Source organism: Podarcis filfolensis (genome assembly GCF_964270895.1).
Source record: "Podarcis filfolensis genome assembly, chromosome: 5".
Classification (NCBI taxonomy): Eukaryota; Metazoa; Chordata; class Lepidosauria; order Squamata; family Lacertidae; genus Podarcis; species Podarcis filfolensis.
This window is the reverse complement of record NC_139608.1, coordinates 68,313,617-68,577,216: the sequence shown is the minus strand read 5'-3', so window position 1 is coordinate 68,577,216 and position 263,600 is coordinate 68,313,617. Positions and strand designations below refer to the sequence as shown.

The following is a 263,600-nucleotide window of genomic DNA, read 5'->3' as shown; positions in this document are numbered from 1 at the left end:
AAGAGGGATCAAAACACTTCTCTAAACTTGCCCTGGAGCAACACTTTCTTCCACAATGAACCCCTGATTTATTTATTTTTTAAAAAGAAACTTCCTCAAAAAGCTTTTAAACATCCTTTTTCTTTTATATGATGAAATCAATCTGCTGCCGATAAAAAAATAAACAAATGCATGCCCACACAAAATTCTGTATCCGATATGGAATGAGGCACTTTGTTGTACTTATAAGTTACAGCGTATCTCAAGGTGCTAACCAGGCTTGTGAAACTAGTTAAGGTTGCAATCGTCTGCATGCACATGAACTTGGGAATTTCAGGAGGCTGGAGTCCTAAGCATACTTCCTAGGGGAAGAACCCCACCAAACTCAACAGGCCTTCCTATACAACACCAACTTAAGTGTTACATGCAGGAATTTTTTTTGTATTGAATCCTACTGGAATCTTTTGCATATGCCAATAAAGCTTTGAGAATCTGAAGTCAGCTTAGCATTGTGCTGTAGTGCACATGCATGTTCGGTTGGGCTGCATCTTGGCTTCCTGCATTTTGCCCTCTCCCTGTGTGTTTGGATAGTTGCAAGGAAGGGAATCCCCTCCCCTCTGCCTCAGTATGACAGAGATCTTCATTTTCATGTACAATACTGTGATGAGACTTTACAGCATCTGTTCTGCATGATAAGAATCACGAGCAGTAAAGCACAACCGCCATATGATCTTAAGTGCAAACAGCTGTCTGCACAGGAATCTCCAGGGGGGTCCCTGAAATCGCAGCAGGAATCTCACAGCGATTACTGAAACAAACACTAAAAAGGGGGGGTGGAGAGTGATATGGAACCCGGATGATCTGACATAAGGCTCATTGAGCACTCGAAATATCTGACCCACCCAGAGGGCATCTGTCCTTCAAAACTGAAGACTTTTAAGTGGCTGAGGTACTTCCACAAGGCCTGGAGAGATGAAATTCTGTACACATCTTGTTCTAGACCACCTAGAAAGCTACAAAACAACAGTGTTACTAACCAACATGGTAACAACCGAATGCTGCCCAGTTGGCTTTGACCTGCGGCAGGGCCTTCTTGGTGGTGTTTCCCTGTTTACAGAATGCCCTCCCTGGTGAGGTGTGTCTGTCTTTCTCAATACTAATGTTGAGGATGAAATTTTTAAACGTTCCTGTTCAGCCAGGCATTAGGTGGCTGAAAGATGCCGTTCCTGGCAAGCCTGAGATTGTTTCCTCTTGTGCCAGCAGAGAGGAAACAGAAACACACAGGGGCTGTGGAAGTCTTGTTGCCTTCCACACACTTGGATCAGTCTGGAGAGAATTTCCAGGCGTGTCCCGGAATGTGAATCTTTGTCTGCAGAACATAGACTTCCCCACACATATTTTGGTACACGCCCGTTTTAAGCACTGCTGCCATTCTCCAGGCTTACATATGCCTTTTGTCCTCAGCCCTTGACTCTGTTTATAGAAATATTGTTCTATAAATATTAAGTCCTTTCTCACCGAAATTTCTACAGATCACAAGTTACGGCATTGCAGGAAGGTCTTGAATTTGGGACATCTGAACAAATGCATATCCCGAATGTCTGCTGTAATGCATTCTGCACATGCCACATTAAAAACACCCAAAAAACCTAAGACCTATTTCAGAAATGTTGGCGAGAGTTCTAAAATAATTTTAATTGGTGCTTTTTTCAGCACCCTCATCTGTAAAATCCATGAGCTTGAAGCTCTGGAAGACTAGCTGTGCATGCCTGAAAGAACGAATTACAGAAGCCTTTCTAGCAAGGACAAAAATAGATTTCTGACCCGGAATCATCTCATGAATATTAGCCAATATATTGAGACCTCCAAGGTGAGAAATGGAAAGTCATGCTTCCATCTGGTGTGACCTGTGAATTTCTCATTGGTGAACATGATAAAGTAATGGTGCCCAACTGCTGAAGCACAGCCGTGTGTCTCACAAAGTTATCTCTGCACTACAAAATGGGTTAATTGTAGTAGATCAAATTCTGCTAACTGATATGTCACAATCAACACAGACCCAGGCAAGCTTTAAGTTCATTGGTTTCAGTGAATTATGTCAGATTGTGCCCATTTCTCTACACTGGCCCCAACAGAAGTGGAAAATGGCAGACATTCTTCTCCCCCTTGCCTTGACAGTGTCTTTTCCACACTAAACCCTCTCTAGTTAGCTGTTTGGTCCAATTTATATATTGAGCTTGTGGCAGCCAAGCATCTAATACTGCTTAGCGAAGCTGGCGTGGCAGCAAAGGAAGCTCAGTTGTTGAGGGAAGTAAACTGTAGTCCAGCTTCTGAGAGGGAGGGAAAACACCAGTTTGGCTGGGATCAAAATCTCATACAGTGGCAGGTTGATGGTTGGGAAATGTTCTGGGACATAGGGAAGATATGAGACAGGAATTCCAGTGGCAAGGAAGCTGAAAATAGTTATAACAGCCAATGGTCTGAGAAAGAGGAAGCTGAAGGGTTCGTGGAGGGGTTGGGGAAAAGGGAGAGATGTAGGACAGGAGGGGCAGCCACAGAGCAGTTAAGAAGTGTGGGGTTTAGGCAGAAAGCAAAGTGGCATAGGGAAGCTGATAGGGCATCTAGAAAAAGTAGGCGGTGTCCTGGGACACTGACCAAATCCAAAGAGTGCTCACTAGTGGTTCCTCAACATCCTGGGGGGAAAGTGGCAAGTGGGGTGCCACAGGGTTCTGTCCCATTGTTGTTCAATATCTTTATAAATGACTTGGATGAATGAATTGGGGGGATGCGCATCGAATTTGCAGATGACACCAAACTGGGAGTGGTAGCCAATGCAGCCAAAAACATCAGGATTCAATATGATCTTAAAAGTTTGGAGAACTGAGCCAAAACTAGCAGAATGAATTTCAATAGGGACAAATGTAAGATTCTACATTTAGGCAAGAAGAACCAGCTGCACCAATATAAGATGGATTGCCAGTAGCACATGTGAAAAGGATCTAGTGGTTTTAGTAGATCACAAGCTTTACATGAGTCAACAGTGTGATGCAGCAGCACAAAAAGCTAATGCTATTCTAGGCTGCATCAACAGAGGTATGTGTATTGTCCTGCTCAAAGGAAGTAATAGTACTGCTTTATTCTGCCTTGGTTAGACCACACCTATGGTGTCCAGTTCTGGGCAACACAATTAAAGAAGGATATTGAAAAGCTGGAGAGTGTGCTATCTTAAGGCTGGCTGAAGATTTAGGGTGGGGTGTCTACAGTACAGTACCAAAGGAAGTGTCCCAGCCCATCTGCAATGAAAAAAGTTTGGAGGCTATGATTGCTGAAGGTAACACAACTATTGAATCTAAGACAGAGGAGCATGTTCCAAAAAAGGTCCAGCAGACAAGGACCATGCTCTTCTACAGCCTTATGAGGAACGGCTGAAGGAGTTGGGTAAGTTTAGTCTGGTACAGAGGAGACTGAGAGGAGGTATAATAGCCATCTTCAAATATCTCAAGGGCTGTCATGGGGAAGGTGGAGCAAGCTTGTTTTCTCCTGCTCCAGAGGGTAGGACTTGAGCCAATGGATTCGAGCTACAAGAAAGGAGATTCCTACTAAACATCAGGAAGAACTTTCTGGCAGTAGGAGGTGCTCGGCAGTGGAACAGTCTCCCTCCGGAGGTTGTGGACTCTTCTTCTTTGGAGGTTTTTAAGCAGAGGTTGGACGACCATCTGTCATGGATGCTTTAGTTGAGTTTCTTGCATTTCAGGGGGTTGGACTCGATGACCCTCAGGGGGGACCCCTTCCAACTCCACAGTTCTATAATTCTAAGAGGAGAGCATGCTATTTTGGAGGTTGCTAGCAAGAAGCAGCCCTGGGGAGCCGCAAGTGTGTGCCTGTTTCTTTGGCAGGAACTGATAACTGCAAGACTTGTGTATCACTTATCCAGGTGCTTGCTTGCTTGCTTCCACCAGCTCAGCCTGTACGTTTGTCAACAGCCATTACAGACACATTACAGATTCCCTCCTTGCAGTGAACTGGACCCCGTAAAACGAGTGCAAAGCAAATAGGTGAGGCTTTAACACTAATGGGTAAGGAGATTATCTTTGCTTGTCGAATTCTCTTGTGGAAATTATCCGCGTGGTAGCACCAGCTTGTTGGGGTGACGTTCAACTTCCCTGCCTCTTACTGATTTCTCTCTCCGGTGCTTGTGGTCCCTTGACAAGCCTAGTGCCGTGTCCCCCCCCCCGAAGGGACTAAAGCGAAGCTGCCAGCAGTATCCCCGTGAATGGGGATGATCTCATCTCCCAGACGTGCAGAGCTAGGATTATATGAGAACAGAAAATATTTACTGCTGCACCAAGTGGGTCCCATATAAAAAAAATGTATGTGTGCAAAAAAAAAAAAAAAGGAGGGGGAATTAAGTGCATGCTAGTCATTTAGGGTGGAATTTCCATGCATTGATCACTCACCTTTTAGGGATCCCACACATCAACCAACCATTGTCATCCTATTATTTTCCCTGCAGTCTTTGCATGGGCTCCTGTAGATTCCTTGTTTATTGAGCATTCATTCATTCATTCATTCATTCATTCTGATTTGCTTGCAGGCAGGTTAAACGACAATGACAAATCATATATAAATTGTATATATCTTCCTCTTCACTGGTCATTTATCCCACACATTTTTACTGCATTTCCCCATCAGGTCCCACAAAAGGTCTGGGTTTTTTCCCCTTTAAAAGTTGATTTGTTACAGCAAAGCAACAGAAGGCTCTAATCTGCTTTAATTGCACGAACCTAAATTTCCGGATGCAATTGAATCCCTCCAGCAAAATACTGACAGTCTGGAGATGGCAAAAAAAGTCGTCTGACTTTCCTCCTAGCACAATCTCCACAGGTGTAGATATTATACTTCCATGTTTTTTAAAAAGGGCAGGGTTTGGACTTCCAGACTGCCAAACATTTGCACGGATCTCTTGCCCAGTCAAGTCAGTGTATGACTGTTTACCTTCCTAACCCACCGCAAAGAATGTGATAAATAGCAATGGCGCCATAGCACTCTTGGGCAACAAAATAACTTAATAAAAAAAAAAAGTAAGGCCTTTTACTATAAAAAAGTGACCGAAAACTAAAGAGGAAAGCACAAGATAACAACTTCTACACAAATTCTGTGAAAATAAGCCAGGATGATTGCTCAACATCCACGTCATCAAAAAGCAGTTGCGGTCAGCGGCATAATGAGCAGATGAACCTATCTCAGATCTTTATAACCTTAGCAGTGGGCACAGTTTTATGATCCAGTTTATTTTCTTTTGATCGAACTTTTAGTTAGTGCTCTGCTAAAACACTTTTCTGGCTTGCCTCATCCAGTCACGACCATCAACCAGGTTGCTGAAATGCTGCTGACCGGAAAAGACACCAAATACGGTGGTGCCTTGGGATGCGAAGGGATCCGTTCCGGAGCCCCGTTCTCATCCTGAATGGAACGTAAGACGCGATGGCGCATCTGCGCGTGACGTCATTTTGAGCGTCTGCACATGTGTGAGCGGCGAAACCCGGAAGTAACGTGCTCCGTTACTTCTGGGTTGCCATGGAGCGCAACCCGAAAGTGCTCAACCTGAAGCACGTTCAACTCGAGGTATGACTGTACTTCTTTCTTTCATAAAGCTATTTTGTAAAAAAAAAAAAAAATACTGTGTCCATATGGGTTTTAACTGGCATTCAGCAGGGATTAAGCTGTTCCCTTGTTTTAAATGGCATTGGGTTGGGTTGATAATGTACTGTGGTTGATATATTTTAGTGTTATGGTTGATATCCTTTATTATGTAATGATGATTTTTGTGCAATATACCGTATTTTTCTCTCTATAACACTCACATTTTCTCTCCTAAAAAGTAAGGGGAAATGTCTGTGCGTGTTATTGAGCGAATGTGTGGTCCCTGGAGCCGACTGGCCCGAGTACAGGGGCAAAAATCAGGCAAAAATCAGATTGCGGAGGAGGGAAGGCTAAAGAGAGGAGGTTGCTGCTTTCCTGCATTCTGCCTCAGGGTCTTACTGCCCACTGTTTTCGCTAGGAGCGCAGCTGACAGCCACCACCTCCTCCTCTCTGTGCTCCGCTGCTGCTGCTGCTGCGTCCAGCATCGCAGGCAGCCGGAAAATGCAGGTGGGAGAGAGAGAGAAAGAGAGAGAAAGAGAGGGGGGGCTGGCTTAGGTGGGTGGGGGGAAACTTTTGCCTTCCTTTCCTCCCTCCCGTTAAACCCCTCTCCTGCATTGTTAGCCAGCTGCTTCTCCGCACACCCCTCTCGTGCTCCTTGTCCCTTCTGTGTTTTTCCTTCCCTCCCCACTTAAAACGTGGTTACAAAGCATGGATCCACATGGATCCTCAGGATCTTTGCATTGGGTCACCCCAAATTCACCATCAGATCACCTAGCATGTCCATGGCTACAGCCTGCACCAAAAAAATCATGCACCCACTGTTGCCTGGGGCCACAATGGTGCAAAAACGTGGTTACAAAGCACAGATCCACATGGATTCTCAGGATTTTTGCATTGGGCTACCCCAAACTCACCGTCAAATCACATGTCTGTGGCCACAGCATGAAGCACAAAAATGATACATCCACTGTTTCATTCAGAATTTTTTTCTTGTTTTCCTCCTCTAAAAACTATGTGCGTGTTATGGTCAGGTGCGTGTTATCGAGCGAAAAATACGGTATTTTGCATGTCACTTGATTCGCAGTTGTATTTTAGTATCTTACAGAAGCTGCCTTGTGAAGGGATTTACTCCAGAAAAGCATCCGATAAATATTGTAGGTCTTCATTTATATATTTTCTGTATTCAGCGTTGCTGTTCTCAACATACTGAAACCATCCGTGACATATAAGATGACAGAAACATAATCTAAAACACAATGCTGCATCTATAAAAAAGGGAAAAGGTACATCACCTTATCCACTATTTAGCAACAGCAACACGGTTTTATCCACAAGTTGTCACCTGGACCTAAAAAAGTGCACCTAAATAAAGTTTATGTGTCTGTGGGCTTTACTTATTTCCACCAATGTTGTATGTTATGCTAGGGCAGCTGATGGGCAGGAGGTGGGGACTTTGACCACAGTGGGAGGCCTGGGAAGTTGTGATGAGGCCATGGGTTGACTGTTCTGATCAGTCCATAGCAGATGCCAGCAAGGCAGCACCATGGAGAGCTCCTAGTGAGCCACTTACTCCAGGGTGGACTGGGGCCTTATGATCCCCTCTACCCTTCCCAAGCTCGTCCTTCCTGGCTGGAGAATATGAATTCTTAATGGACCATCCATCTGGCCTGAAGCAAGCACTTTCCTACCTGTGGCCTCCCACCTGACATGTTGTTTGCAATGTTTGGGCAGGCATAGTAGTGCAAGAGATACCTGACCCCTGAAGGAAATCGGGCCTGGGAGGAAGGTGTCCACAAAGGTCCTGGCTCGGGTTCCACAAGTTCCTGAACCACCAGCCTGAGGTTCAGAATCAGGAACATCAGAAAGCCAGTATGGTATAGCAGTTAGAGTGCTGGACTAGGGACCTGGGAGACCAGGGTTCAAATCCCCGCTTCAGCCATGAATCTCTTTGGGTGACCTTGGGCCAGTGGTGGACCTACGTTTGCGGGGGTGGGGTGGACCTGAAGCTTGAACTGATATGGGGGCCCCTTTGCAACCAGCAATGAGGTCTGGGCAACCACTGTTGTCTTCTTCAGTGGGTTTGTTCCATGACAGGTCACCATAATTATTATTTTTAAAAAATTAGCTGCTGCATCTCAGATTTTGATTAAAATTGCTATACTTGATTATCTCACATGTCAAAGGCACTAGTGTGAATTAAAAAATTCCTGCGCCTTAGAGTTTGAGTTAAAGCTCAGTTGGTAGAGCATGAGACTCTTAATCTCAGGGTCAGGGATTCAAGCACCATGTGGAATGAAATATTGGACTAGGTGGTCCTTGTGGTTCCTTCCGACTATTCTATGGTTCTATGGGGGAATGAAAATTAGGGAAATGTTATATGCATGCATGGTGCACTTTTTAAAGCTTCTGCTTCAAGATCTCCAGCAAGGGAGAACCCACCACCCCTCTGAGTGTCTGATTCCATTACCAGGTTCCTCTTCTCATCAAGACGTTTCTCTGAATCTTCAGCCAAACTCTGGCCTCTTGTAGCTTAAGCCTATTAGAGAAAGTCCTATTAGAGTTAGTTCCCCTCCAGGGAAGTGGAAAACAAATATTTGCCTTCTTCTGTGTGGCAACCCTTTGGGAACTTGAAGAGTCCTCTCATGCCCCTCTTCGGTCATCTCTCCTGCAGACTAAGCAACCCCAGCTCCTTCCATGGTTCCTCAGAGGACTCAGGAGCTATGGTGCAGCCTAAAATAACATTTGGCTTGTTTGCTGGTCAGCTTCTCCTGAAGAGCTTGTTATTTCTTCCCAGCGAATCTGTTCCTAGAAGGAGAGTAAGTCTCCCTCTTCTCTGCACAACTCCTGGGCTCTCTCATTAGCTGTTTACAGTAGAGCCTGGAAAACGTCCCAGCTTGTCAGTCTAATTCCCAGTGACCTCGTTTCAGGATGTCTCCCTCTGCAACCAAGTTTCTGATTAGTTAGGGTTTGTTTCCACACTTCCTTGCATTACATGCCCCATGCCCCATCACCAAGAAGACCTCCTGTCTTTTCTGCTCCAGTCCCTCTTCAAGTGTTTTTGTTCATTGCTATGTCCCTTGAACCTGGAAAGGCAAATTGAAGTCATGGTTACCTGTTGATCAAGGGCTACCTCACAGAGATAAGTGGATTAAGAATCGTTAACCTCTCTGAATTGTTAGCGAGTTTGGCTGCTAAAGTCCACCTGAGCAAGGCCCTGATTCTTACCTGCTACGTGCATGTAGTTTGCTGGTTATATTTGTTCGCCCAGGACCCTTCACAACATCCACCAAGGCAAGCAACTGCAAAAGGCCACACTTTGCTGTCAGCTGCTAGTTGCATGCCCATTATAGAGGGAACAAAACTGGGAATGAGTTAGGGTGGGAGTTGGGGAGTGGGGCCTGGCTGCAAATTAAAAACAGCAGCAATGACAACAACGAAGCAAGCCTCAACTCTCTAGTTAGCTCAAAACGAAGGAAGGACACCATTAAATTATGACGTGCAATGCAACCTCAGGCTGACTAATAAAGTCAGAGAGGTTTTATTGTAAGTTTTAATTCACGTTGCGTTAAACAAACCAGCAATGGTAGGTGAGCATTTCAAATTACAAAGAGAAAAAGGAATGGAGTCATGACAGATTTATCTAGTTTTCAGTCTCATCACTTGAGACTAGGCATATTTATTCAGAAGTAAACCCCATTAAGTTCAATGGAGCATACTCCTAAATAAGTGTGCATTGCATGTGTCACTGAAAATATCTAGAAGACTTATTAAACATGGGACTTATGACTAAGTAAACGTGCTTAGGATTCTGCTGCTACAGAAATAACTTTGCTCATCCTGTGGCTCTTTTGCTGAGAAATAAGTGATGGTCCAATTGCTTAAGGGTTATTGCATTCAATTTCCCCTCCTATTTTTGGTAAGAAATTCCAACTACCTTTTTAAACAGTCAAGCAAACCATTTCCCGACGATATGGACTGAAAGATTCTTAGGTAGTCTCAAGATGAAGGATATATAGCTTATCTCAACAGAGCTCGGAGGAGAAGGGAGAGTTGACTCCCTGAATTACAAGCTCAAAAGGCATTTCCAGGCCAAACATTAATAAAATTGTTGCAGATATAATACAGAATGGCGATGCCCATTGTGAAATCCCTCTGATCCCATGCATGCATACACTGAAATAATAAAACTTCCAAGTAAGAGCGTTAGGATTGTAAGCAACTTGACTTGGCAGCAAAAATCCAATTTGGAGTCGCAGCTCCACAAATTCATTTCCTGGATCATGGCACCTGCATTTGTGGTTTTGAGTCCATTTTGCTTTTTTGCTTCGGTGACCTCCTGGTTCTTGATTTCAATTGACAATGTCATCTGAGGACTGTGAATGCTTGAAACCAATTTACCTTACTGTAAAAGAAGAAGAGAGGAGAGCTATTCTGGTTGTGCTCTTTCTTCCTGTATTTGTAATACCATTAACCAGAACTAAGCAGGGCAGAATAATGATTTCACTGATTACATGCCTTGGTTTGTTTGTTTTTTGTAAATCCAGTGTTATGCCTGACCAGGGAGCATTTTGACCATGGCCTCATAGCACTGATTCATGTCCAATGCATCCCCCACCGTGAGCTAAAATTATTCTGTTCCCCTTCTCTCTTTGACTCTCCTGCCCCACTGCTGTGCTCCCCTCACCAATCCAGTATTTGTGCCCGTTGCTTGCAGTTCAGCCCCCATGCGAATCTCTTACATGAGTCGTGATTTATTTATATTGACCCAGTTTTTCTCATTTATGAAAAGGTATTTATGCTAGGGGTTTTAATCCTGCTGTTATCTTCTCAAGAATCCAAGATCCCTCTTAGGTTTGTACCAGCCACAAATTTGATCAGCCCAATCTCCAGTCTACATTCCTTGACACTAATGAATGAGGATATTGAACAGCAGCGGACCAGTAAATGAACTTCTGCGGAAACCTGGTGCAGGAACCAACCTCCAGCTGGGCTCGTTTTGCTGTTGGTTGCTGAGGAGCAGGAGCAAAGCAGCAATGGGGATGCTGAGTCATCCTTGAGTCATCAGCTCCTAAAACCATAGGTCAACCAAGGGACAAAGACTTAACAGCACTGCAAAGTTGAGCAGAGTGTTTGGTACATTTCAACAGCTGGGGATTTTGTGGTACAGTGGTACCTCAGGTTACATACGCTTCAGGTTACAGACTCCGCTAACCCAGAACTAGTGCTTCAGGTTAAGAACTTTGCTTCAGGATGAGAACAGAAATCGTGCTCCAGCAGCACGGTAGCAGCAGGAGGCCCCATTAGCTAAAGTGGTGCTTCAGGTTAAGAACAGTTTCAGGTTAAGAACGGACCTCCAGAATGAATTAAGTACTTAACCTGAGGTACCACTGTATATACCAGCCCTATCCAAGTCTGTAATTCTTAGGGGAGAAATAAGGAATGCGCCTGTAGCAGCTAACATGGGAGCAATATGGAGCTGTTGCTAAAGGTAAAGGGACCCCTGACCATTAGGTCCAGTCGTGGCCGACTCTGGGGTTGCAGCGCTCATCTCACTTTACTGGCCGAGGGAGCCGGCGTACAGCTTCCGGGTCATGTGGCCAGCATGACTAAGCCGCTTCTGGCGAACCAGAGCAGCGCACGGAAACACTGTTTACCTTCCCGCCAGAGCGGTACCTATTTATCTACTTGCACTTTCATGTGCTTTCAAACTGCTAGGTTGGCAGGAGCTGGGACTGAGCAATGGGAGCTCACCCCATTGGGGGGTGATTCGAACCACCAACCTGATCGGCAAGCCCTAGGCTCTGTGGTTTAACCCACAGTGCCACCCGCTACCCATTCACAAAGCAGTTCCATCATGCAGCACATAGTTAAGCCATGGAAGTTACTCAGGTAGGAGGCAGTGATGACCACCAACTTGGATAGCTCAGTAAGTAGAGCACAAGACTCTTAATTTCAGGGTCATGTGTTCAAGCCGCATGTTGAGCAAAAGATTCCTGCAGGAGCTTCCCTCAGAGTCCTTTCCAACTCGACAAATCTATGACAATTCCACAAATAAATCAGAACAAATGTTCAATAAGGACCAGGCATAGTCTAAGCTTCAGGCAAGCAGTTCAAGACAAATCTCGCTCAATAGGTTGTCTGGAGAAGCCCACAGCAGCCTACAATCAATTTGTAACAATTATAACGATAATTGCAGGGAATTCCTTGCTTTCTCAAAATGATGGGCTCAAAACAGGCCTCATTATGAGACTCCAGCAGTACTTTCCAGCATCCATTTGAATACCTCCAAAAAAATGTTCTGGGTGCAGATGGCCATTGACATCTTCCATTTGACAACGAACTTACCATGTGCATATAACCATCTGCTGATGTGGCAAAATCTTCTTTACCACTTGGCAGGATGAGAGAGATGACTAAGCGCCCCAGGGAGAGAGCAAACACCCCAAGGTCATTAGGTCACTTCAGCTCTGTCCTGCCAAATAGGAAAGCACAGCGCCAAACAGATGACCAAGCTGCTACCCCAAGGAGAGGGAGTTTCCTCTTGCATCTTTGCTGTGCTGCCTAGGTGGTGATAGGCTGGATATGGGCCAGTAAACTGGGGGAGGGGGAACCCTCATAAAATACAGAGGTTTTATGTGTCCCAGGTCCTCATGTCTGAGAGGTGGGGAGATGGCCTGCTACAGACAGGATTACTATCCCCTGGAAGCAGCAGGTCTGCAGTGTTGAAGTGCTCCTATCACTGACTGGAAGTTCAAGTGACTTGCAATGCCTTTTTCCAATTACAGCTGGTTCTCCAGCTACAGCCCCTGTTGGACGGAGGTGACTTGGCCCCTGTGCTCCATGCTCTGGAAACTTCTAGATTAGGTTTTTATAATGTGTTCTGCAGGAGGCTGTCCTTGAAGATGACTCACTTGGTCCAAAATGCAGCAGCTAGATTACTGGCTGGGGTTCTTCTCAGATCTCATGGAACTCCTGTTTTAAAGCAGATGTGATGGTTGCCAGTTCGTTTCCCGGCCTAGTTCAAGGTTTAAAGCCCCAAACAACTCGGGTCTCAAATACAGGAAAGACCTTGTCCTCTCCTACAGACCCTCTCAGGTGCTAAGATTGGTGGAGGGTGCCTACCTGGTTGTTTGCCACCCTCAGAAGCTCAGGCAGGAGTGGGCAAGAGAGATCATTCTTGGTGGCAGCTCCTAAGTGGTGAAACTTTCCACAGAGGTAGGCGTGTCTGTCCCCTTCATTATACAGCCTCCTACTGACTCAGACCCTTGGCCCATCTAGCTCAATACTGTAGACACTGGCAGGCAGCTGCTCTCAATAATTTTGGACAAGGAGTCTCTCCTAGCCCTAACCGGAGAGGCCAGGAATTGAGCCAGATTGGTTGTTCTTCCACTGAGCTATGACCCTTCCTGTAAATAAGCTTGCACGAAGTAGCTCCCATTCTTGTCCTCCATTTTGGCCTCTCATGGCTGCTGTGCTGTTTACTGAAGTAGATGAGTTCTTTCACTGGGCAGGGCCCAGATACACTCAGATTTTTCCTTCCTTGAATGCATGGTAATCTGCTTTAAAAAAAATGCTTGGGGTACTGTCTAGATGTTGTAGAAACCTTGTGTTGATCACAACCACTATGGGATAGAGATATCATCTGAAAGCATCCATCACTGAAACACACACAGACACACACACATTGAAGAAGTGAAGAAATGATTGAGGGCTCTGTGAATTGCAGATGTCGGGGCACTAACATAAATTTCCTCTGTTTGCTTGTCAAGCCTTTTTGTTAGCTCATTAGGTTGTCAGGACTCCGCATCTTTCCTGAGATATGAAAAAAAAACAGACATTGGCATGCAAAAGCCTTTTTGGTGGTTGAGCTGACTCCAGCCTCCAGAGTTTGAGATGACTCAGAAGTTTGCGGGGGGGGGGAGGGAGTGTGAGCACATTGTGGTTAAAAAACAAAGATCGGTCCAGACATAGACGTCTCCCCCCACCAACCCCCTGCAAAACCTAATGGCGTATTTGCAGATTTCTGTTTTCCCTTCTTGTGGTTATTGCTTATCAGAGAGGGATGCAGTGCACAGAGGGGTGACTAAGCTGAGAGCTGAGAGCAGCTTAGCATGGCTCCTGCCGGCTTGTGCAAGGCTTTCTTCTATCCATTTAGGATCTAGGTCTGGGAAGATATTTAACTGCATAGTAGACACATTGACTTTCAGAAAACTGTTGACAGAGAAACATGACTTGAAATGGCCATGAGATCACTAGAGAAATATGTCATATTTGGGAAGGTGGAGATTATTTTGACCGTATTGTTTGATCACAAGCCTTCACACACTATGGTATCAAAATCACCATAGTCATAACAAAGATGATTCTCAATGCCCCACATCTGCCCGCCTGTTCCCTCCTTGCAAACTGCTTTATCAGCATGGGAAGAAGAGGAACCCAGCAGTTATCACAGAATAAGAGGAAGGTAATAGACTGCAGTTACAGATCATGCAACCCTCCATCTATGAAACAGCCCTCACCTTGTGGGTACAAATTACTGCTCCAAGAAGCCATCGGAACCTATGTGGTAGCTGCAGCCATTGTACCAATCCTCCCTCTCATCTCACACCTATTTGCATGTGTAGCAACCAAGACTACTGTGCCTGACAGATTCAGAAGCAGAATTCAGAATTCGGGTATGAATATTGGCATGCAGAGGAGAGCCTCTCACTAGCCCTCTCATTCAACTCCAGCCTATGTCTGCTGCCAAATATCCATCCGTATCACTATCATTGTGTGGATATCTCATTAGAAATCATCATTATTCATTCACAGGCAAACTTTGGAAGAACTTCTTCAAGAGACAGTTCCTTCAGCCCACAGATCCTTGAGCAAATCTCAGCATGTATTCATCCAGAATTGAGGGTCACACTATTAGTTTGGATAGCACTAATTGCACCCTGGGAGAAGGGGAAAACCAGGGCCCTGCACCCCCCCTCCCCAAGATGATCAGCACCATCACCTGATGGGAAGGTGAGAAAGAAGCGCTTTGCCAACCCCATCTGCAGCTCTTCCTAAAGGACTGGGCATGGAGCTGGCAACACCTTCTTGTGCTGTGGTTCCCAAGTTCCAGCCAGCTGGTTTTCAGGCACTTGGGAACCCCATGCACAGGATTTTGACGGGTGTGATGCCAAGTGATTGACAGGTGGGTTGCCCTGCCCGCCTGTCAAAGTCAATCCACAGGGTAGCCAAAAAAGGTTCCCCCACCCGGATTAAAAGCTGTGTGCTGCCCCCCCATACCTGATCCAGCACAGATCACCAAACCCAGGCAGTGGCTGTTGGATTTCTTAAATTCTTGTGAGCTGTGTGTCTAAAAGCTAATCCAGAGGGCAATCTGAGGGGGTCTTCATTCCGTTCATTGATCAGCCATGCCGGATAAGGGCGGAAGCTCTTGCATCTACCCCTTTTGGGCTCCCTTTTGGCAAGGCCAAACATTAACATCTTTATTCTCCCAGCCATCGCATCTCTTCGTTTTCTATTGCAGGAGAGGCCACGACTCCATGAGGAGACTGCAGACGCTAAGCGCCTTAGACAGAAACAGACCGTCATCTTTTTCAACTAAGTGGTGTTCCCGCACTCCCTGGGTCTGGTGAGCAGATAACATCTCAAGAGCGTCTGCTTTTCCATGCAGAGGCTCATCTGTGCAGGAGGCAAATTTCTCCAGCTGTCCCACTTTTTCTTTTTCAGGGAGGAGAATCAAGCACATCTGGATAAGGCTGCCTATGTAAATCCCTCGGCTTACATGTGATGTTATCTGCATGATGCAAGAAAGGAGCTCTCCGCTTTTGGCATCCATGAAAAACTTGAATACTCCGGGCCAGAAAACACTGAAGTTTTCAGGGTGGGTTCCAGGTTTCAGGGGCAAAGTGAGAGTCAGTGCAATGACTCCTGGGTTTAACTAACCACCAGTGAAGTTTTCCACTGTGGTTTAACACCCAACCCCTCTTCCCAGGGAACCCTGGGAATTGTTAATCCGTGAGGGGAAGTGGGGGGGGAGGGAGGTCTCCTATCAACTCCCAGCACCCTTAACAAACTACAGCTCCCAGCATTCTTTGGGGGGAAGTCATGACTGGTTAAAGTGGTAGCGTAGCACTTCCAATGCATGGCGTGAATGTGGCCATTGTGTCTTTTTAAAAGCGTACCTGCTTTCTGACCCAGGGCAGTCTCCGGATTTTACTCCCCTACACTGTGAAATGGAAAAAAAATAAGCTGTTTAATTTGGCAGAGATTAATTATTATGGGAAGGGCATAAAGCAGGCTGTTGTGGGTGGGGGAGATGCTGGAGGGGGCACATGGCTGGCAAATTGGGGGCTGGGGAAGAGAAGTGAATGAAGCTCGGAGGTACAATGTCTCATGCAGAAATTGGTTTTATTTTTAGCCTCCCAAGCCCTGGCTCCACCACGGTTTCTTAATTACCATATTATTTCACTGCTCAATGAAACCCAGATGGCTGTTCTGTGCTGTGGGCCAAGAATTTAATAGGGCTTCATGTATGGTGGTACATCACAGAAATAAAAACATGGAAATTATTTTTTAAAGAACAGCAGCCCTGCTGGAACGATACTGAGTGGCCCGGGGCCAATGGGTGCATTCTGGGCAATGATGGAACGTTTTCGCTCTGAGCAGGCTTCTTAATGGCAGAGATGTACGTTGGAGGAGCTGCCGTGAGCCTAAACATAATGTTTAGAGTCCCCCTTGGCGCTGTGACAGGCTCCTTGGCCAGGAGGCACCTCATCAAAGCTATCAAAAAGGGTGGGGGAGGAAGTTGGAAAGGCCCCAGGGAGACACCCAAAGCATTTTCCAAAATGGCAGGGTGCTGGTACAGGGACATAAAGGTTGCCATGTGGTGTAGCAGTTAGAAAAGGTGTGAGGAACCTTTTGCCTTCCAGATGTTGCTGAACCACAACTTCCATCAACCCTTGACACGGGCTTGCTGGGGCTGATGGGAGTTATAGTTCAGTGACATCCAGAGAATCACACTTTCCCCACTCTTGAACGTTGGACTTGGCAGACCCTGACTCAAATTCCCACTCAGTCATACGAAACCCACTTGATCTAGCATGTTCTGGGTGAGCAGACATAACCCACCTTCGAGTTAGTATGCTATAATGTTGTTATGGCAAAATAAGTTTCTGCTGGTTCTCACCCACTTTCTCAGATGCCCACAAACAGCTGAATTAATCTGGGGACGGATGGACAGGCAGACAACTCTCTAGTAGAGCTGTCAGCCAATTGCAGCATTTTTGCCAATTAACTGCTTTCGAAGAGTTGCAATAAATGACTGTGGAAAACCTTAATTGGTGGGATTAATTTAAGCTAATTGCAGAATGCAAGCGAGTGGGGCAGATGTCCCTGACAACAGGTTTTAGTGTGGAAAACATTGTTGTAAACAACAAAACAAAAACAGAGCCTGGGCCAGCTCAGTTCCACTTCCTCCCTGCCTCTGGAAAGCTCTGGAAAGGAATTCTAAGATGAATTTGACAACACCAGCAGGAATCCTGAGCGAGACCTTCACACCAGTAGAGTCACACCGTCGTCACTCTGCAGGTGGAGGCTGCCAGGAGACCAGCAGGGCTGGGCAGTGGGACACACATACATACACACACCAGCCCAGCACAAAGGGGGTTTTGTTATTCCCTAATGTGCCACAAGACTCTCGGTTCTTTTTGCTGAGATGGACAAACAAGGCCACCCCTTTGGAAACCCTTGCAAACAATTTAACCAAGAGCATCTCTTAATTTGGTCAATCGCCAACTAACCAGTAGGGACAAGGGGGAAGGAATGCAGGAGAAACAGGTGTCTGCAGTTATTTTCCTCTGCTCACCAGAGCTTTTATGTGCCCAGGGGTTTGGCAGCCATTACATGCAACAACCCTGAGTGTGAAACCATACATTCAATCCTTGGCTGCCTCCTGAGTTGTCCCTGTATGATGCATGTTTCCCCCCACAAGTTTTTGTCTCATTCAGCCACATTTTTAAGCGTTTGCTTCAAGAATCTTAGAGGTGGTCCACCAGGTGTAACGGATGAAGATGTGAGAGAGAGCCAGTGTGTTGTAGTGTTTAAGAGCGGTAGACTCGTAATCTGGTGAACTGGGTTCGCATCCCCGTTCCTCCACATGCAGCTGCTGGGTGACCTTGGGCTAGTCACACCTCTTTGAAGTCTCTCAGTCTCACTCACCTCACAGAGTGTTTGTTGTGGGGGAGGAAGGGAAAGGAGATTGTTAGCCGCTTTGAGACTCCTTCGGGTAGTGATAAGGCGGGATATCAAATCCAAACTCCTCTTCTTCTTCTTTGTATCCCCTAGCAATAGGGATTCCATGAGCAGGGAGGGACTTCCTTACTTCCTTCCTTTGCTTGAGAAAGATTTCCACCACCAACACCCTCCATCTAAGGTCCAACTCTACATGAGAGGTTTTGGAATTGGCAGGTAATGCCTCCAAGGATCTCAAGGTAAAACGTATCACTCCTTGTCATTTGTAGCTTGCTATTCGTAGTGATGAGGAATTGGATTCTCTTATTAAAGCTACTATTGCTGGGGGAGGTGTAATTCCTCACATCCACAAGTCTCCGATTGGAAAGAAGGGGCAGCAGAAAACTGCGTAGAGAGGAGTTCTAAACAGCCCTCTTCCTCCCTGTCATTGTACTGTAACTGGGACAGAATAAATATGGGGATATTGCGGATATATTTTTTATTTAAAAAATAGTTAAATGGAAGAGCATAGACAAATGATTGTAGACTTAAAACATTTGTATGTTCTTTAGAGTCAAAGTTTGACATAAAAGTACCTTGTTATGCGGCAGCAATTTATGTGTTGATTGACTAGGTTTCTCCCATGTGTTTTATATAAAAATGGAACTGATAAAACCATTATTTTTTTTTACAAAAAAGGGGGAGAAAGAAAAGTGAAAAGGCAACCATCTATTCCTGTGCTGAAAACGCTTGACAACAATTCTAAATATAAAAGGGGAAACCAAACAAAAGGGTCTATTTCTCAAAAGAAAGCAGGTGACATCATGAAGGCACATAAAAGAACAAAAAGCAGTCCAGAAAATTACACATCACCCTTTCAGTCCCCCTCCCACAAGAGCTTAATTTAACCATTGTTATTATAATTCAAGCATGAGCTCAACTGCTGTCATTTTACGGTCGAGGCTCAAGCATCCACTGATGTTAAAGACAGGGAGGAAGAGCACAAATATCACAGCTGGTCAGAAACCAGGTAGAAGTCATGAGTCTAGACAGACCACAAGCAGCCCAAACAATGCACAGCAAGCGCACTGGACCCACCCCAGATCACCCGCCTGTCTTTGCTGTGCTCTATTTAGGCATGGCACCACCTAGATAACACATTTTAAAATAACGCTACATTTCAGAAAGCTCCTCCTCCCATTCCGTAGAAATGTGTATGATTTGTGTCGGTGTATAATTGTATGGGGTAGGATCCAAAGAACCACACAGCTGTGCTCCAAATGCTCAGGGGTGCTCTGGAGTCATGCATGCCACAGACACAGCCAACCATTTTGGAAAATGAACATTAGTTCCGCAATATGGTACAAAGGAAGCTGCCTTATACCAAAATAGACTACTGGCCCATCAGGGGTGTTTAGGGTTTCAGGTAGGGATCTTTTCCAGCCCTTTTGGGAGATGCCAGGATCAAGCCTGCATGCAAAACTGATTTACAGCCCTTCCCGTCCTCTCACAGTGTATGTGGGAAGGCAAGAGACTGTTGCGGAAATAAAGAAAAGTCAGAGATTCCACCAGGTATGCAGAAATCCTTGGGCACACCAATGGTAGCCATTTGCCTCTTGGCCGTCATAGCTAAGTGGTGGAAGGAAGGAAGGAATCTATCCAAACATAGATCAATAAATTGCACCATATCAATGTGACAATATATTCAAGTAATCATGATAAGTAATAAATATATTCAGAATAAGTGTCCGATAGGACAAGTGGTTCCAAACCCATTTTCCTGAAACACAAACCGTCCCATGAGCACAAAACCAACTGCTTGAACCAAACTGCTTCAAGCACCAGGATTTGTAGTATCCTTTGAGAATCAACTCTCATCCTCCCAGACCTGCTTGGCAAACCCAACATGGAAGCACCTGTTTCAAAAGGGAAAGAATGGGGGACCATGGACCTCCATGTGAGAAAAGGCCAGATATTGCACCTAGTTCCTGATGGTTACGCTGATCACCTGGGTGAGTAGCTCCTGCCCTCAGGAAAATCCATGAACCAACCTTCTGCCCAGGATTCCATACTCCTTTGTAGATCCTTGGCTGAAGTGACAGCAGGCCGAGAAACAGAACACCATAGAAGGCAAGGCTCCGGGGCAGAATGTGGACCTCTTGAAGACCTAGTCACATCCCACTGAGGAAAGGGGCTAGGAAGGTTAATCAGGGCCTGTTGGTCTCTGCAGCTCAGGGATCACCAAGCTTTTTGAGTCAGTGGCCATATTTGGAATTTTGAGAAAGTGTCAGGTGTGCAGCTCACAAAATGGCTGCCATGGAGCTGCGGCATAACACAAAATGGTAGCCACATCTGAAAGATCAGAGAAAGAGGCAAAATGACGGGGCATGCCTGCCGTGGGGCGGGGGGGGAGGAGTCACCTACATTAGCTACTACCACACTGGTTCTTTGAGAGAATCTTGCACACATTTCCTCTGTTTGGTCCTGGAAACCAGTGAAACATAGGCATGTTTAAGAGGGGTGTTCAATGTAGGAGAGATTGAGGCAGGGCAAACAGGAAGTGAACAGGAAGAGGAAACTGATTTTTGAGGTAATGATTACGGAGACCTTCCATGGGCACTATAGGATGCACTCCCACAGGTGCTACATTGCCATGGCAGCATGTGGGAAAGCAATTGTCCGCTGCCCCTTAGAGAGTTCAGGGTCTGACATATCCGACGTCTGACTTAAGTCTCTTCCCTCATTATCTACCTTCTTCCTGCTTCCTTTGCTGACCATTAGCAGCAACTGCTGTTAACTCCCAACAGCCAAAATAGGCCCAGCAGACTCCAGCCAGTACCTGCAGGTCCCAGTCAAGCAAAACTTGGACCAGCTAAACAAATAAATCTCTCACATACACTGGAAGGAACAAATCATACCAAAATTAGACCAGTCTGCTGCTGAAAAGTAAATACAGTTATAGCACATTAAAATTATATAGAATATGGCTGTGCGTCTGTTTTTTAATATTTTCTACTTTTTCTAGAAGTTGCCAAGGCAGCCCCTACAATTTTATCCCTTCGCAGTCATTTCTGTATTTAATATTCTTCAGATTCCTTCAAACACATGTGCCTGATTCTGTATTTATTAAATTTAGTGGTGATGGAGAGAGAAGGAGAGAGTCATAGGATCATAGAACTGTAGAGTTGGAAGGGTTCCCTAGGGTCATCTAGTCCAACCCCCTGCAATGAAGGAATATTTTTATTGAAATCAAGGTAACCTTCACACACATACCCCGGTTAATCCTATGACATAGAATATGGCTTTCTTTACAAACAGGGGAAGTCGTTTTCATTTCTTAGGGAACTGTGATGATTAGGTTCAGAGATCTGCTATCACCCAGTCCCCCATTACAATATGGTTCTCATTAGTTGACCTCCTGAGGAGAAGCGAGTGGAAATTACTGCTAAGAAAGTCAGTTAAATAGCAACCTGAACACACAGTGCAGCAATCAGATAACAGCTTTGTTTAGTGCTCATATTTCTTGCCTGTACGTTTCTTTTTACGTCTCCAAAGCCACACATTGGTTCTGCGAATGGCCAGGAGGAACTTTTGTAGATTTTGGTAGGACACAAAAAAAGACTTCAGTGGTGGAACAGGAGATGATTATTGGTGAGATCTGAAGACCCACTTTTGCATATAAGTTTTAAACTGCAAGTGCATTGCAAGGACTTTCTTAATACCTTGAAATGATTATTGACCCAGTCACTCTTTTCAAAGCAAAGTTGGTTTTAAGGGAAGGTTTGTGCATCTGGAGATTATGCCAAGTATACAGGTCTGTGTAATTGTTCCCAATTTCCAGATCCAGCAAGTTGTCCTGAGATGCAGGTGCTCCCGAATGTTGATCACATGAGGTCTGAATCACAGGAAGGGGTCAGTTTGGTGGGGAGGCTGACCTTATCATCTTTCTAGGATTCCAGCAAGTTAAGGTCAATTTCATTTGGTCCACCGCAAGCTGTGTCCCTGATTGGTGCGCAGGAATTGAATGTCTCCCTTCAAAGACCGAAATGCCATTTCACAGTGTTAAGTGCCAAGCTCTGCTTCGGCCTTAAACATGCCGTGCTGCATATTTCTGAAACAAGAGTTTCTGTCTGTTTGCTGTTAGGAAACCTCCTCTTCTCTCCCACCATGCTTCAACTGTTCCTTCTGGTAACAACCTCTCCTTGGCAAGGTCCCAAATGCCACGTCAGGGATTGAGAACTAAGACAGATGAGTGGTTGGAACTTCGAAAAGCCAGTTTACTAATGCTGTGACAATGAGAACTATTCCTTTTGCTCCAGGTCTCCTGTTCAGCTCCGAGGGCACACTTTGGACACAGGACTTTGTCAGTGCAAGGGCTTCTCCATTCTAACCAAGCTAAACACTGGAATATGCAAACAAAGGAGGGAGCTATTTGGAGGCAAAGCTTTTTGTGACACCATTGAGAAACCAGAACTAGTTTCGGCATACCTTTAATTAATCATTTTTTTAAGCCCACCTTCGAAGCTGTGGGTTGTTCATTAAATCTAAGAGCCAGTGAAAGGCAACATTACCTTGTAACAGAATTAAGTAAATCAACTTGCCCCTGTAATCTGAAATGGATTTGGGCATAGTTCTTTCTTTCCAGCTTTTCTTGGGTCTGAAATGGCAGAAACTAACCGTATAGTTAAAGCCATGGTTTTCCCAGAAGCCATGGTTTTCCCAGTAGTGATGTATGGAAGTGAGAGCTGGACCATAAAGGCTGATCGTCGAAGAATTGATACTTTTGAATTATGGTGCTGGAGGAGACTCTTGAGATTCCCATGGACTGCAAGAAGATCAAACGTATCCATTCTTAAGGAAATCAGCCCTGAGTGCTCATTGGAAGGACAGATCCTGAAGCTGAGGCTCCAATACTTTGGCCACCTCATGAGAAGAGAAGACTCCCTGGAAAAGACTCTGATGTTGGGAAAGATGGAGGGCACAAGGAGAAGGGGACGACAGAGGACGAGATGGTTGGACAGTGTTCTTGAAGCTACCAGCATGAGTTTGACCAAACTGTGGGAGGCAGTGGAAGGCAGGAGTGCTTGGCGTGCTCTGGTCCATGGGGTCACGAAGAGTCGGACACGACTAAACAACCAGGAAAGAAAATATGGAAGTCATTCATGCTGGATGAAAATTTTGACCTAGTGGGCAGCAGCTGAGAAAAAGACAAATTGCATGCTAGGGAACATTAGGAGGGGGATTGAAAATAAAACTGCTGATACTATAACGCCTTCTACAAATCTATGGTGCGACCACACTTGGAATACCATGGACAGCTCTGGTCAACTCAGAAAGGGTATTGTAGAACTGGAAAGGGTTCAGAAGAGGACAACCAAAACAATGAAGGGAGTGGAGGAACTCCTTATGAAAAACGGTTACAATGTTTGGGATCTTTTTCGTTTAGGCCAAAGGACTGCAAGTGCTGGTGGTGGAGACATGCTAGAGGCATATAAGATTATGCAATGTGTGGAGAACATGGATGAATCAAAGTTCCTCTCACATAATATTAGAAATTGGGGGGCATCCAATGTTGGAAGGTTCAGGATAATCCTTCACACAGCCCATAGTAAAACTCACAGAGGCAAAAACCATCCATGGCTACTAGTCACAATATGTTCTACTTCTTCCGCTTTTGAAGGCCGTATGTTTCTGGAAACCACAGGGGGAAGAAGAGTCCTCTTACACTCAAGTCCTGCTTGTGTGCTTCTCAGAGGCATCTGGCTGGGCACTGCGAGAACAGGATGGTGTAAGAACAGCATGGCCCCGATCCAGCAGGGCTCTTCTCAGGTTCTTATAGGGAAAGCCAACTGATCAAAACTGTTTTTCTTATAGGGAAAGTCAACTGATCAACTATATCAAAGCCAACTGATTAGGTACATACATATATACTGGATTATGAGCTCTTACCTACACTTATTGCCCTGCTACTTGCCCCCGGAAAAACTCAAATATTTACCGCTGAATTGGAGCAAACGTCAATCAGGTTTTCTCCAGATGGATGTTTGCTCCAATTTAGCACCAAAGAGTGGGTTTCCTGGGGAAATGAGGAGGGGCAAAGACAACACCATCCAGACCCTTGCGTCTCGCACTGGTGCCATCTTTGCATGGAACAAGCAGAAGTGTGGACGAGCCATAAGTGTTTCTCTGCCAAAGGAACTTTCAACACTCATCCTGACCCTCCATTTCATCTGCATAGATGCAGATCTCTTCTCCATCTTCCACAGGGCTCTGTAGGTACACCACTTTCCCAGTCATTCTGGCAAAAGGCATTTTCCATTGTTAGCAGAGAAGTTGCTGGCACACACGAGATTGTTGTCCACTACCACCACAGAGGAGGGAATATTGCTGGAGCATTTTCACCCCAAGTTCCACCGCTGATGAAAAAGATTTGGTAAGAAGGAATCAGGGATACCCTCCTTTTCCCCCTGGAGTAATTGAAGCTTGCATATTTTATGAGCTCTTGCCTGGGTGTGGGACATTTGGCAGGAGCGGAAGTTGCTTCCTGGCAGTTATTTGCGATGCAAGTGATAAGCAATTCCCCAAAGAACTTGGAGGCTGTCCGATGGGCAAGCTGCTAATCTAGTGAGTGAGATCACGTTATTCCACTTGGAGGTTATTTTTAAAATGGATTTCGTTCAGCCAACATGCGGCTATATATAAACATTTTGGTGTTACGGGGGGAAAGCAAGTGAGAAAGCTAGTGGCATTTTCACTTTACACAAACATTTCAGTGGACTTTAGGTGCTCTCTCTCTCTCTCTTCTTCCATCCATTTACTTCCTAAAGCTCCCTGTACCACTCCTCCTGAACTAACTGGTTTCAATTATGCTCCTTTCCCCGCCAAATCCAAAGAATTGGCTGTTTGAAATTACAGTGGTATCTCGGGTTAAGTACTTAATTTGTTCCGGAGGTCCGTTCTTAACCTGACACTGTTCTTAACCTGAAGCACCACTTTAGCTAATGGGGCCTCCTGCTGCTGCTGCACCGCCGGAGCACAATTTCTGTTCTTATCCTGAAGCAAAGTTCTTAACCTGAAGCACTATTTCTGGGTTAGCAGAGTGTGTAACCTGAAGTGTATGTAACCTGAAGCGTATGTAACCTGAAGTACCACTGTAGTAACATAGCAAGCTGCCTTCTCCAGAGTCGGAACATTGCTCCATTTAGCTCAATTCTGCCTACACTGGCTGGCAGCAGCTTTCCAGGGTTCCAGACCAGAGTCTGCCCTAGCCCGACTTGGAGATGTCATGGATTGAACTTGGGACCTTTTGCGGGCCAAACAGATTCTTTCCCACTGAGCTACGGCTCCTCCGCTTTGTCTCATTAAACTGCGTTTTAATGGTATAAATAAAATACCCTGGAGGGAGAGGGAAGCTGAAAGCTCAAGAAAGGAGGCTTATCAAAGCCACCTAATGCTGTGGGTCTCGTGAATGAAGAGGAAGCCTCCAGGTGATGTCATCCCAGCTTTCCATTTACACCGATAAGATCAAAAGCGTGGACTTCCGAAGCAATTACGGCTTAATTAATTGCACAGGGAGGCTAGAGCAAGGCTTCCAAAGATCTCTGCTGAGTGACAGGGGCATGGCTGGAGGGGAAGTGGGTAGTTATTTCACAAAAGGGCCATTGTTGGGAAAGTTTATAATCTGCTCTTTTGTTTAATTCAATCCTCATGCATCATCGCCATCCTCCTTGCCCCCCCCCCCCACGAAACAAAAGATCTCAAGGCAAGCTGCAGGCTTGGGAGGCTTTTATTCATATCCTTAACCTCACTATGGTCCGATTCGAGCATATGCTAGATGATCCGCGGCTGAGGCTGGGATTTTGCTGCTGTTTTCGCTTCACAAGTTATCACCATAGCACAGTGGCCCAGACGCAGCGAGGCAATTTTCGGGAAGTGATTGAGATGCTGCTGACCACCTTGACACAGGCTGACTTCACAGCAGTAGTAGCATCTGCAGGAATGGGTCCGTACCACCCGGTGCCTGTGAAAGGGAAAACCTTTAAAGTAGGGGTGCCTAACAACCACAGTTCAGGGGTCTGATCTTGCCTCTTAAGCACTGTTTTCTGCTCCCCTCCCCTTCCGCTCCAAGAGCTCACTGACTTTGACAGCGGCAAGAAAAACTCATAGCACCTGAACTTGGAGACAGCCAATGAAGCTGAATGTTGTTGGAAGGTTCACAGCAAAAGAAAGTACTTCTTCACATAAGGGAAAGAAAAAGGTAAAGGAACCCTGGACGGTTAAGTCCAGTCAAAGGCAACTATGGGGTTGCAGCACTCATCTCGCTTCTCAGGCTGAGGGAGCCGGCATTTGTCCACAGTTTTCCGGATCTTGTGGTCAGCATGACTAAACCGCTACTGGTGCACAGAGGACAGTGGCGGGTGCTAGAGCGCACGTTTACCTTCCTGCCACGTGGTACCTATTTATTTACTTGCACTGGTATGCTTTCAAACTGCTAAGATGGGACAGAACAACGGGAGCTCAACCCGTCGCGCGCATTCGAACCGCCAACCTTCTGATCAGCAAGCCCAAGAGGCTCAGTGGTTTAGACCACAGCGCCACCCATGTCTTCACATAGCACGTAGTTAAAGAAATACAGTATGTAACAGTTGCCTTGCAAAGAAATGCAGCCTCAGTTCCACGTTCCAGATGGTGACTGGGGAAGCGGATTTTGCAATACAAACCAGAACTGTGTGCACGCAAGCACACACATGTACAGTGCACCTCCGTAAATATGATACAGCAGCTTCCTTTTATTCCCGAATTACAATATATCTTCTGACAATTCACAAGTGTCTACGGGAGTAAGATTCTAGCTTTCGGGCAGTTGCATTAGAAACAGCTAATAGAAACGGTCTGCTACATATTGTACCAAGTCCATTATTCAGTGACATCACCTGTAAATTATTCAAATGCTAAAAAACAAATATTTAAAAATCCCACTGGAACAATAAAATTCTGCATCAGATGTTTCACATTTGAGAAGGAGAGCCACGCTGCTTCCTTCCCAGAAGCAAGATATTTGGCACATGGCTTTCAGAGTTTGTAGTTGTGGCAGAGCTTACTCCAAAGTGGGGCGGGAACCCCAATATGATTTACACCATTGGTTGTGGGTATGATGAGTGACATCCATTCTGTTTCCCATTATTCTAACCCAAGCTTTTGATCCTTCCTTTCCATTCATGTATTGTTCGAAATGTTGTATGCATTGTCTTTTTTCGTTACCATCCGCATAAAATTGCAATCCTCCAAATTCATAAGGCGGGGTTGTTGTTGTTGTTTTGCAAGTACCTGGTTTCCTTTTTCTGTTGCACCTCACCTAATTTCCAACACAGCTGGCACTACTTGTTTAGGTAAATGCTGTGGAACCTGTGTTCCCCCAGATTTAAAGCTGCAACTTCTTCAGCTTGAGCCAGCAAGTCTAAAGGGCAGAGATGATGGGAGGTGCATTGAACCAACACCTGAAGACAGCTTCTCTGTGCCCGATACAGGCATTAAAAAGCAAGAGGATTAAAAGAGAGAGAGAGCCACACATAAGAGATAAACACAGAACAGAATTCAGCTTTTTGGGAATCTCCATTTTTAAAATTTTTTTTAAGGCATCTTTCTGGTTCTCATGGGTGCAAAAGTATGCTTGGGAGCATCCTGCTGGGCTTCTAGCAAAGCCAAAATAAAGCATGCAAACACAGGAGAAATGATGCAAATCTGATCACTAAGTCGCACACTTCAGATTACCTGGGCAAAGAAATTTCTTTTTTAAAAAAAGCATGCTCTGTGCAATGCAATGGGCTTAAGGCTTTGGAAGAAGGGAGCTCCGTTACATTCTAAAGCAGGAATGGGAAACCTGTGGCTCAACAGATGTTGCTGGACCACAACTCCCATAATTCCTCTCCATTGGATATGTTGGCAGGAGCTGGTGGGAGTTGGTGCCCATTGACATCTAGAGGACCAAAGCTTCCTCCACTTCTCTGTTCTGTGAAGACCCCTGGTTTTAGGAAAGTGGGTGTTCTCGGCATCTCTCCATGGGGACCATTTGAGCATCACAGGAGCATCCTTGCTCCTACATCAGACTATGTGCTGCCCCATCTGCAACAGCCCCTGAGTACAACATGAGGCTCAGACACTGAAACAGGAAATCTTTAGTGCACCAGAATGCACAGAAATGGGCCCAGCTGTGCACAGGGCTCTTTACATTTAGACCTTTCAGTTGCTGCAAATTTCTTCTCCCCGTATTTGAGAGACGCTCTTGCTGCTTCTTTTTATGTCAGATGGACTGTTGTTCTTGCTCAGTGGCAAAGCACTGGCTTCATATGCAAGAAGGTCCCAGGTCATCTGCAGCTGGGCTGGAGAGAGCCTTCTGCCCAATACCTCACAGAGCCACTGCCAGTCAGTGTGGACAATATCAAGCTAGATGGACCAGTGGCCTGCTTCATTATCTGTGTCTCCTACTACATTTCCTGAAATCAGATTCTTTATTTCCAGTCCCCCCCGTAAAACAATTTTTAATGGCCAAAAGGATGGACTGTTTACAACAATTTGACACACTTATTCACTTCTGGCTGCTCAGACATGCCTTTCTACAAATCAGGGTCTTTCTACTCACTGCCCCAACCAGTCCTCAACCAGGTCCACCAGGATGCTGTCTCTTTACTTACCCTGGTCCTCAGAACCACAAGCAGAACCTGCACATACAATGCTCTTCCCCTTCCTTCCAACAGGGCAAGTGTGTCAAGAGTGCTTCTTCTGTTATGCAGAACAGTTCCCTCTCTCTAGTGCCCTGCATTTGCTTGTGAACAGAAAGATGCTCCCTTAATGGCCAGTCTAGTCTTTACTTAAACCAGGGATAGGTGCCTTGTGGCCCTCCAGCTGTGGCTGGACTCCACCAGCTCCCATTGGGTCCAGCCAGCATGGCTTAATGGACAGGGATGGTGGGAGTTCTGGTCCAGCATTATATGGAGGGCCATAGGTTACCATAGCATGATCTAGACCGAGATTAGAAAGCATGTGTGCACAGCAACCTTCTGCTGCGCTCAATGGCCATATGAAGAAAGCACCACACATGCACAACCATCCTATGTTTTCTCCATCCTGTGTTCCATGGGAGAGATATGCAGATGGACACCCCCATGGACCTCTCCCATTCTTCGTCAAGCCAAACCCTCTAACAGCAGTAGCTCCTTGCACCATCAAAAAAGGGTACCATACAAATTGAAAACCTCACCATAAAAAATATCAAGAGATTCACGTGGAAGAATGAAATGATCCCAAACTGTCCACTTCCAAACGCAGCAATGCCACATATGTTTTCCCTGCACATGCATATTATTTAACACATAAAGTATACAACAGACCTGTAGGGGATAAAAGTCTTTGGGGGTGGAGGTAATAATAAGGCAGGACAGCTCCCATTTGGGAGGGACTTTGGGGGGAAGGAGAGAAAAGGACACACCACTTGCCTCGACACTCGTCTGCCGTTATCTTAATTTATTTTTATTGTGTCTGAACGAACCCTACGAAAACGTCTTCGAGGCAGCTTAATGTCTTCTTCAGTTCACAGTCCTCCCTTAAGACGTATTTCTCCACATTATATTTATATATAAAAAAAAGTCTTTAAAAAAATCCACCTGGAAAAGCAAAGAGAGTGATGCGGCTGCGTGGGGAGAAGCACTGCGATCCTCACTGCGCTTTGGAAAAGGCCAGGTCCTAAATAAACTCTCCCCGGAACGGCAGTGAACTTTGGCTCTGCTCCTGCCAGCGGTAGCGAAGCTGGGAGAGCGGCTTGTCCTCCAGCTTCTCAAATTCGGCAAAACCCAGCTGGTTCAGGATCTCATAGACGCCAGCCTTGGCCGCCACCTGGAAGCAGGGAGGGGAAAGAAAAGGAGGGAGGGAAATATGCTCTTAAATTCCTCCATGTATACAGGTGAGCAAGTGTCCACATTGCAGAAGCGGCATGCCACATTATGTCATGCCACTCTTTACTTACCCTGGTCCTCAGAACTAGACTGGCCATTAAGGGGGGAGGGGGACAGAGGACAGGATGAGACTACATCCTAAATAAATGACCAGCATATGGGGGTGAGAGTGGCAAGGAACAGCAAGGCAACTCTGGTTCTCTGGAGAGCAACAGCAAAGTCATTTGCAGAGGGCAGGAAAGGAGGAATGGTCCAAAATGTCCTTTGCAGCTGGCAGTTAGATCTCTTGCAAGAACTGCTTGTATGCATCGTTAGCAGCATGTTGAGGAACACTGCCATATTTTCCTTCCATTTCAGACATGTCTGCAGACAGGTAAGTACTGATTGTGTGCACACCTAGACCCTGCTCCAATTCAACACGGCTAGTGTTCGCAGGTGCTTCCTGCAAGCATCACTTCTGCACTCTGCAGCACTTTATCTTGGGTTTTGTCCTATAGAGGAGGGGCTCCCTTGCCTATGGGATGGGGCTTCATACAAAATGAGCAATTTGTAGGCTATTCTGAAATCCTTTCCCTTCTGGCTATTGAGACTTCCCCCTGCACCTCTATGCTATCATTTATTCATTTAAAGTATTTCTATCTCCCTTCTGCCACATCACCTTTAAGCATATATATATATTGTGTGTGTGTGTGTGTGTGTGTGTGTGTGTGTGTGTGTGTAATCCACCCCATAGTGGCTTCTTGTCCCCACTTTTATGTCTTCTTGCTGTTGTTCCTTGTCCCCTTCCCACATCAAGCTTGGACAACCACCCTAATCAGTGCTATTTTTCTAGAAAAAGATGTGCTGGAACTAATGGCCAGAAAACCTCAAATTGGCTTTACACTTAGGGAGAAAACACGAATGCATCTGTTTCCTTCTCTGTGTTAACATGAGATTCAGATTGTGGGAAATGTATGCTCTTGCCATTATAAAGTTATTTCACAACAAAAGTGCATAGGAGTCAGTATTAAGGAGGCTGCGGGGGGGGGGCAGAGTGATGGGTTATAAAACCTAAGGAAATGCTATTCCTGGAACATCTGGGATGTCTCCCTGACCCACTTCAGATACATGCAAGAGGAGAGCCCAGAGACTCATTCAGAGTATGTTTCATCTACTTCTGCTGCAGCAGCGGATTAGGCAAACATCTGCTTTGTTTGTGTTCCTCTCCATGCTTGTTCTTAAGCCAGAACTTCCTACCCAAGCACTCCAGAAAGGCATAATCCACACTATTTCCCTGAAACTTTCATTCATAACTTCCACCCCAACTGCCCATCCATTCATAACCTTCAGTTGCCAGAGAATGACTCCAAGCAATACAAAATGTATTATAAGGAAATGCTATCTATCTCGGTGGTATGAAAATAGATTTAGTTAAACACACACACACACACACACACAGAGAGAGAGAGAGAGAGAGAGAGAGAGAGAGAGAGACAGACTATTCCATTATTTTCCTCCCTAAGAATTAGCAAATTATACTGCACCTTTCAGATAACCAATCGACTGGGATTCATGCTTGGTAAAGGTAAAGGGACCCCTGATCATTAGGTCCAGTCGCGGACGATTCTGGGGTTGCGGCGCTCATCTGGCTGATGGAGTCTGCGTACAGCTTCCGGGTCATGTGGCCAGCATGACTAAGCCACTTCTGGCGAAACAGAACAGCGCACGGAAACGCCGTTTACCTTCCCGCAGTAGTGGTACCTATTTATCTACTTGCACTTTGATGTGCTTTCGAACTGCTAGGTTGACAGGAGCAGGGAGCAAGCAACGGGAGCTCACCCTGTCGCAGGGATTCGAACTGCTGACCTTCTGATCGGCAAACCCTAGGTTCTGTGGTTTAGACCACAGCACCACCCGCGTCCCTTATCCATGCTTACCTATTAGAATAGTTCATCTAAGGCTACGAATCTTGCTCCATTAGGGTTTGCCTTTCCCATCTGCCAGCCAGGTGGTGTCCAGATGTTTTGAACTACAACTCCCATCAGCCCCAGGCAGTGCTGCCATGCCACAGCTGGCCCCGATGGGAACTGTAGCTGAAAGTATCTGGAGGGTTGCAGCTTGGCAAAGGCTGCTATTGGTGACGTCAACATGTTTGCTGCTGGGGTTAGCGGAAATTTCTAAGCATTATCAAATCAAATGTGGCTTAAATAACTTTTGGTCCATCTATTTGGGACTGTTTGCTCATAGCCAGAAGCTCTTCCTTCCTTCAGGAGGGCCTTCCTGTTAAGGTAGTGTGGTGAAAAAACTTTTAACCGTCTGGCCCACTAAGATTGACTCATAACCTCATGTTAACTAGTGATAATGGAGAAACTGGCCAAGCAAATAAAAAAGAGGCCGTGTTCCTAGAAAGAAAGGTGTATTTCATGAGAACTGGCTTTGCTTTATAAAATTTGCGGCTAACAAAGAACATGATTGGGCTTCTCCTTTGACTCATACCTCTCTGAGGAGAGATGTTTGGAGACGGTTTGTCATTCTTTCATTGTATAACAAATTTATAGAAAAACTATTTTTCAGCCTGACTACTATTAGATAAACATTGTGATGTAACACATATAGAAACATCTTTTAAAATCAATTTCTTTAGAAGCAGGACAACGTATGTATTTTATAGGGAACACTTACATAAATTTGCTCCATGCGTATTCCTTTCTTCAGGATTTTTTTGTTATGTAATGTGCATACATTATTAATTTTTAATAGATTTTTTTTATAAAACCCTCTGTATTAGTTAGAACAAGCAAATTCTTTTTCTAAAAAAAGAAATCAGTTAAACTTATCTTTTGATTTAATCGCTGAGAAGTTCTTAATTTAGCAGTCTGTAGGTTTCTTCGTGTGGGCACTCTTAATTTTATGGAAGAAACTGCAGCTTTTACAAATTTAACTCTTGCAAACATCTAGTGAGTGGTGTTTGAAATAATCGGCAAAGGCTTAAAAAACAAACAAACCAGGAATTGCATTTTGTAAGTCAACATGTTTGTTTCTTTTTTAAAAGAGTCACCTTTCCTAGGCTTCAAGGTGGACCATGTGGTGAGTTACTGATGGATCAGGAGGCGCCAAGCAGGGCTTAGAACTCCCAGTGCTTATCATTGTTCTCAGTATTCCTAGAAGTCTAAACATTATTCGATCAGTTTCCTGGTGCAACAAACTCCCTTGGATGGTATGGGATCTACAAGATGGAGCGATGGAGCCTTCCTGATTCAAGGAAACTTGCTCAAGGCAGGAGTAAAGAGTGAAGCTGAGCCTTCTTCCCTAGGGGAATGAAATAAACAAGGGCCACCATCTTTGACTTAACTCAGTTTAGCAACAGAGCACATTCCAGCTCCATTCTGCTTTCTAACCAAGCACGAAGTCAGCTCGTGCAGATAATATTCCTTCCTTCTCTCCTGCTCCGCTTCATGCTGTACATCGATGGGACGCCAGCAACGTTCCCCCCTTTCATTTCCCCTCCAGCGCTTCCTCCCTGCCCCCCGCCCCAGACATGCATGCGGGGTGAATGTCGTTTTCCAGCAAGTCCCTTCAACCAAGAATGGCCGGGGCTCTGATTGTAACCGCATTTGGCAGATGCCCCTTTCATCTCTCACCAAAGAGATCAAACATGCCAATATGAATTAGCAAAGCTAATTGAGACGGAGAGGAGCCGAGGCTTTCCCATCACACAGTAGTCAGCGACTCCCCACTTAGAGCTGACACAAACAGGAGAGGGAGAGAGGCTCGTCTCAAGGACACCGATAAAATGAGCCCGTTCCGACACCCACACCGCTTTCCTATGTCTGCACAGTTTTCACCTTCTCCTGTCACCGCACGGTTATTTTGAATCGCGGCACTTTTGTTGTGCAATTCCACTCATTTCTCTATTTTATTTTTTACCACCGGAGCTACATTTGCAGTGCAGTTGTTCATGCTAAGGAGTGTTTCAAAACGCGCAAACACCCTGTCTTTTGAAGGAGGAGGTGGCTCTTTTGGGACTATTCAGTGAATGACATATTGGTCTGAACACTGGCTACGCTCCTCTCCCCGACTCCCCCCAAAATCTGGCTTGTAAAAGAACCCGAGTGTGGCCTATAAGCACACTCTTCTAGGATAGAGAAGCTGTGATCTCATTTCAGAGGGTGGCCTATATCCCAAGAAATACAAGATTCAAAATTCAATGGAAGTTGACAATCACAGAAGCATTCTGCAACCACAGCTTACCAAATCAACCCGCAGCTACTTTTTTAAAAAATCAGACCTCCTACTCCATCTTCTGCACCTGCCCTTCCTCCAAAAGGAGTTGGGGGGGGAGTACATGCTTTGTATGCAAAATGTATTTGGTTCAATTCCTGGCATCTCCAGTGACAATGATCTCAGGCAGGTGGCGATGGGGAAAACCCCACTACCTATTAGGAGAAGACAATATTGGACTAGGTGCACTAATAATCTGGCAAAGTCTAAAGCAGCTTCTTAGTTTCTTTTTAACAAGGCTGCAGCCACCACCGCTCCTTCCACACACCCTTCTTTTACTTCTTGGAAACTGGCGTACAGGCCAGATTTGGCATAGGAGCTGCCAATCATTGATCCAAAGATCAGCAGACTCGGTAACAGTGACTGAAATTCCTCTTTTTCATTTTGACTTTGCCTCGCTTGAGTTTTAAAACATGCAGTCGAAGAGACAGGACACACACCGGCTTTTCCAATAAGAAATTTGTATCTTTCTCCATACACAGACAGATTTAGAGTTCCAGAATTATTCTTTTAACAAGCCTCCTGGCACCTGAAAGGCTTAACAAATGATTACAGCACAAGCCTTTGTAGAGCAGAGACCACTTCATCTGATGCAAGGTGTAGTCCTAAACTGGCAAGCATATGTACACCTTCTGAAATCACTTGGAGGTTCTCAGCTGTGATCCACAGACCCCTCCCCTCATATAGGGCTCTTCTTAGTGGCCTGGCTTAGGACACCCATGATTTTCATAACATGCTGATGGTTTGATCACAATGCTGGCACGGAAGGCAAACAAGGCAAGACCCCCAACTATTTTAGAGTGGCTGGGGTGGAGGGGAAAACGTTTGAGAACTGCTGCCTGATCATGGTTTCCAGGTGCATGTTTATGGGTATCTGCAAACATGGGAGATGTCACCCACATTCTCCATACTGGTTTCAGAAAACACTGGTGCTGCATCAGCATACCTGCATAAACATCCCTGTCACGTAAAACATGGAGCTGTCGTTTGCGTCTCTTACCAAAGAGGCTAATTGGAGGGTTAATTTGTTGCAGAGGGGTGCCTTGGAAGGTTCCTTTCTACTGGAGCAAAAGACAGAGATGGTGCTCTATCGGCCAACAATTCTCCAGGCCTCTCCCATTCTCATGCACACAAAAAGCTCTCATTTCCAAACGGAGAGAGGGCGAGAGATGGATGAGGGGACCACCCCGGCTCAATCAACATTGCTGGCTGCCTCTACAAAGCCTTTCAAGCTGCAGCGCTGGGGCAACCACAGCACAGGCAGAGGGCTGATAAAAAAATGAGAGAGGGAAGGCCAAAGGTCCAATGAAATGAAAGGCCTCGAAAACCCTTTTGTGCCTGGGAATAATAGGGCGAAGGAGGATGCTTTTCAAGGGACAGCTTTGATACCTTATGAATGAAAACAGGGGGACTCTGTGCCTTGGTGGCAAACACTGCAATGGATTGCAGTTGATCTCCCTCACTTCCTCAACATGACCTCATCCCCTGGGAAGAGCAACTCAGTCAAGCTTTGAATATAGTGACATGGCTTCCTATTCTGCTTCTTCGGAGATGTACAGAACCACCATGCCACCTCACACCAAAATAATTCACTGTCTCTGGAGAAGAGTGGGCATGAGAAGGGGGTCAACTTTCTTTGTAATGGACTTGTTTTGTGGGTAAGGAAGCAGCGTGGCTTGTTTGAAGTAGAACGATGTACCTGCAAAGATCCATTACCTAAGCAGAAGGCAGACACAAAGGAGGAGAAATATTCCCCTAGGTGGAAACCTACTTCTAAGACAAATGGCAAGACTACATCCTCTTGAGATGGAAGTCTGTATGCCATGCTTTAAACATGCATGAGTTTTTCAGATACATGTGGAATCTGGGGAGTGTTAATGGATATTTCTTGTTCTCTATTACTGTACCAGAGAAACGCTCTGTTGTGCACAACTGTCCCATGCAAAAAGAAGTAAAATAGATTACAAAACCTGTCAAGAAAACAGTACTCTTCACAGTGCAATCTTGTACGTATTAATTCAAAAGCCAGTCCCCCTGTGTACAGGGATGCAGCCTAGGAAAACTTGAAAGATGTGTTCACACTTTGGTCTCTCGGCACGAGCTGCCAAAAAAGTGCAGGCACTACTGTAGGCAGGGGAGTCTGGGAGAGAGTTTAACGTCTCCTCTTGCAACCCTCACCAGCACCCCAGGTTTATCCAGCAACAACATTCCCCTCTTGCTGTCACTAAGCTCTCTTCAGCAAAGAGAGAAGAGCAAAACAGCGCATCGAAGTGGTGAGAGCTGATGAATCAGCTGTAATCTGTGAAGAATGCACATGAATTCCATTCCCTTCTGTGTATGTCCATCTGACCAAACCGCATGGAGATTAATTCGCCAAGCCACAGACACTACGAAACCTCACTTGTGGAAAGAGCAGAGCTGGAAACAATAGGGAGCCATGACATGCCGGTACATACATACATACATTCTTACAACAAGGGCAGAACTGCCTTTTCCTCTGTGTCTTCCGCCCCGCCCCCTTCCCATGCACCACAAACAAAAAGTAGGACATGGTTGAAAGTTTGGTAGGAAGTGGCAAGGAAGAGGTAGAACGATGAAGAGGTAGGAAGATTCAAAGGGGGGCAAGAAGGAGAAAATATGGGAAAGGAAAGCAGACTGAGATCTAGTCCTGGGATATGGTACGCAGGCTCTTAACTGAAATGGCAAATGCCAAAAAGTCAAATGTGCCTATTTTCCCCCTTTTTGAGAGTCTCTCAGCAAGTGACAATGAAGCTGTATTATTTTGGAGAAGTGTAGAGGCAGATGCACACTTCTGTGCTAGAAAAGAAGCAGTGCAGATTTCACTCCCCTTCCCCCATTCTTTCCATCCCTGCCCCCCCCCCTGTGCTGCAAGTGGACAATATTAATTTCACTTCTGCTATTCGAAGCAGGAGAAACTGACAAGGCTTTTTCACAGCATGACACATTTGCAGCACAAATTAAAGCAAGGATTAAAAGCTTCTAGAGCGGCCTTTCTCAACCTCAGGTCCCCAGATGTTGTTGGATTACGACTCCCATCATTCCTAGCTAGCAGGACAAGCGGTCAGGGATGATAGGAACTGTAGTCCAACAACATCTGGGGACCCAATGTTGAGAAAGTTTGTTCTAGAGGGCATCATAGCTGCATGCCAGGAATAGGGGTCCAATCCTACAGACTGATGTCCAGGAAATTAAACCATCCTAATTTCTGAAGTGTATTTTATGAGCCTTTTGTTGCTCTTGTTGATGTTCAGAAAGGGACTTCTGAAGATGCCTATGATTTGGAGTCCTTCCAGACATCCTTCTTATTATGCATTCATGATGATTTGTGCTCAGGAGCATACTGCAGAGGTTATATGTGATCCCACTTTTTACACTGTGTCTGCAAGTTTTGGTGCGGACAAACCGTTTCATTTCCAGTCAGTGTATGTCCTCATAACTTCCTGACACTGTAACACCATGAACGCTTCGGTTTATTTTTTGTTCCACCTTTGCTGCACTATAGCACAAGACTGCCCCTCCAGTAAGACCAAGGAAGCAACGCAGAACAACTAAGAAAGCGGAATGAGGTGTGGACGGTCCAGTATAAATCCACCACTAATACACTCTAATTTCATCAATGAGATGTTGCAGAATACACTTGCAAGAAAACCAGCAGTCTGGAGGAGCAGAGAGAGACAGAGACGAACAAGAATCACTCAAAACACACCTATCTTCTTTAGCTGCTAAGTGTAGCAGGTTAGCCCTGACAGGTTAACACAACGATATTCCATCTTCTCTAAGCTGCTTGCGTGAAAGAGTGGGAGAGCAAAACAGAGAAATAGAAGGGAGTTCATCTACGGACAAACCACAATTCTTTCTCTCCAGGACAAAATTAGATCTTGGATGTGTGAAACTGAGGTGCCTTCTCAAAGACTGGCAGGAGAAAAAACATAATAGTATTTGTGGGAGTTCTGGATAAACCAGGAAAGGACAACCATGTGGGAGGCACAAACACACAACACACACACACACACACACACACACACACACACACACAGAGCAACAGAGAACGGAACTGGGAGTGCAGTCAAGGAGGAAGCACTAAACAAGACCAATATTTGGAGGGGAGAACATGACAGGGTAGCAGCATGAGACAGAGAGGGCAAAATGCCTAGATGTATTTGCGTGGCTTCTTTCAACCCCAAATTTTTCTATTTAAGCACAAAATGGGTGGCTTTAAACATAACAAAAAGGTCAATGAGGCCCCTCAGTCTCCTGTCTGAATGACTCACTCTAAGGCAGCAGCGCTATGGAGATTCTGGGAAGGTTTCTCCTAACATGCCTCATCCTGTGCAAGGACTTCCACCTGTGCACTGGGGCTTCCCTCCCCTCCCTTGTGTGCCCCCACCATTGACCCTGTGGGGTCAGGAGGAGCCCAGAACAGCAAAAGGAGGGAAAGAAGGGCAATCATTCCACTTGGCAAGCAGCAATGCAGAATTCCACCCTCTGCCGCAATGCAACTTAAGAGCAACCATCTCACAGCTATTCTGGATGGTGTCTGATATTCAGATCTCCTTTTTGTTCAGCTCCTCAAATATTTAATGCATTCTTCAACCTGCAGAGAGGAAATTCTTCTGGGTTGCCAGCTGTCCTGATAGTCACAGGACTATCTGATCTAATCCTGCCTCCGTCCAGCACTCAAATACTAGGCTACTATTCTGTACTCTGTCCTCCCTAGAAAATCCCCAGTCCGCTTTGTTTTGGAAAGCTGCCCCCCACCAAAGCATGAGGCTACCAGTTCCCCTTTCCAGTGAACACTTAAGTATCAGTGGGGAAACCCAAAATTTTACTGCTTCCCAGATTCTAATGAGGTATGAGCATGTGATAATGTTCTCCTCACCACTCGGCAGGATGATACAGACAAGCGGTTGCATGCAGTCCTCACTAAGCTGTTTGTTAATACCTGCTCATTTGTATTTACCGGTGGAATTGGTCGAACTGGAGAAAAAGGAATGTCCTCCCCCTGCTCCTCCACTGCATGCCATGCAAAGTTCGCTGGATACAGTGGGGAATTTAGATGAGGCGGCTTAGTATGTGAACTGGCCCTTAGCTATTTTATTTCATTTGGGTCACACATGGCAGAGGCACAGCATCTAAATATCTGGAGGGTCGGGGAAAGCTCAGATGAAGCATTTCCACGGGTGATTTAAAAACTGGGTGCGTTCCGTGTCAGTACACTGATTGAAACATCCATATTGACCAGGACATATAGCTGCTTTTAAAACGCCTCCCTTCCACTTACTCCTCTGCACTGACAGCATTCCAAAATGACACACTGGGGACAGAAAGGCATACCTGTCATCATGTGGGGCAATATATTTGGCTTCTATTTTCCATGCAGTGCTTGGTGAAGCTAAACTGTTTGATCCGCTGATTAACCTATCTTCCCCTGCTTTCTGCACCTTCCTTTCCTGGCATTACAACACTTTAGCATTCCCCGCCACACCACTATAGGATTGCAGTATCCCTTTTTCATGTATTACCATACTTTTCAGTATATAAGACTATGTTTTTTTTTCTCCTTCAAAAATCATGCTAAAAAGTGGGGGCATCTTATACATGGATAGTGCATAGGGTGGACGTTTGATTGGCTGCTGCCACAGCTGTCAGCAGCTATTGTGCGTGTTATTGGTTGCTGCATCAATGGCAGGTGTTGATTGTCTGGCGCTGCGGCAGTTGGGCAGGAGATTGGCAGCTTCTGCCGGTGATGGTACAGACGGCAGACGGGAGGCAGATTTTGCGACACATGCGGGTGAGCAATTTTTCGCAACCCCCCCATTTTCTTAAACAACTTCAACAACTCTGTGCCATCCCCCCCATTTTCTTCAACAACTCTGTGCCATCCCCCCCATTTTCTTAAATTTGAGTCCCCCAAAATAGGGGGCGTCTTATACACAGAAAAGTATGGTATATTTTTTATGGTGAAGTTTTTTGATCTGATTCTTAACACATTTTTAAAATTTGTGTTGTGATGTTGTCTGACCACAACTCCCATCATCTCTACCCAGCTTAGTCAATGGTCAGGGAAGATGGGAGCTGCAGGACAACAACTTTTGAGGTTGAAGAACACTGGTCTTGAAGACTCGAAGACTAAGTTAGCAGGTAACTAAAGGTAAAGGTAAAGGGACCATTAGGTCCAGTCGCGGATGACTCTGGGGTTGCGGCGCTCATCTCGCCTTATTGGCAGAGGGAGCCGGCGTACAGCTTCCGGGTCATGTGGCCAGCATGACTAAGCCGCTTCTGGCGGACCAGAGCAGCGCACGGAAACGCTGTTTACCTTTCCGCTGGAGCGGTACCTATTTATCTACTTGCACTTTGACGTGCTTTCAAACTGCTAGGTTGGCAGAAGCAGGGACCGAGCAATGGGAGCTCACCCCATCACGGGGATTCGAACCGCCGACCTTCTGATCGGCAAGTCCTAGGCTCTGTGGTTTAACCCACAGCGCCACCCGCGTCCTAGGTAACTAATGGCATGTAAATAATAACCTAAGTAATGGATGAAGTTGCCTCTTGGTTTCTGTTGGAATAGGTCTGGATAGCACACACCCTGATCTATGGAAACAGGAGCCAGGTGTGCATCCCTACCTACTGAAGTCAAGAACCCTGTTTATGCATCCATGAATAGCTTGCCTCTATCCTTTTAGCTGGAGCTGCCAAGAGCAGAACTGTGGCTGCTCCCAAGAGGGGCCCAAAGCATGTGGACTCCAGGGAGAGGAAGATGGGGCTGTAGGTTCCTTCAGCAACTCTCCCCTCAAAGTGGTGCTCTCACAGAGCTACTGGCCGACCAAGAGCTAGGTCCTGCTGAAGCTGTGAGCCTGCCGCCAGAGCATTTCGACGGCTCCTGATCAACTGAAGCCGCTCAGATGAGACTTGCTCTCTGCCAAATATGCTTACTAAATAAAAAGATACTCCGAGGACAATGAACCAAAAATAATAATAAAATACAAAAACAGCTGTTTTCCATGGGAATCAATCCAGAAGGAATGCAACGGCAGCAGGCTGTGTTTGCTGTGCTTTTATTTTTTTCCAGGGCATGGTGTGATGATGGGTGGGGTGGAAGGCTGAGAAAGCTCTCTGCGACAGCTGGGTGAACTGCCAGCAGCAGCTATGAGCAACTGGTGAAACTGAGAGGGCAGAAATGTGGGCTTGGGAAACAAAACCCAAAGACCCTAAAATGCTGTTCCCATATAGGTCACCATCCACTGCACCATTACTGAACAGACATACAATGTAGACATTTAAGGTAATGGGTCTCCCGACAGCCTAATAACCATCTTATCATCCCGGTCCCACAGCAGTCGAGATGCCTGCAGTCAATCCAGCCGAGCGAAGATATTACACTTTGGACTTAAACAACAATGCGTGGGATATGCAACAGAAACAATACCTAAGCTTCCACAGCACTTTCATGTAGCTTATGATTTTGTTAGAATCTAGCTCTTTCCGGCGGTCATTTTTTTTACATACTGAAAAGCATGGCTGCAATTTTTTTTATAAGGATGACAATTAAGCAGCAGGGGCTGGGAAAACACCCAGCAAGTTCAAAACGTAATAAAACAAATCAGCGACCTTTACAAATCTCAACATCTGTTAAATGGCCAGTGTTAGTGCTTAGCATTTGGAGTTAGCAACTCAGTGGTTTGTCTATAACAGTATAGATGACCAATGTCACATCGCAGGCAAACGGCAGTATAATGACAACAATGACTTTGCAATTGTTTGAATGGCGAGCTGCTTACCAGACAAAAGCATACATGTTGGCGTGTTAATATCTGGGCTTCTTCAGGGCATTGTTTGGCACAGCCAGAAGTGAATAGTGTTGGAAAAGCGCTTACCTCACGCATCCAAACACTGAAAGGCCTCTGCCAGGAGTCCTTTTTCCCCAAATGCAGGTATGCATTGAACAAGATGAGATAGATATAGCGTTCCAAGTACTGGAGGCTCCTCAGCTGCAATGTCCGCATCTCCTTCTCCTCCTTAGCTGTTTTCCCCTGAAAATAATAATAATATGGGAATGTAAGAAAGTGAAAAGCTTCTGGGAAATGATATATAATGAGATGAAAAAGATGTTGAAATATACATTTATAAAAAAAACCAGAAGCATTTTTACTTGGCATTGTAAGTGAGGACATTAATAGACAGGACAATAAACTGTTTTTATATGCAACAACGGCAGCAAGAGCATTGTTGGCACAGAAACGGAAACAAGAAGAACTACCGACGAAAGAAGAATGGCAAACAAAATTAAATGGACTATGCAGAATTGGATAATATGACAGGAAGGATTCGAAACCTGTGGGATCAGAGATTCTCAGAGGACTGGAGTAAATATATGAATTATTTGAAAAGCAATTGTAATCAACAGATTATGCTAGTAGGATTGCAAGAAGTTTTGTAAGGAGGATTATGTGAAATATTGCAGAGAAAACTATGATAAGAATTATTAGTGAAGGAGTATTAAATGTAATACTGAAAATAATGAAATGCAGATTAAGTGATAAAGACTGAAAAATCATCAGATGCAGTTGATGGGAGTCCAAAACATTGTATAAGTCAACTAAGTATGTTATATGATTTTTGGAAATTATTTGTAAAAATCAATAAAAATATTTTTTAAAATAAAATAAAATAATATTTTATAATATTTTATAATAATAATAATAATAATAATAATAATAATAATAATAATAATAATAATAATACAATTGCTTAAGGGCCAACACTAGACAGCAGAACTGCCCTGCAAGTCCCAAAACTAGGGCAGGCCACCTTGCATTTTATCAAAGGAAATGCCGCAGGTGCAACAGCTCAGGACTGCTTCTGACATGACCATGGTGGAATGAGAGTTGCAGCGGCATGGCTCCTCCTTCCTGTGCTAGGAGGTTGAGCTCTGAAGCTGCCCGTCGGATGGGAGGAGTACAGTAGAAAGGTTGCGAAGGGCCAAAGCTCTTTGGTGGAGCTCATGCTTTGCATTCAGGAGGTCGTAGACTGAGTCCCAGGGTAGGGCTGGGAAAGACCCTGGGGCCTTAAAATACTTTTGCACCTGAAGCCCAACTTCAACACCATAGACTGGGGAGCTTTGGTTTTCTTTGGGGGGTGGGGGTGGACTATGCTTTTGAAGACCACAAATGGAAGGAGATTAAGACTCACCCACCCTAGGACCTGCCACCCAAAGCGGGGTACTTTGTGGCATTTCAATGAAAGGCTGGGCCTGCCGCTATGTAGTTGTTTTCAACCCTAGTTCCTCTTTGACACTTAAGATCACAGTGGGATGCTTCAGTCACAGGAGTCCCTCTATGGAAGCAGCTCACAAACTGCTTCATATAGCGGTGTGCCAAGCATGGAAAACAACCTTGCCAGAAGCGGACTGATGTTCTGGAGAACCTCCGGGCCAGGGCTGCACATTATCCAAAGGCTACTAAAGGGACAATGGGGCTGGTGTGGGAAGAGACTTGCAAACGTTACAAATCGATGCATACACATACCCAACATGCACACACGGCAATTTCTGCAACCATGGGGGGGAGGGGGACTGTATTGTGGGAAACTTCCCTTGAAGACTCTGGCTGCGGTCAACTTAGAATGAACCGGCTTCTCATGCCAGGAGATCCGGCAGTGTTTGGAAGGTGGCTAAAACAGGGTGGCATTTAAACTTGGCAGCCCAGGCTCTCATTAAGGCAAACGCTTTCCTCTTTTAAACACAAAGACCCCTCCGAAATAAGTGTGGTGTTTTTTTAAAGCAGTATTGTATGCATCTACTTTCACGTACACATGTGCATTAAAAATAAAAAAATCACACACACACCAAGCTATAAACGGCGCCATTATTTTATATAGTGCTTCTATTCCTGAAAGGCTGTGATGACCAAGAATTAGTCCCCTCCTATCGTCTGTCCCTGCCTTGACCTCAACTGAGTCATGACCACACAACAGCAGGCTGACCGAGGTAGAAGCCTGAGGTGTGTTTGGGGTTTTATTCATAGTTTCTGGCCAAACACGGAGACCAGCCATCTTCCAGTTCAAAACGACCTCTTAAGCAGCTACTTTGCTATAAGTAGAAAACACCAATTAAAGCTTCATAGAATAGAAACACCACAAAACTGGAAAGGAAGCAGCTGAGGGCTTGAGAAAACAGGGCCATTAACTAACACCCTATAGCTGCAATCCTACACATCTAAGGATTAAGTCCCCACTGGGCTCATTGGGGAATCCTTCTGTGTAGATGTGCATAGGACTGTCAGCTACAACCATTTAGAAAAGTCAGCTACTCCTCTTTTAACACTTCGCTCATTCAGGGTTTAGACGCAACTTGCTTTTAACTGTATCCAAAGCATCCCAGTAAATAAATGACAGCAAACAGCGGCTAACGCTGCCGTTATTTCCTTGTTTTGATTTGGCAGAATTTCACAACACGCCACTATTTTCAGTTTTAAACATCGCTTTGTTTAGATTGCAAATATTAATTGGAGAGGCGAGCGGGCGGGAACGCAGCCGATGGAAGGTGCAGTATTCCAAATGCTAACAAACTGACCAAATTTTGGACTCAGACTCAGCACAGCTGGAAAGCAGGCTCCACTGACAGCTACCCAAACTGGCAACAACCCAGGCGCTCAAGAGACATTTCGTTCTAATTAAACACACGTGCAACATATATACATACATATAGAGAGAGAGAGAGAATCCAACTGCAGCACTGCAATGCAGCAACTTTTAAGAATCCAAAACAGAACTGTTCGTCTGTGATCTCTTGTCTTGAAAAATTAATGGACCCACGGGATAGCTGCCAGAATATTATCATAAAGAATCGGAGGAAGAGGACATGAAGCTCATTATTAGTAGCAACCTGATCTTACTGTGACTTTCCCCGTTTCAAACGGCTGCCAGGTCCTTCCTTCCACTACAGTGTCTATCTGACCCGAGTTCTGCCTGGCTTTTAAATCATTATATTTCAGCAATCTTGTAAACAGCCACTCGTTTGTGGTGAGTAAGAATTGTTTTCAGGCAACCAAGTAGAACATTTTTATAAAATAGTTCTTTTTCATTCTTCCTGACCACAAATTGATTAACCTTTGTGTGAGAAAAGCGGAGCTGGTAATTATTTTATTTATTTATTTTTTTCGGTGGGCTGGTACTTTTCATCTATTTGGGCTAATTCCTTGTGTTTCATCTATCTCCACCACAACATTATTCACTGGCTGCTATTCTTCATTTTCCACTTCTATTGCCAATTTCCTTTTTTGGTAAATTCATTTATTTATTACACACACATATATAGATGTATATCCTCGCAATATATATATATCCTGGCTTTTCTCCGCAGAGCTGAAGGTGGGGTACATGGTTCTCTACCCCCCCAGTGCTTTTAACCTCACAAGCAGAAGCCGCCCAATGGAAAAAATGCAGGAGGTATGCAACCATTCCAATGCCATTCCATTGCGGAATTTCAAATAAACTGCAGAAAGATGGTTCGTGCCAGAGCTTCCTACACATATTGAGTGTGAAGTAGGTTCTGGTGAAAACTGGTGAGCTTCTGAAGTGGTTCATTCTTGGACTTACATCCCTTGAATCATCTGCAGCTGATTACCAGCAGCCAATCATGTGTGAATGCCATTGGGAAAAACATACGCTTTGAGTACAAAAATCAGTGGTGGCCATTGCAAAATCTGTGAGGGTCATCTGCATGTGCATATTGAGTCTAGAGTTGAGGCATAAAGTGATCCCAGGTAAACCACCTGGGTCACCCAAAGGCACATGGGATGGCACTGGCAGAAGGCCTTTTTCAGTAGTAGTGCCCTCCCTGTGGGATACTCTCCCTTCAAATGTCAAGGAGATAAAGAACTACACAACTTTTAGAAGACATCTGAAGGCAGCCCTGTATTGGGAAGTTTTTTTATATATGATGTTTTATTATGTTTCATATATGCTGTAAGCCGCCCAGAGTGGCTGAGGAAACCCAGCCAGATGTGTGGGGTATAAATAATAAAATTATTATTATTATTATTATTATTATTATTATTATTATTATTATTAACTGCCAATTTAGAATTCTGATTTGGCTTCGCTAAACATCAAAGTGAAGATCTGCTTGCTCTTCTTCTGCCCTGTTCCTTACAGTGACTGTGTAAAATACACAGCTTTTCTGATAAACTAAATGATCTAAACAATCCACGAGACAAAACTAAATGATTAAGTAGAGTGATACTAAACTCTGTATTGTCTTGAGATAAAATGTGCCAGTACCCAAAAGGAGAAAACCATTAGATCAATTTTAAGGCAGAGTTAAGGGACTCTGGAAGGCAATTTATATGACAGTTCACAGCATTCCAAAGCTGCTCTAATTACACGTGGCGAGACCTCAGAAATGCGATCTGCCAAAGAGGTATCTCTAGAGAACATCCCAGTCAGGTTGGTGGTCTTAAAAGGCTGATGGTTTCTGGCATGTGATGGGTTGGCATTTGGAATATGGTTTCTCACTATTGCTGCAAGTCCCTTCTTCCCAAAATAACCAGCACATAAAAATATTCCCATTTCCCTTCAGAAGTCACACTTACTTCATTTAATGTTACTCATTCTCAGCAAAGAGAAAAGCTTATCAACTGGGGTCCAAAAAGAAATCCAAAAAGTTCTCATCAAAAATACAAGGAATGTGTGCACAGTCCATTCAGCATTTGTGAGCTGCTAATCACAGTGTTATACAGCCTAGAACATGTCACAATTAACTCATTTGATTTTGATTGCATCCTGCTTATGACTGGGACATTCTTCTTTGGCTATATCCAAGCAAAAAAAAAAAAAGTTGAAAATGTGCAGCCTCAAGTTCTCTTTTTTTATTAAACTTCATCATAAACCTTTAACATTAGCTGCTTCTCAGCCCTTAAAAGAACAGAACAGTATGCATAAAGCTTTAAAGTATTTCCATGGACACAAAGAAATGCTTTGCTTCCTTCCAATCAATGCTTACTACTCCTTATGTCTCTATGGTAGTATGCTCTTAGATGTGTCTCCCTGCCCCCAAAAACCCACTTCCTGACCCATATATCCTATCACCTATGTATTTTCCCATGCCCTTTGGGGATCTGCATGATTAAACACACACTATTGCTTCAAAAGGGTCTAGTGATAAAGGTTCGATTACGCACACGCAAAAATGCCAAGAAGGAAGTCCATTGAAAAAAAATTGGTTTCTGTGCTAAGCAAAAGCACAGTTCTGACATGCAAAGCATCAAACTTTAGGGATACAGATGCAAGTATTAAATTTTCCTTCCATTTGTAACATCATTTTTAAAAATAATAATAATGAAGGGATAGTTCAAAAAGAGGGAATGGTTGAGGAAACCATTGTTCTTAAGTTTGTTTGTGGGTTTGTTCAGGATAGAAGGAAGGAACTTACAAGGACACTCAGTATGCTTCACTGTTAAGAAGATTTGAACTTGAGAGTCCATATCCCACCCAAACCCAAAGGTTCCCCCTTCCGAAATTAACCAATATTCATTTAAATAGCCAGCCGCATTTAAACAGTGTGAAATGAAATTAACTTGGGGGACACAATTCCAATCTACAATGGGGGATTTACTTATGTGTATACTATTACTTTCCTTCTCTTCAACCAACCTGGCCCTAAGTGGCAGGTGTAAAAACCTGAGAGACAATTTGCACCATAAAAGCAACAAACGAAAACAACAAACAATGAGAACAGAAGGGCGGGGAAGCGAAATCCTACATTGAAGTAATCTTCACCATAAATAATAAACAGGGAACTGTGAGTGTGTGTAGCTGCATAGTTAAAACCAATCTTGATCCACAGTCATAAAACTACGGCATTTGAGCGTAAAACATGTTAATAGAACTTGGATCAAAGTAAACAGAAGTTCAGTTTGGTGTTGATTTTCTGTGCTTAGCTGGTTTTTCTTGCCCAAGGAAAAAGATGTACCCAAAGAAGATTCTTACAACTTAATTATAAATAGAAAAGTTAGAGGATTTATTTAAAGAATCAAAAAGGGGGGCGGGGAGTCAGGCAGAGAAAATTTAGGGCCTGTACTTAGTGTCTTACTATTATTTCTGTCTGCTAAAGCCATTTGTTTCTCTTAGCAGACAATCTGTCTGCTACACACTAAAGTTATATATCTCCCTCTCTCTACTCAAAAGGGCTGGAAGCCATTACAGTCTAGTAAGGGCCTTACTTCTCCCCCTACCAATGAGGCCCTCCAATCTATCACTCTAAAAGTACTTTAGGGAAAGTGTAGCTTTTTATGCCTTATCCACTAGCAAGATAAAGATGCTTGGCAAAAACTTCTCCAGGGAACAGTATATTTTCCATGTAAGCTTCACACTTGATGCTGCTGAAAGCTCCTACTTGAGTTAGAGCTTATTCAATACTTCGGCCTGTTTTCTCAAAAAGCGCTCTCCCCGGCCCAGAAATATTAGGGGAGGGGAGGAGAGAACAAAAGAAGAAAATGTGATGATCTCAGCCAAGCTGCGGTATGTGCCAGTAGCTCAGATGCAGCTAGACAGGCTCCAGATGCTGGTTGAAGATTAATACCCAAGTTCTATTTGGGTTTCAGTGTAATCGAGGCAATAGGTTTCACCAGCAGTGTTTCTGCAGGGCAATGTGGTGTCTGTAGCTGGATTAGCTCTGGCGTGTTGATTTTGCACAAAATTCTCCACTCTTCAAATAGGAATGCTTAGCTTTACATAACAGGGCTTATTCTCTTCCCTCTGCAGGGCCAGAAGTGGTCACTCGTAGCCAAAGAAATCAGTGTGGAGTTAGCAGGCAGCAGACCCCTAAAGAGACAACGGCCACCTTCATACTGCCAGCCTGGATAGCTCTGTTGGTAAGAGTATGGTACTGATAACACCAAGGTTGCAGGTTTGATTCCCGTATAGGACATCTGCATATCCCTGCATTGCAGGGGGTTGCATCGAATGATCCTTAGGGTCCCTTCCAACTCTACAATTCTATTCTGTATGCCACCTAAGCTGGACACCAAGGTTTGCATCCTCCATGGTACCTAGGGCCAATGAAGTCATCTAAACAACTGGCACCATCTGTCTTGCACTGTGTCACTCCCCAAAATGCTTACTGTCCTCTCATCTTAGATGGGCATTCTCAGAAACTTGCAGCGTGTCGATGATGAATAAAAGCCCTGAGTTGTTGGGATGTGCCAAGAAGTTCCAAGACCTCTGATTTGTGGAAGCTTCTCAATGGCTCTCTTCATCCAACGGGTGATATCTGCAATGTAACTTGGTTTGCTATGCAGGTGTTTGTTTTTGGTGTGCTACATTCATTTTGATGTATCCCTATAGCACCAAAGAATTTATAAAACTCAAAGAGTTTAATCCGTCGACAGCTGGGCTGGGGGCTGCTCCATCTTCGGATGAAGTTTGGATTGGCTGGGGTTCTAACTTGATTCTCTGCTATTTCTTCCTCTCCCAGCAACCACCTTGCCTCATCCCTACACTGGTCAAGACCGCAGCCCCACCCACAATTGGGAGGCTTTTTTGGGGGGGGCACTGATAAACACAGAGGGAAGGTCAGGACAGGAAAATTGACTCCCATGAGCTTCCTTCAGGTAACCTATCTTCATATCCAAGCAGGGGGTTTCCATCACTTTTGCAAGTTTGGCTTGCCTGTAGCCATCAGATAGGAAGCAACCCCAAAGAGAAATGGCACACAGCCACCATCTGCTATGCTTTTAGCCAGTGCATTTTCAGCACTGATTGCAACGGGTGGGGGTTCCTTGCCTGGCAGAAGGCCAATACAGAGTTTACATTTGGGGATTAAAATTGGTATTGGTAAAACAGTCCCCCGATAAGCGCCTTAAAGTGAAAACAAAGCAAAAAGATGTGCCTACAGCTGTATGAGGGGACTGTGTTTTCGATGACCTAGTCTCAAAGTCCTGCAGGCATTGGGGGTATGGCCATTTCCAGCTGCAGGTGCCGCACAGTAAAGTTGTATGGAAGCAGACAGCATGCACAGAATTTGGCTCAGATTTGCAAGTGGGGAAGGAGGATGCCACAGCAAAAGTGGGCCTGGCGGGTGTCCACAGCACCACGCTAGATGCCAAACTGTGCCAGGTTTCACACAACCATTATGAGGCACCTGGAGGTGGGAGTCACCTCTCATTGGTGGGTTGTAGATAGGGAGCTGAAGTGCGAATCCTGGCAGGATTAGAACTAGAGATGGCCACATTGTTGGGATACCGTAGATTCATAGTTAAGTCAGCTGCAGGCTAGGCTCCAAGTCAAGAATCTGTCGTGGCCTTGGCCTCAGAGGAGAAGGAAACAGCCATGTCTGGGTGGACTTGGACCACGTTCCTGATGCTGGCGTTTCAGAGCCAAAGGTTGGTGCTCACAGAACCGCAGACTGGTGGTCTGGAGCCCGCAGAGCCTGAGCCAGCACAGATGCTGTTCCGTGATCTTGACTTATCGGAAGAATCAAGCGCTTCCAATGTAACCGCACCTGATGAAAGTTGCAGGGAGCATGCCAGAAGGGAGGCCACAGAAGGTGCTTGTATGAAGGTTGGGCTCTTTAACAGCCACCATCTCTTTAGGTTCAGGGGCTGGACCTCAGGAAATGGGGGCTGGAGGAAGTGACTTAACAAAGCCTCCATTCGCTTCTAGCCTTCACCAGGGCAAGTTGCTCGTTTGGAGCTATCCGTGGTGCTGCAACCAGTAAGTCTGCCTTGTTCTCATGGGTACCTGGTACATATAGATCGCAAGAGTGGGGCTGGAACATGACTCCAGGTACCTAGGAAACAGCACAAGGAATTGCCCTGATGCTGGCAGACCAGGAAAGCAGCAGGCAGGCAGGAGCAATACTACTGTGCCACCCGAGCAAGGGCACAGTCGGTCTGTTGCCCACACAGTGCCTCATGTCTCATCTGGAAGTACTCTCTCTCTCTCTCTAATTTAATTTATATCCCTCACCTCCAAGGTGGCATACATAGTTCTCCTCATCCCCCTCTTTACCCTCACAACAACCCTTTGAGGGAGGTTAGGCTGAGAGTGAATGACCAGCCGAAGTGAGCTTCACTGCTGGTGGGAGGATTTGAACCCTGGTCTCCCAGGTCTTAGTCCAACCCTCTAACTACTACGCCACACTGGCTCTTTACAGGTCAGGTTAGAAATGTTGGGGTGCCTGGAGTGGTGAAGCTATGCTGGAATCTGGAACAACATTAATGTGCCACTGGTCTGTTTGACTATGTATCTTTGTATGGCTGACCTGTATGGACAGGGCCAAGGAGTCACAGGCACATGCTGTGGCTACTGTGGTCTAAGAATATGGTCTAAAAGGCTCAGCAAACATATTTATTATGGAGATCGGATGGACACAGCTGAGAAAGAGTTGCTTGCAAGGGGAAGAAACAAGGGCACCACCAAGCTTTCTGGATCTGAACAGCAGCTGGGGATAACTTAAGACCAACACAAGTGTGGGGAGACTTTAGGTCTGCACGATCTACTTTACGCTTACTACAAAAACCCTAAGGTCTATTAACCAGAGCCAAGTGGTAAGGGGTGCAGCCAAAACCCACCATGCCATGAGATGAGAGGAGCTGCAAATAAACATGTAGAAATCAGCATCTTAAGCTACATCAGGGAGTCTACAACTTAATTTGCAGGGCAGAAGGAAGACTGTTCATTTGTTGAGAATCAGAAACTCTTGCAGATTAACTATAAATCTACCAGTACTTCCTGACCTGTCTTCATCTCACCATTAAACTAGTTTAAGCCTATCAAAAGCACAAGGTTTCACCAGCTAGCCTGCCAGTTCTCTTTTGAGCTTTACAATTCCAAAGCAGAGATTCTCGAAAGGATAAGGCAGCTCCCCGTGTAGACAATTCCTAGGTGAGGAGGGTATGGGCCCCCTCCACAGCCCAGATTTCGCCTGTGGCTTGACTGAAATATGGGTGGTTACGTTAACCCAACCTTTCTTGCATCAAAATGGAACCAAATTAAATAAAAGCCACATGGGGTTTATATGTACTTCTCACTTACATCAGTTCCCCATTTTATAAAATGTGGGCGAATTTTAAAGAAGTTACATAAATAAAGCGTATCCTGTATTCAAAGAGCTCATGTCCAATTTGTCATTTTCTTGAACGGAAAAGTCAGAGGACTACATATAAATTGAGATCCAAGCTGAAAGGAAGCAGATGACATTAATGTACAAATTACGTTTCAGTTTCATCCTCCCAGAGAGTTATACACAGATGTCAATGAGAAACTCTCATTTAATTATGCCTGTCTATCCTGTGTGGCAGAAGGGTTTTTTTTGGGGGGGGGTGGATGAATCCCTCCTAGTTAGAACTTAGGAAACTTGCCTGATGTGGAAGTCCAACTCAGCAGGGATTAAAGGGGGGGCACCGAAAAAATGACATTGCAACCTAATCTACAGGCATGCACAATAGGAGGCATTCAAAATATGATGCTGATCAATTGCTCAATCAAACCCGGCAGGAGGTTTGCCATCAATAGCAATTTGAGATCAGGATTGTGTTGCAGACCACTGCCACAGACACCAGTTATTCAGCTCTGTCCTGTGTAACTGAACAGAAGATGCAGAAAGCCGTTAGAGCTTTATTTTTAGGACACTACTTTAAAAAACCCGAAGAAACCCACATCCTAAAAAAATATCCTAGAAGCCACCACAAATCCACTTCTCTGTCTAAATCTACCACTTAAGTTATTATCCAGCTACACATTATAAGCTCTGTGACAGCCCAGTTTCCCTGCATAGTGCTCGGAATAAATACAACTGCTAAAATCCGTTGCCCGGTTCACAGAGGAATCCATGAATGAGCCCATGCGCATTGAGAAGCCTCCAGGTGGCTGCAATAGCTACCAAATATGACAGCTGCCACAGTCAGTTGACAATGCCCCCAGCCAACTCTTTGCCAGTGCCAATGGTTGCTCAGCCTCCCTCCAGCTTCTTCTTGGATCGCAAAGAAGACAATAGCTGCAACATCCTTATTCTCCTCTGCTGATCCAAGTCAAAGAAGCCACCAGGTGTTAACTCAGAAATTGAAGTGACAGATGGGTCACTGAGAAAACATCAGCCATCTGCACAGAGCTACGTGGCTTACAAGAGACTTGAATGCTCATTTGTAGACTCTGTGTAAACTTGTCCTTAAGTTGAGTTTCTTCGCTTCACCTACCGTATCTGAGTATTCCAATACTATTACAACATTTTCTTGCTGGGACAGTGGGATTAAAGAAAGGAAGAAATCTATTTAATATGTTTCTTTTAGAAACACATATGACACACTTTTCCCCCTCCAATACCCCCACTGGAGCCAGTGTGGTGTAGTGGATAAGAGCGGTGGACTCGTAATCTGGTGAACTGGGTTCGCTTCCCTGCTCCTCCACATGCAGCTGCTGGGTGACCTTGGGCCAATCACACTTCTCGGAAGTCTCTCAGCCTCACTCACCTCACAGAGTGTTTGTTGTGGGGGAGGAAGGGAAAGGTGATTGTTAGCCACTTTGAGACTCCTTCGGGTAGTGATAAAGCGTGATATCAAATCCAAACTCCTCTTCTTCTTCTTCCCATTGAGTCCCCTGGGTTTTAAAACATGCATAGGCACTACCAGTAAACCTCGAGGAAACTGCTCACAACGTGGTGAACAATAACAAAGAAAAAAATGAGCAAACTTGTTAACAGTAATATATAAAAACAAAAGAAGCAGTTGACACAAGATTACTGAGATTTAGCCTCTAGCACAACAGTAGGAAACAAACCCACCAACTCAGCCCTCTCCTTCAAGAAAAAGCCTGTGCAGAAAGTTAAGACTTCAAGCTATTTCCGGAAAGCCTGCAGGGTACAGCACTGGCAGGTAAGATGTGCCATTTAGGATCTGCAGGGAAGAACATGTCGTAACCCACCTGCGTGGGGTACCTTTTAATGCCTTCATTCAAATGCTAGGGATTGGAGTAAAGCTGCTGGACAAAAAGACAGCAGTTCCATTACCCTGGCAACAACAAAAACAATCCGGACAAGATGAAGTAAGCTAATCCAAATTCACACGCAACCTGGAAATCGTGCTCATCTGAGGAGGAGCCTATTCAACAGCAAGCTGTTCTCCTGCCAAAGACACACCTAGTGCCTAACCAAACACCTCTTGCAACTCTGTGTGGCAAATATTGCTCTTGCCACACAAAAGCAGGCAATATGAACCTAATATGGGTGAAAGAAGTAGCCTGCATTTTATTGCAAAGTTTCCTTCCTAGCAGCTTTTTGGAAGGCTTGTTCCGCAATAAAAATCCAACGTTCACATAGATGAACGCCATATGCAACAATTTATTTCTCTCCCTCCCTTTGCAAGTTTTGATGGCGTGGGCAATGCCTGCAAAAAGTCACCCAACCGCCGTTTAGGCATCGTGGCATGTGAACCATGAGGTTTTGACAATATTTCTTGGAGTTTTATGAAGAAAAATCTTCAGGGGATGGGGGTTGGTCAAGGTTTTGAAAATGGTATAGGTGCAATCTATTCAGAACAAAAGGCTAAACTAATTGTTAACAACGTGGTGACAGAGGAATTTAAGATAGAGAAAGGGACACGACAAGGCTGCCCAATTTCCCCATTGCTTTTTATTTCGGTCCTGGAGGTTTTGCTAAATATGATCAGAAGGGACCAACTGGTTAAAGGTATACAGGTCGGAGCCAAACAGTACAAATTGAAAGCTTTTGCAGATGATTTAGTATTGACATTACAGGAGCCAGAATCTAGTACTAAAAGAGTATTGGAACTGATTCAAGAATTTGGTCAAGTGGCAGCATTTAAGTTGAACAAGTTAAAAACTAAGGTTCTCGAGAAAAATCTAACACCGATTGAGAAATAGAGGTTTCAGAAGGAGACAGGCTTAACATTGGTTAAGAAAGTAAAATACCTGGGGGTTAATATGACCGCTAAGAACTTAAATTTATTTAAAGATAATTATGAAAAATGTTGGTCAGAAGTGAAAAAGGATCTAGAAATATGGTCAAATTTGAAGCTTTCCTTGCTAGGCCGTATTGCTGCTATAAAGATGAATGTATTGCCAAGAATGTTGTTTTTGTTTCAATCATTGCAAATTGTGGACAAAATGGACTGCTTCAAGAAGTGGAAGAGAGATATTTCTAGATTTGTCTGGCAGGGCAAGAAGCCCAGAATAAAATTTAAAATATTAACCGATGCAAAGGAAAGAGGTGGATTTGCCCTGCCGGACCTTAAACTTTATTATGAATCAGCTACATTTTGCTGGCTGAAAGAATGGCTGCTTCTTGAGAACACAGACATTTTGGATTGGTGTTAAAGAAGGATAGAACTTTCTTTATGTATGCTACAACGGCAGCAAGAATACTCATTGCAAAGTATTGGAAGACACAAGATCTACCCACCCTGGAAGAATGGCAGATGAAGGTGATAGACTATATGGAATTGGCGGAATTGACTGGCAGAATCCGAGACCAGGGAGAAGAGTCGGTGGAAGAAGATTGGAAGAAATTTAAAGACTATTTACAGAAACATTGTAAAATTAATGAATGTTAAAATGATGTTGGAATGAAATTAAGTGGTTTTAGCAGCAATGTTATAAAGGAGTATGTAAAAATGGATTGTTAATAGGTGAAAGTGTAAAGCTATAATATATTAAGATAAAGAATTAAGATAAAAACAAAGAGGGAAAGGATTTGCTGAATTAACCATTTGAACTGGAATACAAAAAAGGGAGGTGTGAGGAGGTCAGGGAAATAAGTAAATGAAAGGCAAGACATGGAAAGATGGATTTATTTTTAATTGTTTCTATTTTTTCTGTATTTTGTATTTTCTGTTTCTTTTTTCTATTTCTTTTTTACTTTTGTAACTATTTCTGAAATTCTAATAAATATCATTTTAAAAAAAAGAAAAGAAAAGAGGAGGGGTAAAGCGTAATTGTTTCTAATGTGGTAGGCATGGTTGAAGGGGCCACATCTGGCTGTGATCAGGTCGCTGGTACAAGTCACGAAGAAAGCTGGGAGGACCTTGATGGAGACTGAACCTTTGAGCAAGAGCCGGTTTTAGCAAGAGAATGGCAGAGATAACAACTGCGCCCACCTATTACTGCTTTGGATGAATATTTGAAAGCAAGTTAGCAGCCCAAGGCCCATTTCCCTGCTGACCTTTTGCTGACCTCACTGGGCTGGAGAAAGGGAGCTTTGTGCCAATACCGTGGCAAGGCTCAAAGGCTGCTGTTTTGGAATTTTGGCACGTGGTTTTAAAAGGCACCTGAACTTGCGTTAAAAACAAAGTGGGGTGGGGTGTGGGGAGACCTTTAAAATCCACCAGTGTTTTAGGAGAGAGCCAGGGGCACGGCATTCTCCCCTGTCACCTGGAAACCATTTAGTACAGAAAAGAAAAACCACTGCTGTGCTAAAAAAAACACACAACAACCCCACACATTCCAGGCCCCAGAGTAGCTTTGCTTGATCCTTGGGGTGAAAACAGCAGCAGTTGAAGAGTGCAAAGACAACCCAAAGCAGCCTGATTGGAGCAACGCCTCCCCTGATTTAGTACTGGGCAGATGTTAAACATTTCCACATTTGTACATAATAAACCACATTAAGTCTCAAAGGACCACATCGCTTCTTGTCATGTTAAGTATCGAACAGAGGCTTAAAATGCTTACAGAAACATCCAAAGCAGGGGTGAACCGAGAGCATTTCAGAAACCTTTTCCTCCAAAAAGCACACGGCTCTCAACTATTTCCCAGCAACGGTTGTAAAAAAGGTTCACCTGGTTCATTTACATCGGGGAAGTTGAACTTCCGATGCAGGGGCCAAATGCGCCCCCCAAGCCTCTCCACCTGGCCCTTGGGACACTCCACAAGCCACGCCCCCTTCTCCCCAGCCACACCCCCTCCTGGCCCTGCTTTGCATCCTCCTTGAGTGATGTTGTCTGGCTGGAATGTTATCTTTGAATCCTGCTTCCAGATTGTCGGGATGAAGGACGTGTGTAGAAACTACCCTTCTGTATAAACCTAAATTTTACATTCATTCCTTTTGCCCCCTTTTGCCTCTGGCAGTTTCCACCACTTGCATCTGGCCCCCAGAAGGTTACTCAGAAAGCAGTCTGGCCCTCTGAAAGTAAAAGGTTTCCCACCACTGATTTACACTATCTTTTCTTCCTCAACTGGCTTTACTTCAGTGATATCATCACAGCCAACTCCAACTGAGCAGTAACAGGTCTGTGATGCCCTCACATGTCACTCCATCGTGACATGGTCTCTTCTGTGTTAAACTCAGAAGGAGAAAGAATCAGTATCTAGAGAGAGAGAAAATGCTAAAGCATCAGTGAACGGGATGAGAATAAAAGGTGAATATTCTCTAATGCAAAAATTTGTTTTCCCTGGGAAATATTTCTGCACACACTGCCACCCAGAAGCAGTATTTTTGGACTGAAAATGACAACAAGAGAATATTTAGAGCAGCCCTACATACAAGTCCCCCTCTACTAGAACAATTGCGGATTCACTGGGAGACCAATCTTGTCTATTACATATATGATGTGGAATTTAAAAATTCCCTGACCTTGGAATACTGTCATCACAGCTGTGGCCTAAAAATGGACTACTGGATGTAGCCAAGAGCAGCAATCTATAAATTTTGGGATGGAGGCTACACATGAGGTTGAATCCTTGGCGCTGGATTCATAACATCCCAGTTAATATTCATTTTGATTTCTAGCCCGTACTAATCTTAAGGTAATGAGTAAAAGTTGCCTTATTGCTTCCGTTCTTCACTCACCAGAAGGTGCATCAAGGGCTTTCCATGTGACAGAAGCAATTCCAAGATACCCCCCCCCCCAAAAAAAATGAGCATTGGTGTAGCATATGAACTTCCAAGGGAGCCCTTGTTAAGTGACAATTCCCTTAGACTTCGCCACACACCTCGGCTGTGAAGCAGTAAATTTAATTTTGATAACAAAACCATTTTATCCATAGAGTTTCTTCTTGAAAAGAAGAGTCAATTTTCTCCACTGTTTAATCAGAGTACCAAATTCCATATAAAGCGATTCATAGTCATTTGCATATAGACTGTCCATTTTATTTGATATTTTAATTTCAAAATATCGTATTGGCCATGATTTCCAATTATAGCAGGAAATCAACTTTGTCTTACTTTAATTTGTTGTTACACTAATGCCTATATATATATATATATATATATATATATATATATATATATATATATGTTGCTTCCTTATTCACTTTATAGCCTGCCAATAACCCTTATTCTACTAGCAGCAATTCTGTCGCTGCCAAGATAGTTCATGGCTCACTGGCCAAATTCCTGGTGAATTGCTTAGTGCTGGCTGGTTGCTGACCTAGATTGGCCTTGATCTGATCCAGCAAAGCAAATAAAGTGCATACTCAGGATCACTTAGCACAGATTAGCTATGCATTAATACAGTCCAAATACGCGCTCTTTTAATACGCACTTTTTAAATTTGTAAATTAAAAAACAAAGCAAAACATCAGCACATCTTGACATTTTAGTCCTAAGAAAAGCCTAAGGAGAAAGAATAAAAATCTTCCTTTCATATTATCACCAGTCTCACCAGATGTTGCTTGAGACAACACACGCATCATCCCTGACCATTGGCCATGCTGGCTGGGGCTGATGGGAGTTGGAGTCCAACAACATCTGGAGGGCCATAGATCCCCAACCCATATAAATAATGCTACTGGTACCTCTAACAGAACAGAAGTCAAGCCATATCACAGCCACACTGGAAAATCTAGGAGAGACTAATTTCTGATAACACAGTCTGTAACTGAACAGTTACAGGAGCTGGGGAAGGAGATAATTTTCCGTTTCCCGTTGCAGGCTGCAAGCGCTGCTGAAACTCTCAGCATGAGGTGATCTCTGCAATCCTGACCAGGATTTCTTTTTTTAATTTTTAAGTAACTTCAAGGTGAAGTTTCCCTCCAGAACTCCTCTTTTTATGTATTTATTGCTAGTCCATACAGACACCAATCCCAAATACTGAGCCCAGGCTGACATTTCCCCCTTGCAAAGGCCCTGGGAGGTATATGCTTGTTATTTCTGAAATGTTTCTGCTTTCCTTTTTTCCAAAAACACCACGTGGTGCAGGGTTGATTCGAGGTCACTGGAAAGAGGACTCTTTTCACGAGGCAGAGGAGAAGACTACCTGCTTATGTCCCACGGCTCTGTATTTACCTTTTATACCGACCAGGAAAACCTGAAAAACTTAAAAGGCACCAGTGCTCCCAGCATCAGTGCGGCAGCAAAGAAGGAAAACCTGGGTCTAAAAAAGTGTGTATTGAAAGATATGCCCTCATGAAGATTATAAATCCGAGAGGGAGGGGGTAGGCTGTTTTAAAACCCATTTTTTAAACAACTGTTAAGTGTTACTAACCATACCAGGGACTTTCATATGTAAAAAAAAGACTCTGTCTCCTGGTGCCCTGTTCCCTTTGTATTCTAGGGGATAATGCCTTAGCTGGATCCAGCCTATCTACTTCATCGGTAGTGGTAATTCTGGGAGCTCACAAACAGCACTGGAAAGTGATAGCCTCCCCATTATTTTTCCTGCCCATCGGCTATTCATGAGTATGCCTTTTAATGTGAAGGTTTCTTTCCGTTGCCACGGCTGATTTATCTGTAAATCTGTGGAACTGCCCTTCCTACGATGGCGCTGACCTTTAAAGACGTAAACAGCCTCGGTCCTGTATACCTGAAGGAGCGTGTCCACCCCCATCATCCAGCCCGGACACTGAGATCCAGCGCCGAGGGCCTTCTGGCAGTTCCCTCACTGTGAGAAGCAAAGTTACAGGGAATCAGGCAGAGGGCCTTCTCGGTAGTGGCGCCTGCCCTGTGGAATGCTCTCCCAGCAGATGTCAAGGCAATAAACAACTATTTAACAACTGTTTAGGGAAGTTTTTAATGTCTGATGATGTATTATTTTTAATATTCGCTTGGAAGCTGCCCAGAGTGGCTGGGGAAACGCAGCCAGATGGGCAGGGTATAAATAAAGTATTATTATTATTATTATTATTATTATTATTCATTTTTTTTTTTATAATATATTTATTAAAGTTTTCAAATAGAGCATATATTAGATAAGCACTTATCATTGTCCATTTAACATCTCTCAATTGTTACATGGGACTCCCCCACACCTCCCGCATACACTTACATCATTATTAAATTAGTTTCAAACAAATTATCATTTAATTCATCTTAATTAGTAATCTTAATTTGGTTTGACATATAATTCAACCTTAAATCTAATTTAATGGTAGACAATTGTCTGCACTGGCATCCAATTCAGCACTCAGCCAAATTACAATATTTTTGTAAATAAATCTTAAATTTCCTCCAGTCTTCTTCCATCCTTTCTTCTCCCTGGTCTCGAATTCTGCCGGTCATCTCGGCTAATTGCATATAGTCCATCAGTTGCATCTGCCATTCTTCCACAGTGGGTAGCTCCTGAGTTTTCCAATTCTTGGCAATTAATATTCTTGCTGCTGTTGTTGCGTACAAAAAGAATGTTCTGTCCTCTTTTAACACACTCTGGCCGACAATACCCAGGAGAAAGGCCTCTGATTTCTTAGTGAAGGTGTATTTAAACACCTTTTTTAATTCATTATATATCTTCTCCCAAAAGGCCTTCACTCTAGGGCAGGTCCACCAGAGGTGAAAAAATGTTCCTTCATTTTCCTTACATTTCCAACATTTGCTATCAGACGAATGGTATATTTTAGCCAGTTTAACAGGGGTCATGTACCATCTATACATCATTTTCATCACATTTTCCTTCAACGCATTACATGCAGTGAAGTTCAGCCCAGAGGTCCACAACCTTTCCCAATCTTCAAACATAATATTATACCCAATATCCTGCGCCCATTTTATCATTGTTGATTTTACCATTTCGTCATGTGTGTTCCATTTCAGCAGCAAGTTATACATTCTTGAAAGTACCTTAGTCTTAGGTTCTAACAGTTCAGTTTCTAACTTTGACTTTTCCACTTGGAATCCTAGCTTTTTGTCATTTTTAAACACTTCTTTAATCTGAGCATAGTGTAACCAGTCTCGCACTTTGTCTCTCATCTTTTCTAAACTCTGCAATTTCCAGTTGTCACCATCCTTTTCTATTATCTCCCAATATTTTGGCCAGTTGGCCTCCATATTGGCTCTTTTCCGAGCCTTAGCCTCCAGGGGTGACAGCCACCTCGGAGTTTTATTCTCCAGTAAGTCTTTATATTTTGTCCAGACATTAAAGACTGATTTTCTGACAATATGGTTCTTGAAGGCCTTATTTATCTTAGCTTTATCATACCATAAATATGCATGCCATCCAAACGCATTATTAAAACCTTCCAAATCCAAAACATCCGTATCTTCAAGAAGTAACCAATCTTTTAACCAGCAGAAAGCTGCAGCTTCATAATACAACTTTAAATCTGGCAGGGCAAAGCCCCCTCTTTCTTTCGCATCTGTTAATATTTTAAATTTGATTCTGGGCTTTTTGCCCTGCCAGACAAATTTAGAAATATCTTTCTGCCACTTCCGGAAGCACTCTGTCTTGTCTACAATCTGCAGTGTCTGAAACAAAAATAACATTTTTGGCAATACATTCATCTTGATGGCAGCTATTCGGCCTAACAAAGAAAGTTTTAGTCTTGACCAACTATCCAAGTCTCTCTTAATCTCTGACCAACATTTTTCATAATTATCTTTAAATAAACTCAGATTTTTTGCTGTTATATTTACCCCTAGGTATTTAACTTTTTTAACCACATTTAGTTCTGTCTCTTTCTGAAGCTGTTCCAACTCAATATCTGTCACGTTTTTCCCCAAAACTTTAGTTTTTTGCTTATTTAACTTAAATCCTGCCACTCGACCAAAGTTTTGAATCAGTTGTAGTACTCTTTTCAAACTAGACTCCGGCTCCTGTAATGTCAGAACTAGGTCATCTGCAAAAGCTTTAAGTTTATATTGTTTCGCTCCGACCTGAATCCCTTCCACCAACCGGTCCCCCCTAATCATATTCAGGAGCACTTCCAGAACCGAAATAAACAGTAATGGGGAAATCGGGCAGCCTTGTCGTGTACCTTTTTCAATTTTAAACTCTTCTGTAACCACATTGTTAACTATCAGTTTAGCCTTTTGTTCTGAGTATATTGCCTCAATCCCGTTCTCAAACCCCCGTCCCACTCCCATTTCTTTTAAATTCCCCTTCATAAATTTCCAAGAAATGTTGTCAAAGGCTTTCTCCGCGTCTATAAAAATTAAAACTGCTTTAGTGTTTATGTTTGTTTGTAAAAGTTCCAATATGTCTATGATGTTCCTTGTGTTAGTAAACATATGTCTGCCCGGGAGAAAGCCTGCCTGGTCTTTATGGATTATCTCACTTAAAACTTTCTTAAATCTTCGTGCCAAAACATCTGCAAATATTTTGTAATCCACATTTAAAAGGGAGATGGGACGGTAATTCTTGAGTTGTGTCTTTTCAGTTTCTGACTTTGGAATCAATGTGATAAATGCTTCTTTCCACGATTCAGGCGCCTTCTTCCCCTCCATTATTTCATTACTGACCTCCAACAAGGGTTGTATCAAATAATCCTTCAATGTCTTGTAGTAGTTAGAGGTCAGTCCATCTGGCCCTGGTGATTTGCCCTGTTTCAGACTCAGGATGGCCTGTTCAATCTCTTGTCGTGTTATTTTGCCATTTAAAATTGTTCTATTTTCTTCTGACAGCTTTGCTAATCCATTTCTCTCCAAAAATTGTGTAATCTCTATTTCATCTTGTGGCCCTTGAGTATATAACTTTTTAAAATACCTCTGGAAGCACTTTCTAATCTCTCCCGGGTTCTGAATGTTCCTTCCTTCAACCTCTAAGTTTGTTACTGTGTTTAATCTTTGTCTCCTTTTCAACTGCCAAGCTAGCAGTTTCCCACATTTATTTGCCGATTCAAAAGTTTTTTGTTTCATTATTTTAATCTTCCATTCTATTTCCTGATTTATCAGCTTGGAATATTGCGCCTGATAAAGTTTAATTTCTCTCAGAATCGGTTGGGACTTCGGGTTAGATCTTAACTTCTTCTCCAACTCTTTGATACTTTCCAGAATTTTATCTTTCTTTTCATTTTGCAGTCTTTTCTTTAAGGAATTCTGTTGAATCAAGAACCCTCTCATCACAGCTTTACTTGCATCCCAGATAGTTCTTTTTTCCACCGTAGTGTTCAAATTAATCTCAAAATAGTCCTTTAAGGTTTTTTGGGCCTTCTTTACAATTCTTTGATCTCTAAACAGGCCATCATTCATCTTCCATCTAAAGGAGCCGATTGGGATCAATGTCATATCCATTCTCAAGGCGTTATGGTCGGAGCATGTTTTGGGGCAGATTTCCACCTTCCTCACCTTAGGTGCCAGACTTCTAGTTATCCATATTTGGTCGATTCGTGTCCAAGTCAGTTGAGCTTCAGAAAAGAATGTTCCTTCTCTTCCCAGGGGGTTTCTAACTCTCCAGATGTCAACCCAGTCCATATTGTCAGTCATTTCAAAAAAGGTCTTAGGTAGTCTTCCCTCTTTAGTAATGTTCTGGTTCTGTGACTTATCCATATTTGTTGATACGACCCCGTTCATGTCCCCCATCATGATGACGTTGTTGTAATCCAGATAATCCAGCATGATCTCGTGCAACTTCTTATAAAAATCCGATTTTCCTTCATTTGGAGCATAAATTCCTAATATCAAAATTTTTTCTCCTTGATACTGTACTTCTATTGCGAGGATTCTTCCACTTTCATCTTTAAAGAGAAATTTTGGTGAAAGGCTCTCTTTTGCATAGATCACTACACCTCTCTTTTTAACTGTATCCGATGATATAAATTCTTGACCAAGCCTTTTATTTATTAACACCTTTCTATGGAGCCTAATCACATGTGTTTCTTGTAAGCATATAATGTCCAATTGTTCCTTTTTTAGAATATGAAAAATTTTAGACCTTTTTTCGGGACTGTTACAGCCATTTATGTTCCAACTCAAAAGCTGCAGAGACATCCTGGATAGATCTGGTTATTCTTTCTGGGGTGGTACCTTGTTCTCCGGTCCTTGAGGATCCGAGGGGGCGGGCTCCCCTGGAAGTTCTGGCGTTGGCAATCCAAGTCCTTTGTGGAGGTCTTCTCCGTGTGCTCCCAAAAACTTGTCTCTATCTTCCACTGTTTTGATTTTGATCTTTCTCCCTCTGTAGGTAAAGGATAATCCTTGTGGAAACTCCCACCTGAAGATAATTGCGTTGCTTCTCAACAGTCTTGCCAATTCCGTGTAGTTATAGTGACTTTTCGTAGTGCAGGCCCAAAATCTTGTCCCTTTCCTCCTTTGATCTCAGTGTTATCAAACAATCTCTGGGCTTCTCTGTCCTTCTGACTCTGCCAAGCCTGAAAGCAGATACAATTTTAAAGTCTTTTTCCTCTAACTTCCAAAACTTGGCAAATTCCTTAGTTAGAAATTCAATAAGATTATCTTCTTCCACCTCTGGTATTGACCGTATCCTCAAGTTGGTCTCCCTGTTTCGCAGTTCTGTCATCAAAAAGTAAATCTGATGTTCTCCAACTTGTTTGCTGAGTGGTCTTACTTCTTTCTCAAGTTCTTCCAATCTTTGACTAGTATCTTCAGCCAGTTTACGATTTTCACCTACAGCCTCCTTTAATTCTCCAATAGACTGGGCATTCTGTGCAACTTGTCCAGTCAGCTTATTCAAGCTTTCTGTGTTCTGCTCAATTTTAGCTGTATGCAAATCAGCCTTCTTGTCCAGAGCCTCCAGTTTCTCCAAAATTTTCTCCAAGACAGAGCTACTTGTCCCTGAAGCCATATCTCCCAGGTGCAGCTCCTCTGTCTCACCCTCCCCTGCCTGTATTAGGGAGGCCGCCTCTATGTCTGGAGGCAAAGTGGAAGGCAAGGCCGGCACAGAAGATCTACGCTGTGAGGCTGCAGATAAAGTTAGAGTTGTTTGTTTAGTCCTTCCTCTTCTCCTTGCGCCACTCATTCCAAAGTTATCTGTAATCCAAGGTCAATCCAAGTTGTTCCCATGAGAAAGCAGAGTCCCAGATACAATAGTCAATCAGAGGCCGGGAAAGGGAAAGTAAAACAAAGTCACTGCTGTAAGTCCAAAATCCTCTAGAGGGAGCTTAATACGTCTTCAGGGAAAAGATCAAATCCAAGTTAAACTTATAAATTTAAATCCATGTCTATCGCCTCCACATGTATTATTTTTAGCAGAGTAAAACTTAAAGCAAAACAGTGTTTCTTACAGTGCCTTGACTGCAACAGTTTCAAAGTATCCAGTTCCAACTCAGAATGTTTCAAAATCTGAATTCAATGTATCCAAAGTTGCAAACTGGTGCTCATCCAGGCAGCTCCAGCATCAGAGATTCTTATTTATTTTATAATCCACTGGTGCCACAGAAGAAGAATATCAGTGCACCCCGAATATAACCAGCAAAAGTCAATAGCTCAAAGTCTTTCACTCAGAAAACTGCTTTAACAGGGTGCCAGCATTTAGTTAACGCATAACTTTTTGTCTCCACTCCTCCTGCTCTTTGCTTAAAGTTCAGTATAGCGGGAGATGGGCTTCCTGCTTATCCTCACTCCGTTTTCAGCCAGATTTCAACTTTTTTAAAAAAGTTTTAAAAGTTTCATAAAGTTCTCAAAAAGTTTCAGAAAGTTGACAAAAGTTTCAGAAAGTTTTCAATGTCCAAATTTACTCACGGGTTGTAGTTTCCAAAGTTCAGAAAAGTTGCAGGAAGAAAGGACAGCGCTGACCGGCAACAGCAATGCGGCTTCACTTCGCTGTTTGCGCAACGACCCACAGCGCCGCTACCCCCTCCGCGATCCGGAGCCCCTTACGGGGTCCCTTCAACGTTTTGGGGGCTGCTTCTGGCGCCCGCCGGGTCCCGAGACCACAGGCTTCTGCCACCTGTGGTTTTCCTGAGTGGGTCTCCGCTTCGCCGTAGCGGACGACCCGTTTACAGCGGAGCTCCCTTCTCCTTACTCGGAGAAGGCAGCCATTACCGGTCGCGCCGCCTCCGGAAGTCTATTATTATTATTATTCAGAGTGTCACACTGTAATGGCATTATTGCCAGGAATGGTTAACAGACATGGTGTTGTTGTTTTTTCCTAGCAAAAAATAAAATAAAAAAATTTAAAGCCATTGTTGCATCTTTGTGGCATTTCCACCTATTTGACATGTTAATTATGCGTTACAGACTTTTAGTGCTTTCGGCCACAGAGACCATTGATAAAATATTAGTCATGCATGAATTAAATTAACCCCAATTTCACAAGCGCAATTTGGGAGTTGAGACACGATTACACATATTGTTCTCCAAACTGGACTCTGCACAAGTCAGAAAGAAGAGACCATAGCTCAGGGGAAATCCTCTGCATACAGGGTCCTCTGCATACCCAGGACTGCACAATACATATCCTAATTTAGGGGATGTGTGCTACCCACACACTAGTAGACTATTGGCTGCTGTTGCCAGCTCTGACAATACTAAATATTTGCTCAGGATTAGGCAACGAGAAGTCTATTTCAGCCACCTTTTCCGTCCTTTCCAATAGTTGATTAGAAATCAAAGTACAAGCCATTTGCTAGGTGAGGAAATGCCTGCACACAGCCTAGCACATGCAAGGATCAGATTCATTGCTAGTTTTAGTAAGTCTTGCATAGACTGTGCTACCAAATGGGGAAATCCTCCACCAGCTCTCTATGAACAAATGTGTTGTTGTTGGTTTTTAAAAAATGTTCACAATCCAGCAGAATATGGAGATATTAAAACAGTTTGTTTGCTTTTTAAAGAAAAGCACACACACACACACAAGATTGACAGTGAGATTTTAAAACACACCCTGATAATGTGGTTTTAAAATTAAGGTTTTGTTGTTTTCACTACGTCATGCAATAATGCTGTGTTCGTAGCCTTTGAGAGTGCTTGGCTGTTGAAACCTGCCATCTAGTGGGATTTTCCACTCACTAAGAACACCCAAAAGCTTCACATGATGACAAAGGCCCACAGCTGTAAAAGGGAGAAGAGCTGTATTCAGGGATAAATATTAGTTAGGATGCTGGATTTCATTTTTATTAACTGAAGGAAAGATAGAGGGTAAGTATCAAAGCAACAAGGTCTTCAACAGGACCAAAATCACCCACCTCCACATTTAAGGCCCTTTTCACCCCCCCTGCCAGCTATAGGCTCTTGCTTCTCATAAACCTTAGGCACACTAGCGGAGGTCAATGTGATCTCTAAACTAGCCCACATCTGTCAAGAACCACAGTTCCCCTAGAGCTTTGCGGCTGAGGCAGGAAAGCCAAATTTCATTCATCTTGAACTGCTGGGCTTTTGATAGCAGGGAAGTCAAACAGGTTTTTCCAGACAGAGTAATGGGGGAAAAGACAAGCCAGTGAAAAAGGAAAAAAAGACACACAGGCTCAGTTCTGTGTCTGCAATACTGCACAAGGTCTCTTTTAATGACTAGCAGAAACCACCCTATATGCAAACAGCTTGAAGCTGTGTGTTGGGTCTGGGCATTGAATGCTCCGAACATTGGCTTCCTAAGCTAGATCTTGGATCCGATTCCTATATGCATGTACGTTTATTTCACTACAGGAGGCAGAATAACCATGGATCCAAAGGCACTAGGCTGCCCTCTGTTGGCTTTGGGTAAATAATGAACTCTGTGACCTGAAGGCTAGTTATTCGGCTAATATATACTACCGTTGCTCAGTATATCAACAACTGCAAACAGCTTCCACGCAGGTTAGGCTGTCATGGGACTGGTGTCATGTTTGCAAACAGTGACCCACATTGTTCAGCATTCTTTAACTGGTGTCAGAGTGCCTCAGGCTTCAATGACTCCAGGGAGGCAGTGATGCTGGAATCAGTGTTCTCTATATATTAGCACAGAATCACGATTCAGTTACGTATGTGATAGCATGTTTCTGTTTTGTTTTTTAAAAAGCTCCTTTGCAATCCATGAAATATCATGCAAAGAAAGCCTCACAAAAACTTGTACGCAAAAAGTGCCTTTCCAGATATATTGTTGCAGAGGACGTGCATATGTTTGCGGGTGGGTGGGTGTTTGATAGCAGTATGATGGTGAGCACTATGCTGGTGCACAGGATTGCTGTAACCAACCAGCAGCTCTGGTAGAAACTGGCAGGCTTTGATGTCCTTTTAATAGACAATGCAAATCAGGGCATGTATCTTACAAGGAAGGATAGCTTCTGGGTAGATAAGAGAACTCCTTGCCCTCTTTCCCATGACTACAAAAGCCAAGAGAGACAAAGCAAAGTATCACCTGGAGAATATACTAAGCTAAATATGAGAAATTATGTAAGCTTGCTTAATGCTTATAACTGATAAAGGCCACAGAATTTCTTACAGTCCTGAATACAAGCTCGGCAGAAGGTTCTGCAGCAGGGGGCCAGACCCTCCCTGCCCCAGCTATAACAACATGTGGATCAGTCAAAGACGAGCTCTCTGAAACTGCAGGCAAACCATTACCAAGCAAAACTGCAGCCCGTTCCCCATTGACTTGCGCACTCAGCTCCTGAGATCAGCAGTTGATCTCTATCTAATCTGAACAGACCGCAAACACCCTTTGCTTCTTGATGTCCCTGTCCTCTCCCTGTTGTACTCCTCCCGCCATCTCATTTGCACGTCCAGCCCTGCCCATTGAAACTAATTGCCAAGTATAAACAGATCTATGTCTGTCTTAACAGCAGAGTGAAACGGCAAAGAACAGAGGGAGCCACCAAAGGTGTGCGGAAATTCAAAGCAACATCCATGGTGCGTGTTTGCTAGGCTTACCTGTCTGTAGGTGCATATGATGATTTCCCTCAAGTGATAGTGCATGGGTGTCATCGTCTCACTCACAGTATCCAGTGCCATATCTACTTCCTTCTTCATTCGGTGTCCCTCCGGCAACATCTGAACCACCTTCATGACCACCTGGCAGACAAAAGCAAGGGCCCAGCTTAACATGAAATCTTCCCACCTGGAACGTTCTCTTTCACAAAGAGCAAATGTTAAGCCACTGAAATTTTCTTCTGTGGGAAGTAAAGAGGGAAATAGTTTGCCCCCCGTTTCTGGCATTCCGTCACCTACTAGTTTTGCAAAAACATCACATAAGGGACACAAAAGGGACACAAGTACAAATGCCAGTCTCAATAATGTTCACAGGAATCAACACATCACACTTAGTTCTGACCCTTTAGATCCCTTTAAAGCAGCCTTGCAAATAAGCCCACAAAAGTTACCCGCCTGCAAAAATGTCTTACTGACCTGCTGGGTATGGCGGTACAAACCCACCCAACAGCATGGAAGATGTGGATCATGCCAGATTCACATCAGCACTGACAAAAGATTCTGTTCCTCAATATTTTGTTTTTGCCCCTTTCTTTTCTGAGCTGCAAACTAAGGCAGCGGTGCTGAGTTGCGTTCAACATTGGGGGGGCGCACGCGCATGAATAATGTCATATGTGTGACGCCCCCCATCCAATCCAGCCAGGCCCATCCACTGCCAGCCACCTTACTTTTTTGAAAAGGATGCGCAGGAGAAGATGCTTCGCCCTGCACATCCCTGGCAAAGATTGCCTGTGCGCCTTCCGGGAAGGTGCTCTGGCGATCATCAAAGGGACACATGGGTTGAAGATGCTTTGCCTTGCCAGGTTCCTGGCAATACTCAAAAGGATATGGCAGGGCTAAACATCTTTGTCCTGGTGTGTCCTTTTGAGGTTAACCACATTTTTGGGGGGTGGCCCCCTTCTTGAAAATATGGGGGGGTCCCCGGAATTCAATTACTGCAGAGGCAGTGGGAGAGATGTGGCAGAAACTGATGTCAGCAGCAACCAAGCAAGATGTAAGATCACCTGTGCACTCAGATGTGTTTGTGGTGATAATGCTGATTTATTTATTTGTGGTGGTTAAGGCTGCCCTTTCAGAAACATTACCTTAAGAATATTCTGTCGCCTAATTTTAAAAGTGGAAGATACGCACCTCAAACTCTCCTTTGGTGTACTTGGCATCAGGCACGCTCACAATTTCATCTTCAACCATCTCAGGGATTCCCTGAAGCACCAAGAAGAGGAGTCTTAGATTTGATTATTGAGCAACACAGGAGATAAACAACAGTATCACAGAATTACTAACTGCAATATATGGCTGCTTATGAAGTTAGTAATATGCCATGTAAGACACAAGGAACTGTGAATATTGTAGAATTCTGGTACTTTTCACTTTCTATGTTTTAGAAAAGATATCATTCTTTTTAAAATGTATCCTTTATCCATTATTTCTATTTATGTATCTTGCATAGATTAAGAAAATTCCTTAAAAAAATATTAAAGTGGTTTATGTATGTAACAACAGCAGCTAGGATTCTTTATGTGCAGAAGTGGAAGCAAGAAGTTCCCAGGAAAGAAGAATGGATAAGATAGATAATGGACTATGAAAAACTGGGGGAAATTAACAGTAAAATTAAGAGAATCTAATGATGAGTGTTTTAAGGAACAATGGATGCCTTTTTCAGACTACTTAAAGAAATATTATAGTACGATGAACTCGCGAGCAGGATTTGAGCTGTGAGCAACAGGTGTAATTAGATTATAATATTGTGGTTTTGATTTAATAGATAGAAAATAGGGTGCAGCGGAAGGGGAGAAACAACAACTGCATGAAAAACGGGGTAGGAAGTCAACAAAAATAAGAGAAAATATATTATTGTGTCTTGACTGTATATGTTAAAAAAGTTGAAACTTAAGACTAGTCCTTAAAATTGTTCTGCAGAAGCCAAGAAGATTTAAACCCTGGGCACTGCACACATTTCAGGAAGGATGTTGCCCATAATATCAGGTACCCCTCCCTGCAGAATCCCAGATCCCTCACAAAGTGGGACTCTGGTCTCCAAATTAGTACATACGTTGAAATGCCAGAGGGTGAGGACAGCAATGACCATGGCTGTGGTGGTTCTTCCTCTGCCACTGTGGCAATTGAACACAAAGGCTGTGCGGGAGTCTTCAGCCAGAGCACCCTTCATGGCTTCCAGCAGCTGGTCAAAGTCCTAAAGGTGGCACACAAAGGGCATTTGTGAGCAGCCTAGTCTTTCTCAGGTGTGTGTGTGTGTGTGTGTGTGATTTTCACACGTGCTCAGTACTGTACTCACGGCATGTGCCAAATGCATGTTCTGTCCCTCATAAGGCCTTTAGGTGGCAGCAATGCCCTGATGAGGCAAATCCACTACAAACAGACCAGATTTTAATCACACTAAGTTGCTGCAAAGGGATTCTAAATAGCACCTAACTAACAGTTCGAAAGCACATCAAAGTGCAAGTAAATAAATAGGTACCACTCTGGCAGGAAGGTAAATGGCGTTTCCATGCGCTGTTCTGGTTCGCCAGAAGCGGCTTAGTCCTGCTGGCCACATGACCCGGAAGCTGTACGCTGGCTCCCTCGGCCAATAAAGCGAGATGAGCGCAGCAACCCCAGAGTCCGCCACGACTGGACCTAATGGTCAGGGGTCCCTTTACCTTTTTAAATGAATATTCCAATGCCTCTTTTAAGGAAGCGTACACAGGGTTTATTGTGGGGGACGGGCTCGCCCCCATCTAGGGGCTGAGCAGCCCGAGACTTTAGTTGAGTCATGTGAACTGTGTCACATAATTTGGAGAAGTGCAAAAAACCACAGGACAACTTTCATGAAGCACAAGTCAGGTCTGTTTACTTAAAAACATGAAGACTAGACAAAATCCCTGGGGGCATCCATATTGTAAAATCAAGTGGATGGGGCGAAGCGGGGTGGGGAAAAATAATGGCTCCTGGTTTTTGTCTAGCTGAACAAATGGTTTTACGACAAAACATTATGTGCAGCTGTGAATTTTTTTCCACAAGAGGCTTCACTTCCCTGCCCCACCCACCCACCCCAAAAAGAAAGGTACCCACAAAAGGCTGGACTACAGTGGTACCTCAGGTGACACACGCTTCAGGTTACATATGCTTCAGGTTACAGACTCCACTATCCCAGAAATAATACCTCGGGTTAAGAACTTTGCTTCAGCATGAGAACAGAAATTGTGCTCCGGCGGCGCGGCAGCAGCGAGAGGCCCCTTAGCTAAAGTGGTACCTCAGGTTAAAATAGTTTCAGGTTAAGAATGGACCTCCGGAACGAATTAAGTACTTAACCCGAGGTACCACTGTATTCAGTAGACCAGCAAGCAGAGAGAAGGGTTGCTTAAGTATCAGCCATCTTAAAATTCTCCATGTGGAAGAAGGTGGGGGGGGGGAGATATGGGGTCCCTGTGTGGTGCTTACCTTTTCCTTAGGAGCACAGAAGTCTGGGATTGGAACCCGCTTATACACCAACCCCTGGCAGGTGCTTTTGTGCTGGTTGAAGACTTCCTGCATGGTCAGGCATGTCTTTAACATTTTCATCTGCTTCTCCTGTTCCAGATAGACCTCAAGCCATTTCTGGGATTTCAGCAGGTCATTCTTCACAACGGATTCGAGTTTCTGAAGGAGGGAAGCAATGAGGCCAAACCAACAAACAAAAAGGCTCATGAGGAATTACCACAGTTAACTATGCAATTATCACTTTTCGTTTCCCTCTGGCCTCACTTACTTACGATTCCCCTCCCCACGATCCTTGTATGCCTACTTTTCGTAACTGCATGCATCTGACAAAAAGGAATGAGGTCTATGAAAGCCGGTGCCATTAATAATAATGAATTTTAAAAGATGTTTAAATTGGTGCTCCTCCCCCCAAAAAACCCCAAAGTCTTGTTGCTAGGGGTAATTGGGATGGAGGCTCCGAAGAAGATGACTAATTGTTTTATGTATGCAACAACCGCGACCGGAATTCTATATGTGCAGAAATGGAAAAAAGGAAGAGATTCCAACCCAAGAAGAATAGGGCGCACCTAGTTTGGGGGGGGGATAAAGAAAAAAAATTATTTCCCCCCAGGCGCGGGGCTGGGGCGGGGGAAACCCCAGCTCCCAGAACAGGCTGCTATCCGCAAGCCTTGGGAGGCCGGCTGGAACTCCCACGGGCTCTCCAGGCTTGCAGATATCTGCCCAAAGCCCAGGATGCAGGCTGCTATCCGCAAGCCTAGGGAGCTCGGTGGGAACTTGCGGATAGCTTCCTGAAGCCTGGAGAGCGAGAGGGGTCGGTGCGCACCGACCCCTCTCACTCTCCAGGCTTCAGCGAAAGCCTGCATTCGCCCCATAGGACGCACACACATTTCCCCTTCATTTTTGGAGGGGAAAATGTGCGTCCTATAGGGTGAAAAATACGGTAATAGATTATGCTGAAATGGCGAAACTGACTGCAAAACTAAGAGACCCAAATGATGAACTGTTTATGGAAAACTGGAGGCCTTTTCATATTGTTGAAGTATTATAGTGATGTTAAATCATGAGCAGGACTAGAGATATGTGTGATGGTGGGGAAAATATAAGATGGAGTTAGGGGGAGTTGATAATAAGCATAATGCAGCAACCAAGGATATGAACAAAAACACCAGGGTGGGAAGTCAAAAAGAAATATGCAAGAGAATGGCATATTGTATGCAAATAAATTTGTTTAAATCTTTGAGAAACAATAAAAATCAATTTTAAAAAAAAGAAAGCTGATCAATTTAAGGCTCCAAGGTGGAATTAAAAAAATAAATGGAGTGAGCCAATAATACTTTCAAACTCAATTCATCTGATAAATAATGCAAAGGGAGAACAAGCAAGGCTGGCATCTGTTATTACTAAGAAAGATGATCGATCAGCTCCATATGGAGACGCAAAGGTTAAATCTGGAAAAGACAACAGGCTGAAAAATGTCCTTTGTGATGAGCATGCCACCATGGATGTGTCCCCCTTGTTCACTCCTGCATCATAACAGTTTAAAAACCGGGGCTTGGGGTGGGGGGTGCAACAGTTAGCCTGTCACACCAATACAACAACAGCCACAATGAAAGATGCAAAGTGCCATCAAATGTCAACAGATAGTAAGAATCTCCTTGTCGGATACTTTTTAACTGCATAGCATCCTTAGAAGCCACCCTAGAAAAACACTATCATTTTTTTCCAATTCCTGCAGAGTGGCTGCCTGTTGTGAAATGCTAACTGCCCCAGATCAACTCAAAAGTTTCCCAATACTTACCTGGCAAAGGAAAAAAGAGAAGTTAAAAGCGCCTGGGCTCTCACCTCCAGCTGTTCAGGTGACGTTGCAGGCACTGTAATCTGCTGCTCCAGGTTGCTAACCTCTCGGATGGTGTAGGTTTGCTCGTTCCCTTCTAGGACCACATCTTCGCGAAGATTGATCCACAAGATGTGGGAATACTTCCTCTTCGTATCTGTCAGGTAGCTCAAGACATTCCCTATAGCCTGAAGAAAATGAGTAATAGTGGTCTTGTAGTAAGGTTAACACTTACTGTGGTACCTCGGGTTACATACGCTTCAGGTTACAGACTCTGCTAACCCAGAAATAGTGCTTCAGGTTAAGAACTTTGCTTCAGGATGAGAACAGAAATCGTGCTCTGGCGGCACGGCAGCAGGAGGAGGCCCCATTAGCTAAAGTGGTGCTAAAGGTTAAGAACAGTTTCAGGTTAAGTACGGACCTCCGGAACGAATTAAGTATTTAACCCGAGGTACCACTGTACTGGGAAATGATATATAATGAATTGAAAAGGATGTTTAAAATAATGTTTGTAAAAATAAAAAAAAAACACCAGAAGCTTTTCTTTTGGGAATTATAGGGACAGAACTACCAAAACTGTATAGAAACTTATTCATGCTACTACAGCTGCAAGAATGCTACTACAGCTGCAAGAATGCTACTCGCTGAAAAATAAAAAGAAGCAGAAGTCCCAGCAAAGGAAGAATGGATACAAAAACTTATGGAATATGCAGAAACGGTGAAACTTACTGGAAGAATAAGAAAGCAAGATAACAAACTCTTTATAAAAGAATGGAAGTGGTTTATTGAATATTTACAGATAAATTGTAAGCAGATAAGAACATTGGCAGGGTTGTTGTAATGACCTCCAGTTTTATAAGAGTATACATTTAAAGTAAGATGAATAAATGAGCAAATTAAGTTAATTTGTATATGCACAAGATATTAAAAATAAGTTTAAGGTAATGCAGAAAGAGGGGGAAGGAAGTCAAGTTTTGAAATGTTAAAATGATTGCAAAATTAGTGAAATGTATAAACCTGAAAAGCAATCAATCAATCAATCAATCAATCAGAGAATGCCTGCATTTAAATGCCTGCATTTAAAAAGATTTAAAAAGCAACAACCCTACAACTGGTCAGTTGTGTGACTGTTTCTCAAGGGCTCTCAGTCAGCTTCCTTTTGTTTCCACAACTTCACTGGGTTTCACAGGTGTGGGAAATCTGGAAACTCCACTGTCTTTTTATTTTATTTTTTTAAGGATCAAATTCCTGTTTTGATTTTTTAAATAATAATAATAATAATAATAATAATAATAATAATAATAATAATGCCTGTTTTTAATCCGAGAGCTCTTTGGCCCTATCTCAGTCTCTCTTCTCAGAAACTACACAGCATTGTTCAATTACCTTGGTGTTTGGCTGTGCCATCCCATACACAGGCATCTTGGGGACTCTCCGGAAGTTGGCCACGCTCATCTCCTTGACCGTGCTGAGCACATCTGGAGAAAACCTTTCATCCACCACCTGCAGCAGAAGCAGAACTCTAAAGGCTGCGGCAACCAACTAGGAAAAGCTGGACGTTCATTTTGCTCATGCGGTTCCCAGAGACACTTCCTCAAGCACTTCCTGCCTCGGCAAGATCATACCGGGAAGGACAGCAGCTCTTACACCAACAACCTCCTTCCAAATCCCACTTAAACTAAAAACCTAATGTGGTGCCTTTCCAGATGAAGCCCGTCAGCCGCACCCAATGTGGCCGGTGGTCAGGGATGAGAAGCACCGCAGCCCAACAGCATCTGGGGGTGGGCACCAGGTTGGGGAAGGGTGGCCTACAGAAAGAGCAACAATAGTCCCCAAATCACATGAATGCGATGCAGATCTGAAATCACCCAAAGCATACGCAGATACGGAGGGTAATCTGCCCAATGGGTGGCATTCAACTATATCTCACCCGGAGCAGACCCACTGAAATTAACGAACCTAACTTAGCCACATCTACTAACTTCAATGGGGCTGCTCTGAGTAGGGCTAGCACCGAATGCCACCCAATGTCCGCTGGTGCTCAGGCATGCCTGCGCACACTCAGTTTAACAGAATCCCTGGAAGAACGTGCTGTTACGTTTTATAAAACCTGACTGCATCCTCAGAAGAAGGCTGAGCATGTAGGGGTGGGGGAGAAAGGTGATATAGTCCAACCCTTTAACAAGGAGAACAATTGCATCCACAAGCGGGAGCCAGTGTGGCACAGTGGTTAGAGTGTTGGACTATGACCTGGGAGACCAGGGTTCAAATCCCCACTCAGCCTCGGCCTTACAGGGTTGTTGTGAGAATAAAATGGGGAGGAGAACTGTGTACGGCACCTTGAGCTCTTTAGAGGGAAAGTGGGATATAAATGTAGTTGTGGTAGTAATAAATCATAATTATTATTACAGAAATGTAATAAAATGCAGAGATGCTGTCCAAGACAGCTCCAAGGAAGGGTGTTCAAAAGTCAGGCAGTGTAGGCAGGCTGATCAGGGTAAATATATTTAATAATAATAATAAAAACAACAACAATAACTCAAAATAGTTGACTCACCAGCACTCGTGCCCCCTTAATTATCTGCTCCCCTGTGACCACAAGCTCCGACAGGTTCATGTTGGCTTGAAGCCTGTATAGTTCAGAGTGCCTGCACATCCATCGGCTGAAATCTAGGGCAAAAGCAAGGGGATACTTCCAGTCCAGGAAAGGGAGACAAGACAGACAGGGACACTGTCAGAAGCAAATCAACGTACTGCACACATCACAAGTAATCATTAGAAAACATGGCATCCTGTTGGCACAAAAAACACTTTCTCCTCCTTATGGAATAACACGCATTGGCTGAAGATGCTGCTAGTTGAGGCCATAATCTTAGCAGCAGAGAGAATTATGTAAACATCTTGTTGGGTATGGAAGACACAAGGCATGGTGGCCAAATCTGCTGTCGCAGAACAGGATATAAAGTTGTCCTTTTCTCCCTTTCCTTTTCTGTAAACCAGTGTTTCTCAACCTGACCGCTGGTGTTGCTAACTAGTGATGGTGGGATTTGTAGTCCAAAAACAGCTGGAGACCCAAGTCTGGGGAACACTTGCTGTAAACCAACATGGCAAATTGTCAAGGGTGTTTTGCTTGATTTGACTGAGCTGAAGGTTTCTTTTATTACAGGGCTCGTAATGTTTTCATCATAGTGGCCACTGAGTAAAGAGCAGTGGGAACGACAGTGACACTGACAACAGCCAACTTGATGCCATGGCCTTTGGCTAGCACAATAAAAGTTTATCTAACACAAGTCATCTCCCTTTACAATTTGATCTGACCACAGACTCCCAAGAACAGGCACAGGCAAACTCAGCCCTCCAGATGTTTTGGGACTACAGCTCCCATCATCCCTGACCACTGGTCCTGTTAGTTAGGGATGATGGGAGTTGTAGTCCCAAAACATCTGGAGGGCCGAGTTTGCCTATGCCTGCCCAAGAGCTTGCCAGCAAAGAAACTTTTGATGACTGGTTGGGTTCAACATTCACTTCAGTCTCTCTGGGCTTCACGTTCAGTTTCCATTGTATGCAAGTGAAATGTTTATAAGGGTGGAACTAAACAATGTGGATTCAGCATTTCGCAAGGACCCCCCACTTTCCATGTGGGTCTGCTCAGGCTTCCCCCACCCCACAGCTGTGGTGCCTAGGCTGTGGAACACCCTTCCCAACAGAGACCCTGTGTGCCTCATTACTTTTTGCTGTAAAGTGAAAATGGGGCTTTTTTAAGAGAAGTTTTGGCCTGATTTAAAAGCTTTTTGTTTGTTTTTTTGCCTCTTGCAGCTTTTAAGGATATTTCTGTTTCATTTTCAAGCTTGCTTCCCCTCTTCCCTCCCATTTCATTTTCCTCCTGTGTTTACATGGCAAGTCTTAGGGGGCAAGGGACCATATTGGAACTGGCTTTCGTAAGCTGCTCTGAGAGCCTTTATTTGGCTCTGAAGAAAGAGGCTTGGGTGTCCGGTTCCTACCCTCCTTGGCACTGCAACATCTAGTTCCACTTTCCCTGACATATGTAAGATGTCTGCACCCCATCACTGGGTACACCCAGCAAGGGTGGAAAAATGCACAGCATCGTTTAGGAGCTCAGGGAAGAATACTCACCTGTTCGTGAAGGTAATAGTTGAAAGCTATCAAGTAGAAGTAGCGCTCAAGGCTCTGCAACGTCCTCTGAAGGAAATACTCTTTGGTGCTGTTCCCCTACAATGCAAACACACAAATAGTAATATTAATAAGAGGCACTTGCCATTGTTGTTGTTGTTGCTGCTGCTATTAAATCTGCATCCCACCTTTCCTCCCAAAGAAGCCCTGGGTAGCAAACACCAAGTGACAAAACAATAAAAACATCTTAAAAGCAATTCCAAAACAGACACAGACTGGGACAGATCTTAGCTAAAAAGTTTTGTTGAAGGTGGACTGTATTTGGTAGGCACCAAGACGACAGAAGCTGTGTTAATATTCATGGGGAGGGCATTCCAAAGCGTAGGTGCTACCACACTAAAAGCCCATTGGTGCAGAATAGGCTGAGATGACTGGCAGAATCCGGGACCAAGGAGAAGAGTCGGTGGAAGAAGAGTGGAAAAAATTTAAAGTATATCTTCAAAAATATTGTAAAATTAAGGATTGTTAGAAAGATGTTGGAAAAAGAAAATTATATGGCTTTGGTAGAAATGATATAAAGGATTAAGTAAAAATGAATTGACAAAAGAGTGAACGTAAAACTACAATATATTAAATCAAATTATTAAGATAAAAACAAGGTTGGAAGGATTTGCTGAAATAACAATTTGAATTAGAATACAAAAATGGGAGGTGTGAGGAGGTCAAGGAAATAAGTAAAGGAAGAAAGTTATGTAAAGGTTTAATCTGTTTTTTTTGTTTTTTGTTTTTTTCCCCTCTTTTTTTAAAATGATTGTACTTTTTCTGTCTTTTTTACTTTTTTTCTTTTTTCTCTTTGTAATCTTCAAAATTCTGAATAAATATTATCTTTAAAAAAAAAAAAGCCCATTGGTGCAGAATGAACATGCTAATAAGAGGGTATCTCCAGGAGGCCCTCACCCGCAGAGTAGGGCTAGGCGATATCTGGTTTTCAACACTTTGATATTATCACCCAGGGAGTTCCATGGTTGAGTGAGGATTTGACTGATTTCCCCTGTCCAACTACAAAACTAAACCATACTGGCTCGCCATATGGAAAATGTAGAACTTTAACATTTGACTCTATTTATAAAGGGACTACATTCTGTTTTGGGGAGGTGTGGCGGGGGGAGAGAAAGAATTTGGCAAGCAGTCCACTGGAAATCTGCGACATTACATAATTGTCTTTCGTTAATATTTACTTGTTATCCCCCCTTAAGAGAAATCCGGCCACAAGTCATTTATCAAAAAGATTAAGGAACATGCTTAGGACTAAACTGAACATTCTCCTGCATGGAAAATATGCAGCTATGTGTTAAAGGGGGAAAGAGAAGAGATAACTGGGCACGCTCCATATTAAAGTCGCCCTAATTATCTGTGGGGTGAAGGTGAGGCAAGAGTTTAAAACTGTGGCACACTTTATGGTTGCCCTCTAACATTCATTTGTCGAGTGAGCGATAAACTTGTTAGCGTAAACTTATATATGAGTCTGTTAAATAAAATGGTCCCTTCTTGCCTTTTCTCAGTGAAACAAGACTGAATGGTGCAGATATCGGATTTATATGTGATTTATCAAGACAAATGTGGCCGGCCAGGTACCCGTCAACCTTTCCCATTTTTGCAGTTCCAGATTGGGGGGGAGGGGAGGTGAAGAGAGGGATATTTAGCCACTATATAGCTGACAGCCATTAGCGGCTTTTGAGATGGAATCAAGAGATTTAAAGGCTGGAAAGGCATGGTATACACTATAAACATAGATTTACAGAGACACACATTGCTCTTCCTCCATGATGCATTTTGTCCAATGAGAACATAACCCTAGGAAATTTTTCCATTGTTTTAAGAAGAGCTGTTGCTGTGTTTGAACTTCAAATAAACAGTCCCTGTGTTTGAAATGTAGAGCGGGGTCCAAAGGCTTATTTCTCAGAGCCGCTGAAGACATACGCCAGCCCCATCCTGCAAAGGCCAAACTGAAATTCACCCTGGCAGGAAATCCAGGGCTGCATTCGCAAAATGGCTGCTCCAGAGCTCCATTCGCAAAATGGAGTGGTTCTTCCCCATCCTTTTTCCCCTCGCAACAAGCTTATGAGGTAGATAAGGTTGTGATGAGATAGTGTCTGGCCCAAGGTCACCCAGTGATCCTCAAACCTGAGTCTCAGAGCCGGGCCCTATCATGAGGCACAGTAAGGTAGCTGCCTCAAGCAGTGGGTCAGTGCTTGGCACAACAGCCAGGTTGCACCTGCCACCTTTTCAAAGAATTCAAAGGACGTGCTTAAATCACACTCCTGATTCTTCCTTTAAAGTGGTATCACCTGACACCATAGGATGCCACATCCCTGACTGTTGGGTAGTCCCGCCTACCAGTCACAAGCAGTCTGCAGAGGGTGGATTAGAGCAGTGATGGAGAACCTCAGGCCTGGGGGGTGAATGTGGCCTTCCAAGCCTCTCTGCCTGCTCCTTGGGATTCCTGCCAGACCATATCCCCTTTCCCCACCGTGCCCCTCCTTTGCGTGTTTCTGATGGACAAGAATGCATCTGTGAACTCCCATAATGCTTTGAAGCATTATGTCAGGTGACAGGATGTCAGGTGATTCAGTTGGATGGAGGACAGAGAGGGCTGTGTGAGTGTGGCCCCCAGAACGATGACTAGAAGGGAATTAAGACTCTCAGGCTAAAAAAAGGGGGTTCTCAACCCCTTGATTAAAGTACTAGGCAACAGTTTTTCAGTATGCATCAACAGAATGAACTTTGTATTTAACTGAATAATGGTCTAAAAATTCATTTATATGCTAACTAATTAACTGTATTGTGCCTACTAATGCACCATGCTATAAAGGCAAATATCAAAGGAGTTGAGGCTTTGGAACGCTGCAAGAAGAAGAAGAAGAAGTTATTTATATGTCGCCAGCCACTCTGGGCAGCTTCCAACAAATTAAATCATTAATTTGTTGGAAGCCGCCCAGAGTGGCTGGGGAAACCCAGCCAGATGGGCGGGGTACAAATAATAAATTATTATTATTATTATTAATAATAATAATAATAATTATTATTATTATTATTATTATTATTATTATTATTATATAAGCACAGTAAACATTGATGAAACATTAACAATTGAAGGACTGTTACTTCAGTCTTCTTTTCCGAGGTGCAGCTGCCACACCTTCCTTGCACAAATTAAAAACCAAGAGTTGCTTACACAGCCTTGCATATAGCACTTTTTTCACAGGAGACTAACTGCAGCTAACAGAGCTGGATTAAGGCAGGGATGAGGAACCTCAGGGCGGGAGCCAAATGTGGCCCTCCAGACACTTGTACCTGGCCCTCAAGATTCTCCTCATCCCACACCCCTTCCCCAGCCAAGCCCCTTCCCCGCCCCCCAGCCCACATCCTCACCAGTCCTGCCTTGCACCTTCCATGCCTGTTAGACACAGCCCTTGCTAAGGAAGGAAGAGAAGGAAAAGAGACAAAGGCATTGAACAGCTGGCAAGAGAAAAAGACCCTCAGGTATGGGAGGGAAAGAGCTTTTATGAGAGTTCAGCCCTGCCACCACACACACATTGCCCCAGGGATGTAAGACGGTTTCCTTGCAAGTGCAGTTAAGTCTCCTTCAGCCAAGCAGGAGGTGGCGCAGAAGATAAATCCCTTCTGGTGTGAGCCCTGGCACCACCCAAAGCCTGGACCCTTCTTTACAAATGTGATGATAAAAAACAAATAATAGCAAGTGCTTTTATCTTCAACGGCAAGTGTTCTCTTGAAAAAACAATATATCCTTCCGGTTTCCTGAATAAACATTTGGAAAGCTTTCTGACTTTCAGTACAAACCGTCCTTGTTTATAGCCATAATTTACACCTGAATAATTTTATAGTCTATCCTGTTTATGTCTTTAGGCACGCGGGGGGCGGGGGGGTGCAGGGAGAGCAGGGGAGAGAGGCACCCAAAAGGAAAATTGAAGCAGTGTGTCCCCTGTGCTCATCTTTCCTTTTTCACATTTCTTGTCAACTTTTAGGAAAAAGCTGTATGTCAGGAACGGAGAGAGCATTTTCTCAAAAAGTGAAACAAAAAAATCTAAGAAGCAGTAAGGACAGATGAAGCCGAGTCTCGGAACTATTGAGAACTGTACACACTAATTAACAACAGTGGGTCCAGTAAGAGGCAACACATAACACCGACAATGAACTGGTATGCAAAAGGAGAAAATGTCTAATGAAGCTTGGGAGAACTAATGAGCAAGTGCAATTTCTATAAAACGTGTTATGCTGAATGGGGCTACTGAATGCTACTCTATGGCCCTTGGAAGTCCTTGGAAGATTTTTAATGCACTACATAAAATGCTAAGAATAATATTTATTTTTAATATTCTAGGGAAGCAAGATGCTAAGATATTCTGCAGAGGCAAAGTCACATGTGTATGTATACCAATGTAAGTTCCTAGCTAGGATGAGTTGCAGCAACACAACTAAGCCAATACCCCAAAGCTCCTGAAAGTTGTTAGGAGACCCCTAAAAAAAAGCAAAGGTAAAGGACCCCTGGACTCCGAAGTCCAGTCAAAGGTGACTATGGGGTTACGGTGCTCATCTTGCTTTCAGGCCGAGGGAGCCGGCGTTTGTGCACAGACAGCTTTCTGGGTCATGTGCCCAGCATGACTAAACCACTTCGGGATGCAACGGGACACCGTGACGGAAACCAGAGTGCACGGAAATGCCATTTACCTTCCCGCCCCAGTGGTACCTATTTATCTACTTGCACTGACATGCTTTCGAACTGATAGGTCAGCAGGAGCTGAGACAGAGCAATGGAAGCTCACCACTGTCGTGCGGATTCAAACCGCCAACCTTCTGATCAGCAAGCCCAAGAGGCTCAGTGGTTTAGACCACAGCGCCACCCGTGTCCCTAGGAGACCCTTAGTCTCCTCACAGAACTACAATCCCCAGAGTGGTTTAACAACTAATCCCTCTTCCCAGGAAACTCTGGGAACTGTAGCGCTGTGAGACGAATAGGGGCTTCCTAACAACACTTGGCACTTTTAACAAACTACAGTTCCCAGGATTCTTTTGAGGGAGCCATGACTGTTTAAAGTGGTATGACATGGCTTTAATGTGTAACACAGATGGAGCCTAAGTTAAATTTTAAAAGGTGGCCTTTCTTCCAAGGAAACATCAGTTGTGAGCTGAGGTAGACGTACATTAAATATCCCAATGTCCCTTAGAAAGGCATAATCATAACATGGGTCAAACCCAGCTGCGGACGCCACTTTAGGAAACTTAATAATGCCATAAGCTTAGGTCAAGATTTTAAGTAGTAAACTAATTCAATCATTAAATTAAATGCTTAAAAATTTAAGAAGGAGGCTCAGCCCGACCGATACCTGAATCCGATAATCTTCTCCAATCCCTTCCAGCTTCTTTTTATTCTCGTAGATGGCTTCCTTCATGTCATGCATTTCCGAACACAAGGAAATAGCGGAATCCACCTGAGAAAGCCAAAGGCAAATGTCAATCTACTCAAGAGAGAGAGGATTCTGTACCCTTCAATCTCTTGCATGCTACATTTGCGCATATCCCCATTGGTCTTATCGCCTGGAAAGGCACTCCCCAGTTTAACGGCACAGTTCAAAATTGCAGCCACTTTCTGGACAACCTTCAAACTTATCAAGTTCACAGGTAATCGAAACGTTTCTAGCGTAGATGCATTCCCTTTCTTCATTGGGGGGTTGAGAACAACTGGGGAGAATAAACAGCTTTGGTTTTGACTGTGCTGTTCTCTTAACCAGGTTTTAATAAATTTGTTTCACTACAGTGGTACCTCGCAAGACGAATGCCTCGTAAGACGAAAAACTCGCAAGACGAAAGAGTTTTTCGTTTTTAGAGTTGCTTCGCAAGACGAAAACGTCTTGCAAATTTGTTTCCTTTTTCTTAAAACCGGGCGCATTGCTTGAAGAGGTGCGGTTCCGTGCTTCGCAAGACGAAAAATTCGCAAGACGAAAAAACTCGCAGAACGAATTAATTTCGTCTTGCGAGGCACCACTGTATTCCATGCATTTGTATAGAACCCCCCAAAACAGTGCTGGTAGGTACAACCTAATTAAAAGAAAGAAAGTCCATCATCAACCTCCAACATTAACCATTATGCAAATAATGCTAAAGGAGCACTGCAACCAGTGTGTGCTCCCCAAACATTTCATGTTGGTGACACACTTTTTGGACATGCATCATTTTGCAGCACAATAATTCAACTTTACTAGCAAACTAGAGGTTAAGCTAACCCCTTTCCAGCCCCAGAAGCTTGGGGAGTGTTCGCGCGACACACAGTTTGGAAAGCTCTGTTCTACACCCTTGACTAGCTGTTGTAAAGAGAGCTTTGACAATCACTTCTGAACAAGTGGTGCCCGATAACACCATCTTAGCCTTAAAGAGATATGGCGTGCTTGGTTCTACATCAGTATCTGCCACGGGCAAGGACTTCAGACAGCAGAAATGGAGGGGGGAGAGAAAGGGAGTCAAGAGAAGGGCAAGAGCAGCAGGGGACTTTATTGCCAAGGCTCCATCTGCAAATCAATGCAAATTTGCTTACCTCCTCAACTATCTGCTGGCCTTTTGGTACTATGTCGATAAAGGTCTGAATAATTCGAAATCGATCCCTTGGCAAAGATTTAGTGGGCTGTGGAAGGCTGTAATTGGAAAAGGTCAAAATATGATATCTTTAATGTGAAGTGAACTCTCTCTCTGTCAAACACACACACAGCTATGCCAACTTGAGAGCACAATTCCACCCATTCAAAAATCTATCAGATGTAATCCCCTGCTTCATATACCAACACCTTCATATAGACACACACAAGCCATGGTGTTTATTACATCCACACTCAATGAAACATCATTCCGCTTCAAGAGCTGGCCACTTATATACTACTGCAGGAGTCAATAATGTCTCCCAAGCCAATTATTTCATAATCCTATTTTCCTGTTCTGCATTTTGGTCATCTACATGCAACATCTAAAATCACAGAATCAAAGATTTAGATCATAGAATCATAGAATTGCAGAGTTGGAAGGGACCCAAACAGTCCTCTATTTCAACCCCCTGCAATGTAGGAATGTAAGCAGTGCATGCTTCATTTTCCCAGGATAATAACCCTAGAACAGCCTTTCTCAACCTTGGGTCCCCAGCTATTGTTGGGCTACAACTCCCATCATCCCTGACCATTGGTCCTGCTAGCTGGGATGATGGGAGTTGTAGTCCAACAGCAGCTGGGGACCAAAGATTGAGAAAGGCTGCCCTAAAACGTCTAGGGTTCCCCACAAATGCTTCCCCTGTAGTTTATGGTGTGGCTCAGTTACTTGAGACACAACTATTTGCACTGTCATACTTGCTCCCACCAATCCGAGTTATAGTAACAATGGAAAGTGAGACACTGTGGACCAGGGTACGCAGACTGATCCGCAAGGGAGAGTGGTGTATGGAGGCGAAAGCTAAAAGAGTCTTCTGTCTCCTTGAAACTATATAGTTCCAAATGGAGTACAGTCCCAACATTTGGATGTAAGGGAAGCCAGAATCTCCAATGCCAGTCAAACCAACACTCCTCCCTCTCAGCTTCATTTCCATTATGGAACTCTTGTCAACCAACTTGTCAGGGGTGAAACTGTCTGACTGTCAATTTACTGCTGGGTATGGGAGAGGCACAACAAAAGGCTTGTGGGGTTGTGAAGTTGACTTGTACTGAAACATGCTATTGGCCCATTTAGCCTAGTACTGTCTCCTCTGAGTGACAACAATTTTCCACATTCTCTCACAGAGTTCTTTACCAGCTCTGCTTACCCAGTTCAGGGATGGGAAATATCAGGCCAGTGGGGAGACTGTATTTCCTTCAACCATCCCGTTTTAAGCGGGACATCCCAGAATTACAGAAGCCATCCTGGCTTCTGATTGGATCCTGAAATCTCTCTCTCTCTCTCTCTTTTTGGTTCCTGCATTGTGGCACATGTCAGCTTGTTGGTTGACAAGAGTCAAGGACAACCAACAAGATAGCTCAGGATGAAAAGGCATACTTACTCTTGTTTCTGCAGCCCACCCTTGCGGTGATAAAGCACCAGAGTGCCCAAAACCATGGCTAGGTTGGTCCTTCCGACTCCTGTTTGGCAGCTGAAGAGCAGGGCGGGAGGAGGCCTGCTGGGGTCTTGGAGAAGGAGCACATTGGGACTTTCCTGCAGGACAAAAATACAGTGCAAGGACATTTCTTGGGCTGCCATTCCCTCAGACTGACAGCTGATGGGGGCAGAGGAGAGGCCTCTCTTACAATCTGGGAAATAACAGGCTTGTATCGCTGAAGCACAGGAGGGAGAGAAGGAAAAGGACATGGCAGAAAGAGGAAAGTGGCATTTCTCCCAAACTAGTCCGCCTTCTCGTTCGTTCTGCTATCAGGGGGTTGATAGTTATGTTGCTCATGTCACGTATGGTTTAATCCAAGGATGCTGAACCTGTAGCCCTCCAAATGCTGCTGGGACTCCAATTCCCAGCATTCCTGACCTTTGGCTCTGCTGCCTGGGGCTGATGGGAGTTGCAGTCCCATGCCATCTGGAAGGACATAGGGTTCTGTATCCCACCAAGCAGACTGGACTTGCAATTGATACCTCAGGCTAGATTGCAACCTTTGGGGGGAAAGAAACCAATGATTTCAGACAGAGTCCAACCCTCAAACCTATTTGGGGCTTACATAACATGTACAACTTCACTCATCTAATCAGTCTCTAAAGTGAATCTGAAAAACCAGAATGCCTCAACTCCCAACTTACACTGGAGTGGTATAGAGGATACAGTTGACCGGGTGCCTTAATAAATAAACAGAAGAATTGGCAAGAAGACAAAAAGTGATTGGTTTTTACATGCTGCTGCTATTTCTTTTACTACTGTTTGATTTCTTTTTTTATGATGTGCCATTAGTTTGTTTTTAAAATGAGCTGCCTTGAGTGCTCTTTTTTGGAGTGTGGAATATAAAAATGAACAACAAAAAAGAGAAACACATTCCAAAATGGCTTACTGTCCCCCAAAGCCAGGAAGATCTTCTTCTTCCCCCCCCCCCCAAAAAAAACCCCTTTCTCAAATTAGTTTCATATATTAAACATGGTTGAAAACTCCTTGGAAGGCAGAAATATTGAAAAACACGTTTCTATTTCTTGTTATCAATGGAACAATATCTCATTTCTAAAACAATCTTATGCTTGCAGTTTCAAACCACACTGATTTCAAATGAAATCAATGAAACTTTTAAAAAAGTATTTTAAACTTCTGGCTGGGTCACACACCTTTTTAAAAAAACAAACAAACAAACAAACAAACCTGTGTGGGTGGACATTTGGGTTTTTCACATCAGGCATCCAAACATGGTCATGAAACTCCAGACACGCTCCCAAAGCGAATATAGGTTTGCCAACAAATGCATGTATTCAGCTACAAGCTCCAGAGTGCCAAAAAATAGCCACCGCTTTTAGCTGTATGTGCATGGCAGCAGCAGGCAAAAGGAAGGGAAGATAAATCTTTCACCGACCAATGGCATCCAACTTGCGCTACCTTGAGCAGCAACAGCTTTGCATGTTGCCGCCTGTTTAAAACAGAGGATGCTACACTCAAGGCAGCTTGTAGACCCTAACGTTCTTTGGCAGCGCTTACCCTGAGGAAACTGATGAAAGCATCAAGTTGCACTTCCCAGGGGGCTCCATCCATAGGCAAAGGCAGCCGGTGGTACCTGCCAAGAAAGAAGGCCCACGCAGGGGGTGTTACCGGGAGCAGAAAGACAAAAACAGCCAGGATCAAAACTTTTATTTTATTTTTTATACGGTGTTGCCAATTCCACGCACCCAGAAGTTAGGTTAATTCAATGTGCCAGCATGGAAAGGAGGAGGAACCCACATACAATGCCTGTGGCAACCTGCTAAATTCACTCCACTCGTCCCCCAACTCTTTCTTTTGTCAGTTGTTCAGTTATAAGGCTCTGTAGTAGGGCCGCGTTTGGTTCTTGCCATTGTTGTGTACCTCAGTGGTGTAACGGCCTGCTAGCTTTCTGAACTTACAGGCTGTGTGCAAGGCTTCCCCTCTCAACAAAAATACTTTTATTCTTTAAACACCACTACCATTATTATTACAGTGGTACCTTGGTTCTCAAACGGCTTAGTTGTCCAACAAATCGGCTCCCAAACGCTGCAAACCCAAAAGTAAGTGTTCCAGCTTGTAAACGTTTTTTGGAAGCCGAACGTCTGGCGCAGCTTCCGCTTGAGTACAGGAAGCTCCTGCAGCCAATCAGAAGCCGCGCCTTGGTTTTTGAGTGGTTTCGGGAGTCAAACGGACTCCCGGAATGGATTAAGTTTGAGAACCAAGGTTCCACTGTATTATTGTTATTATTACCTGTCCTGACAACAATTTGAAATTTAGAATTAAAAACAGTTAAAACAAATTACAGTCCCAGGAATATGATGGATAGTCCCACGAACACACATCTCAGGTGTCAAAGGCCAGGCTGTATCTAATACCAGACCCTCTGTGGGGTGTTCCATAACTTAGGGTGGGGGGCTGCCACAGAAAAGGCCTCTTCCAGGCTGCCACCACTTCTGAAAGCAGAGGAATACTAACGGGGACACTACTTCTAATCTAATCTATTTACAGGTAAAAGGTTTGTCCTTGAGGAAAGTACAGTATGCTTTTACAGTTCTATTACCTTATGGGGGGGGCACGGAACCCTTAGTAATACACACACACCCACACACACTGTGGAAAAGGAAGATGAAGATGGGCAAAGAACATTTGAAAAGAAGAGACAGCCAAGTTAACACGAATGATATAAGCAAGCAGGGACCATTTTGTTCTCTCATGGAAAAGTTACCTGTAAGATGGCAGCAGGAAGACGGGCCTCTTGTACACTTCTTCTGTCACGTGGATGTCTTCTTCATAGCGGATTCTCACCGAATGGGGCTCGTCTTTGAAATGCTCGATATCGTTGTAGACGTAATACGTGTTCTCCTTCAGCTGGGCAAAGTCGTGTATCTTCAACAGATAAACCCAATAAACCAACCTGAGAAGAGCCTTGCTTTATAAAACACGCCTCCACAACTTCCCTACACCTACACACACACCCTCCCAGAGAGTACCCACTGGCCTAATATTTTACCACAGAGACATGAGAGCGCCATGGTAAATTTCAAGTTAGAGGAATTAGTCCATTCTACCCACTCACATGGTTTATCCAAGTAGGACCTGTGCCACTGAACCAAGAGGTACCATGGCAGATATCTGTGTATCCCACTGAAAACTTTTGCAGTAATGGCCAAGCATGACCCTCCAGCTTTTTTGAGACTACAATTCCCATCATCCCTGACCACTGGTCCTGTTAGCTAGGGGTGATGGGAATTGTAGTCCCAAAACAGCTGGAGGGCCAAGTTTGGCCACGGATAGGTCGCCATGGAAACCTGGGAACCACTTCCTATCCCTAGCCCAGTCCTATCCAGTAAGGCAGATGCTACTGAAACAACACTGGACTACACTATGACAAAGGAGCTCACAGAATGCCATGCTAATTAATATACCTGTCAGGGAACTGCCATCAGCTCAGGGGCGAGAGGGGGAAAGGCGGATGGATTACAGAGAGCCCCCAAAGATCGTGGGAAGCAGCACTTCCTCAGTGGAGGAAGGAAGCCACGCCTCTAGCGGGGAGGAGATGCAGGGGGCGGAGGATGCAAGGTGGTGCCAGGACACCTTGCCTGAGCAAAGTGGGGAGGAGGGAGCCCCCTTTACCCTATCCTTCCTTGCGCAGTAGGCTTTCACACAGAGAGGGGAGGTGTAGGCTGGGGGTCAAGAAACTACTCTGCTGGGGAAGGTGTAAGGACCGCCCACTCTCAGATTCTGCCAGGGAGTGAGCAAGACATGGAATAGATGCGCTCTGCCTTTGTAAAGGTTTTAGCACCAATAATAAAGCTTTTGAAAAGACCAGTGAGGCATCTTCCCTGATCGCTCTCGAGCAACCACCCGATAGCCATAACAATACCTATTTGTCCTCTCAGCAGAATATGAAGTTGTCTATAATATGGCTTCCCAGTTCTACAACACAGAATTATCAGCGGATGTATACACACATACTGACTTCCCATCAATAAACTACATGGCCAGCTCAATAATTTAAGTGCATACCTACCATCTAGCTATATTTTTAAAAAACACCCCAAAAATAAGCCAGAAGATCTGGAATAAAGGTCACACGTTACGTGCAAGGGGACTCCAGTGCAGCCAGTCCTGAGCTAGATAGATCAATGGTCTGACTTTAAGAACATAAGGCCCAACTAGCCCAGCATCCTGTTCTCGCAGTTGCTAGCCAGATGCCTGTTGGAAGCCCTCAGAGCAAGATCCGAGCACCACAGACACTCTCCCCACTTCCGGTTCCAGGAACAGGTACATGGAACAGCTTCCTATGTCTGCTGTAGTGGAATTAAGTGGCAAGGCACTGAGACAAGGAATGAACGGACTATCCCATCTCTAGCAGGTCCCACAGTACCGTGCAACTTCCTTGGACACTCAGAAAAATCACCTCTTTCCGAATAGAGAGCTCCAGGTTTTCGACTTTGACACCCCTGTGTAGGTTGTGCAGGTTTTCGTGCAGGTTCTCCTTTCCCCTGGGAGTGTAGGGCATGAAGTCATTGTCCACGTGCAGAAAAAGCACAGGTTCCTCGCGGACACAGAATACGATGCACTCCTGCTGCAACAGAGAGGAAAGTGTTGGCTAAGCCGTGTCGGTAAGCTAAGCTGCAAGTTGATATCAGATAAGAGCCCATTTGATGCATTGCCACTTTCCTATGGGTCTTTTCTTTTTAACCTCTAGCATTTTCTTTTTGACTCTAATGACCCTGACTAACTATATGGACTATGTGCTACATGCACAACAGCTCGAGGCAAAGCTCCCAGGTGCTGTTCCGAGAAGAAGAAAAGATTGTCGCTACATCACGGTCTTCATGTACATATTAAAGTGGAATCTTTTTGTTCTGTTCCCACCCTACAGCTATATTTGGATTCATCAAACACATGCACACATGTGGGAGTGGGAGTATAAGAACACCACGCACATATTCATATAGTTATAGGGACATGGAAGCATGAGACTAATGGCACATCATAGCTGAAAGCAGATAGGAACTTATGACATAATCAGAAGCACACAAAGGCACACACAAAATGCTTTGCTAACATCTCAAATGTAGAAACAGATGGGCAACGAATTTCAGTAGCGCCTGTGCCCTCAATCTGATAAAACTGACAGCATTTACTTGGACTTTTGTTATTTTGACTCCAGTGCAACTGCTCATCTTACTATTTCATAGTTTGTTCACCTTGTAATTTTTGTAGGTTGTTATAATTGCACTCCCTGTTTTATATGCATTACAAAATGAAATAACAATAATTAAAAGTTTACAAAAATTTGGGGGGTCATCGTGCCGGTGCCCAATGATTTATTTATCCTTTGTTTCATTAACATGTATACACCCCATGGTTGTTAAAAACAACAACCTCAAAACGAAAAGCAAATAGGATTTTTAAAAGTAAAATGGTTAGCAGGGGCTTCACATGAACCCCCCTTATGCGTTGAAAGAACGTGCGGAGGGTTGTGGGAGTAGTGAACTGTTGTTCCCATTTGCATTCTGAGTTGCGCATTAGCTTTACTTCCATGCACACACAGACCTTGTGGCCGTCGCTCTGCAGTTTCTGCAGGACCTGCTTGAATCCGTTTAAGCTGGGCTGGCCCATCCCAAACGCAGAATATCCCCCTTTTGCCTGTCGAAAGTTTGGAGCACCGCAGCTGCTGGCAGTGTTGAGGACATCTAGCTTGCTGTATACGTCACGGACCATAAAGTATTTCCCCTGTAATAGGGAAGGGAAAAAGAAAGTAGAAAAAGTATAATGCATATTTCAACATGGAAAAGAAGGCAGGATGCTATGGGCCAGATTCAGCTGATAAGTCCTGCTAGCAGAAGCCAGTGCAAGGTTTTCTGCAATGAGCCATTTTGCCCCCACTGGGCGCCCAAACGCCACAAACTTGACTTTGGGAAGGTCAGGGGAACCTCCAAAACAGTGTCCAGGGGAAGGAAAGGGGAGATCATTCCAACCAAGAAGCTGAAACGGTCACATTGATGGAACGGTCTCCAACCAACTTTTTCATACAACACATAAATCGGTCACAGAATTTGCTGCCACAAGATGCAGTAATGGCCACTAGCTTAAATGACTTTAAAAGGGGATTGACACAGATTCATGGAAGATACGGCTGTTTGCTGTATTGGCTGGAGGGAACCTCCTACTCAGAGGCCATTTGCCAGATGGGACAACAGCAGGAGAGGGCAACTGACTTCATGCTCCACTTTCTCCAGCAGCATCTGGCTGGTCACAGCAGGGGGGGAGGGGGAGAAGCTCTTCTTACATCCTTATGCCTCAGTCCCTGAATGCTGGATGCCCCGAGGAAAGTCTATGGCACTCACCTGTACAAGGTAATGCTCCGGAGTAGACTCTGTAATCCGCCCCACAGTATAGCTGGCCTTCAATAAGTCATCATGAATCTGAAACTCTTCTTTGCAATTGTAGCTGTAAGAAGCACATGGAAGAAATTCATAGTGGGGTTTTCTGCAATTAAATAGGGCTTTAAATATGTGCTTTTCTTTTTTTAGCAGTGTAACAAATACTGCAAATCACCCAAAGATCTGGCAATAGATCCCAGTCTACTTTCTTTCCACCCCTAGTTAGTTTGGAGCACTGAGAAGAGATGAAAAGAGGTGTTAAGATGGTAGAAGTCTGTGCAAACTGCCTCTTCTATCAAACTGCACAGGCAGAATTACAGAGGAGGCTGCCTTATACAGAGTTCACATAGCTCAGAATTGTCCACACTGGTTGGCAGCAGCTCTCCAAGGTTCTGGGACGCTGGGAATTGAACCTGGCACCCTCTGCCTGAAAGCAGATGCTCTACCATTGAGCGATGCCTTTTCTGCCAACAGTCTGGTCTGCATCTAACCTTTGACGCAGGAAGACAGGGGGAAGCAGCCACATGCATTTCAGAAGAGCATGGTTAGAAAATGGTGCTGCTAATGCCAAGGTTGCAGGTTCGATCCCTGTATAGGACAGCTGCATATTGCAGGGGGCAGGACTTAGATGATCCTCAGGGTGGGTCCCTTCCCACTCTATGATTCCATGATCTGCGATTCTAAGACAACGGTTCTCTAAGCTACCAGCACAGAGGTTCAAGGAATTTCAGGAACATCACTGGTTGGGGGGCAACTCACGTGATGACTACAGGTGCCACCTTATTGGTGATAATCGACTTGGCCTTGTTGTTGTGGAGGCCGACCGTCTGGAAGGAGTGGATGCTGAGGGAATGGCGGTCTTCCATCGTTCCGCTGCTGCCGTGGATATTCTCAAATGTTGCCGTCGTCGTCTGCTGAGCTGTGCTGGCAGTTGTACCCATAATCCACAGGCAGCTGTGCAAAAACAGAAGGTGAAGAAGAGATACGCGGAAAGATCAAAAGACTGCTTTTTCTGGAGTGAGGAGGAAGAAATACAAATATATCCAGGAAGAGGAAATTTGGATTTGACACAAACTAACATAATCCTTTTAGAACGGCGGTGTTTTAAACCGTTTTCAGGGAAACCCTGGAACTCCATGGAAGTTTACCATTACCTCCTCAACAGAAAGGTAAGCAATGACTGACAAGCTTGTCCACCACCACCGATCTTCCCCTACGGTAGGTATGCAATTGTGATAGAGAATGTTGCACACTCGGTTCAGGAAAGGAAGATCAGACAGGCCTGGCCTGCGCCCTTCAGAAATGAGTGATTGTGCATCTCCCAAAAAAGTCACTCTGCAGTGCTGGAGTTCTGTGGCAGATGTGCCAAGCATCCTTAGCAGATGAGCTGGTGCTGAAAGCAGTAAGTCTGAAAGCCACCCATTTATAGTTCCACCAGTTATGCTTATCTTGACATTTATAGATGGGTTTTGTTGGCTTCTAAGCATTAGTGGAGTACAGGACTAGTTTGAGGAAGTGGCCATATCCTCCGAGGAATATGCAGGATATTTTTGCACCGCCTACTGCAGTGGCTGGGTTCCACTACGGACTTCCCCCCTCCCCAAACTAACCCCAGATATATGGGCCTTCTTTCATTACTGGGAAAACACAGAGAGATACATCCTGAGTGCTACCTTCTAGGTCCCAAGGCTAAGCTGTGACTCAATAAAGATTCAATTCCATTAAAACTCTTGGAAACTAAGTCACGTTAAGCTGCAAAATGCAGGACACACACCACACACACACACTCCAGCACCGAAGTACGAAGTTGAGCCCTGTTTCTTCCTAATCCTATTCATAAATAGCTTAATAACATTCCAACTCTCACAGGAACTTGGACACCCTTTGTATCTAGAGAGCTTGGGACAAAGACAATATTTGAACTGGAAGCTTGTGGCTACCACAGTGTGAGCCAGTATCCCATTTTTAATAAACGGTTTGTTCTTCACCCTTTCCTCCCCACAGCATCAAATCCACACAGGCCTTGGAAGCTCCTCTTTATCTGTCACCGTTATCTAGTTCCCCATCTCTCTCCAAGTTCACATACAGCTATACAGAGAGCATCAGGAGTGCCACTGCCTTCATGCCTGGTCCCATGAAGAACCACGCAAATATTTGGAACGTGACACTCCTAACCATGTGTCTAGCATGCCACACAGGCAATACTTGGAAGAGTCATATTTATTGTCAGGTGTGCGTGCAGGAGCCAGGCCCCATACCAATAGGACTTTGCAGGACTGGGGCCTTCCTAAGTGTGTTCTGAAGAGGCAAGGTGCGGCCCCAGAGGTGAGGCCGACTGGTAACTCACAGCACCTGGTGGCAAGAGCAAGGAAGGGATATAAGGTCAGCATTTCCATTTGGCTTTTTGCCACAGCAACACGCTCCCTGCCTTGCAGCGTTTGGCTTCGTGCTTCCTGATCCTTGAACCTCAGCTTCTTGACTCCTTGCTTCTTGATCCTCGGACCCCTGACTTCGTGCCTCCTTGCTTCCTGACCCTCGGACTCTTGGCTTCCTGACTCCTGGCTTCTAGACCCCCATTCCTGTTCCCACCCTGCCATCTTGCCCCCAGTCCTGACGTCCCCTGCCAGGACTTTGATCGCCCATGAACTGGACCGTGACATTTATCTGTCAACCTCTGGGGATCACAGCACCCGCGGGCCTCCCCATTTTGCACCCACCAATGTCATCTGCCCCTTTCAACTTTTAAAATAAAATACTTTTGATGATCGTTTGGTGGGGGGGCTGTCTGTTCCTTTTGAAGGGAGAGGAATAACTTCCCCTCCTTTGTTTTGAGAGTGGGAGGGGGGTTGTCTGTTGTTTTGGGGACCCAAGCATCACCAGTTTTATTTGGGTTTGTTTATTTATTTATTTATTGGTATTTTGAGGGGGCTGTGAACATGTGCAAAATATTCAGCGGCCACCCACCCCCGATACACCCCACCTATTTTTTACTTGGGCAATTCTTAAGGCCAAGCTCTCTTGCCACCTTGTAATGGCAATTTAACAAACAGTTGTAGCTCACAGCAAGGGTATTGTGAAGCAGAAACGGAGCTTGCTGTATTGCTGCAGCCTAAAGCTGCACACCGCAAGCCACTTAAAAGGTAAAGGGACCCCTGAGCGTTAGGTCCAGTCGTGGCCAACTCTGGGGTTGCAGCGCTCATCTCGCTTTATTGGCTGAGGGAGCCGGTGTACAGCTTCTGGGTCATGTGGCCAGCATGACTAAGCCGCTTCTGGCGAACCAGAGCAGCGCACGGAAAGGCTGTTTATTTTCCCGCCGGAGCGGTACCTATTTATCTACTTGCACTTTGACGTGCTTTTGAACTGCTAGGTTGGCAGGAGCAGGGACTGAGCAACGGGCGCTCACCCCGTCGCGGGGATTCGAACTGCCGACCTTCTGATCAGCAAGCCCTAGGCTCTGTGGTTTAACCCACAGAGCCACCTGCGTCCCGCAAGCCACTTAACTATGTGTATATTCCTCTATGTAGTAAGGCTTGTGGACTAGAAAGACTAAGATGAATGACCCTTGCCTGAGAAAGCAGCTTATGCCACTATCAATGCCTTAAGTCTTTGAAATGTCGTATGATAAGGATTTTAACTGCTGCTGCAGCAAAAGACCACCCCTGTGACTCCTTCTAGAATCTAATCTGATTAAAATGGTACACCTTTTCGTCTATTAACCAATGGATAGTGAGAAAGGGGGTGGGCAAATTTGTAACTGACCCACCTTGAAGCCTCATTCTAATGAGAATTTTGCTGTGACAGATGCAGCTTTTTTAAAAAAAAAAAAAGCATGGGAAAGAAGAACGAATTTCCATCAAAGGGCCCAAATACGTTTTTGTTTTTAAGTCAGTCAGCAGATGGCGCACCTGAGCAAGTGGGTGAATGGGCAAGTAGCTGAAAAACAAAGAGACACACCCACCTCCTGCAAAATTCCAAAGCAATTAAGTACAAGCCAGCATATCATGATGCGGATTATAGCAGGTGGGCTTGTGACACCCAAAGTTTTGTTTTCTAAGCACACTCCATAAAATATCTGCATAGCACTTTACCCATCACAAGTCTGCTTTTGAGCAACTGTCTTAATGACTTCTCCAGACCATTCATTCTTTCCCTCTTCTCCCCATTTGTTGGTGCTTCTAAACTGTAACTATTTTCAGATACGCCCCAATCACATACTGGCTAATTCAGATTTAGGTAGGTGGCCGTGTTGGTCTGACGCAGTCAAAATATATTAAAAAATAAAATTGTCCAGTAGCACCTTAGAGACCAACTAAGTTTGTTCTTGATATAATAATAATAATAATAATATAATAATAATAATAATTTATTTATACCCCGCCCATCTGGCTGGGTTTCCCCAGCCACTCTGAGTGGCTTCCAACAAAACACTAAAATACAATAACCTATTAAACATTAAAAGCTTCCCTAAACAGGGCTGCCTTTAGATGTCTTCTAAAAGTTTGGTAGTTAAAAAAGGGACTTTAAAAAAAAAGAACTCATGAAAATTACAAAATATATATATGCAGTGGTACCTCGGGTTAAGTACTTAATTTTTTCCGGAGGTCCTTCTTAACCTGAAACTGTTCTTAACCTGAAGCACCACTTTAGCTAATGGGGCCTCCTGCTGCCGCCGCACCACCGGAGCCCGATTTCTGTTCTCATCCTGAAGCAAAGTTCTTAACCTGAAGCACTATTTCTGGGTTAGCGGAGTCTGTAACCTGAAGCATATGTAACCCGAGGTACCACTGTACTTTTTAAAATTTTGGAATACTTTCTACAAACTTGTATAAGCAGGGAATTTTTCTTAGCGTCTTTTATTTAAGGAAACCCTCTTCTAAAAATAAAAAAGGTATTTCTTCAACTCAGCTCCATTTAAAAAGTGGGAGACATCCTCCCTGCCACACACACACACACACACACACACACACACACACACACACACCACTGTTCTGCTTTTATAGGCTACTCAGCCCTCTCTCCAACAAGGAAGAAGTGTGCATGCACACGAAAGCTTATACCAAGAACAAACTTAGTTGGTCTCTAAGGTGCTACTGGACTATTCAGGTTACACAGTTAAATTGATTTGGACCTTTTGCGCCACAGACCTACTCCCCCCGCCAAAGAAAAAAGAGATTTATTTTTTTTTGTGATAAGAAAAGCAATAAGAAAACTCACCAGAAACCATAGAGTAACATTTGCCTGGGGTAGCATGCACACAGTACGTAATGAATTAAATTTGGAACTGAATTAAAAATCACCCAAAGTTCCACTGCCAAAAGAACTTAATTCATGTTCAGTTCACCTAGAAATTCTATGAACTACTTTCAGGTGCAGTTCAGAGATTTTTTTTTAATTAATACAGTGAATTGGTTAATCTGAATCAGTTCATTCCAAGCATTGCTCAAAACCCACCTCTTCAATGAAACTTTTAGCTTACCCCTACTCCCACCCTAAACAAAGCCCAAGCATATGCAACTTAATTTGCCCATCTTCCTCTCCTGTAATCCTTGCCTCCAGTCCTGCCACTCATGGTTAAAATTTTGCAAGCACCTTGGGGCAGAGACCAGGCTTTTTTTGCTAATAAGACCTGACTCCAGTCTTCCCCCATTTAAACAGAACTTAACCAGAAGCACCCACAACAACAGACCCACAGCTATTTAATTAGTATTCAATTAGATATTCTATAGCAGACTACATTAACACCTGGCCCAGCACACCTGGTGATTAAGACTCAGGAGATGCTAGGCCTAGTAAGCGTTTGTGTGACTATATTCAGAAGTTACTGAAACGTTTTAAACAAGACTTGGCCTCTGTTTGTATAGCTGGCAAAGTTTACTTTGTCAGACTAGTTTATAAAGAGTTGTTGCTTTCCATAGGAACGTGCTGTCTTCAAAATTAGGGAAAAGCCTCAATACATCCCTTATAAAGCACTATTACATGCATGTTCAATGACATTTCCTTCTTCCTTCAGGCTGTACACAGTATACATGGGGAAACAGAGAAGAATATTTAAAATTGGAATATTCCTGCAGGATGCCAATAGGTGGAATAAACTGTGTGTCAAGGAAGGCTGCTTGGGTGTGGCATCTTTGCCCAGGTGGGCTCTATAAGGCTCCTCCTACCTTGTGAACTGCAACACCAGGCCTCTGAAAAGCCTGCTCATATTGTTCAGCACATTGTCCCCCTCGTGTGTAGCCCACAGGATTACTGTTCCTTAATCCCAGTAGCCCCTCCACATTATTGCAAGGCTGAGGAAATCAATGGTCTTCCAGATGCTAGACTCCAACCACCACCACCCCTTACTACTAGCCCCCAGGGGGAATCATGGGCTGCAAGTTTGTCATCCTTACCTGTGACAAAGCACTTGAAGGATTTAGACTGGAGGTAAAATGTTGGATTGAGTTCTGCACAGGTTCACACACCAGTTTGCTCCAGCTCAGATATAGCATGGGTGGGGTTCTCTCCCTGACTTCCAGTCCCAGTACTTCCTGTTTCCTTACTGGGTCCTGATTCTCTCTCCCACTTAGGTCTATTGCTCATGATCAACCCTGTAACTAACCCAAGTGCATGCAACTGAAGCAATCCTGTTTTCTGCACATGCTTCCATTTCCTCTCTTGTTCCCCTGTGCCTATTTTAGATTGTAAGCCTCTTGTGATAGGGACAAGCCCTACCTCTTTTTGACAAGTGCCACAAAACAGATGGTGTTATACGAATGGTCTATAATAAGACAGCTAGAACGGGGGGGGGGGGGGAGAGAGAGAGAGAGAGAACATCAGAGCTTCGTTTCCTTGCCTGCTTGGATCTTTCATTAACAAAATGCAAACCTGGCTGCATTCCCGTATCCCTAATTGGTCTGTGTTTGGCAGTGGAGCAGACCAAGAACTTCAATTAAGCCAAGAAAGCCTTTCTCTTGATCAATAGCCTTACCTCCATTCCTACCCCACCCAAACCCTTAAAAAACCGTGTGTCAAAGGTTATGAGTGGGTTACAACATGCTTCTGTTGTGTTCTAGAGGGTTTTTTAGTGAGAATGTTAGGACGCAACATATCGAAGAAAGCCTTATCATGGATGGCTTCAGACCTCCATTTACCCAGCGATAACTTGCACACAGCCATTTGATTTATCTGCAGCATCCTGCCAACTGGTAAAGAGAATTTTACTGTTTCCCCAGACTTCTAATCGGGTGGCTTCATTGTATGATGTAATTCTTCTTGCCATCAAGCAGGATAATGCAAGCCTAACCAAGTGGTCACATCCACACTGTATATTTATCCCGCAGTGGAGTGGTTCTTTGCATCATTAGAGCAATGGAGGGATGTGCTTTCGTTACCAAGAAGAGCAAAAATGAAATTGTTGTCACACTGAAAACTGTGTGCCACCTTAGAGGAGGAAAATAATTCTAGGAATCAGAGAAGCAGAGACTCTGTTCCTGGAAGTCAAGAATTCTGCTAGCAATTCAGACACACCAAATATAGACCCACCCAGTCAACACATCCTGATTATATTAGCATGGGAGTGGGCACGGTTGAACCATGAAATGTTTTCCTGCTAAACAGCCTTGGCCACAAAATTACTTTTCCGAAGCTCACTTTTAGGTGAAAGTTTCAGCCGCTTTATTTGTTTATTCCCAGAACTGGTGACTTTTGAGTGAAGGAGGCAACATTTCCTTGGAGCTCTCTCAGTTCCCAAGAACAACACGCTCGTGGTGACGTCTTCCAGCTGCTCAAAGCAGCTGGCTGCCTTCTAAGCAGCAGAGACTGGTGTTTACAGCTGAAAGTTCGGAAAGCCAGTCACACGAAACTCCGATGGTGAAGTCTCCCCAACCCCCTGGCTTACACTTGCTGCTGTAACTCAGCCAGTCGAGAACAACATACTTGGTAGAATCAATTTTCTTCCCCTACCCTGTTCACTGTTCACTTTTGAGTTCTAGTGGAAGGGAGTGCAAATGCTCCCATAAACAACAGCCCCATCTCTCATGCGCCTCTTTTGCTGGGTCACCCAAGACACATGACATACCGCCGTCATTATTCTGCAGGTTTCCCCAATTTGAATCTGCTTTGTTAGTTGCTTCTTGGGCGGGAGAGAGAAACACGCTGTAAAATGACACCACATGTTCCATATTGATAGGAGTAATCAAGGAGGATAATACACAAGTATTCCCACGGCAGCCTTAATGTCTTAATGTCTAACTGCCCTCATGTCTAACTCCAACCTGAACTTCCTCCACACCCCAGGATCAATTGCAGCAGAAGCTAATCTGGTCCAGGCCAATTGCGATGCACCTGATTCACAAGGCTTCTGAAGCAAAACATGACAATAAATATCACCCTGCTTTCCTATCTCTGTGTTGGCGGCAGCCAAAAGCATCCATGAAGGACAATACACAGACCGTCAGCATCAGGGCGCTGCAAGCTCTCTTTCTCAGTGGGTTAAATTTTAAAGGCTATGAACTGATGAGAAAGGCATATAGGAAATACCATAGCAAGAAGCACAATAGAGGAAGATTAAAGGCAAAGGCACTGAAATTAAAGAGGAATCCTAGAATGAATTGTTTAAAAGCAATTGTGGCGGGGGCTTTTAAAAAATTACATATAACTATAGAAATAACCGTATCACAAATATTAATATGAGAAGGTCCCAAAGGATTCGATCTTCCTAAATGACCATTTAGGACTTTACTGACCGGAGAGACAATCTACTTCAAAAGGCTGGTGCAATATTTAACCGTTCGTATTGCACTGCATCGTCACGCTGGCCACGTGACCCGGAAGTGTCTCCGGATAGCGCTGGCCCCCGGCCTCTTAAGTGAGATGGGCGCACAACCCTAGAGTCGGACACGACTGGCCCGTACGGGCAGGGGGACCTTTACCTTTATTGCACTGCACAGGTGCGAATACGGAAAATACAGAAGTAACTTGACCAGATTGTATCTCAGCAAATCAATAGAGGTGAATGAGTGGCATAAACATTCTTGCTACTATGCAGGGTTATTGTGGAAATTAACCAAAGGACGAGCGTATAGCACTTTCAGACAGGACTGAACAGCAGGCTATAATAGTGAATTGTAAGTTGGTGTACTGTTGTACTTCTGAATGGCACCAATGTCTATGGGAAACTGTTACCATCTTAGACCCAGTACAGTATATTAAAAACAGCCCACAGGAGAAACTGGGCATACCATATTCACCATCCAGCCAGAAATTGCTATACACCTAAAGGAAAACAGCCAATGTGGGAGGATAACTTCCTACACAGCTGGTTTTCAATAAAGTTAATCTGTAAATCTTTGATCTTAAAAACGCTGCCATTTGTGATAGCATTTAGTTGTGTTTTAATATTCCTGGCTGCCACCACATATAAGAAGAATTGCAGCACAAGGGCAATTGGCACATCATTAAAAATAAATGGCTTTTTAGAAGGCAAAACAACCCTTCAGCCACAAAAACCTCAAATTCTCTCTTTTAAAAGAAGTTAACTCCAGATGTTGCAAGAAATAGAAGAGTTGTTGGCATGTATGGGGCAGTTTCTCCCAGTCTCTCCATTCTTTTTAAATTGCATCCTATTTCTATGAAGAAGGGCATTATTTTCCTGTTGTTTGAACCAGGCAGAAGAGGCCGTTACTGGTCTCTAAAATGCTGCTGCACTAAGTAGCAAAGAACATGCACTGAGATGCAATGTTGCTAATCCCAACCTTTCTGTTATTTTGTTTAACAAGTTTTACAGACTGCTTAACCAGGAAAAAAAAATCTACAGAGTTTACATAAAATAGTAGCAAATATGCGTAAGAAAATGAAGATATCAACAGACTTTAATCACAAGTCGACATAGCAGAATTATCAAAATATGGATAAAATCAACAGAGTTTAAGAATACACGTAATAGAAGAACGTATCCTTTTCAATCTTCTTCTTCAATAGGTCTAAATACTTTTCGCTCGATTCCCATTCAGAGAATCAAGCAGAAGGCGTGTCTCCGAGAAAACATACATCCCATTCTCCCTTGGTTGAAAGGGGCTTTGCAGGCACAAACATTTAGAGGTGCACAAACATTTGGATGGGATGTTCCTCGCTCCTAGATGGGCAAGTCTCATACTACAGTGGTACCTCAGGTTAAGTATTTAATTCATTCCGGAGGTCCGTACTTAACCTGAAACTGTTCTTAACCTGAAGCACCACTCTAGCTAATGGGGCCTCCTGCTGCTGCCGCGCCGCTGGAGCACGATTTCTGTTCACATCCTGAAGCAAAGTTCTTAACCTGAAGCACTATTTCTGGATTAGCGGAGTCTGTAACCTGAAGTGTATGTAACCCGAGGTACCACTGTACTCCCCCACCTATAGGGTTGCTTTGTTCACATTCACGCTCACCACACTTCATGGGAATTTCACTACAGGGAAGAAAGTCCCAAGCAGTTGCGGTGGCATGGGAAGGGGGCAATTTGTGACCTAGTAATTGGAGAAGGAGTGATTTTTTAAAAAAAAGTGCAAACAGGAGAAGAATCACAGGGAAAGCGTATGGGCCAGTGAGCTCATTGGTTTCCCATTGGTTTCCCATATAGCTATGACCCCCTTTGAATACAGAACTGGGGCTAGGGGAGGAAAGGGTTGAAGGGGTTCTGGTCAAGGTGCATAGAAGGTCAATGTATTTTCCACACCTGGGACAGGAAACCCCACAAGCGCCTCTTTACTTGCTTTCCTCACACAGCCTCAGAAAGGGCAATTAAAGATATCAACAGGCCTCAAGCTGCATTAAACCTGGCCCTTGGGCCTCACCAGCTCTATCCAGTTCACCATGTGCAGAAGCTATGCGTATTCATTTAACGGCCCTGTTCTTGCGAAGGAATAATGACCAGACTAGTTGCGACTGGTTTGGCAGTCATAGCTTCATTATTTTCTATGTTCCGAAAGAAGAGCAGGACGGGGCAAGGGAGATGGGAAGCAGGGGTTCCAAGGGGCAAGTAAGCCCCACCCCCCATAACTGATCGCAAGGTGTGGTACCCACACACCATCGGCCCCTAGGAGTTGGCTCCTATGGCAGGAAGCATCACTCCTGACTGGCAAACACTATGCAATGCTTCAGGTGGAGAGCATCATCTCCAATCAGCAAATTTTGATAAAGCCTTTTTCCGCTGGGAAAGCAAGTGTCATCACTCTACGAATAGTCCTCCTCGGTTAGCCGCATTTACTTTCCAAAGAAGAAAATAAGATTTCTTTTCTGCTGCCAAACATTTCACCGCAACAGTCTCAAAGAGACGTAGGAAAGCTTGGAGGAGACAGATGGAAACGACGCTCTCAGAGACGGCAGCTATATTGTCAGGGTCTGAAACATGAAGGAGTTTGTAAGGGCTCCTTCCCACAGAAACACGATGTCCTTAAAACGACAGCTGACACTTCAGAGAAAGCGGCAAAAAATGCTCTTCAGAGGCAGTTCTGCTTCTCCCTTCCCCTCATTTGTTACTATAATGGGAGTATTTTTATTTTTTAAAAAAGAAATGCTGATACACATGACAGAAGGAGAATGTTTATTTGAAAGATCTGGTTTAACTTTTCCTGTCAAATATGCTTTTGAGTCAGCACAGTGTTGTAAAACCTGGATTCAAACCCACACACAACTGTGAAGGAGATTTTCGTGCCTTATTTCTATTTCTCAGCCTAGTAGACCTCAAAAGTACTTGAAATGGGCTATTAGCCCCTTGTATGCCACCCCTTGCACATTTTTATCTCCAAACCAATAAATACAAACAGAAACCAGGAGTCACAAGGCTGTTCAGTGTTGGACTCCCAATTTCTCCTCTACACCAGTGTTTCTCCAACTTGGGTCCATAGCTGTTGTTGGACTACAACTCCCATCACCCCTGACCACTGGCCCTGCTAACCAGGGGTGATAGGAGTTGTAGTCCAACAACAGCTGGGGACCCAAGTTGGAGAAACATTGGTGTAGAGGGAAAGTGGGACCACATTTCCAGGCCCTACCCCAACATTTCATACCCCATAGCCTCCGCCATACTCCCTGGCATCTGGTATCTGTGCACATACAGATGCACCCATGTTGGAGCTCCTTCACATGAACAGGAACATCCAGTTAGTCACAATGGTCTCCTTTGTGGAGTCAGCCTTTCTGGCACTAATCTGCTGCCTACTCCTGGGCTGAGGAGTCCAGGGCAAAAGTCACTGCATATGTTCCATATACCTCACAAAAGCAAGGCTGTCCCGTTTTGGCCTTGACTTCTGCCACACATGCCAAAGAGCCTCACCAACCCTATCTGACTAAGCTAGCAATCTTGAAACACACACACACACTTCCTAGAAAGCAAGCCTCTATCAAGTTCATTCGGAGTTATTTCTAGGTAAACTTGCTTTGGGTTGTCTTGCAAGTTGTGTTTGGAATTGCAAAATTATATTGAATTCACAAGCTTTTTCATAATTCCCCTCAACAACGTTCCAGACCCTCTGTGTCTCTATTTTCCAGGGCATCCCTGACTTAGAGAAGCCATCCCGGTTTCTGATTTGATCCTGGAATGTCCCATTTTTCCTTAGGATGTCCCTATTTTCATTGGAGAAATGTTGGAGGGTATGGAATTATCTGACTCCCAAGATGTCTGAAGGCAAACCTGTACAGTGGTACCTCCGGTTGCGAATGGGATCCATTCCGGAGCTCCAGCCGCATCCCAAGGAATTCGCAACTGGAGGTGTCGCTTCTGTGCAGGGCGCGTTTTAGCGCTTCTGCGCATGCGTATGCGGCAAAACCCAGAAAGATACTTCCAGGTTTGCCGCGTACATATCCCAAAGGATACGCAACCAGAGGTGAACGCAACTAGAGGTACCACTGTATAAGGACGTTTTTTTTAAAAAAATGTTTAATGTTTTATTATGTTTTTTATGTGTTGGAAGCTGCCCAGAGTGGCCGGGGCAACCAGGTAAGATGTGTGGGGTATAAATAGTAAAATTATCATTATGGAATGGGATGTCCCTAATTTCGTCGGAGAAATGTTGGAAAGTATGATGTTCTTTTATATAGGAAAACAGAAGCCAACATCAACCACCAATGCAATGCCCAACTAATGTACAAGAATGCTCTTCCAGTAATAAAATTCATCCATCTACGATTTTTCAGACACATGCAAAATTGAACACCAAGACACTAGTTTTAGCTAAGATTAACTGTACATACATTTGCTGATAATGTGCATGAAATTACCTCCACACACACACACAATAAACATCATGCTGTAATCATGCAAAACAACTGTCTGTGTGTGGGGTGCATGTAGAAAAACCAATGGAGTTTTTGCACAATTCATCTGTGTCCACATCCACAGAAGGAAGATTAATAAGCATTTGAGCCAGCCAAACATACACCAGCCTCTCTCTCTCACGGCATCACCAGGAAATCAGCTGGTTTTAAGCATCAGTGCTCTGGCCTGGGGAAAATGGACCTTTAGCCGGCCTCATTTGCTACAGAATGCCGTTTCATTCAGTGAAGCTCCCAAACAGCCAAACCAAACTGACAAGCTAGAATTATGCAGCAGCGCCTGGACCCAGTTCCAGGGAAGATGGCAAATTGGCACACAGAGCATGCCTCAAACAGTCCTCCAGTCAAGACAAGAGAATGAATGCATCCCATTTACATGTGTATAGGAGAAGGGACAGCTATTCCCCAAGCCTCTCTCTGCAAAGAAACAAGAGACATTCTCTTCCCAGCTCTCTCTTTCTGTCTCTTTTACTCTCACTCCTTCAAAGTATGCAGGAGTTTCACTGGAGGCAAAGGTAGTGGGATAATATTATAGAACAACATCTGAAGTGTGTGTGGTGATGGTGGGGTCAAGCAAAGAAATGGGGCAGGGGTCAGCAAACTTTTTCAGCAGGGGGCCAGTCTACTGTCCCTCAGACCTTGTGGGGGGCCGGACTATATTTGGGGGGGAAATTGAACGAATTCCTATGCCCCACAAATAACCCAGAGATGCTTTTTAAATAAAAGCACACATTCTACTCATGTAAAAACACGCTGATTCCCGGACCGTCCGTGGACTGGATTTAGGAGGTGATTGGCCTTAGTTTGCCTACCCATGAAAAAAACCTCCTTATACAGTGGTACCTCTAGTTGCATTCACCTCTGGTTACGTATCCTTTGGGATATGTACGCGGCAAACCTGGAAGTATCTTTCTGGGTTTTGCCGCGCACGCATGCGCAGAAGCACTAAAACGCGCTGTGGGCAGAAGCGGCACCTCCAGTTGCGAATTCCTCGGGATGCGGCCGGAGCTCTGGTACGGATCCCATTTGCAACCAGAGGTACCACTGTACAGGTTTGCCTTCAGACATCTTGGGGGTGGGAGAAGAATTTCAGGCCGTTTCTCACCTCTCAATGCTATATTGATTGCTCAACCAGGCAGGCCTGCACAGCTTAGGGCCAAGGCTAAAAGTAGCTTGCTAGCCAAATGTCGGGGGCAGAACCAGGTAGACAACTCTAGTCTACCTGGAGGAAGTGATGGAAGGGGTAGGTCTTTTGGAGACCATATTATCAGTGCGGGGCAAGGCTAGAGACAAAAACAGGCAGTTCAATGGATGTGGCACTTACCTTTGTACGTTACAAAGAGGCAGGGGTCTCCCAACAATTCTGCACCCTTAAACTACATTTCCCAGGATGCTTTGAGGGGGGAGGAAACCATGACTGTTTGAAGAGGCACGATACTGTTTCAAATGTCTTGTGCAGACAGGGGTTAAATGTTTCTTTATTTCTTAAGAATAGAATTAGATGAAGATATGGAGGAAGGATGTAACTAATAGCCATGGTAAAGGTAAAGGTAAAGGTACCCCTGATCATTAGGTCCAGTCGTTAAACCCCTCTGGGGCTGCGGCGCTCATCTCACTTTCCAGGCCGAGGGAGCCGGCGTACAGCTTCTGGGCCATGTGGCCAGCATGACTAAGCCGCTTCTGGAGAACCAGAGCAGTGCATGGAAACACCGTTTACCTTCCCGCCGGAGCGGTACCTATTTATCTACTTGCACTTTGACGTGCTTTCGAACTGCTAGGTTGGCAGGAGCAGGGACCGAGCAATGGGAGCTCACACCGTCGCGGGGATTCGAACCGCCGACCTTCTGATAGGCAAGCCCTAGGCTCTGTGGTTTAGACCACAGTGCCACCCGCGTCCCATAATAGCCATGGTAGTCACCTATGTAACCTCCACTTTTCTTTTAGGGATCTCCAGCTATCAGATGCTGGGGGATTTACAACCAGAAATGGACATTTAACCAGGTGGACTATTGATCTACAATAACAAAGGAAATGTGCTAAGTACATTATTTTATTTTATTTTTAAAAAAATTATTCTGCTAATCCTTAAGGAAACTATCAAAGTGGTTCACAACGGCTGTACATAAAACCATGCATTAAAAGCCATATAAAACAGTTAAAATCAGAAAATTGTTGTGGAAAGATGCAATTCTTAATATGCCAGATGGACTAGAGAAGTCTTCAGCAGGCATTTAAAAGTTGAAACAAAAGCACCGGATGAATTTCCATTGGCAGAGTATTCCACAGGACTGGGCCAATGACACTAATGGCTCGGTTCCTTGCTGTCGTCGAATACACCTCAACAATTTGGGCTCCCCAAATACTGATTTGCCTATGTGCTTAAATTTACCTGTTTGGCTAAACATACTTTTAAACTACCTCATCGGCAAGTTATTTCAAAGTTGGCCAAGCAAAGTCAGAAAGTTATGTAGGGAAATGAATCTTATGTATGTAGAAAACTGAATCTAAAGCCTCTCTCTCTTAAAGGGTGGAAACTTGCTCATTTTTTTACAGAAAGAAATATCAGGGACTGTGCAGGATTCCTGATCAAACGCAGAGGGAACCTATGGTCATACAATCTGATGCAATTTTGTGACTGGTGCAATTCTGTGGAAAGTTGTTAGGGAGCAAAAATCACCCTGCTTGCTTTTCTTTCTAATGGTTGAAATGCCTACATGTCTTGTACCTCGTTTCCACAGAAAGCAGCACCCCACAAAACCAACAGAGTCTGGCAGAAGACCAAACCTTCAGCTCTTCCAGAAGAATGTTGGGGGCAGCAAATTAAAAACGGGGGGGGGGGGACAGAGGCAAAGGGGAATGAAAGGAGTTGAAACAAAGGGAAAAGAGAATAGGGGCTTCACAACTGAGTGAACAAACACAGAGTTTCTTTCCAGAATGGCCAAACAACCATCCAAAGAAATAACCATCTGCCTTTTTCTCCCCAAATAAAAAAAAACCACTTTTTTTTAAAGGACTCATAGTCTTCCAAGTGGTTTTTTTAATGGATTAAGTCTGCTTCCTCTCTGCGCCAAACGTCTCAAGGAAAGGGCTCTCAGATTGCAAAGCAGCTGCAGCCTCAACTGCTGAGTCAGCGTTTGATTCTCATTTTATTCACTAGAAAGCGTACACGTTTGCCCGCCCCCTCAACTGCATTAAACATGAAAACCCGCTTTCAAAATTCACAAAGGACACCAAATCCAGGCTAACCCCAATCACTATCAGATCAGGTGGCAAGACTGCTGCAGGAACTTGTCGCTCCCTTTACAATAGGTCACTCAGGAGTTAGTAACACACAGGTAGCTCACATGTACTCCCAAGGAAGATAGCTCTCCAGGTTCATTGGAATTTACAGCACACGTCTTTTCTTTGAGCTCTCGTGGCTCCAGATTAAACAGATGTGCTTGAAAAACACTGCAACGACCCAGGACTGAAGACACCGGTTCTGTCAGGCAAGTGTTTCTTTTGAGCAGTGGTTCCCAATTAGGGGTCCAGGGACCCCAGAATGCACCCAGGTGGCCGCGGCCCCATCCGTGCCTCCCACCAACTACATTTTTTGTCATTTGTAATATCTCAAATTTTATGGCCTGCTTTGGCACTGTGCGCATATTCGATATGTTGGCCAAAATCAGTTTTGAAATCGCACCGCAATAATGATTTTGACCCAGCAATTCGCAGCAATATGTCGCTCCTCGCCCGAGGGAGAGTAGGGCAGTTGATTTCAAGGAACAGCCGATTTCACGCCATGATCTCAGCTGATAACGCTACTGATCTGAGCTGCCTTCCCACACGCTGAGGGAGACTAGGGCAGCCAATTATGAGGTGCTGCCTTCCCCTCACACTGAGGGAGAACAAGGCAGCTGATCACCCTCACTTTAAGGCACCCTGGCAAAACCTTCCCCTGGCACTGAGGCAGATCAGCTTTTCTCGGTCAGCAGGAAAGCAGCAGCAGCCACAGTGGATGTGCATCTTCGCTGGTTGCCACTGCTGGCTGCCCCATCCCCATCCCCGCAAGGCACGCGAGCTCTGTGACTGCTCCTTCCCTCATTCCCAAATCTGATCTGCACACACACACCCCACCTGCCAGATCTCCTTGACTGCTCCTTCCCTCACCCCCACGCCTGATCTCCAATTTCAGACATTGTGATATATCAGAATATCCTGATATTTAGCTACTGAAATATCACAGTGTTGAAAACCTGATATTGCTCAGCCCTAGTCTGTTTGTTTTTAGTATATCTAAATCCCTTTGCTTATTAGGGGCTACTCCACATTTTGTTCAAAAATTTGCTTTGCAGAGTTAACTACCATAGAAATATCAAAATCCTGCACCAGCCCCTCGCATGGGAGCCTCGTTCCTTTCCCTGGGTTGTCCAGCGCCACAATTATTCACACATCTTGAATTTACATTCCACCAAAGCAGCGAGCTTGGCAAGGAATCAGAGAGACAAGCATAACAATGGAACTAAATATAGACAGTGTGTCTATCGGGGAGGAGAAAAGAGGTTAGTGTGTTGGACTATGTTCTGGGAGACCAGAGTTTGAATCCCCACGAAGTTCACCTTGGGCCAGTCACTGTCTCTCAGCCTAACCTATCTCACAGGTTTGTTGCGGGGGTAAAATGGGGAAGGGAGAAACCATGTCAAACAACCTTGAACTCCTTAGAGGAAAAAGGGGTATACAGTCGTACCTTGGAAGCCGAACGCCTCAGCTCCCAAATGATCGAAACCCGGAAGTGAGTGTTCTAGTTTTTGAACGATTTTCGGAAGCTGGATGTCTGGCATGGCTTCCGTGGCTTCCAATTGGCTGCAGGACACTCCTGCAGCCAATCAGAAGCCACGCTTTGGTTTTTGAACGGTTCCGGGAGTTGAACAGAATGCATTCTGTTTGAAAACCAAGGTAATAATAATAATAATAATAATAATAATAATAATAATAATAATAATTTATTTATACCCCGCCCATCTGGCTGAGTTTCCCCAGCCACTCTGGGCGGCTCCCAATCAAGTGTTAAAAACAGTACAGCATTAAATATTAAAAATTTCCCTAAACAGGGTTGCCTTCAGATGTCTTTTAAAGATAGGATAGCTGCTTATTTCCTTCATATCTGGAGGGTGTTCCACAGGGTGGGCGCCACTACCGAGAAGGCCCTCTGTCTGGTTCCCTGTCACATCACTTCTCGCAATGAGGTTGTTGTTTAGTCGTTCAGTCCGACTCTTCATGATCCCATGGACCACTGTATAAATGTGATAAATAAAAAACCTTGAAAGGCCAGTGAGCTAGACAGCAGTGCCATGAAAATTCTTCTTTTTCCACCCACCCCTAATCCCATTGCATCCCAAATACTGGCACTTAAATGCCTTCTAGCACACCTAAGCAGAGAAGATACTCACAACACAAGTGGATTTCTACAGACTCATGGCCTTCTTTGAAAGCCAGTGAAATATTGGTGGCTGGAGTGTTGGACTTGGACAAATACTTCCATCAGCTGCAGAACCATAGTGGTCTCAGCAAATCACCGGCTTTTAACCTCTCTTGTTAAATATACTACTGCTCAGTAACAGAACTTAAGCTGCTAACGTGCATCTAACCTTAAAACACAGCAAGTTCTCCTCCACCCCAGCTGCGTTTCAAGCTGTGTTCACACAGAGGAGATGGGGATGCCTTAATGCTCATTACCTGCTTGGTTTCCCCACACTTACAACCCCCTTAGCTCTTGTTCATGAAGCTGTCATCTGCGCATGCGCAACAGCTGGTCTCAGATATGTACACCTCAGCTCAACTACGAAGTAAATGTGGCTTAAGCCATTTGGGTTGAAGGTGGTTTGAGAGAGGGAACACATCAAACAGCACTATCTCTCAAGGAACGGCAGGGCAGCTCTGCATTGTGGGTAATGCAGTATGTACATGGATTCAAAAGCCAGTTGAGGAAGCACCCTGAAACCACAGAAAACCATAATGCACACAAACAGCCCGAGTGTTGCAGACTTGCAAAGCAAGTTGAGCCACATGATCAGCTAAATTATTGCAATGAAGCTCTATTTCAGCCTCCAGGTAGGAAATGTGTAAATGTTGCACCCGCACTCGTTTTCAATATTTAGCCAGGCATCATTTTATGTTTGTTTTTGTTCCTTTTAAAATAATGTTGGTTTTAAGTTTCGTAAGCCCTGCTGGGAATTTACTGAAGGCTAAGGTATGACTGTAAACAAACAGTAAGCATACAAAACAACATCTGAAGCCTAAAATAGTATATAGTCCAGAAAGAGCTGATCCTCCTGATCATGTAGATTAGAAGGAGGGGTGGGTGCATCTGTCAATTTCAGTTTCTCCTTTTTTCAATACTAAATTCAGTTCTCCACATCAGATTGCATTTTTAAAAAAAGAGTCCACAAGAAAATGCATCAGCGATTTTTTTCAAATATACATGTCTGTATGTAATGTTCGAATCCCCGCAATGGGTTGAACTCCCGTTGCTTGGTCCCTGCTCCTGCCAACCTAGCAATTCGAAAGTACGTCAAAGTGCAAGTAAATAAATAGGTACTGCTCCGGTGAGAAGGTAAATGGCATTTCAGTGCGCTGCTCTGGTTCGCCAGAAGCGGCTTAGTCATGCTGGCCACATGACCGGCTCCCTCGGCCAATAAAGCGAGATGAGCGCCGCAACCTCAGAGTCGGCCACGACTGGACCTAATGGTCAGGGGTCCCTTTACCTTTATGTAATGTTAGCTAATATGCACATTTTTTTGCTAAGCAGCTTTCCCTAATACGTTTTAATACTATTTTCACTAATATATATATATATATATATATATATATATATATATATATATATGCATTTTAATGCACACTTTACCCTAGTATTTGCATTTTGGTACACACTATTTGGCTAGAGAACTGCATTGCAAAACTGAGAGAAGTGTTGATTTTGAAGAATGGCTCTGTATCATTTCGTGTATAGTTTGGAAAGTGCACATCAGGTAGGTTTGCCTTTAAATGTCAACTGAACAGAATTGCTCCCCTATCCCTACCTGGCAGTCAGGCGTACATTCACCCGAGGGACAGAATGCAACACATTCAGGGCCACCTCTTTGTCAGAGGGGATTCCTACCAGGAGAATTAACCTTGGCCATCAGTAAGAAATGGGCTATTGCTGGTCCATGATTCTCTTCCGCCCCTGTGAGTACAGCAGGAGCATGGGAGTCGGGGATAAAGGGATCTCAAGCAACTAGTTTTGCGTGGCATCTCCCCATATCCTCCTTCCCCAGAAAGGAAGAGGATGCTGAAAAAGTCTATGTCATAACCTTTGGGAACCAGAGCTCAGAACATTAATAAAAGCCTACCTCCAGGAATAGAGGGCCCATCTAGACCATTGCTAGGTAAAGGTAAAGGGACCCCTGACCATTAGGTCCAGGCGTGGGTTGTGGCGCTCATCTCGCTTTATTGGCCGAGGGAGCCGGCGTACAGCTTCCGGGTCATGTGGCCAGCATGGCTAAGCCACTTCTGGCGAACCACAGCAGCACATGGAAACGCCGTTTACCTTCCTGCCGGAGCGGTACCTATTTATCTACTTGCACTTCGACGTGCTTTCGAACAGCTAGGTTGGCAGGAGAAGGGACCGAGCAACAGGAGCTCACCCCGTTGCGGGGATTCAAACCGCCGACCTTCTTATTGGCAAGTCCTAGGCTCTGTGGTTTAACCCACAGCGCCACCCGCGTCCCTTAGACCATTGCTAACCCTTAGCAAAAGTAGCGTTCTAGTTTTATCTCCAAGGCTTAGTATTGGCGTTTCCTTTTTTAAAAAAAGAACTTGTTTTTAAAAAGAACTGCACCTTTGCTGACACAGTCTGTTCTGAAAGGGCCTCATTTGACAGGAAAGAGAGATCATTCAAGGAAGACAAAGATATTTCCGTTTTAAAGCTCAGCGTGCAAATTCAGAATCACATCTGCCAATGACCTGAACCATGGGAGGAAAATGGGACAACAGCAACAGGCAGTAAAAATGGAAATGTTATTGTGGAAGAAAGCAGCAGCTAGCGCTCTGGAGAACAAGGAAGGAAATGACTTCACTGAGCAGGTTGTCCTCTGGCATTTCCCAGTGAACATCCGGCACATCCCATGCATTTCTTTTCAAGTCCTCTGTCAAAAAGTTAACAGCATTTTTAAAGTCAATGGTGCGTTCTCTTTCCAACAGAGCTGGTTTTGATGAGACCTTATCTCTGTAATTGCAGCCACCAGCTTGCACTCCTTGTTTTGAGTGACTTTAAAAGCAGCAAACAGTACTGGATAAGGCTTGTTGATGAAATTCAGACAGAACGAAGGGGTGGAGAGGCAAAGGGCATTTTAAAAGGATTATGTTTTACTTGCAGAGGTGGACAGCACTGAGCAGAAATGGGAAATTTCTGGGAATTTTGAAGCCAGGGAGGTAGCGGGAAGAAGAAAGTAAATAGGCTCTCTAGGGTTGTCACTTTTTTATAAAAAGAAAAAAAACAACCTCAAACTTTGTGGAGAATTGAACCACACCCGAAGGTATTCAGATGTCTTAGTTTTGGCCTTTGGGAAAATTTGGGGGAAAACACAGTTGAAAACAATCAAGTTTATCGAAGCTCAGAAACCGTATACAGATATCAGTGTCATAGTGCAGAAACAGAGCAAACTCATAGGTCTGGTTTACATATAATGCTAAGCCATGGTTGTTTTGTAAGCCATGAGTTAACTATGAGTTGTCCTACAGACAATCAAACAGACCCTGTTTGTCTAACATTTGTCTTGTTCTCCAGCATCTCTTGCCCCATGGTTTTGTAGTTTAGTGAGCATTTGGCGTGGGGTGGCCGAACACACTATGGTTGAGGAAGGGTGCTGGGTTCACACATAGCACCAAGCCATAATTGAAACAAAGATTATTTAGCCAACAATCAACTGTGGCTTCAGTTCATGGTTTGCTGGTAGCAATCAATCCACAGTTAAGTTTCTGGGCAGGGTTCACACCTAACACTTAGTTATAGCTTAATAAATCTGGTGTGTGAACCAGGTCATACTTTTAGGAGGGAGGAGGCTAGATAATCCAATTAAGTAGCAAAAAAACAGAACAAAAATCAGTTAAACTTTAGAACGTTGAACTCTTCAGCAGCATGCAACCACTTTAAAACAGAAATCCTATGCACACTCAGCTGTGAATAAGTGCACTCATTGGATTTGGATCTGAGTGGACATGCATAGGATCTGGTGACATGTATCATAGTTGACTAGGTAAAATGAGGGATTCAGGATAACTCATATCCTACTCAATCTAAGTAAATCTTGCTGAATCTAATAAATTTGCAAAAAGTATGACATGGATGCTACAACATTTTAAAGCACTGCTCTGACTGAAAGTAGCATTTTATGCACATTCATTCCGATGGAAGGGATGTGTGCCCCTCCCAAAATTCTTCCCCCACTCCCCCATTTTAAGGCCTCCTTTGGATAAAAGAAAGGTGAGGAATAAAGTCCCATGGACCACAATGGGACTTACTTCAGAGTAAGCATGCACAGAATTGGACTGCAAGTGGGTGGGGGGGAGGGTCCCACTAAGTTTTATGTAAGTTAGTCTGCTTTTACTTGTTATGGAGGAGAGCAAGGAGCACTGGAAACCTTATTCAGCCCCAATCAGTTTCCAAGTCTCCACCAGGAACTCAGCTACACTGGCAAAGAAAAAACGCTTTACATGCAGTTTATGCATTCTAACACTGTGACACCAGATGGCGCTGTGGAGTTTGGTTTTTACTTACCCAATTTTTCATACAAAGTATGCAACGAGTTCAACAGAAACGCTTTTTTTATGTGTCTAGATCCAGCCTAGATTTGTTACCTGCCATGCACTTGCAAGCCTCTTTTCTCCAGCCTTAAAGTCTATCTCTTTTTCCATGCATGAGGAATAAATGGCAGGCAGCTTTAGTTGAGAAGCTAACCCAGTTTGGTTAAAGCAGTCAGAAATAACACAAGCAGCGCTGTTTCTGAGACAACTTGGCATAGATTCGCTGAATATATAAACAGAGGTAGTCCTGGTCAGCAGCCCCCCCCAAACCCATGACCATATATGGTATGATATATTTCAGCAATGAGTAACACAGTCATCTTCTGCTTGGTTTCAGCTGTCAGCTTTTCTTTTCTTTTTTAAGTTTTTCGGCAGGTAGGTGCAATTTTATGTGCCAGCTTGTCTTATATGTTCTAAGTCTAAGATGATCCTGTATTCTTGTAGAAAGTTCTGTTTTACTTTTTAGATATTTTCTGCTATTGTTACAATAAATAAATAAATAAATAAATAAATAAATAAATAAATAAATAAATAAAACTTTATTTAAAAGACCCTGGGTTTTATTCAACAAAATGCACCACCAAAAAAAATAATTTTTGGGAGGCACACAAATGGAAGAGGAGGGGAAGTTCTGTTGTACAAGCATAAGTCCTTGTGAAAACAGGACATCTTTATTAGGCACAGCCTGTTTTATTTGCCCAGGCATTTAAAGCTGATTACAGTGGTACCTCGGAAGTTGAACAGAATCCGTTCTGGAAATCCGTTCGACTTCCAAAACGTTCGGAAACCAAGGCGCAGCTTCCGATTGGCTGCAGGAAGCTCCTGCAGCCAATCGGAAGCCCCATCTGACGTTCAGGTTCCAAAGAACGTCCACAAACCGGAATACTCACTTCCGGGTTTGCGCCGTTCAGGAGCCAAAACATTCGACTTGCAAGGCGTTTGGGATCCAAGGTACAACTGTATTGTTTAAGCTGCACTACTGTTTTCAGCTGCTGTATTTATTTGATTATATACAGTGGTGCCTCCGGTTGCAGACGGGATCTGTTGTTTCGGAGGTCCGGTCAGATCCCGAGTTTTCCGCAACCTGAGGACCGCTTCTGCACATGCGCAGACCACTTCTGTGCATGCACACACGGAGAAACCCAGTAAAATGCTTCCGGTTTTGCCACACGCGCATCCCAAAGTTTATGTAACCAGAGGGTTACGTAAACAGAGGTTTGACTGTTCTATTTAATACGTATTCTGCATCCCACCCCTAGCATCTGTACTGAAGAAAAGCAAGCAATGGATATTTTCAACAAATAAAACAGTAAGGCTGTCCCAATGAATTACACAGCATCTCCTAATTGCACTATGGTTTACAGCACCTTGCTTCTTCAAGGCTTCAAAACAGAGGTCAATCAAAAAGCCAAAGGGTCAACAGTGACAGAAGGAGAGATACATGAATTGCAAAAAGTAGCCCACTTCTTGCAGAGGGAGCAAACTTCGCCAGGTTCCTTTCAGCACAAGGGGTTCCTTTGCAAACCAACTGAAACCAAAACCTCTTGGAAAAAGGAAGAAAGGGACTGGAAGCAAAAGCAGCCTGCCCCCTTATAATTGCCGGAAAGAACATTAGGCACGCAGTTCTAGGAGGGGAGGAAAAGGTTCCTGTTTTCCCCACTCAAGCCAAGGCAGCAGCTTTTGCGGGCTGTTTAATTAAGCTCAATCTGAGCCAAGAGACACTTCCTGTGCAGCAGGAGAGGCCTTTTTTATAATGGGCAACACCTCTTCGTCTGATCTCACCCTGCTCCTAGAACATTTGTGGCCCTGTCGCTCTGTGGCACATCAACACGCCCTGCGACCAGGGCTCCAGCATAGAGACAGTTCAAATTTAGAGTTCCCTTGCAGGGCTTATTAAGAGTCTTCAAACCATTAATTTTCAAAGTGTGTTGCTAGTTTCAGTGGGACTGTAACCTAGAGTGATTGTACTGAAGGCTGCAGCCATGAGGACCTATACAAAGCAGGCAAAAGCTGTCATCATCTCGCTGACAAACAGGCTATCCAAAAAAGAAAAGAAAAGGCCTAGGAGTTTTAATTCTTTATACCTCTTTTGCAGCACAGTTAACACTCTGGGACGAGCAACATTGCCGTGTGGATATCGGCACTGCGGGGCAGAGTTGCTCCATTTCATTCCCACATTAATCTGTGGGCCTGTCTGTTTTTTGAATCATCTCAAAATATTTACATGTGCACTTTCTGTCAACATACGCATTTAAACGTGTACTTGTAGAGCTCAACTAACAAAAGCTATGTTGCCACAGCTGGAGAAATAGAAAATAAGCCTGCTGCTGTTAGGAAATATCCTAACATTCTCCCCCTTTCCGTGTAACCTGTAGTACCTGTGGTTCAACCCAATTGCAACCTCTGTACATAAACCTTAAGTTGTTCTCTGTTAACAACCTTAGACAACAGATCAGCAGGAATTTCATTTCCTGGCATGTAGGACACCTGAATGAGTCCTTTTTGAATACACTCTCTTGCACGATGTAGCTTAATCTGCAAGTACTTGGTTCTTTGCTTGCAACTGAGTTCAACAAAGCCAAACAGGATCTATTGTCTTGATACACTTGTATAGGACATTTCACAGAAACTCTGATGTCCTGAAACAGTTGCATCAACCATTCACAATCCATGAGTGAAAATGACAGAGCATTGAGTTCTGCTTCACAGGAACTTAGGCTTACTGTCGTCTGCTTCTTGCACAGACAGTCAAACAGACAACCACTGTACATGTAGCATACTCCAGAAGTGCTTGTACCATCCGTGGTGTCACTTCCAAAACGAGCATCTGCAAAGATTTCAAGACCTCCAGTCTTCTGACTGGTGAATCTCAGCCTGTAGTGCAAAGTCCCTTTCAAATAGTGGACTATGCGCTTCAGAGCTTTCCAATACTGTAACAGCTGCTTCATTGCCTAGCTACACTTTAGAACATGGTCCCAACAGCTATGTTCCGACCCGTGCGTTATAGTCTGAGAACAGCATATCAGGTCTTTTTCCAAAGCAATTTGCAAAGACCAAATTCCTCGAGTCTCCCTAGAGCTCACATCTGAGTAGGTGCTGTTTTGCACATGGGGAGCTCTGTGACAAAGCAGGGTCTCCCACACAGAGACCCTGCTCCATCCTACCGCACTACGCTTAAGTCATGAAACTCTCACATATAGCAGATGCACCATAATCCAATCTTGCAAACGGAGAATAGAATAAATGAAGAAGAAACTAGTCAACAGCAGCCAAGACCTCTTAAACTGGGCACTAAGGGGCTTTCAGACTGTGCAGCACAGAAGCAGAGTCTGCCTGGTAGATGAGCTGAGTGCTTTTGACAACAGCAAATCAGGCATTAATGAGACTGAAATGCCTTACAATAATCCTTTCTCTTTGGTAAAGCAGTAACACATTAAGTATCCTCCTCGTACATAGGCTCGCAGCCCAGTAGGTCATACGTTAAAACTTAGAAAATTCATTTCACTGAGCCATAAATTAATTGAGAATTACCTTGACTGCACAGCAAAGGAAATTTTGCACAGCTGCAAGATAGTAGAGGTTTGTTTAGTTGTTACTCATTAGACCAATATATATGTTATGTACTGAAGTTCTCACCCTGGGACAGCAGGGGGATACTGTAGATAGTTTTCACTCAGGTCCACATATGCAAATAAGGGATTGAAAGTGACATTCAGTGATTGGATAGTTACAGAAAATGGTTACTGTTGCGTTCTAGTGGAGCTCTATATAAGCAGGCTGGCCGAAACCTTCAGTTCAGTTCTCTTCTGGCCTGTGAATAAACAAGAGCTGTTTGAAGAATCGCTGTGTCGTCTGACATGTTCACCCACAACTTAACAATTTATATCCCTGAAAACCCTCCAGCCTATATACAGGGCCGAATTCACCAAATAAAATCTGCAGTGGAGGCTGTCAAGCAAGGCTCTGCAATTGCTGGGCTGAAATAAAAAAACACCCATGCTGTTCTAGTTGCCTTAAAGATAAACATTAGGGTAAAACTTGGGAGTTATTTTTTGACGTTTAAAATGACAAAAGGGTGCATGCAGTTATTTCATACTATAATAATATGTCAATGGGAAGAGGGACTATCTTATGGGGCAAGTCTCTCTTGAGGTGTGGGTTTGAATCCCACCGCTGCCAAGTGTTCTTGTGGCTGGTATAGCTCAGCTGGTACAGCATGAGACTCTTAGTGTCAGGTCGTGGGTTCGAGCCCCAAGTTGGGCAAATGATACCTGCATTACAGGTGGTTGGAATAGATTATCCTCATAGTGCCAGTGGTGGCCAAACTTGGCCCTCCAGCTGTTTTTGGACTACAACTCCCATCATCCCTAGCTAACAGGACCAGTGGTCAGGGATGATGGGAAGTGTAGCCCCAAAACAGCTGGAGGGCCAAATTTGGCCACCACTGTTATCCCTTCCAACTCTACAAATTCTGTGCTTCTAAATTACTCTAAACTAAACTATATCTACCAGTATGACTGTACTGGGCAACTTAACTGAAGCAGCTATTGCTTCAAGAAGATAGAAGGGATATCGCACAATGATAATTGGAATCGTGAACTAACTTAACAGAGGCATGCACTGCTGAGGAAATATTATTAACAACATCTGTTTTCAGTGTAAGGAGAAATGGTGGAAACCTAGACATAGCAGATATAATTTTCATCAAATATGTGCAAAGGAAGAAGCTGCTTGCCAAAAACCAAGGAATCTAGATGGCTTATTAGAACCTCAGTGTGTTTACATGAAGAGAGAGAATAAATTTCTTTCCCCCAAATTTATTACTGTTATGCACAGTGAAACATGAGTACTTAAGCCAAATGGAGTTTTAAAGCCTCAATTTCCAGTAGCTTCTCCAAGCATCCATTAAAATATTGTTCTGAAGGAGTCTATTGCCCACATTTTTAAAAGGAACTAATAGTCTATTCCTAAAACTTGCTTGGGGCCAATTTCAGGGGTTGCAATAAGGATCCTATAGCCCAGAATTCAGTTTTATCTGAGAAGCATCTGAAGCCATGCAATTAACAGCAAAATTTGAATTGTAAGGGAACAGAGTAGTGGGTAGGTGTGAACAGCTTGAATATTCTGGGATAAATTTAAAAATGGAGATTTTTTCCCCCATGGTGGAGACAACCACTAGAGTTTTTGGACCATAAGTATCCTTTTAATAGCAGAGAAATACACATTAAAAATTGACTTGGGCCCCTCTAGATAGGTGGGTTTTTTAAGGTAAATTCTGCAGCATGCCACTGATGCAATTGCAATAATTCGTGGTGGTTTCATACTGTATTATCCACACATCATTCCATTCCATTATTTGTTCTGCTATGCTCTCCCCCCAGTGTTAACACATTATTGAGGTCTGGAGGGGCACTCTTGTGCAACCAAAGCGAGACAAAAAACAACAACTTGGGGACGTTTGCAGTATGAAAAATTACAGGATTTAAGCAGGAAGCCACAGGGAATGCACTGGTTAGAAATGAAGCAGAGTGTCTGCTCCCAAAGCTTTTGCAAAAGCAAACAATTTTGAAAGCAGGATCATGTATAATCTACCCAATACTATCACATGAACAAATCATCATGAATGCACAAATACAAGGAAAATTTGGAGAGGCCCCTAATTATGGTGTCATATGGTGTCAACACAATAAATAGCGGGTTGCCATTTCTTTTGTATCTCACTGCTGCTCTAAAGAGCTATGGATGGCATGCATCTTATCACCCCACAATCTTGTGATGTACTTTGGGTCAAGAAAGGGAGGGTGTGTGTGAAACCACAAAACTGGGTTTGGTGTGTTTTTGCTCATGTTGATTCTACAGGCACCACATCTATTGATGCCTCTGCATAAAAGAAGAAGAATGAAGTGGTTATCTATAGCTGCAAAGAACTGCTCTTCATGGTGACCAGAAATCTCTTCATACAGAACCCAAGAGAAGGGAAAGAACCTAAGGATCAGTATGAGGTTTTCGACCCAGTATAAGAGGAAACACCCAGGCAAAACCCAAACGCTACATAGCACTTAAGATAACAAGAAACACTCATGTGTAAGCTTTGGCCTGGGGAAAAGCACACAGCATACAAAAGGATGTATATTTGGAAACTCAAGACTATGATTTTGTTCTATTCGTAGCAAAAACCACCATTCCTCCTGCCAATTTAGAGAATCCTGAAAACAGCAACGACCATGTTTACAAGACACTCATAATATTTCCACACTGAAAGAATTAAGACACCTGAGAGCACAGTCTGTAAGTGGGGGGGGGGGAGTGCCCTGCAAAGTATGCTTCTTAAAAGCAAAACAAAAACCATTGCCTCCACCAGCCTGCTCATTCCCCTGTATGGGATTCTTGATCGTCTATGGCGATGGGGCAAGTTATTAAATGCAGTACACGGCCATTCTAAATACATGAATACAATACTTTACAAAATAGAATCAAGCCCCTGATCCACCTCTGGTTGTGTTTTATCCTATGTGACTAGTAGCACTAGACCAGTTAATGGGGACCAGATGAACATCACAAAGCAGTTCAGCAAAAATCTCCCTCCCTGTTTTAGGGCAGCGGACCCTGGCGCTCTCCAGTTTTGCTTGGAACTGCTGCAGTGCAATCTGAGGTTAGCCCAGAAAGGCAATATGCTTATTATCGGAAGGCTCTCGTCAACTCATAGAAGTTGTTCTTACCCATGGCCAGATTATACACATGCAGCCTAGCAACCACCCAAATAAAACTTACTTCGGAACCATCTACCTGCTAGTAACTGGAAAGGGAGCAGCACGGAGAGAAATTTGGGGGTGGGAAGCCTGGCCAGTTCTATTTCAGTTCCACTGTATTTGGAGGTGCGAAGAGAGAAAGGGAGGGGGCTTCTGCCTTTCCCTGTGACACACAGCTTTTCTGTCACCTACAGCCAATCGTTCCTCCAGCAGTCGTAGGGGTAGAGTTGCTCTCCAAATATGGTACACCGCAGCCTCAATCTAGGTGTGTCACAGCAGGAGGGGATGTGTTGATGGTCTGGCCTTAAAACAGAAGACGAGGCGATCTATGCCCCTTTCACTACAGTTTTTTTATTCCAATACCTAGCTTTGGATTTACAGCCGTACCTTGGAAGCCGAACGGAAGCTGTTCCGGAAGTCTCTTCGACTTCCAAAACGTTCAACTTCCAAGGCGCGGCTTCCGATCAGCCGCAGAAGCCCCGCCGGACATTCGGTTTCTGAAAGAACATTTACAAACCAGAACACTCATTTCTGGGTTTGCAGCGTTCAGGAGTCAAAACGTTCAACTGCTAAGGCATTCGTCAACCAAGGTACGACTGTATTTTTGTCAGATTAACAGCCTTTACAGGCAAGATGGGGAATCTGTGGTACTCCAAATGTTGTTGGACTGCAACTCCCATCAGGACAGCCAATGTGGTGTAGTGGTTAAAGTGTCAGGTTAGGACCCAAGAGGTCAAGAGTTCAAATCCCCATTCTGCCACGAAGCTGGCTGTGTGACTTTGGGCCATTTGCCCTGTCTCTCAGCCTTTTGAGGACAAAATGGAGATACGGAGAACCATGTGTGTGTACCCCCTTGAAGTTCTTGGAGGAAAGTTAGAATATAAATGTCAATAAGGTTTCTAGGAGCTATGAGCATGAAAGAAGGTGAGCGAGGTGGAAGAAGGCCAAGACTTGGAATGGAATATGAGCTGGCTAGCAGCATATAACTGCAGGAGACAACAACTGAAGTCCTTGTGAGCTTCCCAAACACCACGTCTCATTATGCATCTCTCTGGAAGCTGCCAAAAGCACAAGGAAAGGGCTCTTTAACCCTGCACACCACCCTGCCCAGTGCAAACAAAGGTTTTAGCAGACGTCCCACTTTACACTCCACAACTGTTTATACTCATCTCAAAAAGACAATAGAGCTGTCTAGGTGCCACCACAGAAAATACATAATTCCTACCTTGCACAAAAGAGATATCCTAATTGGTATTACTGGCAGAAAGGAGGCCCTCCCTTGCAAAGCGCAGTGATCCGTTTGGTAAACGAAACACTGAAATGGCATTTCCAACAATTGCTATCCAATTGCTTTTGGGAAGATGACAAGCAGGGTCTGCCTGTGATGATGGAGGCTTCTATTTAGCTATCAAGGCTAATAGCAGCCAATCCTCCATCATCTGCCTCATTATTATTATTATTATTATTATTATTATTATTATTATTATTTTAAACTATCTATCCTAGCAGACAATTCCACATTTTGCGACACTGAATGCCATAAAAATGTCAATCTCCTTAAGTTGAGCATGCATCTAATGCAATCCCATACATGTCTACTCAGAAATAAGCTCCACTAATTTCAAGGGATCTTGAGGGAGGTTGCAATCCTGCACTGTGCTGTCTTATATGCAGGTAAGATTTCGTTGAATGCAATGGGGCACATATGCATAAGGTCGGGAATTTTTGTAACTAGCATGATTTTACATGTATTGTTTTCATTGGGTTGTACCTATTCTGCGATTCTGGGAGACGAGGTTGCTTGAACCAACAAGAGAACAAACAGAAGAGCAGAGATTACCGGTATCTTAGCTGATCCATCCCCATTGCCACAGTCTCTGCCAAAGCAGAGGAGAAACTGGCAAAACAGAGAACCAAGTCAATTCCTCCCAATATTTATTTTTCCTGGTTAAATAGTATTTGGGGCGCATACCCAATTCAAAATCATGAATTACAAACACTTCTTTAACGTTACATAATAGATTGGAAACATCATGGTTTCCAAAGTCAAGCATCCATTGAGATCATATTTGTAAATAACTGGAGATCATATCTGTAAATAAAAGAGAAACACCATCAATTGTTTGCTTTAGGAGTCTTGTAAAGGCATATGTGCAAAGGCTTTCTCTGATCCATAAGACTGGACCCTGTACCACTACCTCTGGACTTCTGTTTTTCCTCTCAGCTTTTATTACATTGTTTTAGTGTTTTTGTTTTGCAAATGTTTAAAATGTTATGCAGCTTAGAAATACATTTGTATGTAAATGAAGTCTGAATTTTAAAAAAAAATGCAACCTATGCCACAATCCTCAGTCTGCTTGTTTCAGTAATAGCAGTTTTCAAAATGACAGCAAAAGCAAATAAGTGGATTTGACAGTCCCACCTTGTTAATTACCTTTCCCGCCCTGACCTGGCCACAGTGATCCATGCGACAGTCATCTCCAGGCTTGACTACTATAGTTCGCTCTACGCGGGGCTGCCCTTGAAGCTGCCCCAGAAACTCCAGCGGGTGCAGAATGCTGCAGCGAGGCTCCTCACGGGGTCTCTGCCATGGGAGCATATTCACCCAGTGCTTTTCAAGCTGCACTGGCTCCCGGTGGAGTACAGGGTCAGATTTAAGGTGCTGCTTTTGACCTTTAAAGCCCTTCACGGCCTAGGACCCTCGTACCTACGGGACCGCCTCTCCCGGTATGCCCTGGCTTTTGTAACCTAAGTCTGCCTTCAGGGATCCAACTGTGAACTGAATGAATGTGAGTAAATTACTTTTATATAGACTTTAATAAGATTGTCATGTCTATTATTTTAAAGAGGGACAAGAAGGGATCTTACCAGGAATCTTATATAGAGAGGTTCAGATGAACCTGCAACAAGCAAACCGCTGTGAGTTTAAAGGGGAATGTTTAAACTCTGCTAAGACATAGAACTTGCTAACACAAGTTAGGAAGGATATCATTAAACAATATATCCTCTCCTGCCTCCCTGAACATTCCCACACCCGCTGCCAAGGAAACAGAGAAAACACTGTGGCAGTTTACCTGGCCATTCTCTCTGCAATACAGCAAGGGAGGGATGGTCAACCTCACTGTCTCAGCAACAGGGGCGTATTTCATACTGCCCCACACATTTTGTCCCCTTTAAGTGATCTTTCACAGGACACTACAAAAAGGCCAGCAAGACATGACCCCATTCCTCCCCACTCCTTCAGCAAGAATATCTAAGTTCTTTTTAGCACATGTCCTAGATTTAGATAACAATCTTAATTTTTAAAAAGGCCAATTACTTTTCTGGCACATAGGAGCTTAAGATTGCTTCACTACTCCAACAAATTACTGAAAACAAGACGGAAAGACACCCAGAGGCAGGCAGACAGACTGCCTTATAGCAGCCTCTTAACAATAGTTCTGTGACAAGGCATGGTTTGGAGCCGGGTTAGGAACACAAAGGCTGATCCCATCAGACAGCTGGCAGCACACCCTCCATAATAGACACGTCTCAGTGCCTGAAGAAGTGTAATTTTAGAGTTCTGCTCAACATCCAGGGCTTAATTTGAGCCAGACCTCAGTCCTGATAACCATTACCAATGTCAAGACTCAGCCGAGCCACGCATGAACCAACCTAAGGGCTTCTGAAGATGCAGGCTGCATTCCCACCTCACAAATCTAGGGTGTGGTAGGGCTTGTAGATCAGACAGAGGGAGTGCCATAAAAGCCCAAATCCCAGCACTCCTCTTTTCAAAAATTAGACCTCGTACATGCCAAACACAAACAAAAGAAACAGCAGCCCCGTAGACGTCGTTCAGGAAGCTTCGGTTCTCCAGTTACCTCATCCTTTTTTTCTACCAGATATTGCTGCACTCCAGCTCCCATCAGTCCCATCTTGCATGGCCGATGGTCAGGGATGATAGAACTTGTAGTCCAGCAAGATCTTGAGGGCACCAGTTAGGGGAAGTCTGAGTTCCTAGGCACCATTCTTGGCTGCCTGGTTAAGGAAGCCAAAAAAACAACACAGGGACCAGAGCTTCCTCTTGTTAGCTGTGACTTCATTGTTACAGTTTGCCGACAGCAAGGGTAGGAAGAGTCTATTTGCTCAAGGTGAAAGCATCCCGTAACGGAACCCCAGTGTAAAAAGGTAAAAGGTAAAGGACCGCTGTGTGGTTAAGTCCAGTCAGATGTGACTATAGGGTTGCGGCGCCCATCTCGCTTTCAGGCCAAGGGAGGCGGCATTTGTCCACAGACAGTTTTCCGGGTCATGTGGCCAACATGACTAAACCGCTTCTGGTGCAACAGAACACTGTGATGGAAGCCATAGTGGTACCTATTTATCTACTTGCACTGGTGTGCTTTCAAACTGCTAGGTTGGCAGGAACTGGGACAGAGCATTTGAACCGCCAACCTTCTGATTGGCAAGCCCAGGAGGCTCAGTGGTTTGGACCACAGTGACACCCGCATCCCAGTGTAAGTGGCTTCCACAAGGAAGCCGCAGAAAGAATGTAGCTTGTCAAGAAAGACGTGAACTCGAAAAGGATGAAAACCACTATCCTACTATATCACATGCATCAAGTGTTTGCTGGGGTAGGTCCATTGTCCTACACACATAGTTGTTGTTTTTCTCCCATACAAAAGGTAAGCCAATGGTTTGAACAATACAAGAGAGAGTAGAAAGAGAACTACTTAAAATATCTTTGATGAAGATGGGGCAAATTTCTAGCCCACAAAAACCTTGGGGTCACATCCGTACCACACATGTGAAGCACGTTGCTTCCCCCAAAGAATCCTGGGATCTGTGGTTTACACCCTCAGAGAGCTACAATCCCCAGCACTCTTCATAAACTGCAGTTCCCAGGATTCCTTGAGAGAAGCCATGGTGTGGATATGATTTGTATATAACACAGTATACCAGCTGCAGCTATAAGGTTGCTTTTGCTACAGCTGACCAATGAAGCCACTCCCAGGACACAAATCCATTTCAAACCTTCCCGTACCCTCATTCTGAAGGTTTCAAACAGGCTCATGGGCTGTGCATGGCTGTGCAAAATGTTCTGATGCCCTCCGAGCTAACTAACAGCACAATCCTATAACAACATATTCAGGTATAAGCTCCATTGAGTTCAGTGGCGGCTTACTCCTGGGATACACGATTGCAGCCTAATAAATAGTAATGATAATAATAATAATATATTTTTATTTATACCCCGCCCTTCCCGGTTCAGAAAACCAGGCTCAGGGCGGTTAACAACAAATTTAAAACACTTAATTGTAATACAAAATAGAAGCAGCATAAAATACAGCATAAAAGCAGGAATGGCAATAAAATTCAAAGTTCAAAAATCAATTTGGGGAAAATCCATCCAATAAACATTAGTCAGTCACCAGGGCTAGCTGGCTGAATTAGTCCTGCATGGGCCAGCGAGGAGGCCAGGGGAGAATTAGCTGTGGGGTCCCAGAGTGGGTGATCTTCATAAAAGGGGAGGGGGAGGGAAGAAAGGGAAAATAAAAGATCAGGCTGAATTCAAATTAAAGGCCAGGTGGAATAGCTCTGTCTTACAGGCCTGTAGGGCCCTAGTCTCATAGGACAGAGCATTCCACCAGGTCGGAGCCATCACTGAAAAGGCCCTGGCCCTGGCCCTAAGTCCATCTCTTAAAACATTCAGCATATAAAAGGGAGAAAACAGATTTATATATGTATGAAAATTATTATTTCATGAGTAATATATTGAGGCAATAGGTTTATTAGAGAGGAAAAAATGGGAAAGGACAGGAAGTCAAACTTATTTACTAAATATATTGTAGGAGGACTTATATTCTTTTGCTGGGTTTTCATTTTGACAAAACTAGCTTATGTAAAATGAGGAAGATATGTCTTTTATGTACAGATGCAAGTATGAACAATAAAGCATTTAAAAAACAAACAAACCATTCAGCATAACATCACACAAGGCCTTTCCTTCCCATTCCTTTCTCCACAAAGTGCCTTTTGCCTCTGCCGGGGAAACAATGGGTTCCCCACCCCCATTTGCTATAGTATATTGTCTTAAAAACCGTTAGGCTTACAAACAAGCCATGGGAGGCACAAATAGACTTGGGAGACTGCCAAAGAAACTTGCTGCATGGGAGTTTTCCAAATCTGGCACGAGAAGAAATAAAACTATGGCTTTAATTCTAAGCGCACTTGGAAATGCATTCCACTGTCAGCAGCATTCACTTCCAGATCAGCATGCTAGTCCTTAAGAAAAAAGAAAAGAAAAACAGAGATAGGAGGATGTGCCACATACTGCCCACCTAGGGTCTCACTGACATTTTGTATTGTCCACAAGTTCCAAATTAGAATTCTCAGAATCCTAGCTTTAAAAACAATAACAGAAAGGGGGGGGGAGAGAGTAGTCCCTCCTTGATTACAGAGAGAATAATTTTTCCATTCCACAGATAAGCCTCAACATTCATAACTTCCTGCCGGTCATATATCAATGTTTTTATCTAGATAACACACTGAACAACCTAAAGCGGTATATAAACGTTACGTATTGATCTGCTTTCTTTCTTTTTTAAAAGTCAGTCTCCAGTTTGTGAAAGATTACTCTTGTTTCATATAGCTAAAAAAAGGGCACTTGGTGCAGAAAGGTAGCAATGTGCTCCTCAATGCTCAAAGCAAACTACATTTCAACAGCATCAAGACAACATGCAACACCTAAGAATGTAAGGCACCTTCCACAAACCTGAGAATTAAAATAGAAGATTTTAATTAAATAGAGAATTAAAATAGAAGAAGCACCTGACATTTCTGATTTGCTCTTATAGATATATAAACAAACAAGCCTACTAAATAGCCACAGAAATCAGTAAGTGAAGAGCTGAGATGAAGAGGGACCTGTTTAAACGAGGCAAGCAAAACAGGTATCAAAGATTTTACATCCATGGAAGAATTGACCCTTTTCCCATCCCAGAGTGTGGGAGGAAAGGGTTTCAAACCATAAAAGAGAACAGCAGAGAGGAGAAAATTCCAAAGGTACCTGACTTGAGGAATCAGGGGAGCGCATCCAGTATCCTTTTCCTGGTGCACTGAAGAACAACAATAAATAAATACATAAACTTCGGCGATTCAAACGATGCCGCCCAACTTTCTCGGGAGCGATTTAAAAGGGAGCTTCTTCCCTCCTTTCTCTCTGCAAATCCTCGGGACACTCCATCAAAGGCTTTGCTGCTGTCGCCGCTGCTACTTCGGTGGCTAAGCAGTTAAAACCATCTCTGGGGGTGGGGGGGGCAAAACAATTGCTGCAGCAGAGTCTTCTCAGCCGAAGCCGAGAGACTGTAGCACTTTTGTTTTCGAGAGATCAAAAATCCTATCCTGTTTGCCAATGAAAACAGGGGCCGGCAGAGCCCCGGGAATCTGCACACTCTGAGCGGAACAGCCTCGGCTGTCTGTGCGCTGGAGAGTGTGGGGGGTGGGCTTTATATAAAAAGAGGGCCAGCTCAGTGGGCTTCTCTGCCAATGAAAAGCTTGTGATTCCTGGCAACCAAAGCCACAAGGCACTAGGAGACCACAGGCCATAGAGACTGCCAAGGCAGGACAAGGTTTCGTACAGATGATGAGGAAAGTGCAGATTTCTCGGCTCAGGAATTGAACCGCTGGCCAGGCTTCTTCTGCACCTTTGAGAAACATCACCATCTCCCCTGACAGGGATGCTTTTCTAGATGTAGCTTTCTGCCATCATTCGCTTTTTGCGTTTATTCTCCTTTTCAGGAGATGTCTCAGCAACCACCAATCCAGGAGGAAAAGCAGAATCCGTAAAACAAGGTTTCGACTGCTGGTTGTTCTTTCCTTGAAATGCTCCAACACTCTCAAGGTAATTACTAAAATATTTTATTCCCACCCAACTATCAGTATATAAAATTAAACCGGCAGGGACTGGTATACAATCACATAAGAATGTGTCATTATCTACTTCAACTGGCTGGCTTTACAGGGGCTGCATACTGATGTCTATGGTTTTCATCGTGTTTTTCAAAAGCATAGGCAGCCTTGAGTATTTGGAGAAGTGAGGAGAATTAATAAAAGCTTCTCTCTTTGAAGAGGGAGATGCTAATGGAAAATAGCCTACGTGCAACTGCACTTGATTGCATTCATTCAACTTCATCCTAGCCGATAACTTTTCTACATATCCCTTATCACTTCCGCTACTGTTTAAAAATCTAAATTACAATCTGCTTGGAGCAAAGACTCAAGACTCATTTCTTACGGTGTAGGTCGGTGGAAGCACCAGAAATTGCTTGATTTAGTATTAACCACTCTCCTGGCAGGTAATATGAGGTCCATTAGTCTTAACATGCAACAATACTTTGAGTCAATTTTTAAAATATATCCATCTTATTGCACTGAACTGCTAATCATTTCTGCAGTGAACCAGGTCCTGAGATGGCTGGCACAATGTTGACTCAGCAGTTTCATAAGGAACTGTTAGCTCCTCTCTGGCAAGATGTCAGTGTTCCAAATGTGCATCACTTTGCAGGAGAGATGCACCCGTTCTCCTTTCGCGATACCTGGAAGCACGTCAGTTGCACATCCCTTTCCCACTATTTCGCCAAATGCACGAAGTAGCCCCAAGCTTATTACTCCTCGTGTCTCATCCACCATCCATTTTCACCTGCAGTCTGCAGTTTTGCCCCACCCCAAAAAAACTAAAACGGAGAGCAGCACCATAGCACAAGGGAAGAAAAGCAAAAGCTTCCAGGTCCAACTAATATAAATATATAAGTTCAGTTTCAGGTTTCTCTTCAGATTCAGCTGCAGACATCAGAACAGAGACAGAGAGAAGGTACACACACATACACACACCAGACCCAGCAAAACAGATCTTGCCCTGCCTAAGGAGGCCCACCACACATCCAAATCCTCCCAATGTCATAGCCTTTTGCTTTGGTGTTTCTTTTGCAGAGTCAGCCCAATACATTTTCCTACCTGAGGCAGAAATTCCAAGTGCCCTCCCCCAGTCAAGGTGTGCAGTACTCACATTTTGGCCCCCAAAATGGGAAAAAATATCTCACAGGCATCTCACCTTGGGAGTGAAACAACAACAATCAAAACAGTAATTTGCTATTATTTCATGACACCCAAAATCAGCTTCATGAGGCAGTGGCCTCACTCTGCCTAATAGTAGGGCCAGCTCTGCTAGTAAACAGTTGTGACGTTTTTCACTATTGGCTTCTAAAACATTTCTGTGGAAAACTGTTTAACGTCTGCAGCTAGCTCAGTCGTAGAGTCGATTATTTGTAAGCAGGTGATCGCAGGTTCAGTCCCTGGCAACTCCAGGTAGGGCTACGAAATATCTTTGCCCACCCTAACATTATCACATCCCTCACCTTTCGGAGTCAGCAAGTTTCATCTGAGAAAGCATTGGATTAAGTGGCAACCAGGCATAAATGAGACACGCTCTTTAAATATTATGCTTCCTCCTACTACGACGCTGCCAACCTGCACTGCAGCTGCCAAGCAGAAGCCAAATATTTATAGGAGGCCACAGAGCCAAAGGAAAAGTGGTGAAAAGGCATTCAGCCCAATAAACATCAGGAGGAATGTAAAGGGAACCCAGGCAGTGCCCGAAAATGGTAACGCTTGAAGGCCTGGAAGGCTGTTAATACAATGCTCATGCTATGGATGTTAAGATACTAACCAAACTACACTGGCTTCTACAAGCTGGCATGAGGAATTCATCTTACTTTGGCTTGGCCCGGGAACTCCTTGCTGGCCAAGCTGCTGAGTGCGCTGTGGCCTGGGTTTGCTTTCGATAGGCTTAAGCATACGTCACTCTGAGCACCAAGATAAGGAAACTAAAAGGCATGGCATAAGAAATCAGAAAATTTCCCCTGCAAGGAATGTGTGGTGGAGATTTACAGCGGTCCTTTCAAACAGATAAAATGGGCAAGACACAGCAGGCCAACAAAGGAAGAGAGCTAAAAGTTCACATGATATTGCCCCCCCTTTTTTTTAAGGCAAAATTCAAAGCTAAGCAGAATTTTGCAACAATCGCGGGTGGGGGGGGGGATACTTTCCTGTTGTTGGCAATTCTGCCCAGAGAATGGATTTATAGTATTTTCATTTTATTTTCTCTTCTCACCCCCCCCCCGCCCCCTTCTTCAAATGAGGACTGTTGCCAAGCTGTTTCCAAGTGGTGGAGATTTCCTTTCACAGATCTTTGTTGTTAACTCTTGCTGCCACAATGCTATTTGCGAAACCGGAGAGCTCAAGAGGAAAGGGGGAAACAGCTCAGCATTAACTTTCCTAAGGAAAGGAAGCCTGCAAGAGTTCTGTTCCGTGGTGAGAGAGACGCTTATGCTCTGAAAAACAATGTTTGTAAGGAAACCGCGCAAATTTGCCTTACAGGCACCAACAGCAACCCAATATGGGACAGTCCTCTGCATTGGTAACCATTTTAACTTCGGTAAAGGTCAAGTAGCCCCAGGCCTCCATTAAGTCCCCTGAGTGAATGGGTTTTGGGATTTTAAAAAGCCTGCTTGTTTTAGAAGATGGTTAAAAAAGATAATGCAAATGGGGGAGTAGGGGTACTGCCAAAATCTCTGCCATTGGCCTTTCTCCTTCAAGCAGTGCAAGTTATTTGATGTTGTCATAAACGTGCCATCTTCCAAATAAGTAGCTGTCTTAGTCGTTTGCCACAAAAAATAAAACAACTGAGATTTGTGGCACCTTAACACATTTATTTTAGCATATGCTTTCATGCACCAAGGTCCAAGTGCACCCTGATGCACAAATGCTTATGCCGTAATAAATCTGCTCCATCTTTAAGGTGCCACAAGCCTCTTTGTTGGCATAAATGTGGAAGGTTAAGATCAGAAACGCTATTTTCACTTTCACGTGCCTCTGGCATGGCACATGCCATTAAGTTCTCTGTGAATTATAGGGATGCAAGCTGATATATGAATGAGCACATCTAAAAATGGTTGGTAGAGGGATGAAGGTGGCACTGTGGGTTAAACCATGGAGCCTAGGGCTTGCCAATCAGAAGGTCGGCGGTTCGAATCCCCAGGACGGAGTGAGCTCGTTCGGTCCCAGTTCCTGCCAACCTAGCAGTTTGAAAGCACATCAAAGTGCAAGTAGATAAATAGGTACCGCTCCGGCGGGAAGGTAAACAGCATTTCATGCGCTGCTCTGGTTCGCCAGAAGCAACTTAGTCACGCTGGCCACATGACCCGGAAGCTGTACGCCGGCTCCCTCGGTCAGTAAAGCGAGATGAGTGCAGCAACCCCCGAGTCGTCCGCGACTGGAGCTAATGGTCAGGGGTCCCTTTACCTTTACCTAACAATGGTTGGTAGTTCTGAATGAATTTCAGATCTCTCCCAGCATTGAGATCCCAAAAAGAGACAGTTACATGGAAACACGATAGTACTACTTCCTTTATCCCACATGCGGGGAACCTTTGGCCCTTCAGGTGGTGCTGAATGACAATTTCCATCATCGCTTGCTATTGGCCATGCTTGCTGGGGCTGATGGGAGTTGTAGTTCAGCAACCTCTAGAAGGTCAGTGGGTTCCCACGACTTTTCATCCACAATCATTTGCTGTTTTCCTTCCACACCTAAAGCTCATTTCTAAACCATTTCATATTTTAAAAACCTCTAAATGGTGCACAGCAAAGCCATCAATATGAACCACAAAAATCAACAGCTACTTTAATACTAGCTCTATACCTTTTATTCATTGCTGTATTCTTTTATGCATTACCATCACATTTGGTTCTATTTTTATTTATAGCATATCAAAAACATCAATAAGTTGTCAAATGGGGACCTCTTCTGGCAAAGTAAGGCATTCCCACACAAACTGCTTCCTTTAAGCCAGAGCTTACCAATCTTCTCTCACCACCAAAGGAACACAAGCGAACAGCAAAGAACCTGCACAAGCAACGCTGACACCAAACCCTACATATAGTAAGTAAAATAGAAACATCACCACCCGACCCCACCCCCACCCATCTTTCCCCCACCTCCACCTCTTTCCCCCTTTTCTTCCTAATGTCTCAACAAATGAAACTGATTTGTAAAAATGTTACAGGGGAAGAAAAAATACGAGAGAGAGATACTGCACACTTTTGTAAATCAACAAAATCTTTAATAAAACAAAAAACCAGAGCTTGCTCCTACCAGGGCTGGAAAAGGGTTGGTTTAGCCTCCTGTTTCCTAGTAAAACTTAATTACTGTTTCGCAAAATGACACATGTTTAAAAAGAGTACTGTATCACCAACATGAAAAGTTCAGAAAGCTCTGTTTGAAACTACTGTATTGGGAAAGGTTTTACAGAAATTTTACCCATTTACACGTGGTGGGCAGTTCAACAACAGAAGGGAAACTTACAAATGACATATTCCTAAGATCTGGAACGTGGAGCAGGGCTCAGGTACTACTTCACACCACTGACCCACATCAAACACTTTTCAAAACATGTGTAAGCACTACACGTTGTGGGGTGTTTTTCCCCTACAATACACAGGGCTATCAGCTGATTAACTACCTCCTCTTGCTTGGATACATCTGCATATTATTAAAACTACAGGAGAGTTGCCTTTTTGAGATACTGAAGGAAGTGCAAGAAAGCTTTGGTTTATAAAATTGCAAGTTGCCATTCACAATCCTCCTCTTCTATAAGCTAAATGCATGCAATTGCACTTGTTCATTTTCAGACTCTTTGAAACCCTTTGCCTCTGTCTCCACATTGCAAGCAACCCCCCCTTTTTGCTTAAGTTTATCTGTAAAGAATGTAATGTATGTATGGCAATTTTATATAAAGCAAACATAATATGTCGTTAGAAGGAAATGCTACCTTCAAATTCTTAATTTGTATCCCCATTGAAGTTGGTCCTCAACAAACAGCTATGAAAGCTTGCAGCCTTAACAACACAGGTCTTGTGTTTGTTTACTGAGCCCTTGTGCAACGCGAGGCATGCAGACTGGAAATAAATTCCAAAACTCTTCTCTAGACTTTGAAACTATGTGCAAAATGCCTGCCACTAGACAATGCACCGTGAAGATCATATATGGAGATACCTGTTTCAGACACCAGTCTTAATGCCTTGTGCATTTTAATTTGCTTCCAGGACATTTGCTTATGCTCCCACTTTCAGACTTATACCTCAGATATGCATCCACAGTGAATGGGAGGGAGAGCTGGACTCTCCCTACGGATGTGCCTGTCTAACCCCCTTCCTTGGATAAAACTTACAGGCTGCAGACCCATCAGATGCCAGTGTGAATGACTGCAAGAACAAAATAATTGCAACCTGTACTTTTCTACTAGAAAAAAAAGGGTTCTGGTACTGTGTACTCTTGAGTATCCCCAGAGAGAGAGAGAAAAGCAGTGGTTGTAACTGCATAATAAGAACACAAGATTTTAAAAGATGCATGGATAAGAATTGTACATAACAATTGGTGACAGGGTTCTGTGGCTTTTTTGTGAAAAAGCAACAAATAAACGAAGTCTAACACTCTTTCTTGACCATTCTGGATTTGTTTGCAGAGCACAAACGCTCAAGAAGAAACCCTAGTAATTCTCTATCAACAAAAACAAATTTCTAGAACAAAACTGTCATCAACAGGGCAATCCTATACATGCCTATTCAAAAGTAAGCCTACACTGAAATTTAAGGAGAATTATTCTCTGGTAACTGTTATAGGTCTAAAGCCGAAACTGTTTCTAATATTTTGTTAGGAGCCACCCAGAGTGGCTGGGGCTTACTTACTTACTACTACTACTACTACTACTACTAACATACAGGCATGCAAAGGCTCCATAACCCAGTCTAAGCAAGGGCAAGACATTAGTAGCTCCACATTTGGAGCGCCAAAACACCAGAAGCCCAGCTGCTCTCTAGGATACCCTTGCAAGCTTGTGACTGCTGTCTTTTATGCACAGGTGTAGCTAAGCACACAAGGATTTCTGCTTCAGAAAGCAATGAGTAGAACAAACAACAGACAGTTTGCCAGACCAGCCGAGAGCACCCACTTGATTATGCCATTGATGCACTATCCGCATGACAAGAGAGGCACTCTTAGGTGGGGATAATGCTGAATTTGAACACCCACAGATGCAAGGCCAGTAAAATATAAGCTGTATGCTACAACAACAACAAAAAGACACATTCCAACCACAGCCAAAAAATGGGAGAAGCTTTGAGAGGATTGTGAAGGGGTGACATTACAGCCTCTTTAAGAAGAACATAATAAGCAATCTTCCATCAAAGCCAGTGCAGTATTGTCTAATATTCTGACTGGCAGTGGCTCTCCAAGGACAGAAAAGGCCTCTTATCAAATGTCTTTCAAAGTATGTGTTCTGCCTGAGATCTGAGTCCTTCCCTTTCAACAGATAAAATTAACACAGAGGCATAGGTCACCAGGCACACAGCAGCAACAATGTGCGTTCATCAAAAATATGTTGTTGCTTTTTTAAAAAAGTCTATGATAATAAAAGACAAGTGTTTGCACATTACACTAAGCCATTCAGTACGGTTTAGTAAACTAACTTGTGCACACAGTCCAAGCACTGCTGCTTTCCTCCATCTTGCACAAGCAAGTAAACAAACCACAATGGAGATAGTTGAGCTGCATAGCCTGGTATTCAAATCCAGAATCTTGGTTTGTTTCACCCTATTAAACCACAATCAAGCACAACCATGATCCTGGGCTTGGACGTCATGCTAAGCTATCCCCATCATGGTTTGTTTACCCATTTGTGCAAAGAGAGGAGCAAAGCAGGAGTGCTCAGGACACAGCATATTATGGCTTACTAAACCATATTTATGGGGTCCCCAACATGATGCCCTTGGGCACAATGGCACCCTTGAAGACTTTCCCTGGTGCACACAAAGCTTCTGCACACACTCTAATGCTCATCCTCCGCACTTCCTGGTGAAGGGCCAAGAGTTACCTTTCTTCTTGTGAAGCACATAGAGATGAAGGCAAGAATGGCAAGAGTGGTGCTCTTTCCCACTTCCTCTTTCAGCTCTATATGCTTCTCAAGGCCCAGAGCGGCACCTGAACAGAAATTGGAGCAACTAAGAAGGGCAGGGGAGAAAGGGTTTGAGCGGCTGGGGGGGAGGAAAACAGTGATCGGAGGGGAGGCAAAGAAGACAAAGCTGGGTGTTGCAGGAGTCAAGAGGGAGACAGTGCCAGAGAGGGAAAAGAGGGAACGCCAGAGAAATAAGGCAGGTGCAATTTTCAAAGTAAATTGAATAATACTGAAATGGAATAATCTCCTCATGGATCCTGCCTCCTCTTCATCCCCACCAAACCATCCTGAAATCACATCTCTATTGAATGACCTGCAAAAACATGGCCCTGATACATGAATCCTTTTGATCCTCATAACTTTTTTTTTTACAAGGGATCCACTCAAAACCTCTGTTAAATCATAGGTCTCTTCTATTGTCTACAGATGACTTCTGTGATTTGTTGATGGTGTTGCTGCTATCTTGTGTCATGAATATCCAGGAGGACCAATGGTTTCTTTCCCTGTTAATAGCAGGCACAGGATCTACAACGCCTTACTACCATTGTAAACTTTCATTTTGTAGTGTGCTTTTGGAGTCTCCTTGTAAAGTTATGCGAATTCAGAGGATTTGTTTTTAATTCCATGGGATCCTACTTTTACCTGGACCCCAGTAGTACCCACACCTTCCCCTACCTATGCAAAGGAAACCTCTTTTTTTTCTGTAGGGGGAACATGAACCTGGGGTGGAAGAGAGAAGCAACCAGAGGGAATGTTGCCCATGACACTCTCTCAAAACTCCAAAGGTGCCCACAGGCTGCAAAAGGCTGGTGGATGATGGCTTAGCATTATGTGCAAACACTGCCAGTGGCTGGGAAGAGGGGAAGTGTTCAGAAAGACTGGTCCACAGCATTTGCAGTAGGAGCTCTATAAGGAGAAGCAGGTGGTGCTGTGAGAAAATTCACTTAGAAAGGAGCAACAGTGACATGTCAAGGGATGGAGGGTGGACAATACATCACAGGTCTGGATGCACCCATTTATACTGTATTTAAGTAAAAGCAGAAGCCATGCCATGGAAACCAACAGCAGCCTGTGCTGACTCAGTAAGGGTTTTCTATTATGATCGTGTCCATTTGTATCTTGCAGCATAGCAAGTGAGGTGAAGCAAAGAAATTACAGTTGCATTTGGAGAAGACTCATGCAGTAAGCACACAATGTGGTTTGGTACATGGCCAAGTCTAGCAGGGGAAGCCTCGAAAATGCTAAATATCGCTCCCAGTCAGTGCAGGCCTTGTAACTCACAAGGCAAAGCAAACCTATTTCCTTCCTAAAGGAAGGAACTGCCTCCTCTGGTTGCAAGGCTTTTGTGCTAGACTACAGAGTACTGATTCCATCAGGGATCCCATGGGGAGATGTGGAATGTTTTCTTCTTTTTTCCCTGAGGGTATTTTTGGGAAGATATACTGTATATATTTTTAGGGTAAAGGCTGAAGAGTCAAAATGAAAGCAAATGAAGCAGAGAAGGCTCAATTTTCTAGGAAGGTGGGTTCCCCCCCCCCCAGTTAGCAACATTGTGGATTATCAGGCTGTTGCAGAGAAATAAGACAGCCCCATTGACTGTGTGAACAAAGAAGTGCTTAAACAGTAGGCATGAGAGAAGAGATCAGAACAGAACAGGGTGGCATTCCACTAAGTTTCACTAAGAGTAGACCCACTGAAATAAATGAACACAGCTAAGGTAGGTTGATTAATTTCAGTAGGTCTACTCTGAGTAAAAACAACAATACATGTGTGAATTATTTTAGCCATGCACTAAGCACCACTTAACATACTTTAAAACTGATCCTAAACACACATACAAAAAAACCCCAGATCCTACTAAGATTCACATTAGTTATTTCTAGATGATGGCCACAAACTAACGCAAGAGGGCTGTATGTAAGAGAGTGCCTAGGTTTTGAACACAGGACCTTTCGCTCTGTGTCTCTTACAAAGTGAGGCTCATACCGTCTATGAAGCCTTCCCCAACCTGGTGCCCTCCAGATGTTCTGGACCACAACTCCCATCACCCCTGACCACTGACCCCACTGGCTGTGGCTGATGGGAACTGGTACTCCAAGGTATCTGGAGAGGTCAGGATGGAGATGACTGCCTTGGAGACCCACACAGAGAATTGCACCCAAACCTTCCCCTACCTATGCAAAGGAAACCGTGGAACAATACCTAATTTAACAATGCCTTTTGGTCTCCGACCAGGAATGGGGTGTTTTGTTTTTTTTTCAAGGAAAAATATTGGATCGCACACATGCTGCCCATTCAAAGTATGCAAGCATGCAATAGGATACGAACCCAATTCAGTCCCACTGAAGGAAACTTACTTCCGAGTAAACATGTATGGACCGGCTTGCTGTGAGGCTGCAACCCCAAACACCCCTTCCTAGGAAGCCAGCTGCAATGAGCCCCGTGGGGTTTACTTACGAGTAGGCATGAAGCGCGCCGGGATGCCAACGCGAGGTTCCCTTCGCCAAGCCAGCGAATGTCTCGCATCCAAGAGCGTCTGCAGGGGCGACGGCTGAGATCCTGCCCTTCAGCCCCGACAGCTGCCCTCGGCAGGGCAGGCCTCCGATCCCCGGCGGGCTGCAGGAGTCACGAGGGCTGGGGAACTCAAGGCGGCCCCTGTTGCCTCTCCTCCTTCCCGGTGGCTCTTAGCGGTAAACCGGTGCATGGAGACGAGACTCAGGCAGCAGCGGCAGCGGCAGCACTTCCTGCCAGCTCGCCAGGAGACGCGAGGAGCGAGGGCGGCGGGACGGACCCAAAAGGCGGAGCACCAAAGGAGGGGACTCACTCACCGGAGGGACGGCATCCCCTGCCGGCTCTGGAGAGAGGAGCTGCGCCGAGGGGCGCCGCCTGGGCCAGCCTTTTGTTGTTCCTCCTCCTCCTCCTCCGCAGCGCCCGGGGCGCATCCACTGCCGCGCGCGCCTGTCGGGGCTGCCCGCCCTCCCCAAAACAAGAAGCCGGGCGGAGTTCCTGCCTCTTGCCGTAGCTCCAGGTTCCGATCGCCGCTTCTTCTCCAGCGGACGGAACCCCCTCAGGCTCACCGGCCGCCCTCGCTTGGCTACAAATGTGCGCACAAAAGCGCCGGTGGCGGAGGGAGGGACATGCGCAGCCGGCTGCGCTTTCCCAGCTGCTGCAGCTGTTTCCCGGCGCAGACAGATGGCTCTTTTCAGCTACTGCTCTTGCGCCCGTCCCAGGAAAAAGCAGCACTCGGCCCCGCCCCTCCTTTCCTCTTTTCTTCCTTTCCTTCTTTGCACACACCTCATTACGCAGAACTTAAACCTAAAGCTCAGTGCATGTTTTGAACCGCCGAAGGATGGACGTGGCTTCAGAAACTTGGGTGTGCAGATTTACTCGTTTGCCAGAAAGCATGTTGTTGTTTAGTCGTTTAGTCATGTCCGACTCTTCGTGACCCCATGGACCAGAGCACGCCAGGCACTCCTGTCTTCCACTGCTTCCCGCAGTTTGAGTCACTGTAGATGGGCTATGTCAAACATCTTGGTTACAGTGGCATAGCGTGGGTTGTCAGCACCCGGGGCAAGGCAAGTAATTTGCACCCCTAACCCGTGGATTTGCGCCCCCTAACCCATGGATTTGCGCACCCTAACCCTAACCCCCAGATGTTGCGCCCGGTGCGGCCGGCCCCCCCTGCACCCCCCACGCTACGCCACTGCTTGGTTAGTAGACTTGTGACCTGAGTACTCCAATTGCTCTGGAGACCAGGTAGACACTGGGTACTACTTACTGGAAACAGATGGTAAAAACTTGGTCAATTACAAAATAAGAAGAATGCAGAAGCTCCAAAAGTCAATTTGTTGTTGTTGTTGTTTAGTCATGTCTGACTCTTCGTGACCCCATGGACCAGAGCACGCCAGGCACGCCTGTCTTCCACTGCCTCCCACAGTTTGGTCAAACTCATGCTGGTAGCTTCGATAACACTATCCAACCATCTCATCCTCTGTCGTCCCCTTCTCCTTGTGCCCTCCATCTTTCCCAACATCAGGGTCTTTTCCAGGGAGTCTTCTCTTCTCATGAGGTGGCCAAAGTATTGGAGCCTCAGCTTCACAATCTGTCCTTCCAGTGAGCACTCAGGGATGATTTCCTTAAGAATGGATAGGTTTGATCTTCTTGCAGTCCAAGGGACTCTTGAGAGTCTCCTCCAACACCATAATTCAAAAGCATCAATTCTTCAGCGATCAGCCTTCTTTATGGGCCAGCTCTCACTTCCATACATCACTACTGGGGAAACCATGGCTTTAACTATGCGGACCTTTGTCGGCAAGGTGATGTCTCTGCTTTTTAAGATGCTGTCTAGGTTTGTCATTGCTTTCCTCCCAAGAAGCAGGCGTCTTTTAATTTCGTGACTGCTGTCACCATCTGCAGTGATCATGGAGCCCAAGAAAGTAAAATCTCTCACTGCCTCCATTTCTTCCCCTTCTATTTGCCAGGAGGTGATGGGACCAGTGGCCATGATCTTTGTTTTTTTGATGTTGAGCTTCAGACCATATTTTGCGCTCTCCTCTTTCACCCTCATTAAAAGGTTCTTTAATTCCTCCTACCTTTCTGCCGTCAATGTTGTGTCATCTGCATATCTGAGGTTGTTGATATTTCTTCCGGCGATCTTAATTCCGGCTTGGGATTCATCCAGCCCAGCCTTTCGCATGATGAATTCTGCATATAGGTTAAATAAGCAGGGAGACAATATACAGCCTTGTCGTACTCCTTTCCCAATTTTGAACCAATCAGTTGTTCCATATCCAGTTCTAACTATAGCTTCTTGTCCCACATAGAGATTTTTCAGGAGACAGATGAGGTGATCAGGCACTCCCATTTCTTTAAGAACTTGCCATAGTTTGCTGTGGTCGACACAGTCATGGAAACTGATAATTGTAACAATCAAGCAACATCTGGAGGGTCAGAGGTTCCGCACCTTGCTTCAAATGTTTGGATCTGGGCAGCTGAAGGATTGCCTACTGTCACACCACCCTGCCTGTGAACTGAGGTCATCCTCAGAGATCCTCTTTGTGTGTCCCTGCCATCTAAAGTGAGGCAGGTGTCTATTGAAGAGACATATCAGTGGTGAACCCCTGCATGTGGGATGCTTTCCCTAGGGCAGACATCCCATCCAATTTTCACTATTTCTGACACCCCAGCAAACCCCTTGTTATTTTCCCAGGCTTTGCTTTTTTAAAAATTCAGATTGCTTTAATTCTACAATTTTCTCTTTTTGTTATATCTGTTTGTTGTTTTATTGCTTTTATTAAGAAGTGTTTGAAGCCCTGGAAATATTTGTATTAAAGGGTGTTATGATATAATAATTAATAATGTAAAGTTGCATCCTGAAAATAAATTCAAAGCTATGGAGGGTGTGAGGGTATGAAGTGAATCAGAGAACCATGGAGGCTGTGAGGATGAGTCAGGAAGGTATTATTTCTTGCTATGACATGCAGGAGGATCTGGAGAAAGGGAATTTGGTGTGGGATTGGAGAGATTGTTGTGAGAGTTGTGGTTAAATTGATTATGGTGATAACAGACTTCTAGGCCAGGAGGAAGACAACGCAGGGCGTTTATTGCTAAGTTGAGAAATTTAGGCCTGTGGCGCAATTGTGAAAGATCCAAGGTGAAGGGAGTTTTGAATCCGTAAGAGTGGATGAGGCAATTCTTGAACATAAAACTACATACAATGATTTTCACCTGGAGCTCAGGTGGGAAAGCAGCAATAGAAGTTTTTGAGCTCAGGATTTATGAAGGTGCAATATTGTGAGGAGAGGGATTATGGTGGAGGCATTCTGAGGGCATCGAAGGAGGGTGCTAGGGAACAGAGGGTATGGTGCAGGAGGAGACTGTGGTGATAAATCCAGGGATGCTGAAGAAGGAAAGTAGGGCCTAAGTAAGGATCTCAGCCAAACTCCTTACTTCTCATTCCCTGCCCCCAGGTGGACTTTGGTAATATGGCACCCTGAGCAAAGACAAAATTTGGTACACCCTATAAATAGAGGAGGAGGATGTGCCCCCTGGGCTTGTCCTGCGCGGCCCTAAATCCAGCGCTATTCCGCAGTCAGCTCGCATTTGCTCAGTCCTCATTGGGATGACTTAAAGGACTCTACATTTTTTGTCTTTACCAAATGGGTCCCGACAACTGTTTGGTTCCCTCAGACATGGTTGGTGCCATAGGTTTCTATAATGCATATGCCTTTTCTTTGCTAAAAGAAGGAATAATTACGCCGGGACTGAGGCAGCAAATGACGCAAGCGATATTCGCGAGGGAGGCGGGAGGGCTGTCTGCCTCTCCGCGTAGGGAGAAGTCGAAGAGTCCAAGAGCAAGTTGATGATATTTTCAGAAGCTGATAGGTGGGACAAAAATGTATTCGTCGTCTCCGTTTTGGTGAAAGTCTAGCCTGCTCTCCCCCTCTCACTGTTTTGCTGCACCCCACCCTCCCCCCAAAGCCTGCAGACCTCCAATCCTCTCTGCTTTCCCCTGTGCGCGCGCTTTCTCCCCTTTCAGTTTTGGCGCCTTGCGCGCGTAGCTCCTGCGCGGCCCGCCCTTTTCCCCAGAGCCCGCATGGACGGCGAAACAGAAGCGGCAAGGCAGAGCAGGGCAGGGGAGGTGCCGCCGCCGCTGGCCAGCACGACCCAGGCAATCCTTGCGGAGGAGGAGGAGGAGGAAGCGGTGGCGGCTACACCTTCTCTCGGCGGGACTGGCGCAAAAAGTGGCCGGAGGAGCCCTCGGAGCCCCGTGAGGCCGCAGGCCAAGCCGGGAAGGGAAGGACGCTTCTCCTTTTCTTCCTCCTCAGCTGTGCCATCTTATACGGTGTGTACAGGGGCCAAGGTCCCTTCAGGGCCCCCCCCCGCAAATATTTGAGAGGGATAGAGCCCCCCAAAGTTGATGGGCATCGCCGTTCAAATAGTGTGCATGCACCACATAATGTAATCAATTACACAGGGCGGGGCTCACCTCCCCCCCCCATTTTATTCAAGTTGTGTCCCCCCCGATGGTGAGCCTGTAGTGGGGCGCCCTTCCCCAAAAGTGCCACCATACAGTAAGCAAGTGCCATCGTCTTGACTGGGCGGAAGTCCTTGGGAAGAAGGAGTTGGACAAGGCAGGTGATGGTGCCCACCTGGCCAGGTGAAGGGCAGTGGTGAATTAAGGTGAGGATGGGTCTCTCTCTTTCGCCTCTCCTTTTATCTCCCCCCACACACACACTCCACAAGCACCTGTTCCTGTTGTATTTTACTTAGAGAGTAAGCAGAATAACTGAAGCAGGAGCTGCTGCACTGAGTTTGGCAGGGGCACGCTCAAGTTGAGACCACACAGGATGTTCTCTCAGTTCAGTGCAGTAGAAAACATGCCAAAGCACAGGAAGCGTCATTTGAAGTGCTTTTTCTCCTCTGACAACATGCCAAACGTGGAAATTCACTGTTAGCCATGCAGACACTTTCACTGAAAGTTTCCTAGTTAATAGCTGGAGACTGAGGTGCAAAATCAGCATAGGTGATATCACCCTGCTGATGCCCACATCCAAGTCCCAAAATAAGCAGCGTTCCAACTTTCATCTGTCAACACAGGGCATCAAGAATATTCTTCATATACTGTACATGGGTGGGGGTTTGAGCTGCTCACTGCATTTTGCCTTATTCCTTCTAATGTGATTCATGTGACCAAGAGCAGGCAAACTTCTCATCCATCCAGTCTATGGAACTGCCCACTAACAGTGCCTCAGTCTTTATCTGATTTGAGCTTCAGTTTGTTGGATCTAATCCAGTCCCATTACCAAGGCAAGATAACGGCCCAGCATATCCACTGCCAATATGTTATGCAGGAGACCCCAAAAGTCACCAAGAGGCAAAGGCACAATAATAAACTCTGGAACTCTCGTTTACTGAACTTGAAAGAACTGGAGTTCCATGAAAGAGTGGACTTCAATGTGAATTTTGAGGAGATAGGCAGGAGCTCCTCAGTTGTATACTCCCAAGCAATACAATGCCTTCTACCATGAGGGATTGTTCTGCCCCATTGAAAGAGGGATTCCAGCCAACAAAAAATACCTACATGCTGGTAAGTAAGCCAAAAGTAGCACCCACCAATTTTGGAAGAAACTGGATCAAGCTCAGTTTAATACAGTGGTACCTCGGGTTACATACGCTTCAGGTTACATACGCTTCAGGTTACAGACTCTGCTAACCCAGAAATAGTACCTCAGGTTAAGAACTTTGCTTCAGGATGAAAACAGAAATCGTGCTCCGACAGCAGGAGGCCCCATTAGCGAAAGTGGTGCTTCAGGTTAAGAACAGTTTCAGGTTAAGAACGGACCTCCGGAACGAATTAAGTACTCAACCCGAGGTACCACTGTACTTAACTGTGCTACATTTATACCTTCTCTAAGGAGTTCAGAGTAGCTTACATATCATTCCCATCAAGGGGAGGCCTGGAGGAAGCGAATGAAAAAGGACACAGTCCCTTTTTGCAGAAACCTTCCCACTATGCTCACCACTATTTGGCAATAAGCAGCTCGGGTTCAGGGCTAGCATTATGTAGTACTACAGTGGAAAGTTTGCGGAGAGTAGGGAAGTGAAGAAAGGGAGTACTGTCCTTATGCTTTCCAGAGAACTTTCTCACCACTTCTCAGAGCCCTCAGCTCAACATGACTATAAAGTTCTTGTTCCAGGGTGATTAAAGCCCAAGAGAAAAGCCCACCTGCACTAGGTGGGGGATGCATTGCAACATTCTGTTGCAGGTGGAATGGAGCTAAACTGAAAACAAGTTCCCAAAACGTACATAAAGCAAACCATCCTGTGTCCTCCCTAGAAGACAGCTCTGTGAACCACACCCTTCTCCTCTTCCCAACCTGGACATTCCACCCCAGCGCCACTCGTTTCCTTGTGTCTCCTTCCCAATCCCAGTCAGGCAACAGCAGGACTTTTGCACTGCATTCCCCACTTCCTCAGAATCCCAGGGCTTCATGAAGCTAAATTTGAGGGTGTCAGTATTGAGAGGCAGCCAGCTGCTGTTCATTAGTCAGCCAGTTTTTGCAAGACTCGTACTTTTGAGGCAGGTATCACACTTCTCTAATTGAAAGGCTGGCCCTGGGTAACACTTTTCATTGGAAAGTTTCTGCTTATGAATGGCTGTAGCCAAGTAAGAGCATCACTCCAATGTCATATGTAAACATTCAGTAGACTGTAAATATTGTAACTGGGAGCTGGTGTATGAACTGTGGATACCAGAAGTTATTACATTCTGAAGCTAATCAAGTGTAGACCTGACCACTAATTTGAGAGACCACTGGGAACTTCATGTAAGAGCAGGGCGTCTTGTTCAATAAATCAGCATTAAAATTTATCTCTATTGTTACTCTTGATAGGTAAAAATTATGCAGGAAATCATTCTCATGTTCCTGAAAGAAGAAACGGGAATAAATGAGCAAACTTTTATGGCAATGATGATGGAGATGTCTTTGTTTTGGTGAAGAGGGATGGACTTCCTCCTAAAACAAGATCTAAATGTTCTGATCCAGATTTAGGTTCACAAGAATATATCCAAGAAAATACAAGCCATTGATTACTGGTATTCTTCTCCCATCTGTTGGGGGAAAAACAGGTTCTCAAAGTGAATGGCCTATTGCATTATACAGTACTACCAGTTCTAACACAATAGTTAAAGGTAACATCAGCCTATCTAGCAAGGACTTTGTGATGATCAACAAAATGATGGATGTTGAAGGTCTCTTAGTAATTATTATATGCTATATAATTATTATATGCTATATAATAATTCACTACAAATCCAATTATTGTCCATTACAGTGGTACCTCAGGTTAAGTACTTAATTTGTTCCAGAGGTCTGTACTTAACCTGAAACTGTTCTTAACCTGAAGCACCACTTTAACTAATGGGGTCTCCCGCTGCTACCGCGCCGCCGGAGCCTGATTTCTGTTCTCATCCTGAAGCAAAGTTCTTAACCTGAAGCACTATTTCTGGGTTAGCGGAGTCTGTAACCTGAAGCGTATGTAACCTGAGGTACCACTGTATTCTATATTTCTATCAAGTTTTATTTCTTCCAAGGAGAAATGTGCTCAGCTCTGGCTTTTGCTATCCTCAACCCCACGTTTTCTTACTGATTCAATATGGAAAAACACGCAACACTGCAGCTTGATATAATCAAGATCTTTATTGATCTCATGGTAACAGCAACCATTGGTGAGAGTGTTTTCCCTAAACACCTGTTTCAGTAAAAACCAGATTTGTACAGAAGTAGCCCAAGGATTGTTCAGACGACTTCTGTTTTCTTTTAAACCAGGATTACATTTAGACAAAGACAGAATATGGAGGGTGAGGAAGGATGTGTTCAGTAAATAGGAAGGAGACAGGTATAACCAATTAAAAAAAAATGTGTCAGAGACATTCAGTAATTTTATTGGCAGCAGCCTCCACACTTTTCCCGAGGAGGCCACAAAAACCCAGAAAACAAGCTGCCCCACAAATGTTAATAATTCTTCTCCTGTCTAAGGTGAAGAAAGGCACACTGGATTACCATCCTGCAGAGATGCAGATTGACATGAGAGAGGGAGATTGCAAGAGGAGGAAGGGAAGTCCTGTTGTGTTCTTGATGTAAACACAGACCAAGATGCTGATGAAATCTTCCACATCTTATTTGACTCGCACACATACTTTTTATACCTGGTTCCTGCTGCATTTGCATTTTGGGATCAAGATAAATTATCCTTGGATGTTGTAAAGCTGGTTTTGTGAAATGTATGCTCTGCTAAACCAGATATTCCCTATGATCAGCCCTAAGTAAAATTTCTCCCTGCATTAAAAGCATCAACACAGTTCTTTATTTCTCTAAAAATTCATATATATATCTATATATATATATATTTATATATATTTGTGTGTGTGTATAAGCATCCACCCACATACATATACATATTTAATTTTTGCACTCACCCTTTCTCCACACAATAGATTTATAATTTTCCACAGTTACCCAATTTTGCTGATGACTATCAAAAGCCAATCTTTCAACCTCTCAAGCTTTCTGTGCAGCATAACGTCAGGATGAAGGAGACAAAAATAAAAGAAAAAGGCAAGCAGATCATTGCCACACAGAATGTGCATAAGGAGCAGCTAATTTCTGTAAATCCATTTTATGAACTGTTGCAATCAAGTTCAGTTCACAGAATGTCACAGGGGCATAAACAAAGTTTACTTCTCAAAATGCCTATCAAGGTTTCCTATATGAACTCTTTTACCATTATGAACAATTACGGAAATGCAGAAGGGAATTATTCTCCCAGCCCAAAGAGAGAAAGAAAAACTGAGTTAAAACTCATTGCTACATCAATCAGCCAAGTACATTTAGAGAGAAATAAAATTAGCACAAATGGGAAAAAAAGGAGTGAAACATCTCTTCATCTTTGACGCCAAAATATCCCAACTAAAAAACTACTCCAGAATGTTTTAACACAGTCCTGAGACCCAAAGTGAAATACTGAATATAATCAATGGCTAACTATACTAGTGGAAATAAAACAATCTATTGAAATTTCAAGGACAGGATCATCAATGGTTGAGAGGCACCAGAAATTGCAAAGAGAAGTATCAGGGCTACAATGGCAGCGGACAGCAGGAACCCAAGGCTGACATTAGAATGTCACTCCCCGGTGTGAAATTGGTGCTGGTTGCTTGAAGGGATCCAGGACAAGAAATGGTCTACTGATGTGAAATCTCAAACCTTCCATGGGTCTCTTAAGGAAGCTAGCATCCCTTCCAGTGCCTTAGTTGATTTACAATGGTAAATCCCACTGGCAACTTACATCCTATGTACACAACCAAATACCATAGAATGTGACACTTAAAGTAATAGTGAGTGTGATTTTTAATTGGGGTCTGGAAACATTTTTCATTGGTGGAAATACTTGCACAACTTGATACAACGCTGTGCTAGTGATCTTTGGTGACAGTACGAAGAACTCCACCACTGATTTGGCCAACTTTTCCAAATGTGGTTTCTGTTCAAAGTCAATAAACGTGGTACTCCAGCATAACACAGAACAGATTCCAAGGCCACATTTAAGCATCCATTATGTTGCTGTTAGTTCAGTATGCTAAAGGTGTTACTAATACAACAGAAGTGAGTTACAGTAGAAGTTAAGTACTTGAGTATCTTCAATTCTAGTCTATGTCACAAAAACTGGTGTTCTGTATGAGTTGGTGAGCTACCTATCAGGATACCTATCATGGGGGAAATTAAGCAAAAGTGTAACTACATATTCCTGATAAGACTCCTGATTCCAGACCATCACAATCATCCCCCTTTAAAATGAAATACTGACTTGGTTCCCAATCTTTCTACTCCACTCAAGATTCATCTGCACCAAACCCTTGGTTGCGAAAGCCAGCTGGTGGTTCCCAAATACAAAGGCGTAAGAACGGCTTACTAAAGCGACAATTCTTGAGGTCTGTAAGGGTTCTTACAGGTATAGCAAGCCCAAATGTCCAATTTTAGCTAAGGGCCAACGAAAGTGCTCTTTGAAAACCTGGGATCTGACTTGTTATTGCAACAAGAAACTCACGATGCAAGATTTAACGTAGAAACAAGGACAATCAGGTGTTGGAGCTTGAATATTCTTGTTTTGTATAGGTAAGGAAGGGCATTGGAAACATAAGGCATAGCAGAGGCTCAGGCCTCCTGGCACATTTTCCTTTCAGCGGCAGTTATGTCAGAAAGCTGGAAGTTTAGAAGCCAAGTTGAAGCAGAAAACTGCCTACTCCAACCACAGGTTTCAGCCAATGTATGCACTACATTTACCATATCTTTTTTTGCATGGCGTTTTGTGCATGTTCTCGGTTATCTCAGAATGAAGGCACACCCAAAATGCATGTTATCTAGGTATTTCTGGCAACATGCCCCCAAATCATATACCACTGTGCCATGTCATTGGGTTTCTTTTTCAGTGGTGGTTCCCCCTGCCCCGCATCAGATGTGTCTTCATAACGTCGCAATGTTTGAAGCCACAATTTGCTTCCTTACTACACTAGGCGATAAGGGCAGCTATATTCCTTCTTCCAGGGTAGCCTCATAATTCCCAGTCTTCCAATACTGTATTAGCTAGTGGCCCTAATGTACTTTAATCAAAGGCATAGTAAAAAGTATCCTACAATTTCAGCACTAACGGGGCGGGGGGGGGGATGTTTGCAAGTGGGGTAAGCAAGAGATATGGTTCATGCTACAACTCTCTTTGGCTCAAACACAACTGTGATGTCCCTTTACTGCAAGATTGCACCATTTATTATGGAATCTGCCTGGCCATCCAGTTTGGGAGGCAAAACACATTTCTGGCCTCCAAAACAGCCACAGAATACAGACATTGGCCATCCCTGACTCATCACTTACTAGTGTGCATAAAGACTAATATAGACTGATCAATAAGGCTGTCAAGTGATTAAATAAATCTTAGCTGATGGTTAAGTTTTAGTCAGGTAACTAATTAAAACTGCATGTATTTGCATATACAATAGCTTTAAAAACAACACCATCATACCAAATAAAGGGTAACATTGCCTTAAAAGATATATTACCCATTTTCTCTCACAAATGGAGGGGGGGCTCTAAAATGGGTGTTTTCACTGCAATTTGTAGAAGTACTTGTATTAAAGTTTATTTTTTCAATCTACCATTCCTTTTTTCTGCTGACCAAGATGTTTGATAGACTAAATATTGCAGCCCTGTTAATCTAAAGATCGATAGACTAAATATTGCAGCCCTGGTAATCTAAAATGACTGGTATAGATCAGAGTTGTCACAGCAGCACTTGGGAGTCTCAGCCAGCCAAAGATGCTTTTAAAAAGCAAGATAAAATGAAATCTAAACACCCACCATATAGCTTTGGTGGTGACATTGTGAGGAAGACACAATATAAGAAATTGCAGTTTTGAGTTTGTGGGGGTAAAAATACTAACTTGCTGTCGGGTTCTTTTTTGTTAACTTTTTACTCACTCAGCCATCAAGTAGAAATCTTTCAAGTAACATCATTACAGCATAAAAGCCAGCAGCAAACATAATTTTAAGTGACTGCCGAGGGTTAAACACCATTCCTCAGTGCAGTTGCAGAAAACTGCACTGTTGTTGTTTTTTAAAAAGTGCAACTTTCCATCTTAGTATCTTGGAATCAGGATTAATAGTAATGGGAAAGGGCATGTTCGGAGTGCCTGTGTGTTCTGTCGTCTTAAAATGCCAAGCCACTGAATATGTATTTGTGATTGTTCAGTCAACACAACTTATAACCTGATGGGGAATCGGTTTGATCTCTTGCATAAACCGGAGCACCACTTGGAAGCACAGGATGCAGCAAGAAGACTGTACAGAGAACTGCAATTGCACGGGCGTTTAAAGGACTCTCCCCCCTCCTTCAAACTAGACAGCCAGAACCATAAAGGCTGCTGTGTAGGCTTAGTGTTCAGCTGGCTCGGCTCAGCACTGCTGTATGCTAGAGAAGTGATGGGCGCAGCTGGCAGCCCAGGGCCCTTTCATATAGCTCCCCCCAATCCCGATGCTGTGTTATCTCAGCCCTTTTCTTCAGCATGGAGCAGAGTCACAGGCAAAGGGCTTTCTGCCATCTCCCCAGAAAGAGTTCTCTCCTTGGACAGCTTGGCTACTCACTCCCCTGGGCAGGCCAAGACACAGGCAAAAAGGGACTGGGCAACTGAACTGCACAAGGGGGATAAACCTCCGGCATAGCCTCTGCAGAGGAAAGGCACCAAGGAGCCCTTAGCCCATTCAACTCTCAGAGCAACTGTTGCTGGCCCTTCAACCATTGTTCCATCAAAATGATGCTCTCTTAAAAACTAAGTTGTTCGCCATAGGGAAATAATCCAGGAGATGCTATCAACCTTTCTTCTTTCATGGCCATGACTGAATCACCTGGCTGGGTATTAAAATAAATGTAAGATTTATTGGTTTCTTTGTGGCACTCATGCTGGGGTTGGTTTTTGGGGGGGAGTGCCTTACAAATATCTACCAATTTATCCTCACAACAACCCTGTGAGGTAGGAGTCTATTGTCCCCATCTTAGCAAGTGGGGAATTGAGGCACAAAGAGACTTGCCTGGAGAAATGCAGGAAACTTGCTGCAGAACAAGAAAGAGAAATATGACCACCTACACTGAACTATTCAAATAGCCTTTCTTTCCTTATCTTTGTCCAAAAGATTACGGAGGCAACAGCAGCAGCAACTAAACTGATTGTGACACATAGAAAGTCCTGATGCATTTCATGCTAAGGGATATACTTTCTGTTATGAGGTGGAAGGAATGGTACTGCCAAATGTCTTTCATAGTATGTAACCCCTTGGAGATTTGGGAGAGTGTGCAAGTTGAAGCCATTCCTTTAGTCCAAGAGAGTTTCTGAAAAATACTATTAGAAAAGTGGCTGTCAGCAACACCTGAAGTACAGCCCTTCTCCTCCCATTCCTCCATCTCACCAATTAACAGCACATTCCTAACAATGTCAACCCTGAAGTTAAGTCCTACTGAATTCAACAGGGCTTACTCCCAGGTAAATGGGCTTACGACTGCAGCCTAAGTTGGCTTAGGTCATAGACAAATCCGAGTTCCACTACTGTCAGCACTGCAGAGCAAATGGCCTCTGTTCTGCCTCATCAACAGAAAAGCCGACGAGGTTCCAGAAACAACTGCTGGCAATTATGCAAGAGGAAGGATGGAAATTCAACTGTGCCCTGACTCTGGGCTGGACTTAATAGTGCACTTCAGAACTACCCTGACCAAAAACAAAGCAAAATCAGGAAGTTTTGCAACGCGGCTAAAGAGCATCCCCTCTGCTTATCACAGCTTAGTTCACTTTTGCACCACCACCACTTTTAACCGGCAGTGTTGCCTTCTCCAGAAACATTGCAAGCAGAGCCTATTCCTGAGAGATCAACAGTTACAAAGCAATTTTGCTCCTATATTCACATTTTAGTGCAGGCAAAAAAGAAAAAAAAAGTTACTAAACCCTCCCTTTTAAATCACAAGAAAAGATCTTTGCCAATTTATAGAAGAGATGTTGGGGGAGAATTCTATTCCAAGGGATGAGTTCATGTGTTGGAAGTTTTCTCTGTTACCAATGCCTATTCATTTGTGTTCAGCTTAACTCCCAGGACCGATTCAGAAGTTACAAGTATAGTGTGGCTGCCACTTTCCCTGAGGCTGGGGTACCGTGCTACAACTACCAAGCTACAACCGAATGAAATCCTTTGGGGGAAATTGCCACATCACACTGTGACATCCACTGTGGACCATACAATCCATTCATCCCATTGGCAAACACTACCAGAGCAGGATGAGATCCTGCCCCAGGAAAAAGAGGCCGCCAAGGCATACTGATACCCAGTGCTTTTTTCCTTTAAAAAAGTTTAGGGGTACTCTCATTTTCCTACTCATATTGAAATACTGCTCCTCAATGAGGCCAAACTTAGATTCACAAAATGTTTAGGGGTATGCGTTCCCCTGCGTCCCCCCCAGAAAAAAAGCACTGCTGATACCATATGAACCGCTGCAACCATCAACTGCTTGGTACCTGGGAGAAGGCTGACATCTAAGCAAAGGAACCTTAGCAGCTGTCGTCTTGAACACGCTTTTTGTGTGTTCCAATCCCGACTTACTTCCAAGTAAACATGCACAGGAGCATGATGTAAATCAACCTACCCACTGTGCGTATTAATAAATACTGTTTGCAGGGAGGGAAACTTAACATACCTGGCATATGATGCACACCATGTGTCATAAGCAGCATCATATTCAAAACATTCCTTCCTGTTATGTCTCTTCGGCTGCCTGCATGTAGGTTCTGCTAGGTACTCACGCTAAAAATAGTCAGATTAAAAAAGGTTTGTTTTACTCGAGAAAATGGGTTTTAATGGATCGTTCTAGCCAATTAAACGTGACAAAATATTGCAGCCTTAGGGAGATGCATTTTTACACAGTTCAAGTTATCAGCTAGCACCGCAACCAAGGCATGAACTCATCCACTCTCACAAAGTAGCCTGACTGCCTTATAATTCCCACCATGAGTGGGCTCTCTCCCTTTCAAGCCCAGACAAGCAGTTCACCCATAAGAATTGAATTAAGTGAGGCCATCAGCAACTAAAGGGTACCTTGCTCACCCAGCTGATTTAGTAACGTGTGAATTCAGGAAATGTGCAAGAAGATGGGTGAACAGGATCACAGCTGGGTGGTTTTGCTCCAATAGGCTTACTAACTTTTTGATTGCCCGCCACCCCAAGTCACACATCACGAAATCAGAATGGCATATTCCAACAGCCCAGTAAGTAAATTTTAGGGTGTCCCAAGCTTATGCAAGAGCACTAGACTCTTGCGAAGCCTATTCTAGTCAAGCACAGCCAGGGTGTTTCAATGAATCCTTTTGGCACAATAGTAGACTTGGAAAGAATCCGGCAGATGTTAACAGCAGCAAAAATGGGAAGAGTAGACTTGAGGACAAACAGTCCAGAGGACCATCAAGTATGGTATTAAGTCAGAATGAAATGTGGTTCTCCTTTAACACTGATGGGTTCAAATTAGGAAGCTGAAGAGAGAAGGGTTGTTTTTTTAAAAAACGGGGAGTTTCTAGCAGGCACTAGGAGGAAATATAAATGATTTGAGTGGTGGCTCTTTCTAGGTTTCTCACCTGTTCTTCAGAACAGGATGGGGACTTATAATTTGGAAAGGCGTCACAGCAAAGCCCTTGTACAAGACAGAACCCCACCAAGTGCCGAGATATACTAATTAGTAAGGAGAAGCGGAAGAATCCGAGTGAGTGCACTGCACACACAAATGAAAGATACACAGAAACAGGTTACCAAATGGGATTAAATTGACAGCAGTTAAGGGAGAGGAGAACAACGGCAGTGTTGTGTCCCTTCAAGCATATATCCACCCCTTCCGTGGCCCCTTTTTGTGGTGGTGGTGTTGTTGTTTGCAATAATTATCCAAATGCTGATGGAAGCCAAGTTCTCGCGTGTGCATGATTTGATAAGTTGTCTCTAAAGTGCGAGAAGCCAAGGGACACTCCTTAGCTCTATAAATTTATCATGGGTTTCCATTCAGTCACAAACCAGGGATATGAAAGGGTTAAAAACAAAAAGGGGGGGAGAGCAAAGGAGGAAGGGTGAAGCATTGCATGGCTAATGGGAATCAAGGGGAGTGGGGTAAATAGTCCTCTTATCCTTTGGCACTTCAAAAGCTGAAGTGAAGATTCCAGTGGAAAACAGCTTCTTCTTCTTCTTCCATCCTTCAGTTGTTGATCCTGTTGGCCAAATCAGATGTGCACAGGTGATCAGGAGTTGCTGTCTCCCCATGGTTGCCCCTCATGGAAGATCAGATGTCCATCTCAAACTGAGCATCATCACCTGGTTGAAGGACAAGAGGACACAAGTCAGTATGGGGTGGGTTGAGGAAGAATCACACATGTACATTTTTAAGTGTCCTCCTAAGAGGCACAGCGAGTTTCTCTTGTCAGCCCTCCATTACGTTTGAGGCAGGCATCATTAATACATATAGGAGACAGGGGTGTGTGCTGTTCAGATTGTCGTTGTGGGGGGGGGTGCGCGCGCACGAGTGCATTAAAAAATAAAACAAAATTCCTTCTAAGTAGGAAAACAGCACAGCAGAAAGGATTGGTCTGGGATCATTTCCAGATAGAGTATGCAGCTGCTGGTATTTATATATGCATGTATAAAATTCATAATGTGGAGCAAAACTCCACATTTTGTCACTTTTATTTACACACACACACACACACACAGAGAGAGAGAGAGAGAGAGAGAGAGAGAGAGAGAGAATATCAAAAAATATACCAAAAAACCCAACAATCCATACAAGTCTGTATATGCTTTTTGTATACTGAAGTGGTACAATTTATTCTACATCCTCAAGATTGTGCTACTTCATTCTAATGCAGCGATGAGGGAAATGTGGCCCTGTGGACGTTTCTGGACCACAACTAACCACTGGCCATGCTGGTAGAGGCTGATGGGAGTTGTAGTCCATCAACGTATGGTAGGCCTAAAGTTGACCACCTCTTGCCTTAACTTTACAAACCTTTTCTCCCAGGGATGGGGAATACTATTTGTTTTAGTTCATTCATTGCAAAAAAGAAAAAAGGAAAAAGCGTATCACTTTACATTCTCTCCCCCCCCCCTTTGCTTGAAATAACATGGTTTTTCTCTTTAGTGATTGGTGGTCAAACCCTCCTTTTTTATTTTTATTTTTTACCTTGGCTCCAATTTCCATCCCATGAACCCTAGCCACCACAGCCAATGATCATGGATGATGGAAGTTGTAGTCCAACAACTTCAGGAGGGTTGCAGTTTGACAATCCCTTTTCCAGGCGCCAAGTGAAGACCTTTCTATTTCCCAAGACTAGTCAGCCAAGTTGCTTTTTATTCTTTGTTTCTGCTGTCCTATTTTTAGATTTCTGCTGCTTACCGATTTGTTTGATCTGATTTTGTGTTAATTATTGTTATCATCACTGAAGCAGGGGGCATAACTTTAAGTATATACTGTACTTTTCTGTGTATAAGACAATTTTTTTTCCATGTAAAAATCAGGCTTAAAATGGGGGTCGTCTTATACATGGGTAGTGCATAGGGTGGGCGTTTGATTGGTTGCCACTGCAGATGTCAGCAACAATTGTGCGTGTTACTGGTTGCTATGTCAATGGGTGCTGTTGATTGACTGATGCTGCGACAAGTGTGCAGATGATTGGTAGCTTCTGCCGGCGAGGGGACAGACAAGAGGTGGATTTAGCGATACGTGTGGGTGAGCGATATTCGTCAATCCCCCCCCAAAAAAAGCTCAACAAATCTGTGCCATCTCCCCCCATTTTCTGAAACTGAGTCCTTATACACAGGAAAATATGGTATACAGTACATACATATAGCATGCTCTATATTTATGTTTCTGGAGTGAACTTAATCACTATCTTCCTGATGATCATATGCCTGTACATCACAAAATCCACACATTTATTACCCTATTTAAATACAAATACCAATAACTCATGTTTGGGACCAGTCAAATCCTATATTAAAATGAATGCCAGATGCCACTGGCCTCATTTTCCCCACTACAGGTTTGCTGTCCAACTCCCATTTAGCCTAAATATATTCTTGCAGCCAATAGTCCTAATGGATGGCTTGAAATCTAGCTCTCCTAATGGATATTTCATGCTCCAGTTAGTCTATGTGAGCAAGTTATGTTATCAAAACCACATGGGTGTGAGGAGGTGGAGATCGTGTCAGGAGGTGGGGATTGTGTGACCTACAACCTCATACGTCTGGACTTGCCAAAATCCAAGACAATCTTCCAGTAATTCACCAGTGTTAAATAGTTATGACAGAACAGGAGGCAGTTTCCTGTTTGTCAATCAACTGATGCTTTTACAGAGTTTTTAATAGCCTAAGGGCGATAATTCAGCATACAAACAACCCACACAAGATCAGTGCAACAGTTCACTGAGTCTGTGCTCCATACACAGAAGCTCCTTAAAGACAAAGAAAAGCACTATATCCCACAACTTTGAAATAAAAAAGATATATGCTGCACTGAGGAAAGAAATGACATGATTTTGAAGCAAAACTTTGCGAAACCCTAAAAGTCGATCATGGAAAAGTTATACAACAAAATGTGCCTTACTTCCAGCCATGCTCTTACCAATTATAGGCTTCCCGTCATGATTGTTCAGATTGTTTACTTCCACTTTGGAATCCTCAGTCATTGTACCAGGGCTGGTAACTCCTGGGATATTTGGAAGGTGGCAAGGAGGAGTCTGAGCCATGGGAGAATTCCGGCGATCTAACAGAAACTTGCGGTCATAGATGATTCGGGTACCTGGGGGGCAGGGGAAGAAGATAACTGGCCTATCAGAATCGTTTTCCAATATATGAGGTTACAAACAATACTCATATAATAACTCAAGTAAGGCCCAAGTCTTTATATAAGCTCATCAGTTTGCTAATTAATTTGCTGCAAATAGTAAACTTATTTACAAGGGAATAAATCCCAATGAATAGGGCTGCCATATGTCCAGAATTGACATCACGGTGAGGTGATTTCCAAAAGGTAGTGCTTTGTTCTAGATCTTAGGCAATTCAATCAAAAAATCATGTTTATTGTAAAACAACTCTGGGGTTCATCTAAAGAAAGCTCAACAACTTTCAGGCTATCCTAGTTTTTACTTTCTGAAATATGGAAACCCTACCACTGAACGAACTCAGGCTTATATCTGATTGGACAGACTTAGAACTGTACTGCAAGTAGAATCAATAGACTGCCATTTTCCCACTGAGTGGGTATGGCTCTGTATTTGTGAGCAATTAAAAAAGTCTAGCTGCCTTTTTTGCATCTGGTTTACACTCAAGGATGGACAGTATACAGTGGTACCTCTAGATGCGAACGGGATCCGTTCCAGAGCCCCGTTCACATCTAGAAGCAAACATAACCTGTGTCCGAGCATGCGCGGGTCACATTTTGGCACTTCTGCGCATGTGCGTGACATCATTTTGAGCGTCTGTGCAAGCGGCGAAACCCGGAAGTAACGCGCTCCGTTACTTCCGGGTTGCCGCGGAGTGCAACTTGAACGCGCTCATCCTGAAGCACATTCAAGCCGAGGTATGACTGTACTAAGGAGTTTAACAATAAAGAGTAGAGTGTTTTGAAAACCGAAGTATGGTACCAATATTTTCATTGTAAACACCAAATTAAACATGCATTAACCATTGCTGCTAAAAATGTGATAATAACAATGTGTCATGTGAATTACGTATTAATTCATGCTTATCAAAAGAATAAATAGTGCTGCTGACATCCCCCCTCCCCCAAAGTGGCGACCAAACATTCTGTTTTGGCGCCCACAACCCAGGTCCCAGAAGCCATTTGGCTCCTAGCTTTTCTATCCCAGTTTCTAACACTGTCTCTGACAACATGCCACATATCAACAAAACTCTGGTGACTGTATATTTACAGGAAATGCTTGTGGCCAACCAAACAAGCTGTTCTTCTCTGTCACCACAGAGCTCCTTTCGGAAGGCAATATTATGAACTCTGCTTCATTTCACAGTAAGAGCAGAGCTGTAATCTGAACAGCAGTACTGTATAGTTTAAACAACAGTTATCTGGTTGTTTGGTTTGAATGAAACCCTAGAGGCACCAGTCTGGAATGAATTCCATCTCTGTATGCAAAAGGGAGAAAAGTGAGGCAAGGCTGAACACTTCAGAAACAGGAGGAAACTTTTAAAAACTTAACAGGGAGGCAGGGAAGCACATGGAACATAATTATCTTCCAACCCACCCACTCCCCATATCTGGTCACATATTTACCTCTTGCACTTCTTAAATCCCATCTTCATCATTTGGCTAAATGCCTGTGATCTGACCATCCCTCCCATTAGGGTTGCTTTGTTTTTTTGGAGCTATACACCTGAGCCTCCAGTTTCCTTTTGCAGTCAGTAAACAAAATGGCTTGAGTGGCTGCAGAAGTACTACAAACAACCAAACTGTGTCTTTTACTGTGGCTTGGGCCCAACACAGGTAAGCAACTGCTCCCTCCCTTACGATGAATCATGCTCCACTAAGATTAGGAGAGTGAAACCCTTATAACAGCACCGTTTGTGCACATTCCTACGATGCAGAGGTAATACAGAAACTGAACAACCCAGGCTTGTAAACAACCACTCGGCCAAATCAGCTGTGAAAGGTAAGCAATATTCCTAAAGGAACAGCAAAAGAAACTTTTGTAAACCAGACAAGAATTGTTCCCCGCACTGCCAACCCTTCTTTCAGGCCACAAATGCTACAAAACTGACTAAAGGTAGGTATTTAAAAGGTACACAGGATCAAGGCTTGAGGGATAGCAACTTTTGCAGACCTATTTACAAGATTAAAATAACACGCGCAAAATCCTAGCAGCTTTTTAAGAGGAGGAAATACTGAAAACGTGTAAGTCGTTTCAGTTTAAGAACCTAGAAAGAAGGCACTTGAGGTTTCCAGTAACCACCTGTTGCTGTCGACATTTAGCACATTCCCAGGAACCTATTCTCTCTGCTTGGTAGCCTTTTTTCTGCAACTCTCCCATTTTTTACTCTGCAGTATTTATTCTAAAACCAGCTTGCAATAAATCAGAACCCAAAACTCCCCATTTCTGCAAGAGGAAAAGCACAGCAAGGATAAAGAATTAGAAGAAAAATTATGCAATTTAGACATTTTGTTCCAACTGCTGGACTTGAGCTCAGAGGCTTCTCTGCTGAAGAAGGAGTAAAGGTAAAGGTAAAGGGACCCCTGACCAGTCATGACCAACTCTGGGGTTGCGGCGCTCATCTCGCTTTATTGGCGGAGGGAGCCAGCGTACAGCTTCCAGGTCATGTGGCCAGCATGACTAAGCCACTTCTGGCGAACCAGAGCAGCGCATGGAAACGCCATTTACCTTCCCGCCAGAGCGGTACCTATTTATCTACTTGCACTTTGAGGTGCTTTCGAACTGCTAGGTTGGCAGGAGCAGGGACCGAGCAACGGGAGCTCACCCCGTCACGGGGATTCGAACCTCCAACCTTCTGATCGGCAAGTCCTAGGCTCTGTGGTTTAACCCACAGCGCCACCCGCGTCCCTTGAGGAAGGAGTAGGGGCAGGCAAAAGCATGGTCAGGAGATATATCCGCCTCCCAGTAACTTCCACGAAGATGTCTATTCTGTTGCCGAAAGGTATTCCCTTCCAAAGTTACTAGCTGAGCCAGCTCTGTCTTGCAATCCAACACTTTGATCACATTTATCTTGGAAAAGGTACCACTGAGTTCAGTGACACTGCCTTTCAAGTAGTAGCTTAACATCGGCATAACAGTCATCATTATATGTGAAGGCACTGCAAGTGATGGAATTTAGACACATAACTTGTCCAAAAAGCCTCCTGGAAGGAGAAGGGCCGGCTAAAAGGCAGCTCTGTGAGTTCTGTTATGTTCTCTGCTGACAGCAATACAACCAACAGATGCTGCGGTTGACACTGAGGAACGAGGGCGAGTTTCACAGTCATTTTTCTGGTCATTAACCTCATTAAAATACAGATACAAAAAGGAAAGTAAGCAAAGACATTTGAAACTAAGAGGTGCAAGCTGAGGGTTAGAAGCACGTATTCTAATAGCTCATCACTTGGAAATACTATTGAAAAAGAAGCTGTTAAATTCTACCCATAACTGAAGTTATACTCCATAAACTTTTTCCCCCCAGTGTGGTGGCTTTATGAAACTCAAACTTGATATACACAGTATGTGTAAACTGTAGCTGTGAATAAGTAAAATAAAATACAGGAGCAAAATACCCTACCCCACTATGGTCCAAGATAAGCAATAATACTGGGAGAGAGATGAACAACTCGTTTGCAATGCTGCATTGCAATGTAAGGGTTTTCCTAGCCAACTCTGCCAGCTCACTTATTCCACCATCCCAAACCGAGATCCCAAAAAAGCAGCATAATGCAATTTTGCCCCCGTTTTCATTGTTCATTTCAAATGTCTCACCCATGGGCGGGCTACTTGGCAACAAAAATACTTTGTATCCTGTACCAAAAGAAAAGCCCCTCTTCGTGTTTGAACAACAGAACAAACACAAGACTACAAGCTCAGGGGAACCGAGGTCAACAAGAACCATTCTGATACTGTAGCCTACCTCTCACCCCAAACATGCACACAAAGTTTATTTGTATGTGCTAGCTTATCAGTTTATCTCTGCGCCTGAACAGTCTCGGAACTCTGGGCCCTTGATCTTGACCGCCTCAAGCAACGCAGCAGTCTGAAACTAAGAAGTATTTGCACACGTATCTTGTGTTTTGCAGCTTTAATCCAGAGGGAATAATGAGCCTGAAGACTACTTTCTCCCTTGAACTTGAAAACAGGGTGGTGAGGCCTATTGCCACTGAGCAAGGATTGCCTGTAGTGATTTATAAATTAAAGGTCTTCTTAGCAGCTACATATGGGGAATACGGGAGAGAAGAAACTACAGTGGTACCTCGGGTTAAGTACTTAATTCATTCCGGAGGTCCACACTTAACCTGAAACTGTTCTTAACCTGAAGCACCACTTTAGCTAATGGGGCCTCCTGGGGCCGCCGCACCGCTGGAGCACGATTTCTGTTCTCATCCTGAAGCAAAGTTCTTAACCTGAAGCACTATTTCTGGGTTAGCAGCATCTGTAACCTGAAGCGTATGTAACCTGAAGCGTATGTAACCCGAGGTACCACTGTACTGGCACAAGGAACAGTCATTGCCTCTCCAAAGCATAAAGATAAAAATGCTATTGGAAAACCCTAATGGTTTATATTGATTTTTTATTACGATTGTGATAGTGGCAATATTCTTCAGTTCTTGGAAAATAAGCAGGCGACTTGCCTGAATTGGGGGGTGGGGTGGGGACTGGACACATACACTGTGGTTTCGAAGTTTTCAGCCCACAAGGCTCCTAGGAGGCCTGCTGAGAGGTTGCTTTTCAAGGCAGGTTTCAGCAGAAGTGTTAATACTTGAACATTCATGTCTCTTTGCTCCTGGAACCCATCTAATCCTCACCCCACCCCCACCCCCACCCCCCCCCCCCGTTGTTGACCTGGGCAACGTTCCAGTGTCCATGGCAGGTAGTAAGGCACACTCAGTGCTTTCAAACGAAACAAAACAAAATCAGAATGAGCATAGAATTTGTCTTCTAACAAAACAGAAGAAACTCTGTATAAGCTGGGGAACCAATCCAAATGTTGCTAAATTTCTGTGTTTTTTGCCCCTTCTCAGTTCCTCATGACTGCTGGCACTCCTAAGAAGCAAGCTGATACTTTGTCCTTCTAAGTTCCTTCTCCTTTACACATCTACAGCTACACTCAGGAGTAATATTCAGTTTCTGATGCTTGCTATTTTGCTCCAATTCCTGGAACAGTAGGAGTGGCCAAGCAAAACAAGGCCCACGGGTTCCAAGAATGAAAATATGAATGTTTGGAGATCGTAGAATCATAGTATCAGGCACCTAACATTGTTTTCAAAACCAAATTGCAGTCAGGCCAGCTTGATCTGCAGGCTCTGTCCTTTTTCATGATTATTTCAGTGTAGGAATGACCTAGGCAGATTTAGTAAGATGGGGGTAGGTCGACCAGTTTAGCATGGCTTGCCTTAAAAAAAAAAAGGAAGGAAAGAACCCCCTTGTCCAGTAAAGAATTTTAAAATGATAAAGCAAAATATTGTGTTTGTATGGATTTCTTACGTCTTTATAGACAAGTGACCCCAAGTATGCACTTTTACTCAAGAATGCAAGTTATCTTGCTGGAACAGAGCAAGGAAAACCTAGCCCAATTTTTTTTTACAGAAATCCTCCAAACCAACAGGCACTAGAATCTAGTGCAGCCTTACCCAACTCAGTACGCTCCAGAACTACAACTCCCATCAGCCCCAGCCAGCATGGCCAATGGCCAGGTATGATGGGAGTTGTGGTTCAGCAACATCTAGAGGGACAGAAGTTCCCCAAACCTGTTTTAGAGAACTGTAATGTTATATATGATCTCCCTTGATCTGCATGAGCTCTAGTAAAGGTAAAGGGACCCCTGACCATTAGGTCCAGTCGTGGCCGACTCTGGGGTTGCGACGCTCATCTCGCTTTATTGGCGAAGGGAGCTGGCATACAGCTTCCAGATCATGTGGCCAGCATGACTAAGCCGCTTCTGGCGAACCAGAGCAGCGCACGGAAATGCCGTTTACCTTCCTGCTGGAGCGGTACCTATTTATCTACTTGCACTTTGATGTGCTTTCGAACTGCTAGATTGGCAGGAGCAGGGAGCGAGCAACAGGAGCTCACCCCGTCGCGGGGATTTGAACAGCCGACCTTCTGATCGGCAAATCCTAGGCTCTGTGGTTGGACGAGCCACCCGCGTCCCCAGCATGAGCTCTAAGTGTGCACAAATAAAATCTTACCATTATAACTGAATTAATCACTGGAGGACATTTTGTTCCAAGTGTAGAATATTAAAGGCTATTTTAGGGAAGTGTATGAACGTGTAACTGATTTTAATTAGTTAAATCCCCAATCACAGCAAATTTGGATCGAAACAGAATAAAAAAATTGCAACCTGAAACTTTCTATGCCAGGGATGGGAAACCTCAGGTCAGGAGCGCAGATGCAGCCCCCTACGCCTCTCTACTTAGCTTCTGGGGCTCTCATAGCAACCCCCATAAAGGTAAAGGTAAAGGTACCCCTGCCCGTACGGGCCAGTCTTGACAGACTCTAGGGTTGTGCGCTCATCTCACTCTATAGGCCGGGAGCCAGCGCTGTCCGCAGACACTTCCGGGTCACGTGGCCAGCGTGACAAGCTGCATCCAGCGAGCCAGCGCAACACACGGAACGCTGTTTACCTTCCCGCTGGTAAGCAGTCCCTATTTATCAACTTGCACCCGGAGGTGCTTTCGAACTGCTAGTTTGGCAGGCGCTGGGACCGAACGACGGGAGCGCACCCCACCGCGGGGATTCGAACCGCCGACCATGCGATCGGCAAGTCCTAGGCGCTGAGGTTTTACCCACAGCGCCACCCGCGTCCCAGCAACCCCCATACCAAGCCACAAACCCCACTTGGCACCCTCATTTTTGCCTTGCAGGAATGTGCCCTTGAGTTCTGATAATGCTTCTTGCTTGCCTGGAGCAAGGATTTGTGGGGGGAGGGTGAGTGCATGTTGAAACTAGTACAGTGGTAAAATTTACATTATTTGCTCCACCCACTTTCACCTCTGGCCTTGCCAACCAGAGGCACATGGCTTCTAGAAGGCTGCTGTGAAGGGGGTTGAAATGAGGTTCTCACCACTGTTCTATGCCAAACACCCCTTCCTATTACTTTCATTCAGCAGGCAGCCTTCGCAGACACACAGGACAGCAAATTACCATGTGTCAAAGAAACAGATGAGTACTGCCCAAAATCACAAGTAATTTGGAATGATTAGATTAAAAGAGGAAAAGCAGAATACACAGGAAGCAATGAGTTCATGAGGGAAATCTACTATTGAAAAAAGGAAAGCTGCAACTCCTTAAGAAGGCCTTCTGAAGGCTCACAAGTAGCCCCGTTCCAAAGAGGCACAATTTTAGCTGCATGCAAAGGTAAAATTAAGCACCTTTTTTAAACCTACAAGCCTGCCAGGACTCACCAAAGTGGGTAGCAGGAAAGGCTGCAATTCTGTTATAAAAGTTGGGTGCCTCCCCCTTTCTCTGCCAATTGGTGGCAAAAGCCCATGGGGTTCCAGGCACTCTCCCAGGGTCTGTGTTCCTTTGGAGGATTGAGACATGATGGACTGCTGTAGCTTTAAGAAATATGGTTTATTCACCTTCAGTCTGCATGGAGGGAGTACAGATCTCACAGCACAGTCATTTCAAGAGAGGCTTGTACACCAGAGAAGTGCAGTCCTGGAGTGCAAGACATCTCTCCCTGTCAGCTTTGCAGCCAGCCTGCCCAAAGATCGATTCCAATCTCTCTTCCTCCTTCTCAGAACCCCTTGCTACCAAGACTCCCTTTTCCTGACATCCCAAACACACAGTTACCCTGGCAACCTTCCAAACCCCTGTCTCTGTTCACACCTCAGGGCAAGGGGGAGAAGGACAGTTGTCTTGCATTGCTAATGGCCCTGGATGGTTTCTTAATGGCCCTAGATTGGCCAGGTAGTTTTGCATAGACTAGCCCAGGAATTCCTCTGCAGTTTCCGTTTCTCCCTTCACATCCCGAATCATCAAAATCCTACCATTTATCAATTTCTAGGGTTTAGGGGGCCCACAATCTATAATGCCTATGTATGCACAAATCAAAGTAGCATGTGTGCATGACATGAAGAGCAGCCAAAGGCAGGCATGAAGGATAAATTGGGAAGAGAACAATGGTATGGATTTGGCACAGTGTCACCATTTAGTTTATGAAGAACATTTTGACACCTTAAACTGTAAGGCTTAAGGACTTGAAAGATTTATTGTGTCACCTGCTTTTGAGGTCCAGATCCAACTTTGTTAGCTGCAATGATTCTAATGCCATGAAAGCCACATGCCACCATAATTTGCAATTCAGCATTTCAAGCATATATAATGAAAAGAAAGGTGGACAAAGCTGCTAATGCCTGCCTTTTTAAGTGGCTGGAAACTAAACTAAGCTTCAGGCCAAGTCCTAATGTCTAGGCTACAGAGAAGCAGCAGGTTCCAAGCCCTAGACATTGTTTTCGTCTTGTCTTTCAGAAAGAAACAGCTCAGAATGCAGGACCTACTTCCACATTTTTCAGCAATGAGCTTTGGGCTGTGAACCAGGAAAAGTGCAATGCCTACCCAGCTAGGGGTGGGGGGAGGGGAGTGAGAGAAACCCTGCTCTGTTCTGTACATAATCTCAAACCAGCTCTCAACCAGTAAAGTGAGGAATCTTGCTTGCCTTGCCTTCATACCTTCGTTCTGCCAGTACAGTATTCAATGCATGTAAAACGCCACAGAATACAGCATTTGTAAATTATTCAGGGTGGAGCAAAGGAGTTTATTTTACTATAGGGCCACGCAGGAGTGGCAGAGACCCTTTATGCCTCTTAAAACATACAAGATCGCAAGGGGCTCTGGCGCCCGAGCCTTTTAAATTGTAAAACAAAGTCATTCAGGAAAGCAGCAGCAGGCTGAATTCCCAGGGACAGGCCTGAACAGAGGAGGCTTCTGCAAAACGTGGCTGGCACAATCCGTATCCCCGGTAGCTCTGCAAAAGGGTTATCCTTTCTTTTGGTCGGGATCCCTCGATCTCCCCCTGTCTTGGGAGGCTGGCCGACCCCTCGGCGGAGCCGGCGCTCCGTCTCCCTGCAGGGGCTGCAGCTGTCGGAGAAATCCCCCGCCCGCCTCGGCGCTCCTCCCCTGCTATTGTGCAACCGTCACGGGCTTTTTCCTCGAGGCTCCTGGGCCTTGTTTACAAATAACTCGCCGCCAGCAGCCCCGCGCACCGGGAGCGCGGCCTAGCTAGACCCGGGTCGGCCCAGGAAAGCGGCAAGGCAAACTAACGACGGGAAGAGGGGCGGGGAGACAGGGAGAGAGGGAAGAGCCTCCCCGTTAGCTCTGGGGGCAAACTCCCCCTTCCCCACCATGCTTTGTACACCAAAGCAGCTTCCCCTTTCGAGCAACGAGGGGGAAAGAGAACCACCTCGCCGCCATGCGTCGGGGCGCGCGCCAACACGCGTCTTTCTTGCGGGCGCCCTGCAGACCCGGGCAGAGCAAGGCCCACCGAAGGGGGCTTCCAGCATATGGCCTGGAGACTCAGCGACTTAGCTTCCCAACTTCCTCCTCAATCTTATTAAGGGGGGGGGGGAGAGAGAGAAAATTACACGCCCACCCCGCCGCTACATTTATGATTGACGGCCTCGCCTCTGGAGGCCTCGTCCCCCTTTTTAAAGCCTGGCTGGCCATGCTCGCTGGCGCCCCTGCGACGTCTCCTTTTCTTCCTCCCTCCACCCCGACCTATAGGGCGCCCGCGCCCCCTTTTGCAATGCCCGCGAGCAAATGCACAACGGACAGCTCTCGGCAAGGCCCGTGTGCATCGAGATGATGAGGCTGATTATTATTACTGCTCTGATGTTACCTCCGGGCGTGGTGGAGAACAGCGTCCCCCCGGGCGTGGTGCAATAGTCATGAGGTAGCTGCGAGGAGTCGTTGATGAGCACCGTCCGGGTGGGAATGGCGCGGCTCTGGCTGTGCTGGTGGCCGCCGCCGCCGCCGGAGGAGGACATCTCCCTTGCTTCTATTGTCCCGGGCTGCGGGGAGGAAGAGAGGCGAAGGGGCTGCAAAGGGAAGCGGAGGAGGAGGAAGGGGGCGTCGGTGGAGCAAATGCACACAAATACACACACACACGGAAGGAAAGCGGGAGGAGGAGGTGGTGGGGGCGGCGGCGCTGCTGCGCTTCCTCCGCGGACGAGGCTCGCTCCGGCTGCGGGGCGCTTCTTGTCCTCCGTCCACCGCCTCCACCGCCACCTCCCTCGGCCTCCGCCAGCAGCAGGAAACGAGGGGGCCGCCAGGGGAGGCGGGGACACGCGGCGGCGGAGGAGTGGCCGGGTGGGAGGGCCGTGCTGGCTGTTGCTGCTGCTTCAGGCAGGAGCGGCGTGTCAGGGGACGGAGCGGTTGCTTGGGCGTGCAAAAAAGCCTTAGCGGGCTTTCCTCCCGTGTAAACACAACGCCTGGCGTCGGAGCGAGAGGGCCGGGCTGCGCTCGGGCTGTTTTCTTCGCCTCCCAGGCCGCGCCGGGGGCAGGAAGGCGAAGCTGGCCTCGTGCTCTGGAGTCACGGGCAAGCCCCGCTGGAACGAGGATCTGCGATTGCTCCTGTTATATTTTCCCCTCTTTTGTTTTGTGATGGCTCTGTACTCCAACCTGTTGTTGATCGTATCTTTTCTCTCCTTGAATGTGTCAAATGCTTCTGTAACTGAAAATCAATAAACCAAAAAAGAAAACCGAATATCTCGTTTACATTTTTTGATACTGCGCACAACTGCTGGATGAATTCAGGCATAGGAGCAAAGTCCTAGGGGCTGAGGGCCTTTCAGAGCCCCCCCCCAAATATTTGAGGGGGTCGAGTCGCCCCTCAAAAGTTGCTGGGCATTGCCATTCAAATGGTGTGCATATGCCACATCTTCTGCGTGATTATGTAGGGTGGGGCTTACCTAGCCCCCCCCCCACAATTTTACTCAAGTTGGTACCTCTGAATGCTGGCATCCTTTGGTGGCTCAGTTTTGCACATATTGTAAACAACAGCCAGCTCCTGTGTGTCTGTCATATTTGTGTTTACTTGAGAACAGCAATTTAGGATTGTAGTCAGCCAAGTTTTTTCTCAGAACAGACCCACTGAGATTAATTTCTTTAGCAAGGTTCATTAATTTCAGTGGGTCTGCTCTTGAGTCAAACATGGTTAACCACCACCCTTCTGTGGGGCAGGGATAACAACCATGTGCGCGGGTCTTGGGCAGAAAGTCCCATTGAGCAAAGTGGGGATTTACTCAAAAGTAAGTAGTCTTGGGCTCTATTGAATAACATCAGATTTTGAAAAGATCCTTAATAGAGCATGAATGCAGGCTGGTTTATTTGTTTTTCTCTATTACGTAATTCTTCATCACCACAGGTAAAAAAGAATGTTTCTTTTGGCACACATGGCAACATACTTAATCACAAGGCGGAAAGTCAAATGTACCGGATAAACTTTATGCTGTTGACCTTGAACAAGGCAGTTCTAGAAAAGAAATCATATTTTGCTGGAGAGTAATAGAAACAAACCTGTATATCCTGTGTCACACCTGGACTCATTGGTGAGTTTAAGTGTACAGTGGTACCTCTGGTTAAGAACTAATTCGTTCTGGAGGTCCATTCTTAACCTGAAACTGTTCTTAACATGAGGTACCACTCTAGCTAATGGGACCTCACGCTGCTGCCACACGATTTCTGTTCTCATCCTGAAGCAAAGTTCTTAACCCGAGGTACTATTTCTGGGTTTGTGGAGTCTGTAACCTGAAGTGTCTGTAACCTGAAGCGTCTGTAAACCGAGGTACCACTGTACCTATGCATAGGATTAGCCTCTAACTGAGCACAGAAATCTGCAAATCTGCTTCACACTAACAGTGCCTCGGTCTTATCTGGAATGAGCTCTCATCCAGTCCCAAGGTCCTGAGAAGTAGAGCTGTGTGTCATCAGCATATTGCTGACAACTTACTCCAAAACTCTAAAGGCGACATGATTTCTAGCGCCTGCTACCTCCTCCAAGGAAACAAAGCAGCTTTTTGTAGCATCAAAAATCGCTGAAGGGAAAACAGAATTGCCAACAAAATCAAGGTTTTCTACCAGAAAACAATTTAACCCTTCTCACGTTCCTTTCCCACAAGAGGACCTTGCAATGTAACCTTGCAATGACTTGGCAAGTATTTTCGACACTTGAAGCAGAACTTTTTATTTTACTGTTGTAGTTTTGTGACATTAAGAACACGAAAAGAGCCATTCTAGATAAGAGCCAAAGGCCCACATAGTCCAGCATCCTGTTTTCACAGTGGCCAACTGGATGCCTATGGGAAGTCTGCAAGCAGGATCTGAGTGCAACAGCACTCTCCCCATGCTATTTCCCAGCAAGTGCTATTCAGAAACATAGAGACAATGAAGGTGGAACATAAGCATCATAGCAAGCAGGTTTTAAAAATTATTATTAATTATTATATTTCTACACTGCCCTTCAGGACAGATTACAGTACAGTGGTACCTCGGGTTAAGAACTTAATTTGTTTTGGAGGTCCGTTCTTAACCTGAAACTGTTCTTAACCTGAAGCACCACTTTAGCTAATGGGGCCTCCTGCTGCACCACCAGAGCACGATTTCTGTGTTCTCATCCTGAAGCAAAGTTCTTAACCCGAGGTACTATTTCTGGGTTAGCAGAGTCTGTAACCTGAAGCGTATGTAACCTGAAGTGTATGTAACCCGAGGTACCACTGTACAAACAAAATAATACACAACATAGTAAACTAAATGGTAACACCCACACCCAGTTCAAAAGGCCACCCAATTGTTTAATTAGCCAAAGGCCAGGGAGAAGAGGAATGTTTATGCCTGATGCCTAAAGTATGAAGGCACTAGGTGAGTCTCCCTGGGGAGAGAATTCCACAACTGGGGAGCCACCACAGAAAAGGCCTGTTCTTGTTTTGCTGCCCTCCGCGCCTCTTGTGCAGAAGGCACATGATGATCATATGATGATCGCAGGGTCTGGGTGTTGCAGGTATTGCAGTCCTGAGCCATTTTATTTATAACTCTCCTATAAACCGCATTTGCTTTGCTTTTGTAACCCACCCTGAGACCTGATGGCAAAGGGTGGGCTGGGCTATAAACACGAATAGTAAAACAAACCTACATGCAAGGTGGGCTACTGACTTTGTTCCTCACGCACACTAAACCCCCTAACGCGCAAAGGAGTAACATTCAAGCTCTTTCTCTGATCGGATAGCTTTCTAACCAGAGGACTGAAACAAAATGCAAACACGGTATTCCGGGGTGGCAGTCTAAAGTTGGCCGGTCGCTCCCGGCACGAGGGTCCCTTCCTTGCAACAGGGGAGGGCGTTCTCTAACGGGGAGGGAACTGGGTGCCTGCTCCCTTTTCCCTTGCAGGCTCGCAGGCCTCCTTGCATCGGCTCCTGCACCGATTGGCTCTCCTTTGCTCTGCCGCCGCTTCCCCCTCCGGCTCCCTTGTGTTGGATTTCCTCCATCCCTCCTGGAAGGGGAGAGGCAGCTGTTGCTGCTCTTCACCATGGTCTGCCCCGCAGGTGCGTGGAGCTGCAGCGGCGGCGTGCAAAGGACCAGCTCGCCTTAGCTTTCCGGTAAGAGGCGCATCTGCCAACCAGCAAAGCGGAGCTTGGGGCGGCGGCGGCGGCGGCGAAGAAGCGCAGGAGGCTCCGCGGCTCGTGGGGAAGGAACCGAGCGCGGCGCACAGCTCCCACTTCCGGCTGCCATTCAGCTGCAGAGCGGAGGACGCGAAAGAGAGGGTCCCTGGTGCGACCCTGAACCACCGCTCCCATCGTCCCTGGCCATCCGCCGCGGCAGGGTGGGCTGATGGGAGTTGTAGTCCAAGACCTCATTTCCTTTAACAGGCCTTGAGTGGAAACCCCTATTAAACACAACATGGGTGTGTTGTGGGATGCCTTTTCTGTCTCTCTGTTTTGCAGCTGCCCCTGCTGTTCTTAGAATGAAGGGATATCTTTCCCCCGCCCAAGGAAATGAAGGGTTTCAAACCAAAAAAAATGGTGGAGGGAATCTTCTCATGGAACAAGATCGAGGTTCTGTTTTGCGTGTTGTCTCCAGTTTCAAGTTAGATTTATAGCTTGTTCCCTAGGCAGTGGCTCCAAAATGCCTTCTTGGTGAAGGCTCGACCGCAGGCACGATGCTATCTCTTTAAAACACATTAATTTCCCCCAAAGAATCCTGGGAACTGTAGTTTTTTTGGTTTGGTTTGGTTTTCTTGCCCATTCATTTTTATTGATCCCCTCCCCTCCCATTTTAAACAAATGGAGCAAATTTAATGGAACTGTACTGTGCGTGTGTGTGTGTGTTTTAAAGGCTTCTGGGAATTGTAGCTCTGTGAGGGGCAAACTACTCCGCATTTGGGTTGTGTGTGGAAAAGGATGTGCTTTCAATGCGTGATGTGCACACAGCCTTAGCTGGGTCCCCTCAACCTGACACATCCTGAGCAGGTCAGTTCTGTTTGGTTGTTGCAGTGCTTTTTTTCTGGGGGACACAGGGGGACGCATACCCCTAAACATGTTGCAAATCTTTGTACTTTTGTCCATTTACTGTATTTATTTTTCCTGCTTTGAACTATAAAATGGTGATTTTCTTGAGTCAAAATGAGAGTACCCCTAAACATTTTTTAAGAAAAACAACAACATTGGGTTGTTGGCTTGTGAAAGTAACATTTTGGGGGAAGTGCCTGTTTTGTGTGTTGGTGTGCAGAGCCTGTACTCAACAATCCTCACATAATTGTGGAGGGCAGTGTTATACCAGACTGGAAAATATTTAGTGAGGTGGGGAATGATTAAAAACAGCTACAAGCCTACTGGTGGAGCAAGAGAGTAAAAGGCAGAAGTCCTTGCCCAGAATCCAGGCTAAGTGTGAGAGAAATGTGACCTTGGAACATGAGAAGGGCAGGTTGCAAAGTACTGTATGTCAGGGCTGGGCGATATCTGGTTTTCAATATTATGATATATCACCAGCTAAACATCACGATATACCGATGTAGCACAATATCTGAAAGAAGATGGAGCTACGTAGAGGCGAACATGGTAATGTCCTGGCAACTGCTACTAAGTGGCAGGTCTAAATCACCACACACTGATGAAATCATCAGCAGGCGAGCCAAAATGCATCCAAACAGGACTTTGGTTGGGGGCTTGGATACCAAATGGTGGTATTCAGGTCCAGGATAATCCAAAATACAGTGATGAGTCACAGTGAATGCAACTAATCAGGGAAAATGTTGAACAACAGCAAAATCTAAGTTTGATGCATATAATTATAGGAAAATTAATGATAGCATGCTTCAACTGAAGATTTCTGGAGAATATATTAATGTTCTATGCAGTTTTAGGGGCAAATTTAAAATTTACAAAAGTAGTAGATTTTCTAAAAAATAATAATTAAAATGGCAGTAAAGTCATTACAGGGGGAGAGAAAGACTTCTCCCGTGCACACACAGGTAGAAGGGGAGATGGGAGTAAAGAAAAAGAGTTAAATAACAGGACAACTTTTTTGTTCTTACTCTGAAGAAAACAATCTCAGTTTCTTCTTTCATGGGGGTAAGGAAGGGCTGCAGAATGAAAAGAAACAGAGGAAGCACTGGCTGGCTACACAGTTTTCTCAAAATCGCAATGTTTGCCAGATAACATTTTATGAAACCGTTACCGTGCTGTGGACTTCATAACTGATTTAGAACGATATATTGAAAAATTGCCCTATATGTAGTCATCTTCAACCATAGAAATCATATAGGCTACTATATGTAGTCATCTTCAACCATAGAAAAATAATGCAGCACTCACAAATTGTAAGCTTTTTCAAATGTTGTGGATAACTTTAAAAGGCTGCTGTCCTAGGCATGCTTGCTTAGAATTAAGTTCCCTTTGAAATCAACAAGATTTAACTACTATGCCAGTATGTAGAAGCTTGTGGCATACATGCTGGTTGAATGCAAACAATTACGGGCTGCAGTGCATGGTAGTGTTGAGCTTGTGTGTTCTCCGCTCCAACACAGTTGTGGTTGGCAGATGGAGGCTGTGTTATACTCCTAGCTTTGTACTCTGAGATTTGTTCAAGGCATAGATAACCCCCAGTCCCAGACAGGTTTAGTATTACTTGTTTGGCAGTGTCCCTCAGCTCAGCAGATTGGTTTTCCACCACTGGTCCAGCATTTTAATTTTGCTATTCTGTCAACTAAATATAGGACCAAGCTGCTGGGCTGCTTTTGCGGTGGCTAGAAAAACCTCTCAGTATTTCTTTGCATGTATCTTTACTAACTTAAAACGCCAGCAGAATGCACTAACAATTGTAGACTGGAATATGCTGAGCATTGGGCAGTAAACATTGGACCAGACCACATAGACGGGCATTTTACCAGCATGTAAGTAATCAGATTGCTCCAGAAATTGCTGGTAATGCATGTGTAATTTAGTACCAGGACAGCTAATAGTGACTATATTCCTATTAGACTGAGAAAGGGCCTTCTCAACAGTGGCCCCTCCATTGTAGAACACCCACCCTAAAAAGGCCTAACTGGTGCCTGTTTTTATGTCTCTTGAGTGCCTTTTTAGTCTTCCAATTTAATAATGTCTGTGGAAATAATAATGGGCAATATGCAACTTGGAGTTGGCCCACTGATAACAGTGGAAAAGTTGTTTTGCTTTGAGTATGTCTAAAGTTAGTCCTTTCCTAAGTAAATTGCCTCTGTAGTCTTGAATATTTTCTGATTTGGGTTCTGTCTTTAATGCCAAACTGCATGGGACCTTCTTCTAACTTTACATATAAAAAAGGAGGTTTTACTCCTCTCCTCCTTATTTCATCCTATGTCATTTTAAATTCACCCACTGGGATTTACACAAATAGTTTTATATCGTTCAAAGGTGGGGAACCAGATGCAAGCCTATTGATTTCAGCTGGATTTCCTTCCCATATGTATGCTTCAGATTTCAGAAATACTGTTAGGGTAAACTGTTTGTATCCCTGACACTGAACAAATAATATCTGTAGTCTTCTAGTTTAACCTGCTTTTTTGTTTGGGACTGATAGAGCCTTCCTTGTTATAAATTATCTACAGTGGTACCTCGGGTTACATACGCTTCAGGTTACAGACGCTTCAGGTTGCAGACTCTGCTAACCCAGAAATAGTACCTCGGGTTAATAACTTTGCTTCAGGATGAGAACAGAAATCGTGCTCCAGCAGTTCATCGGCAGCAGGAAGCCCCATTAGCTAAAATGGTGCTTCAGGTTAAGAACAGTTTCAGGTTAAGAACGGACCTCCAGAACGAATTAAGTACTGAACCTGAGGTACCACTGTAGTTTCTTTGATAGCTAGAAGTACACGGAAATAATTCACAAGGATTTGGTAGTATTTCACTCCCCCTCTTACTCAGATGTTTGATGGTGAGATAAACTGAAAGATGACAGAGATCCACTTTTAATATGTTACCTACAAAATAAAAGAAAATGTCTCCCAACTTTCCTGCAGGCTGCTGAAGAAGAGCCGTAACTTCTACAAGCAGAGGCTTAGCCCTTTTACGTCCACATGTATCTTTCCCACAGCATAAATTCGCATCTACTGGCCAGCTTCTGCACTGCAAGATGTATTTGCCTCTTGAACTCATTGCATGTCTCAGGCAACACCAGTTGCAAAGAACGAAAGGGGACTAATGGACAATATTTTCTTAGAATTCTCCCAGTTATGTCGTTTCTTGGTAAGGATTCTTGGGGGCGGGGACATCCTGGCAGTTGTGGTCGATGCTGAATTTTAGCTGCATGTTGGTTTTAGAATAAGTGCTATTTGTCTGTCTTTTAAAAATGTTTTGAAAACCCTTATGAAGTACGAGTCCAATGGAATCTGTTGTTTGTTTGTTTTAGCAACTTCCCAAGTGTTTTCTTGGTGGGACGTGACTGCATGGAGAAAAAGATGGGAGAAGCAGTTGCCAGGGTAGCCAGAAAAGTCAATGAAACGGTTGAAAACAAAGCAGATTCGCTTGGTAAGTGAAATAAATATTTCAGAGGAAAGCCAAAGTAATCCACTTATCAGCTGCCCATCAATGCCAGTTCTCTAGGTGACATAGAAAATAAAATGAATTCAAATCCACAGTTCCTCTAAAACTAGAATTTGACAGAGCAGGAAGTGAAATGTGTATAAAAACAAGACAATTGTTTCAAAGCAGAAAGAATCACAGCAACAACAAGTTAATACACCCTAGTTCTACTCTAAGCTGTTTTCACTACTCTAAACAGTTTAAAACTATGTAAACAGCGAATATAAAAACAAACAGAATTTCTGTTGTGACGTGGGGTTTGTGATTTCAGCTCTCTTGACATAATATGCTGGAGACAGTTCTGTAGTAACGCTTCTTTATTACAGCAAACAAGACTGAGAACTGAGGAGGGGAGAGCTACATTTATAGGGACAGGGAACTAGCTAGAAGGGATACATTTTGGAGGGAACAATATCAGGCAATCACAGTCCTGCCTTTTGGAGGAAACCAATAAGACAAAGGATCCAAATACAGCAGCTTAAATGAACCAATAGTAGCTGTACCCTCTGGAACCAAAAGGCAGTTACTTTACCCTAATGCAAACACAGACAACAACAATACAGATATAAAATCCTTTGACTCAATACACAACACCCCTCCCCCCCTAGTGAGCACTGCAGACGTAATCTCTCAGGTACTGTGGGGGCCTACAACTTCTACTTGATCTCCTGACAACAGGTGTTGCCGGTTCTGGATTGGATGTTACCTGTGGTAGGGGGGGTGCTATAGGGGTTTCGTCAGGAACAGATGGAGTCCCAGACATCGCAGGGTCCCCTACCTGTACCTCGTCCTCCTGAGGACTAGCAGACCCTGGTTCATTTGCTGAAGCCCCTGGTGACTGCACCTCTGGGCCATTTTCACTCTGGTCTTGCAGCTCTGCGTCGTTAGCCAGGGATGAATTATCTGACCCCTCCCTGCTGAGCGCCCGGCGCCTCAGCTGATCTATATGTCTCTTCCAAACTTGCCCATTTTCCAAGGTCACATAGTAGGACACTGGTCCACTAGTCCGGGTGACCACACCAGCCACCCACCGCGGACCTCGTGAATAGTTCCTCACCCAGACCAGATCTTCAGGGGCGAGATACCTTGTTGTGTCAGCCTCAGCCTGGGGGGTTTCTCTTGAATTACGGTTTAGCATTTTATCGGGGTGGACATAATCCAGCACCGTTACCAGTCTTCTACCCAAGAGCAGCTCAGCTGGCGACTTGCCCGTCGCAGTACACGGCGTCGCATGCTGCAAAAATAACATTCGCGCGATGCGAGCTGACCAGTTACCCTCCATTAAGCGCGCAATGGATTCTTTGGCTGTTCTTACCATGCGCTCAGCCTGCCCATTGGAGGATGGGTGAAAGGGCGCGGATGTGACCCCTCTTATGAAGTTATCAGCCAAGAATGCCCTGAATTCTTGGGATACAAAAGCTGCCCCATTATCTGATACAATGGTCTCAGGTAACCCGTGGGTTGCAAACAGCTGCCTCAACACCTTGATTACGGCAGCTGATGCCATGCTAGGGACCATCGCCACTTCTAACCATTTGGAATATGCATCGACAATAACCAAAAAGACCTTCCCCTGGAATGGCCCAGCAAAATCTAAGTGCAGCCGGCTCCAGGGAGATCTGGACTGCTCCCACCAGTGAACTGGTGCTCTGGCCACTTCTGGCCGCACCTCTTGGCATGCCTTGCATGTTCGTACCCATTGTTCTATGTTCTGGTCCATTCCAGGCCACCACACATAACATCGGGCTAGCGACTTCATCCTGACCATTCCCGGGTGTCCCATGTGAAGCGTCTCAAGAACCCTGTTTCTCAGTGGTGCTGGGATGATCACCCTATCTCCCCACAGGAGACAACCCTTATGCATGGACAACTCGTGCTGCCTTGTCGCATAAGGCCTGAATTTGTCTTCATGCGGACCACCTGGCCACCCCCTCCCCACCCAAGTGAGCACACGGGAGAGAACAGCATCTTTCCTCGTTTTCTCAGCTATATCAGTAGCCGTTACAGGAGCCCCCGGAAGTGTTTCCAGCATCATTATGTGCTCCGCTGGAGCAGGATCCACATTGCTCCCGCCAGGAAGAGGCAATCGACTCAGCGCATCAGCGTGGCACAACCGTTTCCCCGGCACATGGGTCAAGGTGTACTGGAACCCGTTCAGGAATATAGACCAACGCAACATTCTGGGGGAGAGAATTTGTGGCGTTTGTTTGTTCGGGTTGAACAACCCTAACAGTGGTTTGTGGTCCGTTTCAATGGAGAAATGGCGACCATACACATAATCATGGAACTTTTTGATTCCTGCCACAATTGCAAGCGCCTCTTTGTCAATTTGAGCATAGTTGCGCTCCGTGGGCGACAACGTACGGGAATAGAAAGAGATGGGCTTTTCCGACCCATCCGGTTCCCTATGACTCAGCACCGCCCCCAGGCCGTATTGAGAGGCATCACATGCCAGGACCAGCGGCTTCGACTCATCGTAATGAGCAAGGACGCTCCTGCTACTCAGCATTCCTCGCAAGGAGTCAAAAGCCTTCTGCTGCCCCTGCCCCCATCGCCACACATTCTTTTTCTGCAACAGTCGATGTAATGGTTCAGCTACCGAAGCTTTGTGGGGTAAGAACGAATGATAAAAGTTAATAAGTCCCAGGAATGACTGCAACTGCGTCTTGTTCTGTGGTCGTGGTGCCTCGATGATGGCCTTAATCTTAGCATCTGTGGGGTGGATGCCTGATGCATCAATTTTAAACCCCAAGAAATCCACGGTTGGCACCCCAAAACTGCATTTTTCCTTTTTCAGTTGCAACCCCACCTCCTTGAACTTGAGCAACACTGCACGGACACGCGCAACCAGTTCCTGTGGGTCTTTTCCAGCAATCAAAACGTCATCAAAAAATGGCAAGACCCCCGGCAGACCTCTTAACAGGCGTTCCATGAGCCCTTGAAAAATCCCTGGGGCCACACAAACTCCAAATTGTAATCTGTTAACTCTGAACGCCCCTTTATGTGTGACAATAGTCTGTGCTTCCGCTGATTGTGGGGTTACTGGCAGCTGTTGGTAAGCTTGTGCCAGGTCAATTTTGGCGAACACCTTGCCCCCAGCCAGTTTAGCCAACAGATGTGATACGACTGGAATGGGGTATGAGTTTCCCCTGAGTGCCTTATTGATAGTACATTTGTAATCTGCACAGATCCTGACTTCCCCATTTGCTTTAAGGGGCGTGACAATTGGAGTCTCCCACTTAGCAGAGTCCACGGGTGAGAGAACTCCCTGCTTGACCAATTTATCCAGCTCTGCTTCGATCTTGGGTTGCAGTGCAAATGGCACTCGCCTTGGTTTGAGTCGGATTGGGGCCACCCCAGGGTCCAATTCGAAGTCAACTGGGGGCCCTTTATAACAACCCAGTTTTCCATTAACGAGACCGGCAAATTCTTTGCATAATGCCTCGCTCATCTCAGGGCAGGTTTGGATTGAATTAAGCCCTGATATACTCAGTCCCAGGGCGGGGAACCAGTCAGTGCCCAGGAGACTGGGGCGACTGCCCTTCGCAATCACCAGTTTGAGTACCGCCTGTTTGTCCCGGAACTGTACTCTCACGGCACACATTCCCATGACATGGATGCGGCCCGCTGAGTATGACTGCAAGGTTGCCGGGAAGGGCTCCAGAGGGGGCAACTTACCCCTGGGGAAGAATGTCCTCGCGGTCTGGTCCGACACGATAGTGAATCCAGATCCGGAGTCCACCTCCATGTCGCACAGCTGACCCTCAATCTTCACCTTGACGTGTGCCTTGCCTTGCGCTGGAAACTGCACGACCCTCCCGTTGATCTCCGTTACGTAGTGGCAGTCCTTTAGAACATGGTTTGCCGTGGACGGTCTGCGATGCTCCAGTCTAGTTGCTCCTGTCGCTCCCAGCGCCGCCGATCTACAGACCCTGGCGATGTGACCTGTCTTCCCGCACGTCCGGCACATAGCATCCTGGAAACGACAACTCTTCCGCTCATGGTTTCCGCCACAACCAGGGCACCTGCCTCGGTGATCTTTGTGCACTGTGCAGGCCTGACGCACTGACTCAACCCCACGGACTGGGCTTTGGCTCGGAGTAGCCTCTAGCTCGTCCATGGCATGCGCAACTTCTATCTTAGGGGCCTTGCGACTGGCATCAAGCTCCTCTCTTTCATAATTTTCCGTGGCAGCGGCCTCCTTCAAGGCTGAAGCAAGGGTAACCTCTTCTTTAGCCACGATGCGTCTTCTGGCTTTCTTGCTGCTCAGACCACCGATAAACCGATCCAGGAGAGTCTCTTCCAGACATTGGAAGTCGCAGTGCTGAGCGAGCTTCCGCAGTTCAGCTAGGAATGCAGATACAGACTCCCCAGCACGCTGCTGCCTCTTATGAAACTCCAACCGCCGGGCCATCTTGGTCTCAGTAGGCGCCAAATGGCTTGTCAGGCAGGCAAGAATATCTTTGAGAGGTGTCTCACTTAGCTTCGCTGGAGCAAGCAATGCCTTGGCCAGCTTGAAGGTCTCAGGCCCACAGTAGCTCAGGAATGTGGCCCTTCTTTTGCTGGCATCGGTGATCCCTTGAGCCACTGCGAAGAACTCAAAGTGTTCGACGTAGTCTTCCCATGTGTGGGGCTCTGATGGCTGGAAGGGCTCCAATACCCTTGGACTCTCCATTGTCCTGTGGGCAGGGTCGTCTTCTCAGCCGGCCAGTGAGTCTTGTTCTTAGCTACAATCCGGACTCTGAGGCAGGGCTGCGTTTAACCGCTCCTCAGCATTCCGGATCCCACCTTCGTCGCCAGTTGTTGTGACGTGGGGTTTGTGATTTCAGCTCTCTTGACATAATATGCTGGAGACAGTTCTGTAGTAACGCTTCTTTATTACAGCAAACAAGACTGAGAACTGAGGAGGGGAGAGCTACATTTATAGGGACAGGGAACTAGCTAGAAGGGATACATTTTGGAGGGAACAATATCAGGCAATCACAGTCCTGCCTTTTGGAGGAAACCAATAAGACAAAGGATCCAAATACAGCAGCTTAAATGAACCAATAGTAGCTGTACCCTCTGGAACCAAAAGGCAGTTACTTTACCCTAATGCAAACACAGACAACAACAATACAGATATAAAATCCTTTGACTCAATACACAACAATTTCTTCATTATATAAAGCACAATAAACTACTAAATAGAAGGACCTCTTTAGTATCAAAGCAAAACACGTAACAATCAGCTTCAAAAATATATGGAAAAGTTATAGTAGCCATAGTAAACAACTAAACAAAATATACCAGGAAGGAAAATATTACAAATGAACATCACCTAAAAAGTATATAGACCATTTTTAAAATAACATGATTGACAATTAAGGGGGGGGGGGAATCCACTTCACAACCACAGTACCTGAATCAATCAAATCATTAAATGAATCGACTGCTTGACAATGAGAGGTGGTGAACTCTCCTTCCTTGGAGGTTTTAAAGCAGAGGTTGGAGGGCCATCTGTCATATATGATCTAGTTGAGATTCCTGCATTGCAGGGAGTTGGACTAGATGACCCTTAGGGTCCCTTCCAACTCTACAATTCTTTGATTCTATAATGCAGTTAAATTCCCAGTCCTCTGTACAGCAATAAACACAACTTGATCTAGCTACAGCTAAGAATGTTCAGGTTCATTCAAGCTCACCATTACATCCATCAGATGCACTGATACTCTAAACCAATATACACAAACCTACTGTTTTAGCACATATTGCATTCTCCACTCTATCCAATTTGGGATGGTTCAACCTTAGAAGATAAGAGTGTAACCCTCTACTTGCAGCCCTGATTTCTCTTTTAAAAGTTGTGTTCCATTTTTTATTCAATTGACCTTTGAATAATGAGTCAAGTAGTGCTCAAAGGAGGAGGAGGTGAAGAAACACAACTCTTGGTCATTATTACAAGGAGGCTGTGATTGACAAATTCTCAGAGTTCCACTGGCAAACGCTGAAATGACAAAGGAATTTAAGAAGATAGGAAGTAAAAATAAATCCATCAATTCATTTTTCAGTTACAGGTTAGAAATGTAATGGCTAATCTCATCTTTACCACTCTGCATAAGTTTCCAAGTCTGATATAAGTTACTAACCCACCTTTTCACTAGTTCACTTGCACATTTGTTAGCTTAAAAGAGAGTAGGGGACTGAAGAGCTTTTGCGTAGCTTCCTTTACCAGGCCTCCTAGGGATGGGTTTTTTTACTCATTGCGTGTGACCTTTTCAAGTCTGTGCACAACCTTCTCTTCGAACAATATAGTAACAAATACAGTGGTACCTCGGGTTACATACGCTTCAGGTTACAGACTCCGCTAACCTAGAAATAGTACCTCAGGTTAAGAACTTTGCTACAGGATGAGAACAGAAATCATGCTCTGGCAGTGCGGCAGCAGCAGGAGGCCCCATTAGCTAAAGTGGTGCTTCAGGTTAAGAACAGTTTCAGGTTAAGAACAGACCTCTGGAACGAATTAAGTACTTAACCCGAGGTACCACTGTTTATATTAAACATGCAGGCTGGGTATTAATTGCATTTGTTAAATCACGTTACTAAGGGATGCAGGTGGTGCTGTGGGTTAAACCATAGAGCCTAGGGCTTGCCGATCAGAAGGTCGGCGGTTCGAATCCCTGCGACAGGGTGAGCTCCCGTTGGTCAGCCCCTGCTCCTGCCAACCTAGCAGCTCGAAAGCACGAAATGCAAGTAGATAAATAGGTACCGCTCCGGCGGGAAGGTAAACAGCGTTTCCATGCTCTGCTCTGGTTTGCCAGAAGTGGCTTAGTCATGCTGGCCACATGACCCGGAAGCTGTACGTTGGCTCCCTCGGCCAGTAAAGTGAGATGAGCACTGCAACCTCAGAGTTATCCACGACTGGACCTAACAGTCAGGGGTCCCTTTACCTTTAAGTGATATAATGGAGGATGAGACCAACTCTTGCAAATAATTATTTGTTACACCTGTAATCCTATCCAAGGAACTGATTTGCTTAGTGTCAGCAATGCTTTTGCATCAGTTGAGCCCAGATCATTAACTGGGCCTCATGAGATCAACACTCATAGTTATATCTATGATGTTGTGGTTTATGAACTCTTTATTCACTCTGACTGGACATCCAGCAGGTGGAGTTGTTGCACTGCTAACTAAGAAGCAACTCTCTCAGCGCACTGATTTTTCAGCTCTGGGGACAGTGAAAAAATGAAAGTGCGAGTCACACTATCTCTTATTTGTGGGCACCTTCTGATGGCACATTCACTAGCAAAAACGTAGCAGTTCCTTTGGATTTTCATTAATTGTGCAAACATTGGTTTTAAAAAACCAAACAAACTTCAAGCAGTGTACAGTCATACCTCGGGTTACAGATGCTTCAGGTTGCGCAATTTCGGGTTGCGCACTGCACCAAACCCGGAAGTAGCGGAACGGGTTACTTCTGGTTTTCGGCACTTGCGCATGCACAGAAGTGCTGAATCACGACCCGCGCATATGCAGACGTGCGGGTTGCGAACATGCCTCCCTCACGGATCAGGTTCGCAACACGAGCATCCACTGTACGTTTACTCGTTGGAGTGATAGTCAGTCTAAGAGAGCCAGTGTGGTGTAGTGGTTTAGAGCGGTAGACTCGTAATCTGGGGAACCGGGTTCGCATCCACATGCAGCTGCTGGGTAACCTTGGGCTAGTCACACTTCTTTGAAGTCTCTCAGCCCCACTCACCTCACAGAGTGTTTGTTGTGTGGGAGGAGGGGAAAGGAGAATGTTAGCCGCTTTGAGACTCCTTTGGGTAGTGATAAAGCGGGATATCAAATCCAAACTCTTCTTCGTCTTCTAAGGTGGTGAGTCAGTCAGCTTTTTGCCATAGCTGCTCCCCTTCCAAAATGAAACCTCACTGTCACTTTTAATTTCTGGCAAATGTTTTCAGACAAAGGGCCCCTCAGGTAGTTGACTGAGCTGAGAGGTACCTGGTGCAAAGAAGGTGGGGAAACACACAGATCAATCAGCCAATCAAGTATTTACTATTATCAACTCAAGCATGAAAGAAAGTACAAAATATTTAAAAAATACAAAATCACAGCCTCTGAAGAAAAAGGCGGAAAGTTGGAAGCTAACAACATTAGCAGGTCAACATTCAAATATTCTACCACCTGTTCAGTAAGGGATTTATTAGTTCCCTCAAGGAAGATCTTCAAAATGGTCAGCACCTGTTCTTGAAGTTAACTTTAGCAAATCTGCCATCTATAATCCTGGAGGGTGAAATGTTAAAACGTGCCAACAAAACTGCACTTGAATTTTGTTAGAAAATAGCAATATGGCAGGTAAGGAAAGCATTTGGAAGATTATTGCTAGTGGTGCTCAAAGAGGCAGCAAGACATCCTTGCAGATGCTGACTCACTGGTGTCAGTCTCCGTAGCAGGCAACTTGAATTTGATACGGTCTCTTGCTTGTCATTAATACTAATTTAATTGATGGGCATTGTACATATGGTTATAGGAGTAGTGAATGGTTTTACAAGAAAGCAAAAAAGATAGAAGCACCCATGCCTGCAGCTCCTTGTTATGACAATTTGGATCTGTGCTATAAAGTCATTATAGATTTAATTTAAAACGTAATGTGGTATCGATTCACACTCTTGACTATATAAAATAATGCAGTGGAGTAGAAAAACTGTGGTTGAGAATGAAGCTGATATGTGGGAAAACATTTTTATATTTAAAATGCGACCTTTTTCGTTTAGTGAAATCCCGTGGGCTTGTGCTTAGAGGAATATCTCTTGAAGGGTTAAAGGAAGAATATGTGAAGAATTAAATACACACAGGAATGACACGTGTAATCAAAAAGGCCTGACCTAGCTTTCAGTAGAATCACTGGAAAGTTTTCTTTATGTTGTTTAATTTACTAAATAATTTTATACCTCATTCTTCAAGAACAAGAAGCCTCCCAAGGTGGCTTCAAAAAATTACAAACAAGAACTATAATTTTAAATACAATTAAAATCCACAAAAAAGCTGTATTAACTATAAACAACCAAAGGACATGGCAAAGAAGAGGCCAAGTTGATTTTGAGGTGTTAAAATGTCTTACATATTTAAGGTTTTTGTGTGTATGTGTGTGTATGACATTAACACTTACTTCTGAGCAATATGCTTAGAATTTAACATCCAATGGCATATGTTTAGGGTTCCAATTAAGGATTTGCTCAGTACCTGCAAGAATGGGAGTTTAGTGGCAACTCCGGGTGTTTCAAAGGAAGAATTGGGTATATTAATAAAGTAACAAAAACCAATAAGAAAAAATGGAATTGATTATGGGGTTTTTGTTTTATAAAGCAGAAGTACAACACGAGCAAATGGGAACGAAGTTGTATCTTTAGTGCAAAGTTTCAGCTCCATCTTGAATTGAAACCCACTCTATGCTAAGGCTCATTAATGAGAAAATGTTGATACGATCTGGCTTCTATCAGGGAACTTTGCAAGGCACCTCCCAATGTGATTAAAATGTTAATTACTGAAAGTATTGATGCATGCAGGCCCAAAAATACAGCAAAAAGCAATATAAGTATTAGGTATTTCTTGAAGTGAATAAATTGCATCTCTGTGAGTGATCTAAATAACTATTCACAACTCTTCGTTGAGTAGGAAATGCTTTCTCATTGGTATATTGTAGTCAGTTTCTTACTGGACATTTTGGGTCTTTTGGTTTTTGAGCCAAATGACCGACACAATAAAATTAGGTTCTAGTCCGATCTACACATTGTTCAACGACTTTTGGTCTGCATGTCGCTGCTAAGGCAGATCGCACCTAGGCCTTGCGACATGATTCAAGATGGATGTTGAGGTATTCTGCCAGTGGGAAAGACACTGGTTATGACACCAGTTCATAGAGAGAGGTATGACCATAAAGCAGAGGTGGAGAACCAATGGCACTGCAACTGTTGTTGGGTTCCAACGCCCATCAGCCCCAACCAATGCAAACAATGGCGAGGGATGATGGGAGTTGTGGTCCAACAACAACATATGGAAGGCCACAGCTGCCCCACCCGTGTCATAAGGAATTTATCCACAAAGTATTTCCACAGGGCAGCCTTTCCCAACCTGGTGCTCCCCAGATGTTTTGAGTTCCTCTCCTGTCATCCCTCCATGCTGGCTGTAGCTGTCTGGAATTGGAATCCAAAACATCTGGAGGGCAACCAGGTTGGGGAAGGAAGCCATAAAGAATGGGAAATAATTGAAAAATCCCCAGGTATGGAAGCCTGATGCACTCCTTGGAAGGAGGGGTGTGTCTGGCTTGCACGATCAAGCCTTATCCAATCAAGTTGAGGATGTTTCTCATGGGGCACTTTCCTCCCAACACAGATTGTGTGTGTGTGAGAGTGAGAGAGAGAGGGGGGGGAGAGAATAGCACCACATGTGAAGAATTACACACACGAGTGGATTTAGTTGCAATTATCCTTGTATGAGCCACTGGGGTGCACAGCAATAAGACAAGGATATTCATGAAATGAAGATTTAATGAAACGCAAAAACATTCCAATTTTAAGAGTAACTGCCCTGCAGCGATAATCCCACAAGGGAGATGGGAAAACTGGTCTTCTGCCCACAGTACATAAGATCATCCTGGGCAAAGCATTGGCAATCTATGGGGCTAACTGTTGCAGTTTCTTTGAGTACTCTCAAAGGTTCTGAGATTGCGCAGCATTGATCTGTGTCATAAATAATGCACGTACCAAAGCTTTGTTTGACAGGGGAAAGTACGGGTGAGCCTAAATGAAGGAGCCTAATTGGGTGGGTGGGTGTAATGAGCATTACTATGTTGTGAACAGCTTTATTATTTTATGGTTTATTGCAGAGGTTTCCAACTTTTTTGAGTCCACAGCTCCCTTGAGCAACTATAGTCATACCTCGGGTTACTGATGCTTCAGGTTGTGCGTTTTCGGGTTGCGCACCACGACGAACCCAGAAGTACTGGAACGGGTTACTTCCAGGTTTCGGTGCTCACGCATGCGAGGAAGCACTAAATCGCGCTTTGTGCACGCGAAGAAGCGCCGAATCGTGACCCACGTGTGCGCAGACATGGCGCTGCGGGTTGCGAATGCTGTGGGTTGCGAACGTGCCTCCCGCACGGATCATGACTGCAACCCAAGTGTCCACTGTACATTCTTTCTGTGACACCCCTCACCCCTTTTCGAACACCCTCCCTTATGGAGTGTTCCTTCAGCTTCCTCTCCTCTCCTCTCCTCTCCCCTTGGGAGTCCGCTGGACAGCTGCTCCTGCTGCCCCTAGTCTCTGCACTCCCCCCTCCACAAAGAGAGGTACCTCCTCACACTGCCACACATGGGCATGGGAAACACTCCTGGCCAGCCCCAGAGGCACCATTCGCCTGAGGAGCTTGTAGCCAGAGCTGCTGCAACAAACAGCTGTGCAAGCCTTTGGGAGGCAGAGACGAAGAAGAAGAAGAAGAGTTTGGATTTGATATCCCGCCTTTCACTCCCTTTAAGGAGTCTCAAAGCGGCGAACATTCTCCTTTCCCTTCCTCCCCCACAACAAACACTCTGTGAGGTGAGTGGGGCTGAGAGACTTCAGAGAAGTGTGACTAACCCAAGGTCACCCAGCAGCTGCATGTGGAGGAGCGGAGACGCGAACCCGGTTCCCCAGATTACGAGACTACTGCTCTTAACCACTTCACCACACTGGCTTGGATGCAAGAGGGCATCCAAGGAGGGATAGAAAGAAAGAGGGACAGAGGCCAGTGTTGCTCCGGGCACCCCTGACCATTATTCAAGGCACCCCAGGGTGCCGCAGCACACTGATTGGAAACCGCTGGTTTATTGGATTTTATGTTGTAATAATAATCTGCAGTTGGTCAAAGGCTTTTGTAACCTGTGAGGATGGTTGCTGGTTTTCCCTTTGCCCTGTGCTCTCCTCTCACCCAAAACATCCATTGGGTTGTGTCCATAGGAATGTAGGAAGCTGCCTGATGCTGGGTCAGGTCACCGGTCTGTCAAGCTCAGTACTGTCTATACTGTACCTGGGGCAGCCCACGTGGGGCCCTCTGCTTTACAGTTCCCATCACCATTGGCCATACAGGCTGAGGCTGATGCAGCTGTAGTCCAATAACATCTGGAGGGCACCAGGTTGGCTAACTGGCACCTGATCTCCAGGGTTTCAGGCCAGGGACATTCCCGGCGCTGCTTGGAGGTACTGAGGATCAAACCTGGGACCTTCTGCATGCAAACCATATGCTTTGCCACTGAGTTACAACTCTCGGCAATCCCCCCCCCAAAAGCTTAAGAGCTCTGGGCAATCTTCCCCCATTTCCTTAATTTCGAGTCCCCAAAAATAGGGGTCGTCTTATACACAGGGGCGTGTTATACATGGAAAAATATGGCATTTGCATTTAGTTCCCATTGAAATTTAAGTGCCCTGAGGTCCCCATTAAATCACTAACTTAAGTCTGGACCTAACTGATTGACCTCACACTGCTTCCTGAGCTGGAGTCGCATAACCAAAAACAACAGCCCAACCCAATAAGTGCCCAGGTATAATTCAGCTGAAGGCTTTGAGAGGAGCAAGACATCCAGCAAGCAAGCTGTTTGTTGGCAAGAGAGAAGCTGTGCAGTGAGGTGGTGATAAAATGTTTGGATATGAATCACTGGGAAATGCAGGACTGAAGGTGGTCACTATTTTGCAAAATGAGAATCTGACCCGTTTTTGATGTGGAGGCTGCAGAGGGAAGTTGCACCGAGCCAGAGATGAAGAGAGTACGTTCCATGGACCAGGTGGCTTGGAGGATGAGTGTTGTGGCTCATCATCCTGTTTTGATTTCCAGTGGATCTGGAAATTGGTAATTGGTTGCAGTAATTGGCTGCAGATAAAGAAAGTTGGATACGAAGGTAATTCCAAAAGAGTAATATAGCATCCTTCAGTACATTTCAACTGTAGCCTCCCAGCAAAGCATCACAGCATTTTCTGGTGAATAATTCTAGGGTAGTCACTGTGTTCTTACCGCAAAGGCAAATAAGCATCTTACGGCACTTTAATGGTAAAAAGATTTATTACCGTGTAAGTTTTTGTGATCCAGGTGGTTTTAATGAAGTTGAGCTCTTCTAATCTGCAAAAGTTTATGCCCCACCATAAATTTATTATTCTTTAAGGTGCCACAGTGCTCTATAAGGCTGTGTCTGTGCTCACTCAGTGAAGGAAGGAGATGTGACTAAGCAGCGTGGATTTATGAATGCCTCTTCTGCAGCTTTGATGATTGTAAAATAAAAAGCCTTCATACTATTATTCCAAAATAGCAGCCTTTTGCTTCCTGGAATTTTAGTATGTCCAATTTTCATTTTGCATGAAAGAAATAAAATCTTTCTGGGGCTGTTGTGTGTGTTCAGTATTTGGAAGAAGGTGCACAGGGTGCTCTAATATTTGCACACACACACAAACACATGCATGTAAAACACCTCACCTTTATGTACATTATTTATTTATTTTAAAAATTGGAATTAATAGCCTTGAGTTATAACTGCAGACCATAAGAACATATGACTGAATAGGGATTTTAATTATGTGATTAATTAAACTAAAGCAAAGCGATTTCTCACTTGGAATTAAGTCAAAGCAGGTGTGTTTAAGCAGCCCTTGTTTGTTCCCATGCCAGCTTGTTGTGCTTTATTTTGATCAATGTGACATTCTGGCATCTGGAGTTCAGATCCAGGGTATTTCTGAAATGCAAATTTAGTTTAGAGAGAAACGCTAGAGGTGTTAGGCAGAGAAATCCAGTGCAGGAAAAAAAGACTTGCATGCTGACCAGTTTGCTATCATTCCTGCATTTTACAGTCGGGAAAAGAAGTCACTTGTAAGGCTTGAGGTCCAAAACTCCAGCAGTTCATTTAATGCTATCTAATCCACTTTTAATGGGGTAAAAGTGTGTGATTTCTTCATGGAATGTCTCAGATGATCAAAATGGCTTTGCTCAGGTTTTTCTGTCCTCCTTCGCCCAGAGTGGCTGGGGAAACAGTTAGGCAGGGTATAAATAATAAATTATTATTATATAAATTATTATGTTAGGAATGTATTGTCATGGGTGTTGAGTGGGGACCAGACACAACTGACAATCTGGCGGAGGGTCCCAGTGAGGTTGGACTGAGCATGCCAGAGCCTCGGGGGAATTCACGGACGGCCAATTAAAATGTGATGTGTTGGAACACAATACATTTTGCCTGGAAAACTGAACTCACTCTTTCGCCCTCCTTTCCTCCCCTTGGTGTTTCGCTGTAGATTTGGCAGATTGCAAGCTGATGACGTTCCCCATTGCCCTTTACAAAGTCATGAGGCACGTCTCGGAAGGAATCCATCTCATCACTCTGGCCAATAATGAGCTGAAGTCTGTGACCAGCAAATTTATCACCACCTTCAGCCAACTGAGAGGTAGGTGTTTATCTCTGAAGGAAACCATGGAATTGAAAAGGCAGTGGCATCTTGATCCTACTTCAAAATGTTAGCTTCTGTTTCATACATCTCTTGTCATTTTTTAAAAAATACTGGTACTTATTTTATTTATTGCTTCTCCTCCAAGAACCAAGGCAGTGTGTAGCCATACATAAAGTTACAAACCATTAATAATAATAAAAAATTATCAAAATAAAATCGGCAAACCTGCACTGAAAATCATCATCAGCACTAGACTCTTAGGGTACCTTAGACCCTCTCAAATGGTTTGTGAATAGGTGAGGCTGGCTAATCTAAAGGTCAGCAACAACAGACCGCTGTAGGGATAGCATTTTTGGACTTTTAACTAAGTTTTCTTGCTTCGGTGATGTTTCAGTCTTGGACCCAAGTGGAGATTTGCATTCCCCACAGTTCTGTATACAATTCTACAATGCACGTTATCAGAGCACACATAAGCCTGCCCCACTGCACTTTACTCTGCCCCACATTCTTCTTCTTATTATTAATTATTTATTGAATTTATATATTGCCCTATACCTGGAGGTCTCAGGGCAGTTCATGGAACAAAATCAGAATATAAAACAACAATATATACAATCAAAATAAAAACAACAACCCAATTACCCCCCCCCCGACACAACCCACATTTTAAAAGGGCATAGGATGACAATCAAATCAACCAAAGGCCTGGTTAAAAAGGAACGTTTTTGCCTGGCGTCTAAAGGTGTATAGTGAAGGCGCCAGACGAACTCCTCTGGGGAGAGCATTCCACAGACAGGGAGCCACTGCAGAGAAGGCCCGTTCTCGTGTTGCCACCCTCCCGACCTCTCAAGAGGAGAAACACAAAGAAGGGCCTCAGAAGATGATCTCAGGGTCCGGGCACATTCATATGGAAAGAGACAGTCCTTGAGGTATTGCGGCCCTGAGCCGTTTAAGGCTTCTGCCCTCTTCTGAGTCCAAAAGGACCCGCGCGTCCACAATCGCACATCAGTTGGGCATGCCTAAAAATGGTCGACCTCACAGGCACACTGCTTTCTGCCTTACCCATATTTCCCTTCAGTTTTGGAGCGTGATTAGTATACACCCACAAACAACAGCAATGAAATAATTCCATGCCTTTTGTCTAAGTGAAAGCAGAAGTTCGCTTTAGGGGCAGGAAGGCAGAGTTAAGTGTGCTTTATATTGATGTACGTTACCAGTTCTTTATAGCACCACAGAACTGAGCTCAGGGAAGCAGTGTCTTGGGAGGGACTCTGGCTCAGCGGTGGAGCACATCCTTTGCCTGCAAAAGATCCCTGGTTCAGTCGCCAGCTTATCATGTATGGTTGGGAGAAACCCCTGCCTGAATTCCCAGAAAGCTGTTGCCCATCAAGAGTAGACAATAGTGAATTAGATGGAGCAATGATGCGCAAGGCAACTTCATACATTTCTTACTTGGGGGCGGGTGGGGAGAATATTGATTTCTCAAACTTCTGTCTGCTCCTGACTTGGAAAGGTAGAAAAGGTAAAGGATTAATAGGGAGCACACAGCGGAACTGATATCATATGCTGTAACGTGGATAAACGATCGCCTGGTAAAATTAATTTCCTCTCCAAAGTTGTGGTTCCTAGGAACAAAATGAATTTTGCGATCTGATCAAGTTGCTGACAGGCGTTGAAAGAGAGTTTGAAGGGTATACGGAACACTGAAGCATTAATAGAGAAATCTTATTCCCATTCAGCGGGCTGTAATCCAACGGCCGTGTATAAATAAAATAAGCATTAGTGAAAAATGACGCATCTAGATGGCGAAAGTAATGAAACTTGAAGTCCTTGATGTAATTTAATAGGGACATGAAAAAGCAAACAACCCACACATGTTGATAAATGGACCCTAACAGACACAGGGTGATTGAATAGCTGAGTTAATGATAGCTAGAGGCTTGAAATCAGTGGGGAGGTAATATATTTTAGCAGTTGTAGCAAAAGCTTTGTAAGGTTGGGTGAAAATTAGCTGTGGGAAATGCTAATGTCCCTCTACCTGGTGGTCTGTGGAGTTGTCTTAGAGATGTTGAAAGTAATGCTTGATGATGCTATTCTACAAATACTGGGTGAGGTCAAGAGCCAGCTTAGCCCAAGGAGGTCTCTGCTCACACCATAAGGCTTCTTCCCTTCCCTTTGAGCCCCTCAAGTCTGCTTTGAGGGTTAGGGGGCCCTCTGGAGAAGATTTGGGGTGCATAGGCAAGGAGGAAAACCAGAAACCCTGTTGTTCAAGTGAGTTCCCATTGTGCTAGCAGCCAATCACCGTTGGATGTTGCCAGTTGAGGATTGGAGTAGTGTAATGGCTTAAGAGTGTGATCTGCAACACATGCAGGGAAAGATTTCAATGAAAAGCAACCTCATGAAGAAGCAATGGTGAGTGCAGGGGCCGTAGAGGTGCTTGCTTCTTTCTTCATCCACTCATATTTTCACCTTCCAATCTGCTTCCCCCACCCACCTGCAGGATTCTAAATGCATTTCCACCCTGGCAAACATTTTCTTCTCCCTCTTCTGATGCAGCTAGGTGTAATGGCTGCTGGTGGAGACTGCTCAGGGAGACATGGGAGTTGGAACTCGCAGTTTAAAATGCATAAACCTGGCAGGATAGCGAGTAGGACTCTCAGTTGTCCTGAGCTTGCCACCAGTTCTTGGGGAACTTCTGCCTAAAGCATTTTGGGCTTTTAAGCCTTTTCAGAAAGCAGCATGCTTTTAAACAAAATATTTTAGGAATTACAAACGCTCCGGCAGACAGAATCATTTCAATAGCTCTGGAGTCAGAACAGAATGCATCATTTTATTGGAAACTAGACCTCTTATGCTTGAGGGAGCCAGTCAGTATTTCCAAACAACATGATACTTATTGGCACTGTGTTCTTTTTGCCTCTTTCTGCGGAGACTTACTGTGCCTGTTGGTTGTGTACTGTAGGGAACCTGCTGAGAGAGACTGATAGGCAAATAACTACTACCCATTCATTTGATGGAAAGGGGTGTATTTTCAGGGGCTGGGAAGGGCAGATAACTGTTCCAGTCTGTTTATGAAAGCATTGGTAATTCAATTAATGGAGAAGATTAATGAGTGTTAATCTGTAAGCAGGCTAACTTAAACTGGCCTATCATTTTGTGTTTACACAGTAGCTACCATTATTTATGCGCAGAGTGCTCTTTTGTGTATCAGTTTGGGAGAAGTGAAAGATGTTAGCAGCATGCTCTAATTCATAGATGAGGCAGGAGGGGGAACAGGATAGTGTTAGGGGATGATTATTTGGAGGTTGGAAGCCCTTTCCGTATCATTGGAATGGCCTAATCCCAGGGGTGGGTAAAAGGTAGAGCAGGATCTGCTGATGGGTCTCTGGCTGGTTTGCAGCAGCTCAGCAAGGAATTCTGACACCCAGTTAACAGCAGCAGCAGAACTATTTCCCCCACCTAGGCTGCTGAAATGCAGTGAGTGGGTGGGTGGATGGACCTAACAAGAAATGGACTTCTGGGTGCAAGGGCTACGAGCTCACTCCATTCAGTTCTGGTTCTGAAAAGAAATTCCTGGGTTCAGAATGTGCTCAGATGCACTCTGTTATTTAATTCTAACTCTATCTCATTTGCATTTGGTTTTGGCTGGTCCTTCTTGGGTTTCCAGTAAAAAAACATAAAGTAGATCTGGGAAGCCTGAAGTCTGCCCATCCCTGGCATAAACTCTCAAAAGTTGACGGCTTCCAGTGGGGTGCATATGTTAATCTGTTGCAGCAAAACCACCCACGGGTCATGAGCCACATTGGGGCACTTGCCTTATTTCTGTGAATGTAAGTTGTTTTTAAACTGTTTTCAATATTGTGTTCTAATTGTTGTAACCCGCCCTGGGGCCTTAGGGTGAGGGGCAGGTGAATATCGTCATCAAAATCATCATGGTAAATTCTTAGCAGATTTAGAACAGGAACTTACTTCATCTGTTGCATAAAGTGCCCTTGGCACGGAAGATGGAAAGTTATAAACAGTGGGGCCAAATCATTAGACTGCAAAAAGCACAGCCTGTAACCATTCCTTGTAAAGTTTAAGATAAGCACAGTGACCCCTTGTGACAGCAGTTATTGGTGATAGCACAACCAGCTTACCTTTGACCCTGTAGTGTGGAACAGGAAACCATTGTCTGAATTGAAGCCCAAAAGAATACCACAAAATTTCTAGTGTGAGCCAGGTCTTTATCTCCCCACCCCTTGTGGGCCACATTTGACAGAGGCTGCACATTTGACAGCCCTGCACTGCTCTTTAAAGCGCCTGTTAACACAGGTAATAATAATAATAATAATAATAATAATAATAATAATAATAATAAATTTATTTGTACCCTGCCCATCTGGCTGGGTTTCCCCAGCCACTCTGGGCAGCTTCCAACAAAGATTAAAAATACATTTAAAAGTTTCAATGAGCAAAGTGGGGCTGTTTGCAAAAGCACTTTCAAACAACCCTACAGTTCACTTTGAAGCAGCACCCCGCAGAACTGAAGTCTCCTCTCAACAGCTGTGAACGGAGACTTCAGTCCTGTTCCCTATCTTTGAAACATTTTCTGACAGCTGCACTGTTCCATCATACATGTATATATGATGCAGGAGATCTGTGATCAAATCTCTGTTGCTCATAAAGCCCAATGTCAAAGACCTGGTGAGGCTGCTGAAGACTTCCCCCTCCCCTTACACCTCTCTCACACATACACTTTTTCTTCAGTGTAGGAACACCATGTTTGCCGGAGTTACCAACCCTTTGTGGCCCAGGCTGGAGAAACTATTGTGAGCAGCACACAAACACAATGCAATCAAGCACACATTGCAACCTACCTTATGGGCTATGACAGAATTCTTCTTCCAGTTCTAATCATAGCTGTCAACCTTCCCTTTTTTTGCGGGAAATTCCTTTATTCCAGCGCCGTTTCCCACTGCTTCCCGCTGCTATCCCGGATTGTTAGATATCCTGTAGACTGTCCCCGGGATAGGTGAGGCTGCTGATCACTTATTTTCAAATCTGCCTCTTCTAAATCCAGCTTGCACTTCTGGGAGTTCTTGGTCCACATACTGCTTGAGCCTACCTTGTAGAATTTTAAGCATAAACTTGGATTACTGTGATGTTAAAAGGTCTGCCTTGGATTCGTATCGAGATCATTCTATCATTTTTGAGATTGCATCCCAGTACAGCTTTCGCCACTCTTTTGTTGACTATGAGGGCCACTCCATTTCTTTTACGGGTTTCTTGCCCACAGTAGTAGATATGATGGTCATCCAAACTGAATTCGCCCATTCCCATCCATTTTAGTTCACTGATGCCCAGGATGTCAATATTTATTCTTGCCATCTCATTTTTGACCACATCCAACTTACCCAGGTTCATGGTTCTTACATTCCAGGTTCCTATGCAATATTTTTCTTTACAGCATTGGACTTTCCTTTCGCTTCCAGGCATATCCGCAACTGAGCGACCTTTCGGCTTTGGCCCAGCCATTTCATCAGCTCTGAATCTACTTGTACTTGTCCTCCGCTCTTCCTCAGTAGCATGTTGGACGCCTTCTGACCTGAGGGGCTCATCTTCCAGCGTCATAACTTTTATATGCCTGTTCTTTGTCCATGGAATTTTCTTGGCAGGGATACTGGAGTGGCTTGCCAGTTCCTGCTCCAGGTGGATCACGTTTGGTCAAAACTCTCCACTATGACTTGTCCATCTTGGGTGCCCTTCTCGGCATCCAAGTTCATAGCTTCTCTGAGTTATTCAAGCCCCTTCACCACGGCAAGGCAGTGATCCATGAAGGGCAATCTTTAGGCAATCTTTATTTTGCCTCTGAGTCTGCTGTTAGCCCTTTGGGGAAAAGACAGGCAGGACTGGTAGCAGACTTTGTGCATTAGACCAGGAAAGGTACATGGGGAGAAAGGGCAAGATTAGCAGTCCCCTGCAACTGTTGTGAATTTAGGAAAAAGCTGCTGAGACACCAAAGCACATGTAATGTTTAGCTTGGCCCTGAGGTTTGCTGTCCAAACCAAAGTTTGTAAAGTACAAAAGCAAAGTGAAAAACAACCCAGTTATATTCAGCTGTTAAGGCAAGGAGTCAATGAGGAAAGAGGTTGGATGCCTACTTTCAACTTCTGTGATTAAGGGGAAGTCAGACGGTTTCCCCGCTGGGCCCCTGTAATTAACTGTAAGTACCTGAAACAAATTACCTGGAGGCCAATGCAAGATGTTAATACACAAGCACTACTTTAATATCAGATAGTTTCTTCCATAATTTAAAAGCTATCCAGGGTAGAACTCTGCATAAGCTGGGGATTTGAAATGAGGATCTGTAAAGCTAATGCTGTCTTCGTTTTTTTGCTCAGAATTTCCTCCACTTCTTTCGTTACCCTTTCCGCGCTTCTAAACCAAACAGGGTAGTGTTCCTTCCCAAATGAGGTTTCCCCAACAGACCCAGAGCTGGATTTAGTTTGTCAACTTTCAAGATTTACCTTTTGCTATCAGGATCTTACAACCACCCGGATGGCTGATTCATTCAGCCATTCTCACGACCATTTTATTGGAAACCTGTATTTTTAAATTTTATTTTATTTTATAAGCAATACTCTTATTTTTCTTTCTCTGTATAAAACCATGCTGTTAAGTACCATACTATTCGCTCTATAAGATGTACTTTTTCCCCTCCCAAAATTAAGGGGAAATGTGTGTACATCTTATGGAGCAAATGCAGGCTCCATGGCTTCAGTGATAGCAACACGAAGCCTCCGAAGTGCAGTGGGAGCGCTCCCACCATGCTCCGGAGGCTTCAGGTTCCTTTCGCTGAAGCCTGGAGAGCAAGAGGAATCTCTGCGCAGCGCCCCTTCAGCGAAGCGGGAGGAGAAATGGAAGGGGCTCCGTTTCTCCTGCCGCTTCGCTGAAGGGGTGCTGTGCAGAGAGGGAGAGATTTTTTTTCTTGTTCTCTCCCTCTAAAACAAGGTGCGTCCTATGGTCGGGTGCGTCCTATAGAGCGAAAAATACGGTAATGTACTCTATGTTCTTCCCTATGTTCATTCCCCACCCCCATGGCTTCAGACTTTCTGGAGTTTTCTGATTCTGTCTACAATCTACCCTAGCATTACCTACCCTACCCAATCTACCCTACCCTACATTTCACGTGTGACACAGCCATTTTTGTTAAATGGTTTTCTGGTGGTGAGATAGCAGTGGTGGCACACAGTCTGTGGTCTTCCCATGCCTAGTAAGGCTCCCAATTCCTCCTTCTGCTGAGAAGGTTGCTGGTGTTCCCACTCCGAGTTTGTCATTTACTTCACAATGAAATTAAATGTTGCTTCTGTATTGCCTTTTCAACAAATGAGAGCCGTGTGGGAAGCCGCTCCAAGGTACATCAGATATTGGAGAAGAGAAAAAAAACTAGACTCGATTTGTGATGGTGATAAATCCCGTATATATGTGGATTCTATTTGTTGTGGGGAGACATCAACCTTAATAACCGTTTCCAAACAATTTCAGTGTAATGGGATCCGATGACATGATGTGTGAGATGGATGTTCCTAGTTGCTGTTTTTGCGAGACACTTGTTGCGTGTTGTTGCTTGCTGTGCTACTTGCTCTGCTTGAGAGAGCACATCGTTTATATGGATACCATTCACTCCTGCTTAAGTTAATTACCAAGACCATGCTGGACAAAGAATGGATGTGTCAATCCATTGCTGCTTGGTTATTTATGCCTGGGTGCTGTCCCATCAGTGGGTTTTAATGCACATTAATGCAGGATTGGGTTGGACGATAACATATTAAAAGAAGTGAAAATGTGTTTTATGAAAGAAAGGGGAGTTTAAGGTAGAGGTCCATCTTGTCGCTAGGGTAGATTGTATCTTGAAAACTATGGGAGTCTGATGACAGTCAATGCAGCTCCTCGGAGTTTCTCACAATTAAACAGATGTCTTGGGGCTGCTTCAGACACTTTTCCTACACAGGAATGCATGGAGGTGATTGGTGTATGCTATCATTTGTGAAACTACTCTGTCTTGTGCTCTGCAGCTTTTAATTTGGTGCATGCAGCAAAGTGTACTTTGCACAACTGTTGAATAGCCCACAGCACAGTCCCCACCCCAATGCCCTGTATGCTGGCTCTGTGTGAAGCACCCTTAAAAGCAATGCCTTTGAGTGCAGTCCACAAGAGGGCAATATTGGTGTCTCCAGTACAAGCGATGAAAGAAACAGAAGCAGCTGTGAAGCCCAAAGGATTTTGGTGGCACTCCTTGAGAGATTTATCAAATCATTTGTCAAATCATCACCTCTGAATACCACTTGTTGGGAATTGTAGGTGGCGAGAACTGTGGTGCTGAAGTTCTGCTTGCGAGCACCCCATAGCCATTGGGTTGGCCACTGTGAGAAAAGGATGCTGGACGAAATGGGCCTTTGGCCTGATCCACCAAGATCTTCTTCTGTTCTCATCCGCTCTGGGATGTTTTTCCTCTGAAGAAGAGAAGATTCGAAGCATGCCACATAAAATGCAGACGGTAACTGCATTTCCCAGTTCTCAAAATCAACGAACGGTGAGGTCAACCTGCGTCTTGATTATGCCACTTCCAATTCAAGATGGGGAGTTCACATGAAGATAAATTCCCCAATTAAAAACAAAAGAACATCCTTACAAAATGGAAATATAACATGTTGGGGAGAAGGCTAGCTTAGAACCCATCTCCTTTATATCTTATTATTTACGTGCACATTGTTGGTGGGGTAGCGGTGGAAGAAGGGGCTACTCCATCATGTGAGTGAGTCCCCTTTTAGTAGTCTGAAGTCTAACAGTCTACTAGGCACAAGGTTATCTCCCTAGCCGCTTCGTGAGCACTACAGCTATCAACGGCCTTCTTCAGGTTGCTTTTTTTGTTTTTGTTTGGTGTATTCCATCTGTTAACATTTTCCAGTAGATTCTTTTCAATCCATCAAGGTTAACAATGCATACAGTCCTCTGAGTTCGTACAGGACTCTTTTCGCTCCGGATTCTCCCACCACAAGCACATGCAAGGAAATTATTTGGCTTGTGCTGTGAGGTAATGGAGAGAGATCTAGAATTTTGCTCCCAGTGGCAGCTCAGCTGAAGTGGGTACCACTTAATTTTCTGTTGAATTGCTGTGTAGGAGTAGTTCTATTTCTGTAAGCCACTCGGAGCACTTGGCTTGGGCAGAAGAGGCAGGAGATGAATGGTAATATATTTATAAAGAAATACATTTAAAACCACTGACACGTGCTGGAACATGATGTGTTCATAATCTCTCTGCTGATTAAGAACAATGGATTAAAAAAAATCTATTATTTATACAGAAGGAAAAACCAGAACCTAGATATGTTGTGTGCTGGGCTTTTATTTTAACATGTCTGTCTCTCTGATTGAACTCTAGATCAGCCTTCCTCAACCTGGTTCCCTCCAGATGTCTTGCATTGCAACTTGCATCATCCCTGACTGTTGGCCATGCTGGCTGGCACTCTTGGGAAATGTGGTCCAAAATGTGTGGAGGACACCAGGTTGGGGAAGGGTGCTGTAGATGTTCCTTAGAAATCAGATTGCCCTGGGAGGAGGAGCTTCATTTGATTCTAGAACCACTTTGTAACATCAAATTCTATATCCAGGATCATGCTGATGTAATTCTACTGCAAGCATTCATCATCATGAGAGACAAGATGGTGTTATAATCTCTGATGTAGTTAAATTTTCATGCTCTGTGCCAGAACATGAAAGGTACCCACATAGATTATGGAACACAGTTTCAGTAAATAGCATTCTTCTTCATTCAGATCAACAAAGACTTAATCTTTGATCCGCTTCCTTGTCACAGTAAAATTGTTCCAGCACGGGGAGATAAATTCATTAGCAAATTGGTGGATTTGCTGGTGATATCTCGTTTAGCCTTTATCTTTGGCAACAAATATATTCGCCTTGACATCAAAGGCATCCAGTCTGTGCAAAACTTTCTTACATAAAAGAAAATTGCAAAGGAATGGGGAAGCTGATCCTCTGTCAAACTGTGCAGAACTTCTTTAATTTCTTACCTTTTCAAAGCCCAAGAGTGTACTTCTGCTTGTGAATTTTGATCATCTCAGAGACTCTAGGCTTTTTACTGTCTGCTTTTTGTTCTAGCCCAATACCTTGAAAGTGGAATTGAATGTAAGAGTGTGTAGCGAATTGGCAAACAGCAAAAAGCTCAGCCTATACAAACTACTGAGCTTCTCCAAACTTGGGGCTCTGTATCCTCAATTCCCAGTACAGTCAGTGTTGTCTTCAATGGCATTTATCACCATATGGCAATTGGTTCCCTGGAGGTGATAGAAACTCAGCATGCTTCTGTTCAAATATCATACTGACAGTCAAATATTATGTTAGTTAGGGCATTTTTTATTTTTTTAAGATACACAGAACTGTTCCTCAGTATGCATGCTCTCCTGATTAGCTAGTATTTAATCCACTGGGAAAAGTAAGAAATCAAGTCGTCGTCATCATCATCATCTTTGTACCCCATCCATCTGGGCGGCTTCTAACAAATATAAAAGCCTAATAAAACATCAAACATTAAAAATTTCCCTATACAGGGCTACCTTCAGATGTCTTCTAGAAGTTGCATAGTTATTCTTTCCACAGGGCGGGTGCCACTACTGGGAAGGCCCTCTGCCTGGATCCCTGTAAAAGGCAGGTTCAGGGGCAGTGCCCCACTTCCCTGAATGGAGTAGCCTCCACTGGGTTCCAGCATTCTTTGGAGGAAGCCATGGCTGTTTAATGTGGTATGATCCTGCTCTAACTGTACAGTGCAGATGGGCCTAAGTGGTTTATGGCTTCACATATTGAATAGTGCACCACTTTGGGGTCATTTGGATATGAAGTATACGGATTTTGAAGCACTCACATTTTGCTTGCAGGCTTGACCCTTGGTCTCATCCAATATCCTTTTTCCCTTGCACACTGTTGACAATAACAGTGCAGCCATCTCTCATAAGTCCTAAAATTTTGGTGCAGACAAAAGTAAATATATTGGCATATTGTAAGGCTATAGGTGCTTTCAGTGCTGAAACTTATTTCATGAGTTCATGGTTTTAAAACCAATGTAGTGTGTGCACACTCAGAGGATGACCTCCAAACCATCCTAAATATCTTCACAGAAGCTTACGAAAAGCTTGGGCTATCGCTTAACACCCAAAAAACCAAAGTGCTGCACCAGCAAGTACGAAACAACCCCTCTGCAGCGCCACAAATCCAACTGAACTGTGTAACGCTGGAAAATGTCAACCACTTTTCCTATCTGGGCAGTTATCTTTCCACAAGGGCCGACATTGATGCCGAAATCCAGCATCGCCTGAGCTCTGCAAGTGCAGCTTTCTCCTGATAGAAGTGCAGAGTGTTTGAGGACCGGGACATCCACAGGCAAACCAAAATGCTTGTTTACAAAGCTACTGTACTACCAACCTTACTGTATGCTTGTGAAACATGGACCACTTATAAACACCATCAACTCCTCGAAAGATTCCATCAACAGTGTCTCCAAAAAATTTTACACATCACTTGGGAAGACAGGCAAACTAATGCCAGTGTACTGGAAGAAGCAAAGATCACCAGTGTCAAAGCAATGATTCTTCAACATCAACTTCACTGGACTGCTCACATTGTTTGAATGCCTGATGATCGTCTTCCAAAGCAACTACTCTATTCTGAACTTAAAAATGGAAAGCGTAATGCTGGTGGTCAATAAAAGAGGTTTAAAGACTCTCTCAAGGCAAATCTTTATAAATGTAGTATAAACACTGACAACTGGGAAACACTGGCCTGTGAGTGCTCCAATTGGAGAACAGTCTTTACCAAAGGTGTCATAGGCTTTGAAGACACTTGAACGCAGGACAAAAGGGAGAAATGTGCTAAGAGGAAGGCACGTTTGGCAAACCCTCACTGTGATCAACTTCCGCTGGGAAACCTATGTCCCCACTGTGGAAGGACGTGTGGATCCTGAATTGGCCTCCACAGTCACCTATGGACTCACTGTTAACACCGTGTTTGTGGAAGACAATCTTACTTGGCTATGAATGATCGCCAAAGATGAAAACAGTCCTCCCTTACAAGATTTCACTCCTCACATTGATAATAATAATAATAATAATAATAATAATAATAATAATAATAATGCTTCATTTAAGAAAGGCATCATTTTTTAAAAAAACAAACATTAAGTTATAAAGCATGGGATTAGAACTACTTCCTTGGAGACAGACTGTTCCAGCCTTCTGCTTGCTGAATAGCAGGGGTGCAATTCATTATGGAAATGCACCCCAAAAGGCAATCATTATTTTTCATATAATCTCCGACAAGATCCCTGGCAGACAGGTTAAACAGGTGGGGAGTGAAATAATTCAGAACCAAGCAAGGTAGGCTCAAATATGGGACATGTATAAAATATGTATGAAATGATTTTTTTTTTTCATTTGCAGGTGAAAAACCGCTGACATTTCCCCTGTAATTTGAATAATGTGTACTGTATGCACTTTTGCTTTCCTCACTCCTGTTCATACATTTTTAACTCCTGCTGCACAAAGGAAAACTTTTGCTGTCTGGCCCTGCCAGCTGAACCTAAGAGTTCTGCTAACTATTCACACACAGTCATAGCAGCATCTTGGTGTAAGATGGGCCAAGGGGATGCCAGGGGCAAGATAAATGCCATAGCCAGAAATAATAAACTACAATGAACTTTTTGTGTCCGGCCCAACTGGTAACACTTTCTGTCGTGCAAACAAAATTGATCTGGTTCAGGGGTCAGCAGACTTTTTCAGCAGGGGGCCAGTCTACTGTCCCTCAGACCTTGTGGGGGACCAGACTATATTTTGGGGGAGGGGGAAATGAACGAATTCCTATGTCCCACAAATAACCTAGAGATGCATTTTAAATAAAAGCACACATTCTACTCATGTAAAAACACGCCGATTCCCAGACCGTCTGCGGGCCGGATTTAGAAGGTGATTGGGCCGTATCCAGCCCCTGGACCTTAGTTTGCCTACCCGTGATCTGGTTGCTCTTGTGAAAAGCATCATTCACCTCGATGTATGATTTGTGGGGGTTTTGTTTTTCCATTGCTTATACTAATTTGTTGTACAGTATTAGCAATCTTGCTCTGTGATGTGACGAAACCTTTCCAAGCGCCCACCATACTGCAAAGGCTTATTGCCTGACTGCCTATCCTTGTCATTTATTGAGTGTCATGCATATTACAGCAGCTGGAGAGCTCTCAAAAGCAGACACCTCGCCTTGTGCTCCCAGCAAGGCGTCCATCTGCACCACAGGCAACATTGAGGGGGTAGTGTTTTCCTTGCTGGAGAGACAAGCAAATTGCTGCTCCTGCTCCTTCCTTTTTTGTTTGGCAGCGGCTTCCTCTTTCCACTTGCTGCTCACATAAGAAGGTGGCAGAGAATAGGCTGGGAAATGAATTGTAATTAGGGGTTCACAGCATCTCAAAAAGGCTATTGTGCAACTGGAAAAGCCCAATCAAAATGATCAAAAGCTGCAGCAGCTCTGTAATGAAGAAAGGTTGCAACATTTGGGGCTTAAAAAAAGCAAAAAAAGCTAATAAGGGGGGGATAAATTTCCATGGTGTGAAAAAGTAGAAAGTGTTTTTCTCCCTAATCCTAGAAGCCGGGGTCATCCAATGAACTGGAGTAGTTAGCAATCCAGGATAGACAGAATTGTTTCACACAACATGTAGCTGAACAGTAGAATTGGCTGCCCTAAATTGTGGTCACGGCAGCCGACTTAGCGTGAAAGGGGATTAGAGAGATTTCTAGAGACTAAGACTGTCCCCATGGCTACAGAACCCAGACATAGGCAAAGTTGGCCCTCCAGATGTTTTGGGACTACAAGTCCCATCATCCCTGACCACTGGTCCCATTAGCTAGGGATCATGGGAGTTGTAGTCCCAAAACATCTGGAGGGCCGAGTTTGCCTATGCCTGACATAGCCTCTAGGGCAGAGTTTCTCAGACTTGGGTCCCCAGCTGTTGTTGGACTACAACTCCCATCATCCCTGACCACTGGTCCTGCTAGCTAGGGATGACGGGAGTTGTAGTCCAGCAACAGCTGGGGACCCAAATTTGCAACCAACTGCTCTAGGGTCGAGAGGCAATACTCTGTTGGATACCATTTGCTGGAGGACATCTGCAGAAGGTCGTCCTCGTGTCCTCCTTTTGGGCTTCTCCTTAGGCACCTGATTGGGGATTCTAGACTAGATAGGCCTTTGCTCTGATTCAGCAGAGCTGTTATGCTGTTGTTTGACTTTAAAGAAGTTGTAATCAAAGTTGGCACATTGAAGGATGTCTCAGATAGGAGAAGTAGCACCTGTCTTTGGGACAGGATAAGAATTCCATTCTTCAGACAAGGAGCTTGGCAGAGGCTGCTAGGGCTTTATTCAACTTCAGCCGTCTCTGGAGCAACTTGCTTACAAGGAGTTCTGATAATACAGTGCCTGCCCAATTTGTTGGGTTCAGTTTGTGCATTTTACAGTGGTGCCTCGTGTTACAGACGCTTCAAATTACATACTCCACTAACCCAGAAATAGTACCTCGGGTTAAGAACTTTGCTTCAGGATGAGAACAGAAATCGGGCAGCAGCGATGCGGCAGCAGCAGGAGGCCCCATTAGCTAAAGTGGTACCCCAGGTTAAGAACAGTTTCAGGTTAAGAACAGACCTCCGGAACGAATTAAGTTCTTAACCCGAGGTACCGCTGTATTTGTTTTTAGTTCTTACTGCTACGTAAACTGCTTTAATGCTAAGAAAAGCATGATGAAAATACCTTTTAAATATATGGCACAACATCACACAGCAAGGAACACTTGCTTTGTTTCTGTTTTTGAGTGTAAAGTTTGCCTCTTGCCCTAAAATGGGACAATGTGGATTTCTTCATATTATTAAAATGTTAAGAATAGCTGAAGCAGGTTCTCCATGATATGTTGCTTCAAAATCTGCCGCTTTCTAACTGTAGGATAGAAAGGGCCCCCTTCTCTGCTGTCGTCCTCTTTCTTTTTAGTTAATTGTTCACAGGGAAAAAAATTTCAGCAGGCCCACACAGTGGGCAGGGATGGTACTGCCTGGTGAACTGTCTTCAAAGCCATGCTTAATAATGAATGCTTTTTGCATTGTATCAAAAGCACCGTATCTCTTCAAATTGGCCTGTAGAGATTTCTGTAGATTTCTCATTAGAGAGAATATTGAATGAAGGATCAAGTTATCTATCTAAAAAGTCAAGGTTTTGCTCAAGAAATTAGGAGTCTTGGAAATAGACCAAAATCCTGAAACTTTCCAACTACATATTGGACCCAGGTGAACCTTAGATTAATTAAAACCCAAATTTTAGCATGTCTCTTTCTTCTATGCCACCCCCCCACACAATAACCTAAAGTGAAGGGGGGAAATGGAGTTCCATATGGAGAAAGAAATACTGATCTCTTACAACATAAACCAGACATACACTGAGATCTCTTGCTCTGGAGATCTGTTCTGAGAGGAGTAGTAATAATAATAATAATAATAATAATAATAATAATAATAATAATAATTTATTATTTATACCCCGCCCATCTGGCTGGGCCTCCCCAGCCACTCTGGGCGGCTTCCATAGAAACCAAAAATACAGTAAAATATCACACGTTAAAAACTTCCCTGTGCATGCTTTGCAGTCTCATCCCATTGTTTATGCAGTGCTTTGTTCAGGTGTTAAACCAGGCTGCCAGTCTGCCTTTTGAAGACCTCATGAAGACTCAGTTTGTGCAAAATAAAGCTGCCAGATTTTGACTGGACTAGCTTTCGACAACTGAGATGTGTGTTTTTAGGACCCACCATATTCATCTGAATAAAATCAGTTTAAATAAATTACAAGCCTGTTATATATATTGTTGTAACCTGTCCTGGGACCTTATGGTGAAAGGCAGGCAAGAAATCCAATTAGTGATGATGATGACGACGAAATAGTTTCACTGGATACCTGTTTTCTTATGAGCTCATTTCGAAATTCTGGCACTTACTTGAATCTAATGAACTGCCTTTTTGCATGCCATTCTGCTTGAGCTCTAAGATAATTCCTGAGCCCCCCCCCCCAGCCCCATCCATGGTGAGGCTCAGTCACCTAGATACAGAGGGGTTGTTTGTTCGCAGCATTGTGGAATACCCTCTGTGAGAAGACTCTCCCTATACCATCTTGTTGACTTTTTAGGTACCAGGGTAAAACTTTTTCTTTGTCCTCTCAGTCATTTTAAGTATCAGTGTCTTGTCTTTCTTCTTCTGCTTGCTATTAATGTTCTGCATTTCAATCCCCTAGCTATAGTTTTAGTTTTTATAAACCATCCTTTAATTTATTCCAATGAATGGAAGTCTATTAAAAATATCTTAAATCAGAGACAGGGAACCTGTGGCCCTCAGGATGTTGTTGGGCAGCAACTCTCAGCATCCTTCACTGTTGGCCATGCTTGCAAGGGCTGGTGGGAGTTGGAGTCCAAAAACATCTGGGAGGCCACAGCTGTTCCATCTGTGTCAGTCTGCAAAAAGAGGCATCTAGAATTCTGCAGAACAGCTGCATCCTCCCCACCCCCACCCCACCACAAAAGAAACCCAGCTTCAATCTTTACTTGAGAGTTTTAGATAGACAGAAACGTCTTCTCCACTTGCACATTCTCACAAATGTGTGAGAAATAAGCTTTCCACGTGTGAGTTAGATCACAGAAGCTGGCTTCTGCTGTCAGGCCTGTTTTGTTAGCAAGAGGCCAGCAAGCATTGACAACTCTCTTTCAATCTCTGTTTTGTTTTTCATTACTTGTCTTTATTTCACTGCCTGAAATAAAGGACGGTTTGGCCGAATGTCTTTCTGAATTGGCCAGGTTTTCATGATTTCTCACCCTGTCCAATTGCAGAACTTAATCTGGAAGGGAATTGTATCCACCGCCTGCCAGAAGAGGTCCGAACCCTGCTGCACCTAAGAGTCATCAACCTGTCCAGGAACAAATTTAGTCACTTTCCAGAACAGCTGACCTCTTTGCCAGCTCTTGAAACAATCAACCTAGAAGAGAATGAGATTGCAGGTAAGAGACTGCACTGTATCTGTGCATCCAAGGACTTCTCTGTTGCAACAGTGGAGTAGCGAAGATCTTGCATTAAAACTTACTCGGATGTTCAGTGCAACCTTGTATTTAAGCACTAGCCTGGTAGCCAGCCGTGAAGAGGAATTGCCTGCAAGCAATAGTATTACTGTTGCTATTATTGGTCTCCATTTCTTCCAAACTCTGCCATGAGCAACTTTTCATAATTAAGCAATTGTGTGAGTTTCATGGGACATCTCATCGCTTAAGAGAATGCTTCGCATTGAACTTCGCCTGCGATTGAAGGGTCTGTTCTTGCTAAGGAAACGGCACTTTTGCTCAGCAATAATATTCTCATCACTGTTTTTTTTTCTAACCTGAAAGCATTAGAGCTACACTTTCAAAAAAGAAGTTATGCTATTTGCACTCATTAATACTGTATAAGTATTTCTCCTTTTACTTTTCTGTGCTGTTTCAGCTTTCCCCCCTTTTTTGAAAACGATTCATAATCATTTTTTAAAATGAAAATTCCTTTGAAGAGCAAACTAAGTCTAAGAAACTGGACCCCCTCAGGTCACATGCTTCCCTTTGGAACTGAATAATGAGCAGAAGATGCTGCTCGTTTTTATTTTTCTGGAAGCGAGTCATCTTTTAGAAGACTTTTCCCCCCTTTGTCAGCCAGGTGTAAAAACTGTTCATTGCACCTGTACGTTTTCTACTGTAGAACTAATAGGAGCTTCAGGATAGGTATAATGGGTGCATTTATGTAAGAGAAACGAACAGCTGCTCAGTTAAATTTGGAGGCCCTTGTGACTGCTCTTAGATTAATAATAATAATAATAATAATAGTAATAATAATAATAATAATAATAATTTATTATTTATACCCCGCCCATCTGGCTAGGCTTCCCCAGCCACTCTGGGCGGCTTCTAAAAAAATATTAAAATACTATAATACATCAAACATTAAAAGCTTCCCTAAACAGGGCTGCCTTCAGATGTCTTCTAAAAGTCTGGTAGTTGTTTTTCTCTTTGACATCTGGTGGGAGGGCGTTCCACAGGGTGGGTGCCACTACCAAGAAGGCCCTCTGCCTGGTTCCCTGTAACTTGGCTTCTCGCAGTGAGGGAACCGCCAGAAGGCCCTCGGTGCTGGACCTCAGTGTCCGGGTAGAACAATGGGGGTGGAGACGCTCCTTCAGATAAAACTTAAAGAGATCTCCTACAGGTTGTTTGGTTAGATCCTGAGAAGATTTAGTGGAATACTAGAACTGGCAAGTCTAAATTGAGGCTATAATAATAATAATAATAATAAAGATGAAACAGAAAACTTAGATGATGTGATTGTTGCTTGCTGCCATACCAACTTTTCATGCTTTCTGCACATAATCATTGCATGGGCGGGGGGGGGGAGGAGGTTTTAGTTGTGTTCATCATATTAATTACTTATAAGCTTATGTCTAAGTATAAGGCTCTTATAAACTTGGGCTGCAGATCAGAGCACTCCCAGGAGCTTCTGTTGCAAGCCATCATTCAGCTGTGCCCTGCAGGGATGTTTAGCCTCAGTACCAAATTCAAGGATCTTGGATTTGGGTCCGGGGTGGGGAGCCTGTCCCGTGCATCCTTTAAAAAAATTCTGTCCATTCCAGGTAAAGCTTGCAACAGCTATCTGACTACAAAGACAAGTACAGTGGTACCTCGGGTTACATACGCTTTAGATTACATACACTTCAGGTTACAGACTCCGGTAACCCAGAAATATTGCCTCAGGTTAAGAACTTTGCTTCAGGATGAGAACAGAAATCGTGCTCCGGTGGCACGGCAGCAGCAGGAGGCCCCATTAGCTAAAGTGGTGCTTCAGGTTAAGAACAGTTTCAGGTTAAGAACGGACCTCCGGAACGAATTAAGTACTTAACCCGAGGTACCACTGTAGTACAATACAAACTCTTGGAAATATACACAGACTGCCCCCCTCCCCAATTTCCTCCATGGTCAAAGGAGCAGAAAAGATGAGGAGCCAGGCAGGAGCATCAGAACTGCTGCTGTAGTGCCCATCTTTGCTCTGTGTTGAAGCTACATGATAGGAGGAGGAAATGCATAGAAACCTCTGCTGACTGAGAGGCAGGAAGGGGTTAAAGCTCCAAGCTGTTATATAGAGCTTCTTCATTACTGAAGCACCCACCCTTATTCTAGCTTCAAGCTCCAGGGCAAGGGAAACATTAGACATTTGCGAGTGGGGTGTTTTCCCACCCCCCTCTCCCCCAAGTACTTGCAAACATCCTCCAGCGTTTGTGAGTACTGGAAATAAATGCTTGCCTGGTTCTTGAACCAAACGCAGAGATGTCATTTGCATTCCTAGCTGGGATCTAGGATAGCTCACTGTGCCGTGCTATCACTACAGAGATAGACTTCGATTGATATACAAAGCCCCTGGATATTGGAATAGCTGCTTAGATAAACTGATGATTTCAGATGAATAACTTTATTGCACGTAAATTTTGTGTCGGTGGTGATCTACTCCTTCGGGTGTGGGCGGGCAGTGAAGCTTGACTTCCCCGTTCTCAGTTTGCCGAATGTTTTTTTTTTATTTTGGAAGTATAAATTAATGAACTAATTAAATCTGAGTTGTTGTTTTTTTAAAAAAAAACAACAAGGGAGAATGGGAGGAAATCATTTTTATTGAGCTCGACTGGCCGCTTGAGGTACAGTTAGTTTTTTTCTGTGTTTTTTCACTCTTTTTTTTTAAGTTTCTAAACACGGACACGTCTTTAATATCACAAAACGAAATCAGCTGGCATCTCAAAATGCCAGAGAGAAGTGACAGGCAATTAATTCATAGATTAAAGGGAACAGGGACTTGTCAGTGTGAATTTGAAAATAAATTGGTCTGAGATGTAGCATAGGGAGCCTCATGGATGATCAATACCAAAATGTTTTATCTCCTGTTTTACTGATAACAGAAAAATATATATTGGCAAAGCTGTCTGTCAGGCTTGTATTGATAAAAATGGTCAGGAGGCAGTAAGAAACAATAAAAAAGTGTGTGTATGTGTGTACACGCACAATAAAGCATCATTTTCAAGTCGTTTTTTGGTTGTGCAACATGACAATTGTAAGCATGAGGTATGAATTGGTATGCCCTAGTTAAAATCTCAGTTCATACATGAATTTACTGGGCAGCCTTTAGGCAAACCACTATTTTTTCGACTTCCCACATGGCTTGTTTGTGGATTAACACTGGCCTAACTCGAGCTTGTCTTACAGGCATCTGGTGACTTTTAAAGTCAGTGGGTATGTGGATCATGTCCTTGTACACCAGGAATGGGGAACTGGACCCAAGTCCCACAGTGACCTGCCCTTCAGCTGGCAACCTGTATGATCCCAGGTGTGGGACAGGTGGCTTGGCCAAAGCCCACTTAGGTGCCCAGGTTAGAGGTTCCCAACCCCATAATATAATGTAGTCACTAGTTGGCCCTTGTAGCTGCATGAAGTTGGGTGGTGGGGTCCCGTTGCTGTTCCCTTCCTGCTGGAGAAAGTCAGTACAGTTATTGTCTAGTTTCCTGACTGGCGTGTCCTCTAAGCTCCCAGAGCAGCCACTGCCTAGTCCTCGGGAAGGTTAGGAAGGCTGCAGGGCGGGGCTCAGTGATCTGTGCCATTGAAGAGCTGGGCTGTCCTGTCCTGTCCAATACCACTCCACAGCGAGACTTGGGTGCATCAGCAAGGTAAGCTGCCTTCTCTGGGGAGGGGAAGAAGTGCAGGCTTGGTCTTTGCATGCGGGATAAACTCGTAGCCCCTTCTGCCAGGGCGGCTGCCGCTTGGTCACTCCTGGCAAAGTCCATCTCTCTGCCTGGCTGCTACAGCTGCCATGAAATAAACTCAGTGGCTTCTGTGCCCAGGCTAGGTAGCTGGCTGGAGTTCGCAAATTAGGAAGTGACAAACTCCACACTTTCTCCACTCCAAAGAAGAAGAGGAAGGAACATTTGGGACACACAGCAGAGGAGGAAGAGGTGGCAGTGCGGTGCGGCAGGCGCATGGGGCAGGCAGCAGGTGCGCAGTGGTGGTGGAGGAGGAGGAGGCGGCTGACAAGGAGGCGGCAAGTGGCGCACTTCTTGGAGGCCCGATCTGCTGCCTCTCCCAGCTTTCCGGAACCTGCCGTCCTGAGGCCACTGCCTCGCCTTGCCTCATGGTTGAGCCAAGGGTTTCCATTCTGTGGTCCATGGCTCTACATTTTCCCTTTGGCCTCTTTTTATTGGTCCATCTCTGCAGGTGATCCTGACAATGGGAAGCTGGTTTGACCTGTATATGAACAGGCCAAAGGCAGCCTCTGGCAGCCCACCGTTAATATTCCAAGCATTGATTCAATTCTAATGCTTAATAAAATCCAGTAATTGTGGGTGTCTTGCACCCACAAAACCTGGCTCCCACGATCTCCTAACAACAGTGATAAAAAGCCCCGCTTGACAGTGTTCATGGTCACATTTCCCCAGTGAACGGCTCACATTTGGAAGACCCGGTTGCTTTCCCGAAGAGCAAGGACAGCCACGTCTCATTGTGATGAGAATATTTTTGACTACATTATCTGGCAGTGACTAATTGATGACCTTTTCCCTCCCACCACTTCAGCTTAATAATTAAACAGCAGATAACCTGCTGGGCTGACAGTGGCCTTAAAAATATTTATTAAAAAGTTTTTATTTTTAAAGAGACGTTTTTAAGGTTCCTGCTAATCTAGCAGGCTATCTGCTGTTTAATCATTGATATGTCTTATTAATCTAAGCTTCCGAGAACCCAATTTAAATTTAGTTCAGTCCTGGGGAGAGAGGTCTGGGATCAATATTTGGAACCTCTAAGGTTGAAACTTTGCCCAGTTCAGCAGGAACTACTTGTAGGATTTTTACATAGGAATGCAAACAAGGACCCTCTGGAGCTCTGGAAATGCTCAAGATAGCTGTACCCTTGATTATAATTAATAAATGCTGTTGTTGCTGGTATTTGTTACATCGGTGTGCACAACACTTTCCAGAGTACATGAATATAGGACCCTCCGTATACAGTCTCAAGTTCAACACAGGGAAGGCAACAGATGGAAGAGATTTGGGTATTTGCTTATTTCACATGATTAAACAAGCATGCTTCACTAGACCATTTGTTTTTTGAGGAAAAGCTCCCATCCACTGAAAACTGGTGCAAGTCCTCGCTTCAGACCAGGGTTGTTCTGGATTGGGGGCCCCCAACTGCGTCCTCTCCAAAATAAAAATAGGCTAAGCATATTTGTTTACACACGTAACTGAATGCACATGTGTTTTGGCCCTCAATGACACTTGCACTAATTTGGGTTTACTTCAGTGAGGCAGGCAAAGCCAATGTAATGCCCACCTCAGGTTGTTGGACTACAGCTCCCATCATAATAATAATTAATAATAATAATAGTAATAATAATAATAATAATAATAAATTTTATTTATATCCAGCCCTCCCCAGCAGAAGCAGGGCTCAGGGCGGCTAACAACACTAAAGTAGTGCAACATTATAAAAACATTATAAAAAAAAATTAAAATCAAAATTGATGGCAACCATAAACTAAAGTTCTGTAAAGATTGCCAAAGGAGGGAGTCAGGCTGCGCCCTGACCAAAGGCCTGGTGGAACAGCTCTGTCTTGCAGGCCCTGCGGAAAGATGTCAAGTCCTGCAGGGCCCTTGTCTCTTGTGACAGAGCGTTCCACCAGGTTGGAGCCGCAGCCGAAAAAGCCCTGGCTCTAGTTGAGGCCAGCCTAACCTCTCTGTGGCCTGGGACCTTCAAGATGTTTTTATTTGAAGACCGTAAGTTCCTCTGTGGGGCATACCAGGAGAGGCGGTCCCGTAGGTACGAGGGTCCTAGGCCGTATAGGGCTTTGAAGGTTAAAACCAGCACCTTAAACCTGATCCTGTACTCCACCGGGAGCCAGTGCAGCTGGTATAGCACCGGATGAATGTGATCTCACAGCGAAGACCCCGTAAGGAGTCTCGCCGCGGCATTCTGCACTCGCTGGAGTTTCTGGGTCAGTCTCAAGGGCAGCCCCACATAGAGCGAGTTACAATAATCCAGTCTGGAGGTCACCATCGCGTGGATCACAGTGGCTAGGTCAGGGCGAGAGAGGTAAGGAGCCAACTGCTTAGCTTGGCGGAGATGAAAAAATGCCGCCTTTGTTATAGCTGCAATCTGCGCCTCCATGGAGAGGGAGGTATCAAAGATTACACCCAAACTCTTAACGGACGGTGCTGGCACTAATTGCACCCCCGCAAGAGATGGGAGTTGCCCCCTCAATCCCATATCGTCCCGTCCCAGCCAGAGGACCTCTGTCTTCGCAGGATTTAACTTCAACCGGCTCCCACGTAACCATCCAGCCACAGCTTCCAAGCATCTGGTCACTTTGCCGGGGGCCGAGTCAGGATGGCCATCCATCAACAGATAGAGCTGGGTGTCATCAGCAAACTGATGGCAGCCCAGCCCAAAACTCCAGACAAGCTGGGCGAGGGGGCGCATAAAGATGTTAAAAAGCATCGGGGAGAGTATCGCACCCTGGGGCACTCCACACACCAAGGAGTGGCGGGATGACAATTCCTCCCCAAGCACCACCCTCTGTCCCCGACCAGAGAGAAACGAGCGCAGCCATTGAAGGACTGTGCCCTGGATCCCCACGTCGGCAAGGCGGTGGTCCAGGAGTTCGTGATCGACCATGTCGAAGGCTGCTGACAGGTCTAGAAGGTCATCCCTGACCTTTTGCCAGGTTGGCTGGGGCTGATGGGAATTGCAGTCCAAGAACATCTGAAAGGCTCCACATTGACCACCCAAGGGATGTCGTTTTGGCAGGGGGACATTCCAAAAGCTTCACAGAAAAGGTGACTTTGGAAGAACTGAGAGAGGCAGCGTCGCACAGGTGTCCTGAGAGGCAGCTGCAGACTTAAAAGGCAGCAAGAGCAAGGGGCAAAGTCCTTCGAAGGAACAGTCTGCTAAGGTGGATGAGCAATTGTCACAGGCAGGGAATATGTCAAGATATGAGCAGAAGGAAAATGGAAGGCACTTGGATGGTGAACGCAAGGAGTTCGTTCTTGAGATGCAGCAGATGAAAAGCCAGTGTAGGGATTTCAGGAGAGGCAGCGATGGGAGGGTTGAATAACATGGGCGGTATTGTTGTGGACAATGGACCAAAGTGAGACTATAGAAGACCAAACACTACAGGATTGCAGGAGTCAAGGCAAGGAGTGATCAAAGTATGAACCAGCAATTGTGCCAAGGAAGAGGCTTGTATTTTTGCAGCGTTGTAATGGGAGAAGTGGCACGACACTGAAGGACTACAAGAAGCACCTACAAAGATCCTTCTTGCGTATGGCAGACTTTCTTAGAAGTATGATGAATACCCAATTTGCTGCCTCAGAGAGAGAGGATTGGACATGGTAGTCCTTTTTCCCCCCAGTTCATTGTATACAGTAATTTTCCACTGGGCCTCCAGTGCTCTGAGGCACAAAATACTGGATGTGATTGAAGAAGACAAATCAAAGTATGGTATCATTTTGGGACAGCAATTTTTCTGTCTGTATAACTCCTTTCATAATGTGTCCATTGCTATTTTAGGTTACTTCCTGCTTTTATGTAGTTTGATACCTCAGAGGTAGTCATTTAGAGAGACTTTACTATACATTAGATTTCATAACTGAGTATCTCAGTCTGATACCTTAATAGTAAGCTAGATTTAAAAAGGTGTGAGGATAGGATTAATGTCTCCCCTCCCCTTCCTTTTTGCATGAATCAATTCATATAAATGTGCTAGGAGGGCGGGTGCATTGAAAAGCTTTAAGATATCTTCCTGCAGCAGATATAAATAATGTCGCAGATAGAACAATAGGCCTAGAAAGGGTTCCTGGAATTGTGTGATAATAGTGTTTTATTCCAGGCCCAAATCACAGTTATTTTCTGTATTATCGGCAAAACAACGTAGCAAAAAACATCATGGGAGGCAGCAGCTACGAGTTACTGTTCTCTGCAGCTACAGCAGGCACTGTGATTCCCATGGTTTGACTTCACCCCCAGAAGTGCGCTCCATCAACGCTTTTATCTTGATAAGTACATTCTGCACCAATGTCAAATAACCAGGCACCACCAAGTTGTTTCAGAACTATGAAGTGCTGTTGGTACAGCAAATCAAAAAATATGGTCTATAACAAGGAACAATTTTGATAACACGTTGAGGTTTTGAGGCTGGGAAGTGCAATCTGCAATCCATGGGGATGCAGGAGGTACAGTGTTACCTCGGGTTACAGACGCTTCAGGTTATAGACTCCGCCAACCCAGAAATAGTACCTCGGGTTAAGAACTTTGCTTCAGGATGAGAACAGAAATCGCGTGGCAGCGGGAGGCCCCATTAGCTAAAGTGGTACCTCAGGTTAGTAATGGACCTCCAGAATGAATTAAGTTCTTAACCCGAGGTAGCACTGTACTCTGAATGAAAGCAGGATTAGAAGTTGAGCATAGTGGCAGTTGTGCATACATTTAACTGCAGCGTTTGGCTGCACATTCTACAGTGGCCCCTAGAGTAGTAGAACACAAAGCTCTGGGCAGTAGTGGAGGCCAATAACAGGTTTCATCATAATCAATTAGGAAGTCAGCTCTCTGAGCATGCAAAATAAGTAAGTAAATAGCCAGTTGGTGCTTATTATCTGTTCATCTGATTGAGCATTTATGGGACTTCAATTGCATTTGGTTTGATGTTCCTTCTTTTGATGCTTAATCACCTTATCGACTCTCAACACATTCATTGATTCATGCTGTTAAACTCTTCCATCCGGTTACACAAGACCATCAAGGAAAAAGCTACTGTGAACAAGGCTATATATTTTGGGTACTGCCTGGCAGCCGTCTCCGTGATCACGGTGCATTGCACCATTTCCAACCACTAGGATCAATGAGATTTTTGCCAACTTCAGTGTGCCTTGCTTGATTGACACCAGGTTTCTCACGACACTGTGCATTTGGCAGTGCAAGCTAGTAGTTAAATGTAATTGTGAAGCCCTGGTTCAGCTTAGCTCCTTCGATTAATAACATGTTACTTGGACTTGTTGGCATAAAAAGGACATCTGCAATGTTAGATTGATATGTAAGGTTTGCACACAGCCTGGAAGCTTTCATCTTGCGAATCCTTGGTAGGAGAATAGGCTGACCTTAATCCGTGCACACACACACACACAGGAAAAATAGCAAAGATGTTTATTCTTGGAAATACATACAGTGGTACTTCGGAAGTCAAACGGAATCTGTTCTGGAAGTCTGTTTGACTTCCAAAACGTTTGGAAACCGAGGCACGGCTTCTGATTGGCTGCAGGAAGCTCCTGCAGCCAATTGGGAGCCGCAGAAGCTGCGTCAGTTCCAGTTTCCAAAGAATGTTCACCAACCGGAACACTCACTTTCAGGTTTGCAGCGTTTGGGGGCCAAAATGTTCGACTCGCAAGGCGTTCGGGATCCAAGGTGCGACTTTACTTGGATAGGAAAGTTTCTCTCGTTCTGAGTTGGGAGTGCAAGGGAGCTATGCTTGCTCCTTTGTTCTCAGAGATCATTCCAAGATGACTTCTCCACAGAGGGTCCGAAGAAGTAGAGAGGAAGAGGGGGTTGCAACCTAAGAATATCAGTCTTAAGATCAAAGGGAAAGAGGAGTGAAATGATGCAATAATTGAGGGTTCCCTTCTCTGTCCTCTTCAACCCATGCAAACCTCTCTCACCAAGCTGAGTTGCACTCACACTTCCAACATGTGCCAGAGGTGCATTTATTGAATTCCCCCCTTCTCCCCTTTTAGAGGAGTAATGGTGGAGAAGCCTTCACTTTCCTTTTACCTGCAGAAGCTCCAGCATCCCATCCCATCCAGGCCCATATTGGGATAGTGACCAACAAAGATGCTATAGCAGAAGTGCAGCTGTTGGCTTGGCACCCAGATGTGGCTGGGAGGAACTTAAGCTCTTTGAACTGCACGTGAACAGGATGAACTTACTGTGTAACTTCCAACGGGATCTGCGGCATTAATTTATACCTGCGGATCAGGCCTTAGGTACCAGGTTGGGTGTTTGGCAAATGATACCTGCATGCTAGAATTGCTTAAGCCAAGGAAGTCTCCTCCTATTCAGACTGGCCTGCATCATAGCTCAGCTTAGTGGTGAGCACAGACTTTGTATGCAAAAGGACCAAGGCTCAATACCTGGTACCTCTGGGTAGGGCTGGGAGAAACCCTTGCTGGAATTGCTGGAGAACTTCTGCTGGTCAGGGTAGACAGTGCTGAACTAGATGGACAAACCTTCTGGGAATTTTTTAATTTTTTGCTGCTTGCCTAGGACCACAAAAATGGGAATGATAAAAAAAACCTGGTAAACTGCAATGCATTGCTGCTGGATTAAGTTTGGTTTAGTGTGTCAAAATGGTTTTTAACCATGCATAGGTTTTTAAGCAACTGCACTGTAGGAACATTGGGTGTCTTTTTTTCTTAATTGAGTGGTGCTTCAGTTGGTTTTGAGAGTGATGGTTGTGCAATTGCCTGTGCATTGCCGCCATATATGCCACCCCCAAAAGAACTTAACAACCATCTGCTCCATATTTATTCAAATGGTGCCAGGTGACACAAAGTCCATTCAGAACAGCTCGTCTTGTCTTGCTTTTTATTTTATTTTTCATGAGCAGCTTAGGCCAATTATGTGATGCCTGAGAGTGCTTTAACAGTGTTATTAAACAGCAGGGAACTGCGAGGCTGTGCTGGTAAACATCACTTAATTCTTTCAGGAAGCTATTCAAGCCTAGCAAAAATAACTTTCCACTCCACTCTGCCTAAATGCAGGCGTCGGTTTAGTTCTGCTCCATGTAGCTCAACTTTCTCTTGGGTATTGTCTAGGCTATACAAGTGGGACCTGCAGTGAAATGTTGCAGAGATTAGTCGTCCTGGCCAGGATTCTCAGCAGTCAGCCATGCCCTTTTCTAGGTTACACCATTTCACCACACCTGGTTTCCCAATGTCCTCCCCCAGGAGAAACTGGTGAAGATATCTGTGGACCCTCCCCTGCCCAGAGAAACAAGACAGAGCTGCAATGCCATAGTAGCACCCTTCCCCTGCTCTTAGTTGTGTCCTTGATTTCCTTTCCAGACATGGGCAGTAGTAGAGGTCAAAGAATCATCTATGCATGCTTTCCCCGGAAAGAAGAGGACATTTTGAGATTAGTGGCCTTCTTCTCATTTACTCACATCTCCAGTTATAGGCGTGGGGAGGAGACTACTTGGGCCAGATTTAGGCAAGGCAGGTTTGCTGCAAAAATGGGCCTCCAGACATCCTTTGTGCTCATGATGGCATTTGGGGGGGCGTTATATATGCTCCCACATCCAACACTCTTTGTGCCCACAAAAGTTCTGGGTCAATCATACTGCTTCATAATCAGCTGGTGCATGAGCCATACTTTCCTTTCTGACACCCCAAAACTTTTTACATCACAAACGTTCCCATTTTATTTTCTTGTTTACACCTCACTTTTGTTGTACTGTAGCACTTGTGCCTTAAGGCGTCCTGGCAACATTTGTGAATTAGGTTTGGTTCACCACAGTGGCTGCAGAAGATGCCAGCATTCCTGTGGGGTTTTGTGCTGAAAGGAGTGGAGATTTTAGTGCAGCAGCCGCAACGTGAACATAAATCTTTAAAAGTGTGCAAATGGAAGAATGGTGGCATAGCAGTGTAGCACAAGTTACATGTGCTTGGGGTGGACAAGGGGGACATTGAGGATAGCATGAACATGGACAGTGGAATGAGTGGAGTTAGGATGTGAATGCAGTATTGTAGGAACACTGGGGAAGCATCGGAAGATAAGTGATATTGGTGTGTGGACAGTTCATTGTAAATCCACTTCTAATGCACTATTAATGTATCAACAACATGTTGCTGTATGTATGCACAATAAACCAGCAATCTGAATGGCTCCTTGGGGAAGACATTGATTCCTGCTTTTGCAAAGGTTCCAGAGGGCCTTTGGTTACCTTGCCATTTTGCAGCTGTTCTAACAATGCTTGATAACGACTTCTTCTTTTTTCCTTTAATCTGGTGGATGGGCGGACCATGCCGTTCTTTTCCATGCATTTCCAGCCTACCTTTGTTTTCTGTTTCTGCCGCAGCTCCCCTCACTTCTTCTCCTTGCCATGTCTAAGCCACTTCATCTGAGCCTCTGTAAAAATTAGATTAAAGGTGGTTTTGTGAAGACAAGGAAGGTAAATAATCAATTGTAAAGTATTTTGCATACTATAAAAGCATTACATGATAAAACAAACAAGGACTGGCTCTCTGAGATGGAAGAGTATTTTTGGGCAGAGAGAGAGAGAGAGAGAGAAATATCTTGCATCATCCCTAAGGAGTCCTAAGACAAGTAAAATACAGACTATTTTGTTTTCTTTGTACCAAAGCTCAGCAACACACTGAGATATTGTGATGTAATATGGATCTAACTTAGAGAACTTGGAGAGCTAATAAAGATTTTTCTCTCCTGTTAATTGTGCATATGAATAAACTGTGTACATGTCTTGGATAATGAATTTAAACATGGATAGGCAAACTAAGGCCTGGGGGCCAGATCCGGCCCAATCGCCTTCTAAATCCAGCCCACAGACGGTCCGGGATTCAGCATGTTTTTACATGAGTAGAATGTGTCCTTTTATTTAAAATGCATCTCTGGGTTATTTGTGGGGCATAGGAATTCGTTCATTTCTCCCCCTTCAAAATATAGTCCGGCCCCCCACAAGGTCTGAGGGACAGTGGACTGGCCCCCTGCTGAAAAAGTTTGCTGACCCCTGAATTAAACTGTGGAGATCAGGTGATTCTTTTCTGCAGATTGCCTAGGCATCAGTCTATTGTTTCACAACTGTGCCGTATAATAGTTTAGAGGCAGAAAATAAATCTGAATAAATTTGTTCATGTCCCCAAACACAGCACAATCTCATCTCACAACGAGTTGCAAATTACCAGTTTCATCACAACGGTGTGTGATAGAGTACTTCAGTGTTTACACTGGTAATGCTCTGTTGATTTGATGCATAGGGAAATTTGTGTGGTGTGTATTTCAAGAACTCCAGCAGCCCCTGGTTACCAATCTCAATCAGCTGCTAAAACATTCCAGTCTTAAATTTAGCAGTAGGTTGGTAAGCGCCAACAAACAGGTACACCTTAGGATGAATGGAATGTAAGTGACTACAGTATTGTTAAGAAAGAATCTTGTAATGGAAATTGCTTAGCCTTGGTCTATAAGACCCCACTATTTAAAAAGCAATTTTTCCAAAATTACTGCAGAATCAGTGGCATTTTCCAATGGCGGTGGAAGCAGAATTTGAAGTGAGACAAGGTCCTGAGTTACCTTTTCTATCTTGTAATATTCCCCCCCCCCCAAAAAAGGCATGGAATGAGGCCACCACTCTTGTAAATAACCTGTTAGTGTCTCACCCAAAGGCATTGATGAATTTAGAGGTTCCTTGCCCGTTTTTCACAAAATGCCATCCATCTTTCATTCTTACCTGGGCTCTATCGGGATGTCTCTGTATGATTTATTGCACTGTGAATCAAGTTAAGCAATCTGTCGTACAGCAGGTCTTGTTTCAGATTACATCATATGTTGCCTGCTACGTGGCACCAGAGTTATTGCTCCTAATCAGGATGAGGAGGAAAAGCATGAATGCTGTTGCGATCCATACTGAAGAGACCACCTTCTGTCTAAGCGACTGTGCAACTCCGCAGCTAAAAGTGGCCAGTTAATGTTCCCATGACCCAGAATGCAGGCCAGCTGTTGCCAAACAAGCAAAGGCTCATTTAATGTCCCTGTAGCTAAAACACTATGTGATGCTGGGCAGACTGCTGGTATATGACAATGGCAAAAGAATGAGCTGTATCTGAGGAGGTTTCAATTCCAATCTTACCACTGTTATAAGATCACTGGTTCGCTTTTCTCTTTCTCCTCTTGCCACTGAGCTCTTGGAATCTGTGTGTCCAAATAAATTACACAGTAGGCAGGAAAGATCCTAGTTATATCTAACTAGGGTTGAGCTGCAAGGAGCCATGCCTGCTCTTTGTTCTCAAAGATGAAGAGGAAGAAAGAGGGGGAAAGTAGTGAAGACACCAACCCTGAAGATAAACCTCGAGTTCTGCCTCTCCCCATATAAACAGACCTGAATCCTGAGATCATCCTCTGAGGAGCTTCTTCGTGTGCCTCCTCCTCGTGAGGTCCAGAGGATGGCAACATGAGAATGGGCCTTTTCTGCAGTGGCCTCCCGTTTGTGGAATCCCATCTGAGGTTCATCTGGTGCCTTCATTATATATCTTTAGGTGCCAGGCAAAAACATTCCTCTTCAACCAGGCCTTGGGCTGATTAATATTCTACGAACAGGCTTTTTAATGTGTTTGTGATAGGGAGTAGGTGTTATTATTTTGTTGTTTCTGTTTTAACTATTTATTTGTACTTCTATCTTGTGTTTTTATCTTGTGAACCTGTCCTGAGATCTTTTGTTGATGGGCAGTACATAAATCTAAGAAATAAAATATCAGTCCAGCACCTGAGGGAGGGTCAGCACAGGACAGTTTTGGAGGTTTTTCTCTGTCTGCTTTCTCCCGTGAAGTCCAGCCTTCGATACAAGCTGACTTGCATCCCAAGACTTCCAACACCAGCCGCATCAACAACTCACTTTTCCTCCTGAAGCTTGTGCAGATGGCCAGGGCTACCTTTGTAGGTGCTTTTGTAAGGCTCTGTCTTCTCTTCAGTGATCTGGCGGGTGGGGGCCAAACACAGAAGGAGCAAAGTTCAAGGCCCAGCAGTGGAGCAAGGAAACAAAAGTGTCTCCTTATTCCGGTACTGGAAGGGTTGTACACCAATACCACCCTAAATGCCATTGTTTAATTCTTATATAGTGGTACCTCTGGTTACGAACTTAATTCGTTCCGGAGGTCCATTCTTAACCTGAAACTGTTCTTAACCTGAGGTACCAATTTAGCTAATGGGGCCTCCTGCTGCCACTGCGCCACCATCGCACAATTTCTGTTCTCATCCTGAGGTAAAGTTCTTAACCCGAGGTACTACTTCTGGGGTAGCAGGGTCTGTAATCCGAAGTGTTTGTCACCTGAGGTGTTTGTAACCCAAGGTACCACTGTACTTAACATTGGCTCTGTTGAATGTAAATGTGACAGGATCAGTTTCTGACAGTGATAACAATCCCCAGTGCTCAGAGCTGTGCATCATGCAAGAATGGTGCTGACTGAACTAGCCCATCCCTCTCTGGCTCTTGTATTGCCAATGGCGGCATTGATTCCCACCAAGTAGATGCCGATTATGTTGCAACACGCTGCTGGGTCACATCAAAGCTATTGAGAAGCAGCACCCCAGCTTCTTCCAAGAACTCAGCAGCAATTAGAATATTTGCTTGTTTAAATTGTTTTCATGCTGTGATAAATGAGAGCAGAAAAGATCAATAGAACTGCATGAAGAACAGAGAAGAAGGGATCGATTCTGTTGCAAGCTGATCTCTCTCTCTCTGCTTTTATATTCCTCTCAGTGGCAAAGATAAAAAAAAATTCAGCACACACAAGAAGAAAGTCTGTTTATTACATATAATCTTTCCAGTGGTTGGCAGGTGTTAAAACTAGATTGCAAAACTGATAACGGTTGGGATTTTGGTACTGTTGACTTGTATTTGTCAAGTTTGTTTCCAGAGAACAAGACTCAGCCTGTAGCTCTTATTTTCAACAGGGTGCCACCTAAAGACTGCTGAAATCCCTAGGTCAGGGGTGCCTAGGTTTCTGATCCTTGGTCCTGTTTAGCTTGGTGATGGGAGTGTCCCAACCTTACCGATTTTGGTAAAAGATGGAATTCATCAGTTTCTTAAGTAGATAAATCATGCTTAAACAAGGTCATTACTTCTGTGTCTCATTGATTTAAGATTCTGCCTCATTCTGACCACTGCAAGAACAACGTTTTGCCTCCTTCTCTCGTTCTCTGGTTCACCTGGCAGTTCTTGAGGAACACCCATAACTCAATAGTAGAGGATATGCAGTTTGGAGGTCAATGACGTCCGGGGGTCCGGCACACTTCCCTTGCGCAGCTCTGGTCTTCCCCCCTGGGACCTTTGACTCAGCAGAGCGTAAAACACAGCGGAACAGAAGCAGGAACGTTCTTCGTGTGAAGGCAATAATTCAGGCTGAAACGCAGCAGTCTCCTTATCTTAAAGTCTTTATTCCTTATCAAAACACAGCATCTATAAATCTCCTGGCGACAGTTCGCACATGGCTGCTGCTCTCTCGGAGCAAACACGCACACAGTGTGTGTCTTTCTCTCTCTCTCTCAGAGATACTGGCCACTCCCACTTCCGTGTTCTAAACACACCTCTCGGAATGTGAAGCGTCACTCAGAACTTCTTAACCCTGTAAGTTCTGACTCTCTCAACACCCCCTCTTGCATCACATTCTGAGAGGACTTGTGAGCACACCTTTACAGACCTCTGTGTGTCCCACACCTTCCCACCTGCCTGGTGAGTCTCCTCACAAATCTCTGGTTCGCACTGTGCGAGACCAACCCACGCACTTGTGACTTGAAACCTCTCAGGTGGAATTCCCTTTGTTGCCCGTGAAGACCGCCTGGGCACAAACTGGGGTTCTTCTCCTGACCCACTGGGGCCAGCAAGAGCGTCTTCTTCATCAGAGTCCCCCTCTGACTTGACCCGTCTGTGAGCTTTCTCCATCACTCTAACAGGAGATGAGGGCTCACTCTTGGACACTCCTTTCACAACCTGTGGAGACGCCTCCCCCTGGTCCTGATCCTGATCATCGACCAGATCACCATTATCTGGCTCTCCCTCCTGCTCAGATTCGGATTCAGACAGACAATCTGAGACAGTGTCATGGCTGACTTTGCGCCTTGAACTATTTCCCTGCTGCTCTTTGAACTCAGCATGCTTGCTGACCAGAAGCTTGGTCTGATCACCTTCTGGGTACGCAAATCTCCACCCCTTGGTCGCGGGTTCATACCCACAGAAGATCATTTCCTGGTACTTTGGACCACCTTCTTGCTGCAACCACTTTGGTACAGGCACCATGGCCCTGCAACCAAACGAACGGAAGAAATGCACCTGTGGCTTCTGTCCGTTGAGCAAGAAATATGGGGTGTCACCTACCACTGCATTGTAGCACCTGTTCATCGTGAAATTGGCCGTTTTTACTGCCTCCCCCCAGAAACTGTGAGGCAACCCAGAGTCACTCAATAGGACTTCTGAAGCTTGAATCAGAGCCTTACTCCTCAGCTCTGCCACGCCACTCTCCTGAGGCGAAGTCACCTTGTGACGTATCCCCCTCTGGCGAAAGAAACTCTTTAGAGCAGACCCAGTGACCTCTGAACCTCGGTCGCATTTGAACCCCTGCACCTTGGTGGTGAACCGCTGTTCCACCTCAGCAACCCAATCTTTGATCAGTTGCGTTGCCTCCTCCTTTGTTTTCAGCGTGAAAGCCCATGCGTTCCGCGTATAATCATCTGTCAGCACCATCAGCCACTTGGCCTTGCCCAGACTTGGCTGTGGCATACCTAAAAGGTCTGCATGCACAAGCTCAAAAGGCTTTGTGGTTACTCTCTCCACCCTGGGATGATTAAATCCCTTGTTCCTGGCTTTTCTGCAAGCCTTGCAATTCAAAGGTTTACCACATTCTTTTACCTTGCAACCTTTGGTGCACTCTGATAACATCTGGACGTCCTCACAGGACCCATGTGACATCCTCTTGTGCCACACGCAAGCACATGAAACATGAGTGTTCCCCACTCCCTTTTCCTCCAGTGGAGTTTCCAGAACAAAGAGGTTGTTCTGATTTTTCTCAACACGTACCAGTTGCTTTCCACCTCTGGAAATTGTACAAACATTTTTTTCAAAACTCACAGAATATCCCTCCTGTAAAAGGCACGGTACAGACAACAGGCAATGTTTTATCTCAGGGAGAACATAGACCTTCAGTTCAGCCTGTAAAAGAGAGACAAACATGTTAGAAACATGGGTTACACGTCCCTGTGAACCTGTAGCAAATTTAACTGTTTTCTCAGTTGAAACAGCCTTGCAGTTCCACATTTGTCCATCAGGTGGCGCTGTTACCAGATGGGCATTCGCAGCCGAGTCAACAACCCAACGTAGGACTCTCCCCCCTCCGGAGTTGTCCTTCTTTGTTGCCTTAGCAACTGACTTCCTGCTGCCCCCGACCTTGGGGCTTTCGCTGCAGGTGTTCTCCAAAACAGCCATCGAAGCAGTCAGCTGATAAGCCTTCCCACGTCTGCTCCCTCTGTTGCCATGGAAACCCGCCTGGTTCCCATGGGAAGCGACCTTGGAAACATCCTGCCCTGGCTCCCTTGCTCTCTGTGGGCAGCTCCGACGCAGATGTTCAGCCGAGGCACAAACAAAACATCTCCGAGTGGAAAACTTTGCAAATTTGCCTTTGGTCTTCTCTGCCCCCCCAACCTTTCCAGCAGCACTCCTCCTTGAGGCTTTTCTGCCGTTGGGAAAATGGCTTTTGGCTTCTGCTGTGATTTCTCTGCAAACCCCCTCCAGCTCCTGCCAAACAGCCTGGGCACTCTCAAGACCCTTGGAATGGCCTGCACCCCCATTCTCTGGTGCAAAGTTCTTCTCTTCTCTCAGCTGCTCTTCAGCACGCAGCTCATACGTAGGGGCATTCCGGCAGCCCTCCAACACAGTCCCAGCCCCCTCTGGGCCTTCTGGGCGTCCCTCAGCCCCTCCTGGGCTTCCAGCCCCCTCTGGGCTTCTTGGGCGTCCCTCAGCCCCTCCTGGGCTTGGTGCTTCCTCAGAGCAATTCTCAGCCCCCTCTGGCCTGGCTCCCACTGTCTTCTTCAGTGCCTGCCTTCTCCCGGCCCAGGGCTTGCTCCCGTCCACCTTATCATAAGGGATTGACGACTCCTGGCTGTCTGCCATCTCTCCCCCGGGGCTCAGCCTACTTACAGGTAGCAGCAGCGCCTCCCGGTCCGGCAGATCTCAGCTCCTCCCAGCAAACTCCTGGCTGGCTCCAGCTACTCCTTAGCTGGCCTTTGGCTGCTGGCCTCTCACACGCACGAACGTTGCTTATCTTTATTGCTGATCACCCATAACCTTTGGAGGTCAATGACGTCTGGGGGTCCGGCACACTTCCCTTGCGCAGCTCTGGTCTTCCCCCCTGGGACCTTTGACTCAGCAGAGCGTAAAACACAGCGGAACAGAAGCAGGAACGTTCTTCGTGTGAAGGCAATAATTCAGGCTGAAACGCAGCAGTCTCCTTATCTTAAAGTCTTTATTCCTTATCAAAACACAGCATCTATAAATCTCCTGGCGACAGTTCGCACATGGCTGCTGCTCTCTCGGAGCAAACACGCACACAGTGTGTGTCTTTCTCTCTCTCTCTCAGAGATACTGGCCACTCCCACTTCCGTGTTCTAAACACACCTCTCGGAATGTGAAGCGTCACTCAGAACTTCTTAACCCTGTAAGTTCTGACTCTCTCAACATGCAGAAGGGGGAGGGCAGGTGCTTTTAATGAAAAAGGTCCCACGTTCAATCTCCAGGATCTCAAAGTAGGGTTAGGAGAGGGCTTGAAGCCCTGAGAGCTGCTGCCTGCTAGCTAGCTGGATCGGTGGTCTGGTTCAGTAGAAGACAGCTTTCTATGTTCCTTGGCCCCATTTTCAGTCCCCAGAAACTCTTAATAAAGTGTCTTGAAAAGTAGGACTGGGAAGAGGCCCTTGGAGAGCTAATGCCATTCAAATTACAGTGGTACCTCGGGTTAAGAACTTAATTTGTTCTGGAGGTCCATTCTTAACCTGAAACTGTTCTTAACCTGAAGCACCAATTTGGCTAATGAGGCCTCCTGCTGCCGCCACGCCGCTGCTGTGCGATTTCTGTTCTCATCCTGAAGCAAAGTTCTTAACCCGAGGTAGTGTTTCTGGTTTAGCGGAGTCTGTAACCTGAAGCGTCTGTAACCCGAGGTACCACTGTATACCGTTCTGGGCTCCATGGTCTGATGGTACAAAGCTTCACATACTTGCAAGATGCCTTCTGATTGCCGTGGTGCTTTGTCCTGCAACTCTGCCTGCCCAGGACTTTTGCTATCTATTTTTCCATTGTGCTGCCTGCTACCAGGGATCTTTATGGGGCTTTCTGCTGCCAGGATCCTTGGGGGTCAAGGATTGCCATGGGCTTGATGCATCCCTAAAGCTGAAGTGGAACAGCAGCCTTAATGGATGAAACTCGGGGACCATTCAGGCTCAAATGGTATTGTTTTGCTCCCTGATGTCTCTGTTAGCTCTGCATAATGAGTGCTTCTAAAAGAAGATGGGCAGCAGTGCAGCTGGGCATCGCCGATAAAACTGTTTACAAGGCTTCTGTGCAATTAGTCTGTTAACCTTCGCTGTAGAATTGCAAGCAGGTCCCGGAGAGAACGCTTTTGAAGGCAAGAACATAAGCAGGAACATAAACAGTTGTGGAGTTTGTCTTGCAGGAACACGTTTGGCTATTTAAAAAAGATCATTGAAAAAAGCTGAGATGGGATTGATTCTCAGTACCTCGGGTGGGGTGGGGGATGCTCTTTCTAGGAAGCTCGTAAACACACCATTTGCCTCCAGAGTCCTCAGCAGTTTGGTATGACTAGATGCCTATTTATGTAGCACTTTTTAAAGCTGCAAAGCACATTGAAAGATTTTTTAACGTGTTCAGCCTCCCATCAACTGTGTGAGGTAGGAATATTTATTTCCACGTGAAAGATAGGGAATTGAATTTACAAGAGCCTGTGAATTGCTGAAGTCAGGCCATCACAGAAATGCAGCTTGATCCCTGCTCTCCACATTCCCATTGTCACGGTCCGGTTCACGGGCAGTCAAAGTCCTGGCTCGGGACGTCGGGACCGGGGGCAAGATGGTGGGGTGGGAGGAAGAACGGGAGTCCAGAAGCCAGGAGTCAGGAAGCCAAGGGTCTGAGGGTCAGGAAACAAGGAGTCACGAAGTCAAAGGTCCGAGGATCAAGCAGCAAGAAGTCAAGGAGCCAAACGCAGCCAGGCAGGAAACGTGTTGCTGTTGCAAAGAGCCAAAGGGAAATGCTGACCTTATATCCCTTCCTTGCTCTTGCCACCAGATGCTTTGAGTTTCCAGTCGGCCTCACCTGTGTGGCCGCGCCTTGCCTCTTCAGAACAAACTTAGGAAGGCCCCTTTCCTGCAATGTCCTACTGGTCACAGGGCCTGGCTCCTGCACGCACTCCTGACACTCACATTCTTCTCTTGGCCACTGGAGCACCCTGCAAAGAGCCTTAAAAAAAGGGAAAGCCTAAGGAGGATTCAGCTTTGCTTGTTTTTCCTCTTTAGAATTAGAGTGACACCGATGATTTCACAACTTATAGAGTTGCTCTCTTTGCTTTGGCAACTAGGAAAATCAGGGCAAATAATTTTGATAAATGACCCATTAATTGTAAAGGGGACTCAAGAGGTCTAATTTGCACAATATATGTCTCTCTTCTGTTTTACCTGTCCTTGCAAGAAAGTTTTCTGTTAGATTTGGTTGTGGTTATATTGTCTGTTTAGTGTTTGTCAATTTTTATCTATTTATTTATGATTTTCAGTTGTATGAATTTCAATAGTTTTACAGTCATTTTAACATTTGCCGACATCTACTTTTAACTATGGATCGCTACGACGACTCTCATTTTAGAAAAGAGGGCGTGTCCTGGAAAAAGAGGACGTATGGCAACCCAGAGACCTATAAATTCACGCAAAGCCATAATGTGGAATATGCTGTGGTTTTCATACAGCAAGGGTGAGGGGTCTCAGGTCCAGGAGGCAATTGAGGTCCTTCAGACCTTTCTGCCTGGCCTTGGGGCTCTTCCCCAGACCACATCCCTCACTAACCAGGCAGTGGGTCGTACTCTTGAATGCTTTTGCTTGGCTGGCATTTGTCCTTGAACTCTGATGAACTTTTGCTTGTGGGGGATAGAGAGAAGTGTGTAGAAATCAGCCCAGTGTGCAGAGGTAACATTTCAATTCAATGTTCCACCAGCTTTTGATTCTGGCACCACCCACCACTGGTATTTCCCCTGTGCAGAGCAATTGCCTTGAAGGGACTGTGGCTCTCGGGCTGCAAAATGTTCCCCACTCCATCCTGCTGTTTTATTGTTTGCTTCAGTGTTTGACAGTGGAACATGCTCCCTCAGAAGGTGGTGGACTCTCCTTCCTTGGAGGTTTTTAAGCAGAGGTTTGATGGCCATCTGTCAGGGATGCTTTAGTTGAGATTCCTGCTGGATGACCCTTCCAACTTGGCAATTCTGTGATGCTGTGACTCTATGACAGCTCAAAGCATCTTTTCAAAACAGTGTCTCATTTATTCCCTGACCAGACTTGAATCTTGTTTAACAGTATTATGCGCTCTCAAACCATTTTCTGGGTGCCGGGTGCCACAATCACATAAACTGTCACCTGTTTATTTCAGGCTTGGAACTCTTTCATGTAGGAAGAAATAATGTATTTTGTGTGCTTTGAAGTCTGGTGCAGAAGTTCTATTTTTTTGCCCTGTGTTGGTAAAAAAATAGCAGTTGTGTATACCTTTTCAAAGGGACGCGGGTGGCGCTGCGGGTTAAACCACAGAGCCTAGGACTTGCCGATCAGAAGTTCAGCAGTCCGAATCCCTGCGACGGGGTTAGCTCCCGTTGCTCGGTCCCTGCTCCTGCCAACCTAGCAGTTCGAAAGCACGTCAAAGTGCAAGTAGATAAATAGGTACCGCTCTAGCGGGAAGGTAAACGGCATTTCCGTGCGCTGCTCTGCTTCGCCAGAAGCGGCTTAATCATGCTGGCCACATGACCCGAAAGCTGTACGCCGGCTCCCTCGGCCTGTAAAGCGAGATGAGCGCTGCAACCCCAGAGTCTGTCACGACTGGACCTAATGGTCAGGGGTCCCTTTACCTTTTATACCTTTTCAAACTATGGACTTTGTTTTCCTACATGGAGAAATGCTTTCTGTGTTTGAAGTTGTGAAGCTTGGCTCCAGGATAACCTGTATTTGTTCAATGAGCCTCACAGAAGGAATATTATATTTCCCAAAGTGTATTTCTTCAACTATCAATACAGTCGTACCTTGAATCCCAAACGCCTGGCTCCCAAACAAATTGGCTCCCAAACAATCGAAACTCGGAAGTGAGTGTTCCAGTTTTTGAACATTCTTTTGGAAACCAAACGCCTGACAGGGCTTCCGTGGCTTCCGATTGGCTGCAGGAGCTTCCTGCAGCCAATCAGAAGACACGCTTTGGTTTCCGAACGTTTTGGAAGTTGAACAGACTTCCAGAATGGATTCTGTTTGACTTTCAGTTTATTTGCAAATAACACTTAAAAATGGTTTCTACTGATGAAGAACATTTATTCTGCATAGAACGTTTTCAGATTAGGAGGGTTCTTATGTGAACAAAGAATTGGCATCCAGAATTCATTCTTTGTGTTCCATTAGAGTTCTGTAAACATCAGGAACCCACTGAGTTTAAAAGATCAGCTTTTCCATGCAAGAGAAGTTATTTTGCATCCTATGAATGAAACTAATTGGCTTAATTATGAAACAGTTGTGTTCATTTTTTGGATGACTTCTGTTAAATGGCTCCCCACTGTATACGTTAGGTGACTAATCATAATCTATTTGACGGATCAAAACTTTACAAAAAGGGACATTTATTTCTGTTTCCATACATAACATGCATGACTCCGCACAACTGTAGGAAGAGGTATTATATTGTGAACGGCAATTTCATAATGCTAATTCGACTTTAAGGCATTTTCAGGAACAAAGCTCCACGTAAGTTGTTGCTTGTGGAGGCAGGAGTTAAACATGAGCCATGGTGGCATTCCACTTTTCAGTAGAAACTGAGGGCAGGGACCTTTAATTTATATACTAATGAAACTGTAAAGCGAGATGAGCGCCGCAACCCCAGAGTCGTCCGCAACTGGACCTAATGGTCAGGGGTCCCTTTACCTTAATGAAACTGTCATAGAATCATAGAATTGTAGAGTTGGAAGGAACCCCAAGGGTCATCCAAACCAACCCCCTACAATGCAGGAATCCTGCCTATAGACATCCTGGGATGGGCTTGAACCACCAACCTTCTGGTTAACAGCCAGACACACTTAACCCATTGTGCCACCTGCCTGCCAGGAGCCATTGACACTGATGACTTTGTGTCAATAACAATAATACAGAGCCCCAGCAGAAATGTGGCAGTTGCAAGATTCTTGACCAAGCATGTCCCTCGCTTTGTGCTTTCTACTTGCTTCTAGCCATGCACACTTAATGATCATTGATGGATGGATGGATTGCACCTGTATCCCACCTTTCCTCCAAGGAGCTCTGAGTAGTGTACATGGTTATCCATTTTATCCTCACCACAACCCTGTGAGGTAGGTTAGGCTGAGAGGCAGTGACTGGCCTAAGGTCACCCAGTGAGCTTCAGGGCTGGGTGGGGATTTGAACCCTGGTCTCCCAGGTGCTAGTCCAACACTTGCAAGCACTGCACCACACTGACTTTAATCATCAAATTCAGATTGCAAGTTCCACTGAGAAACAAGAAGGAGGTATCAGCATTCTCAGAGGCAAACCTCAACTTTGCAGAGTTTTATTTACACCACAAAGAACTCATAACCCACCTACTTTCAGCAGCCAGAAACACCATAACCAGACACTGGAGAGACCTGTCAGGAGTAAGCATGGACCAATGGTACCAAATAGTATGGGAAACAGCCCTACTAGAAAAATTAACTAATAAACTGAAACTGACACGGGGACAAACAGAAGAAGACACCTTCACCCCGGTATGGCTCCCCTTTATCACATACACAGCCCAACAGGACAACGACAATAATCCACCAACAGCATACAAATCAATATGGCTAACCTGATCCAAAACACCCACCCACCTCACTCACACACGAAAACAAAGATCACCACAGCCAATCACAAACAAACAATCACACCCTAGGCCAACCCCAACCTCTCTCACCACCAAAGGAACACAAGTGAACAACACAAGCACGCTGACACCAAACTCTACATACATTAAGCATAACAGAAACACCGCTACCCGACCCCACCCCCATCCATCTCCCCTCCCTCCACCCCCTTTCTTTTTTTCCCCTTTTTTTCCCCTTCTCTCCCTAATGCCTCATCAAATGAAACAGATTTGTAAAATTGTTACATGGAAGGAAAAAAAAATACGAGGCATTACACTTACACTGTAAAACAAGAAAACCCTTAATAAAATATTTTTTAAAAAAAAAACTTTGCAGGGTTTTGGTTCCCCCTCCCAGCAAAAAACCCCTTAAAAACTTCCTAGCAGGGCATATTTGGTAGTCATGGAATATTGGCAATTGAAAAACAAAAATGGGAAATTAATGGGGTTGGGATATGATGTCCCTGGGGAAGGGGAACAGCACTTTCCCTGCATGGGGAGGAGGTGGGAGGGCACAAGGACCCTGCCAGAGCCATGCACCTCCTTCCCAAAGCCCAGTGCCAAAGGCTGCGGTGGGGGGCATCAAATTTTGGGCTTGCTGCCCGCCCCCATGCAACAAGCCCTGTGGGTTCTGTGTCAAAGTACTCTTGTGGCCCATTTTATATGAAAAGCTGGACCGCCCTGGTAGGTGGATAACACCTAAAACCAGTGTGCCACTAAAAAGAAATGAATAACCAGTGCTGGGAGTAAATGTCAAGTACTGAATCCCCTGCGCATAAACAAACAGAAGCCAGGTAATTTCCTGTACATGATGGCATTGATCCCATTAGGAATGCTACATGCTTGGCATATTTCTGCATCAGTTTCAATTTGCTTAAGGCGTGATTTGTTGTGAAGAGTGCTCAGCTCTCAGGGGAATGTTGATTTAAAGGAGGAGGGGGAGAAGAAAGAAAGAAATCAGCACAAAGAGTTTTTCCTGCAGCAGTGATTCAACTTCTTTGAGTCACAAATGTGCCCAGTTTTCAAGGGTGTGTCACGCACGGTCAGACTCTGCATGCTGTCTCATAGACACACATGGCACATAATCCAGGGAATGGGGAACCTGGTGGGGCCTTCTTGATGTTGCTGAACTCCCAGCTTCCATCAGCCCCAGCCAGCATGTCCAGTGGTCAGGCATGAAAGGAGTTGTAAGTCAGCAATACCTGAACCTCTGCACTCTGCAGGCGAACGCTTCCTGCAGATTCTATCTTTTCAGGAGCTTCATTACCCACAATGTAGGAATCGGGCCTTTAGTGTGGTGGCACCTACCTTTCGGATTTCCTTCCCCTTGAATATTAGCCGGGTGCCACCCCTGCTGTCTTTTCGGCACTCAGTGAAGACCTCCCTCTTTGGACAAGCCTTTTGAGTTCTTCCCCACTTCTGCATCTGTACTGGAATTGCTCTTAAGCAGCTTTCAATTTATTTTATGTATTTATACTCCACCTTTTCTCCAGGGAGCTCAAGATGGCTGACATGCTTGTCCCCCTTTCCATTTTACCCTCACAACCACCATGTGAGGTAAGCTAGGCTGGGAGGTGGCGGCCGGCCCAAAGTCACCCAGTGATTTGAACCCCAGTCTCCCAGGTCCTAGCTCAGCACTCTTACCACTGCAACACACCGACTCTCTCTTTATTTATTATTGTTTTATCACTGGTTTGCCATTCTGGGCTCCTTTCGTAGGACATGGGATGCGGGTGGCGCTGTGGTCTAAACCACTGAGCCTATTGGGCTTGCCGATCAGAAGGTTGGCGGTTTGAATCCCCATGACGGGGTGAGCTCCCGTTGCTTGGTCCCAGCTCCTGCCAACCTAGCAGTTTGAAAGCACGCTAGTGCAAGGAGATAAATAGGTACCACTGCGGCAGGAAGTAAACGGCATTTCCATGCGCTCTGGTCAGTGTTCTGTTGCACCAGAAGTGGTTAAGTCATGCTGGCCACATGACCCAGAAAGCTGTCTGTGGACAAACGCCGGCTCCCTCGGCCTGAAAGCGAGATGAGCGCCGCAATCCCACAGTCGCCTTTGACTGGAGTTAACCGTCCAGGGGTCTTTAACCTTTATTTATTTATTTATCTATCTATCTATTTACCTACCTACCTACATTTCGTAGGAAGGGAACAAACTAATACAGTGGTACCTCGGGTTAAGAACTTAATTCATTCTGGAGGTCCATTCTTACCCTGAAACTGTTCTTAACCTGAGGTACCACTTTAGCTAATGGGCCCTCCCGCTGCCGCTGGGCCGCCACCACACAATTTCTGTTCTTATCCTGAAGCAAAGTTCTTAACCCGAGGTACTATTTCTGGGTTAGCGGAGTCTGTAACCTGAAGTGTCTGTAACCTGAGGTACCACTGTATCTGAGGGGCCACAGGTTCCCAAACCCTGACATAGACAATTTAGTGTGCACTTCAATTTTGCGTGTGTGTGTGTGTGCGATCAGACTGAGGGAGCAAGGCTGTCACACATATCTGTATGTACATATGCTCCAACTCGCACAGATTGTCTCTGCACCCTGGAGGAGGTGGGTGAAAGCCCAGTTCCCACACCCACACTGCATGGGCACATGGCAGCATAGGAAGAGGCCTTTGGGTCAAAAACCATTCATGCCCACGAGAGATGAAATTGCGACCTCCAACGTCTGCTCCAGATTTCATGATGATACCCCGGTGTTCAACAGTGATAGTTTGATTTTGCTCTAATGTTGCAAGCTGCCTTGAAAGGGCACTTGTGCATCTGACCCCCACTCGCCACTGACATGCATTCCCCCCCCCAGAAGGTTGCCCACAAGGGAACGAGACCCTCAGGTGGAAGAAAGTTCCCCACTCCTGGATTAAACCTACACGTCCCTTTATCTGACTAGTGAGCATGGTTTGGATGTTGTTCAAATGATGTATACTTTGCCAAAGGGGAGAAAACAATCTCGGTCGCAAGTCCTGTGAAGGCTATGCAGGGAGGGCTTTTCAAGGAGAATTTTTGATCACAATGGCCTTAAGGAATATGTACTTAGAAGTTCCAATATTCTTCCAAGAGCAGCGGGCTAGTGCAGCAATATTTTGTAGCGCCGATTTTACTAATGAAAGACAGGAGGCTCTAATGATTGTTCAAGGCAAGCAACCTCTGCGCTGCTGCTGCCCACTAGACAGGGACAAAGAAGACAGCAATTACCTTAATTTCATCCCAGGCATACAGTTCTAAAAGACCTCTGCATCTGCTGCACGTTCCACCCAATCTCTCCTGTATAACAAGTATGTGTCACCGTTGCGAGAGCACAGGCATTGATCTGCTCCTTAATTGTACATATTCTGACTTCTGTTGCGATGCTGTCATAACCTGAACACCAACGGAGCCCATTAAACAAGAAAAGAAAAATGTCAAAAGAGCTAATGTCTTCCATGCATCAAAGGCAGAAAACCGAGACAGAAACACAATGAAGCTCTGATAAACAAATGCAAGATAAGAAAGCAGTTGTGAAAATTCGATAGAAAGACTGTATTCAAAGCCCAGAATATATCCTCTATATCAGTGGGGGGGACATGTGGGGGCTCCCCTAGACATTGCGGACGGACTGCAGCTCCCATCTCCTTGACCGTTGAACATGCTAGCAGGAGTAGAGATGATGGGGACATCTGGGGAGCTACAGATTCCATATTTCAGCTATTGAAGCATAGAATTATAGAGGGGGAAGTGACCCCAAGCATCTAGTCCAGCCACCCTGTAATGATTGATTGCATTTTTACTTGTCTTTTCTACATGATTTTGCTTCTAAGATTTAGAATTGGGGGATGCTGGGATAGATGTGGGGGACGGGAGGGAAAGAGCAAAGAAAGGGATGATTAGTATGTCTATAGGTATTGAGGGCAAAGAAGAACAGCAGTCAAAGAATTACTTTGGGGCACCACAGCCGAGATTCTAAAATTGCCAAGTTCTGTACTGATGCCACGTTCCATGGCAGAACAGCAGACCCATGTCTATGTAAAATGCACGCCGCCTTGGGAATCCTATAGAAGATTACTATTTGGGGGGACCTAAATTGCCTTTTAAAAAGCAGAGACATCACCTTGCCAACAAAGGTCCGTATAGTTAAAGCTATGGTTTCCCCAGTAGTGATGTATGGAAGTGAGAGCTGGACCATAAAGAAGGCTGATTGCCGAAGAATTGATGCTTTTGAATTATGGTGTTGGAGGAGACTCTTGAGAGTCCCATGGACTGCAAGAAGATCAAACCTCTCCATTCTTAAGGAAATCAGCCCTGAGTGCTCACTGGAAGGACAGATCCTGAAGCTGAGACTCCAATACTTTGGCCACCTCATGAGAAGAGAAGACTCCCTGGAAAAGACCCTGATGCTGGGAAAGATGGAGGGCACAAGGAGAAGGGGACGACAGAGGATGAGATGGTTGGATAGTGTTCTCGAAGCTACCAGCGTGAGTTTGACCAAACTGCGGGAGGCAGTGAAAGACAGGAGTGCCTGGCATGCTCTGGTCCATGGGGTCACGAAGAGTCGGACACGACTAAACAACAACAACAAATTGACTTTTGGAGCTTCTGCATTTCTTCTTATTTTGTAATTGGCCAAAGTTTTTTCCATCTGCTTCCAGTAAGTAGTACCCAGTGTCTACCTGGTCTCCAGAGTAATTGGAGTACTCAGGTCACAAGTCTACTAACCAAGATGTTTGACATAGCCCATCTACAGCGACTCAGCAAAGTAAACTACTAGGGACAATTCTTCCCAGAGAATAGTATGGACTATATATCGGCTATTGTTATTTATGAGGGCATCCTTTTAATTAAAAGGTTTTCTTTCCAATCCTCTAAAACATTTTTACCAAAGAAGAATACCTTTTGTATTTAGTCGAAACAGATCAAGGCAAACCATTCATGTGCTCTAAAGATAATGCCCACCTTTGGACAAGGAAGCTTTGGGCTTGTACATGGCCACAAGAAGATCAGAAGTTTTTGTTTCTGATTTCAGTTAAGCACTGTTGAGTGTTATTTCCAAGCACTAAATTGCGCTTAATCTTAACTGCAGTGTGTTTGAAACAGGCCAGCTTCATTATCCATGGTTTGAAGCTGGCTTGTTTCAAAACCACAGTTAAGATTAGCCACAGTTTGTTGGGTTTTGATGACATGACAAACTGTGGTTAATTAGAAACGGAAGCAAAAGCTTCCAAACTCCTTTTCATGACTGTGCTAGTAGAAGGGAGGGAGGAGGGGCTTGTCTAAGCTTGTGTCCATCATGATAAACCATGACCTCTGAACACAGGTATGGAGGACGACTTATGGCAGCTTGTAAACTGACCAGCATGTTATTTACTGGGTTCCTGGATAAGTGTGGCATTCCTGCTAAGTAAAAGTCGCTTTGTAAGTCTTTCAGTGGTACCTGCTGTGAATTGTGTTACAAAAGAGAATTTCTCCTTTCCACTCAGAAGCTGAACTAAAATGCAATTGCTGTTTAGCTGTAAAAATCTATCAATGTCTTGCTGGGGAGCCATTCATGGGTCTTTTCATCCTTGGAGCTTCCCCCACTTGCTATTGCTTCATATTACTATTGCTAGTAATTGAAGATCTGTCTATAAAGTGATACAGACGCTTCCAGTGAGGATCTTACCACTGTTAAATAATAAAATAAGCCGTTGAAATGACTTACTGGCTGATAATGGAAGGAAATCACTATTCAGTTCATTGTGATTTATGAAGGCAAATATCTGAAACTTTTGCCAAAAAGCAAGAAGGAAAAACTTGCCTTTATGCTACCTGATTACTAAGACTTTGAATGGCACAGACTGATTTTATTCCTACTTCTGCGTCCCCGTGCTAGAACTTACTCTGTGCTAGCGAATGGAAGAGAGATGGAGAGCAGAGAGGGAAGTCGCTTAAATTCATAATCCTCATTTCATCAGGGCACCTGGTCCTTGTACAACTGAAGTCCAGTTTGGCTACGATGCTGGTTGCATGCACTGCTACCAGAATCCCTTACCTGTGTAAGAGCTCTATGCCACAGGTGTCATGCTTTTAAAAAGTCCTACTGTCCTGGCCCTCACCAGATGAAGAACTCAAACTCTCAGTTCTGTTTCTGCCCAAGTCTTTCATGAGTAAATCAGATCGGTATGTAGGAAAGAAACTAGTTGCAAGGTGTAGTAGGTACAAGAAAGGCATAGTTGCATGGTGAAGATGTGAAGAGATTGATGAGTGACGTGCGCTTTCCTTCCTTCCTTCCTTCCTTCCTTCCTTCCTTCCTTCCTTCCTTCCTTCCACCTCCTTTTAGAAGAGTAGGACAGGCTCAGCAGCTGGAGTCTTGGGACTGGGCAAGCAAATGGGCCCTTCTTTACTCATAGGGTTGAGCCTATGGGGTTTGTTAGCATTAACGCTGGTGCCTCTGTGTCCTAGCTTATGGAGGTGGCATCAGTGCCAGCGCAGTATCTGGCTTACTCCCAGTTGACAGCCAGTAGTGGCAGCAACTGTACTCTAGGAGGTGCCTGACTAGGAGTGCCTGCTAACATGGGCCAAACACCTCTCTGCCAGCCAACCCACTTGGTCCCTCCCCTGAATCCAGCTCCTGACTCCCTCAATCTCTGTCTCCCCCCACCCCTTCCAGCTCAGTTTTCAAAATCCTACTTGGGAGTTCACTTACTTCCTGCAGGAACCTTTATGTGCTGCTTTGAAGTTTATCCTTGATTGCCTAGAAGAGCAGGTCCCTGCTGGACTTCACATATATATTCTTTCTCGGCACTTTGAACTGCTGCCATTAAGCAAGACCCTTTCAAATGGTTTTTTAAAAATAATAATAATAATAGCATTTGGGGGCAAAAGAAGTACGCGTACCAGCAGGCTCCATAAGGGTCCTTTCAAATGTTTGTTGTTGTTGTTTGAAAGAGGCTATACACTTCTTCTGCATTTTGCTCCCACTTGCAGGAATCTGGCATCAGAAACATTATATTCAATCCCCAGATAATGAAGGGTTACTCCTGCTGAGAAAGTGGGGTGCAAATAGCCTTGTCATTGTGCAGCAGCTCCTCATTGCTTCTTAAAAGAAAATTGATGGCCTACTCTAGTGAGGAAGGACACAGGTTGGAAAGAAATAACCACTCCTATATATAATTGCAATCCCAGTTCTCTGAATGCTTGTCCATCATCATAATAATAATAATAATAATAATAATAATAATAATAATAATAATATTTATATCCCGCCCTTCTCAGCCGAAGCCGGGCTCAGAGCGGCTAACAAATTGGCACTACCTCTGCAAAAGAGGGATGTATCAGCCAGCTTGTGGGAACCAAAGGTTTTGAAAATGTACCCCCCCCAAAAAAAACCCTTTAGAAAAAACACCTGGGGGGACGGGGCTCTCAACACTTCCCATTGAAGACTGGTGGCCACTGATGGTTGACTCGCTGTTGGAGCGGGGAGGTAGGAAACCAGATGGGATAGGAAATGATAATGGAGTATCCTGAACAGGAACATGACATGCTGCAACATTTTGTTGCCGATCCCACTGGTTCCCTCTATTTCCAGTGTTCAGACTGTGAGTGCCATTGCCTGTGTGGCCAGAATAGAACTGCTCTGTGTTCAAGAGAGAGGTATCGACAGCCCTTCCCGCCACCAGGGTTTGCAGAAGGACAAAAGCAATTTGTAGGGGCTGAGGAACCATATGTAAAGGTAAAGGTACCCCTGCCCGTACGGGCCAGTCTTGACAGACTCTAGGGTTGTGCGCTCATCTCATTCTATAGGCCGAGAGCCAGTGCTGCGCAGACACTTCCGGGTCACGTGGCCAGCGTGACGACGCTGCTCTGGCGAACCGGCACCAGAGCAGCACACGGAAATGCCGTTTACCTTCCCGCTATAAAGCGGTACCTATTTATCTACTTGCACTTAAGGGTGCTTTCGAACTGCTAGGTGGGCAGGTGGGACCATGCAATCGGCAAGTCCTAGGCGCTGAGGTTTTACCCACAGCGCCACCCGCGTCCCTGAGGAACCATATGGGAGGGAACCAAAAAGCAGCTGAACAAGGACTGAGCATGCTCAGTGGCCATTGAATGAATGCAGGCTAATGGGTATAAAGGGATAGAAAAGAGAGAGAAAGAGAGAGAGAGAGAGAGAGAGAGAGAGAGAGAGAGAGAGAGAGAGATGGAATGGAGTGACCGGAATCTCAAACAGCTTATTCCACAGTGCAGCCCTTTCCGTCGCATGTACTTTTTAAATGAAAGGACCTTCAAATGGATGGATATTGTCAAAGGAGGACCAACAATAGCCTTTTACTGTATTTTCCTAATGCTTGGACTGCAGGCTCCCATGGACAGCCCAGAATCCTCTATACTCTCCAGTGGTGGATCAGAACCATACTTGGACATGTGTGCTTTTGGTGTGTGCAAAAAAAGAGAGGCTTGTTTGAAACTTAAAATAACTACGTTTGGAATCGCTAACTCTTGTCAAAACATTAGGTTTTCAAATGCTACCAGCACGGCAACATTACATGCCATAAAAAGCTGGTACTTGGGGAACAAGTTGGCTGTGTTGCCTGTGATCCTGGCATCCCTAGAACTGTCTAAAGTTTTGTTGTGGTTGAGTCTCTCCCAAGAGTTTCAGAAACTTGGCTCTGGAATCCCTACCAACTGGCAGACACTGAAAGTAGCTGAACTTCCTGACTTTGGGCAGCCGAGTTTTTTTCTGCTCGTTAGCATCATGAAGCTGGTAGCCTCAGGCCCTTGTTGCAATGTAGGTATGTGATTCAAATTCCTTCATTAGGTAGGATTCGATTCTTTCTAACTCCCCCACTCCCCCCCCCCAAAAAAAAGTTTGTTGGCCTCAGGCAAGCCTGTCAGTCATTCTGCCATAGCTTAGAGGATATAAGTGCAATATTTTGCAAAGGGCTGAAAAGGATTGCAAGGCAAATATCATTTGGGAAGTCAGAATCTATTGCAGTGTCTCAAAACCCATCAGAATTCATTTATGTCCTCTTGTGTGCGACCTCACCATTTAAGGGCCTTTAGCGGAGGATGCGGGTGGCGCTGTGGGTAAAATCTCAGCGCCTAGGACTTGCCGATCGTATGGTTGGCGGTTCGAATCCCCGCGGCGGGGTGAGCTCCCGTCGTTCGGTCCCAGCTCCTGCCCACCTAGCAGTTCGAAAGCACTCTTAAGTGCAAGTAGATAAATAGGTACCGCTTTATAGCGGGAAGGTAAACGGCGTTTCCGTGTGCTGCGCTGGTGCCGGCTCGCCAGAGCAGCTTTGTCACGCTGGCCACGTGACCCGGAAGTGTCTGCAGACAGCGCTGGCCCCCGGCCTCTTAAGCGACATGGGCGCGCAACCCCAGAGTCGGTCACGACTGGCCCGTACGGGCAGGGGTACCTTTACCTTTAGCGGAGGATGAACAGGCACATAGAGACAGACCGACGAATGCCAGAGGATGAATAAATAGTACATATCTGGGTTCAGTGCAGAAGGGGGTAATTGTATTATGTACAAATACACTTAAAGGCACCATGGCTTATTTAATTTTTAAAGAAAAACAGCCTTGGGAAGGGCAGTTTTTAGAAGAGAAGTTGCCAGTGCGGGCAGGTACTTAGCCACTTAATCGTTTTTCTCTTGTTGCCCTCTCTCCCTTCCAGATTTTTTGCATCCCAAAGTTTTTTGTGCTACATTTTGAACCAAGGGTGGTTGGAGAGGCAATTTTGAACAAAGAAAAAGTGATAAGCGCCTTCTTCCCCGCACTGCTTCTTTGCTCAAAATTGTCCCCTCCCAAAGCTGTTTTTCTTTCCAAAAGGATGGCATTGATTCTCTGTTAAATGTATTTAAATCTTGTAAGTTTTGTTACAATCAAGCTGTGTCAATTACCATTTCAAATGAATAATCCAGACTGGCCAAAGTGGGGTGATCACCAGTGCTTATTTTTCTGGGAGGACTCAGGGGTACGCATATCCCTAAACATTTTGTGAATCTAAGTTTGGCCTCATTGAGGGGCAGTACTTAAATATGAGTAGGAAGAAGAAGAAGAAGAAGAGTTTGGATTTGATATCCCGCCTTTCACTCCCTTTAAGGAGTCTCAAAGCGGCTAACATTCTCCTTTCCCTTCCTCCCCCACAACAAAAACTCTGTGAGGTGAGTGGGGCTGAGAGACTTCAGAGAAGTGTGACTGGCCCAAGGTCACCCAGCAGCTGCATGTGGAGGAGCGGAGACGCGAACCCGGTTCCCCAGATTACGAGACTACCGCTCTTAACCACTACACCACACTGGCTCTCGAGTAGGAAAATGAGAGTACCCCTAAACATTTTTAAAAGAAAAAAAGCACTGGTGATCACCACACATTATCAGGTGTCTTGACAAACAAGGGACAAGCCACACAAATTTCTGTTGTAGACAGCCTCTGTCTGTGATGTATGTGTGATGTTTTGGGGTTGTCTTTAGCCAAGGGGCTGGACAATTTCTAAAGTCTTTAGAAGTTCTTGCACGCCTTTGTTCTGGGTCATCATCTCCTTGGGAAGGGGGGGGGGGGGAGGTAACTCTGTTGCAACAGGAAAATAAAGATTTTCATTGCTTTCCTTCTACTGGTTTCTGCCTCTATCCATTCTTCTCTGACTGATCATGGACTTAAGGGACTTCTTGGGGAGTTGGGCCGCAAAAGCAAACTCCAATTTTTTCTACAACAAATCTAAAATCAGCAGTCCTGTGTCTGTTTATTTTCTAATTCATTTTTGTAGTATTTTAAGTAAGAAAAACCTGAGGGGGAAGGATAGTGAAAGCACTTGGTTTTATCAAAGCGATGGTTGGGTCGCATGTGTTTGTTGTCCGAAAGCCTATGCCAAACTAACATATGAAGTAAATAACATAATTTACTACAAGGAAAGCGTGGGACTTAATCAATTACTGTTTATGCCACGTAGCCTATCTAGAGTGATTATCTACAATGCCTATGGGTGCAGTCAAACTGACATTACCAGAATGAGACAAAAACCTTGAGAAAGCATTTATGGATTTCTTCCCATACAAACAACCAGAAACACTTCCCGGCCCTCTCTGCCTTATTTTCCATTGTGGTATTGAAGAAACAACAAACCATCACCTGAGCTCTGTGCCTTAATGTGCAAATTTGTCCTTTGAAGGAGCAATGAAAGGCCTGTGAAGCCAGTCATCTGTCCCCTCACATACCTTTGGGTGCCTTCAAATTCTTTATTTTATTTTGCACTTGAAGACAAAGGCGAAGGCAAAGAAGAAGAAAGAAGAAGAAGGGCTCCAAGGTGCATTTCATTGTGTCAGCTTAATTGTGTCAAGGTCAATGAGATGATAAAAGCGTGTTTCAAAAGTTAGCCTTTGGACCTTACAGAACTGGCTCTTCTGAGAAGAGGGAGCAGGGATACTGGCTTCTTCCTTCAACCTCCCTGCAGGGCAGAGTCTCACTGGACTTTGGGGAGAGCTGTGGGCAGCCAAGGGGGGAGGCAACAGAGGAGGCAGCAGGGAACGAGCAGAGCCTGAACGAGAGGGTACAGTGTTGTCATCTAGAAGCAGGCACTGCCTCCACAGATGGGAGCCAAACCCCCACCCCCACCTCAGAGGAGCACACGGTTGGAATTGCAATATTCCTACAAAGCGAGCAAGTCTCATGAGCGAAGCATCTTCTCTTTAGAAACTGGGTGTGGAAACTGTTGGGGCATCTTGGTTACTTCCATCCAGACCTGAACACCTTGTATGCTTTCTGAACTCTTGAATTGTGACTCCTGAACTCCATGTCTGCTGCCAAGTCTGTAGCACTACTTTCCTGAATAAATATCTCTTTCTTCATTACAAGTAAGCTCCTCTGCCTGTGTGTGTTGAGCATGAGGCAGGAGAGTTGGAGGCGTATCCATGTGATGGACCACCAACTTCTCGGCAGACGGCCTTGTTTACACTTAGTAATTGTGCAATCCTACTCACGTCTATTCTTTGCTGCCAAAGAGGCTTACTTCCAGGTGCATAGAGCCAATGGTATTTCCCCATGTGCCTTAACTGTGTTTAAATTCAGATCTCATTGTTAGAATACTGGGAGATAGCAGAAGTGGTAAGGAATTAGCAAGTCTAAATAGATATCCGAGTACAGCAAGAGGCTATATCCTCCTATATACATAAAAATGTAAGGCTGTTATCATACAGCCCCCCGCCCCTGGAGGCAAACCTGTGCAGAGTGCCCTGGGCCTCAGAGGCACACTAGGGATCCGCAGAGTCTTTGCAGCTTGCGTAACAGACTTCAGCAACTCAGCATTTTGGCTAATCTACTTTATTTACATGATAAACACACACGGAGCACTACAACATGGCTCCCTCTCTCTCTAGCATCAGACAGCAAAGAGAAAAAAACAAAGGACAATAGTCCCGCTTCACGGAACACAGTAACACAAACATCCTGTCTCCGTCACTTCCCATTCTGTGGAGTCAAAATATACACCGTCATGTGAAAGACAACAATCCCATGACTGCAATCATGGAGCAGGAATTCTAACAGTGATGTACCACCAACTTCTCAGCAGACGGCCTTGTTTATGCTTAGTAATTCTGCAATCCTATTCATGTCTATTCTTTGCTGCCAAAGAGGCTTACTTCCAGGTAGGTGCATAGAGAACTGTAGCTTGCATCAGCCAATGATATTTCCCCATGTGCCTTAACTGTGTTTAAATTCAGATCTCATTGTTAGAATACTGGGAGATAGCAGAAGCAGTAGGAAATTAGCAAGTCTAAATAGATATCTGAGTACAGCAAGAGGCTATATCTTCCTATATACATAAAAATGTAAGGCTGTTATCACACAGCCCCCTGCCCCTGGAGGCAAACCTGTGCAGAGGGCCCCGGGCTTCAGAGGACTAAGCAAGCCAGGGATACCTGCTAGGGACCAGCTGCTTTTTTTCTTTGAAACAAGCTCTGCATGGGTCTGCCTGGAGGATTTGTAGTGCCTCATCACAATCCTGGATTTATGCATGAAGTTTGTGGGTGGGGGTGGGGGTGGAGAGCAAACGAGAAGGCAGCTTTTAAAATGGCGGCTTCACCCAGCTAAAGAGGATTGGCAATTTAAGTTGACAGAATACGCACAACTTGCAGATTTCACATATAGAATAAGAGACCAAGAAGAACATACGTTTAAAGAAGATTGGAAAGCATTTATTGAGTATATGGAAAATAACTGTGTGCAGTTGAAAATGCTGACAGCATTAATATAAATTCAACAGAGCAAATAATTCTTGACGGATGCAGTAGTGGAAAACTGATTGGAATGGTTATTGTAAAATATGCAGGGATGTAAGATATGCAAAATGAACCATGGAAATAGAAGAAGGGAAGTCACTGGATATTTTAAAGTACCGTATATACTCGAGTATAAGCCCTCGGCTTATACTTGAGTGAGGCGGGCAGCAGTGGCGGAGGGATGAGCGGCCCAAAAGGAGCCCTTTCTTGCCACTGGTCCCACTGTCCGCATCTCACAAGGGCAGTCACAGGAGCCACAGTTGGGAGAGGCGCTGTGCTGCTCCTTCCTCCTCCGCCGCCTTTGCCGCTGTCAGCAGCGGAGGATCGAGCAGCCTGAAAGCAAGTCTTTTGGGCTGCTTGTTCTTCCTCCGACGCTGCCGCCACCACCAGGTTTGTGGTGTGGTGAACCGGCTTATACTCGTGTCAATAAGTTTTCCCAGTTTTTTGTGCTAAAATTAGGTGCCTCGGCTTATATTCGGGTCAGCTTATACTCGAGTATATATGGTATGTAAAATGTTTATTTGAAATTGTAAAACAGAAAATTTAATAAAAATTATAAAAAATAAACAGCAGAGGTGTTTGAAACAGCAGAGGTTTGGATAAAGGAAAATGAAAGCGAAAAGGTGGGGCCATTTTAAACAATGGCAGAGGTGTGAGTAGAATGCGCATGGGGTGACACTGAGGGGGCATGAGTGACAGCTTGAATCAAAGTTTGAGTACAGTGAGAAGTGAGCTGGGAAAAACTTCAGATACCCCATAGTACCTTCCCACAATCATGCATTTCACTCCTGGTCTGGTACCATGTGTTGCCTTCATCATGAGGTTCTAGGTTCTATGTCGTATTTTAGAAGTGATGCTTTGTTAAGGAGCAAACACCTGTGTATGTATAGCATCCTCCACCAGCTGAACCAAACCTTCTCTAACTGGGCAAGCTACACCTGACAGGTTCACTCTTAAGGGATTCGCAGTTACCTTACAGATACAGGAGGGTATATCAACATGGGGAGTGTGTGTGTGTGCGCGCGCGCAAAGGGGACCGCAAAATAGGAGAGAGGATCAGGCATGGAAATAAGGGTGGTCTCTGTGCAAGGGAGAGTTGAGGAAAGTAAGCAAGCGGGTGGAGGGGGGCAGGGGTGCTGGGAGTGCAGAAGGATGGAAGTTGGGTTGAAGATGAAAGCAGGGGCATGAAAGGATCTGGAGAAGAGGGGATGCCAGCTACATAGCTGAATGGAAGGTGACAAGGGTGCTTAGTAGTTGTGAGAGGAGGAAGATGCAGAAGGTTACCATGGGGACAATTTGTGTGCAAGGTCAGGGTGTTGCACAAAAGGAGGGGGAGAAGCATGCCGGATTTACGTATAAGCTAAACAAGCTGTATCTTGGGGCCCCACTCTCTTGGGGGCCCCAAAAAAATTTCAAGGAAAAAACCTGGATGTACATTTCCAAAATATAAGATAAAAAACAAATAAAATAAAACCTACATAGAGCAGCAGTGGCAAGTGGCTTTAGATACCTATTAGGTCCATAAATTACCATATAGCATATATTCAACATGAAAAACAGAGATGATTTGTTGTTGACAAAGGACAGCTGGACATATAAAGAGCCCCATTACCTTCAGTAGCTTAAAGGTAAAGGGACCCCTGACCATTAGGTCCAGTCGTGACCGACTCTGCGGTTGCAGTGCTCATCTCGCTTTATTGGCCGAGGGAGCTGGCATACAGCTTCCGGGTCATGTGGCCAGCATGACTAAGCCGCTTCTGGCGAACCAGAGCAGCGCACGGAAATGCCGTTTACCTTCCTGCTGGAGCAGAACCTATTTATCTACTTGCACTTTGATGTGCTTTCGAACTGCTAGGTTGGCAGGAGCAGGGACCAAACAAAGGGAGCTCACCCCGTCACAGGGATTCGAACCGCTGACCTTCTGATCGGCAAGTCCTAGGCTCTGTGGTTTAACTCGCAGCGCCACGCGCGTCAGTAGCTTAGGGCCTCATCAAACCTAAATCCAGCCCTGGGCATGGACATAGGGGTGATGGTGAAAAATGGCTTCAAAGCAGGTCTGCAGAATAAAAGAGAAGCGGCTGCAGATATGGGGGTGGGAAAGCAAAAGCAGAACTTAGCAGTTGCACGAAAGGGGAAACTCTTAATGACCAGGAGTTGGTGAGTGGAGCAAGCAGGGGCATAGGCCCGTGAATGTGGGTGGGTGTATCTGATATCATTTTGAGTGAAAATGTGGGGGCGAAGCTTTAAACATGCATATGGGGGGTTATTAAATGTAAAATGAAAAGCAGTCCTCTGGATGTTTTTCATTGGAGGCAGGTAGGTATTTGCAGGAAGCTGACAGCAACCCACTCATTATAGCACGTATTTTTTTCTCTCGGTGATGTGAACTATTTCCTTCACTTGCCAGACTGAGTCTGCTTTCCAGCAGCAGATTTATTTCACAGCAGAGGGCTTTGCATCCCACGGTGCTGGAGTCACATTAGCCAGTTTACTTGGTTAGTTACTTTTATTTGTTTACTTCTTGCCGGGCTGTCAATGCAAGTACAGACAGCAGGCTCTTTCCTTTAAATATGGACACTGCAGAAATTGTATAGCAGCAAAAACTGGCTAGATGAGCTTCAGGTAGAGACGCCTTGATTGAAAAAGACTTATGAAATACTGGAATCAGTAATATACTGGGTGAGGACCAATAAACTGAAGCTGAATTTATTTATTTAATCAGATTTATACATGGCTTGATTGTAACAACCACCACCACCACCCTGCATAGCATGGAGGTACTTCTTCTTCTTCTTTTAATTTTAATTTTTATTGGAAATTTTATTTACAACATAACATAAACCCCCCCACCCCCCAATACAGAAATACAATAAACATAACATACAACAATACAAACAACCAAATAAAAGACTTCCTTTATTCTGTATCTGGCCTCCTTATTTACTTCTTATAAGCTGTTTCCTTCATGAAGAATTATTAAGATTTTTCTAATTATAACTTAAATATCCACAAAGTCTCCTGCAGACATTAATCGAAACAAGTCCAGGTATGTATTTTAGGGCACTGTTTTGCAAAGTATTCTCTGCATTTTCCCCATGCTTTTTGAAACTCTTGTCTAGTGTGATCTCTAATTGCCTCTGTTAATCTAGCCAGTTCAATATACTCTAACAGTTTGTCTTGCCATTTCTTTTTTGTTGGCACAATTTCTTTTTTTCCAGTTTTTAGCAGTTAGGATCCTTGCCACTCCTGTGGCATAGAGGAATATTTTCTGATCTTCTCTTGCTATACCTGTGTCCGTTATCCCTAGTAGAAAAGCTTCTGTATTTTTCATAAAGTTATACTTAAACATATTTTTAAGCTCATCATATACTATATTCCAGAAGCTTTTGATTTTTTCACAGGTCCACCAAACATGTATAAGTGTCCCCTCTGTTTTACCACACCTAGCATGGAGGTACTTCTTGATCTACCTTTGTCACTAAAGGCCCAAGTGGCATCAGTAGTTGTTGTTGTTTAGTCGTTTAGTCGTGTCCGACTCTTCGTGACCCCATGGACCAGAGCACGCCAGGCACTCTTCCACTGCCTCCCGCAGTTTGGTCAAACTCATGCTGGTAGCTTCAAGAACACTGTCCAACCATCTTGTCCTCTGTCATCCCCTTCTCCTTGTGCCCTCCATCTTTCCCAACATCAGGGTCTTTTCCAGGGAGTCTTCTCTTCTCATGAGGTGGCCAAAGTATTGGAGCCTCAGCTTCAGGATCTGTCCTTCCAGTGAGCACTCAGGGCTGATTTCCTTCAGAATGGATAGGTTTGATCTTCTTGCAGTCCATGGGACTCTCAAGAGTCTCCTCCAGCACCATAATTCAAAAGCATCAGAGAACGCTTATTTCCAGCTCCAGCTGGCACACCAGCTACAGTCATTTGTGAAGGAAGAGATAGAGCCTTGCCACAGTACAGGTCTGGGCTAAAGGTGGAGCCCAGATTTGAAAACCTTGAAGACTACAGGTGATTCTTTAGTGTTTCAGACAGGAGCCTTTGTTAGCCCTGGTTGGAGGCGCCGGGGAACGAACTTGCAAATCCTGTGTTGTACCACCAAGCTGTAGCCCTTTTTGCCTATTAGTACATCTCTCTGCTCCGTTTAAATAAATCAATATTGTGAATACATGCCTCATTTTCACAGCAAATGGCTGACCAAGTGTCCAATCGTATTTGTGTTTCTTTTATGCTGATTTAATGGAGGATGTTCACTATTCATGTCTAACATGCTGGTGGCTGGCATTCAGGCTCGGGTGTTACTGATTTCATCCCTCTTTTCCCTTGCTACAGATGTGCCTGTCGAGAAGCTGGCCACCATGGAGTCTCTGCAGAGTGTGAACCTCAAGTCAAACCCTGTAAATGACGAGATCCGAGTGATCGCCAGGCCTCTGATCAAGTTTGACCTCCTGACATCTCCAGCTGCCCCCAGAGTCTGACACGCGATGGCCTTTGGGGCATGTTGTCGTAATCAGGCATGGCTGTAAAGGAAAAGAGAAGGCAGTGTTTGCTGAGCTAGGATGCTTTCCTAAGGCTGCGCTGCTCCTGCATGTGTTAAGTTTCTTGGGCTTCCAAAGGAGCAGGAAGCATGATGTTCCTGCCAAATCACAGTGGTCCTTGCTGAACCAAAACTCTGCTAAACTGTGAATAGACTGAAAGCACATCGTGCCTGCAAAGAAAAATGTCTCTCTTTCTCAGCTTCCCTAGGACATGCAACAGTCTCTCTAGTCCTGGACTGACAAAGGTGTGAACAGAATACCTTAAGGGTGGAGAACGTGTGGCCCTCTAGATATTGCTAGACTACAAGTCCCATTGTCCCTGACCATTGGATAAGGTTGATGGCAATTGCAGCCCAACCTGTTTTTAAAAACAGTTTCACAGCGTTTTTTTATACGAGTCTAGATTCCACCTTGCTGACCTGTGCAACGTGAAAGCAGCAGATTCCAAAAACTCTTGAGTGCTGTATTCCTTCTGCATCCCATTCTCTCTCTCTCTCTCTCTCTCTCTCTCTCTCTCTCTCTCTCTCTCCCTCTCATACACCACCCGCCTCTGCTGAAGGGGTTTAATGTTGAGCTGTGAGTGGCTGAGTACCCCCTTGCTTATACCTTAAGCATGGGGAAAGGCTTGCTATGTGCTTGTCAGTGGAAAACTACCAGATTCATCCTTCCTCCACTTTTTGTTTGTTTGGTTTTGAAAGAGCCCTTTAAAATGCTGCATGTGCTCAGTTTCTGGTTTTGATTAGTTGGAGCATAGTGGCTTGACCTTAGGTTGCAGCTTGGGATTCCTTTGTTTTCTTTCTCAGCGCTATAGCCATGGGATTTTCTTGGAAATTATTTTCCTCTACTGCAACCCCACCCCCACCCCCGCAGGCTATTGTTCCCCTCTCCCTTTCAGCGTGTGATTGACAGACTTCCTGCTTTGGCAAATAAACGGCCTGATCCTCTGAAATCCAATCCACCACACAATACAAGCTTCATAGCAATAGATGAAGAAGTACTTTGCAGCACTGGGATGGCTTTGGGATTTGAAAGGCGGGAAAAACGGCTGCATCTCTACCCTGAGTAGTTTTCTCTAAGTCCACACATGTGCCCACCTGTTTACTGAGATGATGGCTGGGGATGGAAGGCTTAAACCTCCCCTCCCTTCATGCTACAGTGCCAGGCAGTAACAATCAGTCCACCCTCCTCGCTGCACCTGTTTGCAGTCTCAAAAAACATGATTCACTGTTGCATGGTTAACATAATGTGCTGTTAACTTTCCCCTGAGTTAGCTTCGGAGTAATGTCATATTAGGTAAAGGTAAAGGGACCCCTGACCATTAGGTCCAGTCGTGTCCGACTCTAGGGTTGCGTGCTCATCTCGCTTAAGAGGCCGGGAGCCGGTGTTGTCCGAAGACACTTCCGGGTCATGTGGCCAGCGTGACGAAGCTGCTCTGGCGAGCCAGCACCAGCGCCGCACACGGAAACGCCGTTACCTTCCCGCTATAAAGCGGTACCTATTTATCTACTTGCACTTTGACATGCTTTCGAACTGCTAGGTGGGCAGGAGCTGGGACCGAACGACAGGAGCTCACCCCAGTCCTAGGCACTGAGGTTTTACCCACAGTGCCACCCGCGTCATATTACAAATGGCCAAATGGACAAGGATGGGGAGGCATTCACTCCGTTTGCATTTTCATGCAGACCTATCCAATCCATACTTTCTGAAAATGAGAAAGCAGGAGAAACTGACAGATCGGTCCATCCCTAAAATGGGGATAGTAGTAGTAGTAATATTTATTTATTATACCTTGCCCATCCAACTGGGTTCCCCCAGCCATTTTGGGAGGCTTCCAAGTAAAACACAGCATCAAACATTAAGAGCTTCCCGAAACAGGACTGCATAGCTGTCAACTTTTCCCTTTTCTTGCGAGGAATCCTATTCAGAATAAGGGAATTTCCCTTAAAAAAAGGAAAACATTGACAGCTATGGGACTGCCTTCAGATTTCTATGAAGTTGCTTAACTCTTTGACATCTGTTGGGAGGGCATTCAACAGGGCGGGTGTGACTACTGAAAAGGCCTTCTGCCTGGTCCCCTGTGATTTCACTTCGCACAGTGAGGAAACCACAAGAAAGCCCTCAGAGCTGGACTTCATTGTCCGGGCTGAACGATGGGGGTGGAGACGCTCCTTCAGGTATGTAGGGCTGAAGGAGTGCCCCTCACAGGGCTCCTTAACCCTGCATGCTTTCCTACCCCACCCCCTCCAACTTTCCCAATACTCCTTAATTGAAACAATACTATATACTACTAAAATAATAGTGATAATGCAGATAGATAAAGAGCTGATCTGGGTGGAGGCATTAGAGAAGGAAAAGCTTCGGCAGAGGTTGGGGCACAGCCAAAAGGAGAAGTGCAAAAACTCTAATCTTTCATCAGATAAACAACTTCTCTGTTTGCAGTTGGGGGATGTACATAATTTATCTCTCAGTGCTTTATCCATTATCTTGGCCTCATGGAGGCTGATTGCCGCTTTGCTTGCTTTCCAGATCAGATAACCAAGACTGTTTTGACTGTGCCATGTTAGAGATGATAGAGGAAGCATTAACATTACATTAGTTCAGTTCTGGGAAAGAACGGCATGCTTTAGAGAGGAGCTCACGGCTACTGCTCCACTTCCCTGTTTTGCAGGGGGGTTCTTCATGTTTACCTTTGCTTCCTCAGGGACAGTGAGGAGGAATCTCAGGTCTGGAGGGCCAAATCTATCCAGCGCTCAGGAAGCTCCCCAAGCTACAACATTTCTCCCCCTGATTTTTACTGACTCTGCTCCATACTCTCCTCGAGTTCTTTTGCCTGGCTCGACTGGGTCCTTGAACTGCAGCAATTTTGCCTGCCTGGAGGTATAGAGAGAAACCTCTGGCTTTTGCAAGGTTGGAATGTAGCCTACTGTACAAAGGAAAGAATCACATCTGTGGCTCTGCCCACATCTGGCTCTGAGCTTCACACACAGGCCTGTGGTCCCTACAGGGTTGCCCTCAAGGCAATGCAACCCTTGGGCTGACAAAGGTTCCCCATCCCTGTTGAAGATCCTTCATCAGTTATGTTGCTGCCAGAGAGGAAAGGTTAATTGTCTATTGTTTTTTCTGGTTGTTTCCTATTTGGGAGGTTTTTCTCTAGGACAATAACAAACAAATTGGGATCAGGGGGCCAAATGAAGTAATGTAAACACTGAGGTAATAAGGAAGATTTATTAAAGGTAAAGGACCCCTGGACGGTTAGGTCCAGTCAAAGGCGACTATGGGGTTGCAGCGCTCATTTCACTTGCAGGCCGAGGGAGCCAGCGTTTGTCCACAGGCAGTTTTCCAGGTCATGTGGTCAGCATGACCAAACCGCTTCTGGCGCAAGGGGACACCGTGATGGAAACCAGAGCGCACGGAAATGCCGTTTATCTTCCCGCCACAGTGGCACCTATTTATCTACTTGCACTGGCGTGCTTTCGAACACACACAAGCGTATAAAAATAGGATTACTGAAAGCACACAGATATTCTCATGAACAACAAAGTGCTGTGCAGCACCTGACTAGCAATTTTCATCTCTGCATAAGCTTTTGTGGGCAGAAGTCCACTTAATCAGCCGCATCAAGGGTGATCCTCAATTGTCACATTTATCTTTGTGTGAAGTATCCCACTGCCACCCCCTGAATTTGTTCTTGGAGGCTCCCCTAACCTTCTTGAGAAGATTTGGGGACAGCGATGGGGGAAAGAGGGGTCCTCTTGCCCTTAGTACAATTCTTGCTCTAGCGCAAAAGTTTGTTGAATATTGCCCATTATCTGTGACAGTTCAGTTAATGTTTAAATATATGCCCTTTACAGTAGCGGTAATTTGCAACTACTGATAATGCTGAGGTTCTTGTGTTATTTAATGCCTGCAGTGGAAAAGGAAAACCATTGTCCCCATTCAGACACAAATGAACAGAATTGAACTTCGAAAAATGCATATATTCTCTGGAGTGACTTTTCAGAGACAGTGCAGTATGCTAGCCCTATACAGACATTCAGACTCTTACCACACAGTGCAGAATTGGGATCTCACTGGGCCACCTCAGATTTGTGTGCTGAAGGTACTACATTTGCACTGGGCCCTGTCTTCAAGGGTGCCTAATGAGCAAATGCCTCATTCCTACCATTTATAGGACTTGATTTTGCGTAACACCCTTTGCCCAAGTGGAGTCTATGAATGTTTCATCTTATACGTGCAACCCCTGGGCAAAATGCTTGCTGCAACCTGCAAATAAGCCCAGTCTTCCACAGCACAGTGAGTTTAAACATCTGCAGGAAACAACTGGTTTTCTACTTCCCACCATCAATAGTCTTTAGTTTATTGAGGGTTTTTAAAAAAAAAGATTTACGCCAAGAGTTTTAACAGTGTGCCATTGATTTTGTCAGCTTTCTGTAATTGTTATTTATTGTTTGCAAAAGAAACTGTGTAAACTAGGCACTGTACATAAACCGAAATAAAGCCACAAAACCAGAAACAAATACCAGGGTCATTTCCTGTTTGGTTAACATTCATCCTGATTGGCTAGCACAAAGTTTGCAGGGAGATTATTCACGGTCCATAGTTTACTGAGCATTTATTTGGCTTTATTTGTGGAGAGGTTTACGCTGTCAGGTCAAGCAATTGTTACCCCACCATTGGGTTCTGAATTTCCACCCATTAAAATTTGACTGTAAGGAGTTATGCTCTTGAGTGCTTTTGTGCTTTAGAAAATGAGTATGTTGGAGATGCACTTCAAGTTTAAATTGCACCCTCTACAATTATGGGGTGGCATCTGGAATGAATGAACCACTATTAACTCCCATAACTACTGCAAAGGTCAGTTTTACAGGGTGAAGAACAGCTGAGGGGCAGCAGTGTAATAATAAACATCTTTTAGGTTAGTTTTCCACCATCCTTGCATTTTCAGAATCACTGCTCACTTCTCAGCCATTCTACAGCTTGTAATGTGTGGCCAATGCAAAATAAGTATGTATTAAGAACACGGCAAGTAAGGCCAGGCCAAATTATATTCTTCAGTAAGTATATTTGGTGTGGAAATACATTGGAAGTATATTTGGTATGGGGTGTGCAAACTCCCAAAATCCCTGCTCCCAAAATGTTTTTAACTTTTCCATGACTGGTCCTGAGGATTAACAGCCACTCTCCAATTGCTGATCGGGCTTCATTTCCCCTCCTTCACTGTGTCTCAGAAACTGTGAATTCAACCATTTGGTGAATGAGATGGCATTGCTGCACTATGCGGACAACACAAGTGGGCTCTGTGACAGTGTCAGAGCTTCCTTCTCTCACTCTGAATTGGCTGTGGTGATGTCACAAAGCTCATTCGGAGTGAGGGAGTGGAGCATTGCCGTCACTCAGAGTGGGTGAGGGATCTGTGCTGCAAGCACTGCTTCCCTTTCTGCAGACCCTTCCCACTGAGAAATTGGCAAAAAGGGAGGAGGTGCCTTTCTTGGCAGGTGGTGGGCTCAGGCCTCCCTACATTAACCTCCAATTGGATGCAGAGTCCTCAGACAGCAGGTTCAGTCCCTGAGCCAACAGCACCAGCCTTTCCTCATCTCCCGCGCTCCTGTCCGTATGCAGGCAACAACTTTTACCCCAAACTCTACTCTTATCACAGAGGGAGCTTAACTCTGCAGAAATACTGAAAGTTCTTGGGGAAATTATTCTTCCTAGGCTGGACAAAGCCCCGCAAAAGGTCATTAATCAGCAGTCGTACTAGACTGCTCACAACTGGCATTTCAAAAGCAAACTAGTTAAATGTCAAGTTAACCAGCAGGAAATCCACTATAGAATTTCCCATAGTGCGTGGGTTTTTTTGTTTTTTGTACTGGGAAAAACACAGCTACATGCCTGATGGACGTACAGTATTCCTCTGCATTTCAGCTGCCTAGTACACCTCTTGGTCTTTCAACTGATGACTTGCAGTTCACAAGCTTACCTAAGGTGGGTCACACCTGTGGCGAAATGGCCATCTTTTGGAGAAGGGGCGGGGCTGAGACTGGAGAGTTGGGACCAAAGTAGTTGTGACATTGGTCATGTTGCTTGTCCTTCATGCCCATGGAAGCCGCCTTCTTATTGCAAGAATGAGATGGGTGGAGGGTGGGATTCTGATCAAAACAAGCAACAAGAACAAAGGATTAACTGAGCTATCCTGCATTTGCAGGAGGGTGTCTGAACATTCATCTGCAAGCCGCTCAAGAGACAAGACGACTATCATCATCATCATCATTAACCACCACAATAAGGGCCTAGGCCAGTTACAGCATAAAATCATAGAACTAGAATTAGAAGGGGATACAAGGGTCATCTTTTGCCCAACATGGTTCTCAAACCCATGACCTTGAGATTAAGAGCCTCGTGCACTACCAACTGAGCTTTCCTTGGGGTTAAGAGTCTCATGCCCTGCCAACGCAATATAACTTTAAAAAACAGTGGAAACCATTTACTATCAGAAGAAGAATAGGGTGGCCCCTAAAAATAAGTACAGTGGTACCTGAGGTTACAGACTCCGCCAACCCAGAAATAGTACCTCAGGTTAAGAACTTTGCTTTAGGATGAGAACAGAAATCATGCAGTGGCGGCGCAGCAGCAGAAGGAGGCCCCATTAGCTAAAGTGGTGCTTCAGGTTAAGAACAGTTTCAGGTTAAGAACAGCCCTCTGGAACGAATTAAGTTCTTAACCTGAGGTACCACTGTATCTGAGTTATCAAAGGCTTGGGTAAAGGGTGTGTCTTCAGCCGATGTCAAAAGCTATATTATTATTAATTATTATTTCATTTTCAGTGAAGATGCCAGGCGCACTTCTCTGGGGAGAGAAAGCCACCATTCAGGGGCTGCCACAAGGAATGCCCTCTTCTGGGATGCCCCCTGTCAACCTTACTAAAAGCAGAGTGACGTTTGCCTTTAGCAGCCCCTAGGCTAGAACAAGAAGGGATGGCGTTCTGCACTAACATTCCACAGAAAGTGCATCATGTATGTTTATGGGTCTCTGGGGGAATGGAAGCTGTCTTTGGGGCTGACGGATGTTAGCACTCAATATTAAACTGATCTCTTTTAACATACCCACAAATAATACCCTTTCATGCTTGCTCCACCCCACCCCGCAACACTGCAGACATTTGGAAATTTTGCTGTGTTTTTAAAGTCGCTGGAGCCCTTGCTTGGTTCAGCAAGATCAGCAACAGCTCCACAGATGGCAAATTATAGCTGTCACTCCGCTCCTCCCTCAGAAATCTGAGTTTCATGCTAATGAACCCTTGGGCAAAACATACAGTGTTCACATCTGAGTAAATTTGCACATGCAGTTTGCCTGCTTTGAATAGCATATTTAGCATCTTTCCGCCAGTTTTAGCAAAAGAGAAGTTGTGTTTGCTCATGGGAAACTGGGGCAGAGGTGGTGAATAATGGAGGAGAGAATAAAGTGCGGAAGTTTCACCCTCTAGTCCCTGCAAGGCATTGCCCACTCTGAGCCTTTCAATTGCTGAGCCTTTCGACAGATCCCACAGGCATATGCTGGGCCGACATTACGGGTAGACATTGTTGGGCACTTGCAAAATCCTACACACCACTTCAGGGTCCTCATATCCGCTCTCTGAAGACTCCTAGTCCTGCTGCACATCCTCTTTACCATCCGTGCTGGTCTTCACCTGCTGGCTGTGAGCATGCATGCAGTGACAAGTGTGAGGAAATGCATTTCTATGGTTTGGGCCCAGAAGGAAAAGAAGCAGGCAACAGTGTCTTGGAAATGCCCATTGGTGGGGAGGGGCTTTGCTCATAGGCCTCACGAAACCTGGAGCCAGCACTGTGTTCTAATTATTTTCCACAGCCATGAGGACCAGAAACATGAGCTGGCTTTGTTTTTTCAAAGGGACATGTATCCCCAGCCCGAGGAAATCCTGATTTCATCATAACCATTTTGGAGTGTGAGGGAAAAGAATACACAGCGGACCCCTTAATTAAGCCTTGAGATGATAGATGATAGATGATAGATAGATGATAGATAGATAGATAGATAGATAGATAGATAGATAGATATAGATGATAGATGATAGAGATAGATAGATATAGATAGATGATAGATGATAGATTAGATAGATAGATAGATAGATGATAGATAGATAGATGGATAGATACATGGATAGATAGATGATAGGATGATAGATAGATGATAGATAGATAGATAGATGATAGATAGATAGATAGATAGATAGATAGATGATAGATGATAGATAGATAGACGATAGATAGATATAGATAGATAGATGATAGATGATAGATGATAGATAGATAGATTAGATAGATAGATAGATGATAGATAGATAGATAGATGATAGATAGATGATAGATAGATAGATAGATAGATAGATAGATAGATATAGATAGATAGATATAGATAGATGATAGATAGATAGTTGATGATAGATAGATGATAGATAGGTAGGTATATAGATGATAGATAGATAGATGGATGGTAGATATTTTCACTTGGCATGTAAAGTAGCTGTGATATGCATCCATACACTTATCTGATGGGCTTGGCTGCTTTACAGCATAAACATTGGGCTGGCAGTGCAGTGGGCCAAAACATACCTTTAAGGCAAATCATCTGAGTCCTCTTATTCAGCAGCAGCCAAACAAGCCAGATGCAATTAATCGGTTCCCTTTGCCTTCAGGCGCAGAGCTGCGACTGGCTGCCACAAATATTGGTTTTGCCTTGAATGCAATGTCCAAGAACAGAAGGAAAGGGAGGCCAGTAGGAGCTCTGGTGATGGATGTCATGTGTTATGTACCTGGCCCAAGTGCCATGTCAGTAATTGCAAGTCATTAAAAGATTTATAGCCAGGCTGGGTGATCGGGACTCTGGCTGGGAGAGGTGCCATTGCAGTCAAACCTGGGGCCAGTGTTTATCCTCTGAGCAGTTATGGGAGCCTACAGTCAACTAAATCTGCCACATCTTATTTTATTGTGAGATTTCTACCCCCATCCCTTGGTTTAAAATATACTTTTAATGGAAAGTGACCAGGGTTGATGGGAGCTGCTTCCCAAGAACATCTGGAAGGTCTGGGATGATGGGAGATGGAGCTCAACCACATCTGGATGGCCATGGGTTCCTCATTTGTGCCCAGGCTGATCTTCAAATCCCTTCTTACCACAAACTGTGTGGTTGTATTTCACCTACCCGTATAAGTAAAGGCTTTTAGTTGGTGCCTTTTAATGTGCGGCTGTTCCAGATTTCTTTGAATTTGTCAGTTGTTGTTCCCAAGTGCACAATTTGGGATCAGCATATGAATTTGTGAGTTGGTGTCAAAGAATGAATCAGGAGAATTTAAAATTCGTTATCATCTCCAGCACGCAAAGGAGCATAGGGAATACAGTTTTAGTACTTAGGAAGAAAAGAGAAAGAAATAGAGACGTTCTGCCTTACCCTGAACGGGAGACCTAGCAGAGATGGCACACAGTTATTTATCATCATGACATTAATAGCATCAAGAGAAGACGACCCACCCTGCCAGGAGGAACCTGCTATGTAGACACAAGCTGGAGCTGACCCCTCTTCCTGGAGGTCTGTATAACACTGCAGGTCCTGTTTCTATTTCTTTGTGTGACTTTCTACATCCAAAATAATTTCAAGGACCTTTGGAAGTGCAAACAGCAGAGATGCGAAACTACTAGAGATGATGGGCAGACTCTGCCAGATCTGCTTTGCATTGTTTTGGCTGACCCTAAAACATGTTTAGTTCAGGACCAGCTCCTTAAAAAAAAGATACAAAATCTGATCCACGTTCCTGTACCCCAGAATAGGGTCTATGTCTATTGCAGCAGCGGGAAACCTCTGGTGGGCTTTGCAAGCCCTGCCTCTCAGCAGCACCTGAAAAGCCCTGTGCCTTTACCCATGTGGTTTGATTTCAAGCACATGGGCAAAAGAAAATGAGTCACTTGACATCATTGTGATGCTAGATGATTGACAGGTGGTGGTGCCACCCACCTCTCATTCAAACCTTGCTGGCTGTGGGGCATGGGGAGAGACAACGACCCTGCCCCACTGACCAGATCATGTGCAGTGTGTCCTAGCAAGCCCACCAAAGGTAGCTAGACCTCTCTGCAAACGTTTGAGTTCTCTAGTGTGGCATGGAGTCCTATGACATCATGACCCCATGTAGGGACAGAGGACTCAGAGCATGCAAAACAAGGCTCAATTGTGGCAGGAAAAACACACACCCAAATTTGCACTAGCAGATCTCAGGTCTGTGGACTGAGCAGACAAGCAGAGGGGGGAAGAGTTGAGCAGCTACACACATTCTTCTGCTCCTTATCATAGCCTCCAAACTGCTTTTCAATGCAGTAATCGAATCCAAACAGAGAGAGAGAGAGACAGAAACAAAAAACTTCCCCAAATGAAAGCTGTCGTGCCTCTTCTGCTGCTTTCCACGGTGCTGAAACAACCGCTCTATATACTGTACAACTAAAAGGAAATTGGTATCCTTATCCTCCATCGCAATCTGAATAAAAAGCCTCGGTAGCACCAAGGCTTTCCTAAGTGTGTGCATGCTTCAAACATGATAGCTGCAGGCTTCAAAACACTTGCTCAAGAGCAAGGCAGATATCAATCCATACCCATCTGCAGATATGGATTGCAGCTGAACAAGAACAGGGCAGGCTGTTGGAATGCACAGTCTCAACCCACATCCCATGGATTTTATAGAACTGCTTTGTTGTTATTAGGCTTTTACAACACCTGTGAACTTTTGACAGTCATAACTTCAGGGTATTTCCTCTGTCGTTTTCCAATTGAAAACGCAACGCAGCCGGAAAAGTCACTAGCCCATCTTCCCAAGCACCCCTGTCTTAGCCATCTGTGGCATAGAATCGTAGAATTGTAGAGCTGGAAGAGACCATGAGGGTCATCTAGTCCAACCCCCCGCAATGAAGGAAACTTTTTGCCCAACGTGGGGCTCGAGATTCAGAGTCTCATGCACTGCCGGCAGAGCTATCCAACGTAAATTTCTCCCAGCTTTGCCCTCCAGGTTTCCTGGTTCAGCAGCAGGCTAAACCCCTTTGATGGGAAGGCGATGTCACAGTGGTCTATGAGGCAACTGTCTTTCCAGGTGCCAGGTTCAAGAGTCACCTAATTTCAAACCTCTAGAATCCACAGTCGGGCATTAGTTTTTTGGGACCAACCAAAGGTCTTCACTTAGATTCAGTCCCAAGATGGAGACTGAAGGTGAATCAGTCCCTATTAGATGCTGCAGGTGTTCAGTTGTACATCTGGTTCTGTGACAAGCAATGACTGCTCTCAGTGTATTAAAACACACTAAGCCCCAGTTGGGAGTAAAGCAACAACACTTGCAATAAACATCCTGCAGGGAGCAATAGGCAGAAAGATTTAGTAACTACTTGTTGGTAATGTAGATAACTTCCTTACAGGCTTCACTTCCTTCCTGCTTTTTCTCTAAAAGTGGCCAGTATGGGTCAGCATGTGCTAGTGTTAGCTTCTAGCCTCCATCTCAGCCACATGTAAAACCTATACTTTTGTTTGCCATGGGTAATAGCCCTTTTGCTGGTCAATTGCATTCATCTCAATATGAACCAGTTTTTGCGGTTTTAACATGATCATCATAATTCAGGGAATCCATTTTTGGTGGTAATTTTTTTCATCCCAAAATGGACAATCCTTGTTTTTTCTCTCTCATGTGATCATCATAATTCAGGACACTGGATTATCTTGCGATTGTGGAACTAGACAAAAAGAATGAAAAAAATATCAGTCCCAGCTTGTTCCAGAGCAGTACTGCAAGGGAATATGCTTATCACAGTCCATTTACTCTGCCCCAGGGGGAAGGAGTGTGTTTAAGCTTCTCCCTTTCATAAAACTATCGCTTGATTTCTGTTATTCATTAATGCCATCAGAGATCCATTGCAGGAAAGCAGAGTTGGCAGCGTTAGCATGCGCACAATAAATTTCTGATCATTCTCTGGTTCCTCTGGTAATTAACCCAGACACAAATCAAAACACACACACACACACACACACACACACGACATCTCAGAAACTAAATGCATCACTTCTCTGTGGCAACTGTTCTGTGCAGCTAATCGATGACTTTTTTACAGTCTCTGTGGTCTCCTGGCGGCTTATGCCTTCTGCAAGAAGAGCCAACAGAATAAAGAGCTGGATCAATGTGAAGCTCAACACAAGAAAGCACAAACGTCAGTGCACCTCTCTTACCTCCTGAGAATTATGACAAACACAGAGACTAATATGAAGGCAACAAATTACTTTCTTCACCTTATGAAGGTCACTTCAATCCTCATCAAACAGAATAACAGGGAATTTGCAAAGGGGGGGAAAGGTCTGGTGATTTGTTGGTGTTTAGTTTTCATTATGCGGAAATGGTTATATTGTGG

General features: G+C 44.7%; 3 protein-coding genes and 1 long non-coding RNA gene across 8 annotated transcripts; 2 read left to right on the top strand and 2 right to left on the bottom strand.

The window, feature by feature from the left end:
* Nucleotides 1-27,449: 27,449 nt before the first annotated feature.
* Nucleotides 27,450-141,163, bottom strand: PALD1 (phosphatase domain containing paladin 1). Of its 4 annotated transcripts, none has more exons than XM_083614079.1 (20): nt 140,418-141,163; nt 93,815-94,009; nt 93,020-93,122; nt 92,226-92,405; nt 91,081-91,245; nt 89,386-89,546; nt 88,179-88,254; nt 86,565-86,716; nt 85,086-85,182; nt 83,881-83,985; nt 78,479-78,574; nt 76,902-77,036; nt 75,731-75,847; nt 74,353-74,532; nt 72,472-72,669; nt 71,084-71,224; nt 70,162-70,233; nt 68,974-69,114; nt 41,954-42,109; nt 27,450-29,739 (listed from the first exon to the last, which is right to left on the bottom strand). In XM_083614079.1, the coding sequence occupies exons 2-20, from the start codon at nt 93,994-93,996 to the stop codon at nt 29,590-29,592; spliced, it is 2,607 nt and encodes an 868-aa protein (XP_083470205.1). In that variant the 5' UTR covers nt 93,997-94,009; nt 140,418-141,163; the 3' UTR covers nt 27,450-29,589. The 4 variants fall into 4 exon arrangements, with proteins under 4 accessions (XP_083470205.1, XP_083470204.1, XP_083470203.1 ...); XM_083614078.1 differs by lacking the exon at nt 140,418-141,163 and adding an exon at nt 129,963-130,612; XM_083614077.1 differs by lacking the exon at nt 140,418-141,163 and adding an exon at nt 129,007-129,173.
* On the top strand, nt 130,690-136,443 carry LOC310762781. Its single transcript, XR_014548167.1, has 3 exons — nt 130,690-130,796; nt 133,093-133,264; nt 134,831-136,443. It is a non-coding gene; the product is annotated as an uncharacterized lncRNA (long non-coding RNA).
* A 6,980-nt stretch (nt 141,164-148,143) lies between the features above and the next one.
* Nucleotides 148,144-169,223, bottom strand: EIF4EBP2 (eukaryotic translation initiation factor 4E binding protein 2). The gene is made up of 3 exons (XM_083614280.1): nt 168,632-169,223; nt 158,706-158,882; nt 148,144-156,400 (listed from the first exon to the last, which is right to left on the bottom strand). The coding sequence occupies exons 1-3, from the start codon at nt 168,777-168,779 to the stop codon at nt 156,369-156,371; spliced, it is 357 nt and encodes a 118-aa protein (XP_083470406.1). The 5' UTR covers nt 168,780-169,223; the 3' UTR covers nt 148,144-156,368.
* A 2,571-nt stretch (nt 169,224-171,794) lies between these two features.
* LRRC20 (leucine rich repeat containing 20) lies at nt 171,795-255,674 on the top strand. 2 transcript variants are annotated; one of them, XM_083614273.1, is made up of 5 exons: nt 171,795-172,385; nt 176,671-176,789; nt 191,136-191,285; nt 208,237-208,404; nt 250,952-255,674. In XM_083614273.1, the coding sequence occupies exons 2-5, from the start codon at nt 176,708-176,710 to the stop codon at nt 251,095-251,097; spliced, it is 546 nt and encodes a 181-aa protein (XP_083470399.1). In that variant the 5' UTR covers nt 171,795-172,385; nt 176,671-176,707; the 3' UTR covers nt 251,098-255,674. The 2 variants fall into 2 exon arrangements, with proteins under 2 accessions (XP_083470399.1, XP_083470400.1); XM_083614274.1 differs by lacking the exon at nt 171,795-172,385 and adding an exon at nt 172,423-173,255.
* Nucleotides 255,675-263,600: the final 7,926 nt, after the last annotated feature.

Excerpts from the sequence above, each read along its gene's own strand:
- PALD1 (XM_083614077.1), bottom strand. Across the intron at positions 91,246-92,225 it reads TGCAGAGCGACGGCCACAAG|GAGTGCATCGTATTCTGTGT; the intron begins GTCTGTGTGTGC and ends CTGTTGCAGCAG. Across the intron at positions 88,255-89,385 it reads TTCCTGCTGCCATCTTACAG|GTACCACCGGCTGCCTTTGC; the intron begins GTAACTTTTCCA and ends CTTTCTTGGCAG.
- EIF4EBP2 (XM_083614280.1), bottom strand. The coding sequence starts at position 168,779 with ATGTCCTCCTCCGGCGGCGGCGGCGGCCACCAGCACAGCCAGAGCCGC. Across the intron at positions 158,883-168,631 it reads GTTCTCCACCACGCCCGGAG|GTACCCGAATCATCTATGAC; the intron begins GTAACATCAGAG and ends CCTGCCCCCCAG. Across the intron at positions 156,401-158,705 it reads TGACGGGAAGCCTATAATTG|GTGATGATGCTCAGTTTGAG; the intron begins GTAAGAGCATGG and ends TCCTTCAACCAG.
- LRRC20 (XM_083614273.1), top strand. The coding sequence starts at position 176,708 with ATGGAGAAAAAGATGGGAGAAGCAGTTGCCAGGGTAGCCAGAAAAGTC. Across the intron at positions 176,790-191,135 it reads AAACAAAGCAGATTCGCTTG|ATTTGGCAGATTGCAAGCTG; the intron begins GTAAGTGAAATA and ends GTTTCGCTGTAG. Across the intron at positions 191,286-208,236 it reads CACCTTCAGCCAACTGAGAG|AACTTAATCTGGAAGGGAAT; the intron begins GTAGGTGTTTAT and ends GTCCAATTGCAG.